Genomic DNA, 249,180 nt, shown 5'->3' with positions numbered 1-249,180 from the left:
TCAATTCCTCAGAGTTCTATATTTGGAATGGGCTAATGGACATGGCACATGTCAGGAAGAATAAACATCTAGCAGCTGATGTTGGTGTCTGTATGTACATATTTCCTTTTATTTTACTGAGGTCCTAATAGTTTATAACATTGAGAAATGTCAGCTGTACATTATTTTTAGTCAGTCACCATATATGTGTGCCCCTTCACCCCTTGTGCCCACCCTCCAACCCCCTTCCCCTCTGGTAACCATTAAACTGTTCTCTTTGTCCATGTGTTAGTTTCTCTTCCACATATGAGTGAGATCATATGGTGTTTGTCTTTCTCTGTGTGGCTTATTTCACTTAACATAATACCCTCAAGGTCTATCCATGTTGTTGCAAATGGGATGATTTTGTCCCTTTTTTATGGCTGTATTCCATTTTATCTATATACCAAACCTTCTTTATCCAGTCATCGGTTCATGGGCACTTGGGTTGCTTCCACATCTTGGCTATTGTGAGGTGATATCTTAGTGCAGTTTTGATTTGCATTTCCCTGATGATTAGTGATATGAGCATCTTTTCATGTGCCTATTGGCCATCTGTATATCTTCCTTGGAGAAATGTCTATTCATATCCTCTGCCCATTTTTTGATCAGGTTGTTTGTTTTTGTTATTGTTGAGTTGTATGAGTTCTTTATATATTTTGGAGATTAACCCCTTGTCAGATATACAACTTTCAAACATTTCCCCAGGTGGTGGGTTGTCTTTTTGTTTTGTTCCTGGTTTCCTTTGCCTTGCAGAAGCTCCTTACTCTGATGAACTCCCATTTGTTTATTTTTTCTTTTGTTTCCCTTGCCTGAGTACGCATGGTATTGGAAAAGATCCTTCTAAGACCAATGCCAAAGAGTGTACTGCCTGTATTTTCTTCTAGTTTTGTGGTTTCACGTCTTACCTTCAAGTCTTTGATCCATTTTGAGTTAATTTTGTGTATGGCGAAAGACAATGGTCTACTCTCATCCTTTTGCACGTGGCTGTCCAGTTTTCCCAACACCATTTATTGAAGAGACTTTCCTTTCTCCATTGTACATTCTTAGCTCCTTTGTCAAAGATTAGCTGTCCATTAACATTCAGCAAAGGCAGCGTGCGCATGCAAGTTACCAGTCACGCTCACCAGATGGTAAATGTATCTCTTTTCACCAGAAAGTGAGCAGCAAGCGTTCAGATTCATCACCACTGCGACATTAAAATTCACATTCGTCTTCAATTTGACATCCTCAATGAGTTAGTATAATGAAAATCAATATTTTATCCCTATATTGCTAACCATTTGTAACAGTTACAATAATGCAGATTGGGGATTAAAAAAATTGTCATTAAACAAAATCTCACAACTTGCAATTTTGATATACTCTGTATTTATACATACTTTTTCAATTCCTCAGAGTTCTATATTTGGAATGGGCTAATGGACATGGCATAGCTGTCCATAGATGTATGGTTTTATTTCTGGGCTTTCAATTCTGTTCCATTGATCTGTGCACCTGTTTTTCTACCAGTACCATGCTGTATTGATTACTTTAGCTTTGTAGTATATTTTGAAGTCAGGGATTGTGATGCCTTCAGCTTTGTTCCTTTTTCTCAGGATTCCCTTAGCTATTCGGGATCTTTTGTTGCCCCATATGAATTTTATGACTCTTTGTTCTATTTCCGTGAAGAATGTCATTGGGATTCTGATTGGGATTGTATTGAATCTGTAGATTGCTTTAGGTAGTATGGACATCTAAACTATATTTATTCTTCTAATCCATGTGTTTGGAATATCTTTCCATCTCTTTATGTCATCATCAGTGTCTTTCAATAATGTCTTATCGTTTTCATTGTATAGGCCTTTCACCTCCTTGGTTAAATTTATTCCTAGATATTTTATTCTTTTTGTTGTGATTGTAAATGAGATTGTGTTCTTGAGTTCTCTGTTAGTTTGTTATTAGAGTATAGAAATGCAACCTATTTTTGTACATTGATTTTGTATCCTGCAATTTTGCTATAGTTGTTGATTATTTCTAACAGTTTTCCTATGGATTCTTTAGGGTTTTCTAGATATAAAATCATGTCATCTGCAAACAGTGAGAGTTTCACTTCTTCATTGCCAGTTTGGATACCCTTTATTTCTTTTTCTTGCCTAATTGCTCTAGCCAGTACCTCCAGTACTATGTTGAATAAGAGCGGTGAGAATGGGCACCCTTGTCTTGTTCCTGTTTTCAGAGGGATGGCTTTCAAATTTTTTGCCATCGAGTATGATGTTTGCTGTGGGTTTGTCATATATAGCCTTTATTATGTTGAGGTACTTTCCTTCTATACCCTTTTTATTGAGAGTTTTTATCATAAATGTATGTTGGATCTTGTCAAATGCTCTCTCTGTGTCTATTGAGATGATCATATGGTTTTTATTCCTCATTTTGTTAATGTGGTGTATCACATTGATTGGTTTGTGGATGTTGAACCATCCCTGCATCGCTGGTGTAAATCCCACTTGATCATGGTGTATGATCCTTTTAATGTTTTGCTGTATTCAGTTTGCCAATATTTTGTTGAGGATTTTTCCATCTTTGTTCATCAGCGATGTTGGCCTGTAATTTTCCTTCTTTGTGTTGTAATTGTCTGGCTTTGGGATCAGAGTGATGTTGGCCTTGTAAAATGAGTTAGTGTTCTGTCGTCTTCAATTTTTTGGAGTAGTTTGAAAAGGATAGGTATTAAACCTTCTTTGAATGTTTGGTAGAATTCTCCAGAGAAGCCATTTGGTCCTGGACTTTTATTTTTGGGAAGGTTTTTGATTACTGTTTCAATCTCTTTACTTGTGATTGGTCTTTTCAGATTCTCTATTTCTTCTTGGTTCAGTTTTGGGAGGTTGTATGAGTCTAAGAATTTATCCATTTCTTCTAGATTGTCCAATTTGTTGACATATAGCTTTTCATAGTATTCTCTTATAATCCTTTGTATTTCTGTGGTATCCATTATAATTTCCCCTTTCATTTCTTTTCTTTTTTTACAACTAACACTGCTCCAGTTTTGTTTTTTTTTTTAAAGATTGGCACCTGAGCTAACAACTGTTGCCAATCTTCTTTTTTTTTTCTTCTCCCCAAAGCTCCCCAGTACATAGCTGTATATTTTAGTTGTGAGTGCCTCTGGTTGTGCTATGTGGGACACTGCCTCAGCATGGCCTGATAAGCGGTGCCGTGTCCACACCTGGGATACAAACTGGTGAAACCCTGGGCTGCCAAAGCAGAGCATGTGAACTTAACCACTTGGCCATGGGGCTGGCCCTCATATTTCTAATTTTATTTATTTGAGCCTTCTCTGTTTTTTTCTTGGAGAGTCTGGCTGAGGGTTTGTCAACGTTGGTTATCTTCTCAAAGAACCAGCTCTTAGTTTCATTGATCCTTTCTACTGGTTTTTTTTGGTTTCAATTTCATTTATTTCTGCTCTAATTTTTATTATTTCCCTCCTTCTGCTGACTTTGGGCTTTGTTTGTTCTTCTTTTTCTAGTTCTGTTAGGTGAACTGTAAGATTGCTTATTTAAGATTTTTCTTGTTTGTTAAAAGGTGGGCCCGTATTGCTATGAATTTCCCTCTTAGGACCGTTTTTGCTGCATCCCATATAAGTTGCTGTGGTGTATTTTCATTTTCATTTGTCTCCAGATACTTTTTCATTTCTCCTTTAATTTTGTTAGTGATCCATTGGTTGTTCACTAGCGTGTTGTTTAGTCTCTGAATATTTGTCACTTTTCCAGCTTTTTTCTTGTAGTTGATTTCTAGTTTCATAGCATTATGATTGGAAAAGATGCTTGATATGATCTCAATCTTCTTAAGCTTATTGAGACTTGTCTTCTTTCCCAAAATATGGTCTATCTTTGAGAATGTTCTCTGTGCACTTGAGAAGAATGTGTATTCTGCTGTTTTGGATGGATTGTTCTATGCATATCGATTAAGTCCATCTGGTTTAGTTTTTTGTTTAATCCCACTATTTCTTTTTCTTTTTTTTTTAACTTTTTTTTTCTTGAGGAAGATTAGCCATGAGCTAACATTTGCTGCCAATCCTCCTACTTTTTGCTGAGGAAGACTGGCCCTGAGCTAAAATCCATGGCAATCTTCCTCTACCTTATATGTGGGACGCCTGCCACAGCATGGCTTGATGAGTGGTGCGTAGGTCTGCACCTGGGATCAGAACTGGCAAACCCCAGGCCACAAAAGCAGATCGTGTGAACTTAACTGCTGTGCCACTGGTCCGGCCCCATAATTCCACTATTTCCTTGTTGACTTTCTGTCTGGATGATCTGTCCATTGATGTAAGTGGGGTGTTAAGGTCCCTACTATTATTGTGATGTTGTTAATATCTCCTTTTAGGTTTGTTATAGTTTCTTTATGTCCTTTGGTGCTCCTGTGTTGGGTGCATAGATATTTGTGTGTTACATCTTCTTGGTGGAGTGTCCTTTTGTCATTATACACTGCCCCTTTTTGTCTCTCATTACCTTTTTTATCTTGAAGTCTACTTAGTCTGATCTAAGAATGGCAACATCTGCCTTCTTTTGTTTGCCATTATCTTGGAGTATCATCTTCCGTCCCTTCCCTCTGAGCCTGTGTTTGTCTTCAGAGCTGAGATCTGTTTCCTGGAGGCAGCATATTGTTGGGTCTTGTTTTTTTAATCCATCCAGCCACTCTGTGTCTTTTGATTGGAGAATTCAATACATTTACATTTAGAGTGATTATTGATACATTAGGGCTTAATGCTGCCATTTTATCACTTGTTTTTTTATCACTTTTTTTTTCTTGAGGAAGATTAGCTCTGAGCTTACATCTGCTGCCAAACCTCCTCTTTTTGCTGAGGAAGACTGGCCCTGAGCTAACATCTGTGCCCATCTTCCTCTACTTTATATGTGAGATGCCTACCACAGCATGGCTTGCCAAGCGGTGCCATGTCTGTACCTGGCATCTGAAGTGGCAAACCCCAGGCTGCCGAAGTGGAATGTGTGAACTTAACCACTGAACCACCAGGCTGACCCCTCCAACATTTCTGATTGGTTTTTCTTTATAGGTTCAATCTCCTATGTGAATTCCCTCTGTTCATTAATTTTATTTCTGATTTCATTGAACTGTGTTTCTGAACTTTCTTGTAACTTGAGTTTTTTTAATGATAGCTATTTTGAATTCTCTGTAATTTAGATTGTAAATTTCTGCACTGTCAGTATTGATTTCTGGGTGCTTGTCATTTTCCTCCTCGTCTGGAGTATTAATATACCTCCTCATATTATTTGATGGGGTGCATTTGCATCTTGGCATAGTGATAGTATCTGGTCACAGATTCCACCTGCTGCCACTGTTTGGGGGCGGGGGGGAGCTATGTATTCTGAGCCCACCCTGATCACTGGCATCTGTGCCTGTCCTTTGGAATCTATGCTGACAGGGCCCATCTGTGATTGTCCACTCGCAGCTGCTGCTTTACAAACGTATGTGCAGGTGCTCTGGCAGGGGTCCCTTGCTCTGGCCAACCCACAGAGCTGGTGTGCCAGGTGGGGGAAAGGGCACTTTCTTTCGCATGTAATCCTGGGGACATTTTCACTCTTCCCTTGCTATCTGCCCTCCTGGGATGCTGGCTTGATGAAGACACCCCCGCAATAGCTTAGCCTCCTCTGTGTGGAGCTTTCCCACAGCTGGGAGGCAATTCAGAGAGTGAAGATATTCCTGTGGAGAGCTGCCCCTCCCCCTCTCCTCTCAGAGCCATGCACAGTCCTGCGCCCTAGGTTGCTGCTGTTGGGGGAGGGAGAGGAGATCCCCTTACGTCCTTCCATTTCCTCCTGGGGAGTCCAGCACCACCTTGGGACGTACAGCTGCGTGGGTCTTTCAGATGTTCATTGTGTTGTGTGAATATCCTGTTGGTTTATGAATGTCCTTTTTGTTGCATCTTAGTGGGGACAGTCTAAGGGAAGAGCTCGCTCTGCTATGATGCTGACGTCACTCTCTTTATTTCTGTTACACCATGCTTTAGTAGTTAACTTTTGTTAGTTTATAAAAAACTTTAAGATCAATTAGTTCTCTCTTATTGGGCTGTATTATGAGGCAATTGAATCCTATGGGGTGGAACAAGTTCCTGATGCTACAGTGCAAAGCCGGGGAGCCCTGACTCCTGAGTCCCAAATCTAGATTTCTGCCCACCTAACGTTCCCTAAAGATCTCTGAGTTTGGCTTTAGCTGGTTTTCAACAAATTAAGTGGCAACCCTAGCTAGTTCATTTTCTATGCACTTATGGAGAAGAGTGGTTGTTATGGGCTGAACTGTGACCCCCCCAAATCCATTTGAAGTCCTAACCTCTAGGACCTCAGATTGTGACTATTTGGAGATAGGACCGTTGAAGAGGTAACTAGGGTAAAACGAGGTCATATGAATGGGCCCTAATTCAGTATGTCTGGTGTCCTTAAAGAGATTAGGACACAGAAAGAGGGATGACCACGTGAGGACACAGCAAGAAGGCGGGCATCTGCAAGCCAAGGAGAGAGGCTTCGGAATAAACCAAGCCCGTTGACACCTTGATTTTACACTTCTAGCCTCCAGAACTATGAGAAAAATGTCTGTTGTTTAAGCCACGCAGTCTGTGGCATTTTGTTATGGCAGCCTTAGCAAATACAGTAGTCCAGATTGGAGGAAAATGTACAATTTACATTATATTTTTTCTCTACAATTGAGACACTGTGTTATTAATTATGGCTCATTAGTTCTAAGTAGCAGAAATCAAATCCAGCCAACTTAAGCACACATAGGGGATTTATCCTAAGGAGACAGTGGTTTCTCATGAAACCAGAGTGGAATGCAGCTGGCCTCAGAGATGCATTAGACACAGGGCCTGGGGCACTGTCAAGATTCTGTTTTCATTTCTGCTTTCCACTGTGTGTCTGCTTTAGTTTTTTTTTTTAATCCATATCAATTTTGGATGCCAGGGAAAAAACTGATTGGCCCAGCTTGAGTGAGGGACTCACCCCTGGTCTAAGTCATGGCTAGAGGAAGCAGGGTCACATGGCACACAGAGGCCATCACAGTCTGTGGAGACAGAGGCTTCCTCAGGAAAGGAAAGACCATGAGGCTACGGAATAAGTCCTCTGGAGCATGAAGGGGCTGTCCCCTCTCAAGGGCAATGGGGAGACACGTACGTGACGTTCAGTGTGCTAAAGCAGGATGGCTAACGTCTTAACAGTTTGGCTACAAAATCAGAGAGCAGCCTGAGCCCTCATCTAGACCAAGAACTGCTTACACCCTCATGGCTGTGTCCCAACTGGGGATGACAGAGGAGGAAGAGATGTCAAGAAGCTGATTAGCAACCTGTCAAAATATGTGCACCCATCAGCTGGAAAAAGTAGATCAGTGATCGACTGGGATTCCATTATACAGATGCGACAGAATGTTTAAATCCAAAAAATAATGTGCAATGAAACATAACATGAAGCCAGTCTGGCCTCTGGTTTTATATGTACTTGGGAGCCTAAATCATTTTTCTCTGAGAAGTGAGGGGAAAAGAATAAATAATGCTTATTGTTCGAAAGAAGAGGCAAGTAGAAAAGCCAGGAAGGAGGAACTTCCAAATAAATCTAAAGCAGGTAAAAATGGTTCCCCGCCTGGACGAGCAGGGGAGAGGGCATCCTCGCAGCTGGCCAGCGCCTCGTTCCTGCTCACGCTGCTCCCTCGTCGTCTTTCATCTTGGTGCTCAGGCCCGGAACCTGCGCTGAAAACCCCTTCGCTGACTGACCACACGAGGTGGCATTTCTCTTTCCTGAAACTGTTTTGTGGACACTGTGTCCCCCATGGACTAAACCTCCTTAGGATGAGGGCCCATGTAAGATCCTCTTCCCCAGTTTGTCTTCAAGGGCCCGATACACCTTCAACGAACATCTGTGGCCTGACTAGTTGTCACAAGCTGAACAGGAAATGATGGTTAGAAATTTCCCTGCTGGGCTCAAATAATCTTAGAATAATTAGAGAAGAAAGAGAAAATATCCAGCTATATTCCTTTTAAGATAAAAACTTTATTTTACAATTTTATAAAGCAGCTTTACATTAAGCACAAACAATCCATTTACTTTGTATAGAAACAAAATACCTTTCCATCTGCAAAAAATCAAGTTTTGCTGTATATAAAACTAACATGTGCACATTGTGCTTAAACTGCAAAGTCTGTACAGCTTTACAAAGGACTACCCTTCAGAAGGGCATCCAGTAAACTCTTTATTGCATATTTAACACATGGTATATAACCCACATGTACAATGGAGGAGAATCAAGAAAAACAGTTACAAGGAGGATGAAAATAGCAGCTTTCAGTGAAAGTTCGCACACTGATAAAGAAAAAGGACTGCCACATCTGGAAAGTTGTGCTTGTGTGTCATTTTTGTATTTGCTCATGTACACTGGATGGTTTTTGGATGAAGCAGTTATGTACAATAAACCCTAAAGGGTCAAACTTGACCTTTATCTGGAAACTTTTGGCTGGTTTTACAACTGAAGTGGCAATAGATTTAATTTAACCTCAAAGCTAACTCAAGATAAGTGTAAAAAAAACTATGAGCATAATCTTGAAACAAAGAAACATTTAAAGAAACAAAACAAAATAAAACTTTAAATACATTCCCCATTCTCTCTAAGCTCAGAGTAAGTAAACACTTTACATGATTTAAACCCCAGAAAACTCGGCAGGTGTTTAGGAACAAAAGCTCAACGGCTGGTCTTGGGCAGTGTTCCTCTGCATACGCCCCCAGCTCAGCTGCATCAGAATCGCCCGAATGCCTGTAAAAATGCAGTCTATCACCCTTCACAGGCAGATTTACTGAGCATCTGGAATCTGTATTTCAACAAGCTCCCAGGTGATTCTGAGGCATCCTAAAGTTAGAGACCCACTGGTTTGTACTGACAATGCTGCTTCAGGTTCAACTCACCCTCTTCGAAAATTCTGGGATCACAAGAAAAAGCAAGCTGCTGTTGCAATGTGGAAGGCAGTGTGAAACCAACAGCATTGAAGTGGGAATGCCATTTCTAGATCAAAATGTCTTTCCTTATTCAGTGGAAAAGCACAGCCACATTGTTAAGGCACTGATATTTGTCACAGAAGCAGTACCATACTGTTTTCACTGGTTCCCTTAATCTGAAGTACCAGTGTGCAAACACAGTGCAGAAGTCTGGACTGTCCTAAATAATAACAAATACAATGAAGTAAAAAGGGTTTCCAGATTGGAGAAAGTTTATTTTTGAGCAGTGAGATTAAAAAAGGAGTCCAGATATTCTTGTTGAGACATCTAATGTATAAGAACCACAAAGGTCAAAAGCTAGGGGGAAACTTAATAACCCACTTTGTGGTGTTGTTGTGGTCACGTCAATTGGGAGTTTAAGCTTACTTTTCCACGGCCAGTTTAATATTGTCTTCAGTGTAGATCTATATTGTCTTCTTTGCTACTGCTCCCATTGCCACTAACATACATATTTTGCATATATATAATATTCATATATACGTATATATTTCCCGGTTTCTAAGTAGTGTTTGGGGTGAGTTCAGTTAAGATGTAGTGTGCAGGCAGGTGCTCACGTGGCTCTTGCTGTGCCTTTATTATAGGTCACAGACAAACTGCACTGTGTTTGTCAGACTCAGTCCCCTGAAAGTGTGGGGTCTCATATTTCCACTCTGTAAGTTGTAGTGCTGACTTAGTGTAAAACAGAAGACAGCAAAATCAGCCTCCCTGGGTTTTGACTAACGCCTGAAGCCGTACAGCAGACACTGCCCCGGGTACGAGGGCTAGGAAACCTATTTACGTGAGGTACAGTGGGATGTAAAACCCGAATGAAGGCCTGATTACACGTGTACAGCAAACGCAGTAGGACCACTTCTATCCAACAGCTGAAAGAATTTAAAATTGAAATTGCAAAGGAAAGGTGAATGGTTTGAAAAGTTGATGACCAAGAACGATCTAAGTAGGAAAAAATCCTCTTATGATTCTTGGACGTAATATTTGACCTAGTATTTTTCTGTAAAGAGAAAAAAAGATCCTCAAAGGGCAGTGGTGGTGGACTATCACAATTACTAGCTCCTTCCCGAGTGTATAATAAAATCTCTGAAATGTCCCAAAAACATCCCCCCGAAACAGACGAAACTCTTGAGTGTAGCCTGAAATGAAATACAAAAGTCTAGATAGCGACAAAAACAACCATCACAGTGGGGATGGGGAAGACAGACTGATTAGCAAACCTTTACTGATTGTAGATCAAGTTTCATAAAACAGCTAACATTTTTGTAATTTCTTGTGCAGTCAACAAGTTTCACTTTAGTTGTGCTTACGTTATATAACTGTGAAGCCTGAACACTGGCTGTGTTTTTAATTTACACATTTTAAGAAAACCATAAATTCAAAATATTCTCCATATATAATAAATTGAACAAATGCAACAAATGCTCATTCACCCCCAAGAAATGAATCTATAGAAAAGAAACATCATTTTAAAAAGTTGCACACAGTCCACTATTCAGGCTACAAGTACATATTTACTGATTATAGCACATTATTTTTTTAAAGTCTGCTGTCAACATAAACATAAATAATCACATTTTAAAAGAGCCCCATACTAAGTTGCCAGGTAAGCGCTAGACAGCTGGCCACAAGCAGCTGCTTACCATGATCTTTCCCAAACCGAGAGGGACCGGCTGTCTGTGGAAGTGTACAGGATGACAAGCAGGGCAGAGTGAAACAGCTTTGTTCAGCCCATTGACTAAACGCTTTTCTCTAAATGCCACCTAAACACCCAACCCATGGAATGCAATGATCTCAGAAGACTGGTTTTAAGGATCATTTATCACTTTGATGTAACCCACAAAAAACTAGTACGCAACCTTTTAAAATGTGTCCATGCTCTGCCGAGACAGAGCCCATAGTTTCCGTGCGCAGCAGAGGCTGACACAGGATTTTGGTTCTGAGCTTTAGTTGTGCTTTGCCCTGCCGCCCTTAAGGTAGCTCTTCCACCTCTTGACAAATTCTTTGAAGATCGGGGACTCATCGATGGTGCTGAGCAGCTGCAGCTGGTTGATGTGGGTGGTGTGATAGTCCCAGCGGGCCAAGTTGGGGGCAATGCCAAGCATGAAGTGCCGGAGGTCATAGATGGTTCCTGAGCCGGTGTCGTACAAGGGGAGCATAGCTTTCAGGGACTCCATGCCACGCTCATACAAGGACTTTGCTTCTTTCCCAAGCTTTTCCCCTGCAGTTTCTTTTAAGTCATACAGCCCAATTAAGGAATACATAAAGCCATTTAAAACAAAAGAGCTAGGTGTGGTTGGATATTCTTCATACCAGTCGTGTTTATTCATAAACACAGCTTTAACTCCATGCTGCTCTGATGGAAACTTGTATGGGGCTGTTGCCCTTAAAGCTGAATTGAGGAATATGTGGTCTTTTGTTAACAGATAGGCCCTGACTAGTGTAGAAATGGCTTGCCCTTGGGCCATGGCAGAGTACCACCCTGGCTCTAAAGACTTGAACCCTTCTCCTAACTTACGGGTCACCATTATTGGCCAGCCACCTTTCTCATCCTGGTTCCTTACCAGCCAATCACTGGCAGCAAAGAATGCGGCCATGTGGGCTGTGGTACAGATGGTAATGTTGTCGAGGAATCCTTTCCCTTTTGCAATCAACCTAACCACCTTCTTGGGCATGATTTTGGTTGGCTTGACAGCTTTTGTGTTGGAAAGACCCACTCCTTTCCTGAGGTCAGTGACTAGGTCCCTGGTAACGGTGCTCCATGAAGTTCTGGGCCCGATGCCATAGTATATGTCTCTTTCTTTAAAAGCAATTAGCTGGGTATTTGAGACATAATGTACAGTGAAGAGCTGATTCTTTTCTGTCGTCTCTAGAACCACGGACACACTTCCATTTGTCAAGAACTTGAGGTCAAATGAAATAATAAAATCTTTTGTGTTCCCCAGTTGCAAAGATACACCTTCACTGGTTTCTGCAGGAGGAAAATATACCGACAAAGACCGGTTAGAATAAAAGCTCCTTGTATTTAAAAGTTAACCGCAATTCATCCTTGACAATCACTGACCAGACAAAATCAACACTTCCATATTTTATGTGTCAGATCATGATCATTTATTTATTTTTGGTGAGGAAGATTGTCCCTGAGCTAACATCTGTGCCAATCTTCCTATTTTGTATGTGGGACGCCACCACAGCATGGCTTGATGAGCAGCGTGTAGGTCTGTACCTAGGATCCAAACCTGTGAACCCCAGGCTGCTGAAGCAGAGTGTGCAAACTTAACCACTATGCCATTGGGCTGCTCCTATTATTTCTTTACTAAACTAACCACAAACAAATGACAGAATTGGTGAGTCCATGATGGTTTGTCAACATCAGGCCAAAGTTCTTACCTTTTGACTTGTCTAGTTTACATTAGAGAGTTAACAGAGCAAATGGCTACGGTATTGTTGATCAAACTGCCTTTTCTACTAGATCAAATGCTAGCTGACCCATTCTGTATACCCATTCTGCCAAAAGAAAAAAATAGCCAAAAGCTGGCTCAGCATATTTTGTTGTAAGAGAGAAGCTAGAAGGAAAGAATGGCTATACATGAATTTAAAATTTTTTATTTAATTAACATTTAATAAGTATTTACTGTGGTCTAAGGGCTTTATATATGCTAACTCATTTAATCCTCATACAAATTACAAGAGCAGGTGCTACTATTAGTCTCAATTTGTGGATGAGGAACCAAGACACAGAGGAGTTAAGTAATTTGCTTAAAGTAGAAAGAGTTGAACCCAGGTTGTTGAGTCTGGCTCCATAATACATGCTCTTAATCACTATTTGCTGCTGAAAATGATAGCTTTGTTTTCAGGTATTTGCTGGAACTATGAATAACATATCTGGAAATTAAACAATGGGTTCATGCAGGCTACAAAAAGTGAGGGATACTCGGGGAGGGGGAGAGAGAGGCTTTGAGTTAAAACAAAGACAAAAACAAGAACCTTGTTTGAGGGCCGGCCCCGGGGCCGAGTGGTTAAGTTCACGTGCTCCGCTTCGGTGGCCCAGGGTTTCGTGGGTTTGGATCCTGGGCGCGGACATGGCACCGCTCATCAGGCCACACTGAGGTGGCATCCCACATGCCACAACTAGAAGGACCCACAACTAAAATATACAACTATGTAGTGGGGGGATTTGGGGAGAAAAAGCAGGAAAAAAAAAAAAAGGATGGCAACAGTTGTTGGTTCAGGTGCCAATCTTTAAAAAAAAACAAAAAACCTTGTTTGAATTCTTACTCTATGACTTACTAGCTTTGAGATGCTCACCAAGATAGACCTCTTTGAGCCTTAGTTTCTTCATGTGTTAAACAGAGATATTTCTGCTTTGGAAGGTAATTGTGAGGATTAAAAGAAAAAAGATAGTGGCTTGCAACAGTCAAAGATGATAACGATTCTTCTTCTGAAGCCATTGGCTTCAGAGGTTGATAAAATAGTAAAAACTGTTTTACCTGGCAAGTTATCAAAGAAGAATTTTCTCTTGCATGTCTACAGTGAGTGCAAGGATGCCTGACTCCCAGAAAGATGATTTTCTGAATACTGCTGGTTTAGATTTACCAGGAAAAGAAACTGAGCATATTAAAACCAGACGGCGGCAGCAGCAAGAACAAGCACAATGACGGCAAATATATGTAGTGCTAATTTAAAAATATTAAAGGTGAATGTGTATATCTTGATCTTTATGGAGCTTAGGAAACACTTTCACATGCATTATCTCACTCGATATTTAGAATAATCTTCTGAGGCCAGCAGAACAGGAATTACTAACTGCATTTTAGAGATGAAGATATGGAGGCTTTGCAAGGTTAAAAGGTTTGCCCAAAGCCAAAAGCTAATTAGTAGGAGACAGGGACTAGAAACCAAGATTCCTGGACCCAAGTTCAAAGACTATGAAAAAGGAATGATACTGGAAATGACATCCCCATGAGAATAATCAGTGGAAACATTATTTCTCTTAAATAGAGCCACAGAATCAGATCTGCTTTGAGGAGTCCTTGAGGAAATCTTTAGTGCGTCACCAGGAGCAAAGACCGGAAATGTGAACTGATGATGGTGTATACAGTGGGATTAGCTTGGAGAGTTATTAGCACATTGAGTTGATTGTTTAACTCTCCCAACACTGGATTCTACCAGTGTGGATATCATTGACCCAAGGCTCTTAATTACTTCATTTGATGGAAGAGACAATTATGGATGTTGTAACAAGAATGAGAACATCTCGATAGACTTATGCATCAAATGATGCTTTGAGTGACTTTTTAAAAAGTGATTTCAGAAGTATACTTCTAATACACTAAAAATCCATTTATTCTAGAAAAATGTCAACATGCAATCTCTCTCCTTTTTTTTTGGTGAGGAAGATTAGCCCTGAGCTAACATCTGTTGCTAATCTTCCTGTTTTGTATATGGGATGCCACCACAGCATGGCTTGATGAGCGGTGTGTAGGTCCATGCCCAGGATCCAAACCTGCAAACCCTGGGCTGCTGAAGTGGAGCACATGAACTTAACCACTATGCCACTGGACTGGCCTGGCAATCTGTCTCTTAATTAGCATTTTTCTGCATCTGTAGTAAAATGGAATCTGATGCTCAGTCCAATATCCCTGAAACACAGCAGGATTCTGAATTGACTTATGAATCACTCAAGATTAAATTATACTCAGTAGAGCAGACTATCTTTATTTCTTCATTCTTAGGGTTATGCCCCATTAATAAGACAGTACTATTAACTATGACATCCATTCTCACAAAACTGGATAACAAAGACCTATCTTTAAAAGTCCAAATGGGAGGAAGCTGAAGAAGTACCCATTTCCCCCCCAGAATTCCATTCTGATTTTCACTTTATGTATAAAAATCCAATGAAATGATATAGTTCAATCAATTACCTTATGTCTCAATATAACAGATTAAGTAACTCATTAATGAAGATGTCACGAGATGTAACCTTGTAAAAAAGAACTATTAATTTTCCTAAACTCTTAAACACTACCAAGAGGGGATTATTAAGCTACACAGGAGAAATGACAGAGAAGTCACAATCTCCAATTTAAATTGATCAACCAACAATTGTAATCTTCGCAACAATCTTATGAGATAGGTCTTTTAATTCCCATTTTATATAAGTAAGGAGAGGTTAAACAACCTGTCAGCATCACTTAGAAGGATCTGAATGGTAGCAAATGGGATATGACTATGGTTGTGGCAACTACTTTGGAAATATACTAGGCAATATACCATAAGACCTCCAATACTGGAGGTTTTATGCTTTCTGGAGACCTCTGCTTTAAATATACTAATAGAAAGTTTTGAGTTTCCTAACTGTTTGAAATCCACAGTCCCTCCTCTCTCTGAGCAGTCATCCCAGGAGTCACTCTAAGTGTCTATTTTTGGTCTATGTGTACATGTACTTTAGGCAACAAAGGATGATAAGCATTTAAGAATAGTCTTTAAATCAATGTTTTCAAATACAATACAAACTGTTATCATTCATTCAGTAAGTTTACCACATGGAATGAGAAGAGGCCCTACTCAGAACCTCCAGGAACACTGAGAGACAAGGATCAGGCAGAAGAGAATCTCACAAGAAGCCTGAGGAAGAATCGCTACAGAGAGAGGAGAAAGTGAGCTCACGGAAATAAAATGAAGAGAGTACTTCAGGAAAGGGAAAGCTAATTTAATTCAATAGAGCAGGACAGGTATAAAGTTTCAACTCATTCCATTTTAAAATTAGGAAGAGGAACAAAACATTATTCAACGAATAAAACAATACAAAATATACTGCAGAACCATGTTATGGTTCTTTCCTCTAGATGATTTTGTCCCCTTTCAGGGAAAATAATTCAAGGCCAAAAACATAGAAAGAAATAAAAGGCCAAGAGCATTCAGGGCCTGGTCCTCCAGAGCTTCATCTCACTTAGGCCTATGCTTTTATGTGCCACACAATGATATTTCAGTCAACCAGGACCACATATGCAACAGTGGTCCCATAAGATTAGCACCATGTAGCATAGGCGTGTAGCAGGCTATATCATCTAGATTTGTGTAAGTACACTCTATGATGTTTGCAGAACGACGAAATCATCTAATGACGCCTCAGAATATATCCTCATCATTAAGCGATTCATGACTGTACAAGTCCCAGTTTCTTTTCAACAGTGATTCTCTGAATTGATCTCCTACGTGGTCTATATCCACTGTAAAGCCTCATCTTCCCTATCTACTCCTTAATAAAACAGTCTCACCTCTGTGATTTCCTTCTGCTCTGAGCAACAACTCCTACGTAACTCCAACTCACTCTCCCTCATACACTTGTATCAAATTCAACGCCAAGCATATCCAGGATATCAAAACCACCAGCCCATTCCAAGCTAGCACACTCCCACCAACAGGGAGTTCCAACTGTGAGTAGCTTGTGTTCCACTGGCAGAGTGACTGTCACATAGTTCTCTCCTCCATATGCTTAAAACAACCTTAGGAAGTACTTTTATCTCCAGGTACTGGCTGCACAACAAAGGGCTAAAGTGAGTGTCCCTCACTTAGATGAGGGGACCTATGCTTTCTATTACCCAGGACATCCAAAAGTGTACAATGAAATCTATTGCTCTAAATAGGACAGAGTTCTATTTAAAGACTGTTCTAGAAAACTTCCCAGCACTTGGGGAAATCAAGATAAGGGCTGCTGTTTTCCACCCTAACTCAATGTTATTAATTAGTGCAAAAATAAGCTCCTTGGTTCACCCTAAACCTAAGGGCCTTTTGCTGAGTCTAATCATTTCCTGCTGCAATAACCTCTTAGGTACCACAAGCTAAATATTCTTAAACATTTCCACGTACTTTCTCACCTAGCCACATCTGTTGTTTTACAATAAGCAAAGATGCTCTATATGCTGGAATATCACAGAATGACATAGGAGAAAAAGAAGTTCTAGTCACAGAATAAAAACTAAAGGTCACCCATTATTTGCACTGCCTTAAGCGCTCATAAATCCATTACGTAAGGCCATCTAGAATAAGTAGATTTGTATTGTGGCTTTCAAGGTCTGTGAATTACACAGTCATCAATAAAGGACAAGGAGAGAATACAGAAGAGGTCCTACAATCTTTTCTCTCTTTTTATTTACCAAATGCAAGGCTAGGGGAAGGAGGAAGGGTTCTGTTCTTGACATTTCCCCGTAGAGAATTAAGCCTGAGGTGCTAACTAAAATTATTTCATTGTCTTTTTACGTAATGGACTCATTAATTCTCATGGATATTGACTAGTGGAGAAAAACACATTACATCCTAATTAATGAGACTGTCTTAGTAAAAGGGGAAATGTTGCATAATGTTAATTTGATTTTATAAACGATTTTATTAATGAAATAGTTTTACATGAAGTTTGAGACAATCTAGTACATTAACAAAATTCAATATGGGAAGCAGGCCTGGTTGGTAATCTGTATCATCTTGAAAAAATAAAAAGCTACTAGTAAAAAACAAGGCAAAGGAAAGGATGGTTCTCTCTATAAAGGAAAACTTCTACCATAATGCAAAATAGTTTAAAAATTAAAGAATAAATACTGTATTGAAATATTAAAATAAACCAAGGAACTTCATTCCTGTGAGACATAGATCCCTGGGAGATACACAGCATGCAGTAAGCTCTATTTTAATATTCAATCGATGGCTTGGCTCTTCACACAGTAAATACTCCTTTTAGAACCTTAAATTTTTAGAGTTCCTTTTTGAGGGATTTCACTTGGGTGACACCATTTGTTTCTTTACATACATAACATAAAGGGTTTGCTAGAGTGTTTTCAAAACCATAAAAACAATTTTCAGGGAGTTATCAGTGCATACATCAACATAAAATTAGCAGACGCATATTACACATCCCTTACCTGGAGCAAGGAACTGTTTGACATTGGTGAATCTAGACTTGTCAGCCACGCTGGCCACAAAGCAGCCCTTTGGCACGGTCCAGTCATTCAGCTTGCTGTTTTTGTCCCTGTCTTCTGCTGTCTCATATACCTCTATGTGAGGGGGCTTCTCAGTTAGATTCTTGCTGTAATGACTTAACCCATACTGTGCAATCTGGATTGGGTAGAAATAGCCTTGAGGGCCCCACTGGGTAGATAAAGGTACACCTATAAAATAGAGAAACAAAGCAAAAAACCACGTCCAGACATTTACAAGCCTGTTTTGAACACCATTCTTCATTGTTTTACTTCTGGGGGAGGTTAGAGGGTTATCGGCAACTTTTGAGCATTCTTATTATACTGCTGATATAATTACTAAAAACTAGTATCAAATTAACCAGATAGAAAAAACAAAATTAAGCATTCATTCACTCTCTTTCATTATTTGTTAACTGACAGCAATGCAATGCTGTAGAGTATCTTTTAAAGACTTTTTTATGTGTATTACTTTTCTCATAGCTACAGATGTCATGTTTCATAATCCTGTTTCATATATTCAAGTTGTGCACAATTTAAATACATGTAGATAATGTTACCACAGTTTTATTCTAGAACATTAATCCTGAAATTTTCTTAAACATTCATACTTAACAATCAAGTTAATTACATACTCATCTCTCCCTCCAATGTCAAGATGTTGTCTAATAACTATATCATCTGATGGTTACAAGTATTTGCTTAATAAGGCAGTTATGCCCAGGCAACAAAGTATAAGCACAGCTTGTGTTCTTTTTCATATCCTTCGTGTCAAAATGTAATTCTTAAGAACAAGGAGTGGGTTTTTAAAAATGAATTCAAGTTTTATATTTAACCATAGATTATTGAAACAATTCTTAATAGATTACCTCTTGTAAAATTCTAAGCAAAACGTTTAAATGTTTGGTATCAGCAGTAATTTCCTACATGGGAAATACAGTAATACCACATTGCACAGAATTCTGTATTGTTGCGTACGTGTTGAGAGATGAACTCCTATCTGTAGTTGTAAAATAAATTAACAAGCATCAGATGGGCACAGCAGAAACTGGGAATCCAAAAATCCGGATGTGTTCTGATGTAGTTTCAAAACAGCTTAAGGAATTAGGGACCGCATAGGCTAAGAAAACTAGACTAAAGATAAGCTTCTTAACTTCCGCATTCTTTCTCCAAGGGTGATTTTTTTTTTTAATTCAAATGGAATTATTTTCACTTAATAAAAGGAAGGTTTATACAATCTCATTAAAGATGAGTGATAACTACAACAATGTGCAACTGGCATAAGAATTGATAGACTGATCAACGAATGGAATAGTAGGCCAGAAACACACTCTAGTATTCAAAATATTTTAGTATAATGATAAAGACTGCATCATGAATCAGTGGGGAAAAGAGGAGATTATTCAATATACATTAGGGAAAAAAAATCTAAAATTAGATCCTGACCTTGTACCATTTACCAAAATATAAATCAATTTAGCTGGACTAAAAAGTTAAATGTAAAAAGACAAAATGATAAAACTGTTAGAGAAAATAGAGATGAACAGCTGATCATGGTGTGGCAAATGACTTTCTAAGCATAAAAGGAAAAAGTAAAAAAAAAAAATCCCTAAGTTTAGTAAACAAAAACTAATAAATCATAAGTAAAATGAAAAGTCAAATTCAGTTTGGCTTTCTGGTTAATCCTAGGTCTGAAATACAAACTCCAGAATATTTCTAATTATACCCATAAGGAACCCTCACTGCTCCAGGTTTTAAAGACAATATGTAATAGACTGTAGGAGTTCAGTATAAATTCAGAGAAAACGATGTCTTAATATGTATTGTCTTATTCTGAGGACTTTAAACCTCCATGCAGAGATGACACCTGGCTAGTCTGGCAAGAAGACTGCATTGGTACATTGATATGCTCATTGGATGGTCTCTCTCCCTTTCCCATCTCCCCTCACAGGATAATAACTGTATATTTTAAAGCAAAATTTCTGGAGATGCCGTGCCTTGACCTTACTGGTGAGAATTTTAGATTCTGAGGTAGGTTAATGGAATAATCCTAGTTGATCAGGTATGTTCTTATTGAAGCTCTAAAATCACACCATCTAGAAAGTTGCCCTAGATTCAGACTTAACCTGTTCCTCCATACTAAGCCAGAGCGACGAAACGTCTGTTGATAGTAAGCTATGTATGTATCTGCTGTATAATTAGCGCCTACAGTTTCTTATTCCTCAACACAGTCAGGATAGAAAAATGCAGTGGAGCAGATACCAACCTTCAACCCCACTTATGCACTTGACTCTGTCTCGGACTTCCACATTGTAGCCTTCAAAGGACATAAACACACCATCAGGGTGATAAGGGGCTCGCTGTGCATAGACTTTGGAATAGCTATGAGAGAATTCAAACCGATCATAGCCATCATACTGAACCACCTTTCCATAAACATCAAAATATTTCTCTACCCAAGTGAATGGAAGAAAGACTTCATTCCCCTCTCGTCTCCCTTTAATTGTGTGTTCATCATTAATGAGACAGTCGATTTCTTCATATTTGAGTCCTAACACCTTGCTTCCCCCATTGCTGTTGAAGCCCCCAACGACAGGGGGTGCTTTCTGCTGCTCCTGAGGGAATGCCTCCTCAGCCTGTTTGCCCACGTGGTTCACATAGTTGTTACTCTCAGATGCTGCTGCTCTTTTTTCCAATCCATCCACTCTGAAGCCACTACTCAAATGCCGTGGAAACTGGATCGCTTTGTCGCTGGAACACTTATTCCACAAAAGTACTGTGACCAAAGTGAAGAGTGCGCAGATGATAATCAAAGTCTTATAGTTGACCCGAGCTGCCAAGCAACGCATATTCAGACCATACCTATGAGGCAAGAAGAAAAATGCATGACAGATGTACTGCTGACATTTTAGAGGCTACAGTTTTATTATTTATTTATTTTTATGGTGAACATAAGGGCAATTTTATTAATTGTATGTAATCTGATCAGATTTAAAATTACTACTCAAACTTTTCAGCAGAAACAAAGAAAAGGCAAGAGGTACTTCTCCCTCTTAAAATGCTCAGTTAGCAGGATGTGGTAAAGCAGAGATTCCCAAACTTTCTGTTTGTGGCTCCTTTGATATCTCAGCAATTTTTTCACAAAGTCCCTAGGCCAAAAGAAATACCTAATTGTTCCATTTATTAAGTAGCTGGGCCCAAACAATTTAATATATATTTTTGTCCTAACAACTTAGTAGCTGTTTGAAAAAACTGAAAAAACATTACAGGTCTTATCAAGGTAAACAGTGACATCCATGGTGCTAAATCCAACAGGGGATTTCTAGTGCTTGTCCTACTTGACCTCTCGGCAGCATAAAACAGTCAATGACTCCTTCCTTCTTAAAACACTTTCTTCTCATGGCTTCTAGGCACCATTCTCTCTTGGTTCCTCTTAAACCCCACTACCTGTTCCTCCTCAGTCATCTTTGATCATTCCTTTTCATCTCTCTGAACCCTAAATGTTGGAGCACCTTAGGGTCCCAGTTCTCAGACCTCTTCTTTACCTCTATTCACTCCTAGGCGATCTTACCCAATCTCATGGCTTTTAATACAATTTCTATGCTAACTACTCCCCAAATTCTATCTCCAGGCCAGACCTTTCTTCAGAACTGCAGACATATATAGCTAAGTGCTGATCTGAGTAACTGACATCTCTACTTGGAGGTCAAATGGGCTTCTGAAACACAACACCCAAAATGTAACTCCTAAACTTTTCCCTCAACCTGTTCCTCCTTTCCTACTGCTCAGACCAGAAATCTGGACTCCCATCTTGCTCACCCCATATCCAATCACTCAGGAAATCCTGTTGGCTCTACCTTCAAATTATACCCAGAACCTGGCCTCTTTTTATCAACTCCACTGTTGCCACATCAGAGCCACTGTCATCTTTGCCTTGGAACACTGCGGCGATGTCTAATCTGGTCTCCCTGCTCCTGCCTTGCTCTACTATTCCACCCCAAGTCTCTTCTCAACACAGCAGTCAGAATATGCTTTTAAATGTAAGCCGGATCACATCATTCCAGTCACGATGGAAGAACAATTTGATGCTCTTGTCCCTGCTGGCTACAGGGTGTATCAGCCAGTTGTGACTGCAATGCAAGCAGTCCCAGGTTGCCTGTTGCTGGGGTCACTGAGAAATATGGAAACTTATGGGTTAGTTATATGTGCAATAAACGGAATATCGCAGCCCACTGAGAGTAGGGGGAGGAGTCTCACTGCTGCTTGCTGCAGTAGCTCTGTAATTTATTTTATGTTGTAAATGCACACTTATTTTACTGTTTGTAATCCTCCTCTCCCTTTTGCCTCTCAATAAACCCTTTAGGCAGCAACGAGATTAAAAAAAATCAAACTTCAAACTGAAAATGTTTAATGAAAAATTACACAGTGAATTTCTGTTTTTCAAGAAAGTTGATGGTGAATGGTAATTCACTCATTTCTTTTAATTCCAAGATAAGGTAAACTTTGAGTTCCTGCATGTCTGAAAACAACTTTATTCTGTTCTCACCACTGATTAATAGTTTGGCAAGACACAGAATCCTTGGTTGCATATTATTGCCTTTCAAAATGCTGTGGGCAATATTTCACTGTCTTAAAGCATTAAGGATTACTGATGAGAGGTTTGATTTCACTCTGACACTTGTCACTTTGTACATGACTTCCCTCTGGAAGTTTGTTGTTTATCCTAGAAATTCTGCAGGTTCATGAGAATGTGTTCACCATATCTGACTCACTATTTCAGTACTTGGTGTGCCCTTTTAATCTGAAAACTTGCGTTCTCTTATTCTTTTTTTTTAAAGATTGGCACCTGAGCTAATATCTGTTGCCAATCTTTTTTTTCCTTCTTCTTCTCCCCAAAGCCCCCCCATACATAGCTGTATATTCTAGTTGCAGGTCCCTCTGGTTGTGCTCTCTTGTTCTTGTTTATGGGACGTAGTATCTTCTTGCAGCTCTGACTACATTAGAGCTCCTTTTTTGTAAAATTCTCTCTGATGAGCTCTATTTTCTCCAGTGGCAGTTTTTCTGGTTATTTTAGTCTCTCTTTCATGCTTAGTTTTCCTCAGATCTCTGCTTACTCATTCATATTTACTCATTCATATTTAGGCCTGAATGACTCATTAGCCAAGAGAGTTCCTCTGTTGTTGTGAAGATGGTCTGTCTTTTGGCTAGACTGCTCTGCTGAGGGGTACTCTGTGTGGGCTGGGTGCAGGCTGACTGGCAGTGTTCCTTTAGGGTACGCAGGTGGGGAGCCAGAATGACAATGGCTTTTTTTCTTTTGTTCTGGGGCTACAACTTGTATTCTAGAAGCCTTAGCTTTTCCCAGTTTCGCTAAAGAAAATCTGCCTGGTGTTTTGGCTGATGCTCATGCCAGCTGTCTGCAGTCTGGGCGCAGGGGTGCGAGAGGTATGGGGACGTGAGGAGAGGGCACAGTTGTGCCTTCTAGTACTTGAATAGAGATCCAGAAATCTGTTCAATCACCACTCTTTGGTAGTCTTCCTATTTATTGTTATTGGTTTCTTCATTTCTTATTTCTATAGGTTCTATTTCAGTGGGGCATCAGGAGGAAAAGGAAACAAAGATATGGGTTTGGTCCATCTTGGAAACCATACACAGATTTTTAAGAGTCGAACCCAATAACATACTTTTTTTTTTTAAAGGATAGTTTTTTCTTTACAGATTTTATTTTTTCCTTTTCCTCCCCAAAGCCCCCTGGTACATAGTTGTATATTCTTCGTTGTGGGTCCTTCTAGTTGTGGCATGTGGGACGCTGCCTCAGCGTGGCTTGATGAGCAGTGCCATGTCCGTGCCCAGGATTCGAACCAACGAAACACTGGGCCGCCTGCAGCGGAGCATGTGAACTCATGCCACGGGGCTAGCCCCCCAATAACATACTTTTATCATTGGCATCGTTACTACAAGAAATGTATTGAATGCTGAAAAACCAAAGCGTGGTACAAACAAACCTTCAGAAACAGTGTATTTATAGATTGAGGATTTCCTTATATTGTAGTACAGGCAAACTAATAACACTAAATGGTGTTTATTAAAAAAAAAAGTCCTTCATTAAAAACACTTACGTAACAACATTTGAATCATTCCTCTCTACTTATGAAACTGGGCTACCATTATGATGAGGGACAAGATGGGAAAATCAAAATTAAAAACTTTCAATAACCTTTTTGCCCAGATTTTGTTATCTAACACCATTCCTTACTAATGGCAATGGGGCTTCTTAGAGAAACGGATGATTCCAGGTCTGGGGCCTTGCCATGCCAGAAAATAAAGAAAACTTTCAAATCAATGGGTTCATAATCTGGGGGATCAAAAATGCAGTAGAGGATAGATAAAACAAGATTGGAAACCTAGGGATAACTGCTGAAGCCGAAAGACATGCTGGAGGTCTACTGTATTTTTCTCTATACTTTTGTTAATGTTTAAATGTTTCCATAATTTAAAAAAATAGTATCATAGCAAAAAGTACAGGACTGGAATCAGCCTGAAAAGTCCCCTTCTCCATTAGTCAAAGTTGAGAGAATTATGACTGATGTTGACTGAAACACACAGAATCAATGAAAGTCCTTGAGTCTACAATGATATTCAAAAAGGAGAAAGCTAGAAAAAAACTTGGGTCATATTCTGAGCTGGTGAAAATTGGTAACTAAGTGAAAGAATTTATTTCGCTGGCCATTGAAGGAGAACAAACTAATAGCCCCAGATGATAAAGAATTCTATTTTACAGGAAAAGAGTGGCTAATAATGTAGAAGAAAAAAAAAATTGGAAAATTAGCATTATGCAATCCCTCAAGAAATTACTAATTTAGGCAAGTATTATATTTTAGGTATATGCCTGCTAGGGACCTAGGGATTCATGCTGTGCAAAGTAACACCAAATACATTCTTTTCTAATCGCAAGAAGAAAGAGGAAACTCTACAGTGAAGGGATCCAATGGTCATTACCCTAATTCAGCGGTCAAATTCAGTCTCATTAATGGTGACTCATGCAGATACTGTCTCTTGATGAGCTAAAATAAAAAGTACAAAATCTTTCACATATCCCAACCAAAAATGTTTAACTTGGATCTCCCAGGTCTTAAGATTTAACTTCTAGCTGATAGGAAATACAAAGGATAGAAGAACAAGTTAAATGAAGAAGCAACCAGATACATCTAGGTGAAACATCCTACAGGAGAGTTAGCCCTGTCTCTTCAACAAATTAGTGGCATGATGGGGCCAGCCCAGTGGCATAGTGGTTAAGTTCACACGCTCCGCTTAGGTGGCCTGGGGTTCCCAGGTTCGGATCCCAGGCGCAGACCTACACAGCGCTCATCAAGCCATGCTGTGGCGGCATCCCACATACAAAGTAGAAGACTGGCAACAGATGTTAGCTCAGGGCCACTCTCCCTCACACTCATAAAAATAAATAAATTAGTGGTATGAAAAGAAAAAGGATACTAAATTAGATTTTTTTTTTCTTTTAGAGGCTTAACGGATATAACAACCAGATGTGAAACTTGGTCCTACACTGGGAAATTTGACTACAGAGTTGATAAAAAGGATAGATGGAAGGACATCTGGAGATTGTTATTGAAAAAAGGAGGTTATAAAATAGCACATATAGTATGATCTCACTTTAGTAAACAACGCACATATATAGGTCTTTATTTTCTATTTTCCATGATTATATTTACCATTTTTAACCATAAACATTGAAAATTAAGAAGGTCAAAGTCAATTTTGTTAAAATACTGAAAGAAAGAAATGTAAATTTTAAGTTAAAAATGTCTATAAATAGTTTTCAAAATAGGCACTGACATTTTTGGAGGGGAAGGGAAAGAGAGCAAAGACAGAAGGAGGATGAAGAGAAAGAAACCATGAATACTCACATGCAATATTAACTACCAAATAGGTTCATCTAAAGGTAATCGTGATAATTTTTATTATAATGTTGCTTAAATTATAGAAAACTGACCACAGAAATTCAAAAATTAAAAAGTAGATTATATTTAATTTTACTAAGTATAAATGACGATAACTTTAAAAGCTAAAACCAGGGTCTTCTGCTGAGTGGTGACACACTTCCTACTGATTTTAAAGCTTCTGCCACATCCATGAACTAAAATTAACCTTTCAAGTTAAAAAAAAAATCTATAAATTCAAAAACCTTGAAACCTCATCTATTGCTGACCGTAAAGATTTATTTCATTAGAAACATAATCCAACAAAACTTGATTTTAGTAACTTTGGAGAGCCAAAACAGAAAATACCATTCAGTAGGCATCATAAAGAAACTGTGGAATAACTTCTTTGCAGAAATAGTTAAAAATTAGGGAAAACAAAATATAACTTAGCTTTCCTTTGGGAGATCAAACTGTTCTCTTTTTAAATGATTCACAATTCAAAACCTCATCTGTGATGCCTCATCTTTCAAATTTATTTTCATAACTGAATATTTCAAGTAATCATTAAAATAATTCAGCAAACATTAAAGGTGTGGATATCACCATGAGTTTTTAAAATATGAAGGTCATGTTTCAGTTAAGAACAATCTTTAAATAAATTTGTAAAAAATTTCATTGAAAGAAATAACTGGCTTTTACTTTCCTCTGAATAATGTAAACCAAGGCTTGCTTGCTCATTACTTTCTCTTATTTATATATCTAACAATTTACATTTCTTATAATACTTTGGTACCAAGTAAACAGAAGGAATAGTAGTTAATAGATAATCAAACTGACTTTTTGGTTCAATCAGCATCTATTCAGCAGCTACTGTGTGGCGGGTAAGGCATTATCTCTGTCCCCGAAGGCCAGATTAGTGGGAAACATGCATAAAATATAATGTTATGAGATAGGAACTGTAAAAAAGTTACACAGAATATGCTATGAAACAGAGAGGAGGAAGCCAGTAACTCTCCCTTAACTTTTTAAGGCGTGAAGGAAAGCTTCAAGGTGGAATGAGTAAAAGATTGACAGCCAAGCATGCTCCCAAATCACGGTATTTGCACTTGCCACACCCTCTGCCTGGCACTCTGGTTCCCCAGATGTCCATTAGGCTTGCTCCCTTATTTCTTCAGGTCACTGCTTAAGGGTCAATTTATCAAAGAAGCCTTCTCTGGCCACCCTATCTAAAATAACAATTGTCACTCCATCATTCTCTAGGTCCTTATCAGCTTTATTTTTCTTCACAGCATTTATCATCACTTGATATTACACATTTTAGATTATTAGCCAACTCCAGTCCACTAGAATCTAAATTCAATGAGGGTTGGGATTTTGCTTCTCCTGGTCAGGGCTGGATCCCCAGGGCCTAGAAATGTGCCTGTTTCATACTAGGCATTCAATAAAGATTCACTGAAGGAAGAAACATTGTTAAATATGCAATTTAAAAACACAGACAATTGAAATAGACAATTTTGTTTTCCTTCTCGTAACTGGGTATTCTGAAGTGATAATCTGAATAAAAATGAACACAACTGACACAACAGAATATGGATTGTGATGCTGTATATTGGCCAACTCTTTAAAACAGATTTACAATTTAATTACTGCTATTAGTAATGTTCCATTTGTTTACCACTCGACAGACCAAGATTGAAATCACACAGTCAAATGGGTAAGTAATCTGTGATAGCGCTAACTCAAAGGAGAACTGCCTAATATTTTTGGTGGTTAGGACTCTTCCAATAATGTAAACAAGTAGCATTCTCTAGAAATTACTTACAGTAAAAGACAAAATGAGAAGGTAATTTTGCTAGTCCATTTTTTTAAAAAATAAAGTTAAAATAATCTTTGATACAAGTGACTCACAATGCTTCAAATAAGATTATATTTCTAGGCAAATATCCCAAAGAAACTGAGCAGGAGGTATATAGTATATTGTATTATTCACATTTTACAGATGAAAAGACTAAGTTATAATAGCCCACAAGAGCTTCACTAAAGAAGACAGGGAAAACAAAAGACCCCGAATAACCAAAACAATCCTGAGAAAAAAGAACAAAGTTAGAGGTATCCCACTCCCTGAATTCAAAAGATACTACAAAGCTGCAGTAATCAAAACAGCACACACTGGCAGAAAGACAGACCCACAGATCAATGGAACAGAACTGAGAGCTCCAAAATAAAACCACACATCTATGGACAGCAAATCGTCAACAAAGGAACTGAGAACGTACAATGGGGAAAGGAAAGCCTTTTCAATCAGCGTGTTGGGAAAACTGCACAGCCATATGCAAAAGAATGAAGGTGGACCATTATCTTACATCATACCCAAAAATTAACTCAAATTAACTCAAGGACTTGAAGGTAAGATGTGAAACCATAAAACTCTTAGAAGAAAATGTAGGCAGTAGACTGTTTGACATTAGTCTTAGCAGTATCTTTTTGAATACCATGTATACCTAGGCAAGGGAAACAAAAGAAAAAATAAACAAATGGGACTACATCAGACTAAAAAGCTTCTGCACAGCAAAGGCAACCATCAACAAATGGAAAAGACATTCCACTAACTGGGAGAAAATATTTGCAAATAATATATCCGACAAACAGTCAATTTCCAAAATACGTAAAGAACGCATACAACTCAAAAACAAAAAAAATGACGAGTCCAATCAAAAAATGGGTAGAGGATATGAACAGACACTTTTCCAAAGAAGATATACAGATGGCCAACAGGCACATGAAAGATGTTCAATGTCACTAATTGTTAGGGAAATGCAAATCAAAACTACAATGAGATATTATCTCACACACATCAGAATGGCTATAACGAACAAGATGAGAAATAACACGTGTTGGAGAGGATGTAGAGAAAAGGGAACCCTCATACACTGCTGCTGGGAATGCAAACTGGTGCAGCCACTATGGAAAATGGTATGGAGATTTCTCAAAAAATTAAAAACAGAAATACTGGGTATTTATCCAAAGAACATGAAATCAACAATTCAAAGAGACTCATGCACCCCTATGTTCATCGCAGCATTATTCGCTATAGCCAAGATGTAGAAGTAACCCAAGTGCCCATCAATGGATGAATGGATAAAGAAGATATGGTGTATATACAGAGACACAGTCACACACACACACACACAATGGAATACTACTCAGCCATAAAAAAGACAAAATCGTGCCATTTGTGACAACATGGATGGACCTTGAGAGTATTATGCTAAGTGAAATAAGTCAAAGACAAGTATCATACGATTTTACTCATATATGGAAGATAAACACACAGATAAGGAGAACAGATTAGTGGTTACCAGAAGAGAAGGGGGTGGGGGAGGGCAAAAGGTTTAAAGGGGGCACATATGTATGGTGACTGATAAAAACTAGACTATCGGTGTTGAACATGATGCAGTCTATAGAGAAACTGATATATAATAATGTACACCTGAAATTTACACAATGTTATAAGCCAATATGACCTCAATAAAATAAAAACAATAAAAGAAGAAAGACGACAACAGTGACAATGCCAAGGCAGATAAGAACTTAAAACATGATTAAAGATTGTGTTTCTCCCCGTTTTACAGATGATGAAACTGAGGCTTTGTGATGTTAAGGAATTTACCCTAGGTCACAAGATTATGAGAGTTCACTTGAGACTTGAACTCAAGTTTGTTTGTCTGACTTCAAACCCTGAGCTCTAACTGACGTGACATAGGGTATCTTGGAGCAGATATAAATTGTATTTCAGAAGCTGAATGTTACTCTTCTGCAGCAGGTATTCTAATTGATAACAGGTTACCAGATTGTGAATTGAACTCAGATGCTAACAGGCCTTATTCGAGACAAAGGTGAAGTTTGACTTTGAATCAATAGTTTGCATGAGCTAAAAAACAATTTTAGGAAAAGTTATCTATTTATTCTAAAAATTTACTAGCAGTTCTGAATGAAGCTACTGGAATTTTTGAATCTTCTCCAAATTCAACAGTATAACCACATGCCATATATATATATATTTCTTTTTCTAAAGATTAGCACCTGAGCTAACATCTGTTTCCAATCTTCTTTTTTTTCCCTCCTTCTCCCCAAAGGCCCCCAGTACACAGTTGTATGTTCTAGTTGTCGGTCCCTCTGGTTGTGCTGTGTGCAACACCGCCTCAGCATGGCCTGATGAGCAGTGCCGTGTTCGTGCCCAGGATCCAAACCGGTGAAACCCTGGGCTGCTGAAGCGGAGCGTGCGAACTTAACCACCCATCCACAGGACCAGCCCCAACATGCCATATTAATATTAGAAAAGAGTAGAAGTGAGAGTCATAATTATGAATACTTACATATATATAGTCCAATAAAGCTACCTGGTCTCCAAGTGGATTCGAATAATTAAGCCCTTGAAAATAGGATCCCTATTGGCCCCCAAATCCAGCAACAGCTTACAAATGCATTACAATGCTTCATTTCTGCTAATAATTAATATGATGTTCTGGGATAGCTTATTGAAGCAAAACCTTCTCCAGAGATAGAAAGGGAGCTTAACAACAGTTTCATCAGTCCATGTTAATTTGAGGTCTTGAAAATAATGTACGGATGTTCTAAAAATCCCAAGGTGGCAGTATACATAAGGAGAGTAACTGGCATTAGTATAGTAAGTTAGGGTGTGAAAAAGCAGAAATCTTAAGATAAAAATATTTTTATTCCATGATTGTCTTTTTATTAGTCACGGCCAAAAGAAACCCCCACAACCAAAAACAAACCACAATCCAGAATATAAATGCTTTAACTTTTTTTTCTTACTTTAATTTCTGGCAGGAACATATAATCTTGGATACAGATTGTCTGTAATTACCCTCAGAACGAAAAATACCTGTGACAGCAAAGCTCGGATTTATCTGCTCGTTACTCAAACGAATCTGCTTTGAAGCAACTTAAACCAATACTCCCACTTTCTCTGCTATTTTCGTATACACATAGCCATTGCCACAAAAGGAAAAAATAAAACAAAAATGAAAAACTTCAAACTACAGAGATAAACGAGAACCATCTAATGAAGAATGTGTTAATTATATAAATAAAAACTCAAGGGCAGGCCCTGTGGCCAGGTGGTTAAGTCTGTGCACTCCACTTCGGCGGCCCAGGGTTTCGCCGGTTTGGATTCTGGGCGCGGACATGGCACCGCTCATTAGGCCATACTGAGGCGGTGTCCCACATGCCACAACTAGAAGGACCCACAACTAAAATATACAACTATGTACTGGGGGGATTTGGGGAGAAAAATCAGAAAAAAAAAAAGATTGGCAACAGTTGTTAGCTCAGGTGCCAATCTTTTAAAAAAAAGGACAATCAATTTGCAACATCTGATAAAAACAAAAAACCAAAAACAAAACTCAAAATAGAACTCAGGAGCTGAGGGAAGGGACACTTGTGGTACTGTGCTGTATTTGCAAGAAGACTTGAGACCACCTGGTGTCTTTTATTAGCCAAGAACGTGAAAGCTCACATTCTTTTTTCCAATTCCTTTTTTTATTGTGGTAAAATACACATAACAGAATTTACCATATTAACCATTTTTAAACGTACAGTTAAGTGGTATTAAATGCATTCATAATGCTGTGCTACCATCACTACCATTCATCTCCATAACCCTTTTCCTCTGAAAAGTAAAACTGAAACTCTTATACCCAGTAACTCCCTATTCCTCTCTCCCCTCTAGCTCCTTGCAATTACCATTCTACTTTCTGTGTCTATGATTTTGACTACTCTAAGTATTTCATATAAGTGGAATATAAGTATTTGTCTTTTTCTGACCGGCCTATTTCACTTAACATAATATCCTATAGTTTCATCCATATTATAGCATACGTCAGAATTTCCTTCTTTTTTAAGGCTGAATAGTATTCCATTGTGTGTATATACCACATTTTGCTTATCCATTCATCCACTGACAGACACTTGGGTTGCTTCCACCTCTTGGGTATTGTGAATAATGCTGCTATGAACATGCATGTACAAATACATTTTTGAGACCCTGTTTTCAATTCTTTTGGATATATACCCAGAAGTGGAATTTCTAGACCCTATGGTAATTCTATATTTAAGTTTTTGAGGAAACACCTTACTGTTTTCTACAGTGGCTGTAACATATTACATCCCCACCAACAGTGTACAGGGTTCCAATTTCTCTACACCCTTGCCTACAAAAAAACCTTTTTTTTTTTTTAATAGTAGCCATTCTAATGTGTGTGAGGTACTATCTCACTGTAGTTTTGATTTGCATTTCCTTAATGATTAGTGATGTCAAGCATCTTTTCATGTGCTTATTGTTCATTTGTATGTCTTCTTTGGAGAAATGTCTATTCAAGACATTTGCCCACTTTTGAACCGGGTTTTTTTTTGTTACTGGGTTTTAGAAGTTCTCTCTGTATTCCAGATATTAATCCCTTATCAGACATATGATTTGCAAATATTTTCTCATTCTTTGGATTCTTTTTACTCTATTGATTTTTGTTCTCCTTTGATGCACAAAATTTAATTTCCATGAAGTCTAATTTGTCTATTTTTTCTTTTGTTGCCTGTGCCTTTGGTGTCATATTCAAGAAATCATTGCCAAATCCAATGTTGTAAAGCTTTTGACCTATGTTTTCTTCTGAGAATTTGATAGTTTTAGGCCTTACATTTATGTCTTTGATCTATTTTTGAGTTAATTTTTGGATGTGGTATGAGATAGGGGTCCAACTTCATTCTTTTCCATGTGGATATCCAGTTTTCCTATCATCACTTGTTGTAAAAGAGTGTCCTTTCCCCACTCAACGGTCTTGGCACTCTTGTCAAAATCATTTGACCAAATATGCAAGGATTTATTTCTGGGTTCTATTCTAGTCCATTGGTCTATATGTCTGTCTTTATGACCATATCACGCTATTTTGATTACTATAGCTTTGTAGTAAGTTTTGAAATTAGGAAGTGTGAATCTTTCAGTTTTGTTCTTTTTAAAGATTTTTTTGGCTATTTGAGGTCCCTTGAGATTCCATATGAATTTTAGGATGGGTTTTTCTATTTCTGTAAAAAATGTCATTGAAATTTTGATAAGGATTGCACTGAATCTGTAGATCACTTTTGGTAGTAGTGACATCTTAACAATATTAATCTTCCTATCCATGAAAATGGGATGTGTTTCCATTTATTTATAATTTTCTTTAATTTGGAAGTTCATATTCTAAGCCTGCCAGGCCTTCCACTTGACACACTTTTGCAGGAAAATCTTAGTGTGCCAATAGGACACCAAAGTAATCTGCAAGTCAAATAAAAAGTAATGTGGTAGGTAGTTAAGAAGGGAAAGATGATTGAAAGAGCTGTATGGGGAGAACACTGACTGAAGCAGAACATGGATAGTATACATTGGTCTCCAAGAGAACATTAACAACCATTATGGGAGACTCTCTTCAAACACAGAATGATTCACTTACAGATATGGCTTTCCTTATCTATAGTGCAAAATACTTTCATATTCATTTCTTCATTTAATTCCTGCAACAATCCAATGAAATGGGCAGGAAAATAAGTGCTATTTTACAAAAGAGAAAACTGAGGCTCAGAGATATTAAACAGCTCGTGTAAATTGGTGAGATAGAGCCAAGCTTGGAATCTAGGTCTGTTGATTCCAAGCTCTATTATACCAGTGATTCCCAAAGCCAAAAGATTAAGTCTCATCTGGGCTGGAAATACATGTTTCAAGATCTTCAGAGATGTCTGATTAGGTTTGGAACCAATATATTACATCAGCAGTTCTTAAATTTTATTGGGCACTAAAATTACCTGGAAGGCTTGTTCAAACACAGCTTGCTAGGCCCTACTCCCAGGGTTTCTGATTCACTAAATCTGGGTAGGTGCCCAATGAGTTCCCTGTCTAACCAGTTCCAGGTGAGAAACCTAAGCTGCTGGACCACACTCTGAGAATCGCCGTAATATACCACATGATGAAATATATGTGTTGCCCAAACTCAGAACCATTTTAGGCAATTCTGAAGATTAAGGTCATTAGCACACTGATTTTTGCAGAATAATTAATGCATATTCCAGTGAGAATGACTTCAGTTAATGTCCTTGCTTTCTAAAATTAACAAAACAGTGATTCAAGAGTTAGCTAAACCCTAAGCATAAAATCATACTTGGAAAAAAGTTACAAGTCCTGGCTTTTGCCTATATATTGAAGGATCTCTCAGTCAGCTAGAGTATGTTTTGAAACAATTCTTTCAGAAAAGTTACGTGTGTAGTATATACTCAAAGCCTTGCAGAACTGAAAATGTGTGTGGCTTCTCAAAAAACTTGGCTCAATAAAGAATTTTGGGGTCCAAATTGTCTACAGAACTCTGTAGACACTCCTCAATTGTCTGCAGATATTTAATTGTAAAAATAATCTAAAGCTAGTCTTCCTTTGTAAATAACTTATTTCTTTTTTTTAAAGGTTGGCACCTGAATTAACAACTGATGCCAATCTTTTTTTGTTTTAATTTTTATTGAGTTAATGATAGGTTACAATTTTTTGAAATTTCAGTTGTACATTATTGTCTGTCAGTCATGTTGTAGGTACACCCCTGCACCCTTTGTGTCCACTCCCCACCCCACCTTTCCCCCGGTAGCCACTAATCTGTTCTCTTTGTCTACATTTTTAAATTCCTCATGTGAGTGAAGTCATACAGAGATTGTCCTTCTCTATCTGGCTTATTTCACTTAACATAATTCCCTCAAGGTCCATCCATGTTGTTGCAAATGGGACGATTTTGTTCTTTTTTTTTACAGCTGAGTAGTATTCCATTGTGTATATATATATACCACATCTTCTTTATCCAATCATCAGTTACTGGGCACTTGAGTTGCTTCCACATCTTGGCTATTGTGAATAATGCTGCAATGAACATGGGCTGCATGGGACTTTTGGAATTGCTGACTTCAAGCTCTTTGGATAGATACCCAGTAGTGGGACAGCTGGGTCGTATGGTAGTTCTATTTTTAATTTTTTGAGGCATCTCCATACTGTTTTCCATAGTGGCTGCACCAGTTTGCATTCCCACCAGCAGTGTATGAGGGTTCCTTTTTCTCCACAACCTCTCCAACATTTGTTACTATTAGTTTTAGATATTTTTGTCATTCTAATGGGTGTGAGGTGATATCTTAGTGTAGTTTGGGTTTGCATTTCCCTGATGATCAGTGATGATGAACATCTTTTGATATGCCCATTGGCCATCTGTATATCTTCTTTGGAGAAATGTCTGTTCATGTCTCCTGGCCATTTTTTAATCGGGTTGTTTGATTTTTCGTTGTTGAGTTGAGTGAGTTCTTTATATAGTATGGATATTAACCCTTTGTTGGATGTATGACTTGTAAATATTTCTTCCCAGATAGTGGGTTGTTTTTTTGTTTCAATCCTGTTTTCACTTGCCTTGAAGAAGCTCTTTAGTCTGATTAAGTCCTATTTGTTTATTCTTTCTAATGTTTCCCTTGTCTGAGAAGACATGGTGTCCGAAAAGATCCTTTTAATACTGATGTCAAAGAGTGTACTGCCTACATTTTCTTCTAGAAGTCTTATGGTTTCAGGTCTCACCTTTAGGTCTTTGATCCATTTTGAGTTTATCTTGATGAATGGTGAAAAAGAATGGTCAATTTTCATTCTTTTACATGTGGCTTTCCAGTTTTCCCAGCACCATTTGTTGAAAAGACTTTCTTTTCTCCATTGTATGCCCTCAGCTCCTTTGTTGAAGATTAGCTGTCCATAGATGTGTGGTTTTATTTCTGGGCTTTCAATTCTGTTCCATTGATCTGTGCACCTGTTTTTCTACCAGTACCATGCTGGTTAGATTACTGTAGCTTTGTAGTATGTTTTGAAGTTAGGGACTGTGATGTCTCCAGCTTTGTTCTTTTTTCTCAGGATTGCCTTAGCAATTTTGGGTCTTTTCTTGCCCCATATGAATTTTAGGATTCTTTGTTCTAGTTCTGTAAAGAATGTCATTGGGATTCTGATGAGGATGGTGTTGAATCTGTAGATTGCTTTAGGTAGAATGGACATTTTAACTATGTTTATTCTTCCAATCCGTGTACATGGGAATGTCTTTCCATCTCTTTATATCGTCACCCATTTCTTTCAGAAACGCCTTGTAATCTTCATTGTATAGGTTTTTCACTTCCTTAAACTCACCCCAAGGTATTTTATTCTTTTTGTTGCGATTGTGAATGGTATTGTGTTCTTGAGTTCTTTTTCTGTTAGCTCGTTATTAGAGTATAGAAATGCTACTGATTTGTGTAAATTGATTTTATACCCTGCAACTTTGCTGTAGTTGTTGATTACTTCTAAAAGTTTTACAATGGATTCTTTGGGGTTTTCTATCTATAAGATCATGCCATCTGCAAACAGCGAGAGTTTCACTTCTTCCCTCCCTATCTGCATTCCTTTTATTCCTTTTCCTTGCCTAATTGCTCTGGCCAAAACCTCCAGTACTATGTTAAATAAGAGTGGTGATAGAGGGCATCCTTGTCTCGTTCCTGTTTTCAGGGGGATGGTGCTCAGTTTTTGCCCATTGAGTATGATGTTGGCTATGGGTTTGTCGTATATGGCCTTTATTACGTTGAGGTAGTTCCCTTCTATGCCCATTTTGTTCAGAGTTTTTATCATAAATGGTTGTTGAATCTTGTCAAATGCTTTCTCTGCATCTATTGAGATGATCATGTGGTTTTTATTCCTCAGTTTCTTGATGTGGTATATCACATTGATTGATTTGCAGATGTTGAACCATCCCTGTGTCCCTGGTGAATCCCACTTGATCATGATGTATGATCCTTTTGATGAATTGCTGAATTCTGGTTGCCAAAATTTTGTTTAGAATTTTTGCATCTATGTTCATCAGCGATATTGGCCTGCAGTTCTCTTTTTTCGCGCTGTCCTTGTCAGGGTTTGGTATCAGCATGAGGTTGGCCTCGTAGAATGTGTTAGGAAGCGTTCCATCCTCCCTAATTTTTTGGAATAGCTTGAAAAGGATAGGTATTACATCCTCTCTGAAAGTTTGGTAGAATTCCCCAGGAAAGCCATCTGGTCCTGGGGTTTTATTCTTTGGGATGCTTTTGATGGCTGTTTCAATCTCTTTCCTTGTGATTGGTCTGTTCAAATTGTCTGCTTCTTCTTGAGTGAGCTTTGGGAGATTGTAGGAGTCCAAGAATTTATCCATTTCCTTTAGGTTATCCATTTTGTTGGCATACAGTTTTTGTAGTATTCTCTTATAATTGGTTGTATTTCTGTGGAGTCTGTTGTTATTTCTCCTCTTTCATTTCTGATTTTGTTTATTTGAGCTTTCTCCCTTTTTTTCTTTGTAAGTCTGGCTAGGGGTTTGTCAATTTTATTTATCTTCTCAAAGAACCAGCTCTTTGTTTCATTGATCCTTTCTACTGCCTTTTTTGTTTCAATAGCATTTATTTCTGCTCTGATTTTTATTATTTCTCTCCTGCTGACTTTGGGCTTTGTTCTTCTTTCTCTAATTCAGTTAGGTGTAGCTTAAGATTGCTTATTTGGGATTTTTCTTGTTTGTTAAGATGTGTCTGTATTGCGATGAATTTTCCTCTTAACACAGCTTTTGCTGTATCCCATATGAGTTGGTATGGCATGTTATCATTTTCATTTGTCTCCAGGTATTTTTTGATTTCTTCTTTAATTTCTTCAATGATCCATTGCTTGTTCAGTAGCGTATTGTTTAGTCTCCACATCCTTGTGCCTTTCTCAGCTTTTTTCTTGTAATTAATTTCTAGCTTTATAGCATTATGATCAGAGAAGATGCTTGTTATTATTTCATTATTTTTAAATTTGTAGAGGCTTGCCTTGTTTCCCAACATATGGTCTATCCTTGAGAATGTTCTGTGCACACTTGAGAAGAATGTGTATTCTGCTATTTTTGGATGGAGTGTTCTGTATATGTCTATTAAGTCCAGCTCTTTTAGCTTTTCATTTAATTCCACTCTTTCCTTGTTGATTTTCTGTCTGGATGATCTGTCCATTGATGTCAGTGGGGTGTTGAGGTCCCCTACTATTATTGTGTTATTTTTGATATCTTCTTTTAGGTTTGTTAATAGTTGCTTTATGAACTTTGGCGCTCCTGTGTTGGGTGCATAGATATTTATAAGTGTTATTTCTTCTTGATGAAGTGTCCCTTTGATCATTATATATTGGCCCTCTGTGTCTCTCTTTACCTGCCTTATCTTGAAATCTGTTTTGTCTGATATAAGTATTGCAACACCTGCTTTCTTTTGTTTGCTATTAGCTTGGAGTATTGTCTTCCACCCCTTCACTCTGAGCCTGTGTTTGTCCTTGGGGCTGAGATGTGTTTCCTGGAGGCAACAAATTGTTGGATCTTGTTGTTTAATCCATCTTGCCACTCTGTGTCTTTTTATTGGAGAGTTCAATCCGTTTACATTGAAGGTGAGTACTGATGCATGAGGGCTTAATGCTGTCATTCTGTCGCTCATTATCTGGTTTTCCTGCATTACCTGTGCTTCTCGTCCTGTGTGTTTTAGCCTACCCATTGATTTCTGCAATTTCTTATGCTGGGTTTCTTAGATTTTTCCTTATTTATGTTTTATGTCTCTGTTCTGTTTTTTAGTTTGGTGGCTACCCTCAAGTTTATATTCAGAATTTCATGTATAACATAGTCCATTTTCTGGTGGTCTCTTACTTCTTAGCCTAGAATGATTCAGTCCCTTTCCTCTTCCCCTCCTAAATTATTATTTTCATCTCTTATTCCAATTCATGTTGTGAGTTTGTGGTTAGAGTGATAAGACTGGCTTTGCTTGGGTGATTTCCTTCCCTTTATCCTAGTGCTATAGTTGAATATTTGCTATCCTATTCTGATTCTATCTGTCTCCCTACTCTGTGTTTTATGACCCTTTTCTCCCTTTTTTTCTTTTTTCAGGTATGAGAGCCTTCTTGAGGATTTCTTGTAGTGGAGGTCTTTTGGCTACAAAGTCCCTTAGCTTTTGTTTGTCTGGAAAAGATTTAATTTCTCCCTCATATCTGAAGGATATTTTTGCTGGATAGAGTATTCTTGGCTGAAGATTTTTATCCTTTAAAGTTTTGAATATGCCATTCCATTCTCTCCTAGCTTGTAAGGTTTCTGTAGAGAAATCCGCTGAAAGTCTGATAGGGGTTCCTTTGTAGGTTATTTTCTTCTGTCTTGCTGCCCTGAGTATTCTTTCTTTGTCATACATTTTTGTCATTTTTACTACTATATGTCTTTTAACATTGACAAACTTAGGAGATCTGAAAGCTTTCTCCACACACATTTCTCCCTCAATCCCTAGATTTGGGAAATTCTCTTCTATAACTTTGTCAAGCACACTTTCTGCTCCATTTTCCTTTTCCACGCCCTCAGGGATTCCGATAATTCTTAAGTTGGATTTTCTCATTGAGTCTGCTATTTCTTGGAGATTTTCTTCATTTTTTAAAATTCTTAGTTCTCTTTCTTCCTCTGTCTGGAGCCATTCAGCCTGTCTATCTTCGATTATGCTAATTTGCTCCTCTATGGTGTCTACACGGGCATTCAGGGAATCCGTATTCTGTTTTATCTGATCTATTGTATTTTTCATCTCTAGTATTTCTAATTGATTCTTCTTTATAGTTTCAATCTCTTTTGTGAAGTAACTCCAGAACTCGTTGACTTGTTTCTCTATATTTCCCTTTACCTCATTGAGTTTTTTGATGATAGCTACTCTGAATTCATTGTCACTTAGTTTACCTATTTCCAAGTCCTCAGGACATAAACCTGTGTTTTTATTGTTTTCCTTTTGGTCTGGAGCTTTTATAAATTGCTGGATGGTAGAGGAGCGGTTTTGGCACATGATACTATCATTTGGTTGCAGTTAAAGCCCGTCACCACTAGGTGGGGGTTGAGAGCCGTGCCTTCTGAGCCATGTGCCTTCAGCTGCGATGGTGAAGCGCAGCGCAGGTCGGGGGAGGAGGGGCACTTTCTCTTTTGCACCGACCTGGATTAGGATCAGCTCTCGCTCTCTGCTTTACCCAGGGCCCTGGCTTGATGGGGTTCCCCCATGTGAAAGCTTTCCCCCATTAGAGGGTTTCCACTGCACAGGTCTGTGGGAGTCCTGGACAATCCCGCAGACATGCAGCCCCTACCCAGCTCCTTCCCTGGCCAGGGGCAGCGATCTCAGTCGCTAGGGGAAGGAGGGAAGTTCTGTTTTACCCCATTCCAGCTCCTCTGAGGGCAGCTCCAGCCTCTCCGCCCTCCATCATTTGGCTGCTGTGGGTCTCTGGCGATCTCTTTATTACTAGGATTTTCGGGTTGGAATTCAGTTGTTCCTTTGGTTGTAGTTTGGAGGAGAGAGAATCCCAGGTGAGCTCAGTCCGCCATGTCGCTGACATCACGGCCAATCTTTTTTTTTTATTCTTCTCCCCAAAGCACCCCAGTACATAGTTGTAGATTATAGTTGTGACTGCCTCTGGTTGTCCAATGTGGGATGCCACCTCAGCATGGCCTGATGAGCGGTGCCATGTCTGCACACAGGTTCCGAACCAGCGAGACTCTGGGCCACTGAAGCGGACCGTGCAAACCTAACCACTCAGCCATGGGGCTGGCTCCATATAAATAACTTTTATATGTTTGTTCTTCCCCTTGCCTGGATGCCTGATTATTATTTTTTTTAACAAAGGAAAGCACAAAGTTTCACCAGGATAGGTTTAGTTGTGAGTTTCTTTTTATTAAGTTTTCCTAGTATTTGGCAACAAGCCTGTTTTCATTACAAACTTGGATCATCTTTAGCTCAGAAAAATGTTTTTCCTAGAGTGTGTTTAATAATTGCTCCTGTTCAATTTGTTCTGGTCTCTTGCAGAACCTCAAGTATCTATATGTTGGATCTCTTTTACTCTATCCTTTATGTCTATCATCTTTTTCTTCATATTTTCTTTTTCCATCTCTTTTCCCGTTTTCCTTTGCATTCTGGGAGAGCTTCTCAAACTTGTATTCTGTATCACTGAGTCAATTTTCTGAAGTTTCTAATCTGCTCTGTATGGTGCACAATTTAATTTGGATACTGCGTGTTTAGTTACTATGCTATTGTTGCTTATTTGGATGCTGCATTTTTAGTTTCCAACCTATTGTTTCTTACTTTATCAAATACCCTTTTAATTTATGCCTAGGCATTAGCTAGCCCCCTTTCATCTCAGTCTACTGTCTTGTGAACTCATTTTCCATGTCTTACTTCAAAGACTCCATAATTTTTTTAACCTGCAACCATAAAAAAATGCTTTCTAAAATTTCCTTGTTATTGAAGTAACCTTCAATATCAAGAGTATGCTTTTGCCCTGTATTGAGTGCTACATTCCTCCGTTTCAGTGGCTGCAGAGTCTTATCTCAGATTCCCTCCTCCCGGGGTATTTCCTGTGAACCAGTAGCTGGATCTACAGCTTGATAACAGTAGAGTTTGATCTTTCGGCAAGAATACTTCATGATACAGGTGTGAACTTTCATCAGGAAGTATATAATGTCTGATAGTATCTCTTTGTTATCTTATGATTACTCTGTATGTTTAGGTGTTGTCAGCCTCATTGAGCCATTATAAAGTTCTCCATCAGCAGTCTGTCTAATAGTTTTAGCAACCACTGATGGATTGTTTCATTAGGGGTTGCAAAATGGTGATATTCTAATTCTATCAGCCCTTCTTAATGTATTAGCTGAAATACTTCTGTAAAGAAAATCTTGCCCTTGTCAACTATTTGGTTATCTTGAAGTATATAGTTTGTAGAGGAAAAGCAGAACTTATGCTTGAATCTTTCCATTTATTTACCAATTTTCAAAATAATGTTTCATGTTTCCTTTCCTTGTTTCAGTGCTGGTGTACTATTTTTAGATATATTTAGTCATTTCAATGGTGACTGGAGGTGGGGCTAAAAAAGGCAGTCAGATGCCTGTACCCTGACTGATAACTGAATCTGTCAGGATTAGGTTCTGCTGCTAGTAACAGAAAGCAAAAATGAGTCCTTCTATGTTCCAGCCATTGCTATTTTTCACTCATGTAAAAGCAACCTAGAAGTAGGCAGCCTGGAGCTAATATGCAGCTACATCATCAAGGACCTAGGCACTTTCTACCTTTCTGTATCACGCTATAGCCCAAGAGAGTTACTGAAGCCTCAGCCATCATGTCAGTGTTGCAGCCCAGAAAGAAGAGGAAAAGCAGAAGGGAAAAGAGTCTATCCCTCAGCAGAATGTCTTAGCCACTGTAGGTACTCCACAAATATTAAATCGGAATGTGCATTATTCAGTCACACTGAGGGTGTGTATCTAGTCACAGTGTTATAGTCATGTATATCTCCAAACTAATCTATTGGCTTATGTTACCTATATGATAACCCAGTCTTCCCACAGTCTGGAGCTTGTGCTGAGAGCCATCACAAGCACTCCACGGGTAGGTCAACCCTGCTACCCTCATCTATCCACAAACCTTCATGAGACATATTTAGGTTAAAAAAAAAAAACCCACCAAACCACATCTGAATGATAAAGGAAGTTGTTCTTTTTCTGAAGGGGTAGGGGGAGAGGTTACAGGGAAAAGAAATATTTAATGAGCAGTTTTACCAGATGCCAAGTGCTCTACATACTTGCAGTTACTGAACTCAAGTCAGAAGCAGCAGCTCTCGCTCCCCAGCATATAGCGAGGAGACTGAGCAGCTCTGAACTCTGCCGAAGAGAGACTATTAGCAAGCACACCCTGGGATTTAAAGCTAGACTCATCTGGCCTCAAAGTACAGCTTCTTTACATCAGCCCACAATAGCATATTATCCGGCTCCAAATCACTGTTTACTTTCTCACCAACTGGTTGAGAGCTGAATGATCTGTCCTTGCTTTGTGCAGACATCTTAAACTACTAGCACTGCGCAGCACCTTCTGAACTAAAATTTGTTTCTGAAAAGAGCTTCTAAATGTATTCAGCTTAATTCTCTCTAGCATTGAAAGCAATAATATAAAGAACTAGGACAGCAATGTTTTTAAAAGAGCAAAGAGCAGCTTTGTATCCAGAAAAGCTGAACAATTACAGTGTAGCTAAAATGTTCTTTGAAGTATTGTAGAGTACTTAACTAAAAAGGCTCTCTGCTTCTTCTAAGCAATGTGTCAAACTAAGCATATGCTATGTAAATCAATCAGTTCAGAAAGGAGTCCCAGACTTGCTCGCTGAGTAAGATTTCTCCCCTCATTAGGAAAGCCAAGAGAAAGAAACCCTAATGATGTGTTTACTCTGCATGGCTCACGCACAGGGGGACTTTGCAGTACAAACTGGCAGAACTAGCCTAAGAAGTTCCACAGAATAGCTGCTGCTAAATTGTTATCCAGTTTGGTGGAATCCTGCAAAACAGGACTAACAGAAGGGGAAAGGCTCATCAAGTTATTTGCTTACAGGAATTTTAACCAATCATAAGGCATTAAGATAGAGTCTTGGCCATGGAGAAGAAGCTGTATGTGGAAGAAATCTTTGCCCAAGCTGATTTTTAAAAGTGAGTAATTATTGGGCTAACTGTTGACAGAGAAGTCGTAGAATGCAGTTTCGAGCTACTTCACAAAGCAACACAGGAGGCACCACATTGGAAAAAATGATTGAGAGACTGTGTTAACAGGAATCTTGTGAAAACAATCTGTCAGGCTGTTAGATAATACTGTGAATTCTATTTTCTAGTTAACTCAGTGGTTTTTTTAATGTTTATGATAAAAAGATCTAATATACCAGCCTTATGACATTGTATAATCTTTTGCAATTAAAAAGCATGATAAGGTGCACTCACATTTTAGATTTCTTTTAATAAACAGTTAAGAGAATACAGAGGAGGACATAGGGAAAGGGGGACTTCATAAAAAGGGAAGGAGAGGAAGCGACTAGCAGTTCTGAGCTCTTATTAGTGTAATCACATTTAATTCTCATAACTACAACGTGGGCATTATCTCCATTTTCCCAGTAAGGAAATGGATATGGAGTCAACTGTTGACTCAATCACCTACTTACTAGCTTTGCTCCCACTGCCAGTTACTTCACTTCTGTGAATCGCAGTTTCCTCATCAGTACAAGAGGACTAGTACTATCTACCCCAGAAGTACCTCACAGGGTGGTCCTGACGACTAAATGAGATAATGTATACACCTAGAAAATGTTCAAATGTTAAGTTCCATTTTTCGTCTTACCCAGAGGTTACTAACTTGTTCAAAGTCACAATTTGTCCAAAATCTAATAAGAGATATAGCTGGAAACTGAAACCAGATTAAAGGACTAGAACCCAATTTTCTAACTTTTAGTCCACTGTTTGCCATTATACTACATTTTCATTGAACTTCATTTCATATCATTTATCCTTCTACTATTACAGCATACTGAATTTAAAAAGCATGTCCCAAATGTCATATAGTATCCTCCAAAGTCTGAAATCAGTCAATAAGTTTCTTCATCCCCAATTTCTAATATAGGAATCAGAGCCCTCAATGAGGTGTCTCATATTATAGATTATCTAAGACTAAGGAATCTATGAACTAATCTCTCAAGGTAACGCCATATTAACCCAGAAATTCTAAAACTAAATAGCTTATGAACATGAATGTTTATAGCAGTTTACTCATAATAATTCAAAACTGGAAACAACTCAAACGCCCATCAACTGGTGATTGGATAAACGGTGGTTCATCATACAATGGAATACAACTCAGCAATAAACTGATACCTGATATCTGCAACAATATGCATGAATCTTAAAAGCATTTTGCTAAGTGAAAGAAGCCAGACACAAAAGATTACTTAATATATGATTCCACTTATGTGACATCCTGGAAAAAGCAAAATTATAGGGATAAAAGATCAGTAGTGGCCGGAAGGAACTGACTATAAAGGGGGACAGGGGACTTTTAGGGGGTGATGGAAATGTTCTTGATTTTGATTGCTGTGCTGCAGGTTACATGACTGTTTACGTCTGTCAAAATTCATCTAACTGGCTCTTCTAGTCACCAAGATGGCAAGACAGGTCATTCCTCTCTTTGCTCCCCTTCACAAGAACAAGAACTAACATCTATTCAAGAACAAGACACCAGTGAGAGAATCCTAGAATATGGTGGTGAGGCTGAAGCACCTCCTGCCCCTCAGAGACCAAGGCAGGCTTCATTAGAAGGGTAAGAGAAGAGGCTACACACTGGCCACATTGCCCTTTCCCCAGGACAGCACAGCATCACATAGAGGGGTCTCCCCTGAACCTCTGCTAGCTCCAATGGGAAAAGAGAACCCAAGGAGGTCAACCAGCCTCCCCCAGCATTGTGGGAGCCCCTACTCTGATCTCCCACTATGGGGATTGCAGAGGAATCTGCAGGGCCCAGCCACTGGGAATCTGACTGGGACAAAGAAGGGTAGAGGGGCTTGCAACAAGCAGCACAGTGATCTTGGCAGACTGAATCCATAACTGCAGTGCCCAAGTAGCAATCCCAACCAATGGCTTGCTTATCTGCAGAACCAAGCTTGGGGCATGCTCTCAGCAGGCTGCGGATGTGCCTGATTTGAATCCTCAAATAAAGAGTTTTGTCAACCCTAGAGCGTGGTTTGCCCAGGCCCAGGCAAGGTGCTGGGTTATAGCCCCACCTGCTGTAGAGAGTGCCTTCCAGTTCCATCTGACCAGAAGGGTTGGTGACAACTCTTGGAAGCTGTGTGGCCAAGTGGTACTTGAGCCAGGAGAAGGGTAGACAGAGATGATGGTTTTCAGAGCAAAGCCAGCTGCCCTGTTCAGCCAGGGAACTTGGGGTGTGAGTCGGCTTGAGTTAAAACAGCAAAGAGCTTCACGTATTTTAGAGGTGCTTCTCCTGCTGTACCTGGGCAGGGAATCTAATTCATAGTCCCACTCACAGTGAATATACCCTTCAGCCTGTCCAAACAGGGAACCTCATCAGAGCACAGGGAAGCTGCACAGCCCATTCAACAGCCCTATGTTCAGTGGTACTTGAACAAAGAGCACAATCTGTGTCTTCCCCTATCTGCAGAGCAAAAGCAGTGGCCTCACCTGACCAGGGAATTCAGTGCTCACTCAGGTCTGATTTGGGCCCCCCAAAAATGAACTGTACAAGCCCTGGGCCCTGATCTACTGCCTGCCAGATCAGGAAAGCTAATTCATAGCTCCGTCTACTACTGAATATATAGTACCTAGTCCCAACCATCTAGGAAGCCTGACCAGAGAATTTAGGCAACCACTGAGCCCATCCCACAGCCTCACTTGTGTAGGGAACGAAGACAGTAGTCCTATCCAACTGCTCTCAACCAGTGACACACTATCCCCGATCCCTGTCCTCAGAGCTCGAATGGTTGCCTCACCCAAAAAGACCATAACAGGAAGCCCCACCTGCCCATGGACACTACTAGCAGACACATCCAGAAACCCAAACTGAGCTGACTGGTGAAAAAATGCCTCTGTCAAAGCCAACCTGTAAAGTCTGAAAGAAGAATTATATTACTCAAATGTGTAGATATCAACATAAGGAATCAAGGATCACAAAAAAATCAGGTATATATGACACCACCAAAGGAAACAGTAAACTCCAATAACAGACCCTAAAGAAAAGGAGATCCATGAACTGTCAGACAGAATTCAGAATAATCCTCTTAAGGAAGTTCAGTGAACTACAAGGAAACACAGAACAGCAACTACACAAAATTAGGAAAATAACTCATGGACAAAATGAGAAGTCTGACAAGGATATAGCAACCATCAAACAAACAAACAGAAATCCTAGAGTTGCAAAATACAATAACTAAACTGAAGAATTCAATACAGAGTTTCAAAAGTAGACTCAACCATGCAGAAGAAAGAATCAGCAACCTGGAGAAGAGACATTGGAAATTACCCAGTCAGAAAAGCAAAAAGGAATGAAAAAGAGTGAAGAAAGCCTACAAGAAGTATGAGACACAATGAAAAGAAACAATATTTGCATTATGGGAATTCCAAAAGGAAAAGAAAAAGAGAAAGGGACAGAAAATATATTTAAAGCAATAATGGCTGAAAACTTTCCAAATGTGGGGCGATAAATGGACATCCAGAGCCATGAGGCCCAAAAGACCCCAAATAGGTTGAATCTGAATAAGGCTGCACCAAGACATATTACAATTAAATTGTCAAAAGTCAAAGACAAAGAAAGAATTTTAAGAGCAACAATAGAAAAGAGAGAAGTTACATACAAGGGAAGCTACATAAGACTATGGGTGGATTTCTCAACAGAAACTTTTCAGGCCAAGAGAGAATGGGGTGATATATTCAAAATATTGAAAGAAAATAATGGTCAACCAAGAATTTTATACCCAGCAAGGCTGTGCTTCAGAAAGAAAGGAGGGATAAAGACTTTCCCAAACAAACAAAAGCTGAGGGAGTTCATTATCACCAATCCTGTCTTACTATATATTCTGAAGGGAGTTCTTTGAGTGGAAGTAAAAGAATGCTAATTAACATCATTAAAACAAGAAATGGTAGTATAAATCTCACTGGCAATGTTAAATATATTGTCATAGTTAGATTCTGCAATATGGTAATAGTGATGCATAATTCACTCACAAGTCTAGTTTAAAAATTAAAAAAAAAAAGAATGTAGCAAAAAATAACCACAAACACAATAATCTGTTATGAGATACAGAATATAAAATCATGTAAATTTTAACAGTAATAACCTAAAATGTAAGGGGGAGAAGAAGTAAAAGTGTAAAGTATACGAATTCTACTGAAGTTAAGTCATTATCAGTTTAAGATAGGGTGTTAAGTTATTTTATGTAAGTCTCATGATAACCACAAGGGAAAATCTTGCTGTGATTACACAAAAGACCACTATAAAGTAGTCAAAGCATACTGATATCAAAAGACATCAGGGGCCGGCCTGGTGGCACAGCGGTTAAGTTCACACGTCTGCTTCAGTGGCCTGGGGTTCACCAGTTCAGATCCTGGGTGCAGACATGGCACTGCTTAGCACACCATGCTGTGGTAGGCATCCCACATATAAAGTAGAGGAAGATGGGCACGGATGTTAGCTCAGCCTCAGGAAAAAGAGGATTGGCAGCAGATGTTACCTCAGGGCTAATCTTCCTCAAAAAATAAAGAAACAGCAGATCTGAATAACACTATAGACTGAAGGGACCTAACAGAGATATACAGACTATTCTATCCAACAACAGCAGAATAGACATTCTTCTCAAGTGTACATGGAACATTTTCTAGGATAGACCATATGTTAGGCCACAAAACAAGTCTTAGCAAATTCAAGAAGACGGAAATGATACCAAGTATCTTCTCTGACCACAATGGCATGAAACTAGAAATCAGTAACAAAAGGAAAACTGTAAAATTCATGAACACATGGAAATTAAACAACACTCTCCTGAACAAATAATAGATCAAAAATGAAATTAAAGGGGAAGTAAAAAAGTTTCTTGAGACAGACAAAATGGAAACACAATATATCAGAACTTATGGGATATGGCAAAAGCAGTTCTAAGAAGGAAGGTCATACCTTATTAAAAAGCAAGAAAGATCCCAAATAAACAACCTAACTCTATGCCTTAAGAAACTAAAAAGAGAAGACCAAACTGAGCACAAAGTTAGCAGAAGAAAGGAAATAATAAAGATTAAAGCAGAAATAAATGAAATAGAGAATAGAAAAACAATAGAAAAGATAAACAAAATTGACAAAACTTTAGCTAGACTAACCAAGGAAAAAAGAGAAAGGACCCAAATCAACAATACTATAAATAACAAAGGAGACATTACAACTGATATCACAGAAATTCAAAGGATCGTAAGAGGTTACTATGACCAACTATACGCCAACAAACTGGACAACCTAGAAGAAATGGAAAAATTCGTAGAAACATACAAATCACCAAGACTGAATCAGGAAGAAATACAAAGTCTGAATAGAGCAATTACTAGTAAGGAGATTGAGTCAGTAATCAAAAATCTCCCAACAGAGAAAAGCCCAGGACCAGATGGCTTCATTGATTAATTTTACCAAACATTTAAAGAAGAATTAACACCAATCCTTCTGAAACTCTTCCAAAAAAATCAAACAGGAGAGAACACTCTCAAGCTCATTTTATGAGGTCAGCATTCCTGATGAATATAGATGCAATAATTCTCAATAAAATACTAGCAAACTAAATTCAGCAGCACATTAAAAGGATCATTCACCACGATCAACTGGGATTTATCCCTGGGATGCAAGGATGGTTCAACATATGCAAATCAATGTGATACATCACATTAACAGAATGAAAGAAAAGAATCATATGATCATCTCAATAGATGCAGAACAAGCATTAGACAAAATTCAACATTCATTCAGGATAAAACTCTTAAATTAGGCAAAGAAGGAACATATCTCAACATAATAAAGGCCATAAATGACAACGCCACAGCATTAACATTATAGTCAATAATGAAAAAAAGTGAAAGCTTTTCCTCTAAGATTAGGAACAAGACAAGGGTGCCCACTCTCACCACTCCTATTCAACACAGTACTGGAAGTCCTAGTCAGAGCAATCAGGCAGGAAAAAGAAACAAAAGGTATTGGAATTGGAAAGGAAGAAGTAAAACTGTCTCTATTTGCAGATGACATGATTTTTTATATAGAAAATCCTAAGGACTCAACCAAAAAACTGTTAGAACTAATCAATGAACTCAGTAAAGTTGCAGGATACAAAATCCACCTACAAAAATCAATAGCATGTCTATACACTAATAATAAAATTTCTGAAAAAGAAATAAAGAAATCAATTTCATTTACAATAGCATCAAAAACAATGAAATATTTAGGAATTATATATATATATATATTTTTGGTGAGGACTATTGGCCCTGAGCTAACATCTGTTGCTAATCTTCCTCTTTTTTTTTTCTCTCCTCAAAGCTCCAGTACATAGTTGTATATCATAGTTGTAAGCCCTTCTAGTTCTTCTATGTGGGTTGCCATGACAACACAGCTTGATGAATGGTACGTAGGTCTGCACCCTGGATCCGAACCAGCAAACCCTGAGTGGCTGAAGCAGAGCACATGAACTTAACCACTATGCCACTGGGCTGGTCCCGTTAGGAATAAATTTAACTAACAAAGTCAAAGAGCTCTATGCTGAAAACTATAAGACATTGATGAAAGAAATTGAAGACGACACAAATTAATGGAAAGGTATCTCATGTTCATGGATCGGGAGAATTAACATTGTTAAAATGTCAATACTACCAAAAGCCATCTATAGATTCAACACAATCTCTATCAAGATTCCAAAGGCATTTTTTACAGAAGTAGGAAAAAACACTTTCAAAATTTACCTGGAACCACAAAAGACCCTGAGTAGCCAAAGAAACACTAAGAAAGAAGAACAAAGTAGGAAGTATCACACTTTCTGATTTCAAGCTATACTATAAAGCTATAGTCATCACAACAGTATGGTTTTGGCATAAAAACAGACAAATAGACCAATGGAACAGAATCGATATCCCAGAAATAAACCCAAGTATACAGAGTCAACTAATATTTGACCAGAGAGCCAAGAATATTCAATGGAGAAAAGACAGTGTCTTCAATAAATAGTGCTAGGATAACTGGATATTCACATGTAAAAGAATAAAAATGGGGGCTGGCCCCATGGCTGAGTGGTTGGGTTCGCATGCTCTGCTTCGAAGGCCTGGGGTTTCACTGGTTCAGATCCCAGGCGCAGACATGGCACCGTTCGTCAGGCCATGCTGAGGTGGCATCCCACACAGCACAACCAGAGGCACTCACAACTAGAACATACAATTATCTAGGGGTGCTTTAAAGAGAAGAAGAAGAAAGAAGAAAACTGGACCCATATCTTGCACCACACAAAAATTAACTCAAAATGGATTAAATACTTAAATGTAAGACCTGAAACCATGAAAACTCATAGGAGAAAACATAGGAACAAAAAGCTCCTTGACGTGGGTCTTGGTAATGATTTTTTCCATGTGACACCTAAAGCACAAGGAATAAAATCAAAAACAAACAAGTGGGACTACGTCAAACTAAAAAGCTTCTGCACAGCAAAATAAACCATTAACAAAGTGAAAAGACAATCTATGGAATGGGAAAAATGTTTGCAAACCATATATGTAATAAAGGGTTAATATCCAACATATATAAAGAACTCATACAACTCAATAGCAAAAGAACAAATAACCCAATTAAAAAATGGACAAAGGATCTGAATAGACATTTCTCCAAAGAGGATAGACACAAAAGGCCAACAAGTACATGAAAAGATGCTCAACATCATTAGTCATTAGAGAAATGTAAATTAAAACCACAATGAGATATCAGCTCATGCCTATGAGAATGGCTATCATCAAAAAGATAAGAGAGTTGGGGCTGGCCCCATGGCATGGTGGTTAAGTTCAGCACGCTCCACTTCAGTGGCCCAGGTTTACAGGTTCAGATCCAGGTGTGGACCTACACCACTCGTCAGCCATGCTGTGGCAGCGACCCATATATAGAGTGGAGGAACACTGGCACAGACTTTAGCTCAGGGCTAATCTTCCTCAGAAAAAAATAAAAGAGAGAGACAAATGCTGGAGATGTGGGAAAAAGGGAATCCTCGTGCACTGTTTGTGAGATTGTAAATTGGTACAGCCACTATGGAAAACAGTATGGAGGATCCTCAAAAAATTAAAAATAGAACTACCATATGATCTAGCAATTCTACTTCTGGGAATATACCCAAAGGTAACAAAAACACTAACTCAAAAAGGTATCTGTATCCCCATCTTCATAACAGCATTATTTACAATAGTCAAGACATGGAAACAACCTAATTATCCATCAATGGATGATTGGATAAAGAAGTTGTGGTACATACACAGTCATGCATTGCTTAACGTTGGGGATACATTCTGAGAAATGCATCGTCAGGCGATTTTGTCGCTGTGTGAACACCACAGACTGTACTTACACAGATCTCTATGGTACAGCCGACTACACACCTAGGCTATGCGGTACAGCCATTGCTCCTAGGCTACAAACCTGTACAGAATGTTGTTGTACTGAATACTGTAGGCAACTGTAACACAAGGCTAAGTATTTGTGTATCTAAACACAACTAAACACAGAAAAGGTTCAGTAATACAGTATAAAAGATAAAAAATGGTCCGTCTGTATAGGGCACATGCCGTGGATGGAGCCTGCAGGACTGGAACTTGTTGTGGTAAGTCAAGGAGTGAGTGGCGAGTGAATGTGAAGGCCCAGGGCATTATTGTGCATGCTGTACGGACTCTGTAACCACGGTACACTTAGGCTACGCTAAATTTATTAAAGAATATGTCTCTTTCTTCAATAATAAACTAACCTTAGCTTATTTTAACTTTTTTACTTTAAAACTATTTTTTAAGTTTTTGACTCTTGTAATAACACTTAGCTTAAAACACAAAAATATTGATTGTACAGCTGTACAAAAATATTTTTTCTTTAGATCCCAATAAGCTTTTCTCTATTTAAAACATTTTTTATTTTGTTTTACATTCTAAACCTTTTTGTGAAAAATGAAGACATGAAAACACACATTAGCCTTGGCCTACACAGGGTCAGAACCATCAATATCCGTGTCTTCCACCTCCACATCTTGTCCCACTGGAAGATCTTCAGGGGCAATAACATGCCTGGAGCAGTCATCTCCTATGATAACACTGCCTATTTCTGGAATACTTCCTAAAGGACCTGCCTGAAGTTCTTCTTGGGGGGGGGTGTCACTCTTTTCAGATATACGTTCAGGATGGTTTGCTTGGTTTGCTCCTTTTCTTCATCACAGATTTACTGGTAAGCAGAACATGCACCATGAACATTAGTTTCTATTAATGAAAACCTTTTGGTATTGCGTTCCATGATTTTAAACTTTTTAAGGAGCTTGCCGCAGTCTGTAAAAGCTTCTGCTAACCGCTTCACTATGAATTTTCTTGGGGGATCTTTTTCCTCTGCAGTTTCCTTTTCTCCTGCCTCTTCTTCAGTTATGTGTTCCTGTTCCAGTTCCAGCAACTCCTCATCAGTCAGTTCTTTAGGAACCACCTCTAGGAGCTTCTCCATGTCATCCTCATCCACACCCAGGTTAAGTTGTTTGCCATCTCAGGCACAGCCTTGATTTTTCCAACCTCCTCATCCCTGGCAAATTCTTTGAAGTCACAGACAAATCTCTTGAGTTTCTTCTTCCAGATGCCATTCATGCACTCCTAGGAGACATCGCCCCAAGCCTAAGCAAGGTTCTTGATGCAGTCAGATGTTGTAATCCTTCCAGAATTGCATCAGTGTCTTCTCAGTGTCTTCCTCAGTTGCAGCAATAGCCTGGGAAAGACCCTCCTCAGGTAGTAGGCCTTAAAAGCTGCTATAACTCCTTGATCCACTGGTTGGATCAAAGAGGTGATGTTCGGAGAGAGAAACACTGCTTTGATATTGGGATGAAGATCACCAATGGAAAGAGGATATTCAGGAGCATTATCAACAATAAGCAAAATCTTGAAAGGTACGTTATTTGCCAAATAGAACTTCTCTATTTCGCTGGCCCAGCAATTGAGGAAGGCATCTTAGAAGAGAAGCTGGTTACCCGTTACTCCTCATGGCTCCTGTAGCACACGGGCAGTGTGTGCTACTGATATGCTTGAAGGCCTTGGGTTCTCACTGACAAAGGGTTTCAATTTGTAGCCTGCAACACTGCCCCCAAGCAAGACTATCATCTTGTCTTTAAAAGCCTTGAAATTGGCCTTATGGATGAACAAAAGTCCTTTCAGGCATCAGTTTCCAGAATAGGGAGGTTTCATCATCCATATTGAATATTTGCTCTGGCAAGTAATTTTCCTCCACAATCAGCTTATCTAGAGTTTCCAAAAAATCTTCAGCTGCCTTCACATTAGAACTCGCAGACTCACCACTCACTTTCACATTGTGTAATGAATAACAATTCTTGAATTGTTTAAACCTCCCAGAGCTAGCAGTAAATTCAACATCGTAGTAGAATCCAGCCTTTTCTTTCAACATCACAAACAGACTTTTTGCTTTGGCTGTGATTGTCATGGTGCTGAGAGGGATACACTCCTGTGTCTGGTCTTCAATCCAGATCATTAGAAGTTTCTCCATGTCTGATACAGGCCCTTCTCAAATTTTTGTTAGTCTCATCGCCTTCAATGAAGCAGATCCGTTAACAGCTTCCAGCACTTTGTTCTTCTTCTTCAAGATCATAACTATGGTGGAATGGGACATGCCTGACTGGTAAGCAATAACCCATCACTGATCTTCCATCTTCGTGGTCCTGAATCACTTTTAATTTTGCTTCCAGGTCAATCACTTGACATGGCCTCTTACTGGCAACCTTAGCAGTGGATTTTGTAGGTTTAGTGGCCATGATGAACAAAACAACATGAGATTAAATTGAGCACCAGAGAAAATGATACAAACAAGACAAAAGTAAACATGAGATGTATAAGGCTGCTGCCAGAATAACACAGCATACTGTTTTACAGTAAACTTTTAAAAAAAATCTAAGTAGAAAGAGTACTCTAAAATAATGATAAGTATAGTAAATACATAAACCAGTAACATAGTCATTTATTATTATCAAGTATTATGTACTGTACATAATTCTATGTTATATACTTTTATACAACTGGCAGCACAGTAGGTTTGTTTATACAAGGATCACCACAAACACATTTAACACCTTGCACTACATTACAACAGCTACAATGTCACTAGGTGATAGGAATTTTTCAGCTCCATTATAATCTTAGGGGACCACCGTCATATATGTAGCCTGTCGTGGACCAAAACATTGTTATTCAGTGCATGACACTGGAATATTACTCAGCCATAAAAAATGAGGATTTCCTATTATAAGATAAACAAGTACTAGGGATGTAATGTACAACAAAATGACTATAGCTAATACTGCTGTATGATATAAAGGAAAGTTGTTAAGATTAAATGAGCACTTAATTTGGTTCCCATCACAGTAGGCAAACAAAAGAAAATGTCTATGTCTAAGAGCTGTCTATGTCTCTCTCTCCTTTTTTCTTTTGAGGATGATTAGCCCTGAGCTAACATCCATTGCCAATCCTCCTGTTTTTGCTGAGGAAGACTTGCTCTGAGCTAACATCTGTGCCCATCTTCCTCTATTCTATATGTGGGACGTCTGCTACAGCATGGCTTGATGAGCAGTGCGTAGGTCTGTGCCCAGGATCCAAACTGGTGAACCCTGGGCTGCTGAAGTGGAGCACGCAAACTTAACCGCTACGCCACTGGGCTCACCCCAGGTCTATTTTTTAAGTCAATAAAGAGTAGGCTTTATCTATCTACATCGGTTCATTTAATCAACACACATGTGTTAAACATCTATTACATAGTATTTTAACATTTTCCCAAATAAGCTCTGAAAAAAGAAGTACGTGTCTTCCCCTGAAAAGAACACTTTTCTCTAAGCTTCTGCAATTTTTATCTCATAAAAGTTGATAAGAACAGCAATCAAGAAACAAACAGAATCTGCCTTTCCACAGAATAATATATTGGTAAGGAACATAAATTTTATCAGCAATAAATGTGAATTAAATAAGATTTAAGCTAAGATTTCCCAGATGTACAATTTTCTAAGCAAACAGGAAGGTTACCAAATTGAATTAACTTCAGCACTGTAGGAACTTTCATTTAATTCCTACTTAAGACTTTATTGCATACTGAACAAAGAGTACAGATAATTTCTATGGGTTTTAAATTTAATATGAATGTAAATTACAACACAGAAATTCCATTTACCTACATAAATAAGATGGCTGAAGTAGAAATGAAGTTTATCCAAAATAGTATTTCTTAACGTATAGAAATACATTTCTATACATTTTCTAAGGGCTGAAACTAAGTTTTCACTGACATTCATATCAACAGTCTCAGATCTTGGCTCTGGGATTATTTACCAAGGTGAAACGAATTACAAATACGTGGCAAAGAGAAAAATGGTATCTTTTGTTTTTCTTCCCAAATCGAAATCCTTTTCTCCATAAATGTACGTGCATATATCATGTATACTTCATATATGTACGCATATATACATACGTATTTTCTTCCTGAAACAAGCCCCACCAAATAGCCCACACACTGCTTTATGTCTTAAAAAATTACTCCTTCAAAACAGAATTTAAAGTGTTATCTCACATCCCATAAGCTTTAGGTTTTAAAATGTGCCAAATATTGATTAAGGAGTAAGAAATTAGGATGGTATACAAATCTTCCCTTCTCTGTTTAGCCAACCACAAAGCAGCTCTGGCCTCCAGACAATCCAACAGGAATATGGGTTATAAACCAAGCTTCTCTTATGGTGCCCTATGATGCGCATTTGTAATAAGGATAGAGATCATTCTTTTTTGTTAGTGCTAAAACTCCATCTCTAGGAAGCATGGTGAATTTAAAAAGAGGCTTAACATTGTACACTGAATTTGAGTACATGACACCAATGTCTTCCACCCCTCACTATTGCCGCGGGTAGGGAAGAGGGAGGGTGTGCAACTCTGTTATTGACATCTGTTTCTTGACTGAAAATTAAATTCTTCCAGCAGTTTCTTGGTGTAAATTTACACAGTCTGATGCAGAAATGAAACAAGGGGAGTTTATTTATAAGGTAAAAACAAACATAAAGTCAATGAAACTTTTATATCTCATTCTCCACTTTGGTCACAAGAATTGACTAAAGAGGTCATAGGAATTTGGTGGTTTCAAGACTTTTGGGGGTCATATGGATTCTTTTAAGTATTTTTCATATACTTGAGACCTAAAACTCTGGGAGATTATAGAGCACCTTAAAGCTAAATATGCCCAACCTGAACATACATTTCTGTAAGGAACTCCTTAAGATGGCTCACCAAATTCTAAGCTAGTGTCCTGTCCTTCAGGCCTTTCCAAGAAAATGAGAAATTACTCTAAAATGCCCAAATGGATACTCTACAATCTTTAGTAATGTCAAATAAGTTATTTCTTTACAGTATTAGAAAATTATTTCTCATTTGTATATTCCCTGCTTCATTATTTGCTGTCCGCTGCTCCTCCCCAAACAGTACATCCTCCACTCAAACAGAAACACTCTTGATCAGTCTACAATTTTAGACTAACCTAAAGCCTGTAACTCTCCAACGATGAACTTCTTATATGCCCTTACTGTTGCATTTCCATCAGAAAACAAACTTCTTAGGAGGACAAAACATGTGTGAATGGATCTCCGACCTCCACCCCCGACCCCTAAGTGCCTAGGACAATACCAGCTTTCTTTTCCTTTCATATAACGGTCTAATTATTCCTGGAATACATTTGAATAAATTTCTATGAATATAATTCCCATCTCAAATTCGATTTTGCTATCCCAAACACTGAGTTAAAGGAGAAGTAGCTAGTTTGGGAAGTGTAAAGGATCCCAAGCTCTGCAACAATGAAAAGCATTTGGAAAGCAATGCATCTTTTTTTTTTTCCCCTAAGTATTTGACATCTTTAAAACAACTGGAAGAATAAAATAAAAGTACAACTCAGCAATCCCTATTTTCACGAGAAACAAACCTAGGAGGAAGGAAGGAAAATGGGTACCTGAGTGTACACATACAGGTTTCATATTGTCACACCCGTTCCATTGTACCAAGTGACAAAATCAAGATATTTTTCCTGGAAAAACATTTTGCAATATGACACAATATTATGTATCCCATTTAAGGTGTTGTTGCCTAGAAGTATCACTGATTATTTAGAATATAATATTATACCTGGATCAGCCACTAGCTGTTAGAAAAACATTAATGACTATTCAACCATACTCTCCTACCAGATTGATACTATTGTCTTGACCCATCAAAATACTCATAAAGGAAGTTGTCCTCTAGCTTAAATAATTAGAATTATGTTATTTTCCTGAAAATAAAAGGGAACTATAATCACTCAGAGAACAGCCTGTTATACTCCACGTAAAGATTTATACAAAAAGCTGAAAAACATACATATCTTAAATGGGAAAAGCTCATAGGTATATATAAAGATATTGAAAACATCCTTCAAGAGCTAGAGAACAAACAACAACAACAACAACAACAACAACAACATAACAATGAGATGGGGGCATGTGCTGAGTATATTACAAGTGCTAAATGAATATTCCATCAACTCACTTAATATGTGATATTTTAGGAATGAGTGGACAAGAAACGCTAGGTAGCAAAAACAAAATCCCTGTCTGCTTTGAAAAATTTGGTGAAATTTAGATATTTTGCTAGTTCATTATTAGTGTACAGAAATGCAAACTATGTAGCAGAAAGAGAAGTCAAGAATATAATCCCATTTACAATTATAACAAAAAGAATAAAATATCTAGGAATAAATTTAACCAAGGAGGTGAAAGACCTATACACTGAAAACTATACGACATTGTTGTTGAAGGAAATCGAAGAAGATATAAAGAAATGGAAAGATATTCCACACTCATAGATTGGAAGAATAAATATACTTGAAATGTCTATATTACCTAAAGTGATCTACAGATTCAACGCAATTCCAAGACATTCTTCATGGAAATAGAACAAAGAATCATAAAACTTATATGGAACAACAAAAGACCTCCAATAGCCAAAGTAATTCCGAGAAAAATTAACAAAGCCAGAGGCATCAAAATCCCCGAATTCAAATTATATTACAAAGTTACAGTAATCAAAACAGCATGGTACCAGCCAAAAAACAGACACACAGATCAATGGAACAGAACTGAAAGCCCAGAAATAAAACTACACATCTATGGACAGCTCATCTTCAACAAAGGAGCTAAGAACATATAATGGAGAAAGGAAAGTCTCTTCAATAAGTGGTGTGGGGGAAATCTGGACAGCCAGGTGGAAATTAATGCAAGTAGATCATTATCTTACACCATACACAAAAATTAACTCAAAATGGATTAAAGACTTGAATGTAAGACCTGAAACCGTAAAACTCCTAGAAGAAAATATAGGCAGTACACTCTTTGACATTGGTCTTCGCAGTTTGAATACCACGTCTACCCAGGCAAGGGAAACAAAAGAAAAAATAAACAAATGGGACTACATCAGACCAAAAAGTTTCTGCAAGGCAAAGGAAACAATGAACAAAATGAAAAGACAACCCACCAACTGGGAGAAAATATTTGCAAATCATATATCCAACAAGGGTTTAATTTCCAAAATATATAAAGAACTCATACAACTCGAAAACAAAAAAACAAACAACCCAATCAAAAAATGGGCAGAAGATATGAACAGACATTTTCCCAAAGAAGATACACAGGTGGCCAACAGGCACATGAAAAGATGTTCAACATCACTAATTATTAAGGAAATGCAAATCAAAACTACAATGAGATTATTTCACACATATCAGAATGGCTAATTAACAAGACAAATGATAAATGTTGGAGAGGATGTGGAGAAAAGGGAACCACCATACACTACTGGTGGGAATGCAAAACAGTGCAGCCACTATGGACAACAGTATGGAGATTTCTCAAAAAATTAAAAATAAAAATACCATACAATGCAGCTATCCCACTGCTGGGTATTTATCCAAAGAACATGAAATCAACAATACAAAGAGATTTATGTACCCCTATGTTCACTGTAGTATTATCCACAATAGCCAAGATGTGAACGCAACCCAAATGCCCACTGGCTGATGAATGGATAAATAAGATGTGGTATATATGTATACAACGGAATACTACTCAGCCATAAAAAAGACAAAATCATCCCATTTGCAACAACATGCATGGACCTTAAGGGTATTATGTTAAGCAAAATAAGTCAGACAGAGAAAGACAAACACCGTATGATTTCACTCATATGTGGAAGAGAAACAAACACATAGATAAGGAGAACAGATTAGTGCTTACCAGAGGGGAGGAGCAGGGGAGGGGAGCCACAGGAGAAAAGAGGTACATATGTATGGTGACAGATAAAAACTAGACTATTAGGGATGAGCAAGATGCAGTCTATATAGAAACTTATATATAACAATGTACACCTGAAATTACAGCATGTTATAAACCAATATGACCTCAATAAAATAATTTTTAAAATTTAGATATTTTGTCTTCAAAAATCTGAAGTATAATAAAATCTGTCTCACTGTCCAGTCACCTATACCTAAACAGAGCACCAGGAGAAAAACTGATTTTTGTCAGAATTACAAAGTGGATTTCAATTCTTGATCATTTGTTTTCTTTTTCAAAAATTTACTTTCACAGTCTTGTTTAAATTATCTACATCAAGTATTCCATCTGAAATACAGGCCTTTTTACTTCTTTAGAAGGGAGCCACAGAATGCAGACAACTTCTAGAAGCTGGAAATGCACGGAACAGATCCTTGCTAAAGACTTCCGAAGGAACACAATTCTGCCACACCTTGATTTTAGCCCCAGGAAACCCATTTTGGACTTCCGACTTCCAGAACGATAAGATAATAAATTGTGTTGTTTTAAGCCCCTAAGTTTGTGGTAATTTGTTACAACAGCAATAGGAAACTAATACATCTAGCAATTAGTAAACCCCAATAAATATTTACTATTTCTACCGACCCCTGGTTGTGGATACTTATATAGAATCTGCACCTTAATACCACTTCAATAATCAAGTTTGGCAGGCATAATCTTTTGGCTAACAAGAGAGCAAATCCCCATTAGAAGGAAAACATTAAAACTAAAAACAGGGATAAATCAGGCCTCTGTGGTAGACTACAGCTTAAAGAACATCAATCACGGAGAGAGAATGTTGAAGTTTGCGTTTGTCTATTTCTCCTTTCAGTTCTACTAATTTTCTCTCATCGATTTTAAAGCTCTATTATCAGATGCCTACGCATTTTAGGATTGTTATAACCTCATGATGAACTGACTCCTTTTACAATTATGAGGTATCTCTCATATTTCTTGCTCTGAAAACTACATTACCTAATATTAACATACGAATTCCAGCTTTCTTTTGATTAGTGTCCACACTAATCTTTTCTCATCTGTTTACTTTTAACCTATATCTTTATACTAAAAGTGGACTACTTGTAGACAGTATATAATTGAGTTTTTCTTTTTAAAAATCTAAACAGACAATCTCTTTTAACTGGAGTGTTTACACCATTAACATTTAATGCGATTATTGATATGGTGGGATTTAAATCTCTATCTTGCTATTTGTCTCATCTTTTGTTGTTCTCTTCTTTTTTTTCTGCCACCTTTGGGTGAGTAATTTTTATGATTCCATTTCGTCTCCACCACTGACACATTAGCTACACCTCTTTTTTTTTTTTTTACTTCCACTTATGTTATAAACAACACAATATATTGTTATTCTTGTTTTAAACAATTATCTTCAAAGAAAAAATCTTAAACGAGGGGGAAAAGGCTTTTATACCTACTCAAATATTTACCATTTCTAGTACTCTTCATTTCTTTTTGTAGATGCATCATTTTCTTTCTGCCTAAAGAACCACTTTTAAACATTTCTTGTAGTGAAGGTCTGTTGGCGACAAATTCTCTCAGCTTTGTTTACCCCCAAAAATCTTTATTTTGTCTTCATTTTGGAAAGATCTTTTTTTGCCAGACACAGAGTTCTAGATCTTTTTTTTCTTCTTCCAGTACTTTAAGGATGTTACTTCCTGCAATGCGTAGTTTCTGATAAGAAGTTTATAGTAAATTTTATATACTAGTTATTTAAGGTAATATTTTTTTACTCCAGCTGCTTTTATGATATTTTTTCAATATTTTTGTCATTGGTTTCAACAACTTGATTATTATGCCTGGTTCTTTTGCTTGGAGATTTGTGAACTTCTATAATCTGTGGGTTTACAGTTTTCATCGACCTTGGGAATATGTGCCCACTATTTCTTGAAATAATTTTTTGTCTCCACATCCCTTTCTGAAATTTGTTATATTTGTGTTAAACTGCTTGATATTGTCCCATAGCTACTGATTCAGTGTTCTTTTTCATTTTCAAGTATTTTTCATTTTCATTTTAGTTGCTATTGCCATGTCTTCAGGTTTTAACTAATCTTTTTCTCCTGCAATGTCTAATCTATTAATCTCATTTGCTGTATTTCCCATTTCAGATCCTGTATTTTTCATCTCTAGAAGTTCTATTTGGGTCTCTCTTTAAAAATAACTTCTGTTTTCTCTTTGGTATGTTCATGTTTTCCTCCACCCTCCCGAACATATGGAGTATCTTTATAACTGCTGCTTTAATGTCCTTGTCTAATTCAATCTTACATGTCATTTATTTCTCTCTTCCTGTTGGTTGATTTTTGTCCAGGCTATGGGTCATATTTTCCTGCTTCTTTGCATGTCTGATAATTTTTTATAGGATGCAAGACATTAAGACTTTTACATTGATGACTATCAGATTTTTTTTCAGATTTGTTATGGATATACTTATCTTTTGTACTTAATCTTGATTATATAGATATATTGCATATTTTTTAAAAAGCAGAAAATGCTATTTATAGCAAATATGAATGGACAAATGAATTTGTGCAATTTAGTTATTTTTTCCCCTCAACAAATTCTTAAGTGTACAGTACAGTATTGGTAACTATAAGTACAATGTTGTATAGCAGATCTCTAGAACTTTTCCATCTTGCAAAACTGAAACTCTATACCCATTGAATAGCAACTCTCCTTTTCCCCCTCCCTCTAATACCTGGCAACCACTATTCTACTTTCTGCTTCTGAGTTTGACTAATTTAGATACCTCATACAAGTGGAATCATGCAGTATTTGTCCTTTTGTGACCGGCTTATTTCACTTAGCATAGTGTCCTCAAGGTTCATCCACGTTGTTGTATGACAGAATTCCTGCTTTTTGAAGGCTGAAGAATATTCCACTGCATATACCACATTTTCTTTATTCATTTATCCACTGATCAACATTGAGGTTGCTTTAACATCTTGCGTATCATAAATAATGCTTCAATGAACACAGAAGTGCAAATATCTCTTCAAGATCTTCATTTCAATGACTTTGGATAAATACCTAAAAGCAGGATTGCTGGGTCATATGGTACTGATTTTTCGTATTCCTTTACGTGTTTCTGAGCTTTGTTCTAGGTGTGCTTAAGTTACCTGGAAACAGTTTAATCATTCAAGGCTTACTTTTAAACCTTATTAGGTGAGACCAGAGTAGCTTTTAGTCTAGGGCAATACCCTTCTTAAGACTTTACCCCGTACCTGTCTATTAGGAAGTCTTTCTACTTCGGCAGATGGGGCTACCTCACTCTCTGTGATCTGTGAGGACTATTCCTCCTACTCTTTCCAGTGGTTCCTTTCCTAATGTTGAGTCATTACTTCACACATACGCACAGACTGATACCAGCCAAAGACTTGGCGGGGCCCTCTACAGGTCTCTGGAGCTCTCCATTTGTGCAGTCCTCTCCTTTCCAATATTTTGCCCTCAAAATGTTCGTTTCCTTGTCACCTCTGAACCCCAAACTCAATCCTGTGAGACTTCAGGGCTGTTTAGGTTTTCTCTCCCTTCACTGCGGGTTCACTTCATTTGTTTCTCCTTTGAGGCCATTAACCTGAATTGACTTTTATCCAATGTCTGAAAAGCTACAACTAAGAAAGAAGCAGCAAAGTTGAGAAGCTGATTCTCACCATTGACAAGTTCCATTTAATTGTTATGCCATTGTTTTGATGCCACTTAAAAAGCCTCACCATATTTGTAGCTGACTTCACAGAGGCAAGTGTTAAGTACTAAACCATCTCATAAAATCTCTTTCTATAGAGCACGTTCTGAACCAAACATGACTGAGAAGGATAATCTTCCATGGAAATGTAAATTTTTCTTTGCCTCTCCTTGTCCTATGAAAGGAACACGTAACTTTCTGGCTAACTCTCCAAATATCCTTTTAACTTCTTTAAATTAAAAATTTTAAATAAACTTTTTATTATAGTATAATACACAGAGTGTACAGCTTGATTAATTTTCACAAAGTGAATGCACCTGTGTAACCAGTACCCAAATCAAGAAATATATTACAATAACACAAGTTTGGTTTAACGTTCAGAATTCAAATTAACAGAAAAGGGGGCAAGGGGGGGGTCACATCATCTCAATAGGTTTTATCAAATAGAAGCATTTGATAAATTAACCCAGTCATGATTTTATTACATGCTTATAGCATCTATCAGCAGAACAGAACTTCCTGAACCTGCTGCATAGAAGATCCCCTTATTTTATTTCCCTGTCAAAACCCTTCCCCCAAAGTAACAGCTGTCCTCACCTCTGCCACAGTAACTTGGTTCTGCCTGTCTTTAAACTTTATGTAACTGGAATTATACCACCGGTACTCCTTTGTGACTGGCTTTTTGCACTGAACATTATGTTCCTGAGATTCACTCATGTGGTTGTGTGCTGCAATAATTCATTTATTCTCATTGCTGTATGCTATCCCATTGTACAAATATACCACTATTTAGTTACCCAATTTGCTGCTGAGCATTTGGATTGTTTCCAGTTTTTGGCTATGTGAATACTATTCCTTGAACACTCTTACACATGTGTTTTGGTGAACAAATGTTAGCATTTCTGTTGGGTATATACCTGGAGAGTGCAACTGTCAAGTCACGTGGTATGAAAAAGTTCAGCTTTAGTGAAAAACAGTATTAACCAGAGTGGTTAAAGCAATTTATATTCCCACCAGCTGTGAAAAAGGAGCTGCGGTGCAACGCCTCTCACCAGCATTTGGTATTGTCAGTCCTTCAGTCTAGCCAGTCTGCAGAGTAGGCAGTGGGATCTCATTGTGGGCTTAATCTGTACTTTGCAGGCGACTAATGAGATTGAGGATCCAACATCCGCCACCAATCCTCCTCTTTTTGCTGAGGAAGATTGGCCCTGAGCAAACATCTGTGCCCATCTTCCTCTACTTTATATGTGGGATGCCTGCCACAGCATGGATCAACAGTGGTGCGCAGGTCCACACCTGGGACCCGAACCTGTAGGGGGTGGGGGGGAGTTTGGTGAGTTACATTGATTGAGTTCTGAATGTAAAACCAAACTTGTGCTCTATGACCTCTCTCTATTTGATTTGTTAATATTTTTAGAATTTGCTCACCTATGTTCATGAGAGAAATGGACTTGAAATTTTCCTTTCTTATAATGTCCTTATTAGGTACTGATATTAAGGTTATGCAAGCCTCAAAATGGTTTGGGAGATATTTTCTCTCTTTGTTCTCTGCAAGAGTTTTAGTAACACTGATGTTATTTATTCCTTCTGAAAATTCTTGGAAGAATTTATTTGTGAAGCCATCTGGGCCTGGAAATTTCTTTGTGGGAAAGTTACAAATTACAGAGTAGATTTCACTAATAAATATGGAACTATTCAGATTTTTAATTTTTTGTAAGTCTTAACACATTCTGCTTTTCTAGAAATTTGTCCACTTCATCTAAATTTTCAAATCTATTGGCATAAAGTTATTTTAAAATAACTCACCTTTTTTTTTAAAGATTTTATTTTATTTTTTTCCTCCCCAAAGCCCCTCAGTACACAGTTGTATATTCTTTGTTGTGGGTCCTTCTAGTTGTGGCATGTGGGACGCTGCCTCAGCGTGGTTTGATGAGCAGTGCCATGTCTGCGCCCAGGACTCGAACCAACGAAACACTGGGTCATCTGCAGTGCAGTGCACGAACTTAACCACTCGGCCACGGGGCCAGCCCCTTGATCTTGGCATTTGAGAGCTTCCTATACTGATCCAAAGTCTATGCTGCAGTCCAGTGGGGAGAGACATTGGGGTCTCTCTGAGAGCCTGTGGAAGTCCTCGATGTTTCTTCTGTTTCACACTCAGGTCAGAATTGGGAAGACAGCGAGCACATTGGAAGGCTGAGAGGTGGTGGTGGTGGTTATGGCGTCTTAGCTGAGTCAGAGGTTGGGTTGGTGGGATGTAAAGGATACTTCTTCTGTGTCTGCCTGCCTCAATGTTGAAGGTAGAGGTCATTGTCTTCCATGGCTGATGTGACTGATGTGAAAGGCTTGAAATACCTAAATCCTCACCTTTTTTAATGCCCGTAGGATCTGCTAAGATGTCCCTTTTTCATTTCTGAAATTGGAAATTTGTGCCTTTTCTATTTTTTCTTCATCAGTTTCCCAGAGAATTTATCACTTTTATTAAAAATACCAATTGTGGGGCCAGCCCAATGGCCGAGTGGTTAAGTTAGTACGCTCCGCTTCTGTGGCCCAGGGTTTTGCTGGTTTGGATCTCGGGCGTGGACATGGCACCACTCATCAGGCCAAGCTGAGGCAGCGTCCCACATAGAACAACCAGAGGCACTCACAACTAGAATATACAACTATGTACTGGGTTGGCTTTAGGGAGAAGAAGAAAAAAAAGGAAGATTGGCAACAGATGTTAGCTCAGGTGCCAATCTTAAAAAAAAAAAAAGTACCCATTTTGTTGATTCTTTCTTTTGTACTTCTGCTTTTTACTTCATTAATTTTGGCTTTAACTTTTATTTTCTGCCTTTTACACTCTTTGTAGAAGAATGCTTCTTGAAGGGCTTATGTTTGACCCAAAGCCTTTGTTCAAAAAAGATTACCCCATTTTTTACTGTCATAAAAAAGTAAGTTGCTGACTCCCCTGATTTAGTTATCTAACAGTTCATTGTATTGAATACTATGTTTTTAAAAGCTTCCTCTGACCACCTACTCTAGTATCAGCTCTATAATGAGCAGATAATATTTAAGACTAGTGACTTGTGTTGTTATAGGGCTTCACTAATACTGATATTCTCTCCCCAAAGTATCCTTTTATATAAAGGGAGTCTCTAATGATTAATCGGATACTCTTACTGTAGAACATACAAATTAGCCTAGTCAGGATAATCAAGGCCTGGGGCAGTAACAAATATTCCCCACACTCTTAGTCACTTAGCAAAACAAATTTATTTCTTGCTCACAGATGGTCCACTGACTCAAATTATATTTAAATAATTAATCACCAAAGATTTAATTAGGCAATAATTTTATATATGTCTGCATATAAATACATATATTTTTAAAATTTATTTTCTTTTTCTACTGACACCTAACAAGAATATACTAATTAGTTAGCAGGCTTACTCTTGCTGAAAACATCAAGTCTGTATTAAAAGTCCTGATTTACAGATTAGGAATATGCATGAACATGAAGTCCCTATAATGTTTCCATGTAGCCATGTTTTGATTTTCATAAGGAGCTGGAATTCATGTTAGTGTCAACTTTCCTGCTTGACAATTTGGCTATACTCTGAAGACCCCATTATTCCTAAACTGACTGGCAATAAACAATATGGACAAAATAAAACTGCTACATTTAAAAAGTGACTGATGGGCTATATTATTGCCTCAGATTTTCCTATCTTCTGCATTTGTACATTTGTAAGACAGAGAGGGTTTAAATAGACCAGAAGGTTTATGAGATCTTTATAGAAATACTCCATTTGCAATGTCTATTTATCTTAAGACAGTACTCAGAATTCTACCTAGTTTGACACTTCCAACAAAAGCAGTATTTGGAACTTTGCCAAAATCATGTTTATTACTCATAGAGTAGCTCTAAAATGTTAATAATTTGGAACAAAAGTGATATTTGTGTCAAACAGCTAATTCTTATTCAACTCATCTAAAGCTAAGGAGTTTAATGACAGAAAATGCCACGATCACAAGATAGTTTAATCACTATATCTAATAACAAAGAATTGAAATAGGGGGTGTGTGTGTGTTTAAGAGGGTGAGGTTTGATGCATTTAGGGCCTTAAGACCAAGAAAAATCTGAAGCTTCACATATACAACATTGGGAAGCTGTACAGAATAGTAGTTAAGGGTGTAGGATTTTAACTGTTCCTTCTGGATTTGAATGCTGGTTCTATCACTTAACACTATGTCTTTAAGGAAGTTATTTAACTTGTTTATACCTCAGTTTCTTCATATACCATATGGGTTTAAAGAATAACTACTTCACAGGCAAGGATTAAGTGAGTTAATGTACGTAAACTGTTTAGATGAACCCCAGGTACATAGAAAGTACTCAATAAATGTTAGGAAACACTACCATCACCACCACCACCATATTACAAAAAAAGTGAGAAGACAGGGAATTCCACGAGAGCTGATGCAAGGATGCCTACTGCACTGCAGGCATTCCCAGAACGAAGGGCTTACTCTGCACTATGCCAAGCCTAGAGAGAGCCAAACATCGAACCCTTCCCTAGCTCCCTCCTGCAAAAACGGGGAAAAGAAAATCTTAAAAAATATCTGGCTAATTTTACATATACTGCATTACTATAGGGAAATATAGTACTAGAAGCACTTAAATTCACCAGCACAGTTGCACTGGGGATGCCTGTTCTAAAAACAAAAAACAAAAATCCCTATTTATTGGTTAAGAACCACAAAAGAAAAGTAGACCAACCAAACTTTTTATGTTAGGTTTGCTACTGACATAATTTCTGGCATAAGAATCACAGGGAATAATCTTGGAAACCACAGTCCAACTACCTTATTTACAGACGCACACCAAAATTTAGATCTAGAGAAATTTAATGACTCGTCCAAAGTCACACAATTAGTATTGGCTGCACCAACATCAGAACTCAACTCTACTGATTTCCAAGGCTGTGCTTCCCATTTCAACTTACTGCCTGTTGATCTACCCGCAACATCGAAACAAGTACATAAGAAGATAAATAAATAGACAGATTCAGGTAATGCTTTTTTTATCCTCCTATTGAGTATTGCAACATACTTTGCCCTGGAATGTAATAAAAGAATAATAAATTCTGGACTTCTTCCTTAACAAATGTCAACTAACATTTAGCTTTTTTTTTTTTTTTTTTTTTTTGCTGAGGAAGATTTGCCCTGAGCTAACATCTGTGCCAATCTTCCTCTATTTTTTAGTATGTGGGCCACCAGCAGAGCATGGCTGTTAACAGAGTGGTGTAGGGTCATGCCTGGGAATAGAACCCGGTCTGCTGAAGCAGAGTGCACCAAACTTAACCACTAAGGCACTAGGGTTGGCCCAACATTTAGTACTTTTTAAACAAAAGGTCTAGAGTTTGACTATTTATATATACAGAAACAATTTCCCATACAGTTTTATCACACTTGAAATATTTTCGGTATTTATTGAGAATTTTAATATGCTAGAAATAAATACTAAATAACTAATGACTGGCCCATAGATAAATTTACATTAAGTGTACAATAAGACCAGTAATATAATGAAAATGTTAAGAAAAACTCTCACAACTGACAACAATTCTACATATAGTCGTTAATTCTGACAGTATAACATTACTACAAAGTGAAATACCATTAAGATAAAGACAGTTTAATCACTGTGCAAATGGAATTTATTGATCTACCATAAAATAGTCTATTGACAAAACAGTTTAAAGCATTATTTGCAGCTATACAAGAGTTGGCTTTGCAAATGTTATACTGAGTATCATTTCTAAGAGTTTAATTAGACTATTAAAAAGTTACCGCAAATGTGAATTTTTGGGCTGAATATTTTTACTGCTAACAGCAATGCAGACATGTATTATTTCTGATTCATAGATGATTTTTATTTTCAAGAAAGCTATTAGTTATCACTAACATCATTAGAGAATCCTTTCTGAGGCATCAAATGGAGACTTGGTCATAAGATTAGCATTAATGAATATTACGCTGTCAGTTCCCTCATATATCATGTATAAAATAGGTTTTCCAAAAAGTGAAGCGCCATTAAGGTTGAAGGAAACACTACATAATGTTGAGATAATCTCAGTCTTATCTATTAGTTTCCTTCCCAGAGGCTTAAAAGTTTAGAGAGAATTTCTAATAATTTTCACCCTCTAGGAGAAGCAGTAGAGTATAGTGGATAAAAGTGTGGACTGTTAGGTCAGAAAACAAAGGTTCAGATCCTCACTCTGCCACTACAAGCTGTGTGACCTTGGAGAAATTGTCTTTATTTGTAAAATGTGGGTAATCGTATACATAGTAGGCTAATTGTGAGGATTAAGTTAAATAACATGGAAAACAAAGTGCCTCACTTGGAGTCAATCAAACAAAAGCTGCTCAAAAGAAGTTAAACTCCATCCTCCCTCCACTCCCCCACTTCAGAAACGCTGATCTCAGCACTGTAAGGTACAGCTGACACTGTCAACAAGTACAGCTGCTTGTAGCTGCCGCTTCCTTAGTCTCGGGCTCTAAAGCATAAGCATACAACTGAAGACACAAAGTCACGTGACTTCCTAGTCTTCTATAAATAAGGAAGTACACTCCCACCAAGACCTTAAAAAAGAAATGAAAACTCACACTTTCCTCTTTTTTTTCCCTGCTGTTCAGGAAAAGGAAGAAGGAAATAAAATATATATTTATAGTATAAATATATACATACATAGTACTTTTTTTCCCTTCCACAAGGCTGGGAAAACACTGTCTTATTTATACCTTATTTACAAAGAGAGCCTGAGAAGGTAGGACAATATAAGTTCTGTGCTGTGACCAGAGCAGCTACTGTAGGAAGGCCTGAACTTTCCAATTTAAAACTCGCTGGTTTAAACGCAAAGAATGTTATCATTGTCATGAAAACAAACCTGGGTTTAGCCACTAGAAACGTCAGCGATATAACCACTCTATGAAATGGTATAGTCAAAGAGACGTGCTCATTCTAAAGCAGACAAAAAGTCATCTTCCCATTTATGTAATGACTTCTAATACTAACATTATTTTCAGAATCTGAATATGTAAATAAATACTGTTTTGGCTTTCTTCGCTGAAATAGGGGATAACTCACCTAGTTACCTAGAATCTCTGTCAACAGAATCAATCCTAATTACCCAAACGATGTGACAGGAATGCTATCCTTTAAGGCATACAGTATTTTCCCAATTTAAGCATATATTTTACATAATATAGTAAGTTCTTTTTTTTTTTTAAAGATTGGCATCTGAGCTAACAACTGTTGTCAATCTTTTTTTTTTTCCTTCTTTTTCTCCCCAAATTCCCTCACTACATAGTTGCATATTTCAGTTGTGGGTCCTTCTAGTTGTGGCATGTGGGATGCCGCCTCAGCATGGCCTGATGAGCTGTGTCATGTCTGCACCCAGGATTCGAACTGGTGAAACCCTGGGTCACCGAAGCAGAGTGTGTGAACTTAACCACTCGGCCATGGGGCCGGCCCCCATGGTAAGTTCTTAAAAGGACTTTATACAGCAAACAAACAGAAAAAATCTATTTAAACAATATGGTATCCTAGCACATATTCTAATAGATTAAATGTAGGTCTTTATAAAACAGAATTAGTAAATATAAAGCTCCAATAGGGTAAAAGATCAGTCATTAAAACTTGATATGTCTTAATTCCATTCTGATAAAAGCTAAGTGTAAGCTAAGAATTCAAGGAGTTATTGAATTATGGGTTTTTTTAGCAACAGTCTTTGAAATGCCAGAAAATAGGTGATGAGTATTCCACTCATTTTTATTAATTCAGCTCAATGAAGCAATATATTTTTAAGCTATCTGTCAATTTAAATGCTTATGTAAAGAAGCCCAAGTTTAAAAGCATTCATTTCTAATCTCTTTCACCTAATATTAACTGATTATTTATAAGAACAGATCGAAAGCTGCAAATGTTGACAGACATCCCAAGAAAGTATCAGGTTTTCTTTGCTCATTTGATAGTCAAAGGGGAAAAGATCTCACCTAAGACCCTAAAACTTCTTTTTCTAAAAACACATCTGCCAATCCAAAGCCAACCTTTGGCACTAGCAGAACTGATCACACTTCACCTTGCCTGGCATGTTTTTCAGTCACAGATGTCATCTATGAAAAGATTCTGATAAAGCAACCTAGCTTTGGACAATGAAATTATCATTCAGATACTCAGCTATACAAAAACCATATATTCATTCCATCGTAATAAGCACAGAAAATCAAAACTCATACATGGAACTGTGTATTTTATTATAAAATATAGCCAAATATTCAGAGATGATGGCAATTAGTTCAATCAAAAATATACTGGAGAAGACTCTACCCACCTGGTTGATTATGAAAGGAGAAAATCAAGAGCAATAAAAGGGACCAGCTGACCCTTCAAAAATATATGAATGGCATATCAACATCATTAGTCACTGGGGAAATGCAAATTAAAATGAGATACCACTACGCATATATTAGAACAGCTAAAAGATAAAAACAAACTGACAATACGAAGGTGCTGACGAGGATGCAGAGCAATAGGAACTCTCATACACTGGTGGTAGAAATGCAAATCGTAGAGCCTCTTGGAAAAAAGTTTGGCAGTTTCTTATAAAGTTAATATACAATTATAATAAGGTGCATAATCCCACTCCTAGGTATTTATCTAAATGAAACAAAAACAAAAACCACATAAAAAACAAAACACCTTTATGTAAATGTTTGTGGTAGCTTTATCAACAATTGCCCAAAGCTGGAAACAACCCAGACGTCCTTCAACAGGTAAATGGATAAACTGTGGTAATTAATGGAATGCTACTGGGAAATAAAAAGGAACAAACTAATGATTTATGCAACAGATAGATGGATATTAAATACGTTTTATTAAGTGAAAGACTCCAAGTCCTAAGAGGCTACATATTATATGACTCCATTTATATGAAATTCTGGAAAAGGCTAACTATAGGTATGGAAAACACATCAGTGACTGGCAGGGTTTGGAGGTGGAAAGAGGGATTGACAACAAAGGGGCAATACAAGGGAATTAGGTGGGTGATGGAACTGTTGTTGGTAAACACATGACTCTATGCAAACCCTAAAGAACTGTGCAACACAAAGTGAATTTTGGGGCCGCCCCTGTGGCCAAGTGGTTAAGTTCATGTGCTCTGCTTCAGCGATCCAGGGTTTCGCTGGTTTGGATCCTGGGCATGGACATGGCACTGCTTGTCAGGCCACACTGAGGTGGCATCCCACATGCCACAACTAGAAGGACCCACAACTGAAATATACAACTATATACTGGGGGGACTTGGGGAGAAAAAGCAGGAAAAAAAGAAAAGAAGATCAGCAACAGTTGTTAGCTCAGGTACCAATCTTAAAAAAAAAAAAAGTGAATTTTACTGGATACAAATTTTAAAAAATCAAACAAGCCAGAGTGTCAAGAAATTGAAGACGGAATGCAAACTGACAAATGAATCTAACTGTGTTACAAATGAATGACATAGCAGATTGAAAGAGATAAGGAATAAAAGACCTGACTTAACTGACTTTGGAAAAGAGCACTTTGGCTGGATACCGCGAGAATAAAGGATAAAAAGAACTATACGCAAACACTGTATTCTGTTTGGTAAATTTGTTTCTCACAAGAGTATGGGATAGCAATTTTGAAACTACTATACATACATAGCAAATATGTAAATATACTGTAGACAATGAGAGTCAGATTTCTTACTGTGGGAGAAAGAAGTTACATATAAGCAAAAATGGAATGCTAGAATAATCTCTGTGGTACTAGATTGGACTTGGAGGTATCAGTATGAACTAAATCATTATGTATATACAGATAGTACGTACAGAAATAACCATAGATGGCTATATATATGTGGGTTAGTATACAAGCATACATTTCCTAGCTCTGACCCCTGAAAGACCTCAAAGTAGTAACACCTCAGCAGCAATGAGCACATCTAGAACCCAGATTTTGGTTTCTACATACTCTTCTCCAATAAGATGAACCTGGCTCCTTGGAGAAGTGGGTGATTCCAGGCCTGGGGCAGGGAAAACACAAGATGAGCCTGGAGTATCTTGTAGAGCAAGAAAGTAAGGGGCATTGCTTAAAACAAAAAGAACGGATACACTGAAAGGACACAGAAGCAAACTTCAAAGGGCTCCCAGTGGCCAAAGCTGAAACAATTTGAGCGACAAAATAAATATCAGTAGTACTGATTCTAATGCAAAGAATAAAATAAAAATCCATGAGTGTACACTGATGTAAATAAATAAGTGAAATAATTAAATATGGGGAGGGGCAACTCTTTCTTACAGACGAATTATAATTAATAAATGTAGAAGGAAGGAATGGAATAGAAAATCACCATCAGAACATCAGAGAAATAATTGCTGCAGGCAAGATCCACCAATAATTGCTAAAATTAGTGGCCAAAACTTTAAGGAGAAACAGGAAATTTATGTAACCTCAAAGCATTTTTCCCAAAATATTTATTAATTAAGGGAAAAATCGTAACTTTACAGTGGAGAAATCTGGCAGACACCACTATAATCAAGTGATCAAGGTTAATAACATCATCAGTAATGAGACATACTGACATCACGTAACCCCTGATATCATACAGTGAGAAGGACACACCACTTCTCTGGTATTCTTTCCTAAAATCTGTAGGTTCAATCTAACTATCAGAAAACATCACAGAAAATCAAATTGACTGACATTCTGCAAAATACCAGATCAGTAGTCTTCCAAAGTGTGAAGGTAATGAAAGACAAAGAAAGACTGAGAAACTGTCAGAGATTGGAGGAAATGGAGGAAATACGCCAAACAATGTAATGTGGGATCCTGGAAAAAGGATGTTAGTGGAAAAGTTGGTGAAATTCTAATAAAGTCTGTAGTTGAGTAGTCAATGTTGATTCTTTAGTCTGATCACAGTACCAAGGTTATATAAGATGTTAACGTTAGGGGAAGCTGAATGAACACAAAACTCTGTACTATCTTTAGAACTTACTTGTACATCTAAAATTATTTCAAAATAAAAAGTTCCTTAAAAAAAAGAGAGAAAAAAAGCTTTTGTTTCTCTCTTTTAAATCTAAGTATCCCCTTCCTGATAGCCAATTCTCTGAATAAAATTCTCCCCCCACCCAAAGTTATTTGGTAGAAAATAAAATGACTGTGTATAAAAAAACAACTTTAAAAAATATATCACAAAGTTTTTTAAAGAAAATCCTAGAGTGGTCAATTAAAGCAAGATTTTTTCACATTATCTCCTTTGCAAATAAACATTGGAGGTTCATTTCCAAACTAGTTTCTGTACCGCCCTAAAGGCTACTCAGTGATATTGATCAGGGTCTACAAAATTAAAAAGTTGACTGCTATAGACTGAATGCTTTCCAAAATTCATGTTGAAATCCTAACCCACAATATGATGGTATTTGAAGGTGGGGCCTTAGGAAGGTGATCAGGGCTCATGCCTTCATGAATAGGATTAGTGCCCTTTTTATAAGAGAGACATCAGAGAGCTCCCCTGCCCCTTCTGCCATGTGAGGACACAGTGAAAAAGCAGGAAGTGGGTCCTCACTAGACACCAAATCTGCTGGCACCTCAATCTTGAACTTCTTAGCCTCCAGAACTGTGAAAAATGAATTTCTATTGTTTATAAGCTACCCAGTTTACATTATTCTGTTATAGCAGCCCAAATGGACTAAGACATTGACATCCTAGTTACATTGTCAGTATGAATACCTTCAAAGACATGAACAGAAAAAACTCCAAAACAAGTCCATGCAAGCCCTTCCTTAACCAGCTATATATACTACTCTAAAAGACAAGTAGCATATTTAATTTAAAGAAGAAATTCTGCCCCTGTCTTCAACACACACATTTAATTTCAATGACACTGTCAAACTGGCAATGACTCAGTATTTGATTTTTAAAGTGAAATATTTTATGAGGACCTAGAAAAGTCTAACTAATCTAAGTTTGTATGGAAGAAAAATATCAAATTGAAAACATTTCTATAAGTTTATTTCTCCTTTTACTTTTAAGGACCACACTGAAACATAAGTCAGGGAAGATTAATTTTAAGAAGATCTCTCAAGATATGATTTCAATAGAAGTAAAAAGCTTTAGCAGTACCTTTCTATATCATCCACCATTTAAAAGGGAATTCTTACTCATAAGTCTCAGTCTATGAATCAGATAGATACTTTCCAAACCCAACTCAGTTTAGACCGCAACTAAACTTACTACGGTGGGCTCATTCACATATTCAAGCTATCAAGATTTCCATCAATTCTTCTGCAGCTTAATTTTATTCATCTTTCATAATTCAAATATCTAACACTCTACTTCTAAATCTATACTGATTTAAATGCATGATAGAATAAAATGATGCAAAGTACATTCTTACAGATAAATTTCCAGATTTCCCCCTTTAAAAAGTAATTTTAAAAAGTCAAACTTGTTTTATAAGAACACAAGCAAAGATACCTCATACAAGTCTATTAGGAAACCAAATATCTCAAGTTACACATGACATAAAAGAGGCTGTTTTTCAAATCAAATAGTTCTTAAGAGATGAAGATTTCAGAAACTTATTTTGTTAAAACTACCAAAAAATTTTTTTTCCAGATTTTGGTTTCCAAAACAGAGAAATTCCTTTATTTGATATTCCTTGGAAATTCTAATTTATATGTCATGCTTTAAAAATACGCTTTCTTCAGCCAAGAGATTCCTAAGAAGCCTAGCAAACATTTTATAGGCTTTCTAGGCTTAATTTCTCCTTCTATCTTATGTTTTTTAAACATTCGTAATTTTAGGAATCACAAATAGGTATGAGTGATTCAGTATAAAATTCATAAAGAAACATAATTTCAACTTTAACCACTAAACATAGTTTTATATCACAACGTTTTCATTTAAAACTTCATATACTCTAAACCATTCATATTACTAGGACAGATATTAAAAACACATTTATCATTACTCTCAAAATATTTCTACTTCTGTTTAAACTTACCAGGAAAGGCAAAATATAATTAAATACATTTGTGTGAATATTTTTTTAGAGTAGTAACAAGCTTGACAAGTATCATACAAACTTTAATTTTTGAAAATCTAAGCAAAATAAAGACTTCTACTTAGAAATAAACACTTTGTATTTAACTGCTCACAGAACTGTCTTATTTTTAAAATCAATCATTTCAGAAAGCTAATACCTCTTCCTAAGAAATAATACAGACTCTTTACTTCAAGATGTTTGGCCTAGGGTAGGAGCACACACACTAACACGCATATGCGAAACCTCTAATCAGTTTTCACACATGACAACACTTAATAACAACTAAAATCAGTTAGCTATCACTTCACATGTTATAATTATACAGCATAGTAAGACACCCTGATTTGGTCTTCTAGGCCAAGGGTCAGCATGCTTTTCTTAAAGGGCCAGATTTTAGACTTGCAGGCCATACGGAAGCTGCTGCAACTAATGAACTTTGCCACTATAGTGGTAAGAGAGCCAGAGACAATACGTAATGAATGGGTGTGAATATGTTCCAATCAAACTTTATTTACCAAAACAGGTGACCGGCCTGTGAGCCTTGGTTTATTGACTCCTGCACTAGGCAAACAAATTTGATTATCAATACATAACACCTTCAGCAAACATATAATCACATGTCCCCCTCATATCTGGAAGTTGTTACATGGAACATTAGCTATTCAAATAGCAAAGGAAGCATGAAAATATTTCCTGAGGTCAGAATCTCAGGTAGACTGAAAAATTAAAATGTGTTAATAAAGCACACATTAAAATTAAGTTTAAAAATGTATAATAAGGGTATAATTAAATTTTATTAAACAGTCTTACCTTAATCAAATGAAAGAATCTAAACTCTAGTACATGTCTGGTTTCAAACTCAAAATATATTTGATCAAAACTTCAGTTTCTTGTCAAACTCCTGGAGAAACAAAATTAAAAACCTTTAAGTCTGGTTCTAGCACTGGATAAAATGAGGTAATCACACTCCAACCCGTCTCTCTGAGTCAATGTAGCTACAAGACTTGGATGGAATCCATTAAGCAGCTATCTGAGGACCATGAAAAGCAAACTGTAGCAAGCAGATTGGGTAAGAAGACCAGAATTTGAAGTATCACTGAAAGAGCATTTCGTTTCTGACTGGGATCCTCCAGCCTGAACTTAATACAGCCCCAAACCCAGAAGAGGGCATTGGCACAGAGAACTCCTCCAGAGAAGCCCTCTAGTGCTGACTCTAAGAGGGGAACGAATCTCCTAACACTCACAACAAAGTGTGGAAATCCTTCCCCAGCTTCCCTCCGTGGCCCCCCGTCCTCTCAAGCTTAGCCTCCTGTGGCAGGTATGGCAATGGAGGCCATCTGGACCCTAAAACTCTGAGGGAGGGGAACATCTTCCTCTCTGATCCAAAGAGCTGTGGTCCCAAGAGGATGTGGTGAATCCCTGCTGCTTTTTTCTCTCTCCCTCTTTTTTCTCAAGTTGTCCTGCCACTTGGCCCTGAATATGGGCACAGTTGTAAGGAGTGCACATTAGAGAGGGATAAACTAAACCCCATCTTTCTGACTGGAGAATGGAAAAGGGTAGTCCCAGGGAATCCGAAATTACTGGGAGATCCCAGAGAGGGAGGAGCTGGAGAAAGCAATGCTTCAAAGTTGTTTACAATGCCTTGGCTCACCTGCAAGCAGCACATGTGTGGGTCTGGTCCAAATAAGCATACACAGACTCTCAGACTTAAACTATGGGACAGACCCCACCTCACTCCAGACTGGTCAACGGGTGGTGCATATGTGGGACAGAACCAAAGAGCAGGCAAAGACTCTGAGAAGTGAACTGATGTTGTAACCACAACCCACAGCAACTTGCAGTCTGAACCTAACTGAATTGATTGCCTACTAAAACAAATATATCAACATTCTGTGTAGGATTTAAACAAGTCTCATAATACTCAAAATGTTCAGGATATTACTTGGCATATGAGGAACCAGGAAAATCTCAACTTACATGGGAAAAGATGCCTACATCAAAAAAGCAGAGATGCTGGAATTATCTGAGGCAGATATTAAAGATATTAAAGCAACTATCATAGAATGCTTCACCAAGTAAGAACAAACATTCTTGAAACAAATGGAAAACAGAAAGGCTTAGTAAAGAGATAGAAGATATAAAAAAAGAACTAAATGCAAATCTTAGAAGTAGAAAAATACCAATAATCAAAATTAAAAACTCACTAGAGGAGCTCAATAGTAGAATGGAGATGAAAAAAGAAAAAGTCAGTGAACTTAATATAGACGAATAGAAATTATCCAATGTGAACAAAAGAGAGAAAAAGATGGGGAAAAAAAGAAGAGTGCCTCAGGTCAACATTTGTGACTCTAGAATCCCAGCAAGAGAAAAGAGATCAGTGTAATAAAAATATTTTAAGAAAACATTTTCCAAATTTGATGAAAGATATAAACACACAGATTCAAGAAGCTCAGCAAACATGCAAACAAAATAAATACAAAGAAATCTATGACCAGACACACACTAATAAAATTTTAGAAAACTGAAGATAAAAATATCTCGAAAGGAACCAGAAAAATTTAGCATTACTTATAGGGGGAAAAGTGTTCAAATGACTGTGAATTTCTCTTCAGAAAACAAGCAGGCCAGAAGGAAGTGGAACATTTTTAAAGTACTGAAAGAAAAGAAACTTCAACCCAGAATTCTACATCCAGCAAAAATATTCTTTGGAGATGAAAGTGAAATAAAGATATTCTTAGATGAAGGAAAACTAAGAGAAGTTGACAGCAGAAGTGCTTTGAAAAAAGTTGCTAAAGGAAATTCTTCCAACAGATGATACATGACACCATAAGGAAACTTTGAAACACAGGAATGAAAGAAAAGCAACCTAATTGTTAAATATATGAGTAAATATAATAGACTATTCTTACCTTCTTAAGTTCTTTAAAATATGTTTGAGACTTGAAAGCAAAAAGTATAAACGTCTGATGGAGCTTTCAATGTATATATTGCAATATGTACATAATACAAATAATATATAACACAACTACAGCATAAAGGAGGGGAGTGAAAAGTTTGTATGGTAGCACAGTTTCTACGTGCCACTTGAAGTAGTAAAATATTGATTCCAAGTAGACTGTGAAAAGTTAAGTATACTGTAATCTCTAGAGCAACCACTAAAAAAAAGCTATACAAAGATATAGTTAAAAACACAATCAATAAAATTATAAAGGAATACCTAAACAAAAAACAAAAAAAACTTTCAGTAATTCAAAAGAAGACAGGAAGGGGAAAACACAGAAACAAAAAACAGAGGCAACAAATGGGGGTAAAAAGGAAGAAAATGGTAGACACAAATCTAAATATATCAATAATTATATTAAATGTAAAAGATTTAAACATAACAACTAAAAGAAAGTCAGAAAAGAATAGTAGAAAGAAACATTCTTTAAATATAACACTACTGGTAAATGAGGCCATTGCTGAAAGGGACCATGAGCCAAGGAAAGCGAACAGCTCTAGAAGGCGGAAAGAACACGGAAACAAATTCTCCTCTGGAGGCTCCAGAAAGAATGCAGTCCTGCTGACAACCGGAATTTAGTCCGCTGAAACGGGCTGCAAACTTCTGACCTCCAGAACTGTAAGATAATAAATTTCTACTATTTAAGCCACTGTTCGTGGTAATTTGTTACAGCAGCAATAGAAAACTAATAACAATGAATCATAAAACAAATCTTTACAAACTTAAAAGAACTGAAATCACACAAAGGATGTTATCTGACCATAATAAAATCAGACTAGATATCAATAACAGAATAACAGGACCATCTCCAAACACTAGGACATTTTAAAACACACTGATAAGTAATCCATGGGTCAAAGAGGAAGTCTCAAGGAGAAACAAAATATTCTGAACTGAAGAAAAGTAAGACAACATATCAAAAGTTGTGGGATGCAGCTAAGCAGTACTCAGAGATGTTACAGCATTAAATGCTTATATTAGAAAAAAGAAAAGTCTAAAATTAGTAATCTAAGCGTTCATCTTAAGAGACTAGAACAAGAATAGTAAATTAAAAAGTAAAAGGAACGAAATAAAGAGGAGAAATCAATGAAACCGAAAGGAACAAAAAGTCAAAGAAGATATAAGTAAATATAAAGACATACTTTGTTCAGACTGGAAAACTCAAAATAGTAAAGATGTCAATCTCTCCCAAACTGGTCTATAGATTTAATGAGATTCCAATCAAACTCCCAGGATTTCTTGTAGTTATAGACAAGTCAATTCTAAAATTAATATGGAAAGGCAAAGGAACTAAAGTAGCCAGAACTATTAAAAACAAATTTAAAAAAAGAAGAAAGTTGGAGGAACCACACTATTCAATTTTAAGGCTTTAAGCTATAGTTACCAAGACAGTATGATGTTGGCGAAGGGACAGATACACTGATCAATGGAACAGAATAGAGTGTCTACAAACAGCTCCATACAAACATGGCCAACTGATTTTTGACCAAGGTGCAAAGACAATACAATGAAAAAAGGACAGTCTTTTTGAAAAATGGTGTTGGAACAAGTGAGCATCCACATGCAATGAAAAAAACGAACTTTGACCTAAACCTCTCCCTTCATATAAAAATTAACTCAAAATGGATCATAAACCCAAATGTAAGGTATAAAACTATAAAACTTTTGCAAAAAAAGGGACAAAATCTTTGTCACCTAGGGCTAGGAAAAGAGTTCTTAAATATGACACCAAAATATATATAACCCATTAAGTGAAAAGTGATAAATTGGACTTCATCAAAATTAAAACTTTTGTTCTAGAAAGATATCTAAGATAATATAAAGACAAGCTACAGAAAATTACACATCTAACAAAAGGACCTGTATCCAGAATATATAAAGAACTCTCAAAACTCAGCATGAAAACAATCCAATTTAAATATAAGCAAAAGCACACCTACTAGAATGGCTAAAATCCAAAAAACCTGGCAATACAAAATGCTGCCAGAGATGTGGAGCAAGACAAACTCTCACTCATTGCTAGTGGGAATGGAAAACGGCAAAGTAACTTTGAAAAACAGTTTGGCAGTTTCTTATAAAGTTAAATTTACACTTCTCATACAACTCAGCAAATGAACTCCTAGATATTTACTCAAGTGAACAGAAAATTCATATTCACACAAAAATCTGTACATGATTGTTTAATAGAAGCTTTATTCATAATCACCAAAAACTGGAAGGAACCAAGATGTCCTTCAACAGGTTGCTAAAAAAAATGATTGAAGAAAAGAAGCGGACAGTCTCCATTCAGAGAACTGCAAAATGGTGTGGAAGGCAGCAAGCTTTTATAGGATTAAGAATAAAGAACAAGGAAGAGAAAAACAGAAAATATCTGATTGGCTAGGGCCACATAGTCGACCATGTTTGGGGTGAGAAAGCCCAGAGCTGGCTTGGTGTCTGGGGGTTGGAATGACTAGATATACTGATTTCTGGTCAAGTGGAGTATTTATAGGGATACAATAAGTTTTGGTTTACTGACAGGGCCCCCCAGGCAGGAGCAGCTTCATCTTGGCCGACAAAGTTATTTCAACAAGGTGAATGGAAAAACCAATTGTGGTACACCCATGCAACAGAATATTCTGCAGGAATAAAAAGGAATGGACTATTTGATTCATGCAATGACATGGATAAATCTTAAATGCACTTTGCTAAGTGAAAGAAGTCAGATCCAAAAAGCTACAGATTATAAGACTGCATTCAGATGACACACTGGAAAAGGCAAAACTATATGAAAAGAAAAGAGATTAGCAGTTGTCAGGGATTGGGGGATACAGGAATGGCTGACTACAAAGCAAAAGCACAGGTGCGATATTGTGATTTATAAGAAACACATGTATTTGGTCATCTAGACGACCAAAGTTATTTCTCATATATATTTGGTCTTTGTCCTAGGTTTCCTGGCTCACAGCACCCAAAACCACCGGAATTTCCTGAGTGATAAGAGCTTGGGAGCATCCTTTGTTATAATATTTGGTCCCCTGTCCTCAGTTCCTGTAACTGCTTCAGAGCCTTAAAAGTCAAATAAATGACTGCCTTGTTATTCATAACAAGCCCCTTTCCACCACAACTGGGTTTACGTTAATGAAGTGACTTTTGGGAAGCACCTAAGGACGGGGGCTGGTTGCCAGGAGAACCAACCATGTGATTAGAGGGTTGAATCAATCCACAACGGCCAATGATTTAATCAAGCAAGGCTACAAAATTAAAGCCTCCATAAGAACCCCACAGGAGGGGTTTCAGAGAGCTTCCAGGTTGGTGAGCCACGGAGATTTGGGGAGAGTGGCATGCTCAGAGAAGGCATGGAAGCCCCACACTCTCTTCCCATACTTTGCCCTATGCATCTCTTCCATCAGCCTGTTCCTGAGTTGTATCCTTTTATAAAAACCAGTAACCTAGTAAGTAAAATGTTTCTCTGAGTTCTATGAGCCACAACAGCAAATTAGTCTAACCCAAGGAGGGGGTTGTTGGAACCTCTGATCCACAGCTGGTGGGTCAGAAGCACAGATGACAACTTGGGCTCTCAAATGGTGTGTGAAGTGGGGAGGCCGGGGGCAGGAGGAGGGGACATGGGGGGCAGTCTTACAGGACTGAGCCCTTAACCTGATGCTATCTCTGGGTAGGCAGTCTCAGAATTGAGTTGAATTGTAGGACACCCAGATGGTGTCCAAGAAGTGCTTATTGATGTGGGGAACTAGGGAACTTCTCCCACTGCTCACAGACAAATATGCTCACTGTAATTGGGTCCAGAACCTTTTAACAGGAGAATTTTTAGAGTGATGAAATTGTCTATATGGTACTGGGGTAGTGGATAATGATCCTGTGCATTTGTCAAAATCCAGAGAACTGTTCATCACAAGAAGTAAATTTTGTATGCAAATTTAAATGTATGCAAATTTTAAAAATCAACTAAGATGCTGAGGAAATTTCAAGACAGAATGCAGTCTGTGACAAATGAATCTGACTGTATTACAAATGAATGGCATAACCCCACTGGAGGGAGTAGGGGGAAAATGAGCTGGTCTAAGTAACTTTGGAAAACAGTGTTTTGAATGGAAACCTTAAGGCTAAATACAAAAGGACCTGTACATAAACACTGTACTCTAGTTGGTAAATTTATTTCTCATGGGGGTACTGGTTATCAACTCTGAACTTGCTTTACAGACATTGGTATGAACTTAACACACATACTGCTTAATATATAATACAGATGAATAAATACAGAAACAATTACAGATATGTATAGATACATGGATTAGTATACAGATAGATAATTCCTAGCTCTGACCTCTAAGAGTGCCTAGAAACAGTGACACTCCAATAGCAAGGAGTACACCCAGTACCCAAACATTGATCTCTAAACACAATTCTCCAATACAAGAAACCAGAGTTCAGAGAAATGACTGATTCTCGGAGTAGAGTGGAGAAAATACAAGATGAGCCTGGAGCCTCTTGTAGTGCCAGAAATCAAAGACACACTCAAAAAAGAAAAGGACGGGGACATGTCAAAGGGACACAGGGGTCAACATTGGAATAACTTTAGCAACAAAATAAATAACATAGTACTGGATTATAAGCCAAGGTAGAAAAGAAGTATTGATATAAATGAATGAATGCACAAATGGAAGAGAAAGGACAAACTTCCTCACAGAAGAATTCCTAACAGTGTATGTAGATACATCCCCATCCGTAAAATGAAGCTTAATAACCCTACCCTCTTGAGTGTAGGCTGGAATTAGTGACTCATTTGCAAAGAACAGACGATGGAAAGACAAAAATAATAAGTTTACAGTAGACAAACCTAGCAAACACTATCTTAACCAAGTGATGTTGTTATGTACTCCTTGATATGATGTGATGAGAAGGGCATTTCACTTCATTATCACCTCTGATATACTTCCCTAAAACCCTGAACTTCAGTCTAATCATAAGAAAGACACAAGGAAAACCCAAACTGGGGGACGTTCTACAAAATATCTGACTAGTACTAGTACTCAAAACTATCAAGGTCATGAAAAACAAGGAAAGACTGAGAAACTGCCACACACCACTGGAGACTAAGGAGACATGACACATGCAGTGCGGAATCCTGAATTAGATCCTAGAATAGAAAAATGAGACTAGTGGAAAATCTGGCAAAATTCGAGCTTAAATTTGGATTTTGGTTAATGTAGGGTATCAATGTTGGTTTCCTGGTTTTGACAAATGTACTTGGTTTTGATTTTGTAAGATGTTATCATGGAAAGCTGAGTAAGGAATATAGAAGAACTCTCTGTATTATCTTTGCAACTTTTCTATAAGTCTAAAATTTTAAAAAATGGACAAAAGATTTGAACAGACCCTTCACCAAACAGGATATTTGTATAGCAAAAAAGCACATGACAAGATGTTCAACATCATTAGCTATTAAGAAAATGCAAAATAAAACCATCACCAGGGGCCAGCCCCGTGGCCGAGTGGTCAAGTTCACACACTCCACTTTGGCGGCCCAGGGTTTTGCCAGTTCGGATCCGGGGCATGGACATGGCACTGCTCATCGGGCCATGCTGAGGCGGCATCCCACATGCCACAACTAGAAGGACCCACAACTAACAATATACAACTATGTATTGAGAGCTTTGGGGAGAAAAAGGAAAAATAAAAAACCTTTTAAAAAACCATTATTAGATATTCCAAACCTATTAGAATGCTAAAACTACCAAGATTGCCCATACCAAGTGCTGACAAGTCAGCAGAACAACTAGAACTATCATACATTGCTGATGGGAACACAAAGTGGCACAGCCACTTCAGAAAGCAGTTTGGCAATTTCTTAGTAAGTTAAGTTACATACTTCCTATATGCTGCAGCAATCCCACTACTATATATCCACCCAAGAGAAATGAAAACTCACATTCACACAAAAGCCTGGAGAGGAATGTCTGTAACATCTCTATTCAAAATAGCTAAAAACTTGAAACAACCCAAAGTTCTTCAATGAATGAATGGATAAACAAACTGCAGTACATTCACACAACCAAATATTACTCAGCAATAAAAAGGAATGGAATACTGATATACAAAACAACTTAGATGAATCCTAAGGCACTACGCTGAGTAAATGCATGTGTAACCATCCCAAATCGCTATATGATTCCATTTAATGGCCATTTTTGCAAAGACAAACTAAAACGACAGAGTGGTTCCCAGGGGTTACCAGTGCAGGGGGGAGGGGAACAACTACAAACGGTTAGTGGGAGGGAGTTTTGTTTTATGAACTAATAATGATCTGTCTGAGTACTGACTGTGATGATGGTTACATGAATCTACACACATGTTAAACCCCATCAACTCTACACAGAGAAAGTCAATTTTATTGCATGTTCATGTTTTAAAAATTTCTGAAAAACAAAAAACCTTTAAATCATCGAAGTTTTTCCAGGATATTTAGTTTGGATTTTACAGTCTGTAAAAATCCTCTTGCTTATTCTGGCTACTTTTAAGATAGAGCTAGTGACAAACTTTTCAGCTCACTCCTGACACAGAATCCTGGCGGGATCAACAGCCTCAGTGTCAGCTCCTCTAGGCAGTGCCTCATCTGCAGAGGCGTCTCATCTGCTAACAACCACAATCCCACCTAACTGAAGAGAAAATCCTGAGGTCTACTTAATGGCATCATAACAGAACTTTCCTTCAAGTTTTTTCTTCTTTTTTAAGAACACGTTTATAGCCAGAGAATGCCACGGAGGGAAAATATGTGATTAACTCTACTTCTACTGCATAGAAGCATTCTGAAAATGAAAAACTAAAACATAATCATTTGTTTCCACCCTTATTATGATGGAAAAAATCAGTTGTTTTGTTTGAATAAATAGGATAAAGTAAAGCAGGGATGTAAATCAGATAACACAATATTTCAGAATTAATCCTACTCTTCTGCAAGAGTTTATCCATCTTACCTGAACTAATACAATAGTACTATAGGCTTCCATTGTCCTACACACACGTGGCACAAAACATTCAGATCCATATACTACAGGAATTAATTTAAATTAAAAAAATCTAAGTACAAAGGTACTACCTCTCTCCTGAACATCTTTTTCATATTATTTAACCTATCTAATTCTTAAGTTTACCTTAGGTGTTATTTTTTGAAATCATATTCAGCCAACTATTTGCATTTAAGTGAAACTCGATGACTACTTATTTTTAAGGGTAACAACTGTTCTCTATTGTGCTAGTAAATGTAGCAAAAATTTCACACCGCTATACTTTATTTAAAACAATCAGAGATGTTAAAAAAAAGCCAATCTGTAACTGCACTAACTTGAAATGGAAAACAAAAAACCTCCGTGAGGAACAGGTTTTGCCTTAAGGCCTTTTGTTTTCCTAATATTACATTCAATTAGAAGTGAAATGGCCTGCTTCAAGAATTTAGGTTTAGTTTCCCCAGAAACACATTTGGAAAAATATATGACTTATGTCTGGAACCATATCCTTTCTAACTGAAGCCATTTGTGTGTGGTCGCTGTAACAGTTCACTAAGGCCAGTTTAGTTTCCACCCCCGTTAAACAGCGCCTACTGCATATCTGTATGTTTATTGCTCCATGTCAGCTTCTCAGCAGATGTTCAATTTACTAAACAAAGGCTGCTTTAACAATTTAAATCTGACTCCTAAAGATGCACCTGTCAAAAGCTTTTGGTAAGTCAGTAAATTTCATCTGTCTCTCTATGGCACTGCATGTACTTGAGTCACTTCTATATATACATATATATATATTTTGTGTGTGTGAGGAAGATTGGCTCTGAGCTAACATTTGTTGCCAATAATCTCCCTCTTTTTTTTTTTGCTTGAGGAAAATTAGCTCTGAGCTAACATCTGTGCCAATCTTCCTCTATTTTTATGTGGGACGTTGCCACAGCATGGCTTGATGACCGGCACAGGTCCACACCCAGGATCCGAACCCAAGAACCTGGGCTGCTGAAGCAGAGCGTGCTGATCTTAACCACTATGCCATGGGGCTGGCCCCTCAGTCACTCCTATATTTTAATGTCCACAACCACAGAGGGGTTTTTCACTCTCTTTTTAAAAGAATCAAGAGAACCTCATTTTTATTATTGTACCAATCATTGTTATACTTCCAGCTGTCTTCAAAAGTTTCCATGTAATAGAATTTTTACATTTAAATTATATCAAAGAGGATGCTACAGTTTCCAGACACTGAGGCATCAAAAAAAGTTCACAGAAATTAACATTATCTAGTAACATTTTAAAGATTACAGTGCATCAAACCACCTCTATAAAATAAAAGGTAGATAAAATGTTGCTTCACCCAAAACCAGAATATGAAAATAGCCATCTCTACGTAAGCAAATCAAATGAATTTTCCACCCACTATTCTAAAATTTCTTTTAGAAATGAAATTTTGTGTAAATATATTTAGGCTCTTTGTTAGGAGACATAAAGAGTCATATTGCTAATCATCCATAAATAATGGTAAGCTGCCAAAGAATAATGAAGAAATTTTGGATGGAGAGCTTAGTATGTATTGAAATTAAGAAGGTGGCCTACTGGCCCCATGGCCAAGTAGCTAAAGTTCCACGTTCTCCGCTTCGGCGGCCCAGGGTTCATGGGTTCAGATCCTGGGTATGGACCTACTCCACTCATCAGTCATGCTGTGGAGGCATCCCACATACAAAATAGAGAAAGACTGGTACAGATGTTAACTCAGGGCTAGTCTTCCTCAAGCAAAAAAAGAGGAAGACTGGCAAAGGATACTAGCTCAGGGCAAATCTTCTTCACTAGAAAAGAAAAAAAGAAGGTGCCCTAAGGAGTGACATCAGCAACATGGCAGAGTGAGCTGTTCCCTTTATCTCTCCCCCTTTGAACTACAACTAAGTGGACATTCATTGACCAGTGGAGGAGACACAAACAGCACAACAGGATGCCTGAGAGACCCACACAGCTATACATCTGAAGGTGATGGATGGACTAGGCCCCTGGGGAAGTAGTGGAGATAGGTAAGCACTCCTCTACCCTTCCCCAGCAGCCCTGTGCACACATATGAATGCTTTCTCAGCTGGAAGGAGCACCCATAGTGCAGCTGCGGTCCCACAAATAGGAATGTGCTGAGGCATTACTGTAAGAAGAGCTGGCAGCAGCCTTCAGCCTGCATGCGAATACTTTCCTGGCTGGTGGGAGAGCCCACCATGCCACTGTGGTCAAAACAAGTGGCCCAGGCTCGGAACATACAAAGAAGCCCTGCCCACCAAGTATAGTGGCTGGTGCAACGGTAAGAAGAGGTGGCGGCACAAGTGCACGCTTTCCCAGCCAGCAAGAGCACTCATAGTACCGCTGCAGCCCCACAAGTGGGAATGCACCTCAGTGTGACTGTAAGAGGAGGTGGCAGCCCTGAGCCCACACATGAATGTCTTCCTGGCTGGTAGGAGCACCCGTCATATCCCCACGACTTCCAGCAGATGGGGTGGGATCAGAAACACAGCTCCTGCTTCCTCCCAGCAATAGTAGGTGGAATCTGTGACCTGATACCACCACAAATGTGCTGGCAAAGGATCAGGTCATCAAACACCATGAGAAACTACATTAACAATTCACAGCAGAAGGAAAATAGCAAGTCTCCAGAAACCAGCTCTGAAGTCACAGAAATTCATAATCTAAATGACACAGAATTCAAAATAGCTGTTATAAAGAAACTCAACAAGTTATATATAAAAAAAAACCTCATAAAGACAGTTCAATGACCTCAAGAATGAAATCAATGAGAAGAAGGAATACTCCACCAAAGAGACTGACACTATATAAAAAAAAAAAAAACCAAGCAGAAATTCTAGATATGAAGAACACAATCAATGGGATTAAAAAAATAATCTAGAATCTTGAAAAAATAAAGCTGACAGCACCAAAGAAAGAATTAGCGATTGAGAGGACAGAAATACAGAAATGCTTCAGGTGGAGGAGGAGAGAGAACTAAGATTTAAATGAAGGAACTCTTAGAGAAATATCCAACTCAATTAGGAAAAGCAACATAAGGATTATAGGTATTCCAGAAGGAGAAAAGAGACAGAAAGGAGCAGAGAGCTTGTTCAAAGGAATAATAGCTGAGAACGTGCCAAAGCTGGGAAAGGAATCGGACTTACAAATGCATGAAGCCAATAGAACTCCTAATTACACCAATGCTAAAAGATCTTCTCCAAGGCATATAATAGTAAAACTGGCAAAAGTCAACGACAAAGAAAAAGTGTTAAGGGCAGCAAGGCTGAAGAATCTCTATCAGGCTTTCAGTGGATTTCTCGGCAGAAACCTTACAGGATAGGAGAGATTGGAAGGATAAATTCAAAATAATGAAAGACAAAAACTTTCAACCAAGAACACTCTATTCAGTGAAACTATCCTTCAGATACGATGGAGAAATAAAAGCTTTCCCAGATATACAAAAGCTGAGGGAGTTTATCGCCATGAGACCTCCCCTACAAGAAATGATCAAGGATGCCCTCACACTTGAAACAAAAAAGAAAGGTCTATGAAGCTTTGAGCAGAGATAAATAGAAAAAAATCAGAAATCTGCAGCTCTCTCTAACAACAGGGTAGCAAATACTTAATTGTAACTTAAAAGATACAGGGAAATGAAGCATCAAAAGTAGTACAGAGCCGGCCCCGACGGCCTAAGGGTTAAAGTTCAGTGTGCTCCACTTAAGCAGCCCGGGTTTGGTTCACAGGCACAGAACCACAACGCTCATCTGTCACTAGCCATGCTGTGGTGGCAGCTCACATAGAAGGACTTACAATTAGAATATACAACCATGTACTGGGGATTTCGGGGGGAGGGAATAAAAGAGAGAGAGAAAGACTGGCAACAGATGTTAGCTCAGGGCAAATCTTTCCCAGAAAAAAAAAAAGTAACTATAAACACTTCAACTTAGTCACAAACTCACAACAAAAAACAGGATAATTTGTGACAAGAATAACTGAGAAAGGGAAGAGGAACAGGATGAAACCTGTTTAGGCGAATGGAGATAAGAGGCTATCAGAAAATGGACTATCTCACCTACAACATCTTTTATACAAACCTCACGGTAACCACTAAAAAAAAATCAGAGCACAGCTACAATTTATAGAAAGAGAGAAAACTGAGAAAATCACCACAAAAAAACCACCAAAATGAAATGGCAGTCAGAAAAACAAAGAAAGAGAAACAATGGAAATACAGAATAACTGGAAAACAAGAGATGAAATGGTAGTGTTAAGCCCTCATATATCAATAATCACTCTCAATGTAAATGGACTGAATTCCCCAATCAAAAGACAGAGTGGCTGGATGGATAAAAACAAGACCCAACAGTATGCTGCTTCTAGGAAACATATCTCAGCTCTAAAGACAAACATTAGGTTCAGGGTGAAGGGATGGAAGACGATACTCCAAGCAAATGGCAAATAAAAGAAAGCAGGTGTTGCCATACTTATATCAGACAAAGCAGGCTTCAAGATAAAAAAGATAATGAGAGACAAAGAGGGGCAATACGTAACAATAAAAGGGAATTTCCACCAAGAGGACATAACACTTACGAATATATATGCACCTAACACAGGAGCACCAAAGTATATAAAGCAACTATTAACACACCTAAAGGGAAAAATTAACAGCAACACAATAATAGAAGGGGACCTCAACACCCCACTTACATCAATAGAGAGATCATCTAGACAGAAAGTCAACAAGGAAATAGCGGATTTAAATGAAACACCTGTCAGATGGACTTAATAGATATATAGAGAGCATTCATTCCAAAACCAGCATAATATATATTCTTCTCAAGTGCACATGGAACACTCTCAAAGATAGACCATATGTTAGGAAACAAGGCAAGCCTCAATAAATTTAAGAAGATTGAAATCATATCAAGCATTTTTTCTGACTATAATGCTATGAAACTAGAAATCAGCTACAAGAAAAAGGCTTGGAAAGTGACAAACGTGGAAACTAAACAACATGCTACTGAACAACTACTGGATCAATGAAGAAATCAAAGGAGAAATTTAAAAATACCTGGAGAAAAACAAAAATGAAAATACAACATGTCGATTTTTATGGGATGCAGCAAAAGCGGTTCAAAGAGGGAAATTCATAGCAATACAAGCCCACCTTAACAAATGAGAAAAACTTCAAATAAGTAATCTTAAACTATACCTAACAGAACTAGAAAAAGGAGAATAAACAAAGCCAAAAGTCAGCAGAAGGAGGGAAATATTAAAAATTAGAGTAGAAATAAATGAAATAGAGAATAAAAAAGCAGTAGAAAGGATCAAGGAAACTAAGAGCTGGTTCTTTGAGAAAATAAACAAAATTGACAAACTATCAGCCAGACTCGCCAAGAAAAAAAGAGAGAAGACTCAATTAAATAAAATTAGAAATGAAGGAGGAGAAATTACAACAGATACTGTAGAAATACAAAGGATTATGAGAATACTATGAAAAACTATATGCCCACAAATTGGATAACCTACCTAGAAGAAATAGATAAATTCTTAGACTCATACAACCTCCCAAAACTGAACCAAGAAGAAATACAGAATCTGAATAGACAAATCACAAGTAAAGAGATTGAAACAGTAATTAAAAACCTCCCAAAATACAAAAGTCTAGGACCAGATGGCTCCTCTGGAGAATTCTACCAAACATTCAAAGAAGATTTAATACCTATGCTGCTCAAACTATTCCAAAACATTGAAGAGATGGAACACTTCCTAACTCATTCTAGGAGGCCAACATTACCCTGCTAACAAAACCAGACAAGAACAGCACAAAGAAGGAAACTTACAGGCCAATACCACTGATGAAGATAGATGCAAAAATCCTCAACTAAACACTGGCAAACTGAATACAGCAACACATTAAAAAGATCATACACCATGAGCAAGTGGGATTAATACCAGAGATGCAGGGATGGTTTAACATCTACAAATCAATCAGTGTGATACACATTAACAAAATGAGGAATAAATATCAGACAATCATCTCAATAGATGCAGAGAAAGCACTTGACAAGATCCAACACCCATTTATGATAAAAATTCTCAATAAAATAGGTATAGAAGGAAAGTATCTCAACATAATAAAGGCCGAACACGCAAACCCACAGCCAACAGCATACTTAACAGTGAAAAATTAAAAGCTATCCCTCTGTGAACAAGAACAAGATTGCCCACTCTCGCCATATTCAACACAGACCTGGAGGTTTTGGCAAGAGCAATTAGGCAAGAAAAAGAAACAAAAGGAATCCAAATTGGAAAGGAAGAAATGAAACTCTTGCTGTTTGCAGATAACATGATTCTACAGATAGAAAATTCTGAGGAATCCATCAGAAAACTATTAGAAATAATCAACAACTACAGCAAAGTTGCAGGTACAAAATCAACTTACAAAAATCAGTTGCATGTGCTTACACTAATAACAAACTGGCAGAAGGAGAAGTCAAGAATACAACCCCATTTACAATCACAACAGAAGAATAAAATATCCAGGAATAAATTTAACCAAAAAGGTGAAAGATCTATACACTGAAAACTATAAGACATTATTGAATGGAAACAAAGAAGATATAAAGAAATGGAAAGATATTCCATGCTCATGGATTGGAAGAATAAACATAGTTAAAATGTCCATATCACCTAAAGCAATCTACAGATTCAATGCAATCCCAATCAGAATCCTAATGACCATCTTCATGGAAATAGAACAAACAGCCATAAAATTTATATGGAACAACAAAAGATGTTGAATAGCCAAAGCAATCCTGAGAAAAAAGAACAAAGCTTGGAGGCATCACAATCCCTAACTTCAAAATATACTACAAAGCTACAGTAATCAAAATAGCATGGTACTGGCAGAAAAACAGACACACAGATCAACGGAATAGAACTGAAAGCCTAGAAATAAAACCGCACATCTATGGACAGCTAATCTTTGACAAAGGAGCCAAGAACATATAATGGAGAAAGGAAAGTCTCTTCACTAAGTGGTGTGGGGGAAATCTGGACAGCCAGGTGGAAATTAATGCAAGTAGATCATTATCTTACACCATACACAAAAATTAACTCAAAATGTATTAAAGACTTGAATGTAAGACCTGAAACCATAAAACTCCTAGAAGAAAATATAGGCAGCACACTCTGACATTGATCTTAGCAGCATCTTTTTGAATACCATATCTACTCAGGCAAGGGAAACAAAAGAAAAAATAAACAAATGGGACTACATGAGACAAAAAAGCTTCTGCAAGGCAAAAAAAAATCATGAACAAATGAAAAGATAACCCACCAACTAGGAGAAAATATTTGCAAATAATATATTCAACAAGGGGTTAATTTCCAAAATATATAAAGAACTCATACAAGTCAACAATAACCCCAAAAAAATCTGATGAAAAAATGGGCAGAGGATATGAACAGATTTTTCTCCAAAGCAGATATACAGATGGCCAACAGACACATGAAAAGATGTTCAGCATCACTAATTATTAGGGAAATGCAAATCAAAACTACAATGGGATATCACCTTACACCTATTAGAACGGCTATAACTACCAAGACAAAAAATAACAAAAGTTGGAGAAGATGTGGAGAAAAGGGAAGCCTCATACACTGCTGGTCAGAATGCAAACTGGTGTAGCCACTACAGAAAACAGTAGTGAGACTTCTCAAAAAATTAAAATAGAAATATCATATGATCCGGCTATCCCACCCTGGGTATTTATCCAAAGAACATGAAATCAACAATTCAAAGAGATTTATGCACCCTATGTTCACTGCAGCATTATTCACTATAGCCAAGACATGGAAGCAACCCAAGTGCCCTTCTACGGATGAATGGATAAAGAAGATGTGATAGATGTGTGTATATATACACAACGCAATACCACTCAGCCATAAAAAAAAGTCAAAATCGTCCCATTTGCAAGAACATGGATGGACCTTGAGGGTATGAAGTTAAACGAAATAAGCCAGACAAAGAAAGACAAATACCATATGATTTGACTCATATGTGGAAGATAAACATAAAGAGGACAGATCAGTGGTTGCCAGAGGGGAAGGGGGTTAGGCGGTGGGTGGAAGGGGTAAAGGGGCACATATGTATGGTGACGGATAAAAATTAGACTACTGGTGGTGAGCATGATGCAGTCTATACAGAAGGTGACAAATTGTGTATACCTGAAATAAGACAATGTTACAAACATTGTGATCTCAATAAAATAATTAGAAAAAACAAAAAAGAAGGCATCCTAGGACCCCACGTGACATTTATACTTTGTAGCCCAAACTTGTGTAACAAGTATATAGAGCCACCTGCCAAAAGTTCTGACAAAAAGTTCTGTGACGGTCAAGTTTGAAATTAATGCCTGCTGGGTCTGTTATCTATAAATCTCACATACCTATTCTTACTCCAATCCCTCATTACTAAAGTTCCCCATTGCTGCTTTGGGACACTACATAATACAGAATTGTAACCTTGACCATCACTGCAAAAAAATTAAGAATAACCGTTTTAGAAGTCTTTGACAGTTGATAAGAATCCTGCGGTTTTCTCATAAAGAAGAGACTGACAGGGGCTGGCCTGGCGGCGTAGAGGTTAAGTTCGTGCGCTATGCTTCCGTGGCCCAGGGTTCTCAGGTTCGGATCCCAGGCGCAGACCTAGCATCACTCGTCAGGCAATGCTGTGGTGGCATCCCACATAAAACAGAGGAAGATTGGCACAGATGTTAGCTCAGTGACAATCTTCCTCAAGCAAAAAGAGGAAGACTGGCAACAGATGTTAGCTCAGGGCCACTCTTCCTCACACACACAAAAACAAGTAGACTGACACCCAGCACATAATGGGAACATAATAGGGAATTGTATATGGGGACAGAAGCTCTAAGATAGTAAACAACAGAAAGTAAATCTCTTTCATTATTTTAAAAAGCCTATCCATCCACAGAAAAGCTATACTGAGAAGTTTATTTTAATGTGCTTCTTTAAAGTTAATTCTAATGTGCTTTTAATGTGTTTATTTAATGAAGGCAATTCTTCACTATCTATTGATGAATACTGGTTTAAGCAACTAGTGATTTTTCTTTTTAATTGGGCAAATATTTTCTGGCTACTAAATCCAGGGGGAAAAAACAAAAGTTTGCCAATTTATACGATGACAGCATTTGTAAAGCTGTCTTTAGCACTTCAGGGTTTTTACTAAGAAACATAAAATGGAGTACAAGATAACTTTTAAGGCCTTTTAAACAACTTTTCAGCAGGTGTCTGATTAAATCTTAAATTGACATCTGAGTCTAGAGTGCTGAACTCAAAATTCCTCACTGCTTTTGGAACAGAAAATAGCAGAAAAGACAGGTAAGTTAGGTTCCTAACAAGGCGAAGGAAAAACAAAGTAAGGCGCTGTTAACAGTCTCTGTTGAGCATCTAGGACGCACCACTACACTGTTGTGGTGGTGAGGTGAGGAAAGGGCCAAGACCAACACTAGTACCTGCTTTCAAAGAACTTACGTAAATATGAAATACACGAAAAATCCTTTAGAAAGCACCACTATATCTGCTTTGCTTGTTTTTATAAATATGCTCCTGTTACATAAGGACAAGGACTATGTCTTGTCTTGTTCACTATGACAGCCCCAGTGCCTTATGCAATGCCGAGAACACAGAAAGGACTCAAAAATTATTTGTTGGATAAATGAAGACCTTCAATAGCTACGTCAATGCTGACACTTGGCTTCCTTGACCCCAGTGACCTAGCCTCTTTGACAGGTAGAATAATGGCCTTTCCAAGATGTCCTTCTCCTTTCACCTCCACCCTCAGCCTAGCTTCCCTTACAAGACAAAAGGGACTTTCAGTTATAATTAAGGTTAAGGACATTGAGATGGGGAGATTATTCTGGATTATCCAAGTACACCCAATCTAATCATGAGTCCTTTAAAGTGGAAGAGGAAGACAGAAGGTGGGTCGGAGAGATGAGATGTAAGAAGGAGGAGGAGATACTGGAAGTGTGAGTGGGCCTTGAACTGGCTTTGAAAATGGAGGAAGGAAAGATACAAGCCAAGGAATGAGGGTAGTCTCTAGGAGCTGGGAAGGGCTCTCATCTGACAGCCAGTAAGGCAATTGGGATTTAAACCCTACAACTGCAAGGAAAAGAATCCTGCCCAACAGCCTCCAGAAAGGAATACTGCCCTGCTGAAATCTTAATTTTAGCCCAGTGGGACCCCTGTGTTATCCTACCGACCTAGAGATAATAAATTTATTATTTAAGCTGCTAAGTTTGTAGTGATTTGTTATGGCAGCAATACAAAACTGATACACCCCCTTTAACCTCTACTCTAGCAACCTGAATATATAGCTTCTTGCCATCACCATAACAGTACTTCAATAAAACACCTAAAATTCCTAAGTGCTTCAATCTGATCACAATCTCCTATTTTTAACTCTTCTACTTCACACTTCTCACACTTGTCATCATGAAGGAAAGAGCGTGTTTAAAAGGATGGACATCTTGAAACAAAACGAATTAGTACTTTCTACTTACAATGTTTGATGAGCATAGTGCCAAAGAGTACATGATAGCCCCAGAGAATGGTTATAAACAAACCACAAATTTCACACTCCCTGCAACATGCAGTACTAAGGACACACACAGAAATGTGTTATTAAACAACCCAGTGTGTCAAATCCCTAATAACTTACTTTCAAAGGAAAAGCCTTTTGTTTTTAAATCTGGAACCATTTCTTTGCCTCTTTATATTTATACACTTGCTTTTTAAAATATTAAAAACAACCTCATAAACAATCTGTTTAACAGTAATTAGAATTTTATCTAGCTAACACAACAGCAGAGCATTCCAAAACACAGATGGCAGAAGACTTTCTCCTTGCCTGATCAGTTTCACATAACTGCTCTCCTATTTCATGATTAAGAACAACTTTGTTGCAGGCTATCTCATTTACAAAGTACACACTAGTGTGTGAAAGGACAGATTTTTTAAAGAAAGCCTTTGTTCAGCAGAACTCTTGGCTATTTCTCAAAGTAAGGATTTTTCCTACTGCCCAGATAAAACCTAGCCAAATATATGATTAAGGAATCAGAAAAGACATAAGTCTGTCCTATTGATTTCACTCTGGTTCCAAGTCCTTACGCACACTAATTCCTTACGGAGCAGGTTCCCAAAGTTGGAGCTCTTAAAAATCCCAATGCTCCAGTTCCACCCTATAGCAATTAAATCAGAACGCCTGGGGATGGGACAGGCTTGAGCATTTTTAAAGATCCCTAAGTGGTTCCAGTAGGGTTTACTATTAGCATGCGGCATGGTACAGTGCACTGAACGGAATCAGGAGGCCTGGGATCTGGCACTGGCTTTACCATCAGCAAGCTCGGGTACATCACTGGGTAGCCACTTCCTCATCTATAAAAAGATAAGGCTGGAGAAGTTATTTCTCCTATCTAACATGTTATAAGTCCAGGATGAGATTCCTTAGTTCTTTTCTAAAGATTAAATTGCCTTCACATTTAAACTATGCAAAAAGAAACCCCCATGATCTGATACTTATTCCAACCTGTTAAGAACCTTTTGTAAGGAAAGATTATTTTACAGTAGGGATCAAATTTAGCTATATTTCAATTGCACAGATTTTGATGTATTATTATATCTATCCAGGTCATAAAATAGTATATGTATTGCAAATGACTGGGAGGTCAAGAAATAGTCTAATAACAGGCTCTCTCTCTCTCACAAGCTATTTATATATAGCTTATTATAAATGCCTGTTTTAACTTTTCACTAACATTAACTTATTTCATAAATGCAAATCATTAATGACACCAGAAACATGGGTTCAAAGAATCCCTGAGTAGCAGGTTAATGTCTGACAGCCTCAAACTGAATTCTCACCCCTGGCCAGCCCTCTTACAAACACATGCTACCAGTTATGAAGGTGCCTGGGAAAAGGTTAATTCACTCAACAAGTAAAGCATTTTATACTACGAGGCTTGGGGACAGGGTGGCAGACTTCTAAGATGCACCTCCAATGATCCACATCTCCTGGTATTCACACGCTTCTGTAATCTCCCGTTCCTCTGAGTGTGAGCTGGGCCAAGTAACTTCCTTCTAAAGACGATAATATGGTAAAAGTGATGGGATGTCACTTCTGTGTTAGGTTATAAATGATTGTGATGTCCTTCTTGCTAGCATTCTCTTTTGCTGGCACTCTTTCTCGCCCTCTCGCTTACTTGCTCTGATTTTGACTGCTTGCTCTGAGTGAGATGCGCTATGGAGAGTTCCATGTGGCAAGGAACCAAGGGAGGCCTCTGGCCAACAGCCCCATGAGGAAATGAATCCTGCCAACAACCATGTGAGCGAGCTAGGAAGTGGATCCTTCCACAGCAAGCTTTTAGATGGGTTACAGGCACAGTCAACACACTGATTGTAGCCTTGTGAGAGACCCACCTAAGCGGTTCTTGCATTCTTGACCCACTGTGAGACAGTAAATGTTTTAAGCTGCTAAGTTTTGAGGTAATTTATTATGCAGCAATAGACAACTAATAGGCACACAGCAATGAATAACAACACTGTACTAAAGGAACCAAGAGTTGAGTAATGGGTAGGATCAAGGTATTAACAATCTACTAATGGGTGAGAGGCATGTAAATAAATGTAATAAAATGTTTAGGTGCTTTGACAGAAGTAAACATATAGAGGGTACAGCGGGGACATAGGGTCTGTGTTTAGAAGGGCACAAGCTCCGAGGTTCTTTAAAAGGGAGGAATAAGAGTTGTAAGCATTAAAGTAAGAAATACAATGGTCAATTTGGAAAACTACAGGTAATCTAGGAAGACTGGAACACAGAGGGAAGAGATGATTAATCATCTTCCAACTTCAAGAGTGTGCACCCATTTACAGGTAGCATAAGAGTCAAAGAGGTCTCTAGTATTTTATATAGTATAGTTTTAGTTATATTAGTATAGTAAACTCTCAACCCTCACTAGATTATAGATCATCATTTTATTATGGACTAATATCACTGATTATGAATAAATCGGTCCATGCTCCAAGACAGGACGTGGCCAGGGCCAACTCTTCCACCTATACGTTAGATCCCAATTCCCTTTCAGCTATTCAAGGAAATTGCTCCAGCAATTATCTCTTCTCTCTACTGCACTGTCAACTATTCCCTCTCTACTGGATCATTCACATTCCATATTTAAAAACAAAAATAAAACCCCCTCCCTTAACTCTACATGCCATGTGTGCATAACTTCCCCATTATAATAAAACTCAAAAGTGTTGTCTATACTCACCAAGTGCACATGTCCTCTGTCAAAAAAGAAACAACAGGCTCAAAAAGGAGTTGCTTGTGCTAAGTCACAGGAGAGCAAAACCAAGACTTAATATCTAACCTAAGCGTAGTTTCAACCTCTCTTGGAATGCGACCTTTAACCAGTCAACCTGGATCACCTGATCACCACTAGTGAAGTAATCTGCATCAGACCCCCATCCATCCCCACAGGAACGTGACTTGCCTGAAATAATCCCTTCTTTTCTTTGACTTCCTTGTCCCACCCATTTTTTGCCTTTAAAAACCTTCCATTTTGTACAGCTCCTCAGAGCTCCTTTCTGCTTTCTAGATGGGATGCTGCCAGATTCATGAACCGCTGAATAAAGTCAATTAGATTTTCAAATTTACTCAGGTGAATTTTGCTTTTTCTTTACATTTCCCATTTTCTCTTGAATCCACATCAACCAAGCTTTTTTCTCCACCTATGTGCCAAACTTGCCCTTTAATAAGTCACCAGTGACTTCCACATTGCTAAATACAATGATCGGTCTCCCTCTTATTTTAACTATGACCAGCAGCTGACACAAATAATAACTCCTTCCTTGAAATACATGGCTCCCAGAGCACCCAACTCTGCTGGTTTTCATGTTTCTCATTCTCTTATGCTGGTTTCTCATTACTCTACCTGTAAATACAGAACGTTCTAGATTTCAATCCTTTGACCTCTTCTCTCCTCTGTCATACTGTGATTCATAAGAAATATAAATTTGGTCTTCTTTCTTGCTTCTGGCACAGAGCTCCTAAAACTCTTGTAATTCTGATATTTCCAAAGAGATGAGAATGATCAAGGTGTATTTTGTTATGTTAACGACTTTTGTAAAGCACCAAAAAATGGAGGCTGGTTACCAGGAGAACCAACCATGTGATTAGAGGACTGCAAACTTTCAGTCCCTTCTCCCCCCGCCCCCTCCCCACAACCTCTGGGGAGGGGAGAGGGGCTGGAGGTTGAATCAACCACTAATGGTCAATGATTTAATCAACCATGCCTAGGTAATGAGGCCTGCGTAAAAACCCAACAGGAGGGGTTTCAGAGAGCTTTCAGGTTGGTGAGCCATGGAGATTTGGGGAGAGTGGCATGCTCGGAGAGGGCAGGGAAGCTCCATATTCTCTTCCCATACTTGGCCCTATGCATCTCTTCCATCTGGCTATTCCTGAGTTATATCCTTTCATAATAAACCAGTAATCTACTTAAATAAAGTGTTTCTTTGAGTTCCTTGAGCTGCTCTAGCAAATTAATCAAACTCAAGGACGGGGTCGTTGGAAGCTCTGATGTATAGCTGGTGGGTCAGAAGCAGAGATGACCTGGACTTGGGACTGGCTGGCATCTGAAGGAGTGGGGGTAGTCTTATAGGACGGAGCCCTTAATCTGTGGAAATCTGATGCCACCTCCAGGTAGACAGTCAGAACTGAGTTGAATTGTAGGACACCCAGCTAGTGTCCAACAATTGCCTGGTGTGGGGGAAAAAACGCGCATACTGGAATTGGGTGCAGAATAGTACTTCCATCTATACTCACTCTGTAGGCGGTCTCCTCCAGTCTAAGGGCTTTTAATATCATCTACAAACTAATGATTCCACAAATTATTTATAGATAGATAAATAGCCTGGTCCTCTCTCCATAATTGTCCTGTAATACTTCCAACTACTTACTCAACATTCTTTACTTGGACATTTAATATGCATTTCTTAACATGTTCAAAGCCAAACTCCCAATTAACCTCACGACCACCCCACTCAAAAACCTGCTCCTCTCCCACAGTCTTCCCCATATTAATAAATGACATTTCTAAGCTTCTAGTAGCTCAGGTTAAAAATCTAGTGTTAGCCTGCTTCTACCCTCCCTCTCATCTGTTATCCATCAGCAAAATCGTTGGCTTTACTTTTAAAACAGAATCCAACCATTTTTTACCATCACCACCGCTACCACCTTCACATGGATTATTACAACAGTTTCCCAAATGATCTGTTTTTGCCTAGAAACCCCATTTGCCCACCAATGGTGATCCTTTAAAAAAATAAGTCAGGCCGTGTGATCACTCTGCTCAAAACTCTCCAATGGCTTCCTTTCTCAGATGAAAAGGCAAAGTCCCCATAAAGTTTCATTAACTAGGGGCCATTAGACTGACCTCATCTACTCTAGGCTCACCCACTTCACTCACACTGGCCTCCTCCTTGTTCCTTGAACACACTAGGCACACACTTTAGGGCCGTTGAACTTGCTTTACCTTTGAACAGAATGCTCTTCCCTGAGATGCCTATATACATTGCTACTTCAGGCCCTCACTCAAATGTTCCCTTCTTTCTCTGGCCTGCTCTCTTCTAATCCCCATGCCTCCAAACTCTCCCTATTCCCTTTCCCTCCTTTATTTTTCTCTACAGTACTTACTGCTATCTGACATTCTATGTATTTTATCTGTATTTTCTGTCTCCCTTCACTAGAATGTAAGCTCCATAGGGGCAGGAATTTTTTTTTTTTTGAGGAAGATTAGCCCTGAGCTAACATCTGCTGCCAATCCTCCTCTTTTGCTGAGGAAGACTGGCCCTGAGCTAACATCCGTGTCCATCTTCCTCTACTTTATATGTGGGACGCCTGCCACAGCATGGCTTGACAAGCGGTCCGCACCTGGGATCCGAACCGGCGAACCCTGGGCCACCAAAGCGGAATGTGCAAACTTAACCACTGTGCCACTGGGCCGGCCCCAGGGCAGGAATTTTTGTCTATTTTGTTTACTATTGTATACTGTGGTAGAACAGTGCCTGACAATACAGTCATGTGGTGCTTAACGATGGGAACACATTCTGAGAAATGCATCATTAGATGATTTCATTGTTGTGTGAGCATCAGAGTGTATTTACAGAAACTTAGATGGTATAGCCTACTACACACTAGGCTATTTGGGACTAATCTTATGGGACCACCCTTGTATATGTGGTCCGTCTGTGTGGTTGACTGAAATGTCGTTACGTGATGTGTGACTATAGTAGGCACTGTATTAATATTTGTTTAATGAATGATTGAGCCAACCAAGGGGATTTTCTCACTGATCCATTCTAATACAGGGGAGTAATCTGAATAATTTCAAAGGTACTGAAATATTACATTCATATTTCAATCATTGTGATTTATGTTCTGACATATTTAACTCCTTAATTATACTCATAGTGAGCTTATATTAAATTAGCTTGCCTTCCCCTCAATGCATACTAATTAGGAGGGGAAGAGTAGCCCAGAATCATCATACTCAACAAGGAGCAACTAGACTGATTTTAAAAAATAATTTTTCACCGATAATCCAAAGTGGAAAATATACAAGCAACATTTCACAGAATGTAACTGTTAAGGATTTGCAAAGTCTACGAGTAGGAAAGGATAAGTACAAATTTCAACCAAATTTTACTAGTATAAAAGAAACTTTACGGGTAGATTTTATAAACTTTTTCCTAGGTAATTTATAACCTTTGCCTAAGATAATATCATGTGTTTTCCATCCATTTATCAATCTACACATTCTTCATTTTCCTTTCTTTTAAACTATCAGTGATAAAAGAAATTTAGATGAAACTATATTTAAACAGTTTCTCAAAGATAAGAACAGGACTTGACTGAGCTGAGATAAAATAATTTTATAAATATTACTTTTGCATTTGTTTAGTTTTACACACTTTCCAAAGTGCTTTGCCATCTTTAGCTATTATGATCTTCATACTAACACGCACAATAAGCAGGCAGATGTTATCACATCCTCCCTCACCTCCCACATATTTACACATACTTTACAGATGGAAGAAATTGAGTCTCAAAGAGAGCAACTGACTTGTTCAAGGTCACAAAGCTATAAGTGACTCAACCTGGACTATAACTGAGTTCTTTCAAATCTAAATCCACTGTTTTCTATCGTGAACTATTACTTCACCCAGTGATTAAAGAAAGGTACCACTTCATAAGTCTACAAAGACTTGACTATAAAAGCATCTTCCTTCAGGATTGGAGGTTTTCACATTCTGATATAAAAGTACTTTGCAGATGGTACAAATGTGCTAATATTCTTACAGAAAAAAAGGAAGAAGAAAGCCCAAGAAGTCAATAAAAATCAAGTAAAGAAAACTTAGTATCCAAAGCAGTAGTAACATGAGATTAATGGTTATTCTCTGCACACAAGATCAATGTTTCAGAACCTTTGAATTATCAAACAGATAGACGCCTAAAACCACTGCAGTCAGAGGAAGATATTTAACAGAGCCCATTCCAGGTACAACGACTTATTACTGCTAGAACTCCTACTAGATCTCTATCTGAATAACCCTGGAAATCTGGACTGAAAATACTAAGAATGAATTCTTTTTGCCCTTCTCCCCAAAGGCTAGCTCAGGGTCAAATAAACAAATGGCTCCATGACTCATTTCATCTGGACTTCTTCCTGGTCTCCTCTAATATTCTAAGATGAGGAAAGAGAGAGACGGATTCCTTTATCATTCCAGCTGCACCCTAAAGCAATCCAAAAGCGGGTTAAGAGTCAAAGGAACTCAGAAAGAGTACATTCCATGTGAGATTAAAAGCTTTGTTCTTCCCATTATCAGAGCTTATGTATCTCTGACCCATATTAAAATTTCGCCTATAAAAATCTAGATTCATTTCTAAAGCCAAGTCAGGCTTACTTGGGACTCTCAAAGTGCAAATATGGCTGCAAGCCCAGTAGGCAATAGCACACAAGAAATTAAGAGACTCTCGCCAAGGCAGGACAACCATTCATTTCTAGGTCCAGGGAAGACTAACCTAAAAATAGGTAAGGTTTCCATATACCTGGTTTGGCTCTGTGGAACAGTATTTGCTACCTAAGATACTCTTTTCTTTCTTCCATTTTTCAGCCAATACTGAGGGACTGACATGCTACAGTTCCTTCAAGAAAATAAGTGGTTGGAGATAAGTTAAAATAATTTAACTATAAAGGTAAAAAAAAGACTTACACCTACTCTGTGTAAATATGTGATCTAGTTAAAAGTGGTTTGGGACCAACATCCCAGGTAACGAAAATGATCTTTGTCTGGAATATCCCCTGCAAAGGTTAAAATAGAGTGAGACAAGCAAGGTACCCAGGGCACAAAATTTAAGGAGGCACTGACTCTATAGGTAGTTCAAGTGCAGGGTTGGCACCTGAGAGTGAGTGCCTCCTTAAATTTTGTATCATAGGTACCCCACCTGCCTCACTCTATTCAGAGCCCTGATCCACTGTGATATATATATATTCATCAAAGGCATAAGAGAAGATTTTGTGGCTACAGCAAGTACCTGAGCAGAATTTGAAGTTTGAGATCCTGATCACATTCATTATGGCTATCTTTTGAACATAATAAGAAAAGAACAGGACAGGCTTGACATTTCTGCACATATTCTGAAATAAAGTTGCCTCAGAAAAAGAAAAAGTGTAAATGGAAAAGTTTAGTGTTTATAGGGAGATTTCCACTTTGAACATGAAGGACAAAGAGGGTCTGGAATTACCCTTCTGCCTAAACAACTAGAAACTAGACAAAATATAGGAAACTATTTTCTGACAATGAACAAAGGCAACACGAGACTGTGATCCCGGATTACTGCCCTAGAAGGAAAATAAATGAGACAGCCCTCCAGCTTTCTGCTCAGAGGTAACTTCCAGACAATGGTACAGAGAAGGGTAATTCCCCAAAAAACCCAGCAATACTGCTGAGTTGAAAAGACACATATCAGAGTTTATGGAAGCCAAGATGGCTAGAAGCGGGAGGCGGGGCCGGCAGAATATCTGAGAGGAGAAACCTACACAAAGAAAGAGATCCAAAAAATGCACGGGGGTCCTAGCGGATCTTCGGCTGAATATAATTTGTACACGTGGAGACTGAAACCCCAAAAGGCTGGGCAAAACCAAAATCAACCTCTACAAAAAGAAAACTACCAGAAAGCTGTAAGATGAACAACTGTCAGAGTTCACAAAGGGCTAGCAATTGTTAAAGTTCCCAAAGTGGAGAAACCCTGTTGAATATGGAAGCCAACAGTGAACCCAGAAGGACGACGCCTTAGAAGTGAGGTTAAATTCATCCTAAAGACTACTTTAGGTTCACCCCGAAACTGCCTAAAAATAAGCCATGAAAGGATCACACTCACCTGCAGGTAACTTAGCTATTTACTAGAAAAGATCTCAACATTCTTTAGAGTAATACAAAATCCAACAAACAACATATATGCACAATGATGAGCATACAATCAAAAATTATTCAACCTATGAATAAGCAATAAAATGTGACCCATGAACTAGAAAAACACAGTCAATACTAACAGAACCAGAAATAAAAGGAAAAGGAGACGATCAAATGAGAAGATCAAGATGCTAAAACAGTATAATAAATATGTTTGCTCAAAACGTAATGGAAAATCTGAACATAATGAGAAGACAAGGAAACATAAAAAAGAATCAAATAGAACTTCTAGAGATGAAAACTACAATATCTGAAGTAAAAATATCATTGGATGGGACTTATAGTAGATCAGTCACTGCAAAAGAAAAGATCAGTAAACCCGAAGAGGGGAACAAAACTATTCAAAAAGGGGATAGAAGGAAAAAAAAAGACTCCAAAATGAACCATATCAGACCCGTGGGACGGTATCAGCAATCTACCATATGTTTAATTGAAGAATGAAAACAAAAGAGGTGGGGTAATCTTGGAAAAAATAATGGCTGAGAAAATTTCAATTTGTTGAAAACTATGAACTCACAGTTCCAAGAAGTTCAAGGAATCCTAAGCAAAATAAACACAAGACACATTCACATAAAGTACATCATAAACAAATCACTGAAAACAGTGATAAAGAAAAAATCTTAAAAGCAGCCAGAGGAAAAAAGGTACATTAAATACAACAGAAGAAAGATAAGAATCATCAAAGATTTCTCCTCAGAAGGTATGAAAGCCAGAAGACAATAAAATAAAATCTTTAAAGTGCAAAGAGGAAAAAACAAGGCAATCTAATATGCAGAAAGGCAATCTCAGGACCACTATCCTTAGAAAGGACTGCCTGCAAGGTTAGCCCTTGGCCGGAGTGTGTGACCTTGGATTTCAGGAAGGTTCCTAACATTCCCTAACTAAAAACGGTGGTTTACTGTACCTGAAGTGTTTGTGCAACCAATCTGATTTATGCTAAACACCTGCTTTCCTTCTGGGAGTCTGGAATTGTAGTACATGCTAGGCAGAGGTTGCTTACATGACCAGCTCTCAACAAAAACTTGGGCACTGAGTCTCTAATGAGCTTCTCCATAAGAAAACACTTCACGAGTGTTGTCACAATTCATTGTTGGAGGGATTAAACATGTCCTGTGAGACTCCACTGGGACTCCTGGAAGTTTGTGCTTTCTTTCCTCCAGACCTCACCTATGAACCTTCTCCCTCTGCTAATGTGGCTTTGCCTCCTTTCGCTGTAATAAATCATGAGTATGACTATATGACCAGTCCTGAGAGTCCTCCCAGTGAACCACCGAACCTGAAGGCAGTTCTGGAGACTCTCGACACACTAAAATTCGGTACCTAGCAAAAATATCTTTCTGAACTGTTGATGAAATATTTTTCCAGACAAATAAAAGCTGAAAGAATTTGTCACCGTAAGTTTGTACAATTAAAAATGTTGAAGATGATTTTTTTTTTTTAAAGATTTTACTTTTTTCCTTTTTCTCCCCAAAGCCCCCAGGTACATAGTTGTATATTCTTCATTGTGGGTCCTTCTAGTTGTGGCATGTGGGACGCTGCCTCAGCGTGGTCTGATGAGCAGTGCCATGTCCGCGCCCAGGATTCGAACCAACGAAACACTGGGCCGCCTGCAGCAGAGCGCGCAAACTTAACCACTCGGCCGCGGGGCCAGCCCCTGAAGATGATTTTTTGCAGAAGAAAAATATTAGCTGAAAACATGAATCTATACAAAGGAATGGAGAGGACAAAAATGAGTATGTATGTGGAAAAATATAAAATATATTTTCTCTCTTATTTTTAAAAGCTTTTAAAAGAAAACTATTTAAAGCAAAAATAGCAATAATCTATTAAAGGGCTTGTAATATACAGAAGTAAAATCTGTGGCAACATTTGGACAAAGGATGGGATAAGGAAAATGAACATACACTGCTCTTAAATTCACATATTATATGTGAAATGGTACAATCTTATTTGTTGGAAGACTGTGATAAATTAAAGATGCATATTATAACCTTATAGTGACCACTAAAAAGGAAAGAAAAGAAAAAAAGGTATAGTGCATAAGGCAATAGTGGAGATAAAATGGAATACTAAAATGTACTCAACCCAAAAGAAGGGAAGAAAAGAGGGAAAAAACAAAGAACTGATGGGACAAATAGAAAAGAAACAGATGGCAGACATACGCCCAATCACATCAATAATCACATTAAATATAAATGGTCTGAACTCCTGAATGAAAGGGAGAGATCGTCAGACTGGATGAAACAGTGCATACAAGAAACCCACTTTAAATATAAAAACAAAAAAGGTTAAAATTAAAGAATTGTAAAGATATGCCAGGCCAAGACTAATCAAAGGAGAGCTAGAGTAGCTATACTGATATCAGACAAACTATATTTTACTGCAAAGACTGTCGCTAAGGATAACTAAGGTCATTTCATAATGATAAAGGAATAGATTCATCAAGAGGATATAAGAATCCTAAACTAGTAACTGCTTCAAAATGCATAAAGCAAAAACTGATAGAATTGAAAGGAAATACAGACAAATTCACAATTATTGTCAGAGACTTCACCACTTCTCTCTCAATGACTGACAGAATAAGTAGACAGAAAATTAGTAAGGATATAGCAGACTCAAACAACTTGAACTGACATTTATAGAAGATTCCACCCAACAACAGCAGAAAACACATTCTTTTCAAGTATACATGGAACCATCATTACCCAGGATATCCCGAGACATAAAACCATTCTCAACAAATCATATAGAGCATATTCTCTGAAGACAACAGAGTTGAATTAAAAATTAAAATCAGAAAACTTCTGGGGCGGCCCCATGGCCGAGTAGTCAAGTCTGTGAGCTCTGCTTTGGCGGCCCAGGCTTTCGCCGGTTCGGAACCTGGGCACGGACACGGCACTGCTCATCAGGCCACGCTGAGGCGGCGTCCCACATGCCACAACCAGGACCCACGACTAAAAATATACAACTATGTATGGGGTCTTTGGCGGAGAAAAAGGAAAAATTTAAAAAAAAAGAAAAGAAAAATAATATTTAAAAAAAAACCTTTCATTTAAGTCAGATTCTATTCCCTAATGTGGTACACATGTCCTCATTTTTCTTATTCTTTAAATTGTACACTCACGTTACCTCTTCTTCATTTGCAAAAAGAATAACATCTTCCTCAAAAAGAAGCTGTAATCAATAACAGTAAGCATGAAAAATGCAATGAAGATAGAAGTGAGAGAGCAAGGGAGAGTGGGATTCCTCCATTCTAGTATTTTTAAGTTTACTTAATCTCTAAATGTCAATGTTTTCTTTTATGAGATGGGGACACTAACACTCTCCCATCAGATGAGGGAAGAATGAAGTGACATAAATCTTAGGTATCTGGTATGTTTGTATACAGTCACCCGCACAAAGTCAAGTCAACATATGTCAGCTTCCTTCTCCCTTCAATGCCTATACACGGTATCTCCCATATATAAGAAAAAGACATACTGAAGACGGGTCTTCTCATTTAGAAAAGGGTAAGGCCCCAAATCCAAAGTGATAGATAACAGCAACTAGCTTAGAGAAAAAAGATGAATGAAATCAATCCAAGAAGCGTGTATGCTTTGTTCCACTGATAGTAATAAGATACAGAGAGAAACTATAATCAATACTCTATAGCTTATTAACAACATATCCAGATTCAACTTGTACATTAACCAAAGACATGACGAATATATTAAGTAGTATTTTAAAAGTCAAATCCCTTAGTGTCATCTTAACTTCATTCAACTACTTAATTTCATTCAAAAACTAAATTTTGTTCTTCAGAGTCTCAGCAATGAATTATGGTATCTCCTTTGGAAGTAATAACCAAACTCCACCCACATTTCTGTGTGAAAGCTCAGGGCTCTTCCAAAGAATAATGTTCCAAGAAAGAAAAAGAACAGAGTGCATATGAGTAAACAATCAATACTTGGAATAAACAAATGTCTCCATCATACCCAGCAAGCCTCATAAAACTACAGTTTACAATTTACTCCATAGTTGATATCTTCAAAAACAGCTGTAACCAAAAAACCAGGGCAAAAATTTGAAGTAAAGAAATTGTGGGGAATACTTGAAAAGTAGCTACTAGGATATACTAACTAGAATCAAGCATTCAAATAGCTGTTCTATGATAAAACGTCTTTGTTTTATTCATTAAGCACCTAATTTCAAAAAGGCTGCATACATCATTGTCTTCTACTGATATATCTTGAATACGCAGAATCTAAGAGCAATTATTTATTTTCTAGGACCAGAATCTCTCATCTTGTTTATGTTTCTTTTATTTAACTACCTATTCTTCGATTAGTGTAATAATTAAGATAATTTAAAATTGTGTGCTACTGTATACTTTCCAAATTCCCTTCACATCATTTTATTTAACTCTCATAAGAACAACTTGGTGAGAAGACGGGTAGGATTATCTCCGCTTACAGAGAAGACACTGAAGGTCTGAGAGAGGAAGTGATCTGCCCACGATCACACATGACTGGAAAGCAGTGAAGCCAGACTTAATGAGAACCTTAATCATAACCCAGCTAACTTTCCACTTTATCACAATGCTTCAGGCAACTTTTGAAGAGAGAAAGGAGATACACATTCAAATCATTAAAGTTTCTATGTAAATGGTAGCCAAGCCAATTATCTGCAGGTGAAAGAGGTTAAAAATTATCGGTTACAAGGAGAGAGATTCGAATTTGCCAACCATTCCAATCTTTTCACTACTCCCACATTCTTTCTCTTTTTAAATAAAGGAATGCTTAATAATTGCTGTACTGCTTTATATGACAGAAAGCTCTGAACATGGGCAATTAAACCAAGAAAAGATGAGCACGCATACTTTGACTCATTACGAAAGTACAGTAGTCCCCCTCATCTGAGGTTTCCCTTTGCACGGTCTGAAAATATTAAATGGAAAATTCCGGAAATAATTCATAATTTTTGAACTATGTACTGTTCTGAGTCGCATGACGAAATCTTTTGCCGTCCTGCTCCATCCTGCCTGGGACTTGAATCACCTCTCTGTCCAGCTTATCCACTCAGTATACGCCACCTGCCTGTTAGTCACTTAATAACCGTCTCAGTTATAAGATCGACCGTAGCGGTCCTGCAGTGCTTGTGTTCAAGTCACCCTTATTTTACTTAATAATGGCTCCAAAGTGCAATAGCAGAGATGCTGGCAATTCAGATATGCCAAAGAGAAGCTGTGAAGTGCTTCCTTTAAATGAAAAGGTAAAAGTTCTCAACTTAAAGGAAAAAATCATGGTATGCTGAGGTTGCTCAATTTATAGTAACTTTTATTACAGTATATTTTTATAATTGTTCTATTTTATTATTAGCTATTGTTAATCTCTTACTGTCCTAATTTATAAATTAAACTTTATCATTCTTATGTATGTATAGGAGAAAACATAATATATTTAGGGTTCGGTAATATCTGTGGCTTCAGGAATCCACTGGGGGTCTTGGAACATATCCCCTGCGGATAAGGGGGGACTACTGTGTAACAGAAACAGAAGAGATAAAAAACCTCAGAGCACTAGGTTATAACCAAAGCCGACATTGTGACAGTCTGCTCCAATATCCATTCCACATCTCTTAGCGGCAGCAACTTGGAGAACTGACTTCAGCTGAAGGGTGGGCAGAAATTGACCTCACTGACAGAAATTGATTCAGAAATGAGGAGGAATCACGCCAATGAGATATGAAGAGAGGTTTTCTGGTAGCTTCTGGTTAAGTTTGTCCTTTCTGCTAAGAGGAAGCCAGACTACTTCTTCCTTACAGAACATATGGATCCTTCCTGGCAACCACCATACAACTACAAAGAGAATCCTCCCTTGGTACAAAGCCAGTATTATGGATAGCGAAGCGGAACGATGCAAAGAATCTGAATCTTTGGTGTCTTCATTAAGGTACTGACCAACTATTCCTGAAGCCTACTGTGCCTCTGGACTCCCAGTTATGTTAAACTAATAAATTTCCTTATTGTGTAAGGCTGTTTAAATTGGGCTTCCTGAGACCTAGAGCTGAAAGAGGCCCAACTGAAACAGACACTGAGATAATTCACTCAGCTGAGGGACTACAAAAGGTGCCTAAGACCCAAAATGAGTTCTTGGATTTTTAAAAAGATTTTAAGATCACTGTTATTCCATTAGCAGGTAATTTACATGCAGTGATATAAAATAGATGAAACAATTTATACAGAAAAACTTGAGAAAGAAATAGAACCACCGTATGCTTGTTTTTTAAAATCAGTATTTTTTTCTGATTTGAACGTTCCTGAAACAATTGGAGGGAAGCGGAGCTCATGAGCGAGGAAAGGCATCAGTCATTACTCTGCCCTTCCTGCCCAGAGCTACGCCTACACTGAGGATGTGGTTGGGAAGTTGCAACAAAATCATTGTTAATTGGTTACAACCAGTTCTGAGAAACACTAAACCAATGCCCCACTGATTTTAGTATTGGGGTTGACATTCATTTTTACAAAAAATTTCTGGATGCTGAAATACACAGAATACTTATAATTCTAAGCAATACTAAAAGGGATAAGGCTACAAAGACATCACACAGGGATAAAACAAATTCCAAAACTGCACTACAATTTTTGCCATTCTCTAACACAAGTAGCTTCTATGTCTCCATTTATGGTATTCCCTCTATTTGGGATCTTCTTTACTAGCTCAGTCTGTTAAAGTCATTCTTGCTCTCCACTGGGCTCTCCCGTATCACTGCTTCCCTAGAAGCTTTCTCAAATGCTACGTGTTTTCTCTCCCAATTCCTCATATCACTGGGCCTGGGGGTGAGCTAGGTATCCTCCTCTCTCCTCACTGCTCCTTCCAGACCATTCTTCCTCACTCTTCCCTAAAAGTACTCAACTTGGAATCTCTTGTCAGGACACTATAACCCCTCACTTCCTCTCCTTACTGCAGTTATGTACCAAGGCCTCCACGTCATTTCTTGAAGATTTTAGCTGCTTGCTCGTTACATCCTCTCCAGCATTATCACTGTCATAATGTTTGAGACTCTCAACATCCACACACACAATATACCAATAACTGCCTCCCAGCTTACACTCCCATATTAAAGAACCCACTCTGTCCAGCCCCTGGATAGTAGAGCCTTGTGTGCCAAGTCACCCAGTTCTCTGAAACACCATGTGTAGTCACCTGAACCAAACGCACTACAGTCTCTCTCTCTATAATTTAGAAAGTAACGCAGAGAAACGAAGTTGAATATAGTGACCTCAGATATAAAAGCAAAGATATTCAGAGTTGGAGTTAGTGCCATGGCAAATCAAACCATGTAAACTCAAAGTTACAGGTAACTGACACTATGAGCATGTAGAGTGAGCTAGACTGCAGAAAAGAGCAGCATGGAGCAAGCACGCAGAAAGAGGCAAAGACAGAGAGCACATGGCACCAAGAGAAAAGGAGGGAGTTGGGGTCATCCACTTTACTTGGATGTCCCCCATGGAGGCACGGTTATATTTTATTTTCAGCCCTTGGTTACTGGTGAGATTGCTGGTCCAACAGGGAAATGGCTTATTTACTATAAATTTAGACAGTGGAATATTAGACAAACACTGAAAAAACTTGCTTTCAAAAATGTTTTGTTACATGGAAAAATGTTCATGAATGTTAATAAAAGCCAGAATAAAAAACTATACACACATAGTGATAACTTTGTTTAAATGCACATATAAAAATAACGCACAGGAAAAACAACAGAAGAAAGCAAGCCCAACAGTAAATAATGGTGGCTTTTGAGGTAGGAAATATGGTTGATTTTTATTTCCTACAAACATGTTCAAGTTAACTGATAATAAAATTAACATTGCAAAAAACAAGTGGGGTTATAGTAGGCAAATGTAAACACTTTAATTCAATTACACACAAGTATTGTCTGGTTATTTAAGTACTATACAGTATTCACACAAATGCTTCTATATTCTAAAAGCTAATTTTGAAAAAAGATCTCTTCCTTTCCATTAAATATGAAATTCTTTTCTTTGCTTTATTTTTGTTCCCAGTCTTTTTTTTCGTATGTTTTAGTTGTTGTCACTAATAAATGATTACATTCCCCTTCACAAGAGAAACATATACTCTACTTTATTCCAACATTTTTAAGAGAATTTAATGCTTCATAATATACCTCAAAAAACTTCATGGCATGAGTGTATCTATGCATCCAGTGACTATTCAATGTAATAGACCTATTAATCAGTACTAAAAAGTAAAAACTAATACAGGTACAAAATGTTTTGAAGCGACCCTTTTATTACAGAGATGGAGTCAATCCATCTCAAGTATTTATTAAAGGTAGGAGCACAAGAACCAACACCAGGAAAAAGATTCAAACCTTATTCAAGATTGATGTTATTCAAAGCCCTAAAGACACATTTAAAAAACAGAGCAGCAATAAAGTAACATTCCCTCATGAATTAAACCAATTTACTTTAGCTGCATAGATTTATTCAATTAAGAAGCTTAAGGGGTTAGCCCAGTGGCCTAGCAGTTAAGTTGGCCATGCTCCACCTCAGCAGCCCAGGTTCATAGGTTTGGATCCCAGGCACAGAACTACAACACTCATCAGCCATGCTGTGGCAGCGACCCACATACAAAGTACAGGAAGACTAGCACAGATGTTGGCTCAAGGCTAATCTTCCTCAAGCAAAAGAAGAGGAAGATTGGCAACAGATGTTAGCTCAGGGCCAATCTTCCTCAGCAAAAAAACAAGAAAGAAAGAAAGAAAGAAACTTAGGAAGCCAGCCCTGATGGCCTAGTGGTTAAAGTCTGGTGCGCTCAGCTTCGGCAGCCCGGGTTCAGTTCCCAGGCACAGAACAACACCCCTCATTTGTCAGTAGCCATGTTATGGCTGTGGCTCATATTGAAGAACTGGAAGGATCTACAACTTGAATATACAACTATGTACTGGGGCTTTGGGGAGGAAAAGAGAAAAAAAGAGACAGAGGAAGACTGGCAACACATGTTAGCTCAGGGCAAATCTTTCCCGGCAAAAAAAAAGCTTAGAATCCCTCAATAAAATAAAACACACTCATCTCAAAACCAGTCCTTTAACTCAAGTTCCTCAAAAGAAACACTTTTTACTTCATTCACATTTATTGCAGACACATCATCACATAGGTTGTAAAATTCAATCTTATTGATCTCCATAATTCATAGGCAAAGATAAATCTTATCTTTTTATAAAAGGAATTTTCAGAGGCTTTTTAAACATATATAGGACATTCCACCCAACAACAGCAAAATACATATTTGTCTCAAATGCACAAAGAACATTTTCCAAAATAGACCATATCTTAGGCCACAAAAAAAGTCTCAGTAAATTTAAAAAGATTGACACCATTCAAAGTATTCTCTCCAAACACAATGAAAAACTATAAATCAGTAACAGAAGGAAAACTGGAAAACTCACAAATCGTGGAAATTAAACAACACACTCAACCAACCAATGGGTCAAAGAAGAAATCACAAGTGGAAATTAGAAAATACTTGCAGACAAATGAAAACATAATATACCAAAATGCACTGGATGCAGCGAAAGCTGTGCTGAGAGGGAAATTTATAGCAGTAAATGCCTATATTAAAAAGGAAGAAATATCTTAAATAAATCATCTAACTTTATACCTTAAGGAACTAGAAAAAGAAGAGCAAACTAAACCCAAGATAGCAAAAGGAAGGAAATAATAAAGATTAGAGTAGAGGTAAAGGAAATAGAGACTAGAAAGACAATAAAAGAATCAATGAAACCAAAAGTTCATTCTTGAAAAGATCAACAAAACTGACACATTTTTAGCTAGACTATATCAGAGAAGAATCAAACTAATAAAATTAGAAATTAATGAGGGACATTAGTATTGATCTTAAAGAAATAAAAAGGATTATAAGAGAATATTATGAACAACTGATTGCCAACAAATTAGATAACCTAGATGAAATGGACAAATTCCTAGAAAGACATGATCTATCAAAATTGATTCAAAAAGAAACAGAAAATCTGAACATATCTATAATAAGAGATTTAATTAGTACTCAAAAACTTTCCAACAAAGAAAACATTTAAAGAATTAACATCAACCCTTCTCAAACTTCTGCCAAAAATTGATGAGGGAACGCTTCCTAACTCATTTTAGGATGCCAACATTGCCTTGATATCAAGGCCAGACAAAGATACCATAAGAAAACTACAGATGAATATGTACAAATATGCACAAATATAGATGCAAAAATCTTCAACAAAACACTAGCAAACTGAATCCAGTAGCATATTAAAAGGATTATACACTATAACCAGGTAGTATTTATCCAAGGATTGCAAGGGTGGTTCAACATATGAAAATCAATCAAGGTAATACACCTCATTAATATGAAGAAGGGAAAAAAATGATCATCTCAATTAACAGAGAAAAGGCATGACAAAATTCAACACCCTTTCATGATAAAAAATACTTAGTAAATCAGAGAAAAAAAGCTTTCTCCCTAAGATCAGGAACAAGACAAGAATGCTCGTTTTCACCATTGTTATTCAAACATGGTACTAGAAGTTTTATCTAGAGCAATTAGGCAAGGCAAAAGAAACAAAAGGCATCCAAGTTGGAAAGAAAGAAGTAAAACTATCTCCATCTGAAGATGACAAGATCCTCTACAAAGAAAATGCTAAAGATGTCACAAGAAAAATTAGAGCTAATCAACAAATTCCACAAAGTTACAGGGTACGAGAGCAACACTCAAAATCAGTTGTATTTTGACATACTAGCAATGAACAATCTGAGAAGGAATTTTAAAAAAACTTCATTTACAATAGCATCAAAAGGAATAAAACACTTAGGAATAAATTTAACCAAGCAGGTGCAAGACTTGTACACTGAAAGCAACAAAAGATTGCTGAGAGAAACTGAAGAAGATCTAAATAAATGGAAAAATAAATGTTTATGGGTAGGAAGACTTTAAAATTGCTAAGACGGCAACATTCCTCTAAGCAATCTACAGACTCAATGCACTCCCTATTAAAATCTCATCAAGGGGGCCGGCCCCACGGCATAGTGGTTAAAGTTTGTTGTGCTCCACCTTGGCGGCCTGGGTTTGCAGATCCAGTTCCCAGGCATGAACCTACTCCACTCATCAGCCATGCTGTGGCAGTAACCCACATACCAAATAGAGGAAAACTGGCACAGATGTTAGCTCAGGGTGAATCTTCCTCAGAACAAACAAACAAAAAAAACCTCAACAGTTTCTGCAGAAATGGAAAAGCTGATCCTAAAATTCATATGGAATTGCAAGGGATTCCAAACGGCCAAAACAATCTTGAAAAAAAAAAGCTGGAGGACTCACTTCTCTATTCAAAACATAATGTAAAGCTACAGTAACCAGGTATTACTGGACAGACATACAGATCAATGGAATAGAACTGGGAGTCCAGAAATAAACTCACTCATCTACAGTGAACTGATTTTTGATGAGGGTGCCAAGACCATAAATAGAGAAAGAATAGTCTTTTCAATAAATGGTACTGGGATAACGGGATATCCACATGAAAAAGAAGAATTTGAACTTCTACCTCCCCAGCATATATAAAAATTAACTCAAAATGGAGCAAAGAGGAGCCGGTCCCGTGGCTGAGTGGTTAAGTTCGCGCGCTGCTGCAGGCAGCCCAGGGTTTCATCGGTTCGAATCCCGGGTGCAGACACGGCACCGCTCACTGAGCCATGCTGAGGCAGCATCCCACATGCCACAACTAGAAGGACTCACAACTAACAATATACAACTATGTACCTGGGGGCTTTGGGGAGAAAAAGGAAAAAAATAAAATCTTTAAAAAAAAAAATGGAGCAAAGACCTAAACATAAGGGCTAAAACCATAAAACTCCAAGGAAAAACAGGGTTAAATCTTCATGACCTTAGATTTGGAATGGTTTTTATACAGACACCAAAAGCAGAGCCACAAAAGAAAAAAACACATCAGTTGAACTTTACCAAAATTAAAAATTTTTGTGTATCAAAAGATACTATCAAGAAAGTAAAAAGAAAACCTATAGAATGGGAGAAAAATATTTGCAAATCATGTCTGACAAGGATCTAGTACCCAGAATATATAAACAACTCTTACAACTCAACAACAAAAAGATAAATAACCCTATTAAAATTTGGGCAAAAGACTTAGATAGATATTTGTCCAAAGAAGATATATGAATGGCCAATGAGCACATGAAAAGATGCTCTGTATCACTAGTCATTAGTGAAATGCAAATCAAAACCACAATGAAATGCCACTTCATACCCACTAAGATGAATATAATTTTAAAAAGAGAAACAAAAATAATAGCAAGAAGGTAGAAAAAGTGGAACCTTCATATATTGCTGGTGGGAACATAAAGTTATACCAGCTATGGAAAACAGTATAGTAATTTCTCAATAAATTAATCATATAATTTCCATATTACACAACAATTTCATTCCTAGACACATGCAAAAATTAAAAACAGGTGTTTAAACAAAAAATTTTACACAAATGTTCACAGTAGCAGTATTCACCATAGCCAAAAGGTAGAAATAACCCAAATGCCCATCAATGAATGAATAGATAAACAAAATGTGTTATATTCATACAAAGAAGTATTATTCAGGCATAAAAAGGAATGAAGTGATACATGTTATGATATGGATAAGCCTTGAAAACAATATGCTAAGTGAAAGAAGCAAAACACAAAAGGGCATATATTGCATGACTCCATTATATGAAATATTCAGAATTGGCAACTCTATAGACACAGAAAGTAGAATAATGGTTGCCAGGGGCTAGAGTAATGGGGGAATGGGGACTGATTGTTTAATGGGTACAAGGTTTCCCTTTGGGATGATGAAACGCTCTGGACCTAGACAGTGGTGATGGTTGTACAACAACCTAATGTACTAAATTTCACTGATTTTTACATTTAAAATGATTAAGATGGTAAATTTTATGTTATGTTACGTGTACTTTACCACAATTATTTTTTTAAAGACCTAGAACTGACACAGATATTAGAATTAACATGGAAGGATATTAAAATAGTTAGTATAGCCACATTCCTTATGTACAAAAAGTTAAGTAAGGGACGTGGAATTTTTTTTTTTTGAGTTATTGATAGGTTACAATCTTGTGAAATTTCAGTTGTACATTAATGTTTGTCAGTCATGTTGTAGGTGCACCACTTCACCCTTTGTGCCCACCCCCCACCCCACCTTTCCCCTGGTATCCACTAAACTGTTCTTGGTCCATAGTTTTAAATTCCTCATATGAGTGGAGTCATACACAGATTATCCTTCTCTCGCTGGCTTATTTCACTTAACATAATTCTCTCAAGGTCCATCCATGTTATTGCAAATGGAATGATTTTGTTCTGTTTTGCAGCTGAGCAGTATTCCATTGTATATATGTACCACATCTTCTTTATCCATTCGTCTGTTGCTGGACACTTAGGTTGCTTCCACGTCTTGGCTATTGTAAATAATGCTGCAATAAACATTGGGGTGCAAAGGACTTTTGGGATTGCTGACTTCAAGCTCTTTGGATAAATACCCAGTAGTGGGATGGCTGGATCACATGGTAGTTCTATTTTTAATTTTTTGAGGAATCTCCATACTGTTTTCCATAGTGGCTGCACCAGTTTGCATTCCCACCAGCAGTGTATGAAGGTTCCTTTTTCTCCGCAACCTCTCCAACATTTGTTGCTATTAGTTTTAGATATTTTTGTCATTCTAACGGGAGTAAGGTGATATCTTAGTGTAGTTTTGATTTGCCTTTCCCTGATGATCAGCGATGATGAGCATCTTTTCATGTGCCTATTGGCCATCAGTATATCTTCTTTGGAGAAATGTCTGTTCATGTCTCCAGCCCATTTTTTGATTGGGTTGTTTGATGTTTTGTTGTTGAGTTGCGAGAGTTCTTTATATATTATGGATATTAAGCCTTTGTCAGATATATGACTTGCAAATATTTTTTCCCAGTTAGTGGGTTGTTTTTTTGTTTCAATCCTGTTTTCATTTGCCTTGAAGAAGCTCTTTAATCTGATGAAGTCCCATTTGTTTATTCTTTCTATTGTTTCCCTTCTCTGAGAAGGCATGGTGTCCAAAAAGATCCTTTTAATACTGATGTCAAAGAGTGTACTGCCTACGTTTTCTTCTAGAAGCCTTATGGTTTCAGGTCTCACCTTTAGGTCTTTGATCCATTTTGAGTTTATTTTGGTGAATGGCGAAAAAGAATGGTTAAGTTTCATTCTTTTACATGTGGATTCCAGTTTTCCCAGCACCATTTGTTGAAAAGACTTTCTTTTCTCCATTGTATGCCCTCAGCTCCTTTGTCAAAGATTAGCTGTCCACAGATGTGTGGTTTTATTTCTGGGCTTTCAATTCTGTTCCATTGATCTGTGCACCTGTTTTTGTACCAGTACCATGCTGTTTTGATTACTGTAGCTTTGTAGTATGTTTTGAAGTCAGGGATTGTGATGCCTCCCGTTTTGTTCTTTTTTCTCAGGATTGCTTTAGCAATTCGGGGTCTTTTGTTGCCCCATATGAATTTTAGGATTCTTTGTTCTAATTCTGTAAAGAATGTCATTGGGATTCTGATGGGGACGGCGTTGAATCTGTAGATTGCTTTAGGTAGAATGGACATTTTAACTATGTTTATTCTTCCAATCCATGTACATGGAATGTCTTTCCATCTCCTTATGTCATCATCCAATTCTCTCAGAAAGGCCTTGTAATTTTCATTATATAGGTCCTTCACTTCCTTAGTTAAATTTACCCCAAGGTATTTTATTCTTTTTGTTGCGATTGTGAATGGTATTGTATTCTTGAGTTCTTTTTCTGTCGGTTCATTACTGCAGTATAGAAATGCTACTGATTTATGCAAATTGATTTTATACCCTGCAACTTTGCTGTAGTTGTTGATTACTTCTAACAGTTTTCCAACGGATTCTTTGGGGTTTTCTATATATAAGATCATGTCGTCTGCAAACAGCGAGAATGGAAGATATTTTTTAAAATAGAAATTTTAGAGGTGAAAACTACGACTAAGATGAAAATACACTAGTGGGATTAGCAAGGAGTAGACAATGCAGAAGAAAAGATTAGTGAGCTTGAAGGCATAGCAACAAAAACTATCTAAAATGAAGGAAGAGAGAAAAAGGAATTAACAAAAGAACACCAGTGAATTGTAGAACTTGAAGTCGCCTAACACACGGGTAGGTAACTGGAGTTTCCAAATCTGACGAAACTTTCCAAACTTAATGAACATTATAAACCTGGCTGGGGTTTTATAATATATACAAAAGTAAAATTCATGAGAACAATGCCATAACAATAGCATAAAGGCCAAGAAGGGCTTTATAAACAAGCTCAACAAAACCCAGTCACAAAAAAAGAAAGAAAGAAAGAAAATTGCACCAAGGTACATCATAATCAAATTGACCAAACCTAGTGATAAAGGGAAAATCTTAAAAGCAGATAGAAAAAAAAAGACATGTACAGAGGAATAAGAATAAGGTCAACATCAGAGTCACCTAAACAGTGCCAATGAGAAGACACTGGAGCAACATCTTTAAACACTGAAAGAAAAAAACTGTCAAAACAGAATTCTATACTCAGCAAAATCATCTTTCAAAAATGAAGGCAAAATAAAGACAGTTTCAGACATTCAAAAGTGAAAAGAATTCATTACAAGCAGACCCACATTACAAAAAGTGTTAAAGGACATCCTTCAGGCAGAAGGAAAATCCAATACAAACATGGCTCCAAATAAAGGAATGAAGGACTCCAGAAACGGTCATTTCAAGGGTAAATATATAAGATGTTTTTATTATTTAAATCTCTTTAAAAGGTAACTGACTGTTTAAATAAAAATAACAGTGTACTAAGGGCTTATAACATATGTAAAAGTAAAGCACGTCATAACAATAGCATAAAGGCTAAGAAAAGAGAAATGAAAGTATACTTTTGTAAGGTTCATATACTATCTATGAAGTGGTATAATCTTCTCTGAAAGTAGACTGTGATAAATTAAACATGTATACTATAAACCCTAAGCAAACACTAAAATAACCAACAAGGAGTTACAGCTAATGAGGCAACAAACATGATAAAGTAGAATCATAGAAAATACTCAATTAATCCAAAAGAAGACAGGAAAAAAGAGGAAAGAAGGAACAAAGAATAGATAGGACAAATGAAAAACAAATAGCAAGATGACAGACTCCAACATAACCACATTAAATGTAAATGTTCTAGACATTCTATTTAAAAGAGAGATATTATCAGATTGGGTACAGCAGCATGACCCAAGTAGAAACTGCTTACAAGAAACACTTTAAATATAAAGACACAAATAGATTAAAAGTAAAAGGATGAAAAAAGATACACACACACACACACACACACACAAGCTGGCACAGGTGTTGTAACATAAGACAAAGTAGATTCTTAGAGCAAAGACTATAACCAGGAATAAAGACAGTCATTTCATAATGACAAGCAAGTCATTTCATCAGGAAAACACAGATCCTAAATGAGTAAGTAAATAAATAAATCCTAAATATTTATTCCCCCAATAACAGAGCTTCAAAATACATGAACAAATGATAGAAGTGCATGGGGAAAAAGACAAACTCCCAATTATTTTAAGAATTTTCAATACTTCTCTCTCAAAAAAATGATGTAAGACATAGGCCAAAAAAAAAAAGCAAGGACATAAGATTTGGACAACACTATCAACCAACTTGATCTTACCGACATTTCTAAAACGCTTTAATCAATAGCAGCAGAATACACATACTTCTCAACAGTACACAGAACACTTACGAAGAAAGACCATATTCTGGGGAAATAAAACAAGGCTAAATAAATTCAAAATGACTCAAGTTATACAAAGTATGTTCTCTGACCAGAATGTAATTAAATTAGAAATCAACAACAGAAAGATCCTAGGAAAATTCTCAAATATTTGGAAATTAAAGAGCACACTTCTAAATAATTCATGGGTTTAAAAAAAGGGAGGAGGACAGCAAATTAGAAGATATTAACTGCATGAAAAGAAAGGCACAACATACCAGAAGTTGTGGGATTCTGCTAAAGCAGTACTTAAAGAGAAACTAATAGCAATAAATGCTTATATTTCGAAAAGAAGAATGGTCTCAAATCAATGTTCTAAGTTTCCACCTTTTAGAAACTAGAAAAAGAGTAAATGAAACCCAAAGCAAGCAGAAGAAAAGAAATAATAAAGATCAAAGCTGAAATCAACATAACAGAAAAGAGAATAAAGAAGAATCAATGAACCCAAAAGCTGGTTCTTTGAGAAGAGAAATAAAATTGATAAACCTCTAGACAGACTGATCAAGGAAAAAAAGAAAGATACAAATAACCAATATCAGGAATGAAAGAAGTGACATAATAGATGCTATCGACATTAAAAGGATAAGAAAACATGACAACTTTATGCGCATAAATTTGACAACTTAGATGAAATAGACAAATGTTTCCAAACCACTTATATAACAAAGGACTCATATATAGAATATATAAGGAACTCTGAAAATTCAACAGTAAAAAAACAAAAAATTCAATTAAAAAATAAGGAGAAGACACAAAGAGACATTTCACTAAAGAGGATACACAGATGGGAAATATAATAATATGTTCAACATCATTAGTCATCAAGGAAATGCAAATTAAAATCATGATGAGATACCACTACTCACCTATTAGAACATCTAAAATAAAACACTGTGACAACACCAAACGCTAAGGAAGATAGAGAAATATACCTCTCCTACCATGCTGATGGGAATGTAAATGGTACATCACTCTGGAAAATGGTTTAGGAGTTTCTTAAACTATACCTTCTTAAATACACTTACCAAATTACCCAGCAATAAACACTCCTAGACATTTATCCCAGAGAAATGAAAACTCACATCCACACAAAACCTTGTACACAAATGTTAATAGCAGCTGTATTTGTAATAGCCCAACACTGGAAACTACCCAAATGTCCATCAATGGGTGAAGATTAAACAAACTCTTGTACATCCATACCATGGGATATTGTTCAGCAATAAAAAGGAACTATTGAGACATACAACAACTTGGATGGATTTCAACGGAATTATGCTGAGTAAAAAAAGCCAGTCTCAAAGGTTACAAAGTATACGATTCTGTTTATATAACATCCGGAAACGACAAAATATAGAGATGGCAAACAGATTAGTGGCTGTAAGAGGCTGGGGGATGGATGTGACCATAAAGGCTCTTTTTGGTGATGGAACAGTTCTGTATCGCCATTGTGGTAGTGATTACACAAATCTATACGTGATAAAACTGTACAGAATTACAGACACACAAACGAGTACGTGTAAAATTGATAATACCGGTAATAACTTCTAATTTGCTGTCCTCCTCCCTTTTTTTAAATCCATGAATTATTTAGAAGTGTGCTCTTTAATTTCCAAATATCTGAGGATTTTCCTAGGATCCTTCTGTTGTTGATTTCTAATTTAATTACATTCTGGTCAGAGAACATACTTTATGTAACGAGTCATTTTGAATATAATTAGCTTTGTTTTATTGCCCCAATAAATACAGATCTGAATAAGATCTGCAGATTTTACCAATGTCAATTTCCTAGATTTAATACTGTACTATAGTTATGCAAGAGGTTACGGGTGGGGAGAAGTGGATGAAGGGGCCTCTCTGTACCAATTTTGGAACTGCCTGTGAATCCACAATTACTTCAAAATTTAAAAATGTTAACAATACATTCTTGACCAAAAGAAAAAATTCAAGCAGTATAAGTGTACACAATCAAACCAAACCAAAATCTTACTGAGATCTCAGACTTCCAATCTCCTAGCCTCTCTTTAGAAGCAACTACTTCCCTTCTTGTGTATCCTTTCAGAAAAATCTATGCACATAGAAGCATAAACGTGTTTACTAACATGTGCATATGTATGTGTATTTACATTCATATACACAGGTTACTTTTTCACAGTAATGTCACTGTACCATAAACACTGTCCTGCAACTTTCTTTTACCCAATAATATGTCTTACGAGATGAGCTCATGCGGAAGTGCCCCTTTTTTCTTTCTTTTCATGGCTCTGTGACATCCCATTGTGTGGCTGTACCATTGTTTCTACAACCAGACCCATACTAAGAGTCATTGAGGGCTTTTGACAATATAATTAATACTATAAGGAGCAAAGATAAATTCTTCAAAATTATTGAGTCAAAAAGTATAAACATTTATCATTTTAATAAGCCAAATTGTCCTCCAAAGAAACGGCACAAATTTATATTCCTGCCTACAGTGTATGAGAATGAGTGATTCTACACACTTCTGCCATTATTGTATATAATCTTTGGCAAAGTGAAAAATCTGGCAAGTGAAAAGTGCTCTGCTGTTTGAATAATAATAATGTTATTACTAACACTGGATATTATATGAAATCATAAGGTGTTGAGAATAAGCGATGTACCCAAGAGAAAGTTTTGCTATGGGGAATTATAACCAAGGAAGAAATTTAAAAAGGTTGGAGTTGGAAAAGTCCTTAGAGGATAGACTGATAAAACCCTACTCAATACATGCTTTAATGCCTCCTCTATTCTCATTTTAATTGTTAAAAAACCTTCATTATGGACCAATACTTCCCTTCCTCTAACTTTCATTCATTGTTCCTAGTTCTAAGCTCCAGGGATGCAAAAGATCCCTCTTTTAATCCCTCTTCCACGTGCCATTTCTTCATGTGTTTCACAGAATCACAGATTTGAGACAGGAAGAATATTAAAGATCATTCAATCACCCAATATGAAAAGCATTATCATATACCCCACTAAAGTCTTTCTTCCAGGCTGAAAATCTCAAATGTTTCAATTATTTTTCAAGGATCTGTCTCAAGACAACGCTTCATTCTGATTAATCTCCTCTGAATACATTGTTTAGCAATGTCCTCCTTAAAATGTGGCAAATAGTACTGAGAACACTAAACTAAATACAGAGTAGAAAAGGATAATTAACTGTGTTTTGGACAACATGCGTCAAAATAATGTTGTTTAAATAGGTGTTAGCCTTGGGGCAGTTATAATAAACCAGTGACTCACCAATTTCAGACAGATAAGACATACCCAGGCATACATCTACTTTGAAAAAGAAACACCACCACCTACTGCTAGCCCTCCAAGTCTCCAACTCTGTATCTGGGTAGAGTTTAAAAAAAACATTCCACTATGGAGCTTTGCTTGTCCCTATCAAATATATACACATCAAATATAAAATTATTATAACAAATATTTTCTTAGACACAGTCTGTCACTCTAATTATTAAAAATAAGCAGGAGTAGGCAAGGATCCTGATTCTGTCACATAACATACTGGCACTCCCTCACAACTGTGAGAGTAACTAATAAACATCTTAAATAGGACATGGGGGAAGACAGCATCTTGAGGCACACCACTAAAAATGAATACAGTTCAATCTTCCCATCACTCCATTAAACAATTACAAATCCACCTACATATATAATTATTCAGACTACATTTCTCTATCTTGTCTACAAACATATCAAAAAAGGTTGTCAAATGCTACATGGACAACCTTGCGGGTCCCTTTCCTTGTTTGTAAAATAGGACTAAATGAGGCAATCTACATAAAGCGTTTAACCCAGTGTCCAGGACAAAATTAAAATCCAGTAAGTGTAGCTATAATTCTAGATATACTATGGCCAGAGTATCTCCGGACGTACCTCCCAGTTTACTTACCCTGAAAGAAAAGAAAAGAGGCTAGTGTGGCACAACTTGTTCTCTCTGAACGCTTGCCGGCTCCTAGTGATCACTGTCTTCTTTTTTAAGTACCAATAATACACGTGTTCAATAATCTGAGAATTCGTTCAGGAATGACAGCAAGCTCATCAGTTCATTATTATCTGCAACCTTTACTTGTTTTCCAACATTGTACATACTTCAGCTAAAACACTCTTTTACACATAGCAGGTGTTCAAAAAAAATGGTTTTTTGAATTCTCTTAAAAAATCAGGATGCATTTCTTAGTTTTGACAAATGTACCATGGTTATGTAAGATGTTAGCATAAGGGGAAGCTGGGTAAATATGGGAATTCTCTGTACTATCTTTGGAATTCTCCTACAAATTGTATCTATTTCAAAATTAAACATTTTTAAAAATCCAGATGATCTTTTCCCATTCCTGATAAACTCTGTCTTAAAACTCCTCAAATAGTACCAACCATTATTAGGTCCAAATTCTTTAGCAGTCTTTACGGTCTTATAAGACCTGGAACAGGAGACATGAATTCCAGCAAAAAGGAACTCTCAAGATACCTCTACTTATCCTGGGCCACACAGAGAGTTAGTATTCAGTAAACAATAGTCATCCCAAAATTTTATTTTTGGAAACAAGGGCCTTAAAAAATCTATCCCCAAAGCAAATATCTTTTTCCTAAAGCATTAAAGTTCTACAGAATCAGTTAAAACCTATGACTCCTACTGCTTAAACCACTTATTTAGCTGTGGCATTCAAGTCAAGTTCAAAAAGATCTTTGATGTATGAGACAAATTACTCCTATACTATTAGCATGAAAATCTTTTTCAAAATATATCTATAAAATACATTTCTATCATGGCTGACTGGTTCTTAGAAAAATAAGAGTTTAGGAAAATGATGAATTTTATTTGCAATAATTTAAGCTCAAACTTTCACTGTTAAGCAACAAAGTTATAAAAATTCTGCTAAAACTATAACTGTCAAGCAAAGAAATCCTAAAATACCTAAGAATAAAATATCTTTTCCCCAAATGTTCTCCTAAATACTTTCAAATAGCTTTTGTACTTTAAAGAGTTTCTTTCAGGTATCAACGGTCTAATTTTCAAAAACTTGGCTTTCCTTTTTGGAGGAGTACTACAGAATTGGTACTATAAAGAGAAGTGCTATTGTCAAAGAATCAATCCAATAATAACAAGAGCTAAGGCCACTTGTCTTATAGAAAATTACTGCCAAATGCTGCCAGACCCTGCTTTTCTTCCTTCTGGGCCAGTAGCCAGATACTAATCATTTTTAGACCCCTTCTAATTTTTAGTACACAATACCACATCTGAACTAGACAGTATTTTAATGAATGTTCTCCATAATTCGTCTAATGTTTTGGCACACGCACGTACACACATGATCTACACTGCCGTCCTCTGGAAGCAGACATAAGAAACTGATAACAGTGTGGCCTCTGGGGCAACTGTTTGGGGCTTCAAATTTTGTATGTTTTTGTAATAACTATTCAAAAATTAATTTACGTATTAAAAGGAAAAGCTACAATAATAAAACATTAATTCTAGTTAAAGTATTTTACCTTACAAGATAACACATGAGGCATTCCTTTTAAAAATCTTTTAAAAAATTTTATTATGTAATTGTTTTAAAAACAATTTACAATATTCAACTTCATTTATAATCAAAGAAATCCAAATTAAAGTTGGATCATTTTTGCTTATCAAATTAGAAAAGGTTTTTAAAACTAATACTGAATACCGGCATATAAACTGGCATAACTTTTCTACAAAGCAATGTGGCAATGTCTAACTTTTTTAAGGTCTTCCCTTTTGACTGAACATTTTTATTCCAATCCTAAGAAAATAATCAAGCATGGAGAAAGATTTATGCACAAAGATTTTCATCAATGTTATCATCAGAGGAAAAATGTTCAATAATTGGCAATGTTAAATCATTATACACTGATTCATAGAATAGTGTGCTGCTATTAAAAACAGGGTTTTGAAACAATTTTAACAAAGGAGGAAAATCTTCATGATATAATGCTTTCTGGGGGGATAAACAGTATACAAATGAATAAAGATCTTCACAGGAAGAGGAGGAATGTATACCATATTGTCAGTAATGCTTATATTTGCACTGAGGCATTTGTGTTGGTGAGGAAGATTAGCCCTGAGCTAACACCTGGTGCCATTCTTCCTCTTTTTTCTTTCCCTCCCCAAAGCCCCAGTACACAGTTGTATATCACATTTATAAGTCCTTCTAGTTGTTCCAAGTGGATGCTGCCACAGCATGGCTTGACAAGCGGTGTGCAGGGCCGCGACCAGGATCCGAACCAGCGAACCCCAGGCAGCTGAAGTGGAGTGCACAAACCCAATCACTACACCACTGGGCCGGCCCCTCTCCAAGTTGCTAAAATGGGTTGCTAGAACTTATAAAATCAGGGGGAAAAATATAAGCTATCTATATACACATACATGCAAACACATTTATTCTTAAATTATAATACTGCAAAACTGATGTGGTATTTAAACAGCTGAAATAAAAAGTTAAAACTTTCTAATTAATAACATTTATGGAAGCCAATGACAAACTAACCCAAATTACTATGTGTTGTTAGGATCATTTTTACCACATAATAAGCACTACTAGCTAGCTTATTTTTACATCAAAACAATAAAAAGGAGGGGCCAGTCCCATGGCCGAGTGGTTGAAGTTCCACGTTCCGCTTCAGTGGCCTGGGTTCATGAGTTTGGATCCCGGGTGCAGACCTACTCCACTCATCAGCCATGCTGTGGAGGCCTCCCACATACAAAGGAGAGGAAGACTGGCACAGATGTTAGCTCAGGGCTAAACTTCCTCAAGCAAAAAAGTGGAGGAATGGCAATGGATGTTAGCTGAGGGCGAAACTTCCTCACATACACAAAAAAACAATAAAAAAAGGACTTCAGACTATCATATGGTACAATATGGACAGAAATTAAATCCCATCAAAGAGGATTAATAATGTAATTATGAGTTAAATTATAATAATGCTTATCAGGATAAATAATATCCCTGGGAGAAGGCATTGATTCAACTAACATATAACATCTAAATTAATAAATATAACCAAACTCTTCCTTTAAATGGACTGAATCTGCTAACTGAAAAAATACTTATTAATGAATTAATTGTAAATTATCATTTATCAGGCATTAACTAATCTGCATGTTTTCAAAGGTAGATAGAATTTACCTCTAAAGATTATTTCCCCCACTAGTTGCCTACTGGAAATCACAAATCCCACAAGGTTACTATTATGCTTAGCCCCCTCAATGGGTTGCCACTGCTGTAAGTCCAAATCCCTTACACTGGTTACGAGAGCCTCCATGATGTGGTCTTTGCTTTCACTCCCTGCTCCTCCCTCCTCACTTGCTTCCTATGCTCTAGGCCAGGGGTTTGCAAAGCGTGCTCCTCGAACCAGCAATATCTCCCTTATCTGTGAACACGTTAGAACTCCAAATTCATGAACCCACTCCCATTAGGAGATTCACATGCACCTTCTAATTTGAAAGCCACTGCTCTAGCCCCCCTGAATTGCCTGCAGATCTCCAACTTGCCCTGCTTTCTCTCTGAAAACACAGTTCCCTACCTACAGTGCTCTTTTTACCCTACTCCCAACGGGGTATCCCATCCACCTTGATTCCTACTCATCTTTCAAGCCTTCGCTTAGAAATCACTTCAAAAGGGAACTAAAAATATTTCCAGAATTAGAAAAACATTCCTCAATATTTCCTCTACTATTGTAGGGGCTGTCATTTGCATTCTTCATCAACTAAAGCCATTTCTAAAATTACTTAAGGCCATCAAAGAAAGCCTCTGCCTGACTTATCCTAAAACATAAGTTATTAATACATGACAGAAATCAAAAACAGATTCATAGCTTTTCTACCCATGCTATGAATGTATTGGTATAACTGTTTCAAACTCTACAGAACTGTAGAAAAATATATGGGAAAATAGCCAACCAGTTCTGAAATTCACATCTTGAAATTAATTAATTTGAATTTTCTCTTTTCTGCACATATTTCTCCCATCTTCTGGAGGAAGGAGAACAAGTAATATAGATTATGGTTTTTTTAAAAAAGGCAAACCAAGAGGAAAAAGAAATGTGTAGGGCTACATGTTTCATGCCAAATATATTTTAAAAAAGCATGGACCAGAAACTGTTCTCCAATATTTTTAATAAGTTTGACATAATCTCACAGTACATGATTATTTAATTTATCTTCAGTCATTTAATCATCACTAGCATGTGCTAAGAATGATATGGGATTAAGAATTACGTTGGTCTATCTATCTATCTATTGAGAGAGAGAGAGAGAAGAGGTTAACTCCTAGCTATTCAGTCAAGAAATGAATCCTTATGCCCACCAAAAGACAGGTACAAAATTGTTCATAGCAGCTTTGTTCCTAAGAACTAAAAACTGGAAATGCCCAAATGTCTACCAACTGTAGAATAGAAAAATATATACTCATACAATGGAATACTGCACAGCCATGAAAAAGAATGAACTACTGCTAACTTAAAAACATGGATGAGGGGCCGGCCCTGCGGCCGAGTGGTTAAGTTTGCGTGCTCCGCTACAGCGGCCCAGGGTTTTGCAGCTTCGGATCCTGGGCACGGACATGGCACCGCTCATCAGGCCACGTTGAGGCGGCGTCCCATGTACTACAACTAGAAGGACCCACAACTAAAATATTCAACTATATACCAGGGGGCTTTGGGGAGAAAAAGGAAAAATAAAATTTAAAAAAAAAAAAAAAAGGATGAATCTCACAGACATAATGTTGAACAAAGGAAATCAGACGTAAAAGAAATGATTTGATTCCATTTATATGAAGTTCAGGAATAAACAAAACTAATCCAATGTGATGGAGGTCAGAAGAGTGGTTACCTTTGGGAAGTACTAACTAGGAGAGAGCATGAGAGAGACTTCTAAAGTCTTAGAAGAGCTCTATATCTTGATCTGGTTGGTGATTACGTGTTTACATATGCAGAAATTCATTGAGCTGTTTATGATTTCTGTACTTCATATATAATTTTTTAAGTCCTATTAAAAAAAAAAAACGTGGAAGAGAAAGGTCCTCTTCCTCTATGCCAGCAAGGAAGGAAGGAACGAAGGTTAGATCAAATGATCTTCAAGTTCCTGCTTTAAAGGTCAATTGTCTTATTCACTCACTCAACAAAAAGTTGAGCACCTACTTTGTTAACAGGTACTGTTCTAGGTGCTGGGGATATAGCATTGAAAAACATCCCTGCCCTGGTGGATGTCAGTTATAGGAAGGGTAGAAAGACAACAAAAATACAGAGTACACTGGATACAAAAAAGGACAAAAAAAGAATGCAAGGAAGAGGAATATGAAGAGTATGTGGAGAGGGGAAGTTGTACTTTTAAACAACGTGGCCTGTAAAGACCTCACAGGAGGGGTGATATTTTAATTAAGACCTGAAGGAAGTAGGGAGGGAGACACGAATATCTGAAAAAACAGGTTCCAGGCCTTCTGAAACAGCAAGGAGGCCACTATGGCTGAAGGAAAGAGAGCAAGGGTAAGACAAAAAAAAAAAAATAGTGAGAGGTTCTTTTCTTCAATCTTTTCCTCCTTTCACACCCCTGCAACTCTTCATTTAAAATCCAACTTAAGAAAAATCTTTTCTACATAGAAACTTCTGTAACCACTAGCCCAGTCCACACTGACCTAATCTTCTGAGCTCCTGGAGCTGTGTCAGTCACGGCATCTTTAGACACTATCTTGCAGTGAAATCTGTACTGCCTCCCACTCCCAAATAAACCAAGCCTCTTCAGGGCAGTGACTAGATTTTATGCTTTTCTGAATCTCTAGTAGTTGACCCATGGTTAGCATTTAAATGGTTACTGGTAAGGCTGATGCTAATAACAACTTCATCAGGCATAAAAGTAGTAAACTGTGGATAGATTTTTTAAAAGAATAAAGGAGGAAGGAAGAAACCAAGACTAGGGAACTATGTGAGTAAAGGCACTGAGGTGTCTCCATGTGTCATGATCCAAAGTCAGGATTTTCTCTGAGCCACGTCTTTAAGTCTCTGAGATCCTCAACATCGCTTTTCTAAAAGCAACGCTGGGCTTTTTCTTTCTTGGGGAGAAAATGAGGCATCTGGTGTTCCTCTCAAACAATGGTTTTAAAACACCAATGTTCATAACCAGCTTAACAACAAAAATCTTAACCAATTAGCTGTGCAATCTTGAGCAAGTCATTCAACTATTCTTGCATATGTCAGTTCTCTCACATGCTAAACGAGGGAGTCGGATTAAATGATCTCTAATCTAAAGTCCAACCAATCTCCAATTCTCTATGCTAACTTTTTTGGAAAAATAGAGTGGATAAACCTTGCAACCTGCTTTTTCAACTGATAAAATGAACAAAGTATCTATTAATAATTTAAAATACACTGAATAAGCAGTCGTATTCAGAAAGCAGTGCAGTATTTTAAAAAAGCATACACTTTGTACTAAGACAGACCCGATCTAGTCCTAGCCTGCTTCTTAGGAGATAATGACCCTGACGTAATTTATTAAATTGTCAGGATTTGCTTTGAAAATTAAAGGCAATGTACGTAAAGCACTTATGAAGCCAATATAAACACCCAGACACATTGCCAACAATCATTTCCCATGCGGAAAGCAGTCAAAGTAAAACATCTACCAAATCACTGATGTCCAAGATCTGAAATACCCAAACTAGTTCATAACTCTCCTAGCAATTTCAGATATAGGGATTAGAGGTTGCCTCAAAATTCTGCAAGATTTTTCTGCAAGTTTAACACAGTAACCCTTAACTCCTACAGTGCTAAGAGTTTCCCATCTTAAATACAAGGATAAGAACTACAGATCTAATGTCAGTTTGTGGTCAACGGGGAAAGAGAATAAGATAATTTAGAAAGCCCAAAATTTTAGAAAAATAGGGCAAGACTGAGATTTGGGCTTAACTCACCTGAGACACTATGAAGACATTAATCTTGGCATTGAGAGTTCAAACATGTAACGAGAGCCAGCAGTGTAAAATAAGCAACAGCAATTCAAAAAGTAATAAGACAAATATAAACTTGCCTTTAAATCCAGAATGACACAGACATAAATAATTACAGCATATTAATGAACATAAGAGAATGAATGAACAGGACAAAGAGAGTGGGGTGAGAAGAGGGAGAACCAGAGGACACAGAACATTTAGAAAGCAGATAGCGCTTAAGCTGCATCCTGAAAAACCAGTAGCCTTTGTCAGCAAGACAGGAAAAGGAAAAGCAGGCGACTATATGAGAAGGCTCCAAGTTATGAAACAGTACGGCTCTTTTAGTGAACTGATTTTACTAGTACAGTTGAAGCTAGAGATTTGTGGTGGGGGAAATGCAGGAGATAAGCCAGATTAAGGGCCTTGTAATGATAAAGAGTTAGGACTAAACACTGCAGGCAAGGGAGAAGTAAGGGTTTTAAGAAAGAAACACTGAACAGATTCGCATTTTAGAAAAATCACCTTGACAGTAGTGTAAAGGATGGATTAAAGAAAGTGAAACACTAAAGGGGTCAAGCTCATGCTATACCCAGAGTTAAATAAGGACATTACATTATCACATAGATATTCTATTATAGAACCAGGGATCAGAAATAAAAATAATAATGCTTTAATTGATAAAGCTAAATTATCAAAAGGAAATCATTTACCTTCATGAATATATATTCTGGAATTAAGTATTTCCTATATATCTTAAAAAGGAAGAGGCTTCTAAAATTACATATGGTACATAAAAATTACATGGAATAGGTATATCCTGAGAACTAGCTACTCTTACGGCATCTATCCCTTTTTGTGCATATAATACTGCAGATCTGCAACATAAAAACCAATGCAAAAGAATCCCTGGAATTGGAGCTTATATTGATTATAAACAAGGACTTCTCTTTCTTTTATATATCCAGATACTGAGGCCCTGAGAGACTAACGAATACCTAAGGTCACATGGTTAGTAGCACAGTGAAGACTGGAATTCATCTTATGATTTCCTTTCAAAAAACTGCTTTAGTAATACCACATTTATGATTCCAGAATTTTGAATGATAATCCAAAAGACGCTCTGGTATTGTCATTTTCAGCAGTGTCATAATGAATTATAAAATTATTTTTATGTTTCATATGCCTCACAAGAAAAATGTATCTCATAGATACACACATATTTGACAACAAGAAATCTCTTCCTGAAGTCTGTGCCACAAGTAGAACACCTCCTCCTCTGCCACAAAGACACACCCTGTTATTCTCCAGGGAGTCTGATGACTTCCTTTCTCAAACTCAGGAAACAATTAAATTTAAAAGAAGAAAGGCCTAAGATTAATTTATCTTTATATAAATATATATATATATATATCTTTAACATGTTTTAACATTTTACTTAGATCTCAGTCTTTTTATTTGGTTGTACTCCTCACTCCACCCCTATAATTTTTAGATCCTTGAAATATATTTTTTCCTTTACTAGTACACACAAGTGGAAGTGGCAACAGTGACAAAAAGCCTTATAAATACTGAACATTTCACAAATTTGCATGGTGACCAAAATGTTTTCATTTTTAGACTTCTCTAATTTACACTTAAGTGATGTCTGCTCATTGAAAGACACTCAAATAATACAAAAGCATAAAATTAATAGCTGTCTTCCATGCCTCTGCAAGTCTCTCCTGAAGAATCTCCCAAACACTGGAAAAACTGATGCGTGTCCTTACAGACTTTTTTATGCTTAAATAACAAAAGGTGCTAATCCGCAGAGAGTCATATATTTAATATTCAGTCTCTACTGATCATAATTTAATCTTTCTTTAATAATGCAGAAGGTAGATCATTATCTTGCTGGGTTTCTGGTTATCATGACAGACATCAATTATATTATCATTCAGGGATTATTAAAACAAACTGAGCTGAACCCCAAGTTCTCTGTTTATTTCTTCCTTATCAGCATCTCAATTATTTTACGTATTTATTTTATTTGTTGTCTTTCTCTCTCTCTCGGTGCAGGTTACATGAGAGCTGGAATCATTATACCTCCAGTACTGTGATACCTAGCAAGATAATCTAATACTTGTTGACTGAGAAGTATGTTTACTTAGAAATTAGGAAGGCTCCTTTTTAAAGTTATTGAAATCTGAATTTATCATTTGTCTTTCAAAAATGAGGGGAAAAAAAGGTATGCTTACAGTTTTTTGGCCTTAGTTACAAACAAATATGCCTGCTCAAGTGATCGGTTTTGATAGCTATAAAAGTCACTTAGGCACTTTGGTTTGAATTACAACCAAAACAAAAAGTAGTAAGATCTCCAAAGAGTTAAATATTGCTATGTAGGATTCCCTTGTTTTTTAAAATGATTGCAAAATTCAAGGATCAAGTACATTATTCCTAATCTTTCTGGTTCTAAGATCAAAAGAAATGTCATTTTTAAAGAACTGTCACTCAGAAAAAGACTAAGGCAGGCAAAATTCTTTGCTTTGGCATACTCAAATTTGTCTGTTTACCCAAAATTACAGAATTACTATGAGTACGGGCTCCACTACTTGCCACATCAGACTTCACCTACAGGCCTCTGTGACAAAGTTGCTACCTAATCAAAAGAATTGTCAGGCAAACGCACAGGCTTTCGGACCTATACATTTTTTTTAAACCACATACACACATATATATATATACATGTCATTTTATTTGAATACCACCTAAGTCTGGGCTAGCTATCAAGAACTCTGTGTAAGATTCAAGACTAACTGTACCTTTACAATAAAACTGTTAAGCAGGATTCTGTAAAAGGGCTCTGTTAGCCATCCTTACATGTCTCAAATGACGTTTTTGCAGAGCTCCAGATTTGGGACCTCAAATTCCAATACCTTGTTTGGAGGCTGAACTTGAAGTTATCCCTCTCCACAAATGCTTTTCAAAGGACAGAGCGAAGCCAGAACACACTTCCCAGCACTACTTGACTCTGCCTAACACTCAGGTAAGACTTTAGGACAGACCTAATAATGCAGGATCAGCACAGCAGACCACCTAGGAAGGGAAGCCAAAACCACACAGCCTTCCCCATCCTCAGCGGATTCCACGCTCAAACTGAGGACACTGGCCGCCTAAAGAATCTACAGTCTACATGCCCACCTAAGGTGCTGCCACTCTCTTGCTCCCAGAGCAGCGAAAACAGCACGCCCAGACAAGGTTCCCGGGGCAGAGAAAACTGCAGAACAAACCCACTATTTCTCCAACTAGACAACATAACGGATCAATGCTCCAACTAAGCATTGAGTAAATCTCATCTAGAGAGAGAGATCCGTTCCAGGATGCTGACCAGCCACAGCCTGTCTCCTGGGCTGGGTCAGGATGCCACCAAAGCCCCCTTCCTCCCCGAACCGACGAAGAGCACGCAGAGCCGCGCCCTCCATTCGTGATCACCCGGAGACCCGCGAACTCGCCCTGTCGCCCCTGAAAAGACTGGAGACCATGCCAAGTTACTGCCCCCCTCTGGGCAAAGCAAAAACCCAAGTAAAGACGCTGGTCTCCGCCGTACACCCTCCTGCCCCCAGCAGCCCACTAAGACGGCCCCTGCCGGACGCAGATACATCGCCCTCTCGCCCAGACAACCCGATGAACAAACCCCTCTTCCCCGGAAACCTAATATACTGCTTTTTCATTCCAGGAATGTGAAACAGACGCTCACTCCCGCTCAAAGGACCCCCAAGACCCCAATGATCTGCCCCTTCAGAGACCTAGGACCTTGCTAAACTGAATCCTCTGCCTTCCCAAAGAGCCTGGGACCCCCATAAAAGGACGCCTTGTCCCGGAACCCCGCTACACCACCTCAAGGAACCTCAGGACGCTAACAAATCTCCCTCGATCCCGAGGACCCGGGACCCCCTACGCCGCCACCCACCCCTACCCCAAGCCAGAAGAGCCCTAGGACCCCCAATAAACCGCCCCCTCACCCCGAGGAGCCCTGGCACCCGCTGCATCGCCCTGGGGCGCACGCACCCGGATCCCACCGCACCGCCTCCTCGCCCCCCGCACTCTCGAGCCCCGCCAAGCCTCGCGCCCACCAGGCAGCGCCGCGCTGCCCCAGGAGCCGCCCCCGTCGGAGCCCGCCAGCTCCGGCTGCTCCGTGTGCACGCTCCCCGACCACTCCTGGGCGGAGACGCGCTCCGGGCTTCCTCACCTGGGCAGCGCTGGAGGGCGAGCGGACCGGGCAGCCCTGAGGAAGAGGAGGAGGCGGCAGAGAAGGGATGGCCCAGGCCTGCGGCTGCCGCAGCTCCAACCTCCCCGCGAGGAAGCGCTTATGTGAGGAGAGCCCTCCAGCTCCGCGCGCAGCCGGGAGACCGAGCCACAGCCGTGCCCGCCGCTCTTCCCGCGAGATCCCAGCCACGGCGAGGGGCGGGGCCACGGCGAGGGGCGGCAGCGACGGCTCGAGTGACAGACCCGAGAGCCTGTCGGCGGCGGGACGGGAGGCGGGACTTGGAGCCGATTAAAACCAATTGTAAACTAGGAAAGGTGACTCGCCCCTCCCGCCCCTTCTCCCCACTCCCGCCTCTCATCAATAAACTAGGGGAAAAGGTCCAGTAATCCTAGGTAGGAGTCAGAGGCGGTGGGCGTTTTCGGGAAGGGCGCTTGAGTAGTGAGGCTTGGCTAGTGTCTGGTCCTGCCCAGCGTGCGTGGATACACCTGGTTTAGGGAAGAATGCCGTCTTCACACCGTGTAGTCTGAGGCGCTGTTACCCTTGGTTACTGCCCGGCCTGAAGTGCGTAAGAGGTTAGCATCTTCGTGGTTGATGGCGCTCCCTACTCGGGTTACCCGGGTCTAAACCTCGTTTTCCCTACCTCGGCCTCCCCTCCCTCTCCACCTCAAACAGGGCGCCATTGTTGAGATGCCTGTGTTTTCCAATCCCCATCTGGTCTGGTCTGACAAAGGACTCTTTTCTGATTCGTGCTTTTATTTCTACTTCAAGCCTTCTGGAAGAGCGAAAAGTAAATCTCACGTGAGTCGCCATTGTAACAAATTCCAAAATTACATGAAAAGTTGTATCCTTGCAGACCCCAGTGTCTGGCACACGCAGGGCACCAAATAAATGTGAAAGGAATGAATGAAGAATGTGATATTTAAATATGTGAAATCTAGACCCACCCCAGAAAATTCTGGCTTTCCTAACCTTTCCTCTACAATGACAGCCCATCTTTTCCCCCTTAAGTCCAGTTCTTCATTATTATGCCTATCCTGTAGCCTTCATTCATAGTTCCCTCCTCATTCCCTTACCCACAGCAAGAAGTGCCCTTTCTCCTCGTCAAGGTTAACCCCTACACCAGTGCACTGCATCTCAGCCATCCCCATATTTTGTTCAATCAACTATCCTTTCTTTTCCCCATTATCAATTTTTCCTTCTACTCTAGCTCTGGGCTCTCACAAACACACTGTCTCCCCCATCCTCTGAATAGAACAAAACCACCCTACCTCTTCCACTCTCTCAAGCTACTCTATCTCCTTCTCAGAATTACACTCCTTGAGAAACAAAGTGTATCTGCTGTCTCTACTTTCTCGTCTCTTATTTTTCCCACAATGTTGCTTTCACCCGCACAATCTGCTCTTCTCTCAATGGTCACAAAAGACCTCTTTCCTAAAGGACAAATGGTCTATTTTGGGGCATCTTTTTCAAAGACCTCTCTGCAGCATTTTGACAACGCTAGTCATCCCCTCCGTTGGTACCTGTCTGACTACGTTCTCCTGATGTTCCAGCTACTCTTCTGACTTTTTTTTTTTGGTTTCCTTTCCTGGTTTGAAAACTGTTGCATATTAATGTTTTCTTATCTTATAGCCACACCTTGTGCATAATACAAAAAATGGCCACACAGGGTTCTACACTTTGAGAGCCAATAAGTGGCTCAGACAAAAGCTGTTAGAAGAGTCCAGAGGGAGGAGACATGACTGTGAGTCTGGGTCTTAAAACAATAGCTTGGCCCATACAAAGGCAGGGCAGAAACAGGCCTTTTAGAGAAAAATAGTATGAACCTGAGCACAGAGAAAAGGATGTGGGTAGAGACTGGCTGTGTGTTGGCCAATTTGGTGGTTGGAAGGTTCCTGCAGAAGAGCAGTGAGAGGTAAGATTAAAGAGGAGCCAGCAGTAAAAGGCCTTAAAAACCAGGGCAAGCTTGATCCTGTATTAAGTGGGGAACCAGAATCAACCGTAACATTTGTAGGGCCCACAAAAAGGCTACATGTGGAGGCCCACATATCAAATGTCTAAATGTGTAAAAGTTATAAACCAAGTCAACAATCTATGAAATTAAAAAATTGTATTCTTTTACCTTGACAAATATACTTTCGTAATAACTTGGAAGACCAGGTTTGAACTTAGAATTCTGGGGCTTCTCAGAGATCTCTACTGGAAAAGAGAGAGCTGGTTCCGACACAGAGCAGTCTTCCCCCTCTGATTCCCACAGCCGGGTCAGCCCTGCGCTGCAAAGTACTGCCCTCCATGGGCGCTCCAGCTCACATGTCCAAGCTCCATTCCCACTTTCCCCTCTACAAAACTGTCATTTCTTGGCACTCCATGGGTCCAGGAGTAGAATCTCAGGACCTAGGGGAGAAGCCCACACAGGCCGTGGATGCACGCTCAGGGCCGTTTGGACAGAGAATTCTGGCTTCTGGGTATCTGGAGGGAGCTCTGAAGGAGTAAAGTCAGCACCGGGTGGGCACATTCCTTTGGCTTGATGAGTTCCTGCTCACTCTGTAGGAGTGCAGCTGGATAAGGGCCAGAACAGAGCCTCTTAAAGGCAGGCCCCTCCCACCTGCCTCTAAAGGTGGTACCGGCAAAGCCACTGAATTTCTTTAGTAGGGAAATGACATAAATAGTCGATCTGTATCTTGAAGTATCAATCTGTGTGTTTTCTGTTTCCCACCTCCTCTGCTCTTGCACTGGTATCTTAATGGCAGGACCGTACTGGAAAGAAAACTCTGTTCTTGACTCTACTCTATCCTTACGTGGCATCTCTCTCCAATGCCTGGTTTCATACATTATACCATTCTTTGATTCCCTTATTAATTAGTGTATCAGAAATTCAGGTGTCTCTAAGATAGTTTGGAAGTAGCAGCTCTTGAAGAGGCCTTATGTGAAGGGGACACAGGCAGGATGAGTACTGAAAAGGCAGTGAGCCACCACAGACAGGGGCACCCCTCCCACCATCTGTCTTTATGGCACAACGCTTCACTCTGTGGCCTGACAGTCACGCTCTGTTCTCACAACCTCTCCATCTGGTATCAAGTGCTCCCTTCCTCACATCATGCGCTAAGAGCCAGAACCACCATGGTTTCTGCTTTTGAGATCCAAGCCTAGAATTCTGCCCATGGATCCCGCACGTCTCTCAGTGGTGCTGCGGATGATTTCGGCAGGAGGCTTTGGCGCTTGCTTGATCCTAAGACTGGAGTCTGCTTGTAGCCTTAATCTCACCATCTGTGCCTGGTCTTTGCCAACCAGCAGAATGGAACCAGCTAACTTCTTACTCAGGTCTTACCATCTGCTGCCTGTATCTGACCTATTAGTCTAGGTGAGTACAGCCAAATGCCTCTCTCCCTATTCAGTACCCATCCTTACTGGTGTCCCACTCTCTGAGCATGCCCCGGGAAAATCTGTCTCCTGGCTACTGCATATTCACAAGGGGCACAGAAGACAGTATTATTTGAAAAGCCAAAAGAAGAAATCTGACTCTATCAGACCTAACCTCCACTCCATCCTTTTAGAGTTTTGGGGGAGCACCCATTTGGTTAGGTTGGAAGGCTGAAATTCTGTATGAATTACCCCAAGACTGAGGGAACAATATTCATCTGTCCATTTGCTGATTACAGACTAAACCTCCGACTTTGGTTTGTTTTTTGCAGATACCCAGTCACAAAAGGGGAAAATCAAGAGAATTATAGTGGTTTAAAGTATATCCACAAGTTCTTTGATACACTTCCCTTCAAGAGATGGAGCTTAATTCCCCTCCCCCAAAGTATGCGCTAGACCTAGTGACTCACTTCTAGCGAAAAGAATATGGCAGAAGTGATGGCATGTGACTTCTGAGACTAGGTTGTAAGAGGCACGTCAGCTTCTTCCTTGGTTTCTCTCTTTGATCACTTGCTCTGGAGGAAGCCAGCTGCTGTCATAAGCACATTCAAGCAGAGGCCCACATGGCAAAAAACTTAGACCTCCAGCCAACATCTGTGTGAGTGAGCCATCGTGGAAAACCCAGTCAGCCCCAGTCAAGCCTTCAGATGCCCGCAGCCTCAGGCCAACACCTTATTTACAGCCCACAAGAAGCTCCAGGCACAGGTGACTTCACTGGTGAATTCTATCCAACATTTAAGGAAGAAATAACTTTTCAGTATATACCATACAGAATGGCTATCACTTTCTTGCAATGAAAGAACAATGTGCTGAACCCAGCTTGCAAGTAGCTTTTTAGGAACATCTTTGTATAATTCTTATCATACATTTCACTACAGACCTTACAGTACAACATTCATTCACTGAAAGAACACTGTGCACATAACAACGTTTCAGTCAACGACGGAATGCATATACTATGGTGGTCCCATAAAATTAGTATATAGCCTAGGTGTTTAGTAGGCTATACCATCCAGGTTTGTGTAAGTAGGCGCTCTATGATGTTTGCACAATGACAAAATTGTCTAACAATAAATGCATTTCTCAGAACATATCCCTGTTGTTAAGTGATGTGTGACTGTAAACTCATGAGAGACCCTGAGCCAGAACCACACAGCTAGGCCTGTCCCAGGTTCCACATGGGAACTGTGTGAGATAACACATGTCTATTGTTTTAAGCCACTTCATTTTGTCATCATTTGTTACACAGCAATAGCTAGCTAGTATAAGAGGGTTGAGAGTAGTTCAGTCTACTCCTACTCCTGCAAAACACCTAAAAACTCACGTCCTGCTAATCACCAAGCACTAACATTACCTAAAGAGCCAAGAACAATAGATTTGTAGCCATAACCTACTACATCTAAAATTCAAGCGGTGCTGCACCAAAAGAAAGTGAAAGAAAGCATTCGTTGGTGGGAACAAAGATTCCAGTGCCTTCAGACTGTTAAGAGCATCAATTGGACATAACAACCGTCTCCATTTAGAGGCGGAGAATGGTAGGTCTTGAGCGGCAGGGACACTTTTCACTCTCAAAAGCTTAGAGTGCTTTACAGACATGCTGCTGTCATCCACTCTTATGGGAAGGTATATGTTTCCATGAAAACAGAGAGGAAAAATCTCAAAGATCCTCTTACCCATCCATATTCACTAAATAAAAAGTTGGAAATTCCATCTGCAGGGGCCCTGTCAAAATTAAATTGACATCCTGACACCATTAAGTGCCCATGTGAGAGCAGAATGTTTGACAGCAAGAAGATAGAAATTCTTTCTGAATGTAAAACTATATTTCTGAAGTCTTAACATTGTGAATTAAGATTCAGTGGGAGAGCAATTTCCCTATTAAACGAAAATTGAGGAAAAGCCACATAAAAAGGAGACTAGCTACGCAAGTTATATGCTTTGGCTGTCTAAATTCATTTTACATATGGAAGAACTATATAGATGGACCATACATACAAAGAGTCAGTACTTTACAAGTTGACCAGGAGATAACTTTTAGCTAAGAAGATATATATGAGATTCATTTGCATTTCCATGATTCAAATGACCCTAACACCGGTGTCGTGAGCTTCCATTTCCTTTAGCAGGGAGGGCAAAAATTAAGTCTTTAAACCACAATATTCCAGAAAAACTGAATTCTGCATTCTTCTCTCAACCCTTCACCATCAAATTGAAAAAATTAACAAATATTTATTGGATGGCTACTAAGTGCAAGGCATTGTGAAGAGACAAAGTGTAAGCCACGGTTCCTGCCATTAAAAAGCCCATATGGAGTAGATGAGAATCAGAAACATACAGTGCCTTGCATATAGTAAGTTCTCAATTGCTAGCAGATGAGCTGGCGAAAAGCATCCTGGGCAGTCACTCTTGGTTATGTAGCCAATAGCAAGAACTCCATCCCTTCCTTCCTTCTAATAGGTTCCTGCTTTTGTTCAGCATTGTGCTCGCTCGTGCCAGGAATGAACCTCATTTGTGCTAATCCAATCTCTGCTATTCCATTCCCCTTTGCCAGATATTTGTTTTCTCCTGCCTTCTGGCCAGGTTTCCTGGATGGCCTCTAGAAAAGCATTCCTTTCTCTGGGAAAGTCTTCTTTCCACCTGCTCCCTTCTTCCTTTTGCTTGGAATACTGGTGTTAAGTTGTGGTGTTTGGGGGCTGTGACAACCATCTAGTGATGGGGAAATAAGGCCATGAATGATAAGTGATAAATGCATAGCATAGACAGAGCAACATAAATTCAGGGCCCGGAGAGACCACTTACATTTGGAGTGGTAGAATGAATATAGGTTGTTTTTGCCTGCCTGGCACCCATTTCTCCTTCTTCTAGTACCAGTATCTCAACTTTCCTTTGGGGAGCCACCCAGCTCCCCCTCTCCATTCACACAGTTCTGTGAAGCTGACCCCACCCATGGGTTTTAGGAGTGGACACACATGACCCAGACCTGGTCAATCAAAGCACCATATTTCTCAGCCATGGCAACAGGATCAGGTGGGCATGTGACCCATCCTTCTCTGGGACTTTTGTTGGAACTTTTAAGAAAGAGAAGTTCATTTTCCCTGAGGTTTTTAAGCTGGTAGGATGTAACACTTGAGTTTCTGGGGCTACCATCTGAACCTGATTCTCACCGACTCCCGGCAAAATTAACTCAGAATGAAATCAACAGATCAGAAGAATCAGAAGAAAGAGAAAGGTTACTAATGATATTTTTCCTAAACTCATAGTTAAAGTCTATCCCTGGACTTATCAATTACATGAACCAATAAATTCTTTTTTACTTAAACCAGTTTGAAACTGGCCTCATCACTTGCAATTGAAAGAGTCCTAACACAGGCGGCTAGGGACAGTCATTCAGAGAAAGTGGGATGCGAGCTATACTCCCAGGATGGATAGAAGTTTGATAAACAGAAGAGGAGGCGGCGCTTCTGGATAGAATAAACAAAATTTATTTGCAAACGCAGTGTAAACAAAAGCTTAGAGTCAGTGACTAAAAACTGAGTCTGGTGGAGCAAACAATTCACCTTAGAGAGTAAGTGAATAGAGAAATATAGGTCAGAATCAGATTACAGACAGGCTTGAAGGCCAGGAAGAGTCTGAGCTTTATTCCAAAGTCAACTCCACTTCAGAGGCTTTTAAACAGAAGAGTGACCTGATCAAACCACCGTTTGGAAGATTAATCCAGTAGGATCTCACAGGCTCGACTGAAGCAGAGAAAGCTCAGGTATGAGACAGTTAGGGCAGAATCCAAGTACAGAGTCTGCCTAAGATGAGAGGACCTTAACAGTAGTTGACTATTCAGCAAGGCAAAGCTTATCATTTTTTTTATTACCAAATAGTAAGGAAATTCTTGATGAAGTTTTGACTTAGAGACATAGTACTTACAATTGGTCATGTATACATTCCACAGATATTTACTATAATCTCAGCACTCTGCTGGATGTTTGGTACATAATAAGAGATAAGACAGGTGTGAAGACCAAAGTCAATGAGCCATACTTCCTTGAAACAAATAACTAAAAACAACCATGATAAGTGCTATGAAAATTATTGGGCACTATGAGATCATTAGGTCCCTAGGAGTCGGGGAAGGCTTCCCAGAAGAACTAACATTTAAAATGACACCTGGGAGTCCAGCCCCGAGTGGTTAAGTTTGTATGTTCCGCTTCCGTGGCCCAGCATTTACTGGTTTGGGTCCTGGGCGCAGACCTATGCACCGCTCATCAGGCCATGCTGTGGCGGCATCCCACATAGAATAATTAGAATGACTTACAACTATGTGCTGGGGCTTTAGGGAGAAAAAAAAATGACCCCTAAAGCATGAGTAGGAGTTAGCATGGTGAAAGGGGTTGACGAGCAGAAGCATGCTAAGATTAGGTGGTATTCCTATCAAAGATCTGACAAAATTCCAACATGATTTTCCTCTAAAGAGTTAAGTAGAAGGCCGGATTATGCAGGGTCTTATATGCTATGAGAAAGATTTGGAACTTTATAATAAAAGCAATGTTAGCATGTTTTTCTGAGATTGGTCAATTCCATTTTCTGATGTGATCACAAAAAGGAGGCAAGGAAGGGACCAACCTCATACATATTCCAAGTGGGTGGTCATTAGATGGTGGGACTCTAAGATTTTGGAGAAGGTCCTCTGCTTTGAAAATATCTCCTCTGCTTGCAAACTGTCTAAAACTTTTGGAACACAAAATCATTCAATACAACAATAAGAGATCAAAACTCAAATACTAATTTCTCTAGGAAAAGGAACACAGTAACTTACATTTGCACTAAGATTCAAACAACTGACAGCTGAACTTCCATGAGAAGAGGTTTTGAGGTCACAGAGAGGTAGAGCACAGGGGGAAATCAGATATAGAAAGCTGGAAGAAGAAAAATCAGAGAGAGGGGAAAGGGATACACGGAAGAAACCCTGGAGACACCAGGGATAATACCTAGGACATAGTACATGCTCAACAAATATTTGTAGGAAGAAAGTAAGAAAGAAATCTCATAATTTTATCAAAGCTTGGCACCTATTTCAGGCAAGCAAACTGTCTCTTTTCTCCCTGAGCCCACATGTATCATGTACTGGGAAGTCTGGGGTCAAGAAAGAAGAGGAGACACATACATTCTCCAGAAGTCGTCAGGGTGCATGGAGCATGACTTATGATCCAGCTGGTTCCTGGGACGACAAGGTCAGACAATGGCTTTGCCTTCCAATGAGGAAGACATCCAGCTTTTCACCAGGAAGGCCAGGAGCTCGGGGAGCGGGCAGGGACAGAGTCCTGTGAGACCAGTGGGCCGATAACCATGGCAGGCACTGCATTTCCGTGCCTGCAAGGTCGAGGCCCAGCACCTGGACTGGGGTGACCCTACATCTCCGAGACCTCACTTGCAAAAGTCACTGCCCTTCTTCTGACATTTCTTTAGTAGTACCTGGAACAAACTGTTCATTAGCAACCCCCAGAGGCGTTGTGTAAACAGCCATATTGAATCGTTATTACTGACCAAGAACCATTCATACCTGTAGACTTTTATATGTATGTTAGGGCAGAAAAATCTCAGAAAAAAATGCTTTTGAGTAGTTAAGGAAGGTTTCTATTTTTCTTTCAATGCAGTGCAAAAGATAAACCTCCCATTTTCCTTGTGCACATTTCAATTAACTATTGTATTTTTGCCATATTCTTATAAGCCTCTGCTGTCAGAATAAAAACACTTCTGGAATAGCTTAGTAAACTAACTATGTTAATGGTAACTTGACCTTTCACTGATTTCAAATTAACCAATGGGGAAACAGTAAGTTGCCTTAATTAAAGCATTACCTTCATTAAAGATTATTAGACGGATGAGAAAAGGGCTCTCTGAAAACCAGCGTGTGCTCTGTGGCCATAACGACCCCAGAATTTTGCAGGTGGCGTGATTGAAGGGTCCAGAATTGAATTTGGTGATTGGATATCTCTGCAAGATATGAACCATGTTAACAATGATTCCTTATCCTCAGTATGTTCCAAAGATTGTTTCCATGGTGATCTACATTGTTTTGTCTAAATTATTCTTCATGCCGTTTTTTCCCCTTCCATCTAGATATTTGTGAAGCACCTATCACTTGAGTATCTCTTCTCTGAACAAGTCCCCAGGAGAGGAAAGAGAATATTTCTTGGAAGAAATGAAAGGCTGACACTTATCCAAAAAAGCCCAATTTGTGAGATTATGTAGGGCCTGAGGTTCTCTGTAGAGGGCCTTCCCTCCTGGGGTCCACTTCTGCTCGGGTGGTAGGAAGGCAAAAGCCCCAGTCCACATCTTCCATCACTTCTGAGGTGTCTTCTCAGGAGTCTAGTCCTTTCCTGGCTTTGGACAGAGTGGTAAATTGGGGTGCGGGAAGTGGGCTGGCTTGGGAGGAGACTGCCCTTAGAAAACAGAGGCCTCCACTGTGTAGCAGAGACAATGCTACTTGTATATCAAACCGTTCCATTTTCTCCTGACACACAGGAAGATTTAACTTTCTAGGTGTGGCCAGGTACTAGTTCAGCCAGTGAGGAGGGCAGAAGCAATGAACACCACTTCTTGGCCAGACCCTAATATCTCCTGAGATATCCTTTGCTATCACTCCTGCCACATCTACTGGCTGGCTAGGTACAGAGGAGCTAGTTGAGGATTCTAAGGTCCTAGAAGATGGAGGGAACACTGGACGGAAGGAGTGGGTCCTGAATCACCATGTGGTAGACTGTCAAACACTTGAAATGATGTGAGTGAGAAATAAGTCTCTGTGTGAAGCTACTGAGATTTGGGGTTGTGTCACAGCAGTCGGCCTAACTGATGAGATATGATAGGTTTCTGGGCAGACCCAGCAACAGATGGCAGCAGGAAGTCCATATAGGGAAACAAAATGGAGTGACCAGAGATGAGATGGGCAGGAAAGAGGTCAGAGTCCTGATCAGGGTCCTCAAGGTGATATTAGCAGCCACAGCCTGACATTAGCTGAGCATGACGAGAGGGAGTCTTGGGATCCAAGGACCAGGGATCCCACTGGACTCCAGCCCCAGAGGGCATAGTTTGCACAGTGAGGGCAAGATAGAACCTTCATTCCGAAGAAACGAGATGGAGCATTTAGAAATGAATCAGGCAGGGCAGGAGTTCGAGCAAAAGGATAAGACACACACCTGGTGACTAAGACTGCGCACAAGGCAGAGGCCTGGACAAAGGAGAACACGGCAAGAAGCTCTTCCCTGGTCCAGAGACGTGTCAGAGGAACAGAAGCGGTAGCCACAGCATGGGTGGCTCAGTGTCAATCTTCCAGGGTAATAATACTCAGGGAGAGATCTGGTAGAGTTGTACTTATAGGCGGGAACAAAGTTGCCTTGGCAACCACAGTCAGAGGACAGCAAAGCATGGAGAAAAACCAACAACACAGTGGGAGATCAGGGAACCAGAGCTCAGTAAGTGAGACAGGAGTCAGGAGACCATCTATGGGGTCAGGAGGTGAGAGATGGTGGAAATAAGAGGTTAAAAGAGTAATCCAAGAAAAAGCAGCAAGAATGGAGCTTAGTTATCAGTCACTTTCCTTCTAATACCAGGTCAGGTAGGCTTCAAGGATGGCAACAAGTGGGAGATGAGAAGGGGCACTGATGAGCCAGGAGGTCAGGCAGTACCTGACACCATCAACTAAGAAAGGAAAGCAGTCACCCCAAGGAAACAGCCTCATTCATCCCTTGAGGATGTGAATAAACCATGTCAATGCATTGGTGAGGTCTGGCTTCCCCGGAACATCACTATAACCCACGTGTTCTCACATGGAGAGGCAGCGCTCATCTCATTCAGCTAGTAGGAGGTGGAGTTACCACTCTAGCTGCAGGCACTGGACAATCACCTGTTACTTAGACACTCATAAAAGAGTTTTTATAGGCAATGAGGTATAAGATTGTTAACATTTACATTCTGCCCCATGCCAGGAATTTGGCTTGCTGTATATGAAGGATGAGAGTTCTGCAGGTTGATCATTACGGGGCATATGGTATTTTATTGGGAGACGTGGTCAGCAGCTCATGGGATAATTAAGCTCTCATCCAGAGGCCAAGGGAGCTCAAAATGACCAGGGATGGTACAGGCACATTGAGTTGGAAAAATGGTTAGTTGAGCCCAGGATTCTATCTCTGGTGAAGAGTGGTAGATGTTTCCCCACAAGAGCCTCACTTTGGGCTGAGATTTCAATGGCCATAGGAAGGGTGTCCACAACATTCTTCCAACAAAAGAGATACAGCCTTTTGTTTTATAAGCTGAAATCAAATTTCCAATAATAATTAAAAAAACCTCTCCAAGAAAAAATCCACTCGCTTAGAGGCTATAGATAATTTTCAACACTATAGTGTAAATGAGATTATCTATCGGACACTTTCCAGAGCAGATTTTAATTGGGGAGAGGTAGAGATTAGGGTCTCAGCAGTAGGGGTAGAGTGGGACTGTGAAGAAGGTAAAGCTCACAGAAAGAGAGGTAGCTGGGATGCCACTGATACCCCATTACAATGTGACCTCACCTTACTGCTCCAGCCTCTTCCCCTGCTTGTCTGCCCACCTTTCACACCTGTCCTCCAACACTGCACAGATGTCTACCTTTCTCAAGACATATCATGTCTTTTCAAGTCTCTGTGCCTCCCATGTGTATTCCCCATGCTTGGGATTTTTTTCTACTCTATGGTCTCTGCCTGGACATCTCTTACCTCTCTCTCCAAGTCCAGGTTACATTTTCTCTCCCCTGTCCCATCTTGTCCTCTCTCTTGATCATGGTGACACTTTGAGACTGCTTCAACCAATAGAGTACAGCAGAAACAACACTATTGACTTCTGAGTCTAGGTTACAGAAGAGCCGTGCACTTCTGCCTAGCTCTTGGAACACCAGGTCTTTGAACTCAGCTGCCATTGCCTGAGGAAGCCCATGTGACAACATCCCAGGGAAAGGCCATGTGTCAGTGTCCCAGTCAACAGACAGACGTGTGAGCGAAGACACATCCAGATGAGTCTAGCCCTTGGCTATTGAGTCACCTCCAGCTTTAGTGGACACCCTTCCTATGGCCATTGAAATCTCAGCCCAAAGTGAGGATCTTGTGGGTGCTCCAGTCTCCCCAGCGGAGGTCCCAGACGTCATGGAGCACAGAAAGCATTTCGTGCTGTGCCTGTCCGAATTCTTGACCCAAAGAATACAGGGACATAATGAATTGGTTGTCTTATGGCACAAGTTTTGGGGCAGTTTGTGTTGCAGCAATAGGACCTGGAAGAGATGATAATATCTCACAAAGTTGTGAAGATCAAACAAGATTAGTATGTCAGACCATGCTCTGCGTATTTCTAAAACGTCTACAAATAAAATTCATTGAGCTTACGTGAGGCGGCTCTGCCCAGCATTCACTGCCCTCCCCACTCCCTGCCCTTGCCAGTTCCGAGCGCCGCTATGGAACTATAAGACTTGAGGGACTCAGTTTGAAAACCACAGTGTTCTTACGCAACCCATTCATCCTAGGGACGAAACAACACAGGCCCAGAGCGGCTTCTCCAAAATCACACAGTTAGCTATGTGCTTGCTCTAATTTTTCATCCTGCCTCCAAAAAAAGAACTATTTAAGGTAGGACCAACCTTGTCTGGGACCCAGAAAGTTGCAAGCAGTGACAAACAAGATCATTGTACGATATTTCTTTTCAAGTCTCAAACAGACGCTTGGAGCTGTTGCCCAAACATGCCAAAGACAAGCCTGTTTCATTTCCCTCGTTCCCTCCCCTGTCCTCTCCCACTCGGCCCCAGCGGCACAGATCATTTCGTTGGGTAAAACAGAAAGACTGAGCAGCAGCTTCTCATAGAGCTCTGCAGGCTGTCAGCTCAGTGATGAATGGAGAGCTGAGCTAATGCAGGGGCCGCCTGGTTTGGGTAAAGCTCTGTCTGATCACCCGTCATTGGCATTCATGGAGAGTTCCTAATTGTCACTTGGTGATGGGGTGCTGCACTGTGCTTGAGTGTGTGGGGGCCTCTCACCGTTATTAACCTTCATGTTGCCCCTGTATCAGTGAGGGCAAAGGCAGGCTGGGATTCCAATCAACTTATATTTAATGCACTGCCTCTCTTACTCAGCTAATATCCCAACTATTTCAATGGAAGGAAAAATAAATAAATAAATCCCCAAACCAAGCCAAGCAGGAAGGATAAAAGTGAAAATTACTGACCCGAGTACAGCAACATCTTTCCATCTCACGAGGTACGTTCCTACACCTGGGAAGGCCCTGTGTGTATTGATGAAGGACCCCTGACATTCTGAAAGCCACGGATTCATCAATCACTGGGTATGAAAAAGGCTTTGGTGCCTGTCCCCTGAAATAAGGGTGTCGTTCATGTAGGATTTATGGCTCACGGGGAAGGCGATTTATCTAAATAGCTACAGAGAACATTAATAGGAGACTTTAACATTTCCAATCCATGGAGCTGGGAGCTTTACGTGGGAACCCGGCAATATCAGGTTTAAATGAACTTTCAAAAAAATCTATGGATGCAGTAATTACTGAATATTTATTTGGTTGGAACATTAGTGTCTGCATACTCGAAGAAGGGATAATGAATTCTCTTCAAAGACAAAGCAAGGTGTTTACCATAGTGTTTCGTGGTAGAGTACAGGGATTTAAATTTTACACATTTTAAAGACGAGCATTTTTATTACTCTAAAAGTGTGTGTTCACTGAATAAAATTTGGTAGGTATAGAAAAGTCTAAAGAAAAAACTAAATCACCCGTATTCCCATTCTGCAATGATAATCACAGTAAGTATGCTGGATGTCTTTCCTTCCAGTCTTTTTTCTGAGTATGTACACACACGGGCGCGCACACACACACACACACACACACACACACAAACACGATTTTATGTTACATGATGGCATATAATTTAAAATTGAGAACTTTTGTACTACAGCTTTGCATTCTGCTTCTTCACATTATGTGATATCATTCCATATTCTTCAAAAGTATGTTTTCTAGAAGCTACATAACATTTAGTCATATATATGTACCATAATACATTGAACAATTCCCCTATTATTAGACATCTAGCTGTTTGCAGCTTTCACACTGTCTCTGAAATTTTTTTGGATTAAATCCCAGAAGTGAGATTGCTGGATGAAAAGATACATACTTTTTTATAAGGCACTTGACACAAATTGCCTTGACAGTTTTGCAGGCACTTTATTTTCTCTTTTTCTCCTGTAGTGGGCCATGTGTGGGCGATGGGCCTTCAGCCTGACTTTTTATGCCTTCTCCAAGAATGATTGTGGGATGTGTCACTCTCCTCTGCCACTCCCTGGCCCCCCGATTCCACAATGTCTCCCTCTGTGTTTACTCCCAAACCTTACCTGGGAATGTGTTTACTCGGTGTTCCTTGTACATGTGATGTCTTTGCCACCTGTACTCACTTGGCCCCTTTTCTCCCCTCCCACAAGCCCCACCCATCTTCAGGGTCCAGTTTAAATCTCTCCTCCCCCACAGAGGCTGCCCGGACCACACTGTCCTCAGGCTTCTCTCCTGAACTGCTCCGTAATTTATTGTCTTCACACCACTCCTCCGACAATTAATCACCACTTACCAGCTGTATGACCTTCAGTAATCCCAGAAGCTTGTCGTGGGAATTTAATGAGATCAAGCCTATAAAATAAATACCTGTCACAGAGTGGGGCACATGCCGCAGTTGAGCAATAAATGGAAGCTGTTATTATTATTATTATAGCCAGTTTGCCTTGTGACATTTCCTCTGTTTGATGTTAACACCCTCTTCCACTGCTGTTTAACTGTGTGTGACCTGGATTCCAAATTCCCTGTGGGCAGCTGCTCCATGGCACCTGGAGCAGTGTCCTCTTGGAAGAAGCTCGCAGGGAACATTGCTGCTTATGACCAGGGAGTAGGGTCATCTGAGTCTCTCTCCCTTGCTTTCCCCAAATGTTTTTGCTATTTAGGTGACCTTGGAAGCCAGAGCTCTCAACTTTTCTGCCACTTGAATGACTGTCTAGGCTGCTAAAGCACATAGCAAGCTTCAGTGATTCAGGGCTAGTTTGTATTTATTTGATCGGAGTAGAAATGTGACTGTGTATGTGCGTCAGAGTTTCCGAGCTGAAGGGAGCTTAGAAGTCACCTTGTCCCTTACACCCATTTTCCAGATATGGGGCGCTGCCTGAGTGCTGTGCCTGGGTTGGCTTCTAGAAGACCTGGGCTCTGACTATTCTACTCATGAAGCTCTGTGTCCTAGACAAGTCACTACCCTTTCTGTTTTCAGCTTCCTCATCTAAAAAATGAGATGGTTGGACTAGATAATATCTAACATGCCTTCCCAACTACATTTTATGATTCTATGAAACTGAAGCCCAGAGAGATTAAGAAACTTTCCCTAAATTATGGAGAACAAAGACTAGAGTAAAACTTTGCCTTAAATTCCAGAGCTTGGTCACTCCAGTCTACCTTGCTAACCGAGGCACTCATCTAGTGCCTTCCATACGTTAAACTCCTAGAAGGATCACAAATGGGTATAAGCCAGGGGCCCAGTGCTCATGGAGCTTACAGTCCGGATGGGAACACAGGTGCAAACACATTACAAACCTGCTAGGTTCTTCCTCAATATCTATTCTCTTCTTTCACACACACAGTTAATAGAACTCCCAATTTTAACTGAATACGTAGTCATGCAGAATAAAGTTAAATCTCTTAACCTTTGTTGCAGTTAAGTGTGGCCATGTGATCAAGTTCTGGAGAGTGGAATGCGATCAAAATTGTTCTGCGCAACTCCTGGGTCATTGCTCTCCCTGACCTCATTTCCCCTTTTCCCACTGGCTGGAATGTGAACACAGTGATGAGCCGTCTTGGACCACATGAATAAAGTCACCATCCTAGGCATGAGCAACAAGATATGAGGAGCCTGGGTTCTGGGTGCTGTGGAGCCACCACTGGACTGATTACTCTTGCACTGTTAGAGAAGGCAGAAATATATTTCTAGGTGTTAAATGAGGCAAAACTATTATTTTGGGTTTCTGTTACAGCTTCTAAACTCACATTCTAACTAATATCTGCGCCAGTTGAGGACCAAAGGTGTTCATGGAACACAGGTGAGGGAGCCATTCCTGGAAGCTGTGGTGGTCAAGATCCTTACAGGTAGAGTGTGAGCCTGGTTAAAAGAATGATGGGTGGAGGGACAGAAAAGCTAATCTCAGTGAAGTCCATGGTACCGAGCCAAGTCACAGAAATGGCGGTATAGACGGTAATTTGGAAAGAGACTACAGAGAAGGTCTGTGTAAGATTATGATTTCCAAACCAACTGATCATTGGAGGCCTAAAAACAGATTCCTGGGTCCCAGCACCAAGGGTTATGATTATGGTAAACCAGAGATGGGATCTAAGAATCTGTATTTTGAAGCTTCCAGGTGATTCTGATGATAGAAAGCACTGTGTCTGCAATAAGAAGCTACAATGGGACCAGATCATGGAGGCCTTTAAAAACCATGCTAAGAATCTATTGCTCCCAAGACTGTGCTTGGCACCACCTGAACTTCTTAGACTGTGCTTTTAAAACTAATTGTCAGGTAAGAGGAATTCTAAGAGAAAGCCCACATGGCATTCTAGAAATGTCAGACTGGGCTCTCATTCTGGCTCTACCCCTTGCCAACTGTGTAGCCTGGAGCAGGAGCCTCAATTTCTTTATCAGGAAAAATAGAGAAAAGCAGTGTTGCTGTGGAGATGAAATGGGAAAATGTATGCACAAGTATCTAGCTCAGCGTAAACACCCAATAATGTCACTGAAATGTTAGCTGCCTCCAGGCATTGTGTTCTTGTTCTGCCTGCTGTGTATGAGGTGCGGTGATCTGGGGGTTTGGTAGGCTGGAGGTGATGATCTAGAGACCAGGATTACAGGCCTGCCTCTGGCATCCCATCACCTTAGACACTGGGACCCTGGCACTCTGCCAGAAGTAGACCATGCCATCATGAGTCATTGGCCTGGATAAACAATTCAATCTTGTTATTATTTAGCACTCTGTGGTCACTGCTGGAGACTGGCCAAAGTCAGACCAGGCCTCTGTGGCACTCAAGGGCTCTTGTGGACTCTCCTGCAAGCTCAGCCTTCAGCCTTGATTTCCATTAGTTCAGGATGGAGGAGAAAGGGCACGTTCTGGAAGCTCCCAGGGTTCTGCACTGTGACATGGAGAAAATAAAAGGGCTTAATTACTTTGGGCTAAAGTACATAGGCATTTGACATTTTGAAAAATGGTTTCATGACATTTCTTTGATGGGTCTGGACCAAAGGCAGCTGCTTATACTTTAAGGAGGTGACAGAAAAGGAGGAGAGAGCGCAAGAGAGGAACCTCAGTATTTTAGCAGTATTCCCTTATATTTACATGGTGCTTTTTACTTTTCAAAGAAGCTTTACATTCATTACTAAATTATTTGATTTTCACAATTACTCAACAAGAGAGAACAGGGGGGTGAAGAAATTCTGCCACTTACTAACTGGATGTACCTTGGCAAATTAACTTCTTTGAGCTCATTTTTCTCTTCTTTGAAATGGGGATATTGGTTGTTGTGCAGCCTTGTGGCAATAGTTAAATGAAATGGGAGTCATCAACAAAGTCCCTGGAATAGCTGCTAGCACAGAGCAGATGCTCACTAGCTGTCAGTTTCCATATCCTCCCATTATATAGATGAGAAAACTGAGGAGAGAGAAATAATGAAAGTCCATAAAGTGATAGGAACCAGCATCTGCGTGTTGCCTGGTACAGGGGTTTTCCTCACTACAACATATAGACTCTCAGGAAAGCCTAGTTCACAAAATAAAACAAAGATTGCTTGTCATATTTCCCCCTGAATTCCATACTGGAAGTAGAATCTGAAATAGATTCGTGGAGCTCCTGATAAGCAGGATGAAAGGCAAGTGGGAGGAAAGAGACTCACTGTGGAAGGCCACAGCCGAGCAGATGGGCGAGGGGAGGAGGAAGCTCATGGGGAGTCTGGCTTCAGGCAGTGTGTCTTCTCTGCCAAGCTTCCAGTGGAACCAGCTGGCAGAGGGCACAGAACGAAACGCATCCAGAGCTAGAGGAGGTTCCGACACAATGCTGGGAGGACCTGCCACAGCGATGCATCACCAAATCCAGGCTGGAAATTATCCGGACAGATGGAATGAAATGAATAAGATGAAATCCCAAAGAACTAAACCCAAGGTCATGCATTGGGTTCAAAAATTCAATAGCACAAAATATTGAATCATAAAAACTGACCTGAAAGCAGAAAATGCTTTCCATTTCCTCTCTGAAATGGCAGCCAATCAGAAGGCAGCCTGATGTAGTAGAAAGAGTACCAAATCAGGAGTTAGGAGTCCCTACTCTGTCCCATCTCTATGTAAGCTGTGAGTCACTTGACCTCGCTGGGCCTCAGTTTCCTTTTCCGGAAAATTAGTGGTTGGACTATTAGAGAATTCTTATGGTTTATTTTAACCTTGACATACAATTCTATCTCATTTTATCCAAGTCAAGAAGACTTGGTAGTTTTAGTTGACTCTAAGTTCAATAAGAGCCAATAATACGCAAACAGTAGTTGATGCCAACTGAGGGTTCACAAGGAGGCATACAATGGTCATTTAAGACAAGGCAATAGCCTGGCTGACCTCAGTTGCTGGGCAGACCCCTTTTTAATAGTCAATTTGGGGGATAGGGCACATTTTGAGGGGTCTATAGGAAAACTAGAATCTGTCCAGAGAAAGCACTTCAGAATTGTGAGAGATCATATTTGAATTTGGAAAAGTTGAGAAATTGGAAATATTTACTCTCAAGAAGAAAATCCTGAAAAGGAACATAATAGCTATAATTCCAATATCTGACAGGCTGCAGCTCAAAAGATGAATCAAGATTATCCTGCGCTCTAACTTCTGCAGTCCGGACAAAGTGGGTAACTTGAGCTCAACATATGAATCTGCCACAGTGCAGCTGGGACAGGAGACCCATTAGGCAGAGAGAGCAGGCTGTTGCTGGAGGTGTGCGCCAGTGCCCAGGGACCAGCTTTGGGAGGCACAAGGTGAAACCAGATGTGCTCTGAGATTTCTTCTAATTCTGAGATCTGAGGATTCAAATCAACAAAGGAGCAGGAGAGACAAGACGAGGCCACTGGAAAAATGAGAGGAGCAGGGTGAAGGGAGATAAAGAGGAGAGGGGCTGGCTGGCTCTGTAAATGCCATATTAATTATGTGGCCACTGTAGGCAGTGATATTAGACCAATTAACAAGCACACAGGAGGCAAAGCAACGTGGCCGGTGGATCTCCTCCCACAGCCTGAATGTGGGGCAGCTGATTAGGGTGGGAGTGATGGGTCGGCAGAGCTCAGCGGTTTCCGGTTTCTGTTGGTTTTGTCTTTTAGATTCTTGGACCCCAGAGAGCAAGGATCTTGTTTAGATCTTTCTGTTTCCCCTTTGGTGAGCTCCTGGCACCACTTCAGACACACCACGGGTGCTCAATAAACATTTTGTCAAGTGCCTCCAACAAAGGGACAAAGGAACAGCTGGAGCTCAATAAACAGTTATTGACTCAATTAATTAATTAATTAAGTAATGGAAAATTGACCTAGCCTTTCATTCTGATCTCAGGAGGGTGAAACTATGAGAAAGGAAGCTCACAATGGAGACGGAGATGGAGGCGATGAAAACTAAGGAAGCAAGAAACACGTTGGAGGAAGGAGAAGAGAGAGGTGGGAGAAAAACCAAAATACAAATAAAGATCAGTGATGCACGACCATCAACACTGGCTCCCAGGAATGGCACGCCATCCACCCAGCCATCCATCCATCCATCCATCCATCCATCTATATTAATTCATTCCATTATCCCTTTATTCATTCCTTTGACCAGACTTTGTCAAGGACCTACTATCACTCTAGCTTGTTCTAGAGACCACCTAAGACACCATGAGGCATAAAATCCAGCTACTGCTTCTAGTAACTATACCAGAGGCTCATGAAAAGAATACTTTTCAAAAATAAAAAATAAAAGATGCATGATGGTTCAAGGTCATACACCAGCTCTGTAGCTTCCTAGGCCAGCAGGGGCTTGACTGGAGGTGAATCTTGGAACATCATTTTTGAAATATTTTTCTGGCTGCCTCCTATCCATTCTGTGGCACTTCAAATTTCTTCCTATGCAATTCTGAGGGTTCCCAACAGGTGACACACTATGTTAATGGGGGCCTAAGGGCACCTGACACCAGCCTGCTCATCTGCTCTGCCTTGCTGAGCTGAGGTCTTTGTCACCACCAATGGTATACGCAGCAGAAGGTGCCTGCCAAAGTCAGGTGCATTGGGGGCACCACCAAGGGCCCTTTTGCTGCTGCTGGTACTCTCTGGTACTTGTGCTGAAGCCACTCATGCCCCACACCCGCCCATGCCCCACACCTGCCCATGCTCCACCTGGTATTGGTCTCCAGGCAGGGGACGCTCTCTCTCTTCCCACTGTGGCAGCAGTTGCTGGCCCCAAAGTGGCAGCTATCTTAGACCATTAGCATCTATGACCATCATCGTGAAGCTGCTCTTTTATAACTACTTTTTTGTAGCCCTCCCTTCAGATAAGCGCTCAGACATCAGTTGAGTGGGGCTGGCAGAAGTCATTCTGAGCAGCAGGATCCACATCCCCACTCCCCACACTCTGGGTCGTTATCCTTAAATCTAAGTTCCGTGACTCCCTTCTGTCTTCCTTTAGGATAAATTCTGTTCCAGGAGGTTCCTTGATTCCTGTTGTAAATGGACCCCTAGTGAGTCTCCCACCAGTCCACCAAACCAAGACTTCCCTGCCATCAAAGGATAAACCAAACGAGTTGTACAGAATGTGGTCTAGGTCCTAACTGGTTGTGCAGCCTGGAACTGGGTTGAAGATTCTGGGGTCTGATATGAGCTTAGCAGGACAGAGCACAACGCAGTGATTAATTATTGACGCCTGCCACAGGCATTGGAAGGGCAGGGGCCCCACGCGCGCCACCTCTATACCCTCCCTGGTCTTGGTTACTGTTTGCCTTAGGAGAGTTATGAGGGGACAGGAAGGAGAGGGACTTAAGATTTGCTAATACAAATATTTAATAGTGGATATCTCATTATATCTCACAACAACTCTGAGAAAGAGATATTACTGACAACTCCTCTTACAGATGAAAATCTAAAACTTAGAGAAGGTAAGTAATTTCCTGAAAGCCAGAAAGTTTCTAAGGGGCAGAGTCAGGATCCCTACCCATGTTTGCCGGACTGTGGAAGCTGTGCTTGGTCCACCGCCCTGTGTAGTCTCCTAGCGCGCAGCTGAAATGGAATGGACCACAAAGCCATTGAGGGCAGCAAGGAGGACTTGGGTCATGTTCTAGACAGAGCTTTATCCATCACCATACGTAGGCAGGCATGTCAGTAACTCACCCTGGCAATGATGATGGCTGATAGCGATAAAGACTGTGGGGATGTTGCCAGGTCCTCCTCCTCATAAAGGGTTGGACTTCACAACAGTAGAGAACGGGTTAGTTGCCCCCAAAGGCATCTTTATATGTGATAGATTATCAGACTGACTCCCGATCATTTCAAAACGCACATATTCATCAGCGTTATCTAAGCCCCACAGGAGCACTCGGCCAGGAGATTCACCCAAACGCTTTATCTAACTGCAGACTGTCTTTGTCCTCCTTGCTGACACCAACCACAGTAGGCCAGTCACTTTTGCCTCCCAGCTGCCTTTGATCATTGTGGTGTCTGTATGCAGTAGCTGGATTTTATGCCTACAGTTTTCCTGTGGAATTTTCCAGTTTAACAAAATATGACATACATATGCTTCAATTCCATATTTATGTACCTCCAAATCTAGCCATTCCAATTAAGGAGTGCTAAGGTTTCATGAGAGGCAAGTACAGTATGCCCCCCTGTCCACCCCACTCCATGACACACACCTGGCAATTCCACCTTCCCTTGTTCCACGCCCCTCTGTGGGCAGGAAGTGGGGTTACAGGTAGGTCGACTTTCTTCCATCAACAATGGATCATCGCAGATGTACTGAGCACTCAGCCTGGTGCTGATCACTGTGGAGAAGACAAGAAAAGATGGAATTCACAGACTCTGCCCTCTCAGAGATGAGGAGACCACCCCATATACAACCACACCATGTAGCGTAGAATTCAGTGCTGAATTGTGAGGCAAAAAAAAAAAAAGAAAAAATTTGAAAGTCAGAAGTAAATGTAGACCTGCATTTTCAGACAAAGCCTCATGAAAGGCAGCAGGAGGCTGGGGGGTTAAATCTGGGTCTCAAAAGAGGCTCGGATTAGCATCCGGAGACAAATCTGGGCTTGGGTCTGGGCTCAGTCCCTCACATGCTGGGCAGCCTTGACCACGTGCCTTCTCTAAGTCTGTTTCCTAGTCTGTCAAATAGGATGATCACATCCCTGCCCAGGACTGTGGTCTTGACCACCCCACCCCCCAAGGACCCAATAAAATGGCAGAATTATGATATAATCCCTTAGTAGCAATTCTGACATCCCTAATGCCCTGAGAAACAAAAGTGATTTTTGTAACTCGTTTGGCAGCCACATCCAACGTGACCTGACCTATCTGGTAGGAGAACGGGTCTGAATCGAGGGGAACCTATTGATGATCTTATTTATCCCACACAGTGGGAATAGTTACATATTTCACCACAGAAAAAATTAATGTGTCTGATTATGGCATGCTGTCTCAGACCCCACCGGGGGTGATATGTAATACACTACATATAATGTATTCCTATAATAAAATCTAAGCAGTTCTGAGCCTGGAAACACTCTGGCCACAGAGATCTGTGTTATTATACAGCCTTGGCTAAAACGAGAACAGTGGGCATTTCCAACCTACTAACCCCTATGTGTCAATTGCTATGTAGAGTAAAGCTCACAGACTTCTTTCTGTAGAGGGCCAGATAGTAAATATTTTAGGCTTTGTGGGCCACATATGGTCTCTGTTGTAACTAGTCAACTCTGTTGCATGAAAGCAGCCATGGCTGCGTTCCAATAAAACTTTATTTACACAAACAGGCAGCTGGCTGGGTTTGGCCTATGGGCTGAGGTGTGCCAACCCTGATGTAGAGGAATGGGTTTGAGAAACGGAAAGAGCTCCAGAGGTCACGTGCTCCATCCCACCCGCATTTCACATTCTGATCTCTGAGAGGGGCAAGCAAAGACAGAGCCAGGTCCAGAGTCCAGGCCCGTGGCTCTCTCAATACCCACGTTATTGTGGCAAGTCCCCGTGGTGAGTCCCTGAAGTGGACTCCACTCTGCGGCACAGGCCTTCTGACACCTGGGAGCAGGGCAGAGGGCCAGTGAGCCTCTCTGGATCCTGACCCAGTGCCAGAGACCATCGGAAGCAAAAGAGAACCTGCATTTCCTCATGAAACAAAATGAAAATGCCAACTCAAAAATCAAAAGTGATGAGAAGTATGAGACCAAGTCTCAGTGCCCTTCATCTGTAAAGGCCATTTGGCCAGCTGGCGGGGCTGCAGGGTGGTGTTGCCAGCCAAGAAAGACCACGTCCAGAGTGAGTTGAGGGTGGCAGATGACAGCCACCCAGGGCCTGGGGGCAAGGGCCAGCTCTGCTCGCCACCTGCCACACTCCCTCCTCCTCCTCAGCCAGGTCAGGGAAGAGCCTGCCTTTTGGTCAGGAACCACAGGGTGACATCCCCCTCCCCAGCTTCACTCCAAGAAGCATAAAGCAATGACAGACGCTCCCTGAAGGCCCCGGGGAAGGGTGGGAGGGCACAGCTCGGGTGGAAGCCACAAGAGTGTGCCTGCTAGGAGAAAGGAAGCTGGGGGCAGGAGCTCAGCAGCCAGCCTGGGCCCAGGAAGCCACTGGAAAGCCGAGGCCCTGAGGGCAGCCCCGGAATCATAAAGCCCTAGCAAAAAGGAGCTTAAACAATGCTGTATTTCAACGCTTGCTCCCATTTTACAGGCGAGAAGACCGAGACCCAACATTGCACACTTGTAAGCAGCAAAGCGGGAGCTACAAGCCAAGTCCTGAGTCTCAGCCCAGGCCTCTTTCCACCAACAAATGATGTCTTACCTAAAAGGTTTTTGTCATGGGAAACGTGTCAATCTATAAAAATGGATATAATGGTAGTACCTATACCATGGGGTTGTTTGAAGGTTAAATGGATAACTACACAGAATAAGCTTTCTCACAACTGGGTTTCATCACTTGGCCGTCCCGTTGCTCCTCTTTGTTGGTTCAGACTGACTAATTGATTTTTTTGTGGATGAAAAGAGTGCACTGACTGGTCATTGATCGGCCCATCATAAAGACTTCTGCTTTGTATTAGCTGAAAGAGAAGGCATGATATGCTGCTGACTATGTAGATACTCACCCTCCATCTCTGTCTGTCCTCCAGCTATATTCTCTATCTTCTTTTCCTATATATATGTACCTAACCTTGTCCTGCGGACCAGCTCAGAAACAAACAAACAAAACAGAAGAGTGACTTTCCAATGCCCTGCCCCCATGCTGCCCCAAGATCATGGGGAGTGTAGGCAGACAGCCCAGAGAGGCTTCTCACACGCCCCACCCTCTGCACCCTCACTCTCAGGAGCCCCAGGAGGCATCACCGACTGTCTGGTGGTTGCTTCTAACTCGAAGCAACAAGTCCCAACTGAATGCATCATCTTCCTTACGCACTGGCTCCCTTTCTTGATTATGCTGACAGAGACAGGATCACACAGCAGCTGAGAATTCAGGGTCTGGGAGCAAGGATGCTGGGCTCACATTTCAGCTCTACCATTTACCTGTAGGTGACATTGGGCTAGTTACTTAATCTCTCTGTATCTCAGTTTCTCTATCTGTAAAATGGGGAGAATAATGATGCCTGCCTTACAAGATTACTGTGAGAACTCACCAGTTAATACACTATATAGACATATGAAGCACCATACAAACCTGAGCTATTAGCGTTCTGCGCTCATAGGCTCCATTCTTACTTGTCGCAGGGCAGGCTTGGATCCAGTCAGACCGGGCCACACTGTGCCCTCACGTGCTTTACATTTCCAGCTTTGCCTTCGCTTACACCACAGCCTCTACCCTCTTTTCCCCTCTGAGTGGCTCCTGTGGACGTCTGCTGAGAGTGGGTTTCCGTGCTCCGGAGTTTGAAATCACACAGCTCTGCCTGTCTTGGAGCCCGCTCTCAGGCATGGCCTTGCACTGCTGGGTTCCTTCTCTTTTTCTTGAAGAGGAAGAGTTAGCTTTCCAAACTTTTAATTTCAGGACCCTTAAATTTAGCTTCCCACCACTGAGTCAGTCAGCTCTCCTACTAAAGTCAGTCAATGCAGACAGCCACAGCCGGTTCCTCTTTCCTTCCTTTAATGTTGAAAGTCGCGGGTCAGTTTTCAAGACTGGCTCACTTTTTAGAGTGAGACAACATTTTCTCCCCAGCAAAGGTCTCAAGTCAGTGCTCAAGCACCTGGTTCAGTTGCGTTCCCCAGGACACCTTGAGAATGGTTCAATAAAGACAGACCTGTCGGTCAATGGATTGGCTGGGTGACTGACAGCCCTTCCAGTGAGCTGGGCACAAGGCCCCGGGGCCAGCGCACAGGGCAGGGGAGCTTGGTCCCAGGCCTGCAGCGTCCAGCATCTAAGCCCTCCGCCCTAGTTTCTTTGATCTCACTTTAGTTTTCTCTCTCTTTGGGGCACACTTGGGCCCACCTGGCTCCTGCACAGAACCTGCTGGGATCCTGCTCAATCAGGGCTGGAAAACCAGCTCCCGTGGGTACTGGGGCGGCCTTTCTGGTTTCTGCCTGGCAGGGGGACCGTGGCCCAGTTTTCCGATCGATACCGCTCAGTGGAGGCCTTTTCAGAAGAGGGCCGAAGAAAACAGGCCAGGGTGCTTGCTTAGTAAATGGACCTTTGGGGATGGGGACAGCATTTCCCTTTTCTTCTCTTAGCTACTTGTCGTTATTCTAGTTCTCTTTCCTCCTCTTTTTTCCCTCCTCCGCTCTCCTCTCTCTCAGCAGAGTAAAAGGTATTGTATGTCCTACAGTAGCAAAGTAATAGCCTTTAGCTTTGTCATATCTGCTTCAAATAATTTTTGGAAGAAGAGGTATAAAATAAATGAATGGATGAGTGGGTCACAGCAAAGTAAGCATATGGCACTTGAGCTTGTCTGCCCATTCTTGTAAGGGACTCCTTTTTCACCTGGTTTCCTAAAGTCCTTAGGATGGGGAAAAATTCGGTGCTGACCACACCTTCCTGACAATGCTCTTTGTCTTTAAATTGGAGTTTTTTTCACTCATATTTGTGAGGAAGCTCACATGAGTTTGATGAGTTATCGCATCTTCCCTACGTAATTGATCCATGATCAAGGTATGCTGTCACCAGGTGGCAGGTCAGTGGTGCCCCTTTGTTGCCTGCTGTTCAAATGTCTGGAGTTTCCATAGTCAATGCTGAGAAACACAAAGTCAGCTTACTGTTCAACTCCCCTGTGTAACAGCTGGGGAAACAGGATTAGTGGGATTCGGTGACAGGTCCGAGGTTGCACAACGAGTGTGACAGAGCCAAGGCTAAGGGGGTATGAACAGCACGAGTTTCCTGGAGCTTAGAGCAGAGTTATTTGGGATTAGAGTCAATCGAGGGCTTTCTGTGGTTGGAGGAGTAGAGGAAATACCAATGATTGGAATCTCCAAGGAGCCCCCAAACTTAAGCCACCTTCCTCCTAAGCTAACAGTTGTGGAAAAGGACGGAGTGGAGGTTTCTCTCCTTTGGATATATTTTCTTTCTTTCTTTTTTTCCTTTGGTGAGGAAGATTGGCCCTGAGCTAACATCTGTGCCAATCTTTCTCTATTTTGTATGTGGGATGCCGCCACAGCGTGGCTTGATGAGCAGTGTAGGTCTGTGCCCATGACCCAAACCCACAAACCACGAGGCACCGAAGCAGAACGCACAAACTTAACCCCTATGCCCCTGGGCCAGCCCCAGATACATTTTTTTAAAGGCAAAGGGGAAAAGAAATCAAAGAAGAAAAGAGACTGTGAAAATCCTGACAATGCCTGGAGAGAAAAGGAGCTGGTTTGTGGAGCCTGGGAGAATAAGCAGCCGACCTCTTTGGACAGCCCAGGCCACCCCTGGGGTCAGGGAGGACGTGGATCTGGGTTTCTGAGGAGATGAAACCAGGTGCTGGCTGGTCCCTGGCCAGAATGCCCGCCTTTACCACCCCAGTGCTCTGGGCCTGAGCCACAGGCCTCCCTGGGTCTTTAGGAACCACCCTGCCCAATAGAAGACACCTACCTGAGGCCTTGGCTCTGTTCCTCTCAGTGGCCCTCCATTTGCGGGGCCACAAAGTGATCTCTCAGGGCAGCACAGGCTGTTTGAGGAATCTGAGGAAAAGCAGCCCTGAAATTGCCCTGAGATCTGAAAATTGCCCCATGAGAGACTCATTCCTTTGCCTAAAGCAAACTTTAGCATGCATCAGAATTCCCCAGAGGACCGTTAAACAGATTGCTGTGCCCCACCCTGGTCTGGGGTGGGGCCTGAGAATATGCGTTTCTAACAAGCTCCTAGAGAATGCTGACACTACAAGTCCTCCCACTCAGAGCTCTGGGCTTCAGTATTGCCCCAGTCACAGGCTCCGTCTTTCAGAGAAGTGACGCGCTGAAATGGGAGGAAGTCTTGATTTGGAATTAAGCACACTAGGGTTTGTCTCTTGTCAGGTATCTTTGGGCAAGTCACTTCACCTTTCTAGGTCTCAGTTTTCTCACCTGTAAAGTGAGAGGTCTACTGAATAGGATATTCTGTCTCTGAATTTTATCATTATGTACATTATGAAACTGACGTGTGTTTTTGTTTTCAGGGCTCCTGTTCCCCCTGCATTGGAATCACCCAGGGGCTTGTTAGAAATGCACAATCTTTCTCAGCCATCATTTTGAGTGGAGACTGCTAGTTTGTCTTGCAAAAACCATGCTCTTCTTTTTCCTTTACTACTAGATTTGCTGACTGTAGCTTAGTCGGAGAGCCCCCAGGATAAAGACTACATTTCCCAGCCTCCTTTGCAGTCAGACGTGACCAGGTGACTAATTTTGACTACTGGGATGTGAGTAGATACAGTATTTGCAGCTTCCAGTTTATACTCCTACAGGGAAAGAGTGTGTTCTATGCTGTGCCTTTCCCCCTTCCTGCCAGTAGAAAAAGCAGCGAGCCTACTTTCTTTCAGTCAATCAAAAAATATTGATGGATGAGGGCCGGACTGGTGGCGTGGTGGTGAAGTTCTCGTGCTTCGTTTCGGCAGCCTGGGATTCACAGGTTTAGATCCTGGCCACAGACCTATCATCACTCATCAAGCCATGCTGAGGTGGCATCCCACATAAAATAGAGGAAGATTGGCACAGATTTTAGCTCAGCAACAATCTTCCTTGCCCCCCCCAAACAAAAAATTTATTGAGCATCTGCAGGCAATCTTCTAGCCACTTGAGATACATCAGTGAATAAGCAAGACGGAGATCCTGCCCAGTGGAGTTCATGGTCGAACAGGTGGAGACACACAATAAACATACCTTTTTGGAGGGGCCCCGACTCAACTAGCTCCAGGCGCCAAGAAGCACGTGATACTTTCAAAATGTGTCCTGGGCCACAGCACTCAGCAAGTCAGGTGGGTTCTCTGCGTCCTCGGGTGGGTTTCTGTGAAGCCAACCAGCTTTGACTGCTGCACATACACTGTGAGGTGGGCTCCAGCCCTGTGCACGCACCAGTGTAGACTAACGGCTAAGAACAGCCCCTTCTGATCCGCTTTGCTCTTTACAGCATGGGTTCTCCTCTTTTTACCTTATCTGATCCAAAATCACCCCACAAAGGAGAGAGACATAAAACCACATAGAAACATAAGAATACTTAAAAAGCCACGTGCAGACAAGGCAGCAACCTCAATGTCTCGGCTCTTGAGAGAGGAAACAAGAGGTGGTGTGAGAGCATGAAAGAGGATAAATTTTGGCTGGGCTTGGACCGAGGACAACAAACTTGGGAGCCCCAGTGCTGTGAGTATGAGGATTACAAAAATTACCATTTCTCTGGTGCCCCAGGAACCAGTGTGCTGGTTGCAGCACGTATACGATCTTGCATCATCAGCCAAGGATGATAAATACTAAAGTATATAACAGCCAGTAAGGCCTGGACACCAAGCTGGCAGAACTGACCCTGCCCAGATCTCTGGGACCGGGTCTGCCGGCTCCTGCTGGGTCTGCCATGATCCTCAGGCTGCTGATTCTGTGGACATCTGGGGGTCTCAGAAGGGGGCCTGGCTAGAGTGTTTGGAGGCAAGGGAAATCCAGGGGCTTAAGGGAATGGCTTTTCACCAACCACTATGGATGCATTCAAATGTTCTAGCAACTGGAATACTTCTGTTGATGTGCAGTGGCTGAATAACAGCCTCGCAAGGGAGGTGTTGATATCCCCATTTTAGAGATGGGGGTGCCAAGGCTCAAGGGGGAGGAGATTTCCCGAGGGCCCTTGCTAGTGAGTGAAATTCTTGGCTGGGAAGGAAAGGTGGTCACAGTTGCTGGGAGGGCGGGGGAGTGTCTGGGCCACAGCTTTGGAGGGAGAAAAGGATTTCAGCTAGGAAATCTCCCCTGACAGTATTCATCCAAGGAGCTTAGAGAAAAGCAGCCGCTCATCGGATAGCTTATAAGGGGGATCTCAAAGCAGGTTTTCCTCCCCAGAGAGCCCTGAGTCTCATGTTAAATACGATGAGAACTCAGCAGCCGTGCCCAGACGCTGAGGCCTCCCTCCCCACTGCCCAGCTGGAAAGCCCTGTGTGCAAGGAACGGCATGGAATGGAATGTCCAGATATTGCCAGGCAGAGGGCCATGGAACAGAACATTTCAACGTGGCGGCAGGAAAGGCCTGGCAGAAATCGAACCATTTGGCTGAGTATTTATGAAGCACTTGGCCTGTGGAGCATTAGCAGTGTAAGAGGTCACTGGCGAGTCCTTTCACTGGGTTTCCAATCACGCAGCCAGAAAGGAGGAGGGGAGGCTGAGTGTCTCGCTGGAGCTTCAGCCACAGCCCCTCTCTTTCCTTTGGTTCGTACATTCCAATTGCACAATAGGGTTCCATGGCTAAAAAAAATCTTTTTAAGTTGGCAAACCACTGACCTCATTCACTCACATCACATTCTACTGATGAGGAAACTGAGGCACAGAGTTGGAGTGACTTGTTGTCACACAGTGGGAGTGGCCTCCTGATGGCCAGTCCATACTCTGTCCACCTGGCCTCCCACCGCTTTACATGTGCCTAACACTCAGCTGGGCAACGGGGTGAGAGAAGAAAAGAAAAACAACGCTCGTCCTCACGGGTTGGGCAAACTTCCTGGTGTAGAAAAGATTGAAACACCCAAAGCTGTCGTCCCCGGATAGATTCTGTCTGGCAGACAGGCCAGGCTGCAGAAGCTCAGTTCTGGAATGTCGGTGATGAGGGCGTGACTTGAGCTGGGTCCTGAAGGAGAAGTGTGACTTAGAGGAGCAAAAAGGAGCAGGGGAGACACTGAGGAGGACCAGCGTGAGAAAAGGAGCCAGAGGTGGCTGTGGGAAGACCCCGACTTGAGGAGGACGGTAGCCCTGCCTCTGTGCCAGTCAGGTTACTGTCTCAGACCACAACTGTTCTTCAACCATATACCAGAGTAAGATCAGAGTAGTTGTTCCTCTGCTGGCCATCAGAATCCCCTGGGGGCTTTATAATAACACGGAGTCCTAGGTTTTGCCAGTTCCGAGGGATGTGGTTCAACTACTACACTCTGAGAATCTCGAGACCTCTGAGTTCGCTTCTGGCCCTGAAATTCTGTGACTTTATGGTGCTTTCACTGGCAGTAGGATCTGTCTGCACAAAAACTCAAAAAGCATACTATTCTCCAACATCTCCTATAGAGAGGCGGTCCTTGGCAGATGTGTGCCTGTGCAGAGCCTGCAGGAACAAGAGCTGCATTGTTCAAGGAGGGCAGAGGGTCCCACCTCCCGATCTCTCCCGGCTCTTCAAGTCCCTGGGCACATACATCCTTGCCTGGTGATGCTTCTGCTCCAGGGTGTTCATCCAAAGCATGATGGCTATTGTTTGAAGCTTCCATGCCTGGGGCTTCTCCTGGATTCCAACCATTCCCTCTCACCCAAAAAGCCCCACAGCCTCTCCCTTTCACCCATCTCCCATCTCCAGGCTGCATGCATACCCATTAACAGCTGGCTGATGCTTTACGCTCAACACTAGGACATACATTTTTTCAAATTGAAAGATTATTTTTATTGGATAGTTAATCTAGTCTCACTGAAAGAAAATTAGGAATTATATATTAGAAAAAAGAAAGGAGAAAAGTCTCCCTAAATCTCATTTTAATGATACCCACTGTTGAGATTCTGAGATATATTTTTCCAAAATTTTTCTTATCCAGATGAAATCCTATCACATTTCTTTATAAATTCACTTTCCATACTTCTCATCTTATATTTCTTTGAGAGAATAAAAGTTCTCAGACAGGAACTCTCCTATCTTCTCACCATTAGGCCTATGAATTTATCTCCATCTGTACACACACTCTAGCCTTCTCTCCTATTGCAATGGAAGTGGACTTACTCATCTCAAAAACCAACTGCTTGGGGGCCAGCCCCATGGCCAAGTGGTTAAGTTCACACGCTCAGCTTCAGCCACCCAGTGTTCACGGGTTTGGATCCCCTTCTCAGACCTAAATCACTCATCAAGCTGTGCTGTGGTGGCATCTCATATACAAAGTGGAGAGAGATTGGCACAGATGTTAGCTCAGGGACAATCTTCCTCACCAAAAAAAAGAACAAAAAAAAAACCCAACCCCTCTGCCCAGGAGGGCACTGGATGCCATCCCCTTTCTCCTCCCAGTGACTCCACTCTGGCCATTTCCCCAGCTCTCTTGCATCCTCAGCATCTCATTCTCTGGATCATTCCAGCAGCATAGAAACCTCCTCTAATATCTCCTCTGTTTAAAAATCCCCTCCTCGACCACTGTGTTAGTTTTCTGTGGCTGCTATAACAAAGCACCACAAACTGGGTGTCTTAAAAACAACAGAAATTTATTGTCTCACAGTTCTGGAACCTAGAAATCCAAAATCAAGGTGTAGGCAGGTGTTCCCTCTGAAACCTGTAGGTGAGAGTCCTTCCTTGCCTCTTCCTAGCTTCTGGTGGCGGCTGTCAATCCTCCGTGTCCCTTGGCTTGCAGCTGCATCTCTCTAATTTCTACCTCTGTCCTCACATGGCCTCCTCCCTGTGTGTCTCTGAGTGTCTTCTCTCCTATAAAGACACCTATCCTTTTGAATTAAGGGCCCATCCTCCTCCAGGATGACCTCTTCTTAATTTACATCTTAATTACATCCGCAAAAGCCCTGTTTCCTGTAAGGTCACAGTCACAGGCACTCAGAGTTAGAACTTCAACATAACTTGTGGGGACACAATCGAACCCAAGACCACCGTGACTTCCTCCTGCACCTGCTCCGTCTGTTTCCCTCCCCTGTGATACTCATCTAAGCAGGTTTCCTCTCACTGTCTCTGCCTCTGTACCTCCTGGTCCTGCTCTTCAAGGCTCCATACTCGCACTTGTCCCACCACTCCATGGGGATTACTTGGGTCATCAGCCAAGCCACTGTCACTATGATGCCTGCCCTGATATCAGTTCCCCTACATTAAACCCAGCATATACAGGGTTAAAATCAAAGCACTCTTTCCCTGCTTACTCCCTGGCTGCCTGGCTCCAGAATCCGATATCCACCATGGAGACAAACAGCCAAGTTCGCCCACCTGGGTTCCTTATCATCTCCACCTTTTCCCTGCAAGGAGTTTCCCAAGGCCAAATACAGGCTGGTGCGAAAGCTCTGACCTGCAAGGCCACTGACTCCCCGCTGCCTCTCTACAAGCAGCCACAATCCTCACAAACCTTTAAAACCCCTCACCTCCCCTCTTTCAGGGAGACGAAATGAAAAGAGACAAACTTGAGGGCTCACTCTCGTCTCACGGCTGATGTCATCAGAAACAAAAACCCTTTCCTTGCCTTAAGCCTGATGTTCCAGGTGTTATTTGGCCCCTCTTGTGTGGCAGGTAAAGAACCTATGTTTGTAGGCGGCAACAACCTGGCGAGCCAGCCAGGAGGCTCTTGCCTGTGGCTCCACGGTCCCAGGCCAACTGGGATTTCCTGAGAAGCAGTCCAGCAGCTGCCTAGGTGATTTGCCCTAGGGACTGTCCCTAGTACTTCTGTCTGACTCAACACCACTGACCCAAGGCACATCTTCTTATGGCAAGGAAACAGGCTCTAGATCTGTGTTTGTTTGTTTGTTCTCTGTTCTGGTGAGTCGACGAACTCTAAAATAGGGTAAGACGCCTCGGGGATGCCCCTGAACTTCCTTGCCCTCCTCTGGGGTCCCTTCCATCCATGGAGGGGCTATCTTGGGTCCTTTCCATCCACAGAAGGGCCATCTGGGTGTGCATTTGGAGTGGGAATATTTGTAGGACTTTCTACCCTCAATCTGGGAACTGGTTCACTGGTATCTGGCTTTTCTGTGTCTGAATCTGTATGTCTGTCTGTCGCTGTGTGTTGGAATGGGAAACATGCTGCCCGTCCCCAAGCAGAGCCCATGGGGCCTAATTCTGAGTAGATGGTCTAATTATAATCATAAGTCAATGTCTAAAAGTGATGATTTTCTTTTATAACACTGCATGGCCATAATATTCTTTAAACCTGGAGAGAAAATGGCCAAACAATGGATCCTTAAGTTGGAAAATTTTTAGAGAGCTCTCATCATAAACAGCTGTTTTATTGGTACCTAGGCAAAGATCAAATTAAAAGGAAAATACAGTGACTAGTCTTAAAAACGTAATCAAACTTGGGGTCTCAGCTTTTTCTTGTGGTTTTACAGATGCTAATGAAAACATGAAGTTAACAAAGAGAAATCAGAAAGGGAAAAGTCACAGGACTCATCCGAACAGGATGAAAATCTTCAGCTGGTTATTAAAAAGGAAAATGGGATAAATAGAACAGACATAAAGCTAAAACAAAGGTTTTATTAAAGCACTGCCTAAGGTTGGATGGGCAAAAGGGAACCCCCTGTTGGCCTCCTAATATTAAAGGACATCAGACAAACCTGTTCTATTCACGCTAGTTTAAAAAAATTTTAAAAGTCAGGAGGCTAAAATCACAGTGAGAAAGAAACCTGACCAGCAATTGTTTGGGGCAACAGTTAGGCTGCTCAGCTTATAAGACAATAAAGATTAAAGTGCTTAAGCTAATATTATATGAAGAGGTTGTGTTAACCTTGCCTGAATGTTTTTTTTGAGAATAAATGTTATGTCTAATTGGGAATGCTTTCTCTACATAATATTGTAATACTGAAACTTGTTAATGAAATTCTAATGCAAGTTATAGTTAAAAGTATGGGTTAAAAAAATTAAGATAAAGTTTTGTAAAAATTGGTATATTTAAATGGGCTTTATGTAAAATAATCACCTCTCTTTTGCCCAACTGTGTTGTAAATTATGTCATGGGGATAAACATTATGTCTCACTGGGGAACGTTTCCCCCGCCTTATACTCTAAGAGCATATAAATCCAGCCTTCAGGCTAGGTTAATTAAACATGCTAAGGAGATCTCACTTTAAAATGGCCAGAATGGGGCAATTTCAGTTCACCCAAACTGACGTATGCAATTGGAAAAAGCCAGCTACAACAATGGGAAGCCTGTTTTAATCTTTTGAGGCTTCTAAATGAAATCAAAAATACTTTACTGCCTCTTTAAGAGAAAATAATTAGATAATTAAACATGCCAGTGGCCTAAGCCAAATATGCTGCTTCTCGCTCTTCTCTCACTGAGATTTGCCCCTACAACTCCCCCAAAATTCCTGGTCTAAAATGAAATAAGTAAAAATAAGTAAACTTTTGAGAAAATTTGGAATTGTAACAGCCGTTCTGGGGAATCTCTGTTTCAGATGAGTCCACCTTAGGGGTCACCCTTAAAAGAGAGGATTCAAATTTCTCATAATGGAATGCAGTCTTTAATTAAAGACTTCTAGAAGGCAAAGTTATTTAACATGACATAAAATGGTCTTTGGTAAACAAAAGCCTGTTTAAGTTTGCTGGTTTGATTTAAAATGGACATGTCCTAAAAGTTATCAGCACTGGATATAATGCAGACACACAGCCCGGCTTTACTGGTCTAATGAGCTCATGTTCTCTTTGTTACAAAATTTGTCGGCAAGAACAATAACTTAGAATAACAGCTGATTTTGTTTAATGTCTCATGAGGTTTTTATAGATGATCTAAATATAATCATTGAGAACAGGTAAATTAAATAAATGTAAAAGGATAAATGTTTTTGGAGAAATTTTTTAACAATAATTATTTGTTATGATATATGTACTTAAAACAACTTAAAATGATGGCTAACTGCTTTGATGTCACACAAAGTCTTTGAGAGTAATCCAAACATGATTACCAAAAACAAATAATTTAAATAGATAAAAATGGGTAAAATTTTTGAGTACAATAATTGTGCTTTACGGTCTATATACTTAAAAAACAGCTTCCAAGATCTTTTTGGTGATTTAAAACCTTAGCGTTTTACTACATTAAGTTAAATAACAAAAATCTATTGAGTATCTGGGTCATCTTTGGATAGGACAGAACGCTGAAACATTATTGCTTAACATGTCTAAGTTTATCTACTTTTGACTTCTTATTACAGACAAACTAAAGTGTTTGGGTCTATTAATAAACACACCTTGTGTTTTATTACTATAAAGTAACATGTTTCTAAAAATTATAGAAAGTATTTGTAAATCTGTCAAGCCACAGAATGCTAATATAAAAAAAGGTTTATAATTGCTTACTTGGTTTTTATTTAGAAATTAAGGTTTCTAAGGGTTAAAGATTCTAATTAATATATGTAATTAAAGTTACTAAAAATTAATAAGGAAAAAAGTCTTCGTATTCAAGGAGAGTAAAATATGTTTTAAGTAAGAAGGTATAAAAAATAAAAGTATTTTTGCTTGTTGGGTTTAAAAAAAAGATAAATTTGTCCTAAAGTACTAGAAGGGAAAAAAGGAAACCTGAGACAAATTCTGAATGTAAAAAGTAAGTGACAAAAGGTTTATAAAGGTAAAATCCTGAGAAGTTTTGTGCCTGGTCAAGTTGGCTAAGATTAAAGTAAATCCAATTAAGTAAATAAGTTTTAATGTCAAAAGTAAACTGGTACAAAATTAAAACCTGGTCTTCTCCTTCTTAAAAAGATAATTTTCTTATACTTTTAGTCTGCTCTTATTTAAAAAAAACATTATGAAATGTTGTTTTCTTTGAGTAGTCTACCAGAAGGACAAAGATTTTATGTTTTATCAAAATAAAAATACTATATTGTTTTTATCAGGTCCTTAATCACAGATGCTAAGGTTTTTCTTACAGCTATTTAATTTGCTGCATTCACCTAAAATTCTTTAACTCTCACTGTGGTTAAAGGGATAATTAAACATTGCGTCATGGGGACCTATGATATTATATGGGTAAATGTTATTGACATAAATGTTTTAAACACTGTATAATGTTAGTAAAATTCTGCTCTGCTCTGTCAGCCATAATTCTGGTTGTTGTCTTGGAATGTTTTGTGTCACAAGAATGGTCAAGTGTCTTTGTCAATTGCCATTTTTAAATGTTTGTTATTTTCAGACAGTTGTTTTACTCTGATGTTTTTGTAAATATGTTTCATCTTCAGAGAAATTCATGAAAAGGACTCTGGTGTTTACTCTAAAATACAGGTTTCTGATAAACATTCAGATCGTAAAACTAAACTGGGTAAGAAATTACAAAACTCTAACAGAGAAACCGATGACTTCATGAAACTGCTGACAGAAGGTTAAGATCAAGAACCAATTACACAGGACTGAATAAACTAATAGGAATGATTATAATTTTTATAACATTTAAAATAGTGCTGATGTTTTTAATGTTTTGTGTTTTGTTTTCTCAGATTTAAGAAAATCTTTTTTTCTTTTCTCTTATGCTATGACATAGCAATTTGATGAAATTATGCATTTATAAACAAAATTGAAACATTTATCTTTTTCTCCCAATTTTATCCCTCCAGAATTTAAAAACTCCTGATGAGTAAGTATTCTTATTCTCATGGCTATATGGTTATTTGCATAGGTTCAATAAAAATCTGTTCTTGTAACAGGACACAATTGGAAACACTGTTTATAATATCAAGGCTTTGACTTGAAGGTCATATTTGAAAAAAACATACAGATTGGATACAACAAGGCAGCTTTTGAGGAATGAAGGTTGACTTTCTGGAATAAAGCTACTTGGAAATATTGGCCTGGTACCTTGCTTATGGGTTCCCAGTGCCCTTGTAAGGTTGAGTAAAGAATGTCACTCCCTCTGGCAGACGCAATGAACCCCAGGATATTTTGGGAAACCTCTCAAAGAGAGGAAGTCACCCAAATCTGTAGGTATTGCAGGCAGAATCTGATGACAAGTTCTTGGTCTAGCTTTCCTGGCCTTGAGAAGCCTTTAAGTCCAATCTGAAATTCCTTGTAAAAAGTTCCAGCAAAGCAGATTTAAAAGAACCTATACAATCAATTGCTATTCCTACTGTACTAATGTAAATAATTGGGCCAAATTTATTAAAACTAAACTTATTTTACAACCAGTTAGTCTTAATTTGGCTATGTTTGGTAAAACTGAAGATGATTTCAGAGAAAAAATTATGTTTCAATAGAGACTATAATACACATTTGTGGATATTAGATTCTGGTTCCATTGATTGTCTTTGAGGTTTTTGTTTTATATCTGAAAACTGGACTGGATCCTGAATTCTTCTAGTCTCCTGAAATATCTGAAATAAAAAATCTCCAAACTAATGTTTTCCATTTTTGCCATAATTTTCATTTGGAATCATTGAGAACTGAACCTGCCCTTTTTCCTGAAGCTTTAAAAATTGAAGCTGGAGCACTTGATGTAAACTTAAGAGAGATTCATGCCTGCTGCTGTGTAAGCCACTCAGAAAGCTACCTGAATGCCCGATGACATCATCAGAGACATTCAAACTGCAAAAGATGCTTTGACCCTGAGTTCTAGGAACCTTGACTGGCTGCCCCCTGGGCTCAGGAACTGATTTATAGTTTGCTCCAACCATTAATATTGTTTTTTTCTTTTTGTTTCTCTAGAAATACTTCTTATTAAATACCTGGTTACTTACTTACGTGACACAGGCCTACCTTTGGAAGCCCACCTGCATCACTGCCTTATGAAAAGACTGATTCAATGAGATAGAAGCCCTGATTCAGCAGGAAGTAGCTAGATCGGTCATTGCCCCAAATCCCTCAAGATTCAGAAATGAACGTAAAATAGGGGGAAATTGATGCTGGCCCTGATCAGTTCCCCTACATTAAACCCAGCATATATGGGGTTAAAACCAAAGCACTCTTTCCCTGCTTACTCCCTGACTGCCTGGCTCCAGAATCCACTATCCACCATGGAGACAAACAGCCAAGGTTGCCCACCTGGGTTCCTTATCATATCCTCCTCCTTCCTGCAAGCAGCATCCCAAGGGCAAACAAATGCAAGCTGGTGGGAAAGCTCTGACCAGCAAGGCCACTGACTCCCCCTGCCTCTCTATAAGCAGCCACATTCCTCACAAACCTTTAAAACCCCTGACCTCCCCCCTTTCAGGAAAACGAGATGAAACAAGACAATTTGAGGGCTCACTTTCTTCTCCCAGCTGATATCACTTGAAATAAAAACCCTTTCCTTGCTGTAAGACTGGCATTCCAGTTGTTACTTGGCCCCTCTTGTGTGGCGGGTAAAGAGGCTATGTTTGTAGATGGCAACAACTATGCTACTCCTACAAACTCTTACCTGATCTCGCTGCTTCCACCTTTGCCTCTGAATTCACTTTGCACTGAGCTGGAGTGATTTTTTGAAAATATAAATCAGATCATGTCATTGCTCTGCTCAAACCCCCAGTAGCTTTATAGTGCACTTAGAATAAAATCTAAACTCCTTACATAGCCCACACGGTTCTTCCTCCTCTGCCCCTGCATTCTTCTCTGACATCATCTCCCCCATGTCCCATTCACCCACTGATTGCCATTTATAATTACCTGTCTTACTTCTGTAGGGTCTCTCGCCTCCTCTCCCCTAGAATGTGGTCCGCAAGAGAGAAGACGCCTTGTCTCTCTTCTCACGTGTTTACCCTCCAGGTGGTACCACTAGGGTCTGATGCATGGTAGGTACTCAAAAACTATTCATTGAACGAGTGTCATCATTGTGGTAGACAGCCTCCAATGACCCCTGATGATCCCTGCCTCCCAGTATTCATGCTATTGTGTAGTCCCCTCCCACAGTGAATAGGGCTGATTTGCACAATCAATAGAATATTGTAGAAGTGACAAAGTGTAACTTCTGAGGTAGGTCATGAAAGACAATGTGATCTTTGTCTTGTTCTCTAGGATCACTTGCTCTGGGGGAAACCAGTTGTCATGTCATGAGGATACTCAAGCTGTCCAAAGGAGAGGTTCATGTGTAGAGAAACTGAGGCCTCCTGCCAACAGCCACATGAACGAGCCATCGTGGAAGCAATCTTCTAGCCCCGTCAAGACTTCAGGTGACCAGAACCCCTGCTGACATTTTGACTATAATCTCAAAAGAGACGGTAAGCCAGAAGCCATCTCTGAATTCCTGACTCACAGAACCTGTAAGATAATAAGTGTTTGTTGTTTTAAGGCACAAAGTTTTGGGGATGATTTGTTATGCAGCCATAGATAATTAATATACTTAGAAATACTTTTTTCTTTAAAAGGTAGGATCATAATATACATACTGTTCAGAAAACAACTTATTTATTTAAAAAATATATCGTGAACATCTTCTGTGTCAATAAATCTATATCTACAATCATTTGTTAATGGATGTTCAGGATTTCAGTGAATAAATGTACCACGATTTAGTTAACCACTCACCTAAGTCTCAAATTTTTTACTATTATAATAAAACTTGCAATGGCCATTTTTTTGGTCAGTGTTTTTGTTTATTTTATTGAGCTCATATTGGCTTATAACATTGTGTAATTTCAGGTGTACATTATTACATTTCAGTTTCTGTATAGACTGCAGCATGTTCATCACCAATAGTCTAGTTTTTATCTGTCACCATACATACGTGACCCTTTATCCCTTTTGCCCTCCCCCCACTCCTTTCTCTGGTAACCACTAATCTGTTCTTCTTATCTACGTATTTATTTATCTTCCACATGAGTGAAATCATATGGTATTTGTCTTTCTCTGTCTGACTTATTTTGCTTAACATAACGCCCTCAAGGTCCATCTATGTTGTCGCAAATGGCACGATTTTGTCTTTTTGATGGCTGAGTAGTATTCCAGTGTGTGTGTGTGTGTGTGTGTGTGTGTGTGTGTGTGTGTGTGTGTATTTCATGTTCTTTGGATAAATACCCAGTTGTGGGATAGCTGGACATATGGTATTTCTATTTTTAATTTTTGAGAAATCTCCATGCAGTTTTCCCTAGTGGCTGCCTCAGTTTGCATCCCCTCAATGGCCATTTTTGTGATTAATTCTTTGTGACATTCACGATTTTCTTAGGATAAATTCTTAGAAGTGGAATTGCTGGGTCAAAGGATATACTTTGGGTTACATGTTTTCAAATGGTGTCTCCAGAAAGCTTGTATGATTCTTTCCATTAGGATTTGAGAGCACCTGTTTAGTAGGCAAACTCTTTAAAAACTTTGACTATTTTGCCCATCTGATAAGGTTGTAAAATTGCCTTTGATTATTTGAATGTACATTTCTTTGGTTCTTAATTACAGCACCTTTGAAACTGTGAGTGAGAGGCCCTGGGTGGGGAGTCTGAGAGGTGGAGAGGGCTCTGCCAGCCCATTCTGTTGCCCAGCCCACCTCTCCCACCCCCAACAGCCCTTGGGAATGCCTGGGCTTCCTCTGTTTCTAAGCTATCCCCTTCTTTTTATCTCCCCAGGGGGTGGGCTGAACAGGAGTAAGGGATTTCCTTCTCAGGCCAGGCTGGAGTCTTGGTTTGCCTGTGTAGATGAAGGTGCTGGCATTGCTAGGCCCCACGCCTGCCGGCCCTGTCCTGCAGGCTGGCAGGGTGAGGACCAGCTGTCTGCTCTCTTCACAGCTGAGTGGGGAAACTCTGTTCTCACAGACTGCAGCAAAAGCACTGCCTCCATTTCCCCACTCCCAGTCCATTCTGCCAAGGTGCTTGAGGAAAAGAAAGGAAATGGTATTGAACTTAGTAATGCCACTGGCAAAACCTGGGCTAGCTTCATAGTCAGACTAGCCATTTAGAGCTCCACTCATCAGAAAGAAGATGGATGTGGCTGTTCTCAGGGAGCCTTCCTGCCCCTCCTGCTCCCCTCTATTTTCTGGAGCACGTGGAGAAAGGCGAGAAAGGGGAGGAGGGTGCCAGAGGAGAGGCAGGGAGAGAGGGAAGGGAAAAAGAGGGAGGGTGAGGGGAGAAAAAGGAGAGGAGAGGTGGAGGAGAGAGAGGAGGGACAGAAGAAAGAAGAAGAGGATGCAGCGCGTGGGCTCTTGGAACACACCCTGAGTTGTTTGGCAGTCAGTGACATCCCCAAAACATGCAGCTCAACTCCCAGAGCCGGGGTGAGTGGCGCTGAGTGTATGGTGACTCCCTGGGGAGAAGGGACAGGTTGCGTCATACCCCAGAACAGCAGGCGCTAATCAGACTTTCCCAGTTTTCCTCTCTCCTAACCCTGCCACAGCCTGCTTTTGAAAAGCCCCTTCAATTTCCAGAGCATTTCAGATCTTCATCTCAACTTAAGTACCCTGCAGAATAGGAGGACACCTGCCCTGGAGGTTAGCCACGCCTCTCACCCTTAGAGTCCCTCCGCCCTTCCTCCCCATCCCCCACTTCTCTGGGTAATTCTGAAGCCTGCCCAGCACTCTGGCCAGGGTTGTGTGGTTCTCTGAAGACTTCTGTTTCCTTGGAGCCCCCACAACCTGTCAAAGGACCAGTTTACTCATCCAGGTTCTCCTTAACTTATTTTTCCTCCAGAATGGGATGGATGGTGATGGCCTGATGTGTGTTGGGGTGTCGTGGAAACACTCACCTGTCCTCTGGAGCCGTCCATTCCTGGGGAGTGGGGGTCTCTACCTTCCCTCTAGGTAACGAGAATCTGGCCTCATATACCTGATGCAGGTTTACACACGTCCCACAGTTCAGTTACCTCCTTTGAGCTGGACGGAGAGGGAGGGGAGAAAAGAGCCTCAGTTCTCTCCTGAGGCTGTAAAACGCTGGACCACAAACCGTAACCCCAGGGGCATGATTTGCTCAAGGTCACAGGGTGAGCAGGGTCTGAGGTGGGACCACAGCTTTGCCTCTAGACCCTGTTCAGAGCTCTTCCATACCCCATGCTCAGGGCTGCATTACGATTCCCTGGGCCTTCGGCACTTTTGCCTTTGTGGGCCCCTTCCACCATAAAAAAATATTAAAAGTTGAATTTTATGATTGCATTGGTATGAAGACAACTGTAATCCAGGCTAGATTCGTTATTCTATATTCATTATTATGATGTTTATTTTCTTCTTCTGATTTTAAAAGAAACTAAAATCGAAACCTTCTCATGGCCCCTCAGAGTCCCATGGGCCCCAGGCACAGAGCCAGTTGTCCTAAGGGACCAGCGGCCCGCCCTGCTGCCTCGCATTAAATACCCTGCACAGACACACCAGGGCTGCTCTTCAAAGTGCTTGCACGGATATGGAGGGAGATGAGATTATTACAGAGGAAAAAGAGCTAGTGATTAATAATGTAACACACCTGTGCGCCACACAGACCTCCCGCTGGGAAACACACAAAAGCTCCCGCTGATCCCCCACGCAGCCAAGAGGCTGGAGTTCGGGTTCCCCTGGGGTGCTGGATCCCTCTGGGCCTCACCCACCCCTCAGTCCTCACCTCCCACCCACCCAGAGGAAACTGGCTTCAGGATCTGCGCGGGTCCCCAAACATCTGTCGAGTGCCGCTACAGAGAGAGCACGCTCCTCTTTTTTCTCCTCAGGGCGAGTCTACATCAAGGACTTTTATCATGAAGATCAAGTGGAAGTGCGTTGTGACTGGGGCCGGCTCCAACGGTCTGAAATGATACTGGGAGACGGTGTGTTCAATTAAGAGGCTAAGTTACTCTTTCTGTGTGAGCCTTTGAAGATGCTAGGTAATGCCTTCTGTAATTCCACTTCAGGTAATTGCAAGAGTCACAGCCTATCTTTTTGCCTTCAGGGAGGAAGTAACTAGAGCAGAGATGGAAAATGTGGGTTACACGGCAGGCCCCCTGCCCGGATTGGAGCAGACGTTTCCACTCAGTTTCACTCTGTCTGCAGAGATGAGAGCGGGCCTTGGGATCCTTCACAGCCTGGCAGTGCAGTGTTCGGGGCACCTACAAGTCCACCCAATTTACTGTCCTACTTGAGACCTGTTAGCCATCCCTCGTCTCAACCATTCACTTCAGTCCTTACCCACTCCACTCTTTTTGTAACTTTAAAGAAATCCGTTCATAAGGAATCCCAACAGCACTGTACATTTTTAACCCTTGAAATAATTATAAGCATAAATACATATAATCACCGTCCCTATCTTACAAAGGCATAAAGTGAAGCTCAAAGAAGTTAAATGTTTAACCTAGAACATAACAGGTAATAAATGATGGAGCTGGGGTTTGAATCCAGACCGACTAACCCACATCCAGAACATAACTTAAGGGAGATGCAAATTCTACTAGGATAAACCCTTAAGTTATTGATGAAACGTTGACTCTGGCATTCCTGGCAGTGGGGAGCTAGGGAAATCAGAGTATCATGATTCCAGAACGACATGATGTGAGTCTGCCTACTGACACTGAGGTCTAATTTGTTCTCCCATCAAAGGTGCTGTGTGCAGGCTTTATAAGAAAGGGACGAGCGATGTTCTGGGGCACTTACATCTGTTTCTCCACAGGCACATCTGCCTCTCTTGGGACGCTCTCCGCTGCACTCCTTTTGGCTCCTTGGGAGACCCTGGCAGTGTCTGGGCAAGAGTCAGGCTCCAGGGTGGCCCTGTGTCAACTGCTGGCTCTCTTCTTAACCCCTAAGGACCCAGAGTTACGGGAGAGCTCAGCACTTCTGTATTTCCACCAGTCATCTGCCTGCAGGAAACCTTGAGAGCTGTGAGTCACGCACCTGAAAGAGATTAGAACGACATAGGGGAAGGTAAGCAAAGAATCAGTCCCACTCAGCACCTGGCAAGGATGGCGGTGAGACTGGGCCACTGGAGGTGAGACCCTCCACTGCAGGGCCAGCCCAGCAAAACAGAGGAAAGCAGATTGGGGGAGTTGGAGGGGAGCCCCTTATTCTCGTTTCTGTGCCTCCTTCTCTGTCTTGGCATCCCATCCACTTCTATCGTCTTTTCCTCCTGGCCCACGCCTTTGGGATACGCAAATCCCCATCTGGAGACCCTGTCCCCTTCCAAGGCTTTCCACCTACACATTTTGTCTATGAGAAATGAGGTGGGGCAGGGCCCAGGGGAGGATATTAGTGCACATTGAGTACCTATTATGTGCAAGAACTTATTTCACCTTCAGCCCTTTGAATTGGCTGTACAATCTAAATTTTACAGCGGTGCAAATGAAAGCTGAAGAGATTAAGTAATTTGTCCAGGGCCACATAGCTAGAAGGTGGAGCTAGGAGTCTGTCCCAAGTCTGTCTGACTGTACTAGTCAGACAAGACCTCCCCTTCCCTCCCCTCTCCCTGTCCCACCCTCCTCACAGCCCATCAAGCTGTGCAGTAAATCAGAACTATCACACTGATGAGTGCATCCCTCCCGGGTAACACCCTCCTCACAGCAGGGTTACCAAGACATCGGAATCACCTGCAGGGCTTGTTAGACACCGATACTCCCTCCCCTAGAGCCTGATTTGGGAGGTCTCGGGTGGGGCCCGGGAATTTGCATCTCTAATGAGCTCCCAGAAGCTGCTGCTGTTTCTGCTGGTCGGGGGACCGCACTTTGAGACCCAGTGCTCCAATTCATAAGGTTGGGTCTCTAAGGGTGGAGTTGCAGCCTTATAGCAGGAAAACATTTGGGGCTGGAGGGGTTTTTCCAGCAACCCTGGAATCAGACCAAGTAGGCAGCTGCCTCCTCATCCCCAGGCGGGCTGCTTTTGCTCAAGTCTTTGATGTTCTTCCAGGTGAAGCCAGGGAATGTGCTCTGTAACTTGATCTTTGGGGAAGGGAACCCAGTGCCTGTCTCTGGCCCTGGTGGTGCTGGGGGCTGCAGCGGCCAAAGCATACGGCGGTGGCGAGAGGAAAAGCCCGGGCGGCAGCTGCAGAGTGGAGTGCACAGGCGGAGCCTTTGGTTAGCGGGAGTCCTCTTTGCCCTCAGGGTGAGTGTGACAGGGCTGACAGGCCACAGCAGGTGCGCCCCAGCCACAGCTGCTGCCCGGTCGTGGACACAAAGCAGGAAGGGGGTCAAAAGACAGAGCAACTGCTCACCTCGGGGCACCCCACCGAGGACTGGGGAGCTGCCTCACTGCCTGACACATGCTGAGCAGGGCGCAGGAGGGAGCTTCATGCTCACCCATCTGTCCCAGGAACACTCTCCCTGCGGGGTGGACCCAGGCCTCAGGCAGGTAGGAGAGGAGTTGGGTAATGAGGGCACTGTCTGAATGACTGCGACGACTCCAATGCCAGTGCCCCTGACTCTACCCAGTCTAATGAAAGCCAACATTTATTGGGCATTTACTGAGTTCCAGGCACCAGGCCAAGCTCATTAGATGGATTCCATCACGTTTATTCCTTACAATAGCACTATCAGTTTTTTACTATGCTCATTTTACAAATAAGGAAAGCGGGGTTCAGAGAAACTGGGGAACTTGCCTAAAGCAGCACAGATACTAAGTAGCAGAGCTGGGATCTGAGTCTAAACCTATCTTCTGCAGATCTCAGGCTCTCAGCTATACTGCCTCCTTTCTGAGCTGGGATTCCCATGGTTCATTCATGCATTCATTCATGCATGCATTCCCTCACTTAAACACTTCAGGCACTGGGAGCAAGAAGGGAAGACCCCGTCTTTACCCTTAAGAAATTCACGGATGCAAAGAAGAAGGCGGCGAGTGACAGAGTGATAAATGCCATGAAGGGTAAAGTACAGGGCTAGGGGTGTTAGATGAGGGCGCCTCACCCATCTGGGCAGGGAAACAGCCCTGGGGGCGTCATTAGAAGCTGTGCTGCTTGGATAAATGAATGAATGAGCCATTCTCCTGACCCCTGGTTAAGGGCTCGCTTAGTCTGGCTGTAACATAGGTTAGGGACTTACCTGCTTTAATTCCTATTCCAGGAGTTCTCAAACTTTTTTGCACATTGGTATCACCTGGAGAGCTTTTAAAAATCCCTATGCCCTGATCCATGCCAAATCAATCAATCAGAATCCTGGGGTCAGTACTCCCCAGGTGATTCAACATGTGCAGGGTTTGAGAGCCACTGTCCTAGACAGTTCGTGTCTAGACACTCCGAGAGAGAGCCTAGAAACTCTTACCCACTTCTCGCTCCTCTTGCCCAGTGAAAGATCCAGGGTTCCAGGAAAACTAGAGTGGGCCCCTGGTGATTCCACAGTTCTCAAGCAGAGGAATTTTAAAGGCCTGGGAACACCGGTCATGCTTTTGTGACTTCTTCCAGCTGAAGGTTGAAACTTCAGAAGAGAAAAGTGGTTGTGAGAAGGGAACAGCTGGATAGACACATAGAGTGAGATTGGAACTCCAATCTATATTTATCTTTAGCTCTCCGACTAAGCACACGCAATTGCATAGTCAGATCTGGCTCTGGTATTCTGGACCGTGGCTTATGCAATGGAAATGGTTTGCTCCTAGCAAGGGCCTCAGTGCTTCTCAGGAAGACTTGGAAGAACCTTTTTGGTAGAAGAATTGTAATAATAACAATGGCCATTTGTGAGCTCGTAATAAGGGACGTGCCAGGCCAGACATTATTCCTTTAATCCTCACACCAAATTCAAGAGGTAAGTATTGTTATTATTCCTATTTTAGAGATGAGGGAATGGAGGCCCAGAGAGGCCACCCAGCCAATAAGCAGCAGAATCAGGATTTGAACCCAAATTCCAAAGCTCTTCCCACTGGACCATGCGCCTCTGCTGAGTATAAGGGAGCCCCTGACATGATAAGGGGAACTTTAACCTAAAATTTAAGGGGCATGAAGGAGGCCGGATGAAACTGCAAAACCAGACTCAGTGGAAGACTCTCTTCTATCAATTTTTCTCTCTGTTGATTAGATCATTTCCATCAGTAAATGTGTAAAATCATACCTCCCATCTTTTAAGTCTTTGACTCCACTAACCCTCCAGTTAGGGCTCCATTTCTCCACAAAGCACAACGTTGTTTGTATTAGCAAGAGAAGACAGTGGAGGGAGGCATGGGGGAGTCCCTGCGTTGGGAGGGCTCTGTGTCCTTCAGGTGGTGGTGGGGGCGTATTCTTGTCTTCCTTCTCTCCTTTCTCTCTCTGCCTCCCCAGGAAGCGCTCTGCCAAGTCTGGGGCACGAGGGACTGCAGATGGCCGGACAAGGATGGTGGCAGTAGACAACTGAGGCCGAGAACTGAGGCCAAGTGCTGAGGCAGATGGTAGGCTCCTGCTCCCTAGAGGTAGGGCCAGCTCTCCCTGACACGTGGTGGGTATTCGGACTTCATTCTCCCAAGCGCACTTATGTCCTACGCTATTTATTCGGGATCTGAAAGAAACCAACATTAGTGGAAAACCCACAATATGCCAGACACTGTGCGAGGTGTTTAACATGCTTTCCTTCATTTACACCTCAAGTGATGAAGTACGGAATGATGTCTCCATTTCACAGAGGAGGAAACTGAGGCAGAGAGAGATAAAGTCCTTTACCAAGGCAGCAGCACATGTTAAGTCAGAACTTCAATCTGAGAAAGGGCCTGGGGGAGCTTGCCTTGCTGGCTTATCTCAGAGGATCCCAAAGAGCACGTGGGCTGAGGGAGAAGGTAGCTCAGTGGCCACAGTGACCTGTAACCCACCTAGACCCTCATTTCATTCCGTTGGACCTGGACAACATGCTCCAGCCCACATGCTGGGTCGGCTCACAGGGAACATGGCGTGGTGATCACTAGATCCACACATTTCATGACTGCTCACGTCAGGGGGAGCACCTGATGCCGTCATTTCAAACAGGTTGCAAAGAAACAAGTGAGGGCGTAGCTGGGGCAATCTCACGATCTAGGCAGCTTGGGAGGGGGGCTTCCCAGAGGAGATGGGGCTTCAGAACCCTGGGCGGGGAGCCAGGTCAGGGTGGTGGTTGGAAGTGGGGATGTGGGCTCAGTTTCTGACCTGGCTCTGCTTACCAGCTGTGTCGGCTAACATCTCCCAGCCTCAGACTTCCCATCTCTGAAATGGGAACAGCCTTTCTTCCTAGGGTTGCTGTGGCAATTAGATGAGATAAAATACGTGGAGCGCTTGGCACATAAATGGTAGCTTACTAAGCGGTAGCTAGCTGACATAGAGGAGATGGTTTGAGTTTGGAAATGAAGAGAGGGGAGCTATAGCTCAGAGACAAGGGAGGCCATTTCTTTCTACCCTCAGACCTGAGAAGGGACACATTCAGCATCTGGGCCACCCTCTTCAGGATTCTTAGAGAAGAATCCTAAGAATTTATGGAGATTCCCCATAGATTCCTGGAGAATTCTGCTCCCAGGCTGCTAATGGATAGAGGCTTCCTAATGTCGAAACGTCACGTATTTCCCTGTAGCTGCTTGTGAAGAGAGGATGGGGGGCACCTCCGTCCACTCCCAACTGCCCCCGGCAGCCGGGCAGCTCTGGAGAGATATGGGGTGATCTGTAACAGCCAAGGACGCAGTTCAGAACCAAGAATACCTCAGGCCCAGCTTTCCAGAGCACGTAGCCTGTCCACATGTTGTGGTTGCTGTTTGCCGCCTGCCTCACCGAAACCCCGCCAGCCTGCCCAGCCCACCCCCCCATCCCACCCTGAGGCACAGGCTTCCTGCTCTCGCCACATCTGAGTTGTCCATCTTGAGACAGCCCTGAACACAGGAGACAAAAGAAGCTGGTGTCAGCCCTTTTCAGGGAAGGCTTAGAAACGGCTTCACCTATTGAGCGAGATGATCCACAAGAAGCAGGGACCACAGGGAACATCCCTGCTCTCAAAGAATGTACTACTCAGCTGTGAGCGCGGAGGAAAATCACAAAGCGTGTCATTAAGGATCAAAAGGAATGTCCTAGACAATAAGCGCTTGAGCCCTTTGAAGGAGACAGACGCTCTGAGCCTGGGGTGCAGCGGGAAGGCTTAACAGCAGAGCTGGGGTTTGAGCTGGGCCTTGGGAAAGAAGGATTTTACTGACATAGAGAAATGAAAGGGTTTTTTCATTTGATGGAGTGGCTGGCCCAAGCAAAGGTGTGAGGGCAGGAAGGTGCAGGGCGTTTGGAAGCAGGGACGAGGCCAACTTGCTGGGGCAGCCTGCGTATAGGCTGGGAGCAGAGGCAGGGGAGGTGGGTGAGGCCGTGCCCACCAGGCCATGGCAGGTGGTGAAGGGCAGCCCAGATGGATGGGTGGAAGTCTTGGGCTTGATCATGTGGGCCGTGGGGGGTCGTGGCAGGGTCTTTAATCTGGGAGTAGTCTGTTAAAGCCTGGAGGAAGTGTGCTGGCTGGGTGGGGGGAGAGGCACGGATGCAGCAATGCAGTGGTGCAAGAAGTGATGGAGGTGAGGACTCAGGCTGCTTGTGGCAGCCACAGGCACAGACTGCAACAGAGTGGCAGCTTCCATTGGAAGAAGACTTGAAGGGGTGATGTGGCTCATTGGCCGTGGGAGCTGAGGGGGAGGCAGGAGTCAGAGGCGACTCCAGCTCTCCAGTTAGAGGGACTGGATAAAAAGTGTCAAAGAGTCATGAAAAGAAATAAGGCTGTGTGGGAGAAGGCTGAGTTTTCAGGGGGAATCAGCAGGAAATGTAGACTGCAAACCACTGTGTGTGCAATAGGCAGTGAGGAATCTGGAGTGTGGCAGGCCTTGGGAAGTTTCTCTGAGAATCCAGAGACAATGCAGCAATTTCAGATGCTCAGTGGGGAAGCCTCAGCGCAGACACAGTCCCATCCTCAGCTCCTGGACCCCTCTTGTTCCCCCACCCCTCAGTCATGAGCAGAAGCTCCAAAAACAGCCCCAGGGCTGCCCTGATGCCATCATCCCAGGTCAGCATTTCATTATTTCACTCCCAAACAACAGGAGTCATGTAATAGTGATATTGTCGCACCCAATAACACTTGAACAGTAAAAAGGTTAATTTTTTGAAAAATCTGTGCAAAAGGAAGATGTTCAAACAGTTGGACAGACTAATTGAAAGCTAATGTTATCACTAAATTGAATTTCAAATGAATTTTACATCCATAGTTCATTTTGCTAATTTCATTCTCTGCATCCTATAATTTGTTGACAGTGATTGATTATTTAAGTGAATAATGTCTGTGTACCAGGATCATTTAGTACTAATAGAAAATGCCACACATGATCATAATGTTAATGAATATTGTTTACTCAAATTTTCATTACAGACTTAGAAGGTTTTGGGTCATCAGAGCTAGCCCCAAGATTCTGGAGACCAAAGTGAATGTGGGGACCCAAGAGCACAGGGGTGATCTCCACACCAGGGGCTGGGTGGGTCCCGGTACCTTTAAGACACAGGCCACAGCCTCACATCATTCATGGGCTATCTACCGCTATTGTTTTTTTCCAGCAAAAAGAAATTAGAAACACACACAGATTCCTGGTTTGGAATCTAGGAATCTCTTTTGCATAGATTACTGGCTATGCTGGTGATGAGAAAAATGTGACTTGGATGCGGGGAGTGAGGAGGAGAGGTAAAGAGAGGTTTATGATGGAGCCAGAGCAGTGCTATCTGGATAGAGCTACAGTGAACGCGCGCACACACACACACACACACACACACACACACAAATCCAAGGGCCTGAAATTCTCAAATTACAAGGTGCATCAGAATCACCAGGATTTTGGTTTAAAAACGCAGATCTCCAGACTCCACTCTTAAAGAAAGCTAGGCAGGGGCCCTGGAATCCACAGGTTAAATAAGCACCCGGAGTGAGGTTGATGTGGATGGCCCATGATGACACTTTGAGAAACACTCTTCATCCCCAAACATGCACCATGACTTGCCTTGAACTCCTTTCCCAGCTATTTCTGGCACACTCTATTCCTTCCTGCCTCTTCTCTCACCCTCAAACAACTTTATGAAATAACCACTATTATTATCCCCATGTTATCATTGAAGAAACTGAGGCACAGAGAGGTGAAGCATATAGTGGTCACAAGTCCAGATTCTGGTAACTGACCTGGAAAAGAATCTTGCTTTTGATTGTTACTGTGCAACCTTGGGCAAGTAAATTACTTAACCACTCTGGACCTCAATTTCTTCAACTGTAAATGGGGATACGAATCCTTCCCTGACAGAGGATTAAGTGGGATTAGGTAAAGCGCTTTGCATAATGCCTAGTGCCCAGTGAGCACCCAGTGAACTGCAGTTTCCTCTCTCAGCTGGCTCTGGACACGAGCTCCACCCAGAAGGAGACCAACAGAAGCAGAGGCCAAGGAGAATGAGACGGCCAGCCCCAGCGGAGGCGTGGGGAGGCTCTGACCCTCACAAGCACAGGATCGGGCCCAAAGTTAATTTATTAAAATTTTCATTTTAAAGGTTCAGTTATTTTTAAAGTGTACTATTCTACAGCGATATAGTCACAGGTGTGAAAATCACCTGTATACAATGTTCTAGCATGGCTTGGAATATCAAGGGAATGAAAACAACTGAAATGTTCAATTGAGGGCTGGTTAAATCATTTTAAGGTGGATATATGCCATGAAATGCTCTGTCACTGTAAAAGGGATGAGGAAGTTCTCACGTGCTGATGGAGAATACTTACAAGTTTCAGTGTTAATTGAAAATCAGAAATAGATGATAGATAGATAGACAGATAGATAAAGTCTAGAGGGATAGAAAAGAAACTGTCATCATTTGCCTTTGGGGAGAGGAACTTAACTGGGGCTGGATGCAAAGAGGTTGGAGGAAGACTTTGCTGTAAATCTTCTCGTACATTTTGAATTTTGAACGATGTGAATGTATGATCTATTCAGAAAATAAATAATAATTAGAAACTGGAAAAGTGTACTAACAGTTATTTATTTATTCATTCACAAAACAAATGTTTGTTGAACCCCTGCTAAGTGCCAGGCCCTCGTCAAGCGCTGAGGACTCAATGAGCAAAACAGGCAAGAATCCCTGCCCCTGTGGGCTTATATTCTGCCGGGAGAGAAGCAGTCAACACAATAAAGGAATGGAGTACAGAGCACGCTAGAAGATGGTAGATGCTGCGGGGGAAAATAACGCCGTGTGAGTGGAGTGGGCGTGCAGGGAGTCCATTTTAAAAGGGTGGTCAGGGTAGGCCTCTCTGAGGTGGCGAGGTTGGAACTGCGACTTGCAGGAGGCACAGGAGTGAGTGCAGAGCCCTGGAGAGGCACCTTCCAGCCAGAGGGGAAGGCCAGGGCGAGACTCTAAGGGGGAGAGCGTGCATTCAAGGAACAGAGAGGAGGCCATAGTGACTGGACTGGGGTGGTCAAGATGGAGACAAATAGGAGAGGGGGTCAGAGATAGAGGTGGGCAGGGAGGGGGCAGATCAGATAAGGCCTTTCAGGCCATGTGAAAAATTATCTTGTATTTTGAGTTAAATGGGGAGCCACTGGAAGTTTTGAGTAGAGTAGGGTGGTCTGACTTATGGTTTAAAGGCTTGCTCTAGTCTGTGTATTGAGAAAGGACCACCATAGGGAGATCAGGATGGAAATGGGAAGATCGATTAACAGGCTGTTACAATAATTCAGGTAAGAGATTCCGGTGACTATGAGCTTCCTAGGGCTGCCACAATGAATTACCACAAGCTGGGTGGCTTGAAACAACAGAAGTTTATTCTCACAATTCTGGAAGCCAGAGGTCCCAAATCAAGGCTTCAGCAGGACTGTGCTCCCTCCAAAGGCTCCAGAAGAGACTCTTTCTTTGCCTCTTCCAGCTTCTGGTGGCTCCAGACACACCTTGGCTTGGGACTACAAAACTCTGATCTCTGCCTCCATCTTCTCATGGCCTTCTCCCTGTTCCCTGTGTCTCTGATCTCCCTCTACTCCTCTCTCATAAGGACACCTGTCATTCAATTAAGGGTCCACCCTGAATCCAGGATGATCTCATCTCAAGATTCTTAATTACATCTACAAAGACCCTTTCCCAAATAAGGCCACATTCACAGCTTCCAGGGGCTGGGATTTGGACGTATATTTTTGGGGGCCCTAATTCAACCCACTACAGTGGCTTAGGACCAGGATGATAGCAGTGAAGGTATTGAAAAGATTCTTGATACATGTTGAAGGTAGAACCAACAGGATTTGAGGAGTAAGAAAATGAGCAGTCAAGAATGACTCCACAGTTTTTGGTTGAGCAACGGGAAGGATGGAACTGCCACCAACTGAGACGGGAAAGCCTGCAGGATCAGACTTGGGGGAGAATATAGATCAAAAGTTCAGTTTTGAACATCTTATGCTTGAGATGAGTATTAGGCATGCAAATGGAGATGTCAGGTAGGCAGATTGATTTAATGCTAGAGTTAAGGAGAGCGTTCTAGGCTAGAGACAAATTTGCAAGTCATCAGCATATAGACGGCATTTAAAATCATAAAACTGAATGAGATTGTCTCAACAGTGAATGTGTCAGGAGGAGAGAAGAGATTCTGTGCCCAGGACCGGTGCTTGGCTATGGGCAGAGACGAATTTGATGGTTCCTGCTCCCAGGTAACCCACGGTCCAGGGTGGGAGACAGATTGGTACAAAAATAATGCCCAGAAGTGTCCCAACAGCCACCCAGTCTTCTTCCCAAACCAGCACCCAGGCCACCATGAGGCATGGCCACTCTTCCTCCTCATGTCCTCCATGTGGCTGATAGGTCATAGCTTCTGTTGTTATAGACTTCCTTCAGTGATGGGTTCTTTTGCACATCCATGTATGTAAGAGTCAGAGCAAGAAGAGGGAAGGCAAAGTCCCATGCAGTTTGGGAAAATTCCCTTACACCCTCCAGGAAGGACCTGGGCCCTGCCACCCCCAAATTCATCTCTGCTGCAGAAGACGGTTCCCATTGCCGATTTTTCTTTCCAAACAAAAGGCCAGTCAGACACATCAACTCAGATCAAAATAACTGCTTATCTGAGTGGCATTACCAACCTCTTTCCATTTCTACAGGCTTCCACCCCCATTCCTATTTGTTGAAAGATGAAGAAACAAATATATTGGCAGGTTGTCATGAAATATTTTCTCCCCAAATCCAATCTACTGTGTGTGAGTCAAATCTGCGGATAGTCTTAACAATTGGAACCAATGCTCTGTCTGCAGCATGGCTGCTCGCTCTTCCGGAGTTCGCCTCACAATGAAGAGGCTGTAAAGTCTGATGAGAGCTTTCTCCATTTGGGAAACTTGTGTGTTTCTGTGGGTGGTTGATGGAGCCGAGTCAGGAGTGGTCAGTGAGAGGAAAGCCAAGGTCAAGAGTGTCATACTTTTGTTGACTGTCAGTTTACTATGTTTTATGGCCACAGAATCTAAGTCCTTGAAATTATGCTTTTGGGGTAAAGGGAAGCAGGAATTTGCCTACACTGTTGGAGTTTCAGTTGGCACAACTAATTTATACATGGTTTAAGATGTGCATATCCTCTATCCGATCATTCCTCACATGGGAACAGAGCCTACAAACATCCTCACGTGTGCACGCAGAGCACACTGCAAGGATATGACCTGCAGCCCTCTTACTGTTAGCGTAAAACTGGCGACAACCTAAAAGTCCATCAACAAACACACTTTTCTGTACCATCTGTAAAACAGAATACTATATATCTTATGAAAGCCTGGCTGTATCAGTCTGTGAGGGCTGCCACAGACTGGGGGGCTTAAACAACAGAAATTTATTTTCTCAGAGTTCTGGAGACAGAAGTCTGAGATCAAGGTGTCCGCCAGTTGGTTTTGTCTGAAGCTTCTGTCCTTGGCCTGCAGATGGCTGCCTGCTCACTGTGTGTCCACATGGGCCTCTCTCTGTGCATGCACGTGTATGGTATCTCTGTCTGTCGCCTAATCTCCTCTTCTTAAAAGGACACCAGTCATATTGAATTAGGGCTCACTCTAAAGACTCATTTTGGATTAATTCTCTCTTTAAAGGCCTTGTCTCCAAATATAGTCACATTCAGAGGTACTGAGGGTTACAGCTTCAACATATGAATTTTGGGGGACACAATTCAGCTTATAACACTAGACTAGCTCCATATACTATGACTCGGAAAAACAGCCATGAATGTTCTGCTTAGAGAAATAAGCAAGTTGCAGAAGAGTACGGATAGTATGATCCTAATGCAGCTTTAAAAATAATGTGTGTGTGTGTATTGAAAAACGTCAGCAAGCGCACACACACCAGTCAGTTAACACTGGCTCTCTCTGGAGACTAGGATGGGAGGGCAGAGGACTCCAGCTTTTTATTTTATGGATGCCTGCATTTTTTTTTCAACAATCAAGCAATAAGTTTGTAATTTAATTTTTGAAAATCTGGCAGGAAAAAAGGAAGGCTGTTCCTGCTCCCTGGGAAGGTCCAATGACAGTGAGTCCCTGAGTATTTTCATCATCGTCACCGTATCAAGTGCCTACTACATGCCAAGTGTTTTAGCGCAATGCCGTAAGCTACATATTAGTATCCCTAGTTTACAGATGGAGAACTTGGGCTCAGAGAGGGTAAGCAGTTGGCCCGAAGTTACACAGGTAATTAGCAGCGGCAAGAGTCAGACCTGGGTCTCCAGAGGCCAGCCATTGGGCCATGTGGATGGCTTGAATGAAATCTTTCCCTTTGTTAGAAAAACAACCCAGGGCGCCTGCTGCTGAGCTTGTTGATGGTAGGAAATTAGTGACATTTCCTTAGAGAATGGGTGTCCCCCTTTGGCTACTGGGGGCTAGACCAGATGACCAGGACAAATTCTCTAACTGCTACTCCTTCAGGCTAACATTCAGGAGTGCCCACTACATGCTTGGCTCTGTTATAAATACTTCACATCTATTAATAGATCCCTCACAACAACCCCATTTTATAGATGAAAATAGCCATTTCACAAAAAAGCTCACAAAAAGAGAAGGAATCTGATTGGGCATGTATTGCTGGCTTTGTGCAGGTTACTGAACATCTCAGTGCCCTGCTCTCAATTATTCACAATATTGAGGAGGCAGGAAGAGCATGAATAATATAAACTCCTTGATAATCAAAAAGGGTCAATTGAAAAATGTGGGCCAGATGGCAGTTCACTTAATGGAACCACCATTAAGTGAAATAATGGATGCTCCAGTGCCAAGGACAGTGTCTGGCACAGTGTGTGTGTCCTCCTGGACAAGGAGGAACTCAGTCTCAGACCACTGGCAAAGGGCTAGGTGCCAAGGACGGGCATTGAGCAGGGCCACATGGATCCTCGGGCTGCAGAGTGTGAGCCTACATCCAGAGGTGGAGCTGAGATCCAGAGCCAAACACACAGTTCAGTCAGGATCAATGTGGGAATTCCAGACCAGAGCTGAGAGTTCAAGCTGAACAACGTAGAGCAAAGCCTGGGGGTTCTTCCTTGGTCAGTGGGGCAGAGCTGCAGGAGGGGTCTCTGCAGCGGGTAGGAAGTGAAGATGAGGAGCTGGCAGGCTTAAGCTCACACGTAGGTGCTGAACACAGGCTAGCTTCCTTTCATTCTGAAGCCAGAGTGTTATTAGTGCATTGGTGACATTTGGGGTGCCTTGGAACTTCGTATTTGTAGCCAACATTTTTATTGATGCCCTCAGGACTGGTCAGAGTTCACTGGGGTACTGAGTCCAGCTGGTGATTTCATGGAAGGAGTCTTGTTCAAAGCCATGCACAAAAGAGAAATAGACAAACTCTCCAAGACAGAATGGGACCCACGGGGATGAATGCAAAAGCACACAGTTAGATTCAAAATGTCACTGCACAAGACGGCTGGAGAGGCCAGGCTAGACAGCACTTTATGTGAAGACTTGAAGTTACTCCCCTGGCCACAAGTTCCACGTGAACTTAAAGTATAAGATGACACAGCTGCTAGGAAAAGCTATTGCAAATTTCATCTGCAGTCTTAGGAGCATGGCATTTAGGCCAAGCAAGGTGAGGGTTCCACCGTCCTTGGGGCTGGCCAGACTTCATCTGAGTATTGCGGCCAGCTGTTGAACAGCAACAGTTGTAAACCAGCAGCCCAGGGGCCTCCTCCAGCCTGCAGACACATTTTGTTTGGCTTATCCAATGCTGTAAAAAACGAAAGTTAATAAAAACCCTGATCTGATAAAAATCGAAAGTTTTCAAATAGAAACCCAGATTTCCGTCAGCTTTTGAAGGGTTCAGGAGATCTGGCCCCATGCTTTAGTGATGACGCTTGGCTGGATCTGAGTGCTCTCTGCTTCCTTTAGATGGAGCACTTGCTTGGCAGTTTGTCACAGTGCTCACCACTCCCTACCGTCCCCTGGTAGCGAGACTGAGGGCTAGTTGTCTTTACCAATGAATTTGCTGAGAAAAACTTCTCTGTATCCCTGTCTCTATGAAAGGTGGGAAAACGAAAGAGCGAGAAGGCCATGCGATTGTACTGTCCCTGGCCCGCTCTGTTTGTCCTCGTTACTAGCCTGCTGTCTGAGGAGGTTTGAATTTGCAGTCCGAGGACAGTGCACATAGAGGAGGAATCTTAGCATAGCGGAATCTAAGCACAGCACGGAAGCACAGAGGAAGATCTTATGGGGAAGGGTTAGAGCGACTGTCGATGTTTAGCCTGGAGAAGAAAAGGCTCAGAGGATGCATGATTGCAGAGTGCAGATACTGGAAGGACTGTCGTGAGGCAGAGGGACTGGCCATATGTTACTCCAGTGGGCAGACCAGATGACGAGAGTTCCAGAAAAGCAGACTTCGGCCTAATATATGGATGAGTTTTTGAGCAACTAAGCTTTCCAAATAGGAATGAGTTGTCTAGAGGAGTGGAGAGCTGGAAGAGGTGAGGCAGAAGTTGTCAGGCGATGGGGCAGAGAGAAATGAGGAGGCAGTGCACAGCCAGGAATTCTGGTCCTGCCGTTTATTCACTGTGGCCTTGAATAAGTTAATTAACTTGATGCCTGTAAAACAGACATTTACATTATGCTATCTTTTAGAGATGTGGTGAGGGTAAAATTAAAGAGGGCAAGTAAATTATTTTCTATAACGTTTGGCATGTAGTAAACACTCACTAAATGTTAGCTTATTATTTCTAATTGGGTGAAAGGTTGGATAATTTATTTCTAAGAGCATTGCCAAATCTAAGTTCTGTGATTTTATGTCTCATTCGTCTCCATTTCCTCCCTCCAAGAAGTTGCTGAAAAGAAAGAAAACGAGCGAATTTCAATCTCATTTTCTTTTATTGCTTCTCTCCTACTCCCACCAAGGCACTTCTAACTCATGCCACGGCCACAGGCTAACTACGGGAACTACAGACTTTATTTTTAGCTCCTTCTACAGCCTCTTCTTTGGTGCCAAACATCCTGGACGTCTGCTAAGGTTTGCAGAAGATGTGCTTATTTGAAAACATTTGCCCATGTCTTCATTGCTTCACATCTAAAGTTGACTGCCCTGGGAACTTTTATCAGTACTGATGATATCAATGGGCTGAATCAAGTTCAAGATCAATCAGCTTCTTATGAAACCAGCCTGAAAGAGGCAGACAGACAAATACGAAATGCTGAGCCATTAAATTGAGACAGAGACTTCTTCCTCTGAGCACGGGCTAAATGTGTGCTGGCTGTACGGGATGCTGGGCTTGTGGTTTTATGGATAAATTTGGTAGAGAAGGGGAAAATCATGAGAGGAACAGGAGTTTGTTTCTTTTTCTAGAGAAGCTGGCTGTGGCAAACTCTGAGAAATAGATACCCATTCCTCCTTTCTCCTTCCTAGTCAAAACCCGCATCTCGTCCAGGATGTGAATGTGCCGGTTAATCACACTTCCCCAGTCTCCTTTGGTGCAGCTGGTTCTGACCGATGAAACCAAGGCTGACTTCTTGTTGCATAAGCATGATAAACCTCCTACTGTTTAAGTCACTGTTTATCAGATGTTCTGTTACTTCCAGGCCAACAGAGTCTCTACAATTCTCAAATCCTCAACTGGGTGTCCAACAATTCAATTCTGATACGATCTACCTGGAGTTAGCGTCAGATCCCATAGGTGACGAGATTGGTGCCACAAGACTGCATCCACTTCAGACACCAGTCATGAGTCCCTGGCCACCCACACCTCTGACCAGCTGGCTAGAAATCAGGGCTCCCCATGACCCCCTCCTCAGGTTTGATAATTTGCTAGAATGGCTCACAGAACTCAGGAAAACACTTGGCTTACGTTTACTGGTTTATTATAAAAGAATATAACTCAGGAACAGCCAGAGGGAAGAGATGCATAGGGCAAGGTAAGGGGAAAGGATGTGGAGCTTCCATGCCCTCTCTGGGCGCCAGCCTTCCAGCACTTCCTTGACTTCACCAACCCGGAAGCACTTCAAAACCTGTTGTTGAGAGGTTTTGGGGAGATTTCATTACGTTGGCATGATTGACTAAATCATTGGCCATTGAACTCAATCTCCAGCCCCTCTCTCCTTCCTGGAGGAGAACTGAAAATTCTCACCCTCTAACCCTGCCTTGGTCTTTCCAGCCACCAGCTCCTATCCTGAAGCTGTCTAGGGGACCTCAGCCACCAACTATCTCATTAGCATACAAAAGACATTATCATTCAGGAGATTCCAAGGGTTTTAGGAGTTCTCTGCCAGGAACCAGGGACAAAGACCAAATATTTATTTTTTATTATACCACAGAATCATATCTGATTCATAGGCCAACTATTTACTAGGTGTATCCATTAATTTTCACTGCAACAAAGTACTCCAAAACTTGACAGCTTAAAGCAACTGCCGTTTTATTATTTCTCATGACTCTGTGGTTGACTCAGGCTCAGCCAGAGGATTCTTCTGCTGGTCTCTCTTGGGGTCTCATGTGGCTGCAGACAGACAGTCCAAGATAGCTTCACTCACATGCCTGGCACCTTGGCAGGGACAGCTGAAAGACGGGGACCTCTCTCTCTATATATAAGGTCTTCCCACATGGCTAGCCTTTTTACATGGCAGCTGGATCCCAGGAGTAAGCATTCCAAGGGGGCGCCCTACAATGGGCAGGACTTACCAAGCCTTTGCTTGCATCATGTTTGCTCATGACCCAGTGGCCAAGCCCAGAGTCACTGTGGGAGGAGACTCCACAAGGGCCACCAAATTAATAGTCTACCACACCAGGGATGTTGTAGAAGTCATAGGTTCCTTATGTAGAGGATAGGACTATATTAACCCCCACGTCCCTTCTGAATAGTAGATTCCTTCTTTTCACAATGTTTTTCACGATTTCATCCTTCTTCCTTTTCTTACTCTTTTCCTTTTCCTCTCCTTATCACTAACCCTCTCCCCAAAAAAGCAAAACTGTGCCAAGTTCGTACAGAAGCATCCCAATAAATTAAGATCTAGGAAGCAGGATCTGAACTCTTTAAACTCATTATAAACAGCCTACTGACATGTTTTGATTGGGGCTCATTTTTAAAAGTAGTGAAATTTCATATTGGAATTCAGATTCGCAGCTTCTCTTGAAAATTTGAAGGAGCAGGCAATTCGTGGGCCCACATTCTTTCAGGACAAGAACAGGAAAGAGCTGAGTTGGGACTCCCATTTCAGAAGAGCCAGGGCTCTCCTGTTCACCACAGTCCCCACCATTCCATATTGTCTTGTTCAAATTGAAACCACAGGCTCTAATTTGACTTGTCTGCCCCACTCATTTCTGATGTCCGGCCTCTGAAGGTTTTCTAGTTGCAACCCCTGCTTTAAACTTTCTTTGAATTTTTCTCCCTTTCACCATTCCCTCTCCCCAACTTACCTCCTCTCTATAAAATGTGCTCATTGTTATTTTCCACTCACTTGCCATAATTCCATTATTATGTCTTATCTAAAGCCTTTCCCAGCTTGAAGACAGCTCGTCAAATAATGTCTTGCCTTTCATTTAAACAATGCCAAAAACCCCACCTCCTTTTAAAGCCTTGCTTGACTTGACAATGGTAAAGCAGTAGTAGATTCATCTGGATTCTACTCCCCTTCATAATATCTCAGGTCAAAGTTTGATTACAAATGCCACTGTTTCTGGATTATAGAAAGATGCACAGGACGCAAGGACAGAGTCTTCTTGTAAAGTAATATTCTATAATGTGAGGACCAAGAAACACAAGGAAGTCATTTTCAAAAAGACACATTTGGTCCAAATTTGGAGACTCCCTGAGGGCAGGGGTTCTCAAAGTGTGGTCCTTAGAGCAGCATCACCAGCATCATCTGCAGACTTGTTAAAAATGCAGTCTCGGGCCCCACCCCTTACATATTGGATTGGACACTGGGGAGGAGGCCCAGCAGTCTGTGTTTTAACGAGTCTTCCAGGTCATTCCAGTGCACACTGCAGTTTGAAAACCACTGACTTTGCGCCATCCCATCCCATTAGGCCTTGAGGTTCCAGTTTGGGCAAAGTGGAGTAAGCGGACCCCTCCCCAAAGGACAGCTGGTTCTGCTGTTCTTTTTTTGTTGTTAAGATTGGCACCTGAGCGAACAACTGTTGTCAATCTTTTTTTCTCCTTCTGCTTTTTATCCCCAAATCCCCCCAGTACATAGTTGTATATTTTTAGTTGTGGGTCCTTCTAGTTGTGGCTTGTGGGACGCCGTCTCAGCATGGCCTGATGAGTGGCGCCATGTCCGTGCCCAGGATCCGAACCGACGAAACTCTGGGCCGCTGAAGCAGAGCGCGCGAACTCAACCACTGGGCCACGGGGCCGGCCCCTGGTTCTGCTGTTTTTAAAAATATTTTCCAAAGTTTCTCATGGCTGCAGGTGAGTGATTCCCAAAGTGGCTCAGCATCAAGACTACCTGAGGAGGGTTTCCAGCCCCCGACCCCCTGAATCAGTAGTTCTGGGCTGGATCCTGGAAGCGTGGGGTTCTAACAAGGTCCCCAAGTAATGCTAGTGATCACTGAGGTTTGGAAACCATTTGTACAAAGTACTTGCTACTGGGCTCACCTCCTTCCACCTCCCACTCAGCACAGGCTGGGGAAATCTGGCTCTCAAGTTCCTAGAAAACCACTTTCAAAGTCTGTTGATTCTGGTGCTGGTTTTGGAGGGCCGCTGAGTAGCACCAGGGCATCTGCAGAGTGACACACTTGTCTACACACCACACCACTTCTGCATGCAAACAGCAGCTCTCCCGCCCAAATGCCCACACGGCCAAACTATTTGGTCAGCCTGCCCTTTGGGGCTTCCTGTGACGGCATTTGACCCATAATATGCTTTCTGCCTGGCCACAGGGGATTGTTTGCAGACCTTCTGGAGGGCTAATAAATAAATGATGGGCTTCTTTCTGGCCACGGGAAACCATCTCAAGGTCAACGATATTGCAGAGCAGGGCTTTAGAGAGCTTGCTAAGATTAAAAAATCATCAGCTCCCACTAACCACATCCCCTCTTTTCTGAAACTTTGAAGCCTTGCTACTGCAAAAAGGAGCACAATTAAGCCTCGATAAAATTTTAATAGCGGGAATTATGCACTCTGCAACCAGCCTACAATTAGCCGTTGCTATGCTACGGGCAGAACCTAATCACGATAATGAGGCAAACAAAGGGAGGGAATTAATCAGGGCTATAAGGTTAGTGCACAGCCGGTTCCATCTCCAAGCACTGATTTCTGAAACAGCAGTTGGGCCCCTGGGAAATCTTGGTCCTGTGCAAGGTTAGATTAGCTGGTGTGGGGTGAGTGTGTCTGTAATCTTCTGAGTAAGGAAGGCCATGTGCAATATCATTCCTACCACCACCACGAGGATGCAGTCATTTAAAAAAATGCCCCTGCTCTGTGCAGGAAACTATGCTAGATTCTGCGAGAGAGACCTTACCATACAGGACACGAGCCCTGCACTCTAGGACTTTGCTATTCCAAGTGTGGTACCTGGACCAGCGGCATCAGCTCCAGCTGGGAGCTTGTTAGAAACGCAACGTCTCAGGCCTACCCCAGACATCCTGAATCACAGGTGGATTTTAACAAGATCACCAGGTAATATGTGTTCCCACCAAAGGAGAGACACCCTGCTCTAGGAGCTTTCAACCCAGTAATAATAACAGTTGTCATTATAATCATTATAACTATGATTTCTGCCAGATTCTGTGTGAGGCAGTCTACATGTATGATTATCTCACTGAATCCTCACCATAAACCCATGAAGTTCCCTCCATTATGCATATGAAGAAACTGAGGCTCGGAGAAGTTAAGAAACCTACCCAAGGTCACTGAACTAGTAGGAGGAGGAAATCAAATTGTGACTCCAGGGTTTTCTGCTTGCAAAGCCTGGGTTCTTAGCCCCTGGTCCACAGTGCCTCCCATCACACATGGATGGAGGGTAACAAAGACAATCACAATTCAGATAAGTATACAATAAAGGGTCCTAAGTGAGTTTAAAAAGGAGGGTAGTATTAAGAGATCACAAAGGGGCAGTGGTCTCTTTTGGTTGGGGTGATCGCGGATGGAGGAAGCAGCATCTGAGCTGGAATTTGAATAAGTAGGATTTATGCAGATACCTTGGCAGGAAGGGCATTCCAGGCAGCAGGTTTGGCATAAGCAAAGCATGATGAATGTCTATGTGGCTAAAGAGTAGAACATTCACTTAAGTATGATACGTGTGTGAGGTGGGGCTGACTTCAGAAGGCCTTGAATGTCAAGATAAGGGTTTGAACTTCATTAGGCGGTGATGAGGATCCATGGAGGGTGTCTGAGCTGGGGGCGCGTCATGGTCAGACCAAGCTCTGTCATGAACTGCACAGAGAAGAAGATCAGAGGGACGCTGAGAGCCTCAGCCACCAAGGGCTCTGTGGGGTCTGAGAGGAAGGGGTGCCAAGAGATCCTGCGCAGAAAGTGGGGGCAGGGCATTGGCATGAGTCAGCACCTCCGACTCCACGCTCCACCTTTGGTGACTGAGAGAACACTGAGTCAGGGGAAAGATGTCTGGGGAGAAAAATGGTGGTGTGGTTTGAGACGTATTACATTCAATGTGATTCACAGCCTCCCACGAGCAGCATCAATTTCACTCAACAGATGTTTATTGAGAGGGACACCAAATGAATAAGGCATTGAAGCCAACAAGTGACAGCTCAGAGTAACTAAGTACCAGGCCCAAGCTTGGCGCTTTACAGGCATTGCCCTTCTGACCCCACTACAGTCTCCTGAAGTGACTTCTCACCCAGTGGCTCGAAACCCAGGATGCACATTATAGTCACCTGGGGAGCTTTAAAAGTTACTCCCTAAAAGATGTGTGCACTGTCCCTCTGTTGAGTGAGGGTCCTGGAGGGTGGTGAGGGTCTCAGCTGAGTCTTGGTGGAACCTCCAGTTCTGTCGATGCCCTTCAACCAAAGACCACCAGGAACATATCTGTAGTTAAACCAGCTGCCTTTCTTCCTCACTGCAGAGAGGGAGAATGCATGCCGCGGGGAATGGTGGGTGCGTTCTCTCTGTGAAAGGGTGTTAGAAAGACCCAGTTAGAGCACTTGGGCTCTGATGGGGTGAGGTGGGGGAGGGTCTGAGGACGTGGGGGTTGCTCTAGGTTGGATGGCTTCAGAAAACCAGGCAATTCTATGACTGTCTCCTTAAGTCTCACTATGGGAGGGGAGAGTAGAATGAAGACAAAGCTGAAATGGTAAGTTGAAAGTGGCAGTCACTCATCTTGGCCAAGAGAGGAGATATTTGGTATTTGGTGGGTGGCAGAGTGACCTTGTTTTTGTCTGTGCTTAGACAAAACTATGAAGTGGCCTTGCTTCCTCTCATTTTATCTTGGTCTCAGAGTAAACTTGCCTGAGGTTGGTAGTCTGTGAAATCATTTATATCTGATAGAATCGTAACCTCGCTTAGGTGTGAGTGTCAGGCCGGCTTCTGAACATTGGGGACATTTTCTTTCACAGCCCACACCCTCCTTTCCACTCCCATTCACCGTCCTCCCCCTCACCCCCAGCAGCAAAGGAAAGAGAAGACAGAGCAGGGAGGGGGGAAGGAAGAATGAAGAAGCTTCAAAGTTAAGGAAGCAAAAAGCAGAGGAAAAAGAAGGAAAAGGTGAAGGTGGGTGTGGGGAGAGTAAACCGTATGGATTCTGCTTCCCAGCTTCAAACGGAACCACATCTCAACTAAGTATGGGTGGCTGGGCAGAAGGGCCATGACGGAGCTACCAGGATGAGTGAGAAGCCGGTCGTTAATTTCTTGTTGCCTCTCAGCCCAGCCCGCAGGTGTCAGCAGTGACCTTGCTGCCCATCCCCCCTCGGAGAGAGCGCTCTTTCCCGCCATCTGTTTTGCATCAGTGATTGGTGATGCTCAGTTTGGTGTGAAGCGGAACTTACTCTCGGAAGGGGAGAGGGGTGGGCAGTGAGCGGATCCAGGGAGACGGGGGCCTGCAGCTCTGGGAGGGCATGTGCGAGCACGTGCATGCTCACTATGGCTTAGAGAAATCTCAGCCAGACTATTCCCTAGGCAGATTGACACCCAAGGTGTGTGGGCCGAGGTCTCTCCCTGAATCTGGAGTCTGGCCCCAGAGCAGGTGTCTGCAGCCTCCTGGCCTCAGCTCCAATTTATCCAGTGGAGGCCGGGTCATGTGCCTGAGCCCTTTAGCGCTCCCATCTGGCTCAGGGGCTGCCGACTGACAGCCTGTGCCATTCCTCCACTTTGGGGCTGGCTCCATGAAACTCAGATGATTCCAGGGCCCTGGAGGCAGCAGGATCCATGTGGCACCAAACATTCCATGTCTTCTGTGCGTTTCTTGCCTCGGCTCAGCTTTCCTTCTTCCTGGAAAGCCTGTGCCTACCCTGCGCTAGTCAGCCTTGCAGACTGAGCGCAGACGTCTGCCTCCCTGGCAGGATCAATTACCCCTCCTCCACGCTCCCAGAGGGAGGCCTCTGCCCCGCTTCTGCCGAGCAACTTCTCCCACTGTACTCATCAGTGCTCCTTACCTGAGTCTCTCCTACTGCACAGGGAGCTGGCTTATTTATCACTTGGTCCCCAGCCCCTGGAACTTGGCCAGACACATAGTGGCCATTTGGTAAACGTTTGGGAAGGAAAGGGAGGGGAGGAGAGAGGACTGGATTGCCATTCAACATGGCCAGCCCTGTCCGAGGGGCTGTGGGGCTGCAGAGGTCATAGGTCCTCCCTCCGGCAGCTGCCTGCAGGTTTGGTTGCTGTCAAAGACGGGCCTCAGGTTCCTCATCTGGGCCAGGCTGCAGCTCTCGCCCCTGCTTCCTTCTCTTCCCATCTGATGGGATTTTTATGGAGTCAGGAGTGACTGAGCCAGTCCAGGGAGAGTCCTAAACTCAGGAAGAATCTAGACCACAGAAAGCAGCAGGTGCTTTGGTGTTAGTTCAGGAAGCCCTCAAAGGAAGGGGTGACTGGCAGGGGCTCCCCTATTGATGCAATTTCAATGAAGACTTTTGTTGCTCTCTGGAACCAGCTTCTCACTAAAGCCACAGAGAAAAAGAAAACTGACATCTAAGGCAAAGTCCCCAGGGAAGTAAGATGGGGGAATTGGGGATTAGGAAACATACTCCTCAGCCTCTGAGCTCCCTTGGGCAGAAGCAGAGCTCCTGCAGCCCTCTCCTGGGGGCTGGGTCCCTGAGCAGACGTGGGCTGTCCTCTCCTGGTTCGTGTCTGGGTCCCTGCAGGGGGGACCTGGGCCCATGATGTTCAAGTGGGGCTGAGTCTCCTCTTCGCAAACTCAAATTGCGGAGCTTTTCAATGACACACTTAGGCACCTGGAGCTTCAGCGGAGATGCAGAATGAAAGCGATGGTCGGCTCGCACAGAATGATTCATAGCATTTGTAATTGACGAGATGCATAAAGAGAATAAGGAGCGGCAGTAAGGTAGGAGGGGTTTCCTGTTTCATCTTGAGATGAACACAGTGGTCAGCACCTCAGAACTCCCCAACCTGTCAAGTCCTACCTCAGGCCGTGCGCAGGCCTTGTTTCAGAAGTTCAGAGATTCAGTCAGGGGGAAGGAGGCGTGGGGAGAGGGTGGGAATAACATCTGAAGTGTCCCCCTGAGTCCACGCCCATGGGACGTGAAGGGGTGCTGGGGCAAGATGTGGCAGTTGTGATTTCAGTGAGGCCTCTTGGCATAGTGGAGTGAGCAAAGCCCTGGAAGTCAGCGAGGCCGGGGTTCAGATCCCAACTCCACCACCTCCTCGTGCTGCGATCTTAGACAAAGCACTTGAACTCCCCAAGCGTCTGTTCCACCTTTGCTTTTGTTCCATCTCCTGTAACAAAGAAGCCATGGCCCTCCTCTGAGGCTGCTGGGATTTGGATTAAAGGAGTCAGCCTATAGGAAAGGAGGGAGCACAAGGCCTGGCATGTTGGAGATGCCCAAGAAAGGAAGCTCCCTTCCCTCCCCCCAAACCCTTTACAGGAGAGGAGCATGCCCTCCCAGGACCCTCGCTGCCGACACACCAGGCAGCCTGGGTCCTCACAAAGCTAATTCTCCAGGAATTCACAGGTCCCTAAACACTCCATGGGTGTGTCCTTGGCAAAGAGGAAGCAGCTGGCTTGAGGTGATGGTCATGGGGTTCCTAATATCGACTTTCCTACGTGTAAAGCGGAACTTCTAATTTGTCCTAAAGAGCATCCATCCGCCCGCAGGAAGGGCCTCGAGCTGGAGCAGGCTGGGACTGGATGACAGTCTCTCCTTCCTCATCATGATTTTATCGACTCTAATCGCCTCTCTGTCCAGACTTCCAGACTCCAAGTTTTCAGCTTCAAGAGATTCATCTCAGAGCCACCCCCATGGGCCCCTCATCTGCTGTTTAATTGGAGAAGGGGGTGCTGGAGGCCCCAGTGCCTTAATTGCATTTGTTAATGGACAGGTGCAATTACCCCTGCCATACTCCCGCACACTGCCAGGCAGACGGAAGATGATTAAGGGGATCTTTAAGACTCCAGCTCCCTCCAGCCCTCTCCACTAATTGAGCAGTGGAGGAAGTGATGTTGAGCTCCCCCACACCTTTCTTTAAATTAACTCCTGGCTCCAAAGTCCTCCTCGGAGCACTGCCTTGGCCACATGGCTCAGAGCGTTTAGTTCCAGCCCCATCTGTCACCCATCACTTAGGCACCGGGCCCAGCCAGATCGTCAGTGGATCCATCCATCACCCACAGACTGCGAGTGGACTCGGGGTGGGGGTGTGTTCATGGCCCCCAGAAGGTGACATCATCCAGCCAGACTATAGCACCTGATTTAACTGAAAGGCAGTGCAAAGGTGTCCCACTGTCCTTTGACCTTAGCCATCTGTGCTCAGCCTCAGTCTGGGCCACAATCACCTACTGACTGATCCACTGCTCCCTGATTTAGTGCATTCTCCACCTGGTAGCCAGAGTGATCAGCTTGAATCATAAATGGGCTCAAGTACTATTGTTAAAAACCCTTCAACAGCTTCCCAGTTTACCCACAATTCAATGCAAGCCCTGTGTCACGGTCTATCAGGCCACAGGTGGCCTAGTGCCTGGCACACTCTGCATCCTCAACCTATGTCCTCTAGCCCTTGCTTACTAAGCTCCAGCCACACTGCGCTTCTAATTCCAGTTCCCCAAACTTACTGAGCTCTTTCCAACCTCAGGGCCTTTGCACACACTATTTCCTCTGCTTGGAAGAATTTGCCTTCACACTTTTCATGGTCAGCCCCTTCTCACCCTTTAGGTCTCCATTTAAATGTTGCTTGAGAGAGGACTTCTGTTGTTCTGTGACTTATCCTAAGTAATTTCCCACCTTCTTAGTTCTTTTTTTAAAACATTTGTTTGTTTCCTTCAAAGCATGTATCACAATTTTCATTATTTAAGTTTTGTTCTATTGTTATGTGTTTTTGTTGTTGTTTGTCTCACTAGGCTATAAGCCCCATGCAGTCAGGATCCTTCTTTTAGGTCACTGTTTTATCCCAACGCCTCCTGGAGGGCTTGGTACTTCCTCACTCATTCAGCAAATATTTATTGAGCACCTACTCTGTGCCAGGCACTCTCATAGGTGCTGGGGACACAGCAACGAACAGAGAGGAGAAAACCTCTGCCCTCCTGGAGCTTACATTCCAGAGGGGCCAGGAGAGGCTGGCGATAAACAGTGACATAGTAAGTCAATCATGTAGAATGAATTCTTTCCATCAACCAAGGCTACTGGCTCTAGCTTCCCCAGGTCGCACCCCTTCTCATGCTTCTTGCATTTCCTTCCTCATTCCCCACAGAAACTCTCCCGCCCTGTGTCCTGTTGCAGCATGGTGCCGTCGGGGAGCCTGGACCGCAGGGCTGTCAAGTGAGCTTGGATTTTGGCCTGCCCGGCATTCATTCCCCTTTCTTCTGGAAACAGAATCCCAAGTTTTCTCCGGGGACCTCTCCCTACCCCAGTTGGATACAGCCTTGGTAGGACAGTCATTCACAGCCTCTGCCTTCTCCCAGCCAACAGGCGGCACTGGACCCAGGCGCTCTCGAACCTGAGTCTTCAATGGAGAGACGAAGATCTAAAAACGGAGGTCTATTCATTCTGACGAAACGCTGTCCCTTCATTCCTGCCACCCAGACTCTCGAAGCTGCCCGGCTTCCTATCTTGTCCAATCACTTGCCTCGCTCTCCTTTCCTTCTGAAGCTGGACCAAAGTCCTTTGGTACACTCTTTCTTGTTGACGACAGTGGGGGTTGGTTTCTGTTGCTTGCAGCCAGAGATCCCGGCTGGTGCCGAGCCACGCTGGCTGCATCAGTACAAGCTGATACGGCTGCAGAGCGGTTCTCTTGTTTGTTGGTGGGTGAAGTTTGGTTACAAACCTGTGTTTTTGAATATCAACTTGCTTGTCAGTAAAATGAGGACAATAATAGCATGCTCCTCTTGGGGTTATTGTGGGGATTAGAAGACTTGAAGAGTTCACATGTGAAAGTGCCTGGCGGGCTGCCCTCTCTCCTCCCGCCCTCTTCCTAACCTCTCACACAAGTCCAGGAGGAACCGTGGTAAAGTAGGGAAGAAGGTCCCCACAGAGGTTGCCATGGGAACCCCAGTCACATGTGCAGCATCCTGGGGGGTGCCTGCAGCTGCTGGGGGGCTAGCTGCAATGACTCTGCCTTTTGGAGCAGAAAGACCCAGCTGTTCCCATCCCCCTAGGTCCCAACTTGGCTCAGTTCACAGAACTCCAAACAGAGCAGCTGTTCATCGTGGGAAGATGAGAGGAGGAAAGTACTGTGTGCAGCTCTCAGCTTCCAGTCTCAGGGGAGGCTGAGAGAGAGGAAGAGCATTATCCAGCTCAGAATTCTCAGACTGGAAACAAGCCTTAAGAAGCTGTGGAATCGATTAACCCAACAACAAGCCTTCAATGAGTCAGTTCTGGGAGCCCAGCACTGAATGGGTAGGCAGTGAGGGGGCTGGAGGACCAGAAAACATTAGTGGAAGACCTCGGCAGAAATAAAAATAAAAATTAAAAACAGCAACCCCCGTTATCCTTTGTGGAGTGCCCGCCATGTATCAGCTAAGTTCTTTACATACATCTCTGTAGCCCACACCATAAACTACCAGGATGTGTTAGGATGCCCTTTGACCCATGTGGGGGCTGAGCTCAGAGAAGTTACAACACATGCCCAAGTTGTTACCTAACCAGGTGACATCACCTAGTATGATCCAATCATCTTACAGACCGATTCATTTGTTCGCTCACACCCAGAAATTTGTCGTATGTTGCAATACAACAAATTTGCGTGTGCTTGTATACAAATGTCTAGTATATTCTTGGCTCTGTGCTAAACACGCTTGGAGTTCGGTAGAAGAAGCTCATGTGCACACAGGTGTCAATGATACTGGTGAGAAGCAAAGCAAGGACTGTGAAAGCAGTGGGACAGGACAGCGGCAGTGCCGGGAACGTCAGGGTGAAGTGGGGAGATGTTGGCTGGACTGGGCCCTGAAGGATGGAGGAGCGGCAGTTTAGCAAAAGAAATGGTGGAAGCAGGGAGGAGGGAATTTCATGTGGTGAGCCCAGCGGCCCAGTGCAGGGCAGCGTCCTCCAGGAGGCCCTCAGCTGGAGCTCTGAGAACATGGGGCTCCGTGCCACGGGTGGAGGCCGGACTGAGCTGAAGCCAGACCGGGAGCTGAAGCCAGACTGCAAAGGGCCTTATGTGGGATGCCAAATGATTTGAATTTCATCTGGTAGGAAACGGGAGGCCTCTGGAGGGTTTTAAGCAGGGGGGTGATGCCGTCAGATTTGCCTGATACCCAGGATGGACTGAAGGGTGGGCCCGAATAGGGGCAGGGATCCAGCCAGGAGACTGTTGCTACTGTGCAGTGGTCCAGTGGGGGTTAAAGGGACAAGGGCTATGGCAGGGTGGGGAAGAGGGACAATTAGGAGAGACATTTCAGAGGTGGAATCAGTAGTCTCATTGGCAGGAAGCTGAGGACAAAATTATATTCCTGCCAAAAACCTCTGGGTGTGTCTCTGGAGTGTTCTGGTGTGTGTCTGTCTACATGCACGTCATTGCATGCACGCCTGTGCATACACACGTGTGAGGCTGCAGTCTGGATGCCCCCATGTGTGTGAGCATCTGTGTGCTCTCAGGCACTCTGCGTGGCTGCGTTTGTGTGTCCGTCTGCTGCTCCCAGTCCCGCTGGGAAGCCCCACCTGCTGTCGCGCTCCGGGCTCCCCAGGATTCTGCATGCCAGGCACCCCCAGGGACTTAAGCTGCTTTAGAGGCCCCACTGCTAACAGGAGATGCAGCTTCCATGCCTGTTTGATGCTGCAGCACAGACCTCCCCACCCCACAGGTGATTCTTCCAAAGGAGCAACTGGGGGAGGAAAGAGAGAAAGTCACCACTGGGAGTGAAGCTGCGCCCGCCCCTGCTCCTGCTCCAGCCCTGGCCACGGACCTCCCCCAGACAGACTTTGATTTGACCACTGCATTTTCCCCAGGCGGGGATCCTGGGGTCTCAGGGGGTTCTGGGAAGGGCTGGGGAAGGGGGTAGGTTCCCACAGCTGGGGAGTCCCCATGTGGGTGTGAAACAGGCTGCCCATGGGACTGCCGTCCCCTGTCAAAGCCCCGAAGTCTTCACACTGACTCCCGTCTGGGTGCTAACTGATCCCTGGTGGCTGTGTGATTGTGGGCAAGTGTGCCTCTGTTTTAAAAGGCATCGACTCTCGCCTCCCACCCTTCTTAGCATTAAGTGAACTCAGGTGTGCGACTGCCCATCACCCGGCCCATCAGAGGAACACAGCAAATGGCAGTTATCAGAACTACCGTCATTGTCACACAGTGTCCGTAAGGCATCTCCCCATCTCAAACCGCTTCCACCATATAAGAGTTTTATAAAAGGCAGGGTGCTAGGGTGCTTGGAGGGGCTCAGAAGAGCAAGGGTCCACTCTTCCTAGGAAAGGGGCTGGATCACGGAGAGCGTCCTGGAAGAGGAGACTGCGAGTCTTGAAGGACAGCTGGATTTCACCAAGTGAGTCCAGAGGGAGGGCATCCAGGCCAAGGAGAGGATTTGCTGAGGTGTGAGAGGGGGTCTGTGAGGTCCCCCCTGCTGTGGCAAGGCCCCAGGGCTTGTGTGGGAAGCATGCTGCAGGCTGCAACATCGGGCAGGTCCTGTGAGTGGTGAGTGTCCTGGAAGGGTTTAACTGCACCAGGAGTGCTGGGCGGAGGGGCCTCAGAAAATCTCTCTAGGCCAAAAGATCTTTCCCCTCAGGTGTCAGGCTGTGTGCGGTGGCTGCCCAGATGCCCCTTCAGTGAGGGCCTGCGGGGAGGGTTGTGGCAGGCACAGCGGGCAGCCCATCAGGACTGCCTCAGCTGCGAGGGCAGCCATACCCAGGTCACCCACAGCCACCCATGGCCAGCGACTGACCGATGCTGAAGTGGAAAGGCCTGGCCACTGCAGCCGAAGTCAGAACAACTTTGAGCTGTTCATCCAGCTCCAGGACTCGCCTAGGGGTCAGCCGAGGCCACCGTGGGCCTGCACGGCGGCTGGCTCTCCCTCTGCCCCCTGCTCCCCCCCCCCCCCCCACTGGTGCGGATCCCAAGGGCCCTCCCAACAAAGCTGACGCTGCTCAGCTGCATCTCACAGAGCGGGGCTCACCCTTCTGGGCTGACTGTTGTCTTTCAGACTTCCCTCCACCCATCCCGACCCCCCCCTTTAAAGTCAACTTTGTTGTTGAAGTCTAACGTGCATACAGAAAGGGACAAAACTCAACGAATGACGTGCAATCCAAATCCTTGCAAAGTGAACACGGCCTGTAGCTATCACCCAAAATTTTATCAGCATCCCCTGGATTCCCTTTGTGCCTCCCTCCTTCCCAGAGGCCACCGCTCTCCTGACTTCTACCACTACAGGTCTGAGGCGTGCGTGTTTCTGAACTTGAAATTAACGGACTCATATAATGTGTATTCTTATGTGTCTGGGTTCCCTCAACTTCACGCGTGTGAGATTCACGCATGTTGTGGCCGGCAACGGTGGGTCGTTCCTTCTCACTGCTGCACACATTTCCACCATCTAAATGACTATATTTATCCATTTACTGCTCAGGGGCATTTGGGTAGTTTCCAGTTGTGACTATTATAAATAGCTCTACTATGAACATTCTTGTACATGACTTTGGTGCATTTTTAAACAAATTTCTGTTAGATACATACCTGGTTCAGGATATCTGGGGTAGGTATGAATGTATTCATCTGTAGTGACACTTCTGAACTGTTTTCCAAACGAGCTTTACCTATTTACCTTTTCACCAGCAGTATCTAAGAGTTCCAGCTGTTTCACGTCCTCACCAACACTTGATGTTGTCAGACTTTTAATTTTAGCCGTTCTGGTGTGGTTCTCATTTGAATTTCCTTGATAGCTAAGGAGGTTGCACATCTTCTTGTGCTTCTTGCCCATTTGGATATTCTTCTTTGTTGCTTCTTTGTGGCTTCTTTAAGTTTTTTTGTCTTGTTGATTTGTGGGAGCTCTTTATATATTCTGTATGCAAGTCCTTTGTCAGATCCCTTATGTTTCTTTTTTAAGATTCAGATACCCCCGGAGATGGGGGGTGGGCTGTGGCCCAGCATCACCAACACGTGAGTGGTACCAAATTGCTTTCTCCCCTCTCTGGGCCTGGGAAGCCCTTCCGGAAAGGAGGTTTCCTCAGTGAGGCTGCATTTCCCTTTCTCTTACCAGTCTTCTTCTTCTTTTTTCCCCCCAGTAATTTTATTGAAATTATAATGGTTTATGACTGTTTAATTTCAGGTGTACATTATTATTTATCAATTTCTGAATAGACTTCATTGTGCTCACCACCAGTAGTCCAATTTTTGTCTGTCACCGTACATATTTGCCCCTTTACCCCTTTCACCATTCTCCCAACCCACTTCCCCTCTGGTAACCATTAAACTGTTCTCTTGGTTCATGTGTTAATCTTCCATATGTGAATGAGATCATATGGTGTTTGTCCTTCTCTATCTGGTTTATTTCGCTTAACATCATACCCTCAAGGTCCATCCATGTTATTGCAAATGGGACAATTTTGTCCTTTTTATGGCTGAGTAGCATTCCATTGCATACGTATACCACATCTTCTTTATGCAGTCATCTGTAGAAGGGCACTTAGGTTGCTTCCACGTCTTGGCTATTGTGAATAATGCTGCAATGAATGTAGGGGTGCATAAATCTCTTTGGATCATTGATTTCAAGTTCTTTGGATAAATACTCAGTAGTGGGATAGCTGGGTCATATGGCATTTCTATTTTTAATTTTTTGAGGAATCTCCATACTGTTTTCCATAGTGGCTGCACCAGTTTGCATTCCCACCAGCAGTGTATGAGGATTCCCTTTTCTTCACACCCTCTACAACACTTGTTATTTTTTGTCTTGGTGATTATAGCCATTCTGACTGATATAAGCTGATATCTCATTGTAGTTTTGATTTACATTTCTCTAATAATTAGTGATGTTGAACATCATTTCATGTGTCTGTTGGCCATCTGTATATCTTCTTTGGAAAAATGTCTGTTCATCTCCTCTGCTCATTTTTTGATCAGGTTGTTTTTGTGTTGTTGAGTTGTATGAATTCTTTATGTATTTTGGAGATCAACCCCTTGTCAGATAAATGATTTGCAAATATTTTCTACCAGTTGGTGGGTAGTCTTTTCATTGTGTTCATGGTTTCCTTTGCTTTGCAGAAGCTTTTTAGTCTTATGTAGTCCCATTTGTTAACTTTTTCATTTGTTTCCCTTTCCCGAGTAGACATGGTATTTGAAAAGATGTTGCTAAAACCAATGTCAAAGAGTGTACTGCCTGTACTTTCTTCTAGGAGTTTTATGGTTTCAAGTCTTATATTCAAGTCTTTAATCCATTTTGAGTTAATTTTTGTGTATTACCAGTCTTCTTTCAGCTGGGAGAAACTGAAATACAAATGAGGAGACACAGAGAAGAGCCAGGAGCAAAGATCTGGAGTTGTCACAGCAGAGGGGAGGGGTCGGGAAGAGCCTGACCTCCCCCTCCTTCCGGGCACTAACAGGTGGTGAGCATCTACTGCCCAGCCCTGAGTGAGGAGATGGGAAGGACAGCAGGAGCACCCCGGCTCAGGACGCCTGGCAGGGACTGGGGGAGATTGAAGCACCGCCCCCTTCCGGAGAGACAGTGCACTGAGCCCAGGGGGCGTTGGAGGACGAGATGAGGAGGAAAAACCAGGGGGCCAGAATGTCTCGGGGGGAGATGTGACCCCCTCAGTCGACAGGACTGTCTTTTTCATCCCCAGATGCCTGGCCCTTAGCAAAGTGCCCTGTATGTGCCCAGCGGAAAGTAAGGCACATGTAGAACTTCCTGAAAGTAAGTTGTGTGAGAGGAGAGCCTGTCGGTGCTGGTTAGTGTGAGCTGAATGAATGAAGTTCAAAATGCCATGTAAATAATAATAGTTTCATTTCATAAGCACCTACCATTTGCCAGCACATTTACATACTAGCAGCTCATTTAATACAATTAAGTCTCTCCATTTTCAGATGAGAAGTGGTAACTTGCCAAGGTCACTAAGCTGGAATTCATAGCCAGCTCTGCCTGCCTCCAAAGTCTGTGTGCTTTCCCCCTTAGCCACGCAGCTTCTCATCAGGGGAACCAAAGAGGGCGGCTTACCAAGGTATTCCCCAGGCAGGAAGCGCACGCTCCTCCCTTCCAGGTGAGGGAACCTGGAGGCCCAACAGGGGCTCTGAGAATAGGAGGGGGATCGAGGTGATAAAGGAGCCCCTTATCCTGCGCGTAACCTCCTTCCAGCTCTGTGTCATTGCCTCCTTCCCCCCTCCCTCCCTCTCTTCCTTCTTTCCTACTTTCTTTCCTTCCCTCTCCTTCCCGTCCTTCCTTCCTTTCTTCACAGACACTTCCTGAGCACCTACTCTGTGCTAGAGTCAAAGTGAACAAAACAGACACAAAAATCTGCTGTCACACAGCTCGTGCCCCAGTGGTGAGCACAGGACACGTCATCAGTCAGAGGGCTCTGTGAGAACACAGACGAGGGGGACGCTGGAGGCGTTCGCATGTTTGCTCTTCCTGCTGCAGATGTTCCCCCGCGTGGGAGGGGGCCCCAGAGGCCTTCGTGTTGCTGGGTGAGCCTGAGCCACAGGCTGCTGTTGCCAAGCACCCAGAAGACACCCCTCCCCTTCCTGGCTTTTGTTTTGTGAAAACACATTTTCAGAGGAATTATGCTGTATGGTCTGAGAGAGGGAGGGCTTGGAGCAGGAGAGATGGAAGCAGCTGGAGTAGAGAACCGGGGAGCTTCTCCTGACCAGAAAAGGGGCAGGCTTGCGAGGTGGGGACCATGCCCTGAGGGGCACCTCAGAGGGGAGAAGCCATCCAGGACCCTACTTATCACACAGTCTCCCAACCTTGGCAAAGATGCAAATAGTCCCCACCCCACACACACGTGTGCATACACACGTGCACACATGTGCATGCACACACGCATGGCGGGGACATCCCAGAGTGTCTAGTGTTCGGGGTCCAGGAAATCAGGGCACAGCCATTACCCGTGTCTTCCAGGGTAGGACATGCCCAGGGGACCTAGCCTGAACGATGTGGATTCTGTAAGGCCCCTGAGACCCTTGCTTGAGTGGGGAGGAGCCCCGACGTCAACTGAGATGGAGTTTCCCACCCTCTCGACCACCCCCAGTTCCTCACCTGGTTCTCCCCACTTCATGTTCAGACTCTTTCCTGGCCTCTGAACTATCACAGTTTTTCTAACCTTCCTCATTAATCCTCTACCCATTCCCTAACTCCAGTGGTTGAGCTCAACCCAGAATCCATATCTACTTTTCCAGCATCTTGCCCATATCTGAGTTGTTGAGACTGGGGTGACACTGTGGGAGGGGGCAGGGGTGTGAAAATGGTACTCCTCATTGGGTCATTGTGAGGATTAAATGGGATGACCCACGTGCAGCATTTAGTACAGTGCCTGGCACATAGAAGGGGCCCAATAAACTTTAGCTATTGTTATTAACCACCTCTCCACGCTGATGGGGATCTGGAACCCAGGCCCAGAGGCATGGGGGCGCATGGCACCATCAAGAAGTTTGATTACAAACAGCTGATGCAGCACTGGGCTCGTGTGAAGGCAGCCAAAGCAGGGAAGCGACCCAGGATCTGGAGCACGCATGTCATCACATGCGCCCAGTTAGGGGTTTGTGATTTCTTCCTGCGGGCTGTGGGAAGTACTGGCGTTTTTTGAGCAGGAATGCGTATTTTAGAGAGCCCACTCGGCCACGGTGTGGAAGACAGATCTGAGTGGGGAGGGACTCGAGGTTGTGCTGCTGCATGCCATCGACCCTGGTTTATGAGGATGGCACTTCAGCATCTGGCCAGGCAATATAGGGAGAGGGGGAGTCTAACCTATTTTCTAACAACATCTCATCTTTGGTGAGTAAGCAAATTTACAGTCATGTTAATTGTACTGTCAGGGAAGTGATACAGCAGGAGAGGGAAAAAAATAACCTGTAAAGAGATTGCAAAATAGAAAACCCACCAATGTGGCTCTCCAGGTGACAGTGATTCAGGGACACAGAAGTGTCAAAGTTTCTGAAATCCTAACACCTCCCCTCCACTCCCATGTTCCACCCACTGGCCCCAGGAGGTCTCTCCCTCAGCTTGTGCATTAATTAGGACTCTGTCTTGCAAGCAGCAAAACAAACAAACGAAACCTCTGCTCCAACGGACTTAAACAGTAATGGGAAGTTATCGACTTGCTTAACTGAAAAGCCTAGAGGTAGTGCTAGCTTCAGGTGAAGCTTGATCTAGTGGCTCAAACAATGTCATCAATGTCTGGTTTCTCTCTGTCCTGCCACCCACAATTTAGGCTTCATCCTCAGCCTCACTTGGAGGGCCTCCAGCAGCTCCAGGCTTTCCCCTCGTAATTATAACTGGTTGCATTGGTGCCTGACTTCACATCCTTACTGTACTTTTTCCAAGCCAAGGGGGAGTCTCTCTGCTGGTGGAGGAATCCCTCTCTCCCAGAATAGCCTCCCTCTCCTCCTCTCACTCACTTCTGTGCCTCCTTGATTCCCACTGGCACTGAGGGCTTATAGAGCCATCCCTAAACCAGTCAAGGTGGTGGTGGGGGCTGGGACACACTATTGCCTAAGGACCCACCATCCTCACTCAAAACACATGAAACACCAAGGAGGAAGGGTGGCTTCCCAAAGGAACCGGCACTCAAAAAGTGGGATGTGGACACGGGGCCACTATGACAGCACCTTCTCCACGTGTCCTCCTTACTCTCTGTGACCACGCCTCTGAGACTTTGGGTCACCTCTTCTTTTCCCATCCTTTATGTATAGGGTCCTCACGGTGCTGTCTTAGGTCTTCTCTCTCCCGAGCTGTCTCACCCTCTTCCCTCTTCCCTGATCACCCATTTGTTGATGACACTACATCACCAGTCCAGATGTCGCTTCTGTGCCATGAAACCATGAATTTCAGCTGCCTCCTGGACCTGTCCACTTGGAGGTGCCTCTGGGGCCTGAAACCCCACATATCTAAATCCAACTCGTTCTCACTCCCCCAGGCCCCACGGCTCCAAACCTGCTTCCCTCTGTGTCCTCACCATCGCCACTGAGCTGGAAACAGTCATCCTTGACTCCTTTCCCTCCCTCATTCCCCATACCTAACCGCCCCCAGGCCATTTATCCCTCTGGAGTCTGTCCACTTCTTTCCAGCCCTGCCGCCCGGCTCCTGTCAGGTGCTCAGGAAGTCCTGGGTGACCAATGGCTTCTACTCCAGCCGACGCCCCACCCCTGCGCCGCACAGCGTCCTCACTGCCCCCTCAGCCTGGGTCACTGTTGCACCGACCAGAGCCCAGAACAGCGCCTGGTGCATTAAGACGCCACAAAAAACGTGTGTTGATTGAACAAATGAACGAATGAGAGAGAAAACAGTAGGGGAATTCTTGGGGAAAAGGATCAACATCTCTGCAGGCCTGGGAAAGCAGGCAGTACCTCAGCCCACCTGTGCTGGCCTTGTGGCCTTTGCCCCTCCTCACGCAATGCTCTTCAAGCCGAGGCCTGCTCCCCATGGGGCAAGGGGGCTGCAGAGAGAGGGGCTTCTGGTGTGAGGCAGCCAGTAAAGCAGAGGATTCCTAAAGACCCTCCGATCTCTGAATCCTGAGAATCCAAGGGTTTGGCTTTTCCCTGAAGCTCAGGACTGTTAGCCTCGGTTACCACCTGGAGCAGCTAAAGTTGAATTGCTCCATTTCTTGTCTGAATTCACTGGAAAACTAGCACATCGCAGCAGGGGCTCTGGGAACAAAATGTGCTTGTTTCTCCCCCACCCTGGTCACGGGCGGTAGGCATGTGGGCTAACAACACTTAGGATTTCAGTGACTGCAGTGACATTGCAATGTGTATCAGGGAGCAGGCAAATGTGCCTGTTTGGCTGTAAAGAGCTCATGAACTTTATTAACCTTCTGGGCCTTGGCAGAGACGGCAGGCACACAAATGTGGCAATAGATATGTGGCTTCGTGACTTTCGTTTTCTCTGTGAGGCCTTTGTGCTCTTACAGACAAAGACTTCCTCTTACCTCTGTCCTGCTGAACACAGGCCTCCTGCAGCCCTTGATGGCCTTGGAAAGAAAGTAAGGAAGGAGAAGAAAACTTGGTTTTGTTGTGTTCCTGCCTGGGCCAGTTGCTGTGCTGGGCACCTCACAAGCATCGTCTTATTTAAGCTTCACACTAACCCCAAAACAATATCCTCCCCATCCTCATTTTTACAGATAAAGAGACAAAGGCCCGGAGAAGTCCCCTGACCTGCTGGAGGTTAAATGCTTGGTGAATGGCAACACTGGGACGTGAAGGCAAATCTGTTCTCCCCACAGCCCTGGAGGCACCAGGCTGATGACACAATCGTGTTCAGATTTTAGGGTCTTGGCAAGCCGCACCACAGATGCCCGGAGCACAGGGGACTGGCGATTTATCGCACTGCTTTTGGCTCTGGCTCCCAGAAAGTCTGAGTAGTAAACCTTACAGAAGAGCCCAGTGCTTCCTGTTTGCAAGAAAATAATACATATATATCATGAGAGATTCTCTGCCAGGTTTCTCCCTATGTGATCCACCTTTTATTACGCTGGTTGAAACTTTTTTTTTTTTTAAATGCAGAGTCGGGTACCAAGAAGAAAACCAAAAGTGAGCCGTAATCTCTCTGGTCAGATTAATCTTTACCGACATTTGGAAAAAATCTGTTAACTATACCTATTGTGGTAATCACTTCACAATATAGACATGTATCAAATCATCATGTACACCTAAAACTACTACAACGTTATACTTAAATCATATCTCCATAAAACTGGGGAAAAAGTCTAAGTTTAGAAAATTCAAGCAGCAGGAAAATTTTTAAAATTATTTACTGTTCCCTCTATTCTTCTCCCAAGGCAATCTTTGCAAACACTTTCTTGTGCTTCCTTCTGGTAAGAAGGAATACATATAATCCTATCTGTATGGCTCTATTTTGTTTTTTACGCAAATGGGGTCACATGATACTTCCTGGATGTTTTGCAGCTCATTCTTTTCCGCTCAGTGACATGTCTAAGACGATCTTCCCTCTTTCGTACAAAGCCACCCAACTTCCTTTTGCTGAACACATAGTGTTCATATTCTTTGCTCATTTAAAAATCTGGTTTGGGGTCTTTTTCTTATTAAACTCTTTATATATTAAAGAAATCAATTCCTGGTCAACTTTGTGTGTTACAAATAGGTTTTCCTTGTTTAATTTCAAATAAATGTTGGCATTTCTTGTTTCTAGAGGGAGCTCAAGTGATTGCCTCACAGGATCACAGGGAGGGCAAGAGGGCTCTATTAGTTTTCTATTGCTGCCGGAACAAATTACCACAAACTCGGTGGCTTAAAATACATCGTATGTATTGTCTTACAGTTCAGGAGGTTGGAAGTCTAACATGGGTCAGCAGGCTGCATTCCTCCCCGAGGCTCTGGGGGAGAATCCATGTCCTTGCCTTTTCCAGCTTCTAGAGACCACCTTGGCTCGTGGTCCCTTCCTCCATCTTCAACACCAGCAGTGTACCATCTCTCTCCTCTCTGGCCGGTTTCCATCCTTACATCTTCTCTCTCTAGCTAAACTTCCTGATTCCCCCTGATAAGGATCCTTGTGATTACATTGGGTCCATCCAGATAATTCAGGATAATCTCAAAATCTTTAATTTAATCACATCAGCAAAGACCCTCATGTAGGGTGACATATTCATAAATTCCGGGATTAGTACCTGAGCATCTTTGGGGAGCCATTATTCAGGGAAGAAACGGAGGAAGGGTTGGTAGTATTGCCCCAAAGCATAGCCATTCCCCCATCTCCAGAACTCTGGAACTCTCTACATGCAGTGTGACTTAAGCCTCGTCTCAGACCTCTTGCAACCCTGCCTAAAAGGCGACATCCTTGCTCTTCATCACCACGTTTGTTTCTAACTCACCAGCCCCCTTCACAGGGCACAGGGACAACTTATTGAAATCAGCCCCTGTGCTGAGAAATTAACTCTCCCAGCTGGGTCTCAGTGTCTCACTAGATTGTAAGCTCCTGGAGGCCAGGGGCCAAGTTTTAAGCTTTTGTTGTTGTTGTTGTTATTTTTATATCCCAAACAATATGCTTGGCACAGCACCTCCTGCCACTAGAGAGAAAAGGAAGGAAAGAAAAAGGAAGAGAGGGAGGCAGCTGCCTGCACCGTCCTGGACAAACAACTCCCCCCCGCCCCCTTTCCCGGGGGTCTCCCTCACCTGAGGCTCAGCGTGACTTCTCTTTCCCCTCGGTAACTGGGTGTTCTAAGAGGACGCTGCCCACAGGCGGGTCCTAGAGCCACTCGGGAGCAAAGGCTTTGCAGAAGATCATGCCCTATTTTGCCCCCAGCCTTTGATGCCCTATTTTCTACTTAGTGGAACACTGGAACCTCGAGAGCGATAAGGACACTGAGCAGGAAGTGGGGCTTCTTTTGGGATTCTGCTGGGAGTGGAAGGGAGAGGAGGGCAAGAGGTAGTTTCCGACATGGGGAAAGAGTTCAGATATTGTGTCTTGTTCAGATACTTGTCTCTGAGGCAGGGGGATGGACTGAATGACTCTCAAGGTCCCTTCCAGTCTGACATGTCCATAGCCACCATGTCCCCACCTCTGCAAATCTGCCCCGGGCCATTACTCTGAAGCCTCCAGCCTTAAGACCTCCCCGGGCAGATGGCCATGGAACTTTTTCCTTCCTGATTATAAAATAGCTCTTATTACCAAAAAATTGACAAATTCAGAAAAGCATAAAGAAGCAGGAAAATATAATAACTATAATCCAGATATCTGGAGGGAACTATGGTTAACATTTTAGGCTATTTCCTTCTAGTCTTTTTTTCCAAGCATATATATATTTGGGGCCTTCTGGGGAGGTGGGGTCAGGAGATCAACATGCTACCCATAAGTGTCCCCAGTGGGTAGATGCTTTTCACGCCCAGGGGCTTCCCATGAGGGGGGCTGCTTTGGCCCACCCACCAGGGAGGAGGTTGGAGATCCTTTTTCTGCAGTGACCCTGGACCTTAAGGAAGACTCCAGTTCTGTATTGCATGAGGATAGAAGACCAAGTCTCACAGAACTGGAGTCCTATCTGTTGGGACGGGAAGGTGAAGTAGGTATCTCAGATATTCCATGGACCTCCACAAGGTCTCCTACTTGGATCTCTTGCCCCCTCTCCCCTCTTGCTGTTGCCCCTCTGACTCTTCAGCTCTTTCTGCTCAGAAATCCAGCTCATCCTCTTCTGGGCATGACCTCTCTTCGTAAAACAAATGAGGAATTCTTTTTTTTAGATTGGCACCTGAGCTAACAACTGTTGCCAATCTTTTTTTTTTTCTGCTTTATCTCCCAAAATCCCCCCAGTACATAGTTGTATATCTTAGTTGCAGGTCCTTCTAGTTGTGGCATGTGGGATGCCACCTCAACGTGGCCTGAGGAGCAGTGCCCAGGATTCAAACCCGAGAAACCCTGGGCCGCCGCCACAGCGGAGCATGTGAACTGAACCACTCAGCGTCGGGGTGGCCCCATGGAACTCTTAAATCTACTCCTGGGCCTCCCACAGTCCTGGCCTCTGGCTTTGACTGGTCACGTCTTTTCTCCACTGCTGCCAGCTTCTCTTGCTCCAGAAGAGGAGAAGTAGGTTTCCCGGGAGGTAGGGCGAGGGAGGAGGGGAGCTCCATTCTCTGGGATGCAAGGGTGGAGGGCGGGGAGGTGGAGGTCGTCCACCTAAACTGTAGCTGCTTCACCCAACGGTGCATCTAAAATAAAACGTATCGCACTATCCCAAGACCAATTTCCTCCAGGAAAAAAACACAACCACACAAATAATATTTGACCCACATAAGAAATTAATATTCTTCCTATGACTGTACTTGTAACTCTATTTCCTGTGAGCAAACACTGTGACCTTATTAGCCCAAGAGAACATTTACCTTCTCTCTGCCAAGGTTAGACGACAAGATATCCTTCATTAACTTGACAAAAAAGCATATTGCTTTAATTGCTTGGAAGGGAAATAGGGATGGGTGTGGGGTGGCAGGGCGCGCAGAGTGAGAAGTCTCTTTTCACTCTTTCACACCTATTTTTAACATACTTGAAATTATACAATTTTGTATGCTGCTTTTTTTCACAATATGATAAGCATTCTCCCAAGATTTTAAAAACTCCCTAAACACTTTGTATTATATAAGCACCATTTTAAATGACTGTCTAACATTCCATTGTAGAAACACAGCCTGGGACTTTCAGGGGTGGAAAGTCAACCTCCCAGGATTATCCTTGCTAAAGTCAATCCCTTAGAGCCCTAATAACTAGTTTAGGAATTGCTGGAGACTTTCCAAATAAATTGCTAACAGGGAACTGCTTACGTTAGATTGGAAATGCTGCTCTAGGTTCTCGAAGCTGTGTGCAGAAGGCACGGCGGCCAGACCTGCTGTAACCCTGGGAGTCAGGTCAGCACACCTTTCCTAAGGGCAGCCAAGTTAAAAGCATTAAAAAAAAAAAAACGCAAAAGACACACTACCTGGGTGATTGTGTCCAGCAGCCATCAGTCTGTCCCCAGGGAAGAGAACTGAACACATTGCATGTTGGACACAGGCAGACAGCTCTATTACTGGAGTGGCAGGCCCGGGTCCAGCAAATTCTTAGCTTTGAACCCTGACCATCTCTGAGACTGTGCAGCCTTTGGTTCCTAAGCACATTAAGGAAAAAAACTAAGGAAATGCCCAGGACTTATCCCATACAACATGCCCCCTGTATCCGCGGTTCCACTTTCCACGGTTTCAGTTATCCATAGTCAACTGCATTCTGAAAATATTAAACGGAAAATTCCAGAAATAGACAACTCATAAGTTTTAGACTGTGCTCCATTCTGAGTAGCCTGATGAAATCTTGTGCCCTCCAGCTCCATCCTGCCCAGGACGGGGGTCATGCCTTTGTCCAGCGTATCCCCACTGTGTATGCTACCCACCCGCCCATCAGTCACTTAGCACCCTTCTCGGTTATCAGATCAACTGTCAAAAAACTGTCGCAGTATGGCAGTGCTTGTGTTCAAGCAACCCTTATTTTACTTAAAAATGGCCCCAAAGCGCAAGAGTAGTAATGTTGGAGATTCAGATACGCCAAAGAGAAGCCATAAAGTGCTTCCTTTAAGGGAAAAGGTGAAAGGTCTCAACTTAAGGAAAGAAAAAAAATTGAACTCTGAGATTGCTAAGATCTACAGTAACTTTTATTACAGCACATTGTTATAACTGTTCTATTTTATTATTAGTTATCATTAATCTCTTACTATGCCTAATTTATAAGTTAAACTTTATCAGAGCTATGCATGTATAGGAGAAAATACAGTATATATAGGGTCTGGTACTATCTGAGGTTTCAGGCATCCCCTGGGGGTCTTGGAACGTCCTCCCCGTGGATAAGGGGGGACTGTTGTACTGATTAAAGAAAAACATCAGATTTTCTTGCTCTGGAGAATCCTAGAGAAAGACAAAGCTTCCTGCTCAAGTTTTACAGTCTACATACCCTAGAAAGCCTTTCTGGAGGCAGGGGGTAGGCCATACGACCTCGAATAGGTACTACCTCCACCCCCACCACCCCCACCCCAAGGTTGAGGCTCTATGTTCCTTAGTCAGGACTTGGCCAGAAACACTGGGACATCAACAATTTCACAGAGTACTCTGTGCCCAGTTTTTGTCTTTAATCTTGCAAACCCTATTTTCAGGCCTCATCCGCAGGGAGACTTGGTCACTAGGACAGACATTTCGGAATGACGAGGAACTCAGCTGCCGACTGCCTCAGGTCTTCTCAGAGGTTTCTAGCACTCAGGAGTTTCATCCAAACACCTGCCGGGGACTTCCACGGAGGTCAGGGGAAGCTCGCTGCCCCATTGAGACTCTCCTATGCCCTTGCAGAGGGCCCGGCCTAAACAGATGAAGCTTAGAACTTGGCAGGAAGCGGCAGGAGAGGAAGCCCAGCTCCATGACCTCACACGCAGCCTCCGGCAGCCAGCCGGCCCACCTCCTCTTGACCCACGCTCCACCCCACTCAGACCTGTGATCTGCCGGTAAGGGTTAGCAACACGACCTCCCAAGTCTGTCTTGGATCCATTTCTCTTCCTCCCCCACACCAACTCCCCAGAGCAGAAGCAATCTCCTCCCTGGCTTACCAACCTCTGAGCTTTCTGCCTTCAGTCTGTTCTCCATGCCACAACCTGATCTTTCTGATCCGAGAACTTCTGATTTGAAGATGGTGTAAAGTTAGCAATCCCCACTCCTTTTACTGGAAATAATCCCAAACCAAAAAGGAATTGAGAAATAAATACACAAACTCCATTTTTAGTGAAAGTAGGAGACACCTAAAACACAAAATAGGTGCAAGAGTTGCCAAAACAATGGATCTTCAGCAGAGGCACTTATAGGAAGAAGTGAAGTGAGGACACTGTGCTGCAGGGTCTCAGGGACGGCCTGCAAAACACTCATCCAGAGGCAAGGGGTAGGGCTGGACATGCCATAAGGAAAGCGCTCATTTACAACAGCAGGAAGCAGGTGCATGTGCTGGCGGCATGAGTTCTGCTGGACCAGGACTACGTGAGGCATCAGCCAGACCAGCCATATTTGTAGGAGGTGGTCTGTCTCTGTGGCCACAGGGGAAGAGAGACTTTGCACTGGGAAAAGCCTCACCATTGGCTGGAGAGAATTTAAGGCTAAATGCACTTATATTCACCCTGGGTCATAAGGAAAATTTAGCCTACCTGCAAGACTACCTTGGCTGCTCTTGTCCAGGAGGTCCATGGGGAAGGAAAAAAATCACCTGCCTCAATTATGAGTAATGTATACAAAGATATGACAAGAAAAAAGGTGGAAAAAGAAAGAAAAACAGCAGGCAGAGAAGACACACCAAAAAATGTTGCCATGGAGCAGATAAAAATTCTCCCCAGAAAAATAAGAAAACATAGTGAAGTAATTGCCTCCATGAAGAAAGAACACACATTAGAGATGATAGAAGAGGTCATGGAACAAAAGGAAAAAAAGAATCCTGAGCTGGCAGAGCTCAAGCAAGAGGTGGAAGAAAAAAAGGCAACCATCCAAACTTCATTCTTAAAATGCAGTCTAGGGCCGGCCTGGTGGCACATCGGTGAAGTTTGTGTGCTCTGCTTTGGTGGCCCGAGATTCACAGGTTCAGATCCTGGGTGCAGACCTACATACTAATTGTTAAGCCATGCTGTGGCAGCATCCCACACGCAAAATAGAGGAAAATTGGCACAGATGTTAGCTCAGGGCCAATCTTCCTCACAAAAAAAAAAATAAAATGCAGTCTAAAATCTGAAGAGGTAAAAGGGAGAAGAAATACTGTTAAAAACAGTGAGAGATAACTTGAGGAATAAGCAAAGTAAGTAAATTAAGTGGAAATGAAGAAAGGATTAAAGAGAAATGATAGAAATGAAAGACAGAGAAGATCTGTGTCTGTGCATGAAGCATCTCTGAGGGGCACACAAGAAGCTGAGGATTTGCTCCAGTGAGGGGCCTGGGAGGATGGGGGGAGGTCGGGGGTGGAAGGGAGAATGTTCACTTTCTGTCTTAAAATTTTGGCTTTTATGAATATATTAGCTCTTCAAATTTTTTTTTTTAAAGATTTGATTTTTCCTTCTTCTCCCCAAAGCCCCCAGTACATAGTTGTGTATTCTAGCTGTAGGTCCTTCTGGTTGTGGCATATGCAACACTGCCTCAGCATGGCCTGACAAGCAGTGCCATGTCCATCCTGGATCGGAACCAGTGAAACCTTGGGCTGCTGAAGCTGAGTGCTCAAACTTACCTGCTCGGCCAGGGGGCCAGCCCCTTCAATTGTAGTTAAGCAATCCCCACAGCCCCCCAGCACACATACACATGCACAGATCTGATTATGTCACTCTCCTCACTTAAAACCCTTGAGTCGTTCTCATCACTGTTAGAATAAAGAGTGCACACCCCAAAATGGCTTATTGCCCCACAGGGCCCTCCTGAGGTTGAAAGGAGACGCTAGAGATGTGACCTGAGACTAGGTCACCTAGCTATAGGGCCATGAGGATACCGCCCTCGGTGCCCTCTCCAGCCTCACCTCACCTTCCGGCCCACCAGGCCCTAACAGCAGCCAGACTCCAGACCTCTCGGCACACACTGCTCCCTCGCACAGTGCTCTCCCTCCTCCAAGCCCCCCACAGCCCACCTTTTGCCTTACTCTGCCAAATGTGCTATAGGTCTGAGCTTCCCTCTCGGCACTTACATATTTTATCAATTCTAATACGCACATTTCTCCCTACATTTTCACATCTAAAATGAGAATAGGTCTTCCAATCCATGGCATGTCACAGTTTAATCAGGAGTACGTTTGTGATGCACAAGTTAATGGTACATCTTATGACAGAAGGCATCTTAGATTCAGTGACACATGTTATCTCACTGGGCTGTAACTGCCTAGTTCTGTGGCTGGCTTTCCACTAGCGGGGGTATCTAAGAGGGCAGGCCCTTTGTGTTATTTTTCATTGAAAGCCAGTGGCACTTACTGGAAAACAGTAGTTACTCAGTAAATAAGTTCTGCAGTGAAGCGGAAAATTTCAGAAAAAAATTGGCTTGGGGAAGGGCATTTTCTCTTGAAAATTTCTGAAAATTTTTTTCTCCTGAATGCTTCTGGTTTTCTCTGGGTCTTCAGATCTCCAAATAGCCAGACTTGATGACTGAATGAAAGAAATCAAGTTTCACATAAAATACATCTTTGTGTTTCCTTTTGGGGCTTTTTGGTGAGGTAGATTGGCCCTGAGCTAACGTCTGTGCCAATCTTCCTCTTTTTTATGTGGGAAGCTGCCACAGCATGGCTTGATGAGCAGTGTTAGGTCTGTGCCCAGGATCCAAACCTGTGAACCCTGGGCTGCCGACATGGAGCATGCGAACTTAACCGCTACGCCACCAGCACAGCCCTCCATCTTTATGTTCCTAACAATAGGACTTTAGATCTATAAAGGAAAGTGAAATAAAAGTATTGCATGTATTTCTATTTTTTTTCAAAATTTCCATCTCATCCTTACTTGGTTCACAAGGTATAAGTGAAAAAATGGAAAAAACACATTCATTCATTCATTTAACAAACATCCATAGAGTCTCCACGATTTGCCTGCACTTCTCTCTGTGCTGAGAAGACGACAGTAAACAAGACAAAGTCCCTCCCCACTCCGGAGCTTACAATCTAACGACGGATGTGAAATCATAACATACTCACAAATAAAAACATACTATGGGCGCCAGCCGGGTGGCGCAGCAGTTAAGTTCTCACATTCTGCTTTGGTGGCCTGGGGTTCTCCAGCGTGGATCCTGGGTGCAGACCTACACACCGCTCATCAAGCCATGCTGTGGCAGGCGTCCCGTATATAAGGTAGAAGAAGATGGACATGGATGTTAGCTCAGGGCCGGTCTTCCTCAGCAAAAAGAGGCGGATTGGTGGCAGATGTTAGCTCAGGGCTAATCTTCCTCAAAAACAAAACAAAACAAAGCATAGTATGTCAGAAGTGGTGATGATAATGATGATAACATGAAGATATAGCATTTTATTACAGGTGTGGGTCCCCAAGCTTATCTGATCATAACAACTAGCAGGGAGCTCGTTAAAAACGAGCCAGACCGACTGAATAGAGATCTACAGGGGAGAGGCCTGGGCAGAATTATTTGAAGGAGTGCTCCAGCTGATTCTTGTGATCACCAGTTATGTAGCCTGTATCACAGGTTTTGGACTTGGCACCTGGTAGAAGCCCATGGACAGCATTAAAGTATGCGACAGCCAGGTCCCTCCCCCACAGATTTTGATTGAATCCATCTGCGGTGAGTCCCGAGCTTCTGTATTTCTTTAAAAGCTCACTGGTTAATGCTAGCGAGCAGCCACGGTTGAGAACTGCAGGCTACACCGGCTCGGGATGGCTGGAGATCGGCATTAGCTGCTTGCTGCCCTCGGGCCATGCACTCCTGCCCAGGAACTAGGAATTAGCTCTTGCATCCAGCTGCCTGCCTGTGTCCAAAATTAAAGGTCTTCAGATGGCTGACTCAGGTACTGTGTCTCAGCATCTGGTTTTATACGTCTGCTTTGGCTCCTTCTTGGATACACTTCCTGTACCGGGTGAAGTCTAAGAGGTGACCCCGACTGTGACACTTCAGCCACGCCTGGCCTCAATACCTCTGTGCACAGCTGTGACAACCTGGAGCAACACTTCCAATCATCCAGCACAAGCCAATCTATTAGTGATTTCTTTGGAAAGTCCCTGGTGTATCATTTCCATTAGTAACTTCAATTTGAAACCCCATCAAGTCGACCAGGTGCTTTGCCAGGAACCCAATATGCAAACACCCTAAATGCACCCTCTTAAAAAAGAGAAAATGTTTTCCTCCTTAGGCTCAAAATTTCCAAAATCGTTACCTCCCTACACCTGGCATCTGAGGGGACTTGAAGAGGGAGAAGAGACATGCAGGCATGAGGAGCATAGCTATTCTCTTTTCCTATGCCCAGCCTCTGAGGTCCCTCCCGCGCTGACAGGAAGTCAGCCTCAGTTGGAGCTGTGTGACCCCTGTGCCTCAGTTTCTCCATCTGTCAGTGTTGCTGTCAGGATCAGGGCTGACGTGATGGAAGCACACGTCCTGCAGCTTGCACGTAGTAGGCAGCTCTGATTGTCGTTACCTCCTTCCTGCCTTCTGGGGCTCTCCTTCCAGAGAACCGACTGTGTTGGGATTTTTTTATGTCGTTGCTCGATGAGGTGGAAGCGGCAGCCCCGCTGATTAGAACGCTGATTTGCGGGGAACGGAGTGGTTGTGTTGACATTTGCAGAAAGCTTTCTTGGAAGCTCTAAACAATTGCGGATCTGAGCCTGCTGGCGTGGCCTGTTAGTGATATTTCTAGGGCTGTGACGGACATGCCGAGTTCAATCAGACACCTGGGGAAAGGGCGGGATAATTGGGTTCCTTTAGGGTTCCGGCAAGGTTAGCTGGACACCAAGTCCATTTCAGCAGGAAGGAAACTAACATGTATTGAGTGTTACCTGTCAGGCACATAGGAGGAGCTCGATAAATGCTGACGAGCTGAATAATGTGAAGGAACGAATAAATTAATTGCGTAGGCCAGAACGAACTGTGCATTTTTACTCTTTTCTATCTCTTTTGCTATGTATAAATGGCTAATTTCAATTATATATGCATTTATTTGAGCACAGCAACATGTCAGGCCCCGTACCAGGCTCCAAGGACATAACTATAAGCCAAACAAAGTCTCTGCCTTCTGAGAGCTCTCAGTGCAGACACGCAACAGCGAAGGGGTAGTACTACCTGAATTCCTTGCTGTGGCTGCCATGACAAAACACCATGGACTGGGGGCCTTAAACAACACACATTTATTCCCCACGGTTATGGCAGCTGCAAGTCCAAGATCAAGGCCCAGCCGATTCGGTTTCTGGTGAGAGCTCTCTTCCTGGCTTGCAGTTGGCCACCTTCTCACTATATCCTCATGTGGCTTTTCTGTGGTGCATGCAAGAGAGAAAGCCCTCTGGTGTCTCTTCTCATAAGGATGCTAATCCTATCGGATCAGCGCCCCACCGTATAACCTCACTTAACCTGAATTACTTCCTTATTGCAGATCTGGGGGTTAGGGCTTCAACACTGGAATTCGGGGGAGGGGGAGAGAGGACAGGAACATTCAGTCCATAACACGACCCTACAGTGTGGTAAGTCCTGTGATGGAGAAAACCCTAGAGGCACCTAACCCAGCCTGGATGGGAAGCTGGGAAGGGGGAGATCAGGTGAGGCCAGTGGAGGAACGGAAACGCGGGTTGGCTGGGAAGGCTGAGCAAAAGGTAGTTGGTGGAGAGAATGGACGAGCCTGCCAGGCAACGGGCCTGGAGGCAGGGAAGAGCTCTGCTTCGCAGGGAACCGGAAACTGGTTAGCAGGGCTGCTGCAGGGAACAGAGAAGAGGCGAGGTGGGGGAAGTGGGGGAGGTGGGGGGAGGTCGGGGATGCCCCAACCAGCCTTGCAAGCCTTGCTGGGTCATCTGATGGGCAGGCAGGTGTGCCGCAGGGAAGGGCAAAACGTGTTGTTGCTGAAATAACTTGATGGGGGAAAACATCAGCTCTTTGGTAAAGTTCCATTTAAGTATTTCTTTTATTTTAAATAACATGGGTGGAGATGGAGGTTCCCATAAGCTTTGTAATGGTTTGGGCCTCTAACGGTCTTAATCAGCCTCTGATTGTGAGCTCCTTATAGCCAACGGGAGCTAATGAAGTGTTTAGGCAAGGAGATAGTAAAAATAGCCCAGCTTTCTCTTTGTTCCCTCTCAGGTGCAGGGGAAGTTGGTTCACAAGCGTGATGCGGCAGGCTTGGCTGCCGAGATGCGGGCGCAGCCGAGGGGGAGGGGGAGGGGGAGGGGGCGGAGTTGGGTACTTGATTTCTCCCTGGATGCGGCCCGCCCGGCCGCCTCAGATCGGCTGTCCGGCTCCAGGTCCAGAGCGCCCTCCTACCCGCCTTCTCTAAGGAGGCCCAGGCGGGGCGGGGACAAGCGCAGTGACCAGGGGGCCAGATCCCAGACACGGAGGCCCGCTACCTTGCCCCTCGCAGCCAGCACCTCGCAGGGATGCCAACCCAGTCCATCCTCTCTGTGCCCCCTCCCCCAGTCTCCGGTGCCCAGGGCCCCGATTCTTTCCTAGGCCTTTCTGCAGAATCTGCCGGGACTTCCCGCGCCTGGGGACTCCGGGGTGTGCCGCTGACCCTGCAGGGCACGCGTAGCAGAGCGCCTGGTCACCCTGCCCTCCTCCAGGCGCACCACTGAGACCCTTGCCTCCTTTCCCGGGATGGGCCACTGCTCGGCCAGCCGCCCCTGCCCCTTAGATTGTAGACATCCTCCCCCATCCGCACACTCCCCTCTCCTCAAATCGCACAAAGGGTTCCGGGGGCGGGAAAGGCGGCATCGAATCAAGTAGTTCTTGTCATTCTCCTCCTCAACAGAGCGCCACTGTTGGCAGCTTCTGCCAAGCCAGTCCTGGGCCAGAGAGAGGCGTTTCTTGTTAAGTAAAGTGCCTTCCTCACAGCAGCTGTAAAGTGCCCCCTCAACTCACCCCTCTCCCTTCCAGCTCCTCTGCCTGCCTCTCCCTTTTTATGATTTATGTTTTATCCCATAGGGAATACACAAATGCATTTTCACTGTGAGAGGCTGAAACAATACATGCCTGAGACTACAAAGCAAAATGTCAACACCATACTGCATTCCCTCCTCCTCAATTTCCACCTCCTTCGTCCTGGGGGGGACTCGCTGCCAGCGGTTTCCATCCCTGTTCCAGGGGAGGTTCCTGCATTTACACGTGTATGAAGATACATATTTGTGTCTATACGAATACGGCTTTCCTACATAGATGCGTATATGTACATGTGTTTATAACTTTTTTGTATTTTTATATACTTGGGGATATGCCATAAGCGTTGTGCGAATTGCTACTTCACATAATAACGTGTTTTGGGGTGCTGTCAATGCAAACATCCGGATCGTTTACACACAGCCCCGTCCCATTCTAAGAGCTGCATGTTCCAAACTGTGGATTTCTCATGGTTTATTTAACCCGTCCTTATCGACATTTCTGGTGTTTTTCTTTATTTGCTTTTACAAACAAGGAAGCAATGACTATTAGGTTAGTTAGCTACTGCTGTCTAACACCTTACCCCAAAACTTGGTGGCTGAAAACTATAATGAATATGTACTATTGCTCACAGTTCTTGCCAGTCAGGAATCTGGGAGCTGCTTGGCTGAGTGGCTTCTAACTTAGCATTTTTCACCAGGTTGCAGTGAAGATGTTGGCTGAGACTACAGTCTCTGAGGTTTGAGCAGGGCTGGAGGCTCTGCTCACTCCAGGGCTGGGAGGTGGGTGTTGACTGATGGTGGGGAACATTAGTTCCTCCCCACATGGCCCCCTCCACAAGGCTGGTTGAGTGTCCTCACAGCGTGGAGGCTGCTTTCCCCAGAGTGAGTCATTCGAGAGAGCAAAGCCGTGGCAGCAGTGCCTGTTATGACCTCGCCGCAGACGTCACACACTGTCACTTCTGCCACGTTCTGTGCATTAGACAGGAGTCTCTAAGTCCAGCCCTTTTGAAGGGAGGAGCGTCAAAGAATTTGTGAACCAGAATACTTTTAAACCACTAGTACTATCCTTTTACATCATCTTTATGTACTTGTGTGAATATTTCCTTAGAATAGATTTCTAGAACTAGAATTGCTGGGTCAAGTGATGTGCATTTTTAATTTTGATAATTCCCCTGTGTGTTAGAAACTGTTAACTTTCCCTCAGTACCCACTGTCTCTCTTCTTCCTGTTAGCAATGGGTCTCCTGAGTTTTAGCTGGGCACAGCTTGAGAATATATTTCCCAGCCTCCCTAGCTGCTGTGGGGACAGGAGCTAAGTTCTGGCCAATGGGAAGTATCGTGTGAAACTTCTGGGTCATGCCCTCATAAAGAGCTGTTCGTCCTACTTCCTCTTTCTGCGTGGAGAACCCTGTTTGGAGAACAGATGTGGTGGTGGGAGCCAGCTTCCATCAGGTGATGAAGGCAACACCCTTGGGGATGGTGGGTGACACAAAGAAAGGACCCAAATCCCGCATAACCTCGTGGAGCCAAGCCCCCCTCTTCCCAGGACTTCCTACCAGTTTAGACTTTTGTATGAGAGAAAACTAAAACTTCTGTCTTGTTTAAGCCACTGTTGTTTACTGATGATTTGCTTTCTAAAAAGGTCTCACTAACAGTGTCTGAGTATCTATTCCTCCAATTCTTGCCATACTAGGTATTATCAATCTTTAAAAATTGACCAATCTGAGGGACTTCCCCTTCACTTATGACTTTATAATCTCCCTCATGTGCTGCTATATCGAATGGTAGGGGCAAGATGAAGGATATTGATAAGAAAACCTACCGCAATCTGGGTTAATAGAAAACGTGAAGAAGTAATGTTGCTTTTGAAAAAGATATGCCTACGACTCTAAAGGTACACGTCCATCCCCAAGAAAGGTCTGCAGAGGTGCTGTGCCTGCTCTCAGAGGCATTTCAGCCCACCTGCGGAGAGGGGGCATCTGGAAAGAGACAACTAGCAGAGCAAAGTGGACTTGTCTGGCTGTCCAGTTATCGGGGCTGACCCAGGGGCCTCGGGGGAGCTATGATGGAGGTTCATGCATTTCTTATGCTACTCTGGCAAGACGTGGAGGAGACCTGGGAGAAAGTTGCGGCAAATGGCTAGGAGTATAGGCTGTGGAGTTAGACTGCCTGCGTTCATGCCCCATCTCTGCCACTTCACTCTGTTGACATGTATTTACAGCGTGCCTCCTGTGAGCCAGGCACTGTTCCCAGTGCCGGAATCCCATGAGAAACTGCTGCATCCCGAGCTTATCTTCAGAGAGCTGAGCCCCACAACAAGCCGGACTGGGCTGCAGTTCCCTCCGCTGGACAGTGGGGACAATACCAGCACCAACCCCCGGGGCTGTTGTGAAGACTGGAGGGAGTACTGTGTGTGTCAGATTGTGCCCACAGCGCCTGCACAGCAAAGGCTCAGTATAGGCAGCTGCCATAACTGAGAAAAGCCGTGAAGGGGAGACAGTCTCCAGAACTCCCAAATTTCCTCTCTGTGCCCTTTTGTCCCACCCCCTGAAAAAAACCCTGCTTTTGTAAAAGATCTTATAAATTCTTTCTCACTGAAGTGAAAATGATTGGTGTAGTTTTTGTGCTACTTCTCCTTTTACGTTTGCCCGTTAGTGGGGGGCACACTGTGTTTGATTAGACCGCGGGAAGGAAGGTCTAATTATGAAATCTCAGGCATCAGCAAAGCTGAGTGGGGACACTTGGCCCACTTGGAGGTGCTTCACTGCTGCCGTTGAAATGATACCTTTTAGGGAGCTGGCCCCAATCTCCTCTCTTCTGTCTTCTCCTCGCTCTTCTCTCCTGTTTCCTCCCGTCTTTTCCTTGCCTAAATGGCCATCCAAGTCCCCAGTGATTCAATGTGGCTGCGTCTCCACGGGCAGGTGTGCGTCTGTTTAGTCACATTGAAAATAAATCACTTGGCCACACACGGTTGATGCGTCAATCTGTTACTTTCCTGTGCTTTCCAGGAACAGATTGCTCAAGAAGCGAATAACTGTTGGGTGAAATGTGAGCTGGGAAAGAAGAGAGAGGAGGTGGACAGAGCCCTTCCAAGCTCGCCTTCAGCTTCCCATCCAATCAGAGAGGGCATCAGTCATGCCTGCAGTTATGCCAATCAGACAGCGTCACGGCTGCATTCTTGGGACCAACCACAGTGGGCTGTGGAGGAATAAGGTTTGGGGAGGAGAGGTTTGTGGGGCTTTTTCCTGAACACCTACTATGTGCCAGGCCCTGTGCTTTCTTTGGCATCTATTCTCTTCCAAGGGAGATCAGGATCCTGGCTGAGGGACCCTGGACAATTTCTTCTTTGAGGGCTTCATTTCTTCAGACTAGAAACATCGCATCATTCTCTAGTAATTCTTTTTGGTGTCATGGAAGAGTCTTGCCGTTAGACAGACTTCCACCACTGTGGGCAGATTATTTAGTCTCTGAGCCTCAGTTTCTTTATCTCTAAAATGGGGATGAGATCAGGATCAAATAAAATAATGTATTTAAGACACCTTATAAATAGACAGCTCAAAAGTGATGGTGTTTAATCTCTCCTTCATAACATATACACAACTTCACCTTCTTAGAGACTTTATAGTTTTTACAGATTAGGGTAGCAGTGTTCTAGGTGGGGTAGGTGCATGCGTGTGTGTGTGTGTGTGTGTGTGCGCGCGCGCTTCTTATTCTTGAAAACAGTCTGAGGGAGAGAGAGCTGGGTGTGGTAGAAATCTTGGCACTTCAGAAGAGCAGACCCAGCCTCAATAAAACGCTCTCGGTGGGGGGATAGTAGGTGTCGAAAGATGCCCCCAGTGGACAAGGTCTCCTGCAGCCTCGCCCTGTGTGGTCAGCCTCCACATTGAATCTGTGCTGCTCGGTGACTTGCTTCGACCAATACAATGTGGCAGAAGTGACACTGGGACAGTTCCGGGCCTAAGCCTTAACAAGCCCTGGAAGCTTACACTTTTGTGCCTTTGGGGGTTCTTGAGCCAATATGTAAGAAGTTTGGTCTCTCTGTGCTGGAGAGATCATATAGAGAGAGCACATGGAGAAGGAGCGACCCTGAGAGAGAGAGGCCCAGGGTCTCAGGGTCCCAAATAAGCTTCGCCTTCCAGCCACCCCTCCAAGGCCCCAGCTGTGTGAGTGACCCATCCTGGATGCTCCAGCCCAGTCCCCTGATGGCTGTTGCCCCAGCCGATGTCACGTGCGAGGGAAGAACTGCCCAGCTGACTGCAGCATCCTGCAGACTCAGGAGAGAGAATAGATAAGAATGTTGTCTTAAGCCGTTAGCTTTCAGAGTGGTATGTTACGTAGCAATAGGGAATTGAAACAGTCAGCAATGTTTTCGAGCTTTCACTCCATACAAACCACGGACGCTCGTTATGAGCCATACCCAGGAGCCACCCTCAGGAGTTTCATTTGGGTGAGGAGATTGTACACAGGAAGAATGCAATTCCCGACATTTACTAATCCACACTCGAGTGTGTCCTTAGAAGCACGGTGTACAGATCTAGTGATGGGGTTGGGAGGCGAGGCAGGGAGAGCTTCCTAAAGGAGTTTTAATCTGGATTTTGAAGGAAAGGGCAGATGACATTAGATGACATTTCAGAGAATGGGGCGTGGAGCATTGCCAGCAACATGGCAAGAAAATGAGCCAGGAAGAGGGAGCTGAGAAACTTAAAGGTTGGTATTACCTGGATATAAAAATAGTGGGGCTAAAAGGCGACTGCCAAGTCGGGTTCTAGGCCTGCAGCTGGGACCTCAGAAAAGCAGGTTATATCGTGATCTTTACTGTCTCCATCCCATTTGGTAAAAATGTAACTTGCAAATGGCAGCCTCCCTTCGCTGCTGAATTATACATGCTCGTGAGTGCGGCGTCTCTGGGGGCAAGTTCCTCTGCAGCACCCACTGGAGGCGGCTCAGGAGCATGTGCAGACCCTGTTGGCAGAGAGCACTTTTAGGTCTCCCCCAAGGACAGCTTATGTGTGTGGGGGGCAAGGTTGTCAGGGCCCCTCCGTGTAGCTGCGGAGTGGAGACAAAAAGACTGTGGAGCGGCAGCCTGGAGCAGAGCTAATTGGTTGGTAATTAGCAAGCTAATGGCTCACATCAGGGATAATGCAAAGCAGGAGCCAGGTGGCAGGAAATGACTCCCAAGTCCCCCTTTTTGCTTTCCTCCACTCCGGTGTTTGGTGGGGCTTTCACCTCTCCTACCTGGGAAGATCTGGGTCAGGCTTGCCCCCTCAGCTCTGGGAGTCAGGGCCAGGCCAGAAGGAGATGGCTGAACCCAAGAAAAACATTAAGAAACCCAAGAAACTGCTAAGAAAATGAGTGATTCTGCCCTTCTCTTGAGGAACAGGTAGGGGGCCAGTGCAAGTTGGAGGGGAGAGAGGGGCAAGTGGTCCCTACTCTAGGCAGAGAAGGGCTGAGTGAGGGTCAGGGGTTCAGGTGGCTTGGCACAGCATCTCTGCTCAAATTTTAGGGTGTCACCTGAGTTTGTGGGTCCACCCAGCTTACTCCATTTATGAACTTGGCATACACTGTTACTAATTTTTATAGCTACTCAGTGAATCAGTTAGAAATGTGTTTAAGTAACAACTTCCTACTGACAATGACCTAAGCAATAAGGAAATTCCCTCAATTCACAAAGAACTATTGAGAGGTGGCTGGCAGAGGTGACCATGTGCCAGGCACTGTTCTAGGAGCTGGGGATACAGCAGAGAAAAGCTAGCTTCCTGTCCTCAGAGCGAGAGGCAGGCCAGGTGAGGGCAGGGGCTCGACACTGCCCTGTGCCCCGCCCCCCCGCCCCGCTCTCTCTCATTCCCCTCCATTCACCCCGCGTGTTGGCTTCTGCCCCTCAGTCATAGGATCACTCAGGATGTCCAGGAATCTTAGTCAAGACACGAAGCAGGAGACAGAGGTGGCACCAGCCTCTCCTGTTCCTTTTACCAGAAGAAAAGCTTTCTCAGAACCCCCTGCAGATTCTCCCTTACCATCCCTGGGGACAACGGGCACGTGGCCAACACTCTCATGGCCACAGGTTGTTTCTCACGTGTGAAAAGAGTTTTCATGACTAGTTAATCTGGTCATTATTTATCACCTGGGGTTGCCCAGTGCAAAGTCAAGGTTCAGTTTGCAAGGGAGAGGGGGAAAGGATATTGGGGTCCAGTCATCTTGCTCCCTCACTGAAGACGGGGTAAGGCAGACACTGACAAAGACTCCCTGGCAAATACACTATTGCAAATCTTAAGTAAACAGTGAAACAATTTTAAAATAACATTAGATACAACCCAAGATCAAGTAAAAAGTCCTTGTTTATTTACTACTGTTTACTAAGCTCTTTTCCAAGTGCTCTGTAGGAAATGTGAGGAGGATGAAAGGATCCAGCCTCAGGGAACTTTCAGACCAGCTGGAGATCACACACACACACACACACACACACACACACGTGTGAAACGACCTGTGGCAATGAGAGCAGAAAAGGCTTTGGTAGGAACTGAGTGCACACGTATGGAGTGGAGGCACAAGTGAAGGCAGTTGCCGTACGAGGCACTCATACTGCCTGCCCTGCCCACACCACCTCTAGAGAACGTCACGTGTCACAGCTCCTAAAGAGGGAGTCCTGTGACACCCAAGCCCCTCCACACCCCAGCCATGGCTGATGGGACCAGACATGGACCCCCAGCCAAAGGCAGCCAATCCACTGGCTGGCAGCAATGAGGTGAGCCGAGCCACTCCGATGCTCTCTCTGGAGAATCTGAAGCAAGAGATGCAGAGATGGCCCCCCAGCATGAGAGGTCCTGATACTGGGTGGGCCGAGTCAAGGGGCCACATGGGTCCTCAAGAAAGAAAGGGCAGCCTCGCTCCTGATGGGTCCATCCTGTCCTGGGGGTGGGGGTTGCCTGTTGCATCCCGACCATCAGCTTTCCTTTCACTAGGGCTGGTTTAAATGGATTTTGGACCTCGGCTTGAATAGTCTTGCTGTGGAAAGTCTTGGCCTTCACCCCTTACCCACCCCTTCATCTGCTTTTTACCCCTCCCCAATCCATCCCCACTCCATCTGCCTTAGTCCAGCTCCTCTTCCCCAGCTGCTTGCTCTTCCTGCGTTTCCTCCCTGCCCTGTTTCATGATCCACATTGTGGATAGTGATCTTTCTTACACGACCCTGTCACACCCTTGCTTTAGACCTGTAAGTGGCTCCTCATAGCTTGGCCTCCAGGCCCATGGCAACCCCTGCACTCCTCTCCTCCAGCCACCCGGAGATGAGCAGTCACAACTCTGTGCCTGTGCACATGCAGGACTTGTGTGCACCAATATACCCTCCTCCCTCACCCCCACCCCATCTCCCAGTCAATTCCCACTCCTCCTCAAAGACCAAGGTCAGGGGTCATTTCACCCTCACCCTGACCTTGACTCCTCCCTCCTTCGGCCACCACAGTGCTTCGTGAGTCCCTGCACCAGCGTCTGCCTCATTGTATTGGCACTGTTGGCCTAGGAGTTTCTCTCTCACTGTGGGGCAGGGTCTGTGCTTCATCTTGGTGTCCTTGTCGCCCAGCACCCTGCCTGGTACAAGGTGGGCATTCAACAAACGCTTTGGGCTGAATGAATGAATGAGTAATTTTTTAATGGTGAAATAGGCCTCAGCTGATTTGACAGGGTTTTGTTGGGGGCTTGGGGCATGAGGAGGGGGCTTTCCTTCCTGGGAGACTAGCCTTGGGGCAGCCATGGTGGAGGGTCAGGTGCTTTTTGGGGCCCTCCTGCCTCCTGCCCCGAAAGCCCCTGCGTCTCCCTACTCCCATGGGGATGTGGGGACGGGCTCACCGAAACTGGCCTTCCCGTCCCCATCCCCAACACCAGAACCGGAAGGGCCCAGGAGCATTTCCCATTTTCCTCTTCCGGAGAGGAGGAGCACGGAGCCGGAGCGCAGAAGGCAGGAAGCCTGGCTCAGATTTGATAAACAGGCAGGAGATTTGAGAAGCAAGCGGGGGAGAGACGAGCATACATTATCCCCGGAATTCACAATGCAGGCTAATGAGCCGGGGAGCTGTGATTTGGTCTCCTGCCTCCTGCCGCCCAGGATTAGCTGCTTTGGGGAGGGACTCGGAAAGGGGCACCGTCTGCTGCAGTGGTGTCCACACAGCCCGGCCAGGGCTCCCCCCAGGATGCATATGGGGGGTCTTTGCTGACTCCTGGGGGTCCCCCCTAGAAGGGGAAGACATCTATTAGGCTTCCAAATGTGGCTCCTCATAAAGGACCTGAACACAAGGGGCTGCAGACTCCTCCTGGCGGCAGGGGGGCGACCTGGACATGGGTGCCCAGCAAAACCTGACCATACTGGCACCCCAATCTCAGACTCCAGCCTCCAGGACTGTAAGAAATACATTCTGTTGTTTGTAAGCCACCCAGTCCCAGTCTATGGCACTTGGCAATAGCAGTCCAAAGGGACTAAGACAGAAATAATCAACATTTATTGAAACTTACTACATGCCAAGCACTGTTTTAAGCACCTCATGCACAATAACTCATTTAATTCTTATCCTTACTCTTTCTAATAGGTACCATTATTATTATTGACCCCATTTTACAGATGAGGGAACTGAGAGCAGAGACCTTGACTCTTCCGTCCACTGTGCAACTCCAGCATCAGAATGGTAGGAACTCAACAAACCCGCCTGTTCGGAATTCTACTTGACAGCCCCACAATATGCTCTAATGTGGAGCCTGGGGGGCAAAGAGCTCCCAGACGACGGCATAGGGGGCCCTGGGAGATGGACTGAGGCTCTGATGCCATGCACGGGGCTCTGTGCCTCCCTCCCGCCCTCTTTTCTTCCATACTTATTTTTTGAGGGCCTCCTGTAATCGAGAACTTGTGCACAGAGAAATCAGATTTAGTTCCCGCCCCCAAGTAGATTACCATTACAATTTAATAAGCTGGGATAATCTATGCATAAAAATTATGGTAAAGTAATAAACAACATAAAGAGAAGCAGACAATGTGCTATAATAGTTTTGTCATCCACTCATTCATTCATTCACTCATTCAGGGAGCATCCACTGGGCTAAGCCTGGGATGCAGGGATGAGCGACCTCAGCCCCCTCCCATGGGATGAGGCAGTGGCTGCCTCCTCAGGGTAGTAAAGGCTTGGGGAGAGCAGCCCAGGAGAGCAAGCTCCAGGCCGGAGTGCCTGCGCCCACATCCCTCTCCTCTCTGCTCAGAGGGGTGCTTTCCCCAGAGCTGGTCCTGCCCGGGGTACGGCCTCCAGCGCTCTGGCCTGTGCAGAAAAGCAGGTCAGTGAGATTTTAGACTGACCGTCCCCCTTTGGTGTCCATCTGGCCTCCCTCCCTCCGTGGTGGCTGGCAGAGGGCCCCAGGCTCCTGGCCTGGCTGCTCACACACAGAGCCATCCACAGACAGCGCCCAGCCTCTTTCTCGCCTGCCCCCGAGCTTTGCGGGGTGATTGATGGGGCTGCTCTCGCTCTGGGTCCCAGAGAGCTCCGTTGAATAATAACTTGGCAAAATTACTCTCTTTTTTTGCTTTCCCTATTTCTGATTCATTTGCTCTTTCTAAGTCATTCATCTCTTTTGAGTTAGAGGAAGAAGAATGAGAAAGAGGAGGAGGAGGTGTCAAAGGCACAAGGGACCATGAGCCCCACCTCTTCATTTTACAGAGGGAGCTGGAGACCGAGTGCACCTCTGCCGCTAGGATTTCTATATTACCCCTGACCTCTGCTCCTAGAGGAAAAGCAAGTGTGGGAGGTGGGGGGAGACGGGAAGCTCTCTAGGGCCCCTGAGGTCCCTTGAAGCAGCTGCCCACTCTATCCACATGGGAGGCTGGTCCAGTCTGCCTGCAGGATTTGGGGTTTTCTCACCCTTGAAGGGGAGCAGCAGAGAAGGGAGGGAAAGGAACGGGGCAGGGGGTTCCAGTGAGCCACATCAGCTCACCAGCAGTCTCACTGATCATCCAGTAGAGATGGGCCAGGCGCTGGGGAGGCAAAGACAGTAGACACTGTTCCTGGCCTCAAGGAGGTCACGAACACGTAAATAGGTAAATACAACACCTGTGGTGGATGCTGTAGCAGAAGCAGGGCTGATGCAGTCAGACGGACAGACGGAGGCTGTTTATTCTGTGACGACAGGGACCAGCAAGCAAGTCTTCACAGATGGGCTGATGATAAAATGTTCTGAAACCTCCATCCAAAGGTGGGGAAGGGTGTTCCGAATGTCAGCCGTTGCAGAGGCAAAGGCTTGAAGGTGTGAAACTGCATGGGGTTTCGAGGGCAACTCTAAGCTATATGGCGTTCTTAGAGCATGAAGAGTGAGACACGGGAGGCAAGGAAGGGCCAGTAATAATACTGATCATAGATCTGAATCTAGTGCTTATGATGGGGAGGTCTGTGCGACAGTCTCAGGAGTTTGGCAACAGCAATAGGAGAGCTGTCCAGCAGGAAGGTGTGTGATCAGATCCACAACAATGCGGAGGATGGGCTGGAGCTGGGAGAGGCTGGAGGAAGGAAGACCAGTCCAGAGGCTACTGCAATAGTCCAGGTAAAAGGCAATTTAAGGACTGAACCAAGGAAGGGCCAACGGGGAAGGGAATGCGTTTGAGAAACATGTGGAATGTCCTGTTGACATGGCTTGGCGATTGGCTGAGGGAGGAGGATGGGGGAGACAGAGGAGTCAAGGGTACCTCCTGGTGCCACCAGCCAAAAGAGGGATCACAGCGGTGGAAAGAGTCATGAAACACTGCCAAGCACCTTCTAGGTGGTAGCACTATTCCAGTCACAGAGACGCAGAGCCAATAATTCATTTCCCTTGAATGTTCTTCAGGGTTATTTAAAGAAAGCTCAATCTGTGTATGTAAACTCATAGCCAGCCAAATTTAGGCGAACCTCAGAACTTTTTTCTTTTGCCAAAAAATGCACCCTCTTCACCCCTGCCACGCTGGCATGATTCAAGATGGCCCCAGTTGTCCGTGGGTAGGATCAGGGTGGCCTCTTTGGGGCCATTGCTGCATGGCTAAGGTTGGGCGGCTGGAAGCTTCCTTGAGAGTCAAGTCTCCTTCCAGCCATCTCTGCCGTTCAGCTTGAGTATTTTTTCCCCTGGGATGGATTTCCCTATAAAATAAATGTCTTGTCTGAATTAATCTTTTTTTTAAAAGGAGAGAGTCATCATATTGTAAAGACAGATCATAAAAAGATGCATCAATCTGTCAGGAAGGCTGGCTGACAGGAGTATTTGTTTAGCAGAGACACTGTGCCCCGAGGTGTCTGGACAGTGAGGCTGGGCTGGTGCTGGGCGCAGCCCCATGCGCACAATTCCCCCTGGATGCCCATGGCCTCTGCAGTCTTTCTGGACCCGCTTTGGGCCTGGAAGGGGCCTTTTATTTTAGTACTTAGCCCATTTAGGGCAACTTTGCATATTGAACATTGGCACTGTAGCAGCCTCACTGTTCAGATGAGGCAGGGGAGCGCCCCCAGCGGGAGGGGCCAGTCCCGTGCTCCTAGCAATGTCTGAAACACTTTCATTTGAGAACTAATCAATATGAGGGATCTTAGACGACACTTCAGATAATCTCTCCATTTTTTTAATTCTTTTAAAGAAATTACATAGGCCATAACATAAGTATATAGATAAAAAAGTAAAACATCACGTGTATAATACATGATGTACATGGTGTAAAAATTACATACTGTGAAACATTACATGGATAATTCATAAATACATGAAACGGAAAAGAGAAAAGTGCTGAAGTCCTCCCTTACCTCCTCCATGGTGACCACTGGAAACTGGTGTGTCTCTTTCTGACCCTCTTCCAGCGCATTTCTATCTATTGATCCCATGCACAATATGCAAACACTGTTCAACTTTTGTTACGTGAATAGGATCAGATCAAAACTTGATTTGTTTGTTTTTTTTGCTTAACATTCTACTTTGGGTTTCTTTTTAATATATAACTAATAAGCTCTTATCAAAGTTCAAACTTTATAGAGAGAGAGAAAATTAAAAGTAAAGAAACACCCAAAATCCAAAATCCTTTCCTTCCTGGCCCTCCATTGCCAGTCTCCAGGGCAAACAGATCAAATAAGTTTATTTTTGTGTATCTTTTAAGAAGTGATTATGCATAAACTCGTGTTTAAACACATGCCTCCTTCATCTGTTCATTTTATAGCTGAGGAGGTGAGCGCTCAGAGAGGTCACATGGCATATCTAAGGTCACACAGCTGACTGGGGCCGAGGCTCATGCAGAGGGCAAAGGGCTTTCCGCTGCACATCTCCAAGGTGATTGTCCGGAGCCAGTCTAGGTGGCTGGTGTCTCTAATCCCTCCCTAACTTCGACCTGCAAGGGGGTGACACTTCTCAATACTGTCCGTGTCACCCTCCCGTCCCAGGATCGCCCATTGGCTCTCAGTGTATTGACAGACTGCACTTGTGCCGCTCACGGAGGAGGGGGCTGCCTCGTCATTTCTTCTCTAATGTCTGCTGTCCCAGTCAGAGCTGTCGCCACAGCAGAGCAGCGGTGGAGCTGGGCAAACCGATTCATTCAGTGGGCGTGCGTGTGTGCTTTTGTTCCCCAGATGCCATGACGATTATCCACAGAGCACCCCTCCCAGGATACTTCCATTGAAGTAACTCCTTGGCCAGGTGGGAACTCACACCCAGATTAGGCCCATTGCCCCTCCCTCTGTTCCAGATTCTGGGGCCACAGGCCTGACCTTGGGGAGCTCACAGCCTGATGGAGGACGGCACACACCCATGTAATCACCCTTTTTCTGCATTCGCCTGTGCCCCTCTCTGTTCTCTTTGTGTGTGGCGGTCTCAGCCATCTTGAGCCCAGATGTGTCTACAGCATTGCTAACATCTGGGTGAAAGAAAAGTCAGCCAGCCATACGGAGGCGTTTGTTTCTTGTTGACGGCAGGATAACCCCACCTGCACATCTGGGAAACATCCAGATGAACACACTGAGTGATCTGTACACCCATATCTTTGATCCCACCACCTATGATGATATGAGGTGGCCGAGCCTGGACCCACAAACTCTCCCAGAGCCTGGCCTGTTCTGACCTTGCAGATGCACAAGAGGGAAGCCCAGAAGCCGGCCACTGGGTACGGGGAAGGAAGGGATGTGGTACGTGCGTGTGTGTGTATGTGCCTGTGTAAGGGGGTATCGGGGTTGTGAGTGCATTTGTGTGTTAGGGCGAGGTGCCGGCAGCTAGAGAAACTCTGATCTTGAAAATGAACTCCTTCAACTTCACAGTCCTGCCCCAGACTGGGCCTGGAGGTGTTGCCTTGGACCTGGAGCTTCGGCGTGGGGCATGGTCCTCTCTGGCAGGACTGACTCCCTGCGGCTCGGGAACCAGGCTCTGTCCCAGCAGACAAACCCACCGAGATCCCTGATTCTTCAGCGCCCCCCAGTGGGCAATAACTGGAATACGTCTGGAGAGAAAGCCTGAGGACCCACGTGGTCCCAAGTCAAACATGTGGGCCCTTGATGGATCTTAGAATCTGTGCTGAAGTTCTTCCACTTCTCCTCCCCCATGTAATATAAAACTCTAAATGAACAGTGCGCTATTTGCACATGGGAGTGGGAGACTGGTAGAAATGCGTTATGAGAGAGCAGAGGACTGTGGACCAGGGCTCCAGTATTTTAGGGCAGTGTGGACAGAGATTGGACAGAATGTAAACTCTGTGTGCATGCGTGTGTGTGTGTGTGCGTGTGTGTGTGAAGTCCTTTGCTAAGCAGATTCTGCTCTGCCAGCCCTGTTGGGACACCCACTTAGCTTACTGCTGCACTCCAGGTAGTAACAGGCTTTATTCTAGGCTTTCCCAAGTCTCACGAAGAGGGGAAAATGCAGACTCAACAGCAGGAAATGGGTTCCAACACTGTATGTCCCTCAGGCTGGGAACTCAACGTCTCTACGTCTGAGTTTCTCCATGTGAGGTGTGCGCCTGCCCCAGGCTCGTTGGAAATTAACCACGATCACGAGCGGAAGGCCCCCCAACACAAGACCTCCCGGACACGCGGGCTCCCAGTGCCAGCAGAGGCTCGGGGATGCCTAGCTCCTCCTGTCTACCCACCCCACGGAATGTGGTCACCTCTTTCGTAGCAGGGCTGACAGCTGGGTCCCCCTCTTCCTCTTGTATTCTCCTCCTGCTCTTCCCACATCTTGAATAAGATGTCCTGTGTCCCATCGTTTGTCCGTCCCAGTCCCCAGGATGTGTTTTGCCCTCTTCCCCAAGGTGCACCTCAACTCCATCCACCACTCTGTTTTCTCACTGCTTCTTTTTGAAGAGAACTTTTCAACCCAACTTTGCTCCATTGTCACCTGCAGGACTCTCCCATCGTCCTCTCTGCTCATCCTGTGCACATACCTCCTCATCTGCTGCATCCCAGCTCCCCCCTTAGCTGCCCAGCTCTTTATAAGTGGTGTCATCATCACAGCTCTCACCCAGCTTCCTTGCCTGTTCTCCCCCACGGACTTCCAACCCATGGAAAAGAAAGGTACAAACTATGGTCCCACTGGGAAGTGCCTGATTCCAACCCCCTGAAGGCAGCTTTGGGGAGGAGTGTTTAGACTGTCACAGAAGAGAAAGAACCTAGCAAGACTGGCTGCAAGGCGGAGGATGCCCAGGAACTGTGGGGGTCATGGGCTTGTGGTGACGGGCAGATGGAAAATGCCTAGCTCAGATCTGAGGGGGTGAGGCCAGCCCTCCCAGCCCTACCCTCACCCCAGCATCTCTCCTCCCCAAAGGGTCTCCTCCTTCAAGGAGCTCTTCAGCTTTTGCACTTGCTGGCTCTGCCATCCACTCCTGCCCAGACAGTGACAGATGCAAACAGAGGCTGGGACACAGAGGTAGAGGGAGCTGCAACGCAGAGAGAAGATGCAGGGACACAAACGTCTGGAGCCATAAAGAGCTGCACAGGGATGGAAGATGAACGTCCTGGCCTGAAGTGTGGGTTTGGGCCAAGCTTAGATGGGCGGGGCTAGAAGTTCTCTTGGAAGAATCTGAAGCTCATTTTACTCATGTCTCATTTCACTCTTGTAAGAACCGTGACCAGGGGATGTCATCAGTTCCATTTTTCAGATGAAGAAACAGACTCGGAGAGGGTGCCAGGGCCACCCCGCTGGGGTGTGGCTGAGCTGAGCTTCGGGTAGCAACCTGCTTGATTTCCAGGAACTTGGCCTTTCTGTGACCCCTACAGAGAAATACACACACCAACGCTGCCTCCGTCCTATTTCTCCAATGACTCAGCACACGGAGAGAAGGGAGAAACCGACATGCAGAGCAATGGAAGGACACTGAGGGACACATACAGGGGAGAGGTACAGAGAGAGAGACGTAGAGAGAGAGAGAAAGGAAAGGGACACAGACAGATAGGAAGACAATGCCATAGAGAGAATTGGGAAAATATGCTGCTTCTCTCTCCCTATGGGAATGGGTTTTGGATAAAATACACATTCCGGGTCTCGTCCCCAGATCTTCAGCATCAGAATTTCTGGGAGCAGGACCCAGGAATCTGCATTTCAAGAAAGCTCCTCTGAGTGGCAAAGTGTGCTTTGAAATGCATCAGAAAAATAAGACACATTGATGAATGGATGGAGGAAGGGATAGATGGATTATACTCAATAAAGCAAATATAGCAAAATGTTAACTGAGGAATCTAGAAAGTGGGTAACACTGTTCACTGTACAATCCTTTTACCTCTCTGTATGTTTGAAAATTTTCATGATAAAATGTTGGTGGGGGCAGTTCCCGAAGGACTGGAATGAGCAGGCAGGTCTGTGACCGCCGTGGTAGGGGAAGGCTCCCTCCGAGGACTTTTGGAGGAGCGGTTGCCCTGGAAACAACCGGCACCAGCCTGATCAGTTCCACAGCAATCCCAGAACGCAAAGGAGCGCTGCGCAAGGCACGGCTCTCTTCCTCAGCTTCTGGAGAAAGTCCATCTGGCCCCGGGGCCTCCTGTTCCGCGTGGAGCAGGATCAGCTGGTCTTCTGAGGCTGGTCCCTGTGGGGCACTGGAAGCAATGCGACTGAGCTGGCCTGCAATGTGGGCTTGGGCAGAGCTTGGCGGGGTGCGGCTAGAAGTTCTCTTGGAAGAATCTGAAGCTGAACTGCTCACAGTGGCCCTTGAGCACCTTGGCCAGAGCCGGGGAGCCACAGAAGAAGACCTGCACCTTGCCCTTCTTCTCGGCAGCCACTTTCTGGAACACCTGGAGTCATGGGATTGGGAGAGAGCAGAGGGAGGAGAGGTGGGCTGCTGACCCACCCAGTGACACCCCCAACCCCCGGAGCTGACAACACAACGGGTCGGCTGCAATGGCTGTCCATCCCCATGAGGAACTCCAAGACAAGTGCTTGGCTTCAGAACAGAGAGGCCAACATGCAGCCATTCATTTAGCAGCCATTTGCTCAACCTATAAGCTGACCCAGACCCTGGGGAGGGACTGGGCCAGAAAGAAATACGACCCAGGACCTCTGCTCAAGGAGCTGCGTCTGTGGGGCAGACGCACACGAGGAGGCAATGACAGCCCAACCGGAATGCTGAACCCCACTGCCCAAACCTCTGGCTGGCCACGTGCCTCCATTGAAACGTCTCTTTCCTGAAGTCAGGCTATTTCCCCCCAGTGAGGACCCTTTTCCATCCCAAAGTCTGCTTGAGAATTGCCTTTGTGGAGAGTCCCCCTTGGTGCCCAAGCACGGCTGGCATCGTGCTCCCCCGCTGCTCTCCAGGCCTGGATTCT

The 249,180-nt window shown here is 42.1% G+C and overlaps 2 protein-coding genes across 3 annotated transcripts in view; both read right to left on the bottom strand.

Moving 5' to 3' along the window:
* Positions 1–8,019: 8,019 nt before the first annotated feature.
* LOC124235817 (D-glucuronyl C5-epimerase) lies at positions 8,020–138,720 on the bottom strand. Of its 2 annotated transcripts, XM_046654287.1 has the most exons (5): positions 138,544–138,720; positions 77,627–77,717; positions 20,268–20,863; positions 17,948–18,193; positions 8,020–11,997 (listed from the first exon to the last, which is right to left on the bottom strand). In XM_046654287.1, the coding sequence occupies exons 3-5, from the start codon at positions 20,848–20,850 to the stop codon at positions 10,973–10,975; spliced, it is 1,854 nt and encodes a 617-aa protein (XP_046510243.1). In that variant the 5' UTR covers positions 20,851–20,863; positions 77,627–77,717; positions 138,544–138,720; the 3' UTR covers positions 8,020–10,972. The 2 variants fall into 2 exon arrangements, with proteins under 2 accessions (XP_046510243.1, XP_046510244.1); XM_046654288.1 differs by lacking the exon at positions 77,627–77,717.
* A 109,316-nt stretch (positions 138,721–248,036) lies between these two features.
* The window catches only part of LOC124231986 (NADPH oxidase 5-like), a 36,024-nt gene continuing 34,880 nt past the window's right edge, over positions 248,037–249,180 (bottom strand). The window contains exon 17 of the mRNA XM_046648986.1: positions 248,037–248,649. Coding sequence (XP_046504942.1) covers positions 248,518–248,649 — 132 coding nt within the window. The 3' untranslated portion in view covers positions 248,037–248,517. The remainder of the gene's footprint in view (positions 248,650–249,180) is intronic.

The sequence above is a fragment of the Equus quagga genome, chromosome 2 (assembly GCF_021613505.1).
Source record: "Equus quagga isolate Etosha38 chromosome 2, UCLA_HA_Equagga_1.0, whole genome shotgun sequence".
NCBI classification, from domain to species: domain Eukaryota; kingdom Metazoa; phylum Chordata; class Mammalia; order Perissodactyla; family Equidae; genus Equus; species Equus quagga.
Note: the sequence above shows the minus strand (reverse complement) of the source record. Positions and strands in the feature narration are given on the sequence as shown.

Excerpts from the sequence above, each read along its gene's own strand:
- LOC124235817 (XM_046654287.1), bottom strand. The coding sequence starts at position 20,850 with ATGCGTTGCTTGGCAGCTCGGGTCAACTATAAGACTTTGATTATCATC. Across the intron at positions 18,194-20,267 it reads GTGCATAAGTGGGGTTGAAG|GTGTACCTTTATCTACCCAG; the intron begins GTTGGTATCTGC and ends TCTATTTTATAG. Across the intron at positions 11,998-17,947 it reads CAAACAGTTCCTTGCTCCAG|AAACCAGTGAAGGTGTATCT; the intron begins GTAAGGGATGTG and ends TTCCTCCTGCAG.